The 258595-nt window shown below is 39.0% G+C and overlaps 5 protein-coding genes, 2 long non-coding RNA genes and 1 pseudogene across 8 annotated transcripts; 1 reads left to right on the top strand and 7 right to left on the bottom strand.

The window, feature by feature from the left end:
• Positions 1-15037: 15037 nt before the first annotated feature.
• On the top strand, positions 15038-75720 carry bicdl1 (BICD family like cargo adaptor 1). The gene is made up of 11 exons (XM_066644524.1): positions 15038-15433; positions 20266-20481; positions 51761-51877; positions 55428-55439; positions 58950-59096; positions 61639-61818; positions 66495-66713; positions 67439-67582; positions 67903-68033; positions 71221-71341; positions 74592-75720. The coding sequence occupies exons 1-11, from the start codon at positions 15038-15040 to the stop codon at positions 74775-74777; spliced, it is 1869 nt and encodes a 622-aa protein (XP_066500621.1). The 3' UTR covers positions 74778-75720.
• On the bottom strand, positions 40371-58983 carry LOC136666382 (uncharacterized). Of its 2 annotated transcripts, XR_010795360.1 has the most exons (7): positions 58845-58983; positions 51555-51865; positions 51295-51343; positions 49670-49733; positions 45990-46057; positions 45734-45823; positions 40371-40434 (listed from the first exon to the last, which is right to left on the bottom strand). It is a non-coding gene; the product is annotated as an uncharacterized lncRNA (long non-coding RNA). The 2 variants fall into 2 exon arrangements; XR_010795361.1 differs by lacking the exon at positions 40371-40434 and having other exon boundaries at positions 45503-45823; positions 45958-46057.
• A 9014-nt stretch (positions 75721-84734) lies between the features above and the next one.
• rab35b (RAB35, member RAS oncogene family b) lies at positions 84735-97340 on the bottom strand. The gene is made up of 6 exons (XM_066644256.1): positions 96731-97340; positions 91495-91545; positions 91123-91246; positions 88055-88179; positions 87726-87850; positions 84735-86672 (listed from the first exon to the last, which is right to left on the bottom strand). Exons 1-6 carry the CDS (start codon positions 96780-96782, stop codon positions 86544-86546), a joined length of 606 nt encoding a protein of 201 aa, XP_066500353.1. The 5' UTR covers positions 96783-97340; the 3' UTR covers positions 84735-86543.
• A 3015-nt stretch (positions 97341-100355) lies between these two features.
• gcn1 (GCN1 activator of EIF2AK4) lies at positions 100356-140843 on the bottom strand. The gene is made up of 58 exons (XM_066643506.1): positions 140719-140843; positions 139149-139251; positions 138521-138584; positions 138277-138408; positions 137659-137767; positions 137224-137322; positions 136721-136855; positions 136564-136632; positions 136340-136448; positions 135860-135934; positions 135106-135234; positions 134967-135017; positions 134778-134876; positions 133692-133865; positions 133194-133346; positions 132924-133016; positions 132752-132827; positions 132414-132573; positions 132067-132256; positions 131504-131628; positions 130836-131014; positions 130631-130724; positions 130369-130482; positions 130007-130205; positions 129044-129193; positions 128536-128723; positions 128358-128438; positions 128138-128281; positions 127813-127937; positions 126773-126962; positions 124170-124240; positions 123921-124086; positions 123448-123642; positions 122386-122632; positions 122162-122283; positions 121250-121364; positions 118736-118915; positions 117526-117746; positions 117331-117399; positions 116926-117064; positions 116394-116590; positions 115679-115821; positions 115400-115517; positions 115094-115309; positions 114113-114277; positions 113857-114018; positions 113640-113732; positions 112697-112840; positions 112260-112529; positions 110243-110356; positions 109885-110115; positions 109329-109522; positions 107173-107287; positions 105921-106017; positions 104459-104607; positions 104170-104280; positions 102926-103147; positions 100356-101961 (listed from the first exon to the last, which is right to left on the bottom strand). Exons 1-58 carry the CDS (start codon positions 140788-140790, stop codon positions 101836-101838), a joined length of 8073 nt encoding a protein of 2690 aa, XP_066499603.1. The 5' UTR covers positions 140791-140843; the 3' UTR covers positions 100356-101835.
• A 3501-nt stretch (positions 140844-144344) lies between these two features.
• pxnb (paxillin b) lies at positions 144345-178720 on the bottom strand. The gene is made up of 11 exons (XM_066643853.1): positions 178543-178720; positions 159373-159578; positions 157105-157190; positions 156885-157024; positions 156085-156277; positions 155841-155979; positions 151160-151306; positions 150252-150425; positions 149725-149806; positions 149491-149639; positions 144345-148004 (listed from the first exon to the last, which is right to left on the bottom strand). The coding sequence occupies exons 1-11, from the start codon at positions 178553-178555 to the stop codon at positions 147738-147740; spliced, it is 1596 nt and encodes a 531-aa protein (XP_066499950.1). The 5' UTR covers positions 178556-178720; the 3' UTR covers positions 144345-147737.
• A 6761-nt stretch (positions 178721-185481) lies between these two features.
• Positions 185482-188484, bottom strand: ctu1 (cytosolic thiouridylase subunit 1 homolog (S. pombe)). The gene is made up of 2 exons (XM_066644756.1): positions 187312-188484; positions 185482-186119 (listed from the first exon to the last, which is right to left on the bottom strand). The coding sequence occupies exons 1-2, from the start codon at positions 187805-187807 to the stop codon at positions 185584-185586; spliced, it is 1032 nt and encodes a 343-aa protein (XP_066500853.1). The 5' UTR covers positions 187808-188484; the 3' UTR covers positions 185482-185583.
• A 3533-nt stretch (positions 188485-192017) lies between these two features.
• On the bottom strand, positions 192018-195257 carry LOC136666517 (4-galactosyl-N-acetylglucosaminide 3-alpha-L-fucosyltransferase 9-like; annotated as a pseudogene).
• Positions 195258-199540: 4283 nt separating this feature from the next.
• Positions 199541-206175, bottom strand: LOC136666519 (uncharacterized). The gene is made up of 5 exons (XR_010795377.1): positions 206080-206175; positions 204734-204838; positions 200645-200951; positions 199975-200006; positions 199541-199734 (listed from the first exon to the last, which is right to left on the bottom strand). It is a non-coding gene; the product is annotated as an uncharacterized lncRNA (long non-coding RNA).
• Positions 206176-258595: the final 52420 nt, after the last annotated feature.

Raw genomic sequence — 258595 nt, 5'->3', positions numbered from 1 at the left:
TTCTTCATTCATTCCCATTCATTTCAGGGGGTTCCAGTATGGAAGCAAATCTGTCTCATCAGACTTTGAAATATTACCACCTTTGAATTTGTAGCACTGATTTTTTTTGCACTGAAATGATGCATCTGAATTTTGCTGCTTTTGAATTTAAGTCTTCAGATTTACACCTCTGATTATTTTGCTTCCTAATTATGCATCTGAATATAATAGAATAGAACTCGTGAATTTTCAAGAACACTTTTTCACAGTTATTATTCAAGGTTAATAAATTCAGATAAAAAAATTCAAGCTCAAAAAATATTCAAACAATATATTTCGAAGTTGCTCAAATTCAGTAGACAACATTCAGATGCCAAAATATGAGTGAAAAAATTCACATGCGGGACACCAAGGATGAGCAATTGATTCATTAGGATTTTCTCTTTCCCCATAAATGGTGCAGTAGTTGCATTCTGTCGGCGAAATAGGAACACAACTTCCATACCGTGGAAAAACTACATGTTTAGCATCCTTCCGTGGATATTATCTCTTTATTTTCAAAGTGTCTCAAAAATCTGAAAGGCTCACTAAAGACACAATATAACAGACTATTGACATCCTGAAGATGATGAAATTTTTCTGTGGAAATTTTTTGTAATGGCCCTGTGAACATAGCATGTGTATTCATGAATATTTTCTGCAGATTGGTCACATATTGCAAAACCACTGCATCGAGCCTCCTTAACATAAATGACTGATGTGTGACAGTGTACACGGGAAAACTCATGCATAGACTGTGCTTTCTATTTATAAATAAATAAATAAAGATTTTTTTTAAAAAACAGTTAGGGGATAGAGGACACCCAAATACTTCTTTAAAAATCGTCCAAAAATACAGTCAGGATTTGCCCTCTCAACCTAGGGACGATATTCAATCTCTTTACTGGCCTCCCCACCTGACTGTGAATACATATAGGTTGCTTTTTCGCACCAAAAAGTGGGTGAAAATGTAATGATGCCTTAAAATCACCAAACCACTCCCAAATCCTGGCACTGAATTTCCCCAAAACCATTTTCTCCCTTTTGGAAAATATATAACACATTTGTCAGGATTAGCAGCCAGCCTCTGCCCCATAAACTCAGACTAACAGCAAAGCTCTCAGACAGAGGGGGAGCCAAGTTTGAGCCTTGTCGATCCTGTGGCTGCTGTGATGATTTAAGTGAAGGGGCACATGGTTGATGTACCTGCAATCTGGTTTTCAAAGAATCATTTGCTTCCTTGAACTGTATTAATGCATTTTTAGTTGAACTCTGACACCAGCTGCACTGCAGCAGAGCTAGTAGTTTAAGATGGCAGCATCCCACTTTACACATTAGGGATGTCTGGTTTTAAACCAGTGAATATAATACAATAAATTGTTGTTAAACTCAGTGTAAGTGTATATTAAATAATAATAGCAGACATAGCTGTGTGATATTTTTACCCTCTGTAATTACTTTAAAATTAAAAATGTGTGAACCCACTTCTGGAAAAGGTGTTTATATGTATTTATGTATATAAAAGGAAAAGAAAAACCATTTCTTAAACTGACAAAAGCAGTGGCAAAATAAGAGTGAATCTTTTATAGACTATTCAATTTGCACAGTTTTGAATCATTTGTGTATAAGCAGGATTTTATAAAATGCCTGAAATGAGCATCCACCAAAGCTTTTTCAAGCAAATATGGGTTGTGTCAGCTTTGTGCCGAACCTCTTGAGAAAATGATCAAACCATTTCTCAGTGCAAGGCTGCAAAGAATTTACATCGTTCACATTCCTTATATAAAATCATAGAGATTCAGGGAATACAGAAAAATTTCAGGCCATGTAGAGTATGGCCAGACACGACTGTTGAATGTGTGTCTTTTAAGTTCTTAGACATCATTTCATGAGTATGCATCATGGTTCTGTAATTAAACATAGCCACAGAGCTTGTGAGTACTTCAAAACAGGTGTCAATTAACATTGCCTGCAGCTGCATCAAGAAATGCAACCTCCATTTCTGTTAAACAAGGTCAAGGCCTACATTAGTTCTACACAGAAAATCTGCCAAGTTCTCTGGCACTCAGCTCATTTTAGAGGGTCAGAAAAAAATTGGAAGCACATCCTATTGCTAGAGGAATCCATATTTAAGCTTGATTTCAGGACAAACAGACATCAAGATCTTTCTACCAAAGCAACCATCAACACTTTTATCAGCTGTAAGTGCAAAATGGTATAATGGTATACACTCTTAAAAATTAAGGTGCTACAAAGGATTCTCTGAGCGATGCCCAACCTGTCAGAAGAGATGTCACTGTGGTGGTACCCTCAAGGGTACATTTCAGACTGTGGTGGACAAATTACACACACAAACCATGTACTTGAGTTAAAATACAGATACTCAAGGTAAAATATTACTCTAGTAAAAGTAGAAGTTCTCGATTTACATGTCCATTTGAGTATAAGTACAATAGTATTTATCTTCAACTGTACTTGAAAATAAAAGTACCATCCATGACTTATTATGCCTTTAATATGCTATTATAACTTTTGTAACAAGACTCATGCTTAACACATTGTAGGTGAAAAGACTCTAGTGTCACACTTGGTTCCCCTGTCTTTTAATAGAATGTCTGACACTGATGAACACAGCAGAAATGGCCAAAGGTTAAATACAATGATTGAAGTTATATCAACTATGCCCCTCCCAATTTATGCTTCTGTGTTGAACCTATGCCATAGGCAGTGCGGCCTGATGCAGAACTCTCCAGAAATGTAACTCATCGCATCTACGCAGACCACAACAACTGTGATTGGTCTGCAAGCAGGCGAACATTGTTGCCCAACTTGCTCAAGTCAAGAAGCCCAGAAATATTTAACCTTCTACACTACACTTCCTAAATGGTGTACTTTTTTTCGTAAAACTAATACAATTATACCACTACATTGTGTACTAAATGGAAATCGATAGACCAGTTTTAGGGCGGCTGCATATTAACATTGTATTGAAACTTGGGTGCACTAGGACCTGGGGGACCTGCTGCATGTCCATTTGACTCCATTGGCTATCTGTCAGTATTGCTTTCTTGAGAGAAGGTGTAGTGAGTTTCCTGATGCAGAGTGTCATTTCAAGACAGAAATAAAGAAAAAACTGTAATCGAAAGCCTGTTACACTCTTAAATTAACTGAATTGAAAAGCCACTGACACACTAGTTATAGAAATAGCATTACGCTAGCAGAAGAAACCTGATTAATGATGAATGTAATGTAAGCCTGCTGAAAAAGCCAGTTAAAATGTTCATGCATTAAACACATTTATTTAACACATTATTAACAGCAGTATTTAGGGCAGACTGAATTGATGTTCATTTTCTTTTCTGATGTTAAGGCTGTATATTTTACAGATATCGGTATATAATGAGTTAATAATAGTTGTTCACAACTCAGTTTTGAGAGGTGAGAGAAAATTCAGGTGAGAGAATTTTTTACTGTTTAAAGAAAATGTTCTGGTTTTAATTTGCTCTTGATGATTTGTAATATATGCTTATATAAAAATAAATAAAACTTTTATTGATGAAACTATTTCTGCTGTCAACTGTAATACTCAGACATCCTGGTTGCTAAGCAGAACTACAAATATAAAATAAATGCACATTTATTGTACCAGTCTATATTGTCAGTATTGGAGTGTATTTGGGACATGCTACTGTAAGTAACATTGTGTCTTTGCTTTATCTGTATCTCGTCAAATATATTTGGGGAGGAAAGTTGTGGTTTCCTACCCTCCTCCAAATGTTAATGCTGAGCCTAGAGTAGCAACGACAGAGGCCCTATTCTCCCAATTACAGGTCAGTGAAACATCACAATGATTTTGAAGCTCTTCCTTTAAGCTCTCTGCTTTGTTCACATAGTGGCATAGAGTACAGTTTTTCTAATAATAGCTATTTCTGCAATTCTGAGGCTACAGTTTTGTTTTTCTGACTTTTTGCCTGTTACTCGTTTTTGTCTTTTGGACTTGTTTATCTCTCTGTACTGATTTTTGGGTTTTGGAATATTTCTTCTGATTTTGACCTCACTTCACGTATTTTGTTTAATAAATCTCCAACTGACTCTCACCCGCGGTTAGTGATTTGTGACATCTACAGATCCATAATTCATGTATACAAATGAATTGTTACTGATAACCTCAAATTCAGCTAAATTCTAAATGGTACAAACCATTTTGTTAATTCATTACAGTTCTAAGAACTGAAAGTGATTACTTACAATCTTACATTCAAACATAAGTTGATATTAAAATGTGTGACTGTGTTCTTTTGTCTCCTAGTCTCCTGGTGTTCGTAATGGACAAACTGTGACGAGCACAGAAATCCAATAACTAAACACCACTCGGGTTCAGATCAGCGGGGCCGTTCCTCCCAATCACGCCCCTCCAGGTCTCACTGTCATTACCCACGTGAGCGTTGAAGTCCCCCAGCAGAACAATGGAGTCCCCAGAATGAGTGTTCTACAGCACTCCCTCTAGGGTCCCCAAGAAGGCATGATACTCTGAACTGCTGTTCGGTGCATAAGCACAAACAACAGTCAGAGCCCTTTCCCCAACCCGAAGGCGCAGGGAAATTACCCTCTCGTCCACTGGGGTAAACCCCAACGTAGAGGCGCTAAGCCGGGGGGCTATGAGTAAGCCCACACCTGCCTTACGCCTCTCACCCTGGGCAACTCCAGAGTGAAAGAGCATCCAGCCCCTCTCGAGGAGATTGGTTCCAGAGCCCATACTGTGTGTCGAGGTGAGCCCAACTATATCTAGTCGCTACCTCTCAACCTCGCGCACCAGCTCAGGCTCTTTTCCCACCAGAGAGGTTACGTTCCATGTTCCAAAAGCCAGTTTCAGTAACCGAGGATCGGAACGCCAGGGCCCCCGACCCCGACCACCACCCGATCCACAATGCACCAGACCCGGATTACTACCTCTCCCACAGGTGGTGGGCCCATGGGAGAGTGGACCCATGTATCCCCTTCGGGCTAAGCCCGGCCGGACTCCATAGGTGAAAGTCCGGCCACCAGGCGCTCGCCAAGGAGCCCCTCCCCCAGGCCTGGCTCCAGGGTGAGGCCCCGGTAACCCTGCTCCGGGCAAGGGAGGCTGTGTCCTCGTTATTATCTTTTTCATTCGTGTCTTTATGGATCACTCTTTGTCTGGCCCATCACCTAGGACCAATTTGCCTTGGGAGACCCTACCAGGGGCTATTGCCCCCGACAACATAGCTCCTAGGCTCACGCAGGCACGCAAACCCCTCCACCACGTTAAGGTGGTGATCCAAGGAGGAGTTAAATACAGTAACGAATGACATTTACTTAATTACTGTCCACCACTGTTTTCAGAACCTTTAGTTAGGGAACTTAATTGTAACTTATTCAATTCTAATTGTAGATTTTTAAGTTGATTTCATATGCCCATTTAATCTCCAGGATTTATGTTCTTTTATTTTGCACAGTTCTGTAATAGATTACAAATATTCAACTCTGGTAAGAGAATGTAATATACCTTTAGGGATCACAACTGGACTTTAAAACCACTGTTGTACCTGTAAATGTACATTTGCACTGTTTGTGACAATAACGTACTGAAACGTACCTTTTTATTTATTTATTTATTTATTTATTTATTTATTGAGAGTGTAGGAGAACAACAAAGACCTATGTTTGTTTAAGAGATGTGTGAGTGAGAAGAAGGTTTTAAATTTTTATTTTCACTTTATATAAAGGTTCTTCACCAATTAATAATATATTAGCAAACATGGTTCTTAATGGAATCAAATGTGGTTCTTTAATGGTATCACTCAAGAACATTTTGTAGCACTTTTATTTTTGAGAGTGTGTGTGAAGGTACCACTGATGCATCTATGACATCAGGCAAATCAGCTCTTGTAGGTCTGATCTGCCCCATGTTGTCTACACTGGAAGTGCCTGAAATTTACTTCCACTAGTACATATTGTCACTTTGTAGTTGGCATCACGCCCAAGTAAGGTTTTCTTGGTCTAAATGGATTTTCTAAATGGAAGTTGCCCTTGGCTTGTTCATAGGAGGCTTGGACCTGGATCGCTGTAAAACTGCTTTGGGACAAATTTCTGTTGTGAAAAGCGCTATATAAATAAAATTTGATTGACTGACTGATTGATTGATTGATTGATTGATTGATTTTCTCTATGGGAAGGTCAATTGTGTTTTAGTAAATCACTGCTCTCATGTCCTCTAGTAAATGAAACTGTTCCAAATACATTCCAATTTCACTGGGTCCTCTGAAGTTATTCCAGTTCAAAATACAAATATTGGTGCAACAGACTAACATTGCTGTGCACAAAATTGACATAACATGGCCATATCCCCATAAAACCTACTCAAACAAGAAAACTATTGCAGTATAGTAAAAAAAAAAGACAATTTTCTTTCCTTTTTTCATAAATAATTTGCCTTATTTTTTTATGTAAATTAGTAAAAAGGATCTATAACAGTGATATAATAAAAGAATATTCTGTTGTAGGACTATACTACACAACTAACCATAATAGTAACACTGAACAATTCAGCTCGCCCAACCTTGCAACAAACACATCCCTGTTAACGATGTCTTGATTTAATGTGGAATAAATGCATCTCATTGCATCAGAATAATGGCCCTTGACTATTTATAAAGCTAGCTATCAAAGCAAGTGGTGCATCTAAAAAAAAGTACATTACACGTTACACTACTGAATGTAATATGGCTGTACAGTCTATTTAATAAGGTAGCCAATGCACTAAACTCTCATTAAACATGGTGGCACAGCAGGTTGAGTCGCTGTCACACGCTGGTGTTGGGGGTTCAATAAACAACAGAGAAACAACAAGCTACTGCTCACACATTCAGTGGAAGCTGTCGTCATATATAGCACCAGAAATCACTACACTGATGATATGGTCGTCATATATAGCGCCAGAACTCTACACAGTAGAGGTGGGAGGATCAATCCAAATATCGATAATATCGATACCAACGCTGGTATTGGTATCGATCAACACTCTTGTAAAAAGATCGATACTCAAGCTTTTCTTCTCTCCCACTGCTTTCCCGCTAAAGTCTGTGTGTCTCGGCGCAAAGCAGCTCACCCACCCCCGTCATTTGCTGCTGCACCAGCACGTTGCCAAGACTAGCCGTATCGGTCGATATAGATATCAGCGATACTGGCTCTGTATTTACTTGGTATCGGATCAATACCAAAATTCCCAGTATTGCCCACCTCTACTACACAGACTACTCCTTATGAAGATATCCTTCGACTCGTAGAGAGTGCATCTGGCAGGGGGTACATGTCTGCAGCCAGACTCTATTGAGTATATGTGCAATACAAGTTTTCTATGCGCAATTTTTGAATGCAAATATTCACAGAGTGTTCACGGCAGTCTCAAAGGGACAGACAGACAGAGTTCCTTACATTATAAACCTAATAAAACAACCCTGTGGGGCAGATCTTTCAAGTTGCAGACGAGTGGTGGGTTGGTGGGTGCAGATAGAGGCAGGGACTAACTGCATGTACATAGCTGCATGTAATGAATAACGGGGAAAATTTAGAAATACATTAAACCTATTTTAAATCATTAGATGATCTGTTTTGTTGGAAATAACTTCTGAATATGTAATTCCAACGAGCAGAGATGAGTTTTAGTAACCCCGGTGGGCTTTTAGCCTCACTTTCCACCCCATCTCTTTGATTAATTAATGCATTGCCTGCATCACTGACTTTGTTTCACCAGATGGCGCTGCTGCTCTTTTATTTAAACGGAAGCTCATGGCCGCTCATGACAGATCTTTGGATAAATACTCTAAGATATATATTCACTGCAAATATTCTCACTGTGAATTATTTATTAAACTATTAGTTGTTTAGTTTCCTTTGCTGACATATTTGGTGACCACAAGGGGAAAGTTATCTGATTGATCTTACTCTGAAGTGAGGGAGAACTTGCAAAATTTAAGTAACAAAATGATAATGATCAGAGATATTGAAAGATGGTACATTTCTATAATAAAATATGTTCTAAAATGATACATGAGTTCCGAGGCAGAGAGGCATTACAGCTCTGATCGATATAAATTTCTCATTTAAAAAAAGCAAGTAACGAAGAGGTTTTGGATGGACCCTACAAAATATAGAATAAAAATTGCATAGAATATTACAATAATATATAATATAGAATCAAACATTTATGTGGCTATGTGAAATGTCAAGACATGTTTCCAGAAAACACACTCACATCTTAGGACAGTGTTAAGTTTTGGTGAAATGTAAGGACAAAAAAAGGCATGTCCTAATTTTTCTAAATGTTTTTATTCTAAATATGACCAGTTTATTTAAAAAAATAATCTTACTGAAGTTAAGGATTAAGTGTATGTATAGTGTTAATTAGTTTCATTTATAATTATGTCTATGGAATGTCCTAACATGTATAGTGGAACCAAGGTGTGTGTGTCGGTGAACTTGTGAGTATTTTTCTGTCCCCCCATGTCTATTTATTGTTAATTCGTTCATCTTATGCAGTCGCTTCATTCTGATCTGGAGGGAGGTACTCCATAATCATAATCAGAGGCACACTTTGGACAGTACACCAGCATCACACACTCGCCAAGTAACTCACACGCTCAAAAGAGGGGACAGTTTTACTGTGATTGTTGGAGGAAGTGAAAGCACCCAGAGGAACCCCCAACCCCACCCCCCCCACCCCCAACACACACAGAAAATACCAAACCCCAAAGTGTCCTGAGGCCAGAACACATAGACCCTGGAGTTCTGTAGCAGAAACATTTCTTGTAGCACCACAGTGCTGCCATTGTTTACTTCTTATTTCACTAATAAAATAGAGAAGTTTTAAATATATTAATAATGAAGAGATTATTTGCAAATCACCAAACATGTTTTTATTTATTTATTTGTTTGTTTGTTTATTTTGGAAAAAAAGAATTACCACCACAGACCACACACATCACCATCTTTTAAAAAATGCAAGGAACTTCTCAGACTGAACTTTGGAGGTGTAAAACATCCCAGAAGACTGCTTAGAAAAACTGAAATCAAGTCTCACAGAAATTTAGACAGGGGGTTGTAATAAATGCAAAGACATACTACATACAGAGAAACTGAAATCATAGTTAGTTATTGAGGCCTGATGCTGTATTGGTGGTTTTGAGTTGAAATTTAAAAAAATGAATGGTTTATGATCTGTGCACCACACTGGACATGAAGAAAATATGTGATAGCCTCATAAAATGAATGAATTAATATATATTTACACTAATAATTCCTTTATTTGCTTGCCGATGATAACAGCTAACTGTGATTGCGTTAACATCAGTTTATAAAAAAAAGCGGATCCCACTCAATATTGCATTGATTGCGCTGATGTAAAATTAGTCTTTACCTTGTAAAACAAAGGATTAATATTGACAATAACAATTGTTTTCTATCTGTTGAGAAAAGAGCACTTCAGCAATGAGGATTAATACAAGCTAAATCCACTAAAAGCCAGTTCATACACTGAACATGCCTTGAACTGGTTGCTTTTACCCAAATGTTCCCATCACTGATCGTATGGGTAGAGTGACCTACTTCTTTTGTGTCCTTGCTCTATGTTTCCCAAGCCTTTGTTTCACACCAGTCCTCCATTCCACTGCATTCAATTTCTGATGGAGCCACAATGGCATGGCCTTGTCTGTTCTTATGCATGCCACAAAGAACCAAAAAGCATCAATAGACAATATGGATAGCATTGACTGAGGTACACTTTAGCACACCTCAAATCTCATCATTATGAGCAAAAGGATACATGCACTCAGTAAAATCACATACATGTCCTCTTTGCTGTGCTGGTGTGTGATAAAATTGGTCTGGAAATAGATTTATGAACACAGATTATGCAGTTTTTGTAATCCCAACTGGGGTCTTTAGAGAAGAAAAAAAAAAAAAAATTGTGCAATAATGGGGTCATAGCAAGGCCCCCCAAGAACTGTGGGGGTAGGGGGTATATACATGCCAGTACATATTGTTGTCTGTTTTGCTTGCATGACTATACATATACTACATGGTCAAAAGTCTGTAAACACTGGCTCACGCCATAGCTTCTGAAATATATGGTACTAATGACAGTGAATGTACTCTCAAAATCCATTTAATCACAAACTATAGCTCTACACACATACACACATATATATATATACGTTTCACTTGAATGAAACATTTCCAGTTTTCCAGTTCCCATGTTGTCACCTATGTTCATTTACCATAATACCATGAGTATACATGCCTGATAGCTTGCATTTGGCTGCGCTAACCAGGAATAGAAATTAAGGTTTGTTGAGCTTTATTACCCAAAGTTATCATCTTTATTGAGCAAAAGTAAACCACAAAACACATCGAGGTTGTTTTAACACCCAGCACTACTGACAAGCCACTTATAAACAACAGTAGTTGTTTCACGTTAAAGATGCAGAGCTTCTAAATGTTAACAAACCAGAGAAAACAGAATTTCCTCACAATCATAGACATTGCCTCAGTAGAGAGTGATGCGATAGAGGATTAGTGATTTTTATTTGCTACACATTTTAGCACTTAGCTGTTCTGAGAGTTTGAATGGCCAGCCACTTCATACCTGACCTGTTGTTCCTATTTGGTTGTCCAGCAAAGGGAAACTGCCATATTTAAACCATTTCTGTGGTTTTATGTCTTAGAAAAAGTCATCCATGCTTTTATTGCAATGTGCAAAAGCACTACTCAAAATGGTTCTGGTAGCAGCGCTGCCGTGGTTGCAGAAGAAACATAACAGGTTACCAGCCAACGGGCAGTGATGAATGTTACTGGTTAAATCATATTGGACATTCATTCATTATCTGTAACCACTTATCCAATTCAGGGTCGCGGTGCGTCCAGAGCCTACCTGGAATCATTGGGCGCAAGGCAGGAATATACCCTGGAGGGGGCGCCAGTCCTTCACAGACACACATTCACACCTACAGACACTTTTGAGTCACCAATCCACCTACCAATGTGTGTTTTTGGACTGTGGGAGGAAACCAGAGGAAATCCACATGGACACGTGGAGAACACACCAACTCCTCACAGACAGTCACTAAGAGCGGGAATCGAACCCACAACCTCCAGGGCCCTGGAGCTGTATGACTGCGATACTACCTGCTGCGCCACCGTGCCGCTCATATTGGACAGAGATTTTCAATACAACACCATAAAACATAAAACACATAGACTCTCCTGTTTGCCTGCTCTGACGGTCAGAAATGACTTTGGAAGAAATAAATGTGCACTAAAACTTTAATTTTTGTTACTGTAGACTTAGTTTTGTTTCATAATGTGTTGGATGTGCTGCAAAAATGGTTAAATGGTGGATAAAAACTCCCTGCCTCAGAGGAAGCTGCAGAATGAAAAGTTATAATGCCTAGAGAGCTTCATGGAATGAGTTTCCAAGGCCAACCAAGGGCAATGAAAAGCTTCAGATGCATTGGTGTAAAGCGTACTGCCACTGGACTCTAGAGCAGTGGAGACAGATCACACTTCTCCATCTGGCAATCTGATGAACGAGTCTGCGTTTGGCAGTTGCCAGGTGAACGGTACTACTCTGACTGCTTTGTTCCAAGTGTAAAGTTTGGTGGAGGGGATTAATAGCATGGGGGGGGTGTTTTTCAGGAGATGGGCTCGAACCCTTAGTTCCAGTGAAAGGAACTCTTAATGCTTCAGCATACCTGAACTGTATGCTCCTAATTTTGTGAGAACAGTTTGGGGATGGCCCCTTCCTATTCCAACATGACTGCACACCAGTGCAAAAAGCAAGGTCCAAAAAGATATAGGTGAGTTTGTTTGGAGCTTGTGGTGTGGTGTCCTGACTTCAAACTGATAGGACACCTTGTGGATGAATTAGAGCGGAGACTACGAGCCAGGACTTTTTTTGTCCAAAATCAGTGACTGACTTCACAAATACGCTTCTAGAAGAATGGTCAATAATTCCCATAAAGCACTCCTACACCTTGTGGAAAGCCTTCCCAGAAGAGTTGAAGCTTACAGCTGCAAAGTGTGAGCCAACTTCACATTAAACCCTATGGATTAAGAATGGGATGTCACTCAATTTCATATGCATGTGAAGGCAGATGAGCGAATACTTTTGGTGATATAATGTAGATCCGATGTCTGATTCAATTATCTGATTCAATTTAGCCACAGGTACTTGAATCAATCCGTCCTCTATCTTTCTCTTTCAGGTATAACATCTTATAAACAAGATTGATGACATAATGGAGAAGAGAAAAAAACTGTAAGAATGTCAGTGTGTGCCATAGTTCATTACACCGATGCAAATATATTATACCTCAAGTGTAGTCTGTTATTGTGATTATACCACAGTTCTGTTGTTGCTGATTATTATGAGATTTTAAGGTAAAGAGGCATAAATAAATGTTTTTTGTTTAATCCACAATTAATTAATCCACAAGGTAAAATATTTCCACTGTATAAGGCACCCCCCCTCGTTTACACTCATTGTCCATTTTATCAGCTCCACTGACCATAGAGGAGCACTTTGTAGTTCTACACTTACAGAATCTGTACTTTATTCTGCATGGTTTAATATTCCCAAGCCCTGCTCTTTAATGTCAGGACCATCACAAAGCAGATATTCATGTTGTGCCATGACACTGATGTGGTGGTGGTGTGTTAGTGTGTGTTCCGCTGGTATGAGTGGATCAGACTCTGTAAGACACCCCTACTTCGTTGGTCCATCTTGTAGATGTACAGTCAAAGACAGTAGCTCATCTGTTGCTGCTCAGTTTGTGTTGGACATCCTCTAGTCCTTAATCAGTGGACACAGGACGTCACCAGCAGGATATTTTTAGTTGGTGGAATTTTCTCAGTCCAGCAGTGACTTCTTTAAAGTCCTTGCATCCTTGCTGTGTCTGATTCACTCTTACCACCACAACAGTGTCACTGCAGTGATGAGAATGATTCATCACCCAAATCATACCTGCTCTCATGCTCTGTGGTGGTCCTATGAGTGTCCTGACCATTGAAAAACAGGGGAAAATAGGGATTTACAAAGTATGCAGAGAAACAGGTGGACTACAGTCTGTAACTTTAGAAGTACCAAGTGCTCATATTGTCAGTGGAGCTGATAAATTGGACAATGAGTTTCTAATCTAGTGATCTTTCAGTGTAAAATGGTGTTGACTTTACAGATGTTTTTTTTTTTTTGCACAAGTAAGTGTTGTCTATATTTTCCCTTATATGTTAGTGTTTAGTGTACGAGCCAACAAGTGAACCAATTCACACCTACACTGTAAAAAATATATGTGAATATTATGGTGGAAAACTGTAAAACTTTGACAGTAAATGACTGTAAACTTTAAAAAGGTTGTAAACAGTTTCTTTAACAGTGAAATACCGTAAATACTTTTATCAGCCAAAATACACATTTTCACATCTCTTTATTGTAAAAATACATGATTTCACTGTCAAACGCACAAACCATTAGGGGTTGGTACCAGTGTCCAAAGACTGGGAGGAGCTGAGACTCATTTGGGAGCTCCCAGCATGCCTTGCTTCTCCATATTTTCTGTGATTTTTCTTTGTTTTTCTCTGTCTTTGAGACTTTTTGATTTTGGGTTGCACTGAGGTGTTTACATTGTGTATATGTATGTGTGTGTTTGTTGTGACGAGATGTGTGTTGGTCAAGGTTCTCCATCAGCCTGTGTTCTGAGCGCTGGAGTGTGGCACCCAGATACTGCAGATTTCATTGCTCTTTTCAGCAATATCTCCTTTTAAGGGGTGAATATAGGATGTGGTTTGGCTATATCTACATATGGCTATATCTCAGTCTCCATTCTCTCATTTGTCACACAATTTGCATGTTAATTTTATGGCAAACAATGTTTCTTTGTTATTTTTATTTAAATACCATGTTTTTTTTTTACAGTGCATATGTGTTTAACACAAAAGTACTGTAAACAAACAGTCCTTAAATGTAAAATAAATGATTGCCAAAAATGTATATTTTATGGTGAAATTCTACCCACCACAATTGCCAGTTTTTTACCGTAAATTTTATGGATTTTTTTTACAGTGTAGCTTTTGTCTATAGCTGCGTCCTTGATTTTATACACCTGCCAGAAATGGGTGTAGCAGAAATAGCTGAACTTAAACACTGGGAGGACGGATTGTCCACAAGGTGTGGAATAAAATGTACACATTTGAATGAAGGCTGAACAGAGGTGTAGTTAGGGTACTGTGGTACAGTAAGTTTTAGGTAGACTCATATCCATTCTCGATATGAACATATCAGGACCCTCATTTGGCTAATGATCGGGGGAGTATCCCACCGTCCACGACCTCCATCAATAAGAGCAAATGTGTGTCAGAGGCGTAGTGCCGCACTAACATATGGCGTTATCTTATTGGACCAATGGGCGGCCGCGGCTAACAGGTTGATGCGCTGACGTCACGTCAGCGAAAAGGAGGAGGGGTGGTGCTGTCGGTGACTCGCGCTCGGCTTCTGTATGTGCTCTGTGTGTGCGCGCGTGTGTGTGTGCCTACGTGGTGGGTACGCGTGTGTATGTGTGAGGGAGGCCGGGGATCCGCAGAACAGCTCCGGGTGTGAGGGACCACAATTATGGGGAGGAAGGGGCGCGAGCCTGTGGAGTGGACACATCGAGCGCTGAAGGGGGTCCGCAGGGGCGGAGGACGCTAAGGTGTTGGTATTATATTTCTCTACACAGCCAACGGCTCCTCTCGCTGGGATTAACGAGGAGCTTAATAGTCTGCGGGGCTGCCTTGTCCTCGAGCGAAGGCGGCGAGGGGATGTAAACGATCACCGAATCGACGGGATTTCCTCCGTTCGGGCGCTCTCCATGGCGCTGTCCTCGTCGCGCGGCGTTTCAGGCCACGCAGGGCCGTTCCGGAGGCGCGCGCATCGGCTGTGAAGCGCGTTCGCGTCCGTCTCTCGCTTTTCTCCATGTCCGCCTTCTGCCTCGATCTGCACGCGGCGCCCACGAGCGCCGCCGCTCTTTCAGCACCGCGAGAGCTGGACAGCGGCCGCGCGGAGCCCGCGCTGGACTGCAGCCCGCAGCGGGAGCCTGCACGAGCCGCGGGACTGGGCACGGAGCTCGAGGAAGAGCTGGCCATGCTGACGCGCGAGCGGGAACTGGAGGAGCGCGAGGCGGCGGCGCTGGAGATAGTGGTGGTGGAGGAACAGCCGCTCGAGCAAGACGTGGACCTGCTCGCGCTCTTCCGACAAAAAGAGAGGGACTTGGTCCTCGCTGCTAAACTCGGCAAAGCACTACTTGAACGAAACCAAGACCTCACCAAGCAATACGAACAAATGAACAAGGACCTGAACGACAAGCTCGAGGTGAGGACGAAGGCCGGGGTCCCTTTATAAACACTCATAGCTACACACTTACATAGAACACTTACAAAGCCAGAATGCCTTAATAAACATAGCTTAAAGAGCACTTATAAAGGACAGGATACCTTAATAAACATAACTTAAAGAGCTCTTATAAGGGACAGGATACCTTAATAAACATAGCTTAAAGAGCTCATAGAAAGGACAGGATACCTTAATAAACATAGCTTAAAGAGACTGGATACCTTAATAAACACTGACAGCATAGCGCTCATATTAAGACCAAGGTTTTTTCCCTAAATATATAGCTTATACACTCTTATGAAGTCCTTTTTGTGTGTGTGTGTTAACCCTGGTAGCATATCATGCTCTTATAAAGTCCATGGGTTCTTTATAAACACAGAAAGCTTATAGTAATCTTATGAAGGCCTGGATTTCTTTGCTTTCTAATTGCTGACAGCTTATAACTCTCTTATGTGGACCAGGGTCCCTTAATAAACACTGACAGTTTAAAGTTCTCTTATGAATGCTATAGTTCCTTCAAAAACACAGATAGCTCATGGCACTCTGAAGAAGGCCAGGATTTCTTCATAAAAAAGATAGCTTATAGAACACATAGGGCCTCTTCCTTCAGTACCAATGAGAGCTTATAATAAATAGCCCTACTAAACAATGACAGTTAGCTCTCTTAGGAAGACTATGTTTCCTTCATAAATATCGATCGCTTATAGCTGTGTTATGAAGTCCAGTATTTTATTTTTTTTCTCTTATAAAATCAAAGGGTTCTTCATAAAGACTGACAGCTTATAGCACTCATAGGAAGGCTATGGTTCCTTCATAAACACTGACAGCTTATAGTGAATATCATACTGTAGAGCAATAAGAGAGGTAACCTAAATGAATTATTATTATTGCCTTAATCCCCATTACCTCCATCATCCTTACATCAATACTCTACTCACTACACTGTAGCATAATGACAGACTAAACTCTTATACTGTTGATTTCTATCAGTGGTTTGACCAGAGGAGGATGGGTCCCCCTTGAGTCTTGGTTTCTTCCTTTAGCCTCGAGGGAGTCACCTTCAGCTTGCTGGCATGAGGCTTTATGATACACATGATCTGTTCTGATACCAGTTCTATAAAGCTGCTTGGTGAAAACGTGAAACTCATATAGTATATAGAGTCATTACAAAATAAGTGATATATTTCAAGCGTTTATTTCTTTTCATGTGGATGAGAATGAAAACAGGGCGGCACGGTGGCGCGACAGGGAGTGTTGCAGTCACACAGCTCCAGGGACCCGGGTGACTGTCTGTGAGGAGTTGGTGTGTTCTCCCTATGTCCGTGTGGGTTTCCTCCGGTTGCTCCGGATTCGTCCCATGGTCCAAAAACACACATTGACAGGTGGATTGGCGGATTGGCTCAAAAGTGTCCGTAGGTGTGAATTTGTGAGTGTGTGTGTGTCGACCTATGAAGGACTGACGCCCCCTCCAGGGTGTGTTCCTGCCTTGCGCCCAATGATTCCGGGTAGGCTCCGGACCCACCGTGACCCTGAACTGGATAAGCGATAATAAATACAGATAATTAATGAATGAATGAATGAATGAATGAATGATTATGTAAACCCAAAAGTCATTATCTCAGAAAATTGAAATTTTTGAATTTATTTACTGAAATTAATTAACTTTTTGATGATATTCTAATCTATTTACTGAGATGCACCTGTATGTGTAAGATATGTTAAGTCCATTTAATGTGAAAATTATTTTCCATACAGTACTTAAAAAACAACAACTTTATTTTATTTTAACTCTTTAAAAAACCTTATTGAACATTCACAGTACATTATACTGAAGTCCGTTTACCTTTAAAACATTTTGCATACTTAAGAATAAGTCAAAAATTGCTTGCTCCAAAGACTCTTATTTGGCATATTTACATTTAAAAACCTATTTAAAAACCTAAACATCAAAGAACTCTCTTAGCACACACTTCAAAATCATTGTGACGCTCTACTGACCTGTACTAGTGTTCTTTTAATTCTTTTACTTTAGGAAAAAAATGAATTGTTTAGTTGTAATATTTAATTTATACTGAGGCTCTTAACACTTTAAAAGGCCAAACATTTTTTTTTATAAAATTAGTTTTTAAAAACTTAGCCCTGTAAGACGTTGTAGGGAATGAAATGTGGTTCTTCACTGTAATTGCTTCAAAGAATTTCCTTTGTCACCTTTATTTCTACGAGTATATTCTCTGGTTATTTATTTATTTATTTAGCATAATTAAATGGTCAAATATATACTGCTATTTATAGTGGCTTGAAGTAAAAAGCTTTCTAGAGAAACCTGCAAAGACAGAATTGTTCACAGTGAAGAGCAGACATCCTAATTGAATAAAAGCTACATCACAGACAGCTATTATGCAGTGGTCATAGACATGCTGCCTGATATCTGAGACATGACTATACAATTGAAAAAAAAAAAAAAAAATATATATATATATATATTGTAGTTCAGTGTAGACACTTACTTTTACATTTACAGCTTCAACCATGGCCTTAAAGAATATATAATCCTAACCAAATTATCACATTGCTAATGAAACATGCAAAGCCATGTTCAGCATGTAATTTGCCTTTGGAGAAAATGAATTAAGATTGTTTGAATTAAGAATGTTTACTGCATGCCCAATCTCACTGCTTTAGACAAAACCAAATCATCCATGATACAGTAAGCATGGCAGTTCTTTTGGCAGTAATATGGTCACCCAAACCCTCACTCAGCACGTGGTGTGCAGTAGAACAAAGCCTAATCCTCAGCTTTGTTCCAAGGGCAACTGTGCCCACATCTGCTACCGATCTGGTCCACAGTGTCACACAGTCTTCTCTCTCTATCCACATCTGCTTCTAGCTCTGCTCTGAACTGGGTCAGCTGCAGAAGCTGAGGGTAAACTCGCTGATATCTATACAGAAGCTACAGGCCTCTTTACATATGCCATGAACAAAGCCAGCAGTTTACTCCCTCTTTATTCTAAAAGACAATGTCTATGGTTGTGGGGAAATGCTGTTTTTGAATTTGTTTACATTCAGAAGCTCTGTCTTTTAAGGTGGAACTGTTTGTACGTGGCTGAAGTTGAACTTGTCTGTAAGATTTTATTCACTGTTTGAAATACCACAGAAGCTCATTTGTTACTTGAGTTGTTTAGTTTTGTTGCACTTTCGCTCTGCGTTTACTTTCATGCAGTTAGTGCAGTCCAGAATTTACAGTCAGCTCCATCAACAGCAAAAATAAGTCAATATTAAAGACTTATGGAGCAGGAATAGAGCAATATCCTCATCTCAGGTTCATGCTTTTCAACAATTGGAGGTCTCTCCATTGTCTACAATATCTTAAATGCTGTTTACTGACATGAACAGAGAGAGAACTCATAGCATACCAGACTGAGACATTTTGTGTTTTTTACCCATTTACTCCCACTGAGGCTTTGAAAACATATTATACATGTTTTCAGCATGCAAACACACTGGATAGCAGGGTGATTAAACACAGGGCTTAAACATAGGGCTTTGATTAAAATCATAAACATCCCCATTAATTCCAGACAGACTCTTGGTGGTTTGGACGTACTGCTCATAGAAAAGTATTTAAAGGCAACATAGATGTTTCTAGAAAACTGATGTCCTCACAGCGAAATAACCTGATTGTTTTCATTCAGAAGCGCCATGTCTTTTAAAGTCTGAGTAAGAAACAGACAGTAGCTTGTACTTAGCTGAAATTTAACCTATACATTTTCACAGTGTGAATCACGACAGAAACTCATTTGTAACTCAAGATGTTTAGTTTTGTAGCACTATCATTCTGTGTTTACATTCATGGAAAGTTAGCCGTTTGAGTAATAGTGTAACATCATCAACCGTTTTTAAGCTTTTTAATGTTCAGTGGTCTCTCCATTGTCCAAACTCTGATTCTGTGTCTCGGCCGAGGCTCTTCGCTCACTGAAGTCCCAGCATGACATGGAGCTTTGGAAACAACTTAAACATAACTGCAAGTAAAATCTTTATTTAAGGATGCCTGGGGTGATTCACTAGGCAATTTCAACCAGTGCCCAAGCAGATTTGACTGCTGGGGTCCTTAGATAGAGGAGGCTCAAATCCTTGGAACACGCCACTAGAAGGACACCAATAGTGTTGTGCATTTTTTGTTGGAGTGTAGGGGACCCCAAAGTTCTGGTCATATCCTGCCTTAGATATTTGTTTTTCAGCACCATATGGCAGCAGGGGAAATGAATGAGATACTTGATGCATGTCACTTGTAATAATTCTAGTTTAATGGTGATTTGTGATTTTATTTTTGCTTTGTTCAATAGGAAGTTGCAGTTTTGTATGAATTACAATGTTTAAAACTTAAAAATTCCAGCGCCTGGAAGCAGAAGACCTGTGCATGTGTGTGTCAGAGTAGAGGGGTTGGGGGGAGCACAGAAAAACTGCCAAGAACTAAAAGCAACATGGCATCACCATGAAACAACAACTATTTGTCTTTGTCAATATTAATATTTTTAAACAATCTTTAAAATTGAGTGCAATTAACTGATGGCAGCACCCTGTCATTAATGTCAGTCAGTGACAGATGCTATAAATAATGTATATTGAAATACTAATAATGTGTATAAAAATCATATCATTGTTATTGAAACATTAGATATTGCGATTATATATTGATTTTGAATTTGAGCCCTAGTTGAACACATCTGGGGTAAGCAGGAACCTGCTAAATTTTGGCTAAATTAAAAGTAAAATTCCTCTGGATTTTCCCCTTCTTTCCCTCTTCTCTACAGCACCTTGAGCAGGAGAAGCATGAGTTGAGGAGACGGTTGGAGAGCCGTGAAGGGGAGTGGGAGGGCCGTGTGGCCGAGCTGGAGACAGATGTGCACCAGCTGCAGGTTGAGCTGGAGAGACAGCAGGTGCAGCTGCGTGAGGCAGATCGGGACAAAACCCGCACCATCACCGAGCTGTCCGAACAGAACCAGCGTCTTCTGGAGCAACTCAGCAGAGTAAGTCATATACCAATGTTGTCTGCACTGGGAGCAGGTCTTAAATATAATGGAGTCAAAATGCAGCCTAGGAGCAAGGCTGAGTTCTGCCTCATTAACCACACTTCAGCCAATAAACATCTTAAATATCACCAGCCAATAAGCAAGGTTGAACTGAGGTTAACTGAGCATTAGAAGAGGTAAATGTTAATCTCTGCTAAAAGGCACATCACAGTGGCAAAGGTGGTACAACCTGGTGAAACACGCCAGACAATGAGTATATATGGGTCCTCTGGCTTAAAAATGTCACCTCCCTGGTGACTATAGGCCACTCCTGGTCCACCATGTGTCGCTCAGACTTCTGTCCTGTTTACAAGATCTAACTTGAAAAAAGATTTGAAAAGAGACTTTTATTCTGGAAAATAACCAAATACAAATATTACCAACAGCTGTGACAGATGCTATAATGAGTAGGCCTGATATAAAATGTTAATCACACTGAAAATGTTAACAGTGTTTATAGATTATATACATTATTTAAATTAGATTGTTTAGATTATTACTGTCGCAGTCACACAGCTCCAGGGGCCTGGAGGTTGTGGGTTCGATTCCCGCTCCGGGTGACTGTCTGTGAGGAGTTGGTGTGTTGTCCGCGTTGGTTTCCTCCAGGTGCTCCGGTTTCCTCCCACAGTCCAAAAACACATGTTGCAGGTGGATTGGTGACTCGAAAGTGTCCGTAGGTGTGAGTGAATGTGCGTGTGTCTGTGTTGCCCTGTGAGGGACCTTGCGCCCGATGATTCCAGGTAGGCTCTGGACCCCCCGCGACCCTAAATTGGATAAGTGGTTACAGATAATGGATGATTTGCATTAATGTTAGATCATTGGCAGAAGCCATTAAAGGCATACGACCAATGTCAAATCACAGTTTCTGTGTGAATATATACTACTTAATTCTATATAGTACTAATACATAATTAGAATTAACAAAAGTAGTAGTAGTGGTAACAAAAGACATGAAAACAGTAAAATATTTCTAGATTATTTTGTTCTTAAAAACTCAGTAAAAAAAAAACAGTAAAAAAAGAACAATAATCCTGGGGATTATTTACTAATCTAATTTACAAAGATAACAAAGGAAAGTAAAAAGTGAAGGGAAACTAATCTAATTTACAAAGATAAAGGAAAGTAAAAAGTGAAGGGAAAATCAGTGAATGTTACTGTGAATGGAATAATGCCTAAATGTGTTCTGTTTTAAACAAATTTTAAAAATGACTGGTAGTCCGCCCAGAAAATGCTGTGCAAAACACCAGTGGACCTCCAACTTTGCCCTCAGTGGACCTACCATGGTCCACTGTCTTTTTCTAATCAGGATTTTGTATTTTCACTAAGATATTGAAAACCAGAAATATATTAATGATGTTTTGATACTTATAAATTATGCTTCCCTAAGACTACAAACTACACTGTTCACCTTGCTCTTTTTATTTTTTAAGATCCTCTCAGGACAATAACTTCATCACAGTTTTTGTCATATAAACATATTTCATTGCAGTGTTTTATGAGCATTCACTTATAAGGGCCATTTTACACTGCGCATTAAAAAAACTAATGTTAACCCAAACATCCAAACAATAGTTGCTTGTTTATTATTGTAGAGCATTTTTCTGTTGTTCTTGAGACTATAATAACTATAATAAAGTGATAAACAAGTAAAATTTTTGTTCAAATTATGGCTAAAAAACAAATATAATTTGGCTAATTTCTTGCTAGTTAGCTTACCTTTTGTCTGATGTGAAATAATATAATGCACTGTTCCACACACACAATCTCACTTATTTACAAACCTCTTTTTGTGGAGGCTAGCATAGTGCTAATATTAGCTTCCCATTAACTTACAATGTCAGCATTGGAAAAAAAGCAATCAACACATCAAAATACTTGTCTAAGCCACATTAATGTGAACTTGTTGTCTTGCATAGTGATTTTGTCATGAAAATTGTTGTTGGCTTTAGCTTCAAGTGTTGCTAAAGACTAAATACTAAAACTATTTATAATAACCCAACCCAACATGCCTTTGAAAGCTGATGAACAGATGTGTAATCCATTACATTTTACATAACAACATAAAACAGTGTATTTTATTTTTAATATCTGTCTTGTTCTGTATTAATGATTCTTAAACTGAGCTGAATGGATACGAGTTATCCACCTTGAAATATAGCCTCCATATATGTTTACAAACAGTGATTTGTAGAATTTCAAATTTAAGCTCCTTAAAGAATCATTCAATATGTTGTACTTGGTTGAACCATTTTATATCAAGTGATATGCGAGTTTTATCTTTTTAGAATTTTGAAAACCAAGCATTTAGAAGCTGTTATGTTTAAGAGTGGAGTGGATTGTTCTGGAGCTGAGAGGAAGGATGAGTGGGTGGAAACTAGGGCTAGCCAAGGATAAGAGAAGCTGGGTTGGAGACAGTCTAAAGGGACCTACTGTGATTTTTCAATATTGGTATTCATTTTTCCCTTAGAGAAAACCAATTAGACCTTACGTTCCCTCTTAAGGGCATGTCACCTCTACAAAATGATTAGTTCTGTTGTTCTTGGACATGAAAAGTTTTGCTGAGAAGAAAATTACACCCTTCAAAATAATAGTAAGAATAGGTCCTTCAGACAAATTCCACATCAGAGTATGCTTTTTGATAAACTGCTTTTCTTATTAATATTTGAGAACATTCATTCATCCATTGTCTGTAACCGCTTATCCAGTTCAGGGTCGTGGTCTGGAGCCCGCCTGGAATCACTGGGTGCAGGGTGGGTACACACCATGGAGGGGGCGCAATTTGAGAGCATGAACAACCTTTTTAATCGTGTGAGGGTTGTAAAGTATTTTAAGGTTTTCCCAGAGGCATATGTTCAACTGCATGACCATTCAGAACCCATTAAGTAGTGTTTTTTTTATTGGTTTGCCTCTATATATATATATGCACTTTTAATTTCCCTTAGACTAAATTTTGCTAAATATTGTATGCATTCAGGGTGGTACGGTGGCGCAGCAGGTAGTGTCGCTGTCACACAGCTCCAAGGGCCTGGAGGTTGTGGGTTTGATTCCTGCTCCGGGTGACTGTCTGTGAGGAGTTGGTGTGTTCTCCCCGTGTCCGTGTGGGTTTCCTCCGGGTGCTCTGGTTTCCTCCCACGGTCCAAAAACACACGTTGGTAGGTGGATTGGTGACTCAAAAAGTGTCCGTAGGTGTGAGTGCGTGTGTCTGTGTCGCCCTGTGAAGGACTGGCGCCCCCTCCAGGGTGTATTCCCGCCTTGCACCCAATGATTCCAGGTAGGCTCTGGACCCACGGTGACCCTGAACTGGATAAGTGGTTACAGATAATGAATGAATGTATGCATTCACTTACATGAATAATTGATAGCTTTTAGCAACAAAAAAAAAAAACAATCCATATATGTAGTAATTCAGTTGGAGTCAAAGCCAGTCATTCACCATGCTATGAATAAATTTCATGGCAATGGCAGAGAGAATGGCCTCAACCACTTTCACAGACACTGTCACTTTATGCAAACTCATCAAAAGTGAACTAGAACATTCCATTTGGGGCATGTTCATATAGCTTCGCTGCACAAGCCCAGGTTATGCAGTCTACTGGAACACACGGTGTAATTTGCATATCAGAGTCCTCACCACAGTCAAGCAGGGTATCCTAGGGTATCCTACACATATTCAGTCCTGTGAGAATTTTAAATTCTTTTTAAATGAAAATTGATTGGTTTTGCAACTTGGACTGGTGCTTCTTTTGTAATGATTTCAAAATTGACCTACACACTAAAATGCTCTTTGATAACTAATGCTAGCTTTAGCAAAACTGAATTCAAGCTAATGAAAAACTGAAGAAACTTTGTCATGTCTTGAGTTTCCACTCAAACTAATCCATTTGTTTTGAAAACAAAAACACACGGCCATAATATAAGCCCTATCTGGACAGGATTAAATTTCCATGGGATCCTGGGGTAATTCTCTTTTATGGGGTGACTTCTGTAACTGTATTTCTGTCTGAATTGACCATCTCTGTGTTTTTCCCTGATGTCCACAGAGAAATTACAGGCTGAATTACCTACTATCTTTCACTGAACTCATAGGTCGTCTGATAAATTTAATCCTCTCCAGCTGCAAATGTTTGCATTTAAACAAGCAGATCTCACCAAATGTTGGATAAAATAGAAGTTTTGACACTCCTGCACATGGTATTTAGCCTCTGAGTATGCATTCCATAGTTACTCCATTTTCTGAGCAGCAAAATAATATGAAAATGGAAGATTTACTGAAGCAGTTACTTAGTGTATGTGAAAAAAGACCACAGATCACTGATATAATTAGCATTACTTTTATATTCATATAATTTAATATAATTTGAGAACTAGAATCTCTCATGTAATCATGTCACAAGACAATATAATTTGGGAACTAGACACAATCGGTCATGCTCTAGTTTTTCATTGCCGCCTGGATGTGAGAATTTTATCACAAAGGAGTAATGTAATTTTTTTATTACAATCATCCCCCTAAAAAAAAAACCAACTCAGATGGGGCAATAGGGTAAATTACAAACAGAAAACTACATCTTCATCATCTCCATCATATACATTTATAATGGATATATTTTTACAAGCCCTATGTTTAGTGTAATTTTTTTTCAGCAAGTCAATTGTTTTTTTTTTTTTTACAATTTTACAAGAATATTGATTATCACTACATGCTAGTTAACACCTATGCATTGTTTTTATTTAACTGGCAACTCATTAAAATGCCAAAGGGAAGCAACCGTTTAAGTAAATTGTCTTTTTCTGCAGTAGCAAGCATGTACAGTAGTCTTTGATCTTATTATGGAATAGAGTATAACAGTAGCCCCACTTTATTTCAAGTGACATAATTTCAATGCACTGCAGTGTTCGCTTGATTGTAGCATTGATGTGGTATGGATCTATACTTCATCTAATTAACAAAAATATTTAAAGAACTCAGTGTACAAAAAAACAATACATGCTTTGGAATATTTTGGTCATAAATGTACAGCATCTTGTGGAACTGACTTGTAACTAACTCTCAGATTCACAACAAAATGCTTCAAAAGGGTGCACTGCTTAGTGCTTTGTTTTAATGATGCTGAGGTTCCTTGTTTAAATGTTACAGAGATGAATACTGTGGCTAGTTTGGAAATTGGAGGTTGTTGTGCACTGGCTCCCCATGATGAGGGGTTTGAACTCTGATCTGTTAAACCTCTTACTTGGGCAAAACATGTTTTATGCTGGCCTCTTCATATATGGTCATTGCTTAATATTTACCCCCAGTCGAGTACAGGATTATATTATAATCTCTCTCTCTCTCTCTGTGTATATATATATATATACAAGAATATTATAAAAAAAAATACATTGCAGGGTACTGAGATGGTTAAAGAGAAAATAAAATCACATTGATGCTGAGTGAACAATTAATGAAGAATGGACCAGTAGGGTTTTGAAGTTCAAAGATTGCTGCAGATGTATTGAATGGGACAGGGAGCTGTTCCTCAGTGAGTGCTGAAACCAGCATTTATTTGGTCACATGTTCTGCTGCTGTTCACTCAGTATGCACATACTCCATAAGCCAATTAGTGTCCTTCAGCACATGATGCTTCATGATGTGTCAATCCCACAGAGAGGCTTTATGTGAAGAACACCAACAACAACAACACCCTGAGCTAACAGTTACAGAGCTCGTCAATCAGAGGCACAGACACTACCATTGAGAGCATGTGGTTACAGCAAGATCTGGTATTGAAGAATGTATAAATATCAATAAATATGATTCAGAGTCTTCACAAGACAAACTTAAAACTTTATAATAAAAATGAACCATTAGAACACTTTGCAGACACTGTTGTTGTATTGCTATACATTATATGATGAAATATAATGTATATATAATTAATGTAATTTTAATAATTAAATTCACCATTTGGCAGATCCATTTTTTTAATAAAGCACAAATTAGTGCCTGGAAATGTCATAAAATAATACTTCAGTATATTTCAGTGTTTTTAAAATGAGCTGTAATTTTTGGTGTCCCGATTTAACTGTCACACTCACGTCCCGTTTAGTCTGTTTTCCTTCCTCCGCACATGGCTTTGTTTTGTTTATGTTCATGCCCCGCCTTTGTTCCGCCTCCTCGTCTTTTCCCTTGTTATCCGTTTCAGCTGTTTCTCGTTTGTCGGTGTATTTAAGCCCTCTGGTCTCACTTCCTCTTGTCGTTCATTGTACCTTGTTCCATGTTTCGTTCACGGTGTACATTGTTACTTGTTTCGTGTTCTTAGTTCTATTGATTGCTCTTTGTATGTTCGCCGTGTTCTTCGTTTCTCCTGCTCGTTCCTCTTGTTTCGTCTCACGCCCGTTTCATGCTCGTTTCCTGTTCTAGTTCGTTTGTGTTTGTTATTGTCAATAAAGTCTGTGTTCTTAGCGTTTGCGTCCGCCCTCCGTCTGTCCGCACCCCTCATCCCTCAGCAACCCTAACATTAACGATCAAAAGTTAATACACAAGCTAACAGGCTAATCACAATACAGCGACATGATACAGTAAATTATATATTAAAGTTTCTATTAATTTTGGCAGAACTGCCTTCATTTACTTAGATTCTGTTTTGGATTGATTTTACAGTTTTTGTATTTGCTTCTCACACTTGGAGTAATCCCAGCTATAATTTTTTTGACTGTTACACCTGTTATACCTGTTTTGCTGCGATACTGCAATTACATTTCTTTTTTGTATATTTCCTTTTCTCAGCAATGGCACATCTTTTCAATTAATAGTGTTGGTTTGTCTTCTTACAGTGGCAGGATGGACTGAAACACTCAGATAATTTTTCAAATCTAATACAAGAGTAGGGATTGACAGGATGAAAGTTGATGGCCACTGATCGTGACGGTGACAGTTCTAATAAGTAATAACCTGCATTTAATATTTCTTTTGGTAGGATACTCACAATAACTGCATAGTACTCTAATGGCAATGAAGAAAAATGTAATACATCAAGGTGGATTCATATTGCAACATATTACAAATGTTAGGTCTCCCGTATGTGAATTGCTCATGTTGTTTTTAAGGTTATACTGATTTGTGCTCATTTTTTCTGTTTATTCCTTATAATGATACAATGTTGCAGTATTAACAATTATTAAAGAATATTGCGCAAATGCTGAATTAAGCATATTTCCAATTTATGCCATGGAGTTTATTGGGTCCAATGGCCTATGTCAGCGTCAATATATTTATAAAGCACATTACAAATCAACAAATGCGGTTGAACAAAATAGTTCAAAATAGTTCAAAAACAAAAAAGCAAAACATATCAATCAACCTACATTTAGAGACCACCAAACCAATCTGATCGCAAATCTGAGTGACCTTGATGGAACATAAGATTGTGAAAATTCAGAGAGGCAGATGAGACCTATAAACAAGTAATAAGATCTTAAAACAACCCTAAAGGGAAGGCAATGAAGGGAAGCCAGTAGGGGAAAATATGTTCTATACTAATCTACTACTGCCATTTTTACTATGGAATGTGACACTACCACATTTTTCAAGTCAGACTAGTTGCTGCTTTCCTAGCATACAGTTAGGTTTCACATAATGTAATACAAGTCCAGAGCAAACGAGTCAAAACACATATATAACAGAGATAATGAGCAGGTACGGTAACAGCATTAAACAACTCTATCCATGGTAATCATCTGTAGGATACAGATGCTGGAGTTCAGTTTTAGAAACCAGGTTGAAAATCGATGGAGTATACTTTTCAGTGCCTACAGTTTGGGGTGTTTTTTTACACGTTATGTTTAAAGGTGGGGAGAAATGTTTCTAGCTGGTTCTGAGTTGTGTAGACAGTCTGTGGGTGATGATTCTAAATAGGGATACAGTATGGGAGTTGTGCATATTTAGAGGGGTGAGAGCTCTCTTCTCAGCTCCTGTTGAGAGAGTGTGAGTGAGAGAGCATGTGAGAGAGGAAGGGCTGTTTCAGGCTTTAGACTTCCACAACAGCAGCAGAGAAACAGCAGAACAGAACTCACACCCAGTCATTTACATAGTCCTGAATTTAAAACACCTCTGTCTGCAGTGTATTGTAATTTCACTCTCAAAACAGTACAGATATCCATGGGTTCCTTAAATATTACATTTGCTTCCATTTTGTATGCAGAAAATATATCGTCACAGCCTAAAAACTAGAATAGAAAAGGTCCAATTACTGGGATAAATGTTGTTATATTAATGTATGCTGACGTAAGAAGGATTTTCCTTATATACAGTACTCTGCAAAGGTACTAGTTAACAGTCATTACATGCTATTAATTTTTCAATGACAAAAAAAATAAAAATGTAATTTCCCAATAAATATTTTATTTACACTTTGCTTTTATTATATCTTCCAATCTTTTCAGGAAACATGTTTTGTGTTTATTAAAAAATAAATACAATCCTATATTCCCCACACCTTCAGTGTTTAGAATTAGTAGTAGGTTGCATTTTCTATAGTTTCTATAGAAATATATGAAAATTTACATTTTAAGTTAAAGTAAAAAAACCAAAACATTTTCTTTTTCTTCATTCCCAATGTTATAGGTCTTTCACAGTTTAAAAACATCAGTATATACACATAGTCTGTATATATACTGGTACAAAAAGACTTGGGTATCTTTGGTAAAATGAAGGTAAAATGACAAATATCATACTGTATTCCAACTTTTCTGTACTAAAAAAATTATTTATTTATTATTATGTATTTATTTAATTTGTTAAATGCAGCAAATAATCACTAATTATACAATGGCATTTCTAATTTATGCCTTAATTAAAATGGACATAAAGAAAGTGTAATTATTTTTAATTAACAAAAGAAATGTATTTGACTATGGATGTCCAAACTTTTAAATGTATATTAATGGAGATTTTTATATTTCAGACACAGGGTATATGATACTGGGCTTTGCGAGACTTATTTAAGTGGAAATGTATTGATTTTTGGACATCAAAGTTTGATGGTATTTTAATAGGTATTTTATTACTTAAGGTGTGCCCCTAGAGCATGGTGCTGCAGAAACAGAAGCAAAAAGAATCAATATAACTCATTAGTTTTACTTATTAATTCACGCATGACAATTTTTATGTCATATTTCTAAGTGGAAGCTCTATAATGAAGGGAAAACAAGTCCTCACATATATTTCTCTGAATACTCACTGGTTGAATCATGCATTGTTCCTGTACAATTTGCTGTGCTTATGTTTTCCTAGTATTGTAATGTTGTTCTCACTGCACTCAATGTGCATTAATGTGATGATTCATACTTAAGAGAAGCCATAAACATATGAAAAGTACAGAATCTTTGATACAATCACGTCACTAGGTCTCAGTGTAATAGATTTTCAAAACAAAACCTGCAGTTCTCAAAGCTTCTGTACTTGTTTCACACTGTTGTTTGTCAAAATAAGATAAAATTCCAGCAATACCAAGATATATATTGCATAATAAATCAACACAAAATCTTTTGAATGTGGTGCTGTTCAGTGCATGAATCTTAAAAAGGTAATTTTTTCATTATATTTGATACAGAAATATGTAGAATGTGTAGAAATATGTAGAATTTACGACAGGCCACTAACTGAAACTGATTATTGTGCACTAGCATAACCACACGTATAAACACAAGAATAAAAAGAACAGTAAACATTACAACAAAGCATTGGTTTACAGCAAATTATTTACACAGAGGTAAATTAGCAGCTTGTACAGTACTCAAATCGGACTGCCATAAGGAGGGATTTGGAAAGGGTTAAACCAACATATTTTTTTCTTCACATTAATATGTTTTTTAAACCAGTGTCTACTGCCAAAAAAAAAAACGTTTTAAATCTCATTTTCCCAGGAGCCAAAAACATTTGCACTGTCCAGTAATTTTGTGTAGTTTTCATCCAATGCCTAGTTTGGTAAATCAATACTTCATCATCTAATTTCTGGGGTGCTGGTGATTTTATAAAAAATCCATACGATCAAGGAAAATTTCTAGAATCAAACTTTGCCTTCACACTCACAATACATATACAACTTCTTAGAAAAAATAAACATCTTGGATCCTTTTACAGTATCTATGATTTTGTGTGTGTTTTTTTTACAAGTACCACATGATAACTCATTCATTCATTCATTATCTGTAACCGCTTATCCAGTTCAGGGTCGCAGTGGGTCCAGAGCCTACCTGGAATCATTGGGCGCAAGGCAGGAATACACCCTGGAGGGGGCGCCAGTCCTTCACAGGGCCACATGATAACTCATTTAAATAAGTTAAATAAAATAATTTAAAGTCTAGGTTCTTTTAAGAGTTTTGCATACTGTGTGTTCATATTGTGGTGGTGCAGAGTATGGGAAACTCCCTGCATACTCTGCGGGTGTCCTTTCTGTTGTTTAAGGAGTTATTTTAGGAGCTTAATAGTGGTTGTTTGAGGGATTTCTTGTGTTATGATGCGTCTATATGTGTGTGTTTTTATTTGGTGTGTAATGAGATGTGTGGGTGTTCTCACATTTCACTAGGTTGTCAATAGGGTGTTCTTGACTCGTTGAGAGTGCTGCCCATACATCTCCCAACACACCAAGCCTGAAGCCCAAATTGCTGCTAGTTCCCTTGCTTCCATTTCCTTTGTGCCTTTTTAAGGGTTCAATAAAGGTTGCTTAAAAGACGGTAATGGCTCAGAATCATTACCCCCCCCCCCCCCCGTCACAGTATTATGCCAACCAAAATGGAAATGAAAAGTTAAATGAATTTTGTTTTGGATTTGGTGATTTCATTGTGAATGTTACAATTAAGACATTGTGATCATTTTTAATAATTGTGAATGTGTGCTAATGTGTGCATCTCTCTCTCTCTGTCAGTAATGTCAAGAGAAGATCTTGACCAAACATGAAAACATGGCTAACAATGGGTTGAAGCCAATAATTAACATGGAGTTCTTTCTAATGCTAACTTGTAGCTAACTGCTTTCCATTCACTGTTACCATTTTTAGAGATCTTTAAACATGTTAAATATCAGAAGGTTGGCACAAATGTCTTTGCTGTGAAAGTAATTACATTAACATTACTTGGAACAGTTTATCTCAGCATTACGTGGCTGCAGCTTTGCTGTGTGCAAGGATGATACTCAAGAGGATATGATTAGTCAACACTTAGTTCATCTGTCCATGAACTGAGACTGGTCATTAGTATCCTGTACTCAATACTTAAGTTGTTATTATATAAGTCCTACCAGAATTAATATGCAAGACTCACATCTACACGTACTGCTCAGCTGTGACCAGCTTGTGAGTTAGAATGGGCATTTGGAGACTAATTTAGCATTAATAATGAGTGAAGGGAAAATTTTGAATAAAATCCTCAGAAACTACACCCCAGATAAAATTGTGAATTATGCAAGTTACGCAAGGTGCTTTTTAGGGTAATGCTTGGTTTAAGCAGAATGTTAAGGAATCGTCTTTATTGCATTAGCATCGGTGGTTCGGGAATTTAGGGCACCGCTAAATGCTTCAAATATTTGCTCTGTCAGGAACGAGGGGCGGATTGAGGGAGGCGGACGCATTTGCTAAAACACGGGAGTTTATTATATAACAGAAAATAACCAAAACAGACTTTAAACAAAAGGAAAACAGGCTAAACTAGACTCTAAGAAATAAGCAGGGTAAACGGGGACAGACGGAAAACAAAGCGAAACGCTGACAGAGGAAACTTACGGAGATAGACAGATAACATGATCGACAGGACGGACGACAACGGAGAAAATAGATACGACACGGTGACAAGAGAAGTGAAATGAACGACCAACATGACGTGAAACAAGAGGGCTTAAATACAGACACAAACGAGACACACCTGGACAGATAACAAGGAGGACGGGCTGACACATGACACGGACGAGGAGGCGGAACAAAGGCGGAGACTTGAACATAAACAAAACAGAGCCATGTGCAAATAAAGCACATGGCCGGGACAACAGACTGACAGGACGAAGGCGTGACAGATGCCCCCCCCAAGAACGCGCAACTCCCGGGCGCGTACTCCTAAACCCCCCAGGAGCTGGCACAGGAGAGGGCACGAAAAACATGACAGGACAACAAACCAACAGGTGACAGGACTCAGGACAGGACGGGAACCGACACAGGAGCTGGGGACACGACAGGACCGAATATACGAGACGGGACATGGGACATGACAGGAGACTGACAAAAGGGAGCCACAAGAGACGAGAACGGACTGGACAGGACAGGAGTGGACACATGGGAAATGACGGGAGACTGGACTGGAGACAAGACAGGGGACTGAACGTGGGACGGATACGGAGACTGGACACGTTTGGGGACAGAAGACTGGACATGGACAGGTGACAGGACAGGGGACTGGAATGGAGACGGGACTGATGACAGGACTGAGTGCTGAGACTGAACGGGAGCAGAGACTGGTGACAAGACACTGGACAGGATAGGAACATTAGACATGACAGGTGACATTACACTAGACTGATACGGAGACTGGACATGACCAACTGGGGACTGGACATGAGACAGGACAGAGGGTTGGAACGGGGACTGAACAGGAGACGGGACTTGAGACTGAACAGAGGGTTGAAAGGGAGGCTGGACAGGACTAACAGGGGACTGGACATGTGATGAGACTGAGGGTTGAAACGAGGACTGAACAGGACTAACAGGGGACTTGACAGGAGACGGGACTTGAAACTGGACAGGGGGTTGAAACAAGGACTGGACAGGAGACGGGACATAGGGTTGAAATGGGGCCTGGACAGGACTAACAGGAAACTGGACTGGACTAGGTAGGGGAACAGGGACCAAGACATTCAGGGGGACAGACACAAACACCGTGACAGGGACCGGGACAGACACAAAGGCAGACACGGGTACAGGGACAAGGACAGAGACGGGAACCAGGACAGGGACAGACAAGGGAACCAAAATAACAGGGGGGTGCCCAGGACTGGCTAATGTCTGTGTGGCAGTCTGAGGAACCAGCCTAGGCACAGTTCTGGGGATCGGCCCTGAAGTCCTTTGGGCCGACCTACGGACATGGACAGGGGAGGCCGTAGCCACAGTCACGGGGACAGGAGAGGCCGTAGCCACAGTCACGGGGACTGGAGCGGCGGGTGCCGCCATCACGGGGACTGGAGCGGCGGGTGCCGCCATCACGGGGACTGGAGCGGCGGGTGCCGCCATCACGGGGACTGGAGCGGCGGGTGCCGCCATCAACGGGACAGGAGCGGCGGGTGCCGCCATCAACGGGACAGGAGCGGCGGGTGCCGCCATCAACGGGACAGGAGCGGCGGGTGCCGCCATCACGGAGACTGGAGCGGCGGGTGCCGCCATCACGGAGACTGGAGCGGCGGGTGCCGCCATCACGGAGACTGGAGCGGCGGGTGCCGCCATCAACGGGACAGGAGCGGCGGGTGCCGCCATCAACGGGACAGGAGCGGCGGGTGCCGCCATCACGGAGACTGGAGCGGCGGGTGCCGCCATCACCGGGACAGGAGCGGCGGGTGCCGCCATCACCGGGACAGGAGCGGCGGGTGCCGCCATCACCGGGACAGGAAGCCCTGCGACGTCGTCCACGGAGGCAGGGGAACCTGCGACGTCGTCCACGGAGGCAGGGGAACCTGCGACGTCGTCCACGGAGGCAGGGGAACCTGCGACGTCGTCCACGGAGGCAGGGGAACCTGCGACGTCGTCCACGGAGGCAGGGGAACCTGCGACGTCGTCCACGGAGGCAGGGGAACCTGCGACGTCGTCCAAGGAGGCAGGGGGACCTGCGACGACGTCCAAGGAGGCAGGGGGACCTGCGACGACGTCCAAGGAGGCAGGGGGACCTGCGACGACGTCCAAGGAGGCAGGGGGACCTGCGACGACGTCCAAGGAGGCAGGGGGACCTGCGACGACGTCCAAGGAGGCAGGAGAGGCGCGCGTCGCGCTCACGAAGACAGGAGAGCCGCGCGCCGCGCTCTCGAGGACAGGGGTTTGTGCTGCTCGCCGGGCTCGCGCTGGAGCTGTAAAGGGTTTAGGGGGTTTCACAGGCGCACCCATTAGATCACCTCGAGGTGCGCCCCTGTTAGCCTCAGACCTCAGAGGTACGGAGGTGAGGCTAACAGCCCCTACCCTTAACGCCCCCCCAAAAATTTCCCCGGACCTGAGGGGGTAATCCTCCAGCGAGGGGGGAACTCCAGCACGGTTCTTCCGCCGACTCTTACGACTCCCGCTGGTGCAACTACTCGATTCCCGAGTCGACTCCTCCGCTATAGGATCCGGAACAGCGCCAGGCAGGAGCTGGAGCCGGCGACTCCATTCCGAGGCCGCTTTCAAAGCCTCCCCCACAGGATCTTTGGGGCCTGTGCGGAATGGAGTCCGGCGAACGGCACACCCCTTGAGGTAGTAATCCGCGCTAGCTGCGTCCATGTGGTCGTTCATTCTGTCAGGAACGAGGGGCGGATTGAGGGAGGCGGACGCATTTGCTAAAACACGGGAGTTTATTATATAACAGAAAATAACAAAAACAGACTTTAAACAAAAGGAAAACAGGCTAAACTAGACTCTAAGAAATAAGCAGGGTAAACGGGGACAGACGGAAAACAAAGCGAAACGCTGACAGAGGAAACTTACGGAGATAGACAGATAACATGATCGACAGGACGGACGACAACGGAGAAAATAGATACGACACGGTGACAAGAGAAGTGAAATGAACGACCAACATGACGTGAAACAAGAGGGCTTAAATACAGACACAAACGAGACACACCTGGACAGATAACAAGGAGGACGGGTTAACACATGACACGGACGAGGAGGCGGAACAAAGGCGGAGACTTGAACATAAACAAAACAGAGCCATGTGCAAATAAAGCACATGGCCGGGACAACAGACTGACAGGACGAAGGCGTGACATGCTCCAATGCAACTCACAACACAGGAATAAAAAAAAAATGTAGAACTACTAGGGGACTGAGGAATGATTTGAATGCAACTAGTCTAAAAAGGAATGGTATGTTGGAGCAAAGAAACATAAAAAAAAAACACAAAAAAAAGACTTATTTGAATGTGGCTGAACTTTAATTGTAAGTTTTTATTCACTGTTTGAATATTGACAGAAACTCATTTGTTAGTTGAGTTAGTGTAGTTTTGTAGCACATTTGCTCTGTGTTTATTTTCATGCAGTTAGCCATTTCTTAATCCTGCACTGCATTTGGAGATATTTCCATATTAAGTATTCCAAAACAGCAAAAATAAGTCAAATTATTCCTAACCTATGAAGGGTGAGGTAGATCGAGGTAGACCAGCTCCAAAGGCCACCCTCTAGAAAAACTAGTGTTAGAAGTGGCTGCCGTTGCCCTGGCATCATGGATAATCCAGTGTTATGTGTGGCTGGCCTTTGCCAAGGATTCATGATGAGGCTGAGCAGGTTGAATCTCCCTCTGAACACAAAGCCGTCAGAGCATGCAGCTACCAGCTATGCTGTATAAGCCTTTCAAGCTACTGACGGTCAACAGCACCACACCTCTTCTGCTTGCACTATGAGAAATTAAGAAACAGGACAAGCCAGTGCTGCAAATCAGAGCCAGTGTTACAAAGGCTGTGTCTGAAATGGCTCCCTAGTCAGTATTTCCTATGTTACTTGTTATAGAGTTCACTATTATGGGAAATCTGGAGGATACTGAATGATTTTGGACACTAACTCATGAAAGTTTTTACCATTGAAAGCAGTATCCACTATCCAGTAGTGTACGTGGGTTGTACACTACTTTTTGAGATGCACTGTGGGCTGCACTGAATATTGTCCACTATGTATTTGGGTACTACTGCAAAATAGCAGAACCCCAAAATAGTGCACTATATAGTGAAAAGGGCACAGTTCCGGACACAGCGAGTGAGCAGTAACAGTGGCTCCAGTGGATGATGGAACAGTGCCAATGATGGACTAGTTTTACCACAATAGGTTTGGTGAAGTGTGCCCTGACAGCAATAGAGTGCACAAGCCAGTGAGGCTGGCATCAACCACAGCAATGCAGACAACAAGGACATCAGAGGAAGAGGAGCAAGACAACACTGCCGGCGGTAAAAGCACAGGAGAGTTCTACAGGAGCAGTGGTGTTGGTGTAGGAGAGTGCTGCTGTGACTGATATCAACATTAAACCCTGCAGCACAGAGGTGTGGAAATGGGATGTTTGTGGAACTTTGCCGTACACTGATGTTTGGCTTTCGAACAGGAACTATGTGTAATTCACACCATTGTCATGTGCCTCCCAATTTCATCCACACGTGTTATCCATGTGCTGGTCGAGAGTTGAAAGGGTGGTGGTTGAGTGTGGCCAATAAGGCAGGGCCCCTTTCTCTTGGGGAAAGATCTATGTTCCACACTGGGATTTTACAATGACCAGCCGGTTTGACACTATACCTGGCCAGTCCAGTGCATTAGCTGTTGTGGCTAGAGTATCAGTATACCAGGAGGCCATTTGGAACCTGGCCTGGCCTTGAACCTAAATCCAAGGTTCGGATTTGAGGACGTCCATCCTCGTGTGTTGGGATGCCAGTGGGCAAATTGGGGACAGCAATGGCTAGTAAAGGAACAGTATTGTCTCCTCCTCAATCCATAGCTGAAATCACCTTGAGTAAGGCACCTGTACATGTTCAGTGCACTAGTGTGTGTGTGTATGTGTTCACTGCCCCCGATGGGTTACAAACAGAGAATGTTGTGTCACATACAGCAATGAAGCACATTTACCATGTTTCATTTTTGGAAACACCTTTATCAAGTGTTGCAGTTTAGTTTCAACTTTACTCAATATTCTTAGTAATGTGAGGCACAGTGGCGCAACAATTAGTGCTGCTGCCACACAGTGTCCATAGGTATGAGTGTGTGAGTTAATGTGCGAGTGTGTGTCGCCCTGTGAAGGACTGGTGTTCCCGCCTTGCACCCAGTGACTCCGAATGACACTGCAACCCTGAACTGGATAAGCGCTTACTTATTATGAATGAAAATAATAACAGGTGTCGCAGCAGGTAGTGTCGCAGTCACACAGCTCCAGGGGCCTGGAGGTTGTGGGTTTGATTCCCGCTCCGGGTGTGTTCTCCCCGTGTCCGCGTGGGTTTCCTCCGGGTGCTCCGGTTTCCTGCCACAGTCCAAAAACACACGTTGGTAGGTGGATTGGCGACTCAAAAGTGTCCATAGGTGTGAATGTGTGTGTGTCTGTTTTGCCCTGTGAAGGACTGGCATCCCCTCCAGGGTGTATTCCCGCCTTGTGCCCAATAATTCCAGGTAGGCTCTGGACCCACTGTGACCCTGACTTGGATAAGCGGTTACAGATAATGAATGAATGAACGTAAGTGTTGCCAAAACTAGAAATGAGTGAAGAGCTACAGGGTTTGGACAATGAAACTGAAACACCTGGTTTTAGACCACAATAATTTATTAGTATGGTGTAGGGCATCCTTTTGCGGCCAGTACAGCGTCAATTCGTCTTGGGAATGACATATACAAGTCCTGCACAGTGGTCAGAGGGATTTTAAGCCATCCTTCTTGCAGTATAGTGGCCAGGTCACTACATGATGCTGGTGGAGGAAAACATTTCCTGACTCTCTCCTCCAAAACACCCCAAAGTGGCTCAATAATATTTAGATCTGGTGACTGTGCAGGCCATGGAAGATGTTCAACTTCACTTTCATGTTCATCAAACCAATCTTTCACCAGTCTCGCTGTGTGTATTGGTGCATTGTCATCCAGATGTTTGAACCATTGGATGCACATGGTCTTACTGGTGCAATGTGCAATTAATGAAGATTGGCCACCAGGCTGGTCCAATTTAGCCATGAAACCTCCCACTAAAATGACAGGTGTTTCAGTTTCATTGTCCAACCCCTGTAGTAGTGGATATATATACATTTACTATTATGTATTGTGTAATAAAGAAAATGCCCTGATGTTGATAACACACAAATAGTATATATTGTATACAGCCATGCAGCAGTATAGATTTAATGAGTAATATAACACCAACTAGTACTGAATTGGATGCTGTAATTTGGTACTCTATAATGTGGAACATCAACTCTGTATATGTCAGTTTCAGTTGTCAGCCTTTCCTGGGACCCAGCTGCTGGGCTTCAATGCTACTTAATGCCTCTTACAACTGTTGTGTAATTTAATCAGCCAGCTAATTAATATAAGGATAATAGACCAGTGTTTTTATACCATAGGATACTCAACAAGACTTCCTTTGGACATTTGAATAAAACATGAGATGTACTGCAAAATACTGTTTTCCCTAGAATGTCTGGGTCTTCTAAAAATATGGTAAAACAGACTGCAGAGTTCTGTGCTCTTACTTCAAAAACAATGTGGGCTATTACAGACTGCAAGCACACTCGTTTATACACAAAAACTGAGATGACCTTGGTTCTGAGGGTCAGGCAACAGGAAGTGATGTAAATTAGGCCTGTGTGGGACACAAGTCTGAAAGCAGGTCGGATTAGACCATAATCCGGACTAAGAGCCTTTTCATTTACACACATTGCCTGAGACTACACCGTATGCAAGGAACAGGTGCACGGTTCAGTTCAATCCTATTCTGTCCAATCTTCTTTATTGTTAATAAAGCTATGCACACTGTATAAAGCCTTTCTCACAAGTTTCAAACTATAAAAAGGAACAAAGAACATGGTAGATGTGCAGTGTGCATAATACCTGATAAAACAAACAACTACACATCAAGTATTGTTGAAAATAGTGCCAAAGGCATACACAAAAATGCTGTATAAATAATATTCATTAATACATCTTCTGCTTCGAGGGAATGTATGTGGAACCTATCTGTAATCTGGAATTGGGTACAAGCATACAAAGAATGCCTAGTATTATAAAACTCAATAATGGGCAGCAGTGAGCATGTAATAAAGGTGGAAGATATGGCCCTAAAATGATATCATGATTTTAGGATATTTTTGGGTTAACCATGTTTTTGATTATATGAAAAACAATGAAATGTATATTATACATTTCATGCACATACTACTGCAAAAAAAATAAAGGTTAAGCATATATTTTTGTATAAATTTAACAGTTTTAAACATTCAGTAGGCACTGTAAATATGAAAAAATGTAAATATGTAAAAATGAAAAAATCTGTAAATATTTCATTTGTAAACAAGCAATAACTTACCAAAATTCTGATTTTGTGTAAAATAAATAATGTAAATAATGTAATATTACAATGTAAATAATGTACATTACATTATGCAAATAATGTAATGTAACAAATAAATATACCACAAATGTAAAGTGCAGAAAATTTAGTGCATGCATATTAACAGCAAACACAAGCAATTATACAAACAGTACCCTTAAAGCTTCACGGTAAATAACAAAGCAAATACAGAAGCAGTGCTATGCTGAGTCAGTGCTTGTGTTAGGGCTCATATTGACTGTTGAGCTCTCCTCACTGCATTTTTTCTTTTTTTTAACACGCAACGGGGTGCTTCTAATTTAAGTGGTGAAATATATTGGCTGTGTTTCCCTCTTTTGTTGTCACAGACTTCTTGCATATCTTAAGTTACCATGGTTTGTCCTACATCTATTTTTTAACCAAACAAATACCACATTACTGAAGTCACTCCCATTTTGGAACAACCCTTCTACTGCAGTTGTAGCTGTGCTCACAAGTTCTCTCTGGATCGTTTGCGTTCAGAAGCTCTACACCTTTTAAAGGCGACATTCACAATTTTAATCAAACTATCTTTTTTTTTTATAAAATTCTAAGAATATTTCCTCACCATTTACTGATTTCCAGTCTGTTTGCATGCTCGAAAATGGTCTGTATTTACGAAGCCCAGTTTCTGTAAAAGGGTAAAAACATACAAAGGGTCTGGTATGCAAATAGATATCCAAATGTTAAAAATCATGAGAACAGATGAAAATAGGTGGGTAATATTGACTTACTCTTTTTGTTTTAGATTACTTAAGGTCGAATTCACTCTAAAGTGCTAACTCCATGAAAGTAATCACAGAGCCAAAGTGCTACAAAACTAAACAACTTGAGTTACAGATGAGTTTATGTGATAGTTCAGTGAATAAAAATGTACTTATTAAATTTCAGCCACATACATACAGTTATTTTTTCCCTTAAACATACTGCTTGACTTTAAAAGATGTAGAGAACTGAACGTAAACAAACCAGAGAACAGCATTTCCACACATTTGCAGATGTTCCACCTTTAAGGTTTCCACCTTATGGAATGTTTGGGTATGTTTGAGGAGGAAAACGACTGTTGTTTGTATGTGGCTGAAGTTGAACTTGTCTGTAAGTTTTTATTCACTGTTTGAATTACCACAGAAACAGATTTAACTCAAGTTGTTTAATTTTGTAGTACTTTCTGTCTTTGTTTACTTTCATGCAGTGGTCTCTGAAATATAGAGTGGATTTCTCTAAGTAATCTGTAACAACAATAATAAGTCAATATTACAATAGCACTCTGTTATCCTGGAGATGAACTGTAAACTCTAGCACAGCTTACAAAATCAGTGAAAGAAAGGGTAAAATATATATCATACAGCAAATAAATTAAGGTAATATTTATTTGATATTTAACATTCTTCACAGTTGACGCTGAAAGAGCACACAGAAGTAAAATGTACAATATGCAGTTTCATGCAGTCTGAATAAAGAAGAAATTTGAAGAATAAAATGACCTTGACAGCTGCCAACAACTGATAACACAATGGATCTTATGTAATAAACTATTTATACTTCATTGATGTTCATAAATGCAGTATGCACCAGTATGGGCAGTCTCACACCACCTCACACACATTGACTGAAACCCGGCCATCACACACATGCCAAACGTGTCTTTAGTTTTGTGAACCTGCAGGCAGGAAGCTGTCAATAAAGGCAGTACCCCAGAGCACTAATCTGATCAGTGCAGGAATATTTCACTAATTACATTACACAGCTCCCAGGGAGGGGGTGGGGTGAGGTGGTGAGAGAGCGAGAGAGAGCGAGAGCGAGAGAGAGAGAGAGAGAGAGAGAGAGAAAGAGAGAGAGAGAGAGAAAGAGAGAGAGAGAGAGAGAAATAAAAAAGTCTTTCCCTTTTCGCTTTTGGAGGATATGTCTCAGACTTGCTTTATCTGTGGCTAAACTGCAGTTAATAGTGATTAATTATTCTCTAAAGACCAAGTGTAATCTGTGCCTGGGGAACTGCTTTTTAACTCTGTCCATGTGCTGTGGATTCAGGCGCTCGTCCACAGTGATTTGAGTGGTGAGGAGCAAATACCCAACATTAATTAATCAACCGCATTTGCTGACCCAAAATAAAAACAATCAATTATATCAGCATGTTAAGAGGGTCTAGTAGGCGTAAGTGGAGTGTTTGTGTGTGTGTGTGTGTGTGTGAGAGAGAGAGAGTGTCTGTGTATGTTCTTGAGTGAAAAACCAAGGGAGAAGAGCTGGGCATTACAAATTGAAAATTGTTCTAAATTATTTTAAAAGCATATTTGAGCAAGATTTCTGTTTTAGCATCTGATTATGTATTTATTTATTTTAATAAATAATTTACTTTAGAACGAAGAATCAGTACAAACATGGGACCTTTCTCTGTACCAAAATTATTCTAACTATTTCCTCCAGAGGCCCCCATGCCCCCCTCAACTTGAATAAACGTGTCAATATGCAAACTACCGTAGTATATGTATAACACAATCAGATCAATTCATCCCATTTGTTCACAACATTTCTTGTGAAAGTTAGCCTGTCATGGCTAACAAAATAACATAAGGGAAAAAAATCACAAGACAATAAGAACTTCTCTTTTCTGCACATATGAACATGTACCTGGAATTAAATATTTTTTTCATTTGACTTCCATTTAAAGTTAAGAAAGTTTTTATTTTATTCTCCTATAATGTTAGTATTTTGAAAACACAAATTGGGCTCTTTTTACAAATAGAGCTTTGTACATATGAAAGTGAAGTGAGTAACATCACTTTCCAATTAAAAAAAGTATTTCCCAAAATAGTAACATCACAGCAGAAAGAAAAAAAACCTTCTTAACTTACAGTGGAAGTGAATGTAGTGAACGTGGTTGGTGTGATAAAGTGGTAACACCATTGGCTCTCTTGTGAGATACCTGGGTTTGATTCCAGGTCTGGGCAACCAGTCCAGAGTCCTTGGGCAAAACTTCTAACATTGCATTGGCCTACCTGTAATACCAGTAACCCTGTACGTTGCTCTGGATAAGAGCATCTGCCAAAATGTCATTTTAAAAAAATGTAAAAACGTTCTATTTCAAGTAATTTTCGAGCATTTCTATTGATTCATTCATCATGAAATTTTCATATGAGGTGAAGGACAGCTGCTATCTTCAAACGGTGTGCTAAACTAAAAATTGTCAAATATGGAGATACATGTATTTAATTAGACATCAACTATCCTAACATGTGTAGATACTTCAGATAAATAGTGAATTCAGTTTATTGGAAGTGTTTTCCTTGTGACAGACATTCAGCTGTTTGCACACAATTGGTATAATCTCTATAGAAATGCATAAATGCACAATATGGGATGCACTTGGGCAGCTGCACATGAGCTTAAAGTCACCATGGCCAGTGGCAATAATCGGCTACAAATTATAAAGCACTCCAGCATTAGGTTGTGGGGTGGGTATTCTGTATTCTGTTGATGAATTGGGGTAGCATGTGTGATGAACTAATCGTACAATGTCGGAACTAACTAATATTCTTGTGGTTCATGTAATCACTTTGCTGACAGAAATGTCCCTATCAAACACACATATAAATGTATACGTTGATATTTTGGTTATACAGTATAAAGCATGGACATCTTTGGACCTATTTTAAGGGGGCTGTAGCCCCTGCCATCATTTACTGCTGTAGCCAATGGAGTCACGGTCCCTCCTACAAGGGGGTTGTTTTGCGGCAGCAGTGAGAGCTGCAGGTCAAAGCTTAAACACTGGAAACTACAGATCTGCTTTTAGATAGAAATAATGTTGGGACGGTGTCCTGGAGAAACTACATTTCTTTCTCCCTCAACACATCACAGATAAATTTTTGAATCAAAGTAATTATTTATACATTAAAATCACATTAAATGACAAATATGAGTCATAAATAAGCAATTTTGACTGGACATCTGATAATGTAATGAGGGTGAGACTGTCTTTTAGACCAGTAAGATTCTTTCACTTCAGATCTTATTGTAATTAATGAGCAATCTAAAATAATCCAGTTATTTTAAACTGGCAATACAGTATTTGCAAAATACATGAACAGATTCAAAGTTTTGCCATTGTTCAAAAAGGCTACTGATAGGCAGTCGATGGCTGTCGGCTTAATAAATGACTGACAACAAAAATGTTGTTGAAAAGGATTTACAAGTGTGTGCTGGTCCCCCGGCCTCTGCATTCCTTATTTTTATTTCAGAAAGTTGGCAACCCTACTCAGACGAGAAGGTGTAGTGAGCTTCTTGACAGTGATTTCAAGACAAAAAAAGAAAATACATTTGCCTGTTTGAATCTTTAATTAACCAAACTGAAAAGCCACCGATGCACTAGTTGAAATAGCATGATGCTAGCAGAGGAAACCTGATTTTTAATGAAGGTAAAGTAAGCCTGCCGAGGAAGCCAGTTAAAAATGTTCATGCATTAAACACAGCAGTATTTAGTGGCAGACTGAACTGATGTTTATGTTCTTTCCTGACGTTATGACTGTGTATTTTACAGATACCTGTAGATAATAAGTTATTAATTGTTCACAACTCTGATTTTTTTTCTACCTCTAGATGGATATTCTAAATGTTTTATTTTTTAAAGGCAGCAGCTACTTGTCACTTTTCTTAATCTGTACCTCATCAAAGAAATTTGCTGCTATGAGGCAATTACCCTAGATCCCCCTGGTTAAAGCTTAGCACCCCTAATCATTAATCTCTAGAGACAGGTCTGGTATAAAGGGTTAATTATGTAATTGTCTACAGAAATTGATCATTTCTTTTGCTTTGTTGATTAATATTTTATCTGGTTTTATCTCTATGGCACAAACAACAGATTCCTTCAGCACATGGTATGACTAAGGAATACTTCAGCACAACCAATCCCAGCTCTTTTGGTTGCTATACCAACCCAAAGTGTCATGTGCAAGTCTATGGGTTACTATGGAAACGTGTACCCTGTCCCTCGTTTTGCACTTTAAACACCCCCCTAAACTACATAGCAAGATACAGGCAACTACAGAGTCTCTGATTTACTGTTTACGCAGGTTAATAATACACTTTTATTTTTACACCATTACAGGCCTCAGATAATACATCCTTTAATGCTTTCATATCTGCTACCATCAAAACACTGGTATAGACATCGTCTCTCAGTCTCTATGATGCAAATCAGCAGATAAAAGTAAAAGCGGTTGATCTAAACACAGGTGCCGGGTTCATATGATATAATGTAACATTTGTTCTCACTGTCTTTTCATCCTCTGAGCAGCAACACACACCTTGATGGCCTGAAAAGAAGCAGCAGCTGAGACCTGTTGTGTGCAGAGTGTTATGTAGTGTGTGGGGCTCATTTGCAATTCCACCCACATGCGCCATGATTTATGGATATATAATGTACTCATGGCAGGTACAGGAGACGTTTCATTGCAGAACTCCACACATATTCCCTTACAATGTGACTGTGGACAATATTAATTAGATTTACTCACAGTGGGCAGCTTCTTGAAGGTGACGTTCAAAACTTTTAATCAAAAAACAATTTTTATACAATTTACAAAAGATGTTTCCTCACCATTTGCTAGCTCTCCAGTCTGTTGCATGCTGGAAACTGGTCTAATGTTTTAATGAAGCCCCAGTGTCAGTAAAAATGCATGAAAGTAACAGACCAAAAGTGCACCAAAACTAACAATTTGAGTTACACTTCAACCACACAATAACAACAGTTGTTTTTCTCCTCAAACATACTGTTCCACCTTAAAAAACGTGAACATAATTAAACCAGAGAAGACTGCAGTTCCCCACAATTGTAGATGTTCCCTTTAACATAAATAATCACAATTGATTGCATTTCTGAAAGGCAACATTCATGATTTTTATCCACTTTTTATAAAATTCTGAGAATGTTTCCTCACCATTTGCTAGCTCTCTGGTCTTTTTGCATGCTGGAAAATGTTCTGGTGGTTGTACGCATCCTCAGTAAATGAGAATCAAAATAAATGTCTCTGTAAGAAGGAAGGATATGTATAATTTAAAGAAGAGACAGCAAAATGCATAAAATTAAATGCATACCAAAAGTGCTACAGAAATAAACACAAATGAGATGCTGCTGTAATTCAAAGAGTAAACAAAAACTTACAGACATGTTACACTTTTCTTGCTCAAACATACCATTCCTCCTGGCCCACTGGCATTAAAAGTTTAATTCTTGTCCGTTTTGTGAAGCGAATCTTTTCATTCTGTAAATTTGAACAAGATGAATATTTCATTTCCTACACTGTTTTATCATTTATCTTGCTACTTAAATTCAGTAGGCCACATACTTACACAGAGCACTAATGTTACAGTCCAAGGTAATGTTACATTCAAAATAAATTAAGACATTGAACATGTGGTTAGCCTATGGCTTTCTACATCAACAAAATTAAAAACACATTTATCATTTAACATAAAAACAACAAAAAACTCCATCAATTTCAAATATTATGTTCAAAAACAAATGATTTTTATAGGAAGTTAGAATCCGCACTTCAGTATCTCTGTATGTACGAGTGAGAAACAATTTATTTGAATGAACTGAAATGACACCAGGCTGTGATATAACAGTGACCTCTAGGAGTCAATTTAACTTGAGTTGATAGAAGTTGATAAAGCTTGTGTTAAGTTTAAAAAGAAGTTAAATTGAAAGCATTCACTCAAGTCTTTGCACTTTCAGCTTCAGCTGTAAGTGCAGTTAATTATTATTCTACCCTCAGGCTTTCTTGAACATTAATTTTAAAAGATATATGTGAATATCCTAAGGCAAGAATCTCATAAACTGATGCTTAGTTGAATGCAATTACTTGTTAGCTGGGAGGTCCTTTAAAGAGTGATCCGATTAACCAAGAATTTGAGTGACAGTCTCAATTTTCTTAACCATTCAGACAAGACTTAGTGTCACAGCATGTTTTAATCCATTGTTTAAAGCTGTGGATAATCTTTGTTTTTGATTATAAATATTACTGGTGCAGAACATCCTTGAATGTCTTAAAGATCTTTGTTTTCTTTCCTGGCTGTGGTATTAGGGATTCAAACAAGGCTAATCTTGTAGCTGTTTGTGCTACTGAGGAGGGAGGTGCAGCACTGGTCTGAAATGGTTGAAATATCTCAATAAGATCTAACTCTTTTGTGGTGTGGTCTTTGATACTCAGCAGTGTTTCATGTGTCTGGTAGACCCAAAACATTTTTGGGGTTTTATTGATTAATTTTGTTTATCATTTGCCATTTACCTCTGCTTAACCACATTTATTAATAAAATTACTCTTTTTTGGGTGATAAAATGTCTCTTAAATAATTAAAACAAATTAATTGAATAAGGATCCCACAAAGCCAAACACCAGCCAAAAGTTCATGGTGATGGATATTTGCTAGTTTTGTACTATAGTGAGTGACCACATTTTAATGGAAAGCTGCAGCTTTTTTCAATCTACTATTCTGCAGCATCATTAGCATATGGTGGATGAACAGGGTTTTTAACAGGGTTTGATATGCTGAAGACTTCTAAGAGAACCCATGCTGCTAGCAAATGGTTAACTTGCTAAGTGTATTTGAGTCACTGAGTTACCATCTATCTACTGCTAATTTTAACCTGAAAAGTTACCAGTATGCCAGTTCAAAAAGCCACTACAGTGATTCAAGTGACATCTACTGAACACTTAGATGGGCATATGGAAAAGGCAGCAAAGGTTTTCAGGGGCACCATATGCCTGAACCCCCCCCCAGCCCCCTCCACACACACACACACACACATACACACACACACACACACACACACACACACACACACATAGAACAACACATCTTGCTATACACCAAGCCTAAACACACATACAACACAAAAAACCCAAAATCAACCGCATTAAGTCCCTTAAATAACCTCTTAAACAGAAAAGGCAGCTTCAAAGTATGATGGGAGCCAGCCCCTCCCATATTTGGCACAACCAAAATACTAAAGCTGTATTATCTGTCTGTGGGTTTTGCTTTTTCTTGATAGAAGGGAAACGAATCATCAGTCAAAATTATTGGTCATGGTAATCAACTCTAAAACACAGATGTAGATGAGTCCTAAAGGTTTACTCAAAAAATTGTAAAAGGTAGTCCATTCAAAGACATAAAATGTAATCACTTTCTATGATGTAGCTTTTGGAGCTGATATATGCTTCAGACGTCTGGTTCCTATCACCGTCAGACATTAGTAGATAATTCCCTAGAATTGGGCATTTAATCTCTTAGAATGCCTTTGTTTACATCTTAACCATTTAAAGGGAATGTCTATGATTCTGTGTACGAAAGGCAATTCAAGTTGGTGAAACTGGTTGATAAAACTGGCTTGGTAAGGCCTTAAATTCCATAACATCTCGGTAAAATGTGTCTCAGACTATCTCCCTGAACTTGTTTGAGCAAATCAGTTTTCAATTTTTGGTGTATTTTATGTAAATAACCTTTATTTCGATAAAATTTGGATACTGAAAATTTATTTAAATGCTATCTGGAGCCTACCCGGAACTCCAGGGTGTGGACACATGGCAGGAACACCAGTCGCACATTCACACACCTATGGACATTTTTTAATACACCTACCAACATTTCTGGACTGTGGAGCACCAGGAGGAAACCCACACGGATAACACACCAAACTCCTCACAGACAGTCACCCGGAGTGAAACTTGAACCCATAACTTCCAAGTCCCTAGAGCTGTGTGACTGCGACACTACCTGCTGCACCACCGTGCCACCCTTACGAAGCTGACAAATCATCCCTATTTTCTTAGTAACTATAAAGAAAAATAAACTAATTAACAAACACAAGCAACACAGGTGAGCCTTCCTTCTTCTACTGCCTACTGAAAATTAACAGTAGATGGATGAGATAATGATTGGAAGTTTTATACAGGTGTAGTTTGGCCTCATACTATAGTCTTTATTCTTTTTTCTGCTACAACCCTTAAGTCCCAAACTTAATTCACATATAACTTTGTTTCATCTCAAATGCCATGGGCGAAAGAAAATGAACAGTGGCTTGGATTCCAGGGTTGCCATGGTGATGGCCAGGGATGATGCGACACTTCGCTTACAGAGAGCAGTTTCATTTATGCTAATGGCCCTTTATTGGTCTTGTGTCTGTGGCAGACGCAATGGCTAGGCAATGGCCTGATCCTGAACATCCAATGAGCTCACACTATAACCTCTGCCTGAACGTTCCAGAAATGATCGGAAATGCCAGATGTGATCAATGGGTTTGCTTTGGATTGTGTGGATGTGTGTGTCTCTTTGCCATTCCAGGAAAGCTATGAGTCACGATCATAGATGTTGAAGGGAACTGGCCTTTTCGGTATCATTACTTTGGAATATAATAAAATTAAAGGGCTCTGCTGTGACATTCTCTACAAATGAGCAGGTTTCCCTTCAAATCTATCACCTTTATATCTCTCCAGCTGCCTTGACACTGTGGTAGACCAAACAAATAGTGAAAAAAATGACATCTATCCAGTTAGGTGGAACAGCGCCATGAGGTGCAAGATAAATATACAGAAGTTTACTGTAGCTTCAGCATTAGACACTTGGAGTGAAATAAAAGTTAACTTTGGAAGTGATTAGTCTTCCAGTCTTATGTTCACCAGTGGTGGGTATAGAAACCTAAATCCTTGCTCAAGTAAAACTATTACTTAGGTAATATAATGATTAAAACAAAAACACTTCCCCAAGAAACAAATTAAGTACACAACAATTATCCATCCATCCATCCATCCATCCATCCATCCATTATCTGTAACCCTTATCCAATTCAGGGTCACAGTGGGTCCAGAGCCTACCTGGAATCATTGGGCGCAAGGCGGGAATACACACTGGAGGGGGCGCCGACATCAATTATCATCACTGTCAAAAAAAATAAAAAACAAACAAACAAACAAACAAAAAAAACATGTATCTCCAAGATATTAACTTTACAGGAGAAGGAAAAAACTTACATTCCAATGGAAATGAATGTAAAAATATTTTATTCCAAGTAATTTTTGAGCATTTCTATTGGTCCACTCACATTTTTTATTAAGGACAGCTGCTGTGTTGAAATGATGTAGTAAACTAAAAATAAACAAAAAATGACAGCAACAATATGCTACAAATGTGGTAGCTCAAACAAGTATTTAAGTACTGAATAATTATAGAACAGCTTTACTAAATTACTAGATCTTTTTATTATATCCAGCACCAGCATAGAAACTATAATTTGATTATGATTTTGATCTCATTTTGAATAGTTTTTTTGGTCTAAAATGAAACACAGATGCTTCAAAATCAGAGATGTGAGTGACTGTAAGGTGGCATTGTGGTTGTTAGCAACAAAAATGATTAATAATAACACAAAAATGGGTGAAATGTGTAATGTACATTTCTGTACTCCTCAATAGACTTATGTAGAAGTAAAGGTATTATGATTTGAAAATATATTTGCTATTTTTGCCAAGTTTAAACTGATGTAAAATGGATATTAAACAGAATGAATTTGATGTTGTAATGAGTATGGCCTATTTATACCATTTATCAAATATGAATGCATATGAATTCCCACTTCAATCCAATGTGATGGCTTTATGAATATAAGCAATACTATATTGTCTGGAATGTGAAGGCCTGTGCATGGGAGCCTTAAGGTACCATTTTACATTAGATCATCCTTTCAATTTCAGAGATTCACTGAAAGAGATTGAGTATTAATAAATATAAATATAAATTTAAAAATATAAAGTTAGAAGCTACTGAGAGGACAGAAGCAAGGACCCTGCTTTGTTGCTTAACCACACTAACTGATGTAATTATCATATTCCAAATAAAAATAATCATTTGACTATTGTTGCCAATTTCCATAATGCTAGTTAGTATAATTTTTTCTTTCAAAGTGAAAAGTATTAAGATTAGCCATACTCTACGTCCTAAGTAACTATGAAAATCACACACAAACAGGTTTGTTTTCATACATTGTGGGACCCTTTTTTGGAGACTTACCTTATCTGTAAGTACTACTAGCGTAACCCTAACCTGAACAATTGCCCTAATCTTTAAACTTAAAACACGTCTTCACCTTCAGATTTAATTATTTTAATATATTGGGACCAGTTGTGGTCCCCCCTTACCCTAACACTAATACAGGTCTCCATATTAAAATATTATAATTTATGAAGAGAAAATGAGTCCTCACACTGTGAAGGTTTAAACAGGTTTTGGCCCAACAACTTGATTTATACACACATATTTTAACTACATAACATTTGTGTACCCACTGTATATACCCTAATATTTATTTATTTATTTATTTACCATTTCATAGAGTACACAGGTACAGGTATTGGCTACTCGAAAGTGTCCATAGGTGTGAGTATGTGAGTGAATCTGCGTTGCCCTGTGAAAGACTGGTGCCCCCTTCAGGGTGTGTTCCCACCTTGCGCTCAGTGATTCCAGGTAGGCTCCGGACTGACTGTGACCCTGAACTGGATAAGCAGTTAAAGACAATGAATAAATGAATGAAAGAGTACATAGTCAGTAAATATAGTTCTGTGCATATTCTTTCTAGTAAGTTGATCTTAACATTTCTCATTGTATTAACTATTAAGTTTCTGTCTACAGTGAATCTCCAAATCAAAATCAATCAGGTCAAAGCAGTGTAGCAGAATGATTAAAGATAAATCAGTTTCAGCTCACCAGCCATGGAACATATGCCTGTATCTGAAGAGTGTTCTCCCCATGTCTGTGTGGGTTTCCTCTGGGTGCTCCAGTATCCTCCACAGTTCAAAAACACATGTTGGTAGGTGTATTGGCTACTGAAAATTGTTAATCCATAGGTGTGAGTGACAGACAATGAATGAATGAATTTTGATTTGTCTTTGTGTCTGTGTGTCCATCCACAGGCTGCTGAAGTGGAGAGACAGCTGTCCACTCAGGTCCACTCTTTGCGGGATGATTTCAGAGAGAAGAGTCTCTCAACTAACCAGCACATGATTCGTCTCGAGAACCTGCAGGCAGAGGTGAGGCATCATGGCACATGTAATATATACTTCATGGATGATATAAGACAAATATTTAGAGCTAAATCCAAAATATACATTGTGTGAAATTTTAAAAAATTTTATTCACTAATAGTATCAACAGTTCATCGCTGTCCAAAGAATTGTAATTAAACACAGGATAAGATGTAGAATTCCTTTTACCAATCCATTAGATCTTCACATAGGTCCAACCATACTCTATTCTGCAACCATGACATTCCTGTTTTTATGTATCATTGAACATTTAAATCCTACATCTAACCACTAGGGTTACTGTGGCCATTTCTGATCTGATTAGCAACCAGCTACACCGAATAGCTACGGTTACTCATATCAGTATCATGATTTTCATGATATTCTGACTTGTTTACATAATGATGTCATGCGGTTACATGTAATATGGCAAACATATAAATATATAAAATATCAATATTCTGAATATTTTTTATGCAATGTCAGACTCTTTGTACGTTACGATTGATTGCAAAATAATCAAATGTTTACACATTTATTAGTTGTTTCTTCTGAATATTTGAAATTGTTAGACTAGAGTTAATACTAAAATTAAATGTAACAATTTAAATTAAAAAAATAATATATTATTCATTTAATATAATTAATACTAATATAACATTTATTTATTTATAATAATGTGTTCTTAAAATAATACAATTATTTTCAGTGCTTTTTCTTATCCAAGAATATTGTTATAGGCAAAATACCCTGAAATATAAGTGATATTATTTTAGGGCCATATTGCCCACCTTTAGTGTGCTGCAAACCAGTAAAGCTCTGCCTAGACCCTCGTGGTTTGTCTGTTCTGACAGTCAGAAATGACTTTGGAAGTAATAAATGTGCAATAGTTTGTAAGAAGTGTGGCAAAAATTTCTGAATTTTATTTTGTTTGAATGGAGGATATTGCAGATTCTAAAGCAGATTCTGAGGAAGCACATTCTGTAGCTCCTTCAGAGGCAGTAGTCATAACGTAAGTGTGCAGGAACATACTTCTTCAGAATCTGCGAGTTACATAATCCTTCACTGAAGTAAATCAATATAATGAGGTTTTTGAAGCACTTTATGAAACAACAAATTTTGAAACAGTCTGCAGTAACTGAAAAAAAGTTATATTTCACAATTATTTCTTTCAGAGTCATCTCTGTCAGAGAGAGCAGGCAAACACTAGGGTCTAGATGTAGCTTTACTAGTTTATGGCGTGGCATTTGAAAAATTGTGCCCAATCTGTTTTAATCAATCACATCCATCTCTTCCTGTTGGCTTATAGCCAATTACATTCTTTCTGCATCAAAGATCCTGTGCTGTGTCCAGAAACATTTTGAGTAGTGATTTTGCACACATGCCAATTAGGCCCACAACAATAAAGTGTTGTGTCCCAGACCACCCCCCTCCAAAGTACCTTTACAGCCCTCTACCATACTGTCAAGGCTGGCCAGGGAAGATGATGAGGCGGACATACATGTATGGAAATGTTTATTTACAAAACAAAAGCAAAACCAACAGAGAAAACAAACACGTGCAAGGAGTCAAAAACACAAATTAGGATAAACTGAACAAAACTAAACAGGAACAAACAAGAACAAACACCAACAGAGGACTGCCATGAACCGGTGTAGACACGGGTAAACACAGAGACACGAAAACACACATCCACACACAAGACCAGACAAGGGAGCACTGAAACAAAAGGGATATAAATACAGAGGACAAACAAAGAACACCTGAGGGGCAGGACCACAGAGGAGACACAGGTGGAGGCACTGATGAGAGGGGGGAGACAGGAACAAAACAAAAACAGAGCCATGTGCTAGGAACACACAAGACAAAAAGTACAAAAGCATGACACATACTCTTACCCTAAATCCAAGCCCCAATGGCACCGTTAACGCATGCTCAGTGCTACCAGTCCCATGTGGACTTTATGCCTTATATCAGCTACCTACAGCTGCTGTGTCCAAATGATGTAGTAAATGAAAAATCAACAAAACTGCAGATATATGTTTTTCTTGGGATAGTGACAATTTCTTCGTAAATTTACTAACAAAAAGAAAGCACAAGAGCAAGACACTGACTGTTATCTAAGGTGTTTCACTGAATACTTTTTTTTGGTGGTACTCCAGTACTTATTCTGGCATTGTCAGTGTTGACTGGCTGCCAGAATTAATCTAATTCTGGACCAAAAGCAGAAAACATGCTGCTTCTCCACATATAAGCATAAAACACCCTCTATTTTTACCATTTTACCACTTCTAGCTAAAAACTAAATGCAAGCGACGTTGAAATAAAAGTGCATAATTAAAATTTGATCTCGCAACCCAAGGAAGGCCTTAACTGTAGTACAAAAGTACAAAAGTTCTTCCTGCCACTGAGCCAAATAACTATTTATTTTTTTCTAATAGCCCATTCCTGGAGAAAAAATGTAATATATCAGAGTAAAGCATTGCATTCTCAGATTTGTTTTACAATATACTATATTACTATAAGTGTCGCAGTCACACAGCTCTAGGGACCTGGAGGTTGTGGGTTCGATTCCCACTCCAAGTGACTATCTGTGAGGAGTTGGTGTGTTCTCCCTGTGTCCGTTTGGGTCTCCTCCGGGTGCTCCAGTCTCCTCCCACAGTCCAAAAACACACATTGGTAGGTGGATTGGTGAAAAAGTGTCTGTAGGTGTGTGTGTGTGAGTGAATGTGCAAGTGTGTGTGTTGCCATGTGAAGGACTGGCGCCCCCTCCAGGGTGTATTCCCTCCTTGCGCCCAATGATTCCAGGTAGGCTCTGGACCCACCACGACCCTAAACTTGATAAGCAGTAACAGATACTAAATGATTGAATGAATGATTTAGAATCCTGAAATAATTCAAAGTCAAAATAATAACATTGATGAGTAATTTTATGTGATATCAATTATTATGTCAAGGTAGTACATCAGAATTTGAAAAAGTATGCCATCATTTGAGATACAAAATGAAAATAAATAATTATTTTTTGTGCATATGAGTTATTCATTCATTGTCCGTAACTGCTTAGCAAGTTACCTAGAATCACTGGGCGCAGGGTGGGAGCCTGGATGCTGTGCCAGTGCACCACACACTCATATATATTTACTCACAACTATGGACACTTTTTAAGTAGCCAATTCACTTACCAACATGTGTTTTTGTGGGAAGTAACAGTAGCACATGGAGAAAACCCAGTTGGATATGAGGAGAGTGGTGTGACAGCAACACTACTTGTTCTGCCACCATACTGCCAGAAATTAGTTATTACATGTGCAAACGTTCCTTCTCCCCAGCTGCTGGAAATGGGCTTCAGTCTGTGTTAAAAAAGATTTAAATATTTTTACAGACAAACACTGCATTCTTTGAACATAAAAGTGCTCAAACGTCAAAGTAGAAAAATTCTGTGTATAAAATAATGCACTGGGCTGTGTATATTTATAAAACCCTTTTACAGTAAGTAATTCCCTCTGTCGTTCCTCTTTTAATTATTTGGGTTTTACTCTCCTGCGGGGAGCAGCAAGGGCTAGAAGTAAGTGATTCTATTCTCCAGTTCTCTCATCTGCATGCCTGGATGTTTTCATGCTTATTACAAAAAAAAAAGGGTTTCCTCTAGATCACACTAGAGGATCAAAGCTATGTGACTCCACAAGTAGAGAGTCACCTCACCAAAACATGGCTTTAAAGCACTGCTTGTGATGCAGTCGCAGGATGTTTGTTTTGACAGAGCAGGACCAAAAATGTCAGTGCAAGTTTTCTGCACTGTCACACACAACACCTGCCATAGCTTCTCATCGATTCTGCCGGAGAATCCAAACTGAAACAGTTCCAGGACTTCATGTGCTGCAGGCATCTGCTATTGGAGCAGGTCAACAGCACTACCATGCAAATCACATCTGCTTATTAATTAATTGCACTTGTTGCCATATTGTGCAGTATCGCCCACTTGAAACTTGCTGTCATCATCTCATCATCTACATCTAATAACGAAATATTGTGGTTTGCATGGATCATGGTTTTGTTCAACTTCTATAAACTGTGCTCTGTTCTCATGAAGCATGCCTTAATATCTGCATGATTTCAGCTGTTGCTCTCTGTGGTGAATTATGCCTGATGTCATAGAAGTGCAAAGTTCTTAAATAAGGTGATCATATCCCCATAGTATAATACAGACTTAGAAATATTGAAAAATAATTTCAAATGTCTGAATGTGTTTTTAATGTTTTCTTCGCATACACATTACATTTTTAATTGTCTAAAATCTGGTAGCAATTAACTTTTCATTAATTTGGTTTTAGATATTAGTTCATTGTTCTTATAAATATAAGATTTAAAGGCAGTAACTGACCCGATAAAGTATAATACTGGGGATTCAATTAAATTGGACAGTGAGGATATATAATTGGGAAATTATAAAATATTTACATAAATCTTAGTTAATAGGTAGCAACACAGCTGAATTATTTAAAATCATCAACGTGTGTTATGTTCTAAACTGAGCAATGTGTAAAAATGATACAAAGCCATATCATTTGTACATTTACAAACAATCCCCACCAAACATCTTTTTTTTTTAAATACAAAGTGTCTTGTTTAAAAATAAATGTTTTTTTCATAAAATATGTGTGGGTAAATAAAAAGATTGCAATAGTAATATAGTTCTATAGGGTCACTTTCTTTAAATGTATAGATTTTCAGAAATGTTATTTATTTATTTTTTTAGGTAGTGCCCAGTAGATCATCATAAAACATAACAAGAACTTTTTATATATAAAATAAACAAATTGTTCTTTTAAATAATTAATCTGTGTTGCTAAGTATTTGCTGTGATGTGTATAAATGTTTTAATTTCCCATTAATGGACATGTATCTACGGACGTGACAGTGATTGCATCAGGGTCATTCTAAAGACATGTTTTAAGCACTGTTTGGTTATGAGAAAACTTGTACTTCCACTCGTCTGCCACTTTATCCTGTACACCAAGTGCATAATTTCTAAATGGTGGTTAAGGCCAATTTGGAAGACATTTACACTATTCATCACGGGTCAGCTTTTGATCATTGGACCACATGACCAGATTTCATGGGTATAAAGATGAGTCTCTAACTGGAACACCAGCAATGTGGTTATTCTCAAGAAACTGGCCAGTGAGTGCATGTTTGTTGATATTATGAAGTACTTGACACAGATGTCCCTCCTAAAATACACACATGCTGATTAGCTTTGTATTTCTATTAGTGTGCAATATATAGGGCACAATGTCTATTTCTATTAAGTTAATTACTTTTTACATTTAAATGATTGCACTTTTAAGAGGAAGTGTACTTTACCAGATTGACCACATGATTAGTGGTCAGCGTGGTGACAGGCATGAAGTCAATTGAGCTGCTTTATGTGAATCAATAGGCGACTTCTTCCCTCTCTCCATCTCTCCCTCTCTGATGAGTGTGTTGGAGCAGTAACTGAGTGGGGAAAAGCTTCTGTTCTATTTTAAGGCATGATGTTGCAATGTCTGGGTGTTCCTAAATCTGCCTCAGGAATAGATGAATTGATGCTCTTTCACTGATGATGATCTATTTTGCTTCTTTAGGTGTATGAATCATCATTTATGATTATTCATCCATACCATCCAAAATATCTTTTGTGGTTTCAAGCGAGTTATGGCATTGCAACTTTGTCCCATTTTAAAGTAGACTTATGTTATTACTGGAAATTTAAATTGAGCGCTGTAAATGGTATATTGCTGTAGTAGCAGAAGAATAGCCCCAGTATTCAGCAAATCTTAGTAAAAAAAGTCCTCTTGTTACCCAGGCAAAGTCGAGCCACTGCCTGAAATAGGTTAGCAGATGTAGGTCATAACATGAGGGAACGAGTGTAATTCAAGGCCTGATGTTTGTTTAATGTTCTAAGCCCTTTAGTGGCTCTCTAGCCAACACACACCGATGATATTTTGGGTCATACTGCAATGGCTTGATTGTCTCACTGTTCTGTCCATGTTCTGAATAAATCTTCCAATTGAACTAGTTATTATCAACTATTTGATTTACAATTCTGATTGAATCTATTTTTTAAAAATAACACAGTTTGGATACATTTTATAGGCTTAAGTTGTATCTCTTATCCTAAAGCATAATATAACACACTACACCATATTGTCTATTTGAAATACACTTCCATTTAGAGGTTTGGACTCGAGTCACAAGTCTTGGTTTCAGTTACTCGAATAAAAAATTTGATGGTTTCTGACTGAACTAGACAAGACTAAGTTTCATTGAAACACCGGTAACTTGACTTGGACATTAAAGATGCGCAAAAATAGTTTTAAATAAAAATAGCTCATGCTTAGCCACAAACTTGCTGTGTCTCAAACAAACATTAATAGCATAGCAATTCATATAGGGCAATAAGTATAATGCAAATGATATGTGGCTTGCCAGGATGAGTAGCTGGCTAATGCTAACAAGCTTAGCTTCAAATATGGTCAAAATACAGGGTCAAAGGGGCATTATTATATTATTATACCATATAGTAACATGTCTTCATTGTTGGTTGAAATTACATTACATTTGCTAAAGAACGTGTAATGCATAATTCAGTAGGGTCTCAATTTGAATTTCCTGTGCTGACTTACTCGGTATTTCGAGTGTCAGAAGCAGTTACTACGTAGACGTGGAAAGCATTCGACTAAGTTTTTGAAGTTAATTAAATTTTATAAAGAAGAACGGAGGTTCGTTCACGTGAGTCAAATAATCGTTTGATCTGAGGTGAATCGAACCAAACCTTCACTGCTGCGGTTTGTTTTCTCTGCTGCAGCAAGGAGTTAATTAAAGTTATTTATCAAAGCAGCATTCCTGCGGAGGAGTTGTTAAGCTCCGAGGCCTAAAACTGGCAAAACATTCCAGAAATCAGGGGAGGGAAATAAAGCCTGGCACTGACCAGAACCGCTTTAAGGCCGACAGGAGCCTGCCGCTGTGTTGTTCTCAGCGCTCTATGAGTCTCTCTCTCTCTCTCTCTCTCTCTCTCTCTCTCTCTCTCTCTCAGATAAAGATGCTGTCGGAGCGGAAGCGCGAGCTGGAGCGACGAGTGAGCGCGGTACTGGAGGAGAACGAGCAGCTGCAGCACACAGTGGAGAACCTGCGAGAACGCACGCTCGTGCTAGAGAAACAGTGCCACGAGAAGGACCTGCAGGTACGCGCGGTTATACGGCCAACAGATACGGTGTAGTCTTTCTATATAGACTACATTTTCACAATTTTTAATAGAGTATTTTAATGTTTAACATGTGTATAACATTTGAGAGCAAATTGTTTTGTGCTTACATGTTACCATAAAGACAATTTATGTGTTACAAATGAAATTTTTCCAAGCATCTTTCAATAAAAAAAAGCTAACACAAAGCAATATTTTAGTTGTAAACATAGAAAATGTATGTCACTAATGAGAAAAAAAAATGTGAAGAGGAAAATCTGTATCCATGGTTAAACTGTATCCTCAATTAATCAAAACAGTACCAATGGATTGGTAAATATTCATTCATTCACCATTCATAACCGCTTATGCAGTTCAGGGTTGTGGTGGGTCTGGAGCCTACCAGGAATCATTGGGCGCAAGGCAGGAACACACACTGGAGGGGGCAACAGTCCTCACACACTCCACCTACAGACATTTTCGAGTCGCCAATCCACCTACTAATGTGTGTTTTTGGACTGTGGGAGGAAACTTGAGCATCCGGAGGAAACCAACACAGACACAGGGAGAACACACCAAACTCCTCTCAGACAGTCCCCAGGAGTGGAACTTGATTGGTAAACAGCTATTTATACATTTATTATGGGAAGTTTACACGGTGTCATCCCACTGCCATCTTTCTTTAAGGATTGTCAAGAAATGCCATTATTTCAACTAATTTAAAGTTAGACATATGACCTATAGAGCAGAGTTGCAGTGGGAGCTAATGCGATTTAGCTGACAAATTTGAGGGCACAGTTTCTTAAATTGGAATTGAAGAAGCTAATTAAATTTAATTGGAATGGAATAAAAGATGTCACACATCTGAGAGTACAATTTAGAAATCATTAGATACGGTTTATAAAACGATTATATTACTACAGATTTTCCTCTTCACATTTTTTTCTCATAAGTAACTCCTAACAGGGGGCTGCAAGGTGGTGCAGCAGGTAGTGTCGCAATCACACAGTGTCGCAATCACACAGCTCCAGAGACCTGAAGGTTGTGGGTTCAAGTCCTGCTCTGGGTGACTGTCTGTGAGTAGTTTGGTGTGTTCTCCCTGTGTCTGCGTTGGTTTCCTCCGGGTGTTCCGGTTTCCTTCCACAGTCCAAAAACACATATTGGTAGGTGGATTGGCGACTCAAAAGTGTCCATCGGAGTGAGTGTGTGTCACCCGTGTGGGGCACCAGTCTTTCGAGGGTGTGTTTCTGCCTTGTGTTCAGTGATTCTGGGTAGGCTCCAGAACCACCGCGACCTTGAACTGGATAAGCTGTTTCGGACAATGACTGAATGAATGATGAACTCCTAACAGGCTATAAAAATCTAGTTTAACTTATGTTTACAATTTAATGGTTAAGATTGTCCACATTGTTCAGTGGTGGTGGAACTAAACATCTTAATGGTAAAAAATAATAAATAAATAAAAAATAGGTTTACTCACAGAAACTGTGAGGCTGTGCAATGTCATATATTTAGGTAATAGTGTATACCACATATACACTGTCGCCAAAAGTATTTTCTCACTGTCTAAATCATTGAATTCAGGTGTTCCAATCAATTCCATGGCCACACGTATACAAAACCAAGCACTTAGGCATGCAGGCTGCTTCTACAAACATTTGTGAAAGAATGCGTTGCTCTCAGAGCTCACTGAATTCCAGCATTGTACCGTTATTGGATGCCACCTGTGCAGCAGGTCCAGTTATTAAATTTCTACTAAATATTCCACAGTCAACTGTCAGTGGTATTATAACAAAGTGGAAGCGATTGGAAACGACAGGCCACATAAAATGACTGAGCAGTGTAAGCGGTTGCTGAGACACTTAGTGTGCAGAGGCCATCTTTCTGCTGAGTCAATCGCTATAGACCTCCAAACTGCATTTTTGGAGATGGCCCCTACATGTTCCAGCATGACTATGCACCAGTGCACAAAGCAATGTCCAAAAATATTTAAACGAGCAAGTTTGGTGTGGAAGAAACTGACTGGCCTGCACAGGGTCCTGACCTCAACCCAATAGCACACTTATGGGATGAATTAGAGCAGAGAATACGAGCCAGATCCAACGTCGGTGTCTAAACTCACAAATGCACTTCTAGAAGAGTGGTCCAAAAAACACACTCCTAAACCTTCTGCAAAGCCTTCCCAGAAGAGTTGAAGCTGTTATAGCTGCAAAGAGAGGGCCGACATCTTATTAAACCCTAAAGATTATGAATGGAATATCACTCAAGTTCATATAGTGAAGGCAGATGAGCAAATAGTTTTGGCAATATAATGTATTTTTAAAATCATTCATGGCAAATAATGACAAGTATATATATACAAAACTTTAAATCAGTGCTGTGTGAGTGGGCAAATTTGGGGAACTCTACCTTTCTGCTGGAAATATGTAGTTGGACTTGGTGATGGATGTGGCAGAACACAAATGTTATATTAATTTCAAAGTTTAGACTGACTTTGTTTGGTTCAATGATCTACAAGAGTTTGTGATGTGTGTGTCCTCAGCTGCGGCAGAGTCAGCTGGAGCTGCAGGAGGTGCGTGTGTCTCACCGGCAGCTGAGTGCTAGGCTGGAGGAGCTGAGTGAGGAGAAGAGCCTGCAAAGCTTTGGCCCAAACAGCCAATCACTGCTCTGTGAAATAGAGCAGAGTATGGAGCAGGAGGAACTGGAACAAGAAAGGGAGCAGGTACACACATTCACAAAATCAGTCAGAACACAACCTTGTGTCTCCTTTTTTGTTGTTCTTAATTTTTGTAGTGACATTATGTGAAAATATCAGCTGGCATTTACGCTGTATTACATTTTCATCAAGAACGGATCAATAGAAACATTCTAATTTATTGTTCCTTAAAAAGTATTCTAATAAGCTCTACCCATTGGAACACAAGAAGGATTGTGTTTACATGAATTTAAAACTTTAATTTGATGCAAAAGTCATAAGTGTTACATCATTCTTGATCTTGAGTCTACAACATCATTCATTCATTCATTCATTCAATGTCTGTAACCGATTATCCAGTTCAGCATCACTGTGGGTCCGGAGCCCACCTGGAATCACTGGGCCATTCACATATTCATGTTTGCCAACAAGTGTGTTCTGTTATAGCTAAACTGTGAGCCTGGAAAGCTTTACAGAAAGAGATGCTGGAGCACACAACAATTTTTAAATATAAAAACACCCCCAATTTATATGAAGATAAAACTGATATTTTAGATACATTTGATTGGTTTGTTTTTGTCATATAACTGAGCTTACATGAATGTGGTAAATTCCAAGTTTCAGTTAGCTACATCATAGTGCTTTTCTGTAGCACAGTACAGTAATACCTTGACTTATGAGTTTATATCGTTCTGTGACCGAATTCGTAACTCAATTTGCTCGTATAACAAATATAATTTCCCCATTAAAATGAACTGAAATGTTATTGATCCGTTCCAACACCCCAAAAACCACACCAATTCTTTTTGTTACGTGTTTTTAAATAAGAAAAAATGTACTTTATTAATAACGAGTAACGTATGAAAAACAGAATAACAGATAATTTGCTAGTACGGACCACTCCCATAGTGGCTGAAACAGGGAGGTGAACTCAGAAGTCTTTGGGGAGGAGTTCAGGGTGGCTTATGAATGCGTATGAAGCCAGACCCCCACCCACCCCCCCCTCCCCCCCGTTGGATTAATGAATATGAGAAAAGGGTGGAGACGGGGTGGAGGTGGGAGCAAGTTTAAAACAGTAGGCTCGGTGGGTTTGATATTGGGGAATATGGGAATCAGCAGATATGACCCAGCGCAGAGGAGTGAGCTGATGCAGTGAAGCAGTCGAGTTGAGCTCCATCTCCTGAACTAAATGAAGCAAGTTTGTCCGACGCAGAAATGCCGTGAATTTGCGGGGTATATATAGGGCTGAGAGGAGGAGTTCGGGCGTAGTCCTACTCCAAAAATGATGTTATTACATAACTTCAATAAAAGAGAATGTAAAGAACAAACTGGTTCTATTAAGTGTATTTACCTTGAATATCACACGAAGATGCTGGTGGAGGAGATTGGGGGAGGAGTTTGGTGGAAAAAAACACACGACAGAGATGCTTGCACAACAAGATAACTAAATGAACTGAATGCTTGCTGGGCTACCTAGTGGCTGGTTGTGTACCACTATCGACTGAGCAGCGGCTCATATCTCTGAAAATTTGTAAAATGATTCACTCGTAAGTCAAGGTTTCACTGTATTTTGTACAGGAAAATAATTATTTTGTAGTAAAGCTGATTTAAGTCTGTTGAGTCTGATTTTATCTAGTGTTTGGTAAAGCTCTTCCAACCAGAATACAGCCTGGGTTGTTCATCAGGATTGTGTAATCAGAATGCATGTCTTACAGTTGAGTCAATATGGCAGGGTTCATCAGAATACAATTGACCTAACTTTACAACTAACTTTTATTTAAAAAGGTGACATTCACAACTGTAATCAAAAACACATTTTTAAGAACAAATTTCAGAACGTTTCCTCACCATTTGCTAGCTTGCTAGTCTACATGAAGCCATAGTCTGCACGAAGCCATTTACAAGACAAAGCCTCATACCTGTGAGCACAAAGTTGAGTGAATGGTCTTCTGCCTGTTTTCAACTTTTCAGTCTTTCTTTTAACCCAAACTCAGCGCTAAACTCACAACTGCTGTGGGCTTCTGGGTTTGTGTTATTTCTCCCCACCTGTTTTCAGACTGTGACATCAGTAGTTAGTGAGTACCCACAGTGCCCCCTCCCTGTGGCTTTCTTAAATGCACATGAATTAACTCTGGCATTGTACTTAAATGTATTTTTAAATACAGCTCTCATTTTGAGATACAATGCACATTTTTAAATACCATTATCATTACAATTACCATTGTATCACCCAACCCTAATTGTGATGCTGAACAAATCAGTTACAGAAAATGAATGATTGGATGCATAAAAGTGGCACTCAGGTAGTGTCACTGCCACACAGCTCCAGGGTCTTGGGGTCAAATTATGCATATAATCACTGACATTGAGGAGTTTGTTGTGCTCTTCCTGTGTATCCCCCAGGTACTCAGGGTACCTCCCATAGTTCAAACACACTTGTTGGTAGGGGGATGGGCTGTGCAAAATCCTCCATAGTTGTGAGTGTGTGAGAAACTGGCTGAGTGTGTGATGTCCTTTGGTAGACTGGTCCCTTTTCAGCATGCATGTTCTAAACATCAACACCTCTTGTTAGTCTACTCTGTCTGTAATCTGATTCAGTATGTAAATATACACATTTCTAGCACTGATTAGGATAGGTAAGATGAATATGATTTAAAGTTGCAAAATTATCACTTGTTTACTTAAATACATGTGTTAATAACCACATTACTAACAGATTCTTTCTTGAGAAAAAAGAACCCAACGTGTAAATTTTTCCAAAGTTTGTGTTGCTTCCAGAGATTAAGCCTGTATTATACAGTGCAGATAATGCATTACTGAGTCTATGTGAGAGAGCGTTACAGAGAGAAACAGAAGAGATACAGGTGCTTGAGCTCTGACTCACTGAAGCCAGCTCACCCACTCATACACACACACACAAACACAAATACACACACACACATATATGCAGTGAGAAAAAACACACGGATACTCACAGGGCAGTGAATGTCTCACCCTTGAAATTTTTTGCTCTCAGCACCCCCCCCCCATCTCTCTCTCTCTGTCTCTCTCCCTCTCTTTCTCACAGACACACACACACAAACACACACACACAAACTCTTTCTTTTCATCTTGTTCTCTTTTACACAGACACATATTTACAACATGACAGCCACAGAAGTCAAGTCATCCTAAGCCTTGTTGTTTTAGTCTCCTCTCTACTCTATAAATGTTATTTAAATCAAATTAATAATTTTACAAAATTTGACCACAACTTCCTTCAATAATGCACTCATATTACAGTCTAGTGCCGTGTTTGCAGTTTGAAATACTGTTGAAATCAGAAGGTAGATTACTTTTATGAAATATGGATTAAATAACTAACTCACTCTTACTATTTCTCTCTTGTGCACCACACATACATATACACTGTGAGATATTTGGCCTGATTGTTTTCTGTGATGTTTTTTTTTTTTGTGCCTGGTTTAGTCTATACATTTATCTCTTATAAAGTTGTTGAAGTTGGACTATGGAGATGTTTTATTGCCTGAGGTGTGAGCTGCATGCTGCACTTTTTTCAATTAAAGCTTGTGTCCAAGCTTCATTACATGTGATGTTAATCCCTTCCCTTAAACTTTTACTCAGCAAATTGAGATATTCTAATTAATATATCATGAATACCCAGAATTCTAATAAAAAGGAACCCGTTTGTCATTCATACCACTTTACACATTTATTTGTTTTATCTCCCATACAAAAACCACAAGGAAATACTAGTATTTTTACTTGCAAATAATTGTGATTAATCAATTTTTAATCAATTTACACCACTAGTAATAACATAATTAATTACACAGATACTAGTCTAAGATTTCTTCCTTAAAAAAGTAACCAGTAACAAGTTCCTTTTGTTAATTGTTTCACACTGTAATGGAATTACAGTTAGGCTTTATTTTATTTGTAAACTAGCCACTACAAATGTCACACAAATCTTGAAATAAAATCTTAGAATACAAAACATTTTGAGATATTTTTGAATGTCTGAACTAGATGTCTGAACTAGTCTGTTACATTAATTTTGAGACACACTCCAGTGGATTTATAATCCATCAATTTTATATTAAAGTGATTGGTTGCTATTATTGGTACAGATTCTGTCACAGTAAACTGTGAGTAATCAATATTGTTTTTGAGAAAAATATATCTAATGCTAGGAATATATATATACACCTAGCATTAGATATATTATAGATATAGATAGATCTATATCTGTATAGATATAGATCTATATATATACAGTTATTCCTGTACTTGTGTTGTGCTATTTAGTTACAATCATTTTATTACTAGAAGATGTTCCTTTGTACTGCATTATCCCAACACTGATGGTTGCATAATGGATTACATTCAAATTTGATTTGAATCTTTTCTGAAAGATCATACTACTGACAGATCAGATTTTTCACTTGTTTTAATGAAAAGGTATAACAAAAGTTATATAATCAATAAAATCTCTTTCTTCCAAAACAACAGTCAACAATTAAATGTAATTTGTAATCTATTAAAAAATTATAATCTCATCTTTAAATTACAAACTTAAATAACTGTACTAATAATGGTACTAATGAAAATAATGAGTGAGCGTTTAAAAAAAAAAAAGGAAAAAAAAAGGAAAAAGAAGTGTTTAAAGTGTAGAGACCTAATCACATGCTCTTTCTCTGCAGCTGCGGCTACAGCTTTGGGAAGCCTACTGCCAGGTGCGTTCCATCTGTTCTCACCTGCGAGGAAATGATATCACAGACTCCGCCCTGTCCACAGATTCCTCAATGGACGAGTCATCAGAGACGTCATCTGCTAAAGACGTGCCCACAGGCAGCCTGCAGTCCAGCCTGCTAGAGCTGCGCAGACTCACACAAAACCTGCTGGATGGCAATGAGTCCACGGTAACCCCCACAGACATAAGAAAAAAATTAAATAAATTTCACTATATGTTATGAATGACGGTATTTAGATTGTCTGAGGTTTAAACATGGAACCCGCAAAAAAGCATATTTTAAACATACTATTGCAATTAGATTACATACTATGTGCAACAGACCCTGCACTCTATGAAATTAAATAGGATAAATTATGTTCTCACTTTAATGAAACAGTGGTCAGTTGGTAAGTGTTACAGACAATAATCACAATATGCTTACCAAAAACAATTTTCATGTATTTAATCATGACAGAATAACATCATATTTGCCACCTCTACTATCCCTCCTAGAGCATGAATAAGTCTAGAAAGATGGTTTGTAGTTGTGGAAGTCACTGATACAAATACGGAATATGCATCAATCAACCAACAAACAAACAAAAAAACAAAAAAATAAATAAAATATCCCAAAGTAGGCCAATTTAAATCCACATTTTCGCTGTCATAGTTTCCTCCTTAAATCATTACTAGTGTGGTTCTGCGGTAAAAATGTGGCAGTGAAAGAGGATTGAAGATGATGAGATGATGATGATGAGGATGATGAGAAGATGTTTAATAGATATTCTAAAGCAGCGCTTCTTAATCTTGTTTCTGGGGTGGCCTACTTGGTTTTTGTGCCTCTGATACTCAGAACCACTGTTCACATTTGTGGTCATTGTTGTGTGTGTGTGTGTGTGTGTGTGTCGGTAGGGCTCACGGCGCAGTGACGAGGAGGTGTTGGAAGAGCAGGTGAGGAAGCTGGGTGAGGAGCTGAAAGAAGTAAGAGAACTTTACGAACAGGAACAAGAAAGAGTACGAAGGGCACAGGAAGAGGTGTTGCAGCTCCATAATCAGGTACACTCACACACACACACACACACACACACACACACACTGACTCATAAAAACAGATGAAAATTAGTTGATCCTACCAGATAAATTGAGAGAGATATAGGAAATGTACAGGTCACATTTTACTTGCATGCAACATAAAAGTAATTTAAAATGAATCCTAAACAACCTTCAGTTTCTCATTAATTTGAGGGGGAGCCTTTGTGTCAAGCTTGTCCAGGAGCTCTGAAATAAAGAACTGGTGGGCTGAGTTGAATAAATCAATTAAATTTGTTCTTCAGTTGAGACTGACTCCACTGTTGTGTTTCAACATGCTGTTGTAGATTGCACTGCTCTCATTAGAAGTGTGTTCATCTCGTGAGGAGAATGAGAGATTACGAGCCATGTCAGAGGTTCGAGAACCCAGCGAACAACTGCAGAGTGCCATCCGAGACCGAGACGACGCCATTGCCAAGTACATATATCATATTGTATTAATATATTACGTTTATTTGGATATACTTGTTGCACCTCCTTGTCTTCCCAGTAATGTGGCATACAGAAAAAAGGCACATCTAATCAAAATATATACTGTTCTTGTCTGAGGCAGATATGTGAGTCATGTGTCCAAAATGACTCCCTATTCACTAATTCGTACATTACCCACTATACAGTGCATTATTACAATAAACTAAATTCAGGAGGTTTTTACCAAACTATGCTGTGGATAGTTTTGGAATCAGTGAAGGGTTTTTAAACTTTTGTTCAAGCGACCCACATTTTGTCTATTGATTTATATTGCAAACCAGACAACACAAATTCCGAACATTTAATACAATATAAAATTAAATATAACTGATGTTGGTCCATTTGCTTCTCCACACCACTATTAACAGCAACATCTCCATTTTGCCTAAGTCTTACTAATGTAACATTTAAAGTAGAACTGGAAGGTCTGTGTCATATTGCAGAAGCGTTAGGAGTAGGTGATAATATATGATTATCAAACATTTCTGAAGGTGTATAACAGCCTCAATTTACCTAAAGTCCAGCTGTGCTTCTCTAATATCACTACAGACCAAAGCACAGTGACCTTAACTGCCTGGAAATCAAGCACTAACCTTTTTTATTTTTGTTTTGATGATGTGTCCTACTCATGAAGTGTTGTCCCGTTTCGTAGGGAAAGATTTCAACCACTATATTATTCCATAAGGAAGTGGCTAGGGGTGCAGTGTTTAAGTAACGTTGCATGGTATGGGAGAAGGGTACTGGAGCTACCATTCACAAGTTTAGTTGAGAAATTTAAATGTGCAAATGTGAGTCGTGAGTTGATTTTTTCAGGATCGAAAGATGCTGTGGTAAAAGCAGCAGCATCAATCACAAAAACAGGAAGGAAGTAGAATCCAAAAGTAGCTGTGCTGGTAGCCAGGAGCTCATTAGAATTAAGGGATGTGACTGGCCAATACAATGCAGAAGAGCAGGCCATGGGTCAGGTGATTCGTGGAAAGCTTTTTACTAAAAGGACACATCACCAGACAGAAGGCAAATGATGACAAGTTTTATACGCGAGCAGGAAGAGGAGGCACGGTATGCAACAGGCAAAACAAAGCCAGGCAAAACAGGCAAAACAAAGCCAGTGGCTTCAATGGGAGAATCTAGAGAAGCAGAAGATTTCCTGGAAAGAGTTGTGGAGCAACTTATGACGTCCTACCAACACCGCAAAATCTTAGACAGTGGGTAGGTAAAGACCCTAGTTGAGGATTATGTACAGGGGTTGGCACGTTGAAGCATATTCTATAAACTTGAAAAGTTAGTTTGTCACAGGGTTCTGGAGACATAATCAGGTTCTAAGGGTTTTAGCATGTTTGTTGGATCGCAAATGACTAGAGGTTAATGCATTGGCGAGTAGCTGTAATAATAAAATAGTTAGTTATGTGTGTGAGGGGAAATGCTTTTGAGAAAGTACGCAGGCTACAAATATTGGTAGATGGGGTGAAGCACGAGACTGGAAATTAGTGGAAAAAACCTGCAGGTCCCAGAGAGCATTGTGTTAACTACACTGAGGCCAGATATGGTGCTCTACTCTGAAAGTAAATAGATAGTTTATTTCATTAAGTTTCATTTCATTAGCAGTTTCATTTGAGGATGCAGTAGATGAAGCATTTGAAAGGAAGAAGCTGAAGTATGCAGACTTGGCGGTTGAGGTGAGGGAACGTGGATGGCAGGCACATGTAAGCGGTGGAGATAGGTGTTAGAGGATTTGTAGCCAAATCTGCCACATTCCTGCTTGTGCAGTTGGGCATCAGGGGCCGTAAACTAAGGGCAGCTGTGAATGAGTTATCAGAAACAGCTGAAAGGTCTAGTCAGTGGTTGTGGATAAGGAGAGCACAGTTTACTTGGGGAAATGCACTGTAGAGATTCTATTGGGATTGTTGGTGATGCAGCATGTAAAATTCACATGGAACTGGTGGCACTGAGCATGCATTAACAGTGCCAGTCTGGCTAGGTACAACCTTAGTCACCAGGGAGGCCAGTGTGAATTTATGATTGTTGGTAAATTGTAAGGTAGGACTGTAAAGCTGGCTTGAAGTGGGGTGGACGCCAGACTTCACTGTTGAGCCTTCTGGAGGTGTTGTGGTCCTAATTCAGCGAAACACTGGCAAGGGGAGTTGCCTACCTGATGACCCCTGTGAAGAGCTAGTGATGCAGTGAGTGGTTTGAGTACTCGTATGATGAGCTCAATGAACAACCGTAGATGTTAAGGGTAGCTAGGTGCTGTTGTGGTGGTTGGTGATGTAGCACATAAAGATCACATGGAACTGGTGGCACTGAGCATGCTTTAACGGTGCCAGTGGGGCTAGGTACAGCCTTAGTCATCAGGGAGGCCAGTGTGGATTTACAGTTGTTGATGGTAGAGTTTAAGATAGGACTGTAAAGCTGGCTTGGAGTGGGATGGATCTGGGACACCAGACTTCACTGTTGAGCCTTCTGGAGGTGTTGTGGGCTTAATTCAGTGAAACACCATCAAAATGAGGGGCCTGCCTGATGACCCCTGTGAAGAGCTAGTGATACAGTGGCTGGTTTGGGTACTCATGGGCTGGGCTCAATGAGTAACCATAGTGGTTAAGGACAGCTGGTTGCTGATCGGATCATAAATGGCCACAGCAACCTTAGTGCTGAGGTGTAGCATTCAACAGGAATTTTGGTGGCTGCAGGTAGGAAGAGAGTAGTAGTGTAGTGGGCCCTATGTGAAACTCTAATGGTTTGGCATAGGATAGTTTACATCTTATCTTGTGTATGATTATAATGTAAGTTCGTTCCAAGGGGGTAACAATAAAAAATGGGATTCACCCTTAAAGTTAGAACAGCGTTTATTTTGTGTATGTGTGCTTGTTAAAATTCTTTTATTTAATTATTATTATTATTGTGATCTGCTTCATTATTATTATTATTATTTTTTTTTTTTGCTCACGAGCCAGGGTTTATCTTTTCTGAGACCATTACAAAATGGTGGAACCCCAAAATAGTGCACTATATAGTGAATAGGGCACAGTTTGGACACAGTAGATGTACTCCCAGCAGATTTTTAACCATGACCTGATTTTATCATGTGTTTCATGTACTGCCATGGAATTGACTATCTCTCGCTATCTCTACTTCAGGAAAAAAGCAGTGGAGATGGAGCTGGCTAAGTGTAAGATAGACATCATGTCTCTAAACAGTCAGCTCCTGGATGCAATCCAGCAGAAGCTCAACCTGTCGCAACAGCTAGAAGCCTGGCAGGTGGGTCAGAGGCCCCACAAAAACACACAGGCACAGTTTTAACCATATATGTCTGTACCACAGAGGGACTTTTATATGAAGACCAGGGGGTCACATTCTTGCTTATAGAGAAAGGAGTTAGATCACTGAGCAATGCAGAAAAAAACATGGGGCACTAATTAAAAGTGCTGTTGATACTCCCATGGACCCAAGTCTTTCCTTTAGGAGATATTGTTTTGTTACATAGCTCTACTGAGTAGGTGGTCCGTAAAATTTCTTTCTTTCTCTCCCTTTCTCTGGATGTGTCTCCTCCTCTCTTTGTACCAGTAATTTCTATCCTTTCTGTTTATCATTCATTATTTGTCTTCTCTTTGTCTCAGTCTTCCCTGTGGACTCTTTTGTTTCTTTTCAGTATTTATTGTGTGTCTTGTCATTCTCTTTATCACTGTCTCTTAAAGCAATGATTCATCACAAGATCTAATGTTTGATATCTAAAGATTGATTCTTTCATTTTAATGTGTATAAGTTATAGCTAACACATAATTAATTTAAAGGGGACGTTTTGTGAAAAAACCACCTTTTGAGTGTATTAGCGCATTATTTTGGAGTTCTGGAGTTTTTAGCAACCCACAAAGAATGAAATAAAACAACCCAGTCGGTTTCTTGTGATAGTCTGCCTTAGTCTAAAACAGATTCCTGATTTTGTGCTCTATCTGTGTAGATAGCAGACACTTCTGAGTTTTTCCAGTAACACTGGACCTGTTCTTATGTGAGTGCACAAAGATAAGGTTAAATGGAGTGAATCAAACTGATTAAACTGATTTAGTCATTACTGATTAAATATGGAGAAATTGAGAATGGAAAAGAAAGAGAATAAATCAAAAGTGACTAAAGCCAGCTTTTCTGCTCCTGCTGCCTCACTACTGAGTCCTTCACATTTGAAAGTGAGAAGAGTGAGAAGAGGCTCTTCTCATCTGGGGCTGAAACCAGGTGTTCTGAACAGGGCTGTAAGAAAATTGCATCAAAAGTCATTTGACTTTTTACATAACAGTTTTTGAGACCAAATAACAATGGTTTGAGGCAAGTGTGTGATGATTAAGGCAGACATTTTGAATCCATAAAAGCAAAATAAAATACTAAATGGTCCCATGTGTCAGCCAAAAAGAGTCATGGCTTTAGTCAATCGCATAAAAAGTCCTATACAATTTCTGGTAAAAGAGTTTTAAGTAAAAAGAGAGTAAAAATGATCACAGTTAATCATTTAGTAATGACAGAAACAAACATTATTCTAGTATTTTAGAAAGTCCTAATATAATGCTAGTTAATGCTAGTTCTTGTTTCTTATCATTATTGTGATATTACTGAACCATTTCCTAAGGCTTATCGCTGTCTTAAGTATCATGAATTTTGAATTCTTATTGTAAAGGTTTACCAAATTTTCTAGGGAAAAACAGCAGCTTTTAAATACATATAATAAGTTAAGTGGTGCCTATAGGAAAAAATTTCATATTACAAACAAGAACTTTGTGTGTGGGCACCATGGACAAATCCAACCTCATTCTGAAGTAAATTATGCAATTAAAACTGCATATGATACAACTTATTTGCTGCTGTCAAAACTCTATTTTCAAAGAATGTTTAAAAAAAGGAACAAAACCATTAAAAATAAATAAGTACACAACAGAGTTACAGCTGCCAGTGCCACTAAATTAGTTTCCTGCTGACATTGACCTCTGCCCATAAACACACAATAAGCCACCCCAGTACCATTGTGCAGAGAGTAACTGCTCTACATGTGAAAGATTGAACTTTGTTTCTTATATAAGCCCACAATGGTGTACCTGTAAGAGTTCTTGGGTAAGATTCCTTACTCCACATACTTTTAAATGTAACGCAATTAAACTGTAGGTTTTTCAAGGAAACAGCATCTCCTAAATTCCTTAAACGTATTGAATGAATACCAAATGTTTTGTGAATGTGTCCTTTACAGTAGTTTTTCGATAAATGTAAGGGTTCAATAAAAATTTTGATGAACCATTGCTTTAAGTGTATGTGTGTGCAGGAGTGTGTGAGTTAATGAGGATGTGTGAATGTGTCTGTCTATATATCCTCCCTTCACCCTGTATAACTTGTAGCTCTCCCCAATCTTTCTCTCTTTCTCTTTCTCTCCCTCTCTCTCCCTGCCTGCAGTTTGCCTCCTCAGGGCTGTTTACTGTGTGGCTCTTGTGGTTTCTGATCTAGTGGCCTTTCTCAGCTTCCGTACGAACCCCCTCTCCCCCTGTGGTAGCCCCTTCCTGCCTTAGAGGTGAGCTACTGTATGCCATCTCAACCCATGCCAACACCCCGACAGGGGTTCATACTAAAGATGGCACTGTTCTGATACCAAGACTCTGTATTGAGATGATATCAACAGAAAAAGTTGTAATAGACAATGGAAAGTGAAAAAGGAATGAACCTGATATAATACAGAATATAGTTTATTATATCAGGCGCTTTCTTGCGCTGCAACAAAAACACAGCAGATTACATGATAACAACAAAAGCCACATTTCTTGTACACATAACAAAAGAGTACTACAATTAAATTGTAGGGCACTGCTTTGAAATCTACATGACACCTATATGACACCTCATGAAATCTGACACAAACGTACATAAACATTTATAAATTCTTATTCCAAAAGGCATCAACTGTTATAAAAGCTTCTATTGTCAACTTTGATGTCAATTTACTGCCCTATGGTAAAGTGTTAACAAATATTTTATGGTCCTATTTGGTATGTATTTGCATACATCTAGATTAATAGTTTAATTTAACAGGAAAAGTTGCAGTGTTGTCCTGAAACTTACCATTCCACCTTAAAATACACTGAGCTTCCGAAGGTGAACAAACCAGAGAGAACTGAAGTTCTGCACAATCGTAGACGTTACTTTGAAAGCTTATTTTTAAAGACAAACCAATATCAGATCTGTATTGCTGTCAATCAAGTTCTCAAGTTTCCATTGTCTGTATCAGAAGAGGAACAGTGGCATTGTTCCATCTCTAGTTTATTCCTCTACCCTGACATTACTCTATGCATATGCTGAGGTCCATCCATTTCACTCATGTCATATTTTCATGTCGTATTATGACTCTTCCTGGTACTTTCATATACATCTCATCACTTTGGTCTGAATCTCTTTTTTTCTTCTGTCTACAACTGCAAGCTTCTCTCACTCTTCTTGTCATTCTCCATCTCTCTCTCTCTCTCTCTCTCTCTCTCTCCTTCAGGATGATATGCACAGAGTTATAGATCAACAGTTGATGGATAAGCATCAGGAGGAATGGAGGGATTCTCCGTACTCTTTCACCAGGGCCAATGTGGGTCCCCGCACCCACTCGGGACCCCATTCCAGAAGGCCCCACCGCCTCTCAGAAGGCGACAAGCGCCTGTTCTCGTTTTTCAAGAAGAACTGAGCATGAAGTCTTAGTGAAGAGAAAGAAGTAACACTGAAAAATGTGGAGCACTGAATTTACTTGATTCAAATATTTACATAATGTCCACATGAATAAGTTACAGTACATCAACTCAGCTGTTTCCAAAACAGAGTAAACTGAACGACAAAACTGAGTTGATATTTTTTAATTAATAATACAGAAATAATACAGATTAGATGGTAAATGGTACAGATTAGAATCATTTAAATTCTGTGCATCAGTGAGAAAGTGAGAAAGCAATAGAGATACAGGAAAAGCAATGAAAGCATTGACAGACCTAGCCAAAGAATAAGACTGCAGAGTAAATAACCTCTAAACGACAGAATCTTGTGAAGGCCTGGAGCCATTTTGCACTTTATCTGCCCTAAACACTCCACTCCTTCAGATCATTCTAGATGAGGACCCAGGGAAGTCAGTGGGAATAGAAGAGACTGAGAGAGATGGTCCTTGGCTATTGTCCTCAGCTGAGAAAGCTTTGAGCTTCACTTCAGGGTGATTTGTACAGGGTTACCACATTTGCCCCATATCAGAGGCCAGCTTCCCCTCCTAGTGCCTCACCCCACTGCCAGTCAGTTTCACTGGAAGCCTGAGATTTAGCTCTGACAAACTGAAGGATTTGTTTGGCCTTTAACTCAGTATGTGTTGCACTCTACAGGGTTCAGAAGGGAGTTTTGATGTCAGGTTACAGGTTGAAGTGTGTGAATGAGTTTCGGGCTATGCAGCACTTCAAACAGGCATTTGGCCAGTATGTTCATTCACATGAGGCCTTATACTCAGTCAGCTGTTTACTTGAAGTACACTAAATAAGTATTCATTGCAGGAGAGAGAATGACATAATGAATATACCACATTAGCAGAATTATAAAAAAAATAATAAGCAATTTTGTTTTAAAACATTGTTAAAAAATTCCAGTAATGTCAAAGCCCCTAAAATTTACTAAACTATTGTACTTAACTTCAAAGTCAAAGTTTAATAAATCTCAGTAATAACTTATTCAGTACTCAAAAATATCTTAAAATATCACGATTGTAATTTACTGATATTTAACTGATTTAACCTTATTGTAATTTTAAGTGATTTAACATTATAGGGAATTTATTACATATTAACTTGACATTATGTAATACTTCATTGTGTTATATTATAACATTAGTGGATTTATTACATTGTCAAGTTAATGACAAATTTGTATTCCATTTCTAAATCACATTATTGGAATATTATTATAACATGTATGTATTTAACCTTTAACTTAACCTGGCTAATTGTTAAGAACATGTTCTTATTTACAGTGGCAGTCTAGCAAGCATTACTTGAGGGAAAAGGAAATATAATAAAGAGAGGGGAAAATCATGAATATTTTATTTAATTTTTAATAAAACATTTCTATATTCAATTAGTAAATAATGCAGAATTATGGTTCTTTTTTCAGCATAAGCAAATGATACATAAGCCTTAGCTAAACAACAAATCTATATTATACAAATTTAATACATGTAAATGTATCGGACTAATACAAAACTCAAGTTCATTCTTGTTGCTGCTTTATTTTTCTAACTGTAAAGAAAACCATGAAAATACCATGCAGCCCTGCGCAGCCTCAAGTGGTGTGAATGAACCTACAGGGCTAAACATTTTAGCTGCAGGCTGTTTGCAGCACTGATCCACATCACTACAAACTGTGCTGACAACAATTCTCCAGAGGTTAGTGTAAGTTGAAATGAAAGGTTTAATCCCAAGCAAAATGTCCTTAAAGCTGTGAGAGGTAAATGCTTTTTAAATCAGGTGTCTGTCACTAGATTTTATAAGGCCAGGCTTGAATGAAATGATTGTGCTGCAGATGAACTAAGTCATATAAAGGGCCTACTGCCATAGCCCCTGTCACATACATTCTAGGATGGGGAAAACCATAGTCCAGCCTATGGAAACAAAAGGGCCACGTCTTGGTCGTGAGCTTCCCTTGAATAGTGAAATACCCCTGACATGAGTGGGGATTCAAAATACTAAAAAAAAAAACAGCAACAACAAAAAAACTGTCTGGAAAGAGTAACAGAGTTGTGGCTTTTTTTTTACTTTTTTTTTTTTGTGGCTGTGCAATTCGGCAATGTCAGGCCCATTTCGAGCAAAGCTATGCAGATGTCTTCTCCTTTTATCTGAGGTGAATGATGGTTTGGAGAAACCCAAAGAATGACTTTTTATACTTACAGATAGGTTTGGAATAATAATAAAAAACAAATTGTTATATTTGTTATATGTAAATGTATAAATTTTGAAAAACAAAATCATACTTTTTCTAGAAGAGTCTTCATGTGTGCATCTGTGAGCGAGTCTGATTTGTGAGCATCTGTTTACAGACTGAAGCTCAGAGAACTTCAGAGTATTCATGGCTGAGTGGAGTGGAGACTCTGCTTTACTGGCTGATTGGACAGCTGCTGAAAAACTGATGACAGTGGAAGAGCTAACTGAAAGGCTAATGCTGTGTTTGTGGTCAAGTGGGAACTGGGACTTTTTGATTTACAAATCCATTCCAGTCGTCCACCTTCTAATTCTCACTTAGAAAATCTTAGAATGTTTTCTCCAAGTTGCATTTTTGTGACATCAACATAGCAGCAAATACAGAGCAAGATGTGTATTTTAAGCTTTTCTGTTTGGTGTATGATTCCTATTTGAGTACAATATCACTAAATACAGAGGGACACTTTGATATCTGTGAGCTTAAGTTGTTCTGTTTAAGATTTTATCATCAAAGTGCAATTTTATATTATTACCCTTGAATAAAAGGGCTCACAGCAGCCAAATAAGTGCTTCATTAATGTGCTAAACCAAACACAAACTCCAGCTTGAAAAGTCCTTAGTTCCCAGTTGTGATGAATGCAGTGTAACTGAAATGCCCTTCAGTTAGCAGTTGAAGAGCTAACAGAAAAGCTAATTGCTCAGCAATGAAAAAGCTGACTAAAGCAGCAGAAAATCTTGTTACTGACAAATTCTTGAAGTTGGTCTCACTTTGCATCAACATGCAGTTTTGGTAATCCAGTTATAAATGTATAAACACATGTTTAAAAAAAGTTTTTAAATATATATATATATATATATATATATATATATATATATATATATATATATATATATATATATATATCCACATACAATTATGTAAGCAGAAATGTATCTGCTGAGTGTTGACTAGGATAAACACAAAATGGATGACATGAGGCTTGGGGTATCCCCAGACCAATTACCTTTATGCACTTTGGGTTGATGAAAAGCCAGGTTGGCCGACTCTTATATTTCTGTTCTACTACATGATACCAATTTGGCTTGGCTTGCTGTTTGGTCCCTGGTACGGGCTGGTTTTCAACTATAAATGTAGCTGGTGAAGTTGCACAATCCCGTCTCTAATGTGAACCATGGGCTTTGAAAACCACAGTGAAATTGTTAAGAATAATTTACTCATCATGTGTTTGCACGTTGTTTGGGGGTGATTTTAGTATTTAACACAATTCCACACATAAGTTCAGACAGTTTAGTTTTTTTTTGTTCCCTGTTGCCCCATCTGGACTTTTTCATCAGCCACCAATCCAAAAAGCATCTGAACCTCTTAAAAAAACACGGCACAATTTTACAAGCTGCTGTTGTGAGTTGGATAAAAACAAATGAGATCTCTACTGTAGCTTGAAGATTTTACAAATGCATAGTTTGTGCTGGATGTCTGCATGTCATCATGATGGACAAGTCTCTCTGTCCAATCAACTGGAAAAAAACTGGAAATGTTTACACAGATCTAATACACATCGTCTGTATTATTTCTCAATGTTTGATGAAAAACCACAGGTACCAAAAGAATACACCAGACAGCCTGTGTTTGAAAACGTTTATAACCTAAATTATATAACTTAGGATGAATAAGTATATCCACATATGCTCCACACTGGAAATGCATGTTGATACAAAGTGTAAACAGCTTCCTTGATTCTGAGGTAGATAGAGACAGACATGATTGACAGGATTCAGTGATTGTTCACTATTTTCTATTTTAAGCAAGCAACTGGCTCTATTTGTTAGGTTACTTTGTGTCTTTTGCTGCCTTCAAGTTCTTTTTGGAAGGTCCTACTTATGAGTTTGGATGTTGTAATTATGATATTGATATGGTTGATGTCTGAAATTTTATGTGATTGGCTGGAGTTGAAAATGATTGATAGGTGCCCTTCACATTAAACACCACCCACTGTAGCTTCAACCTAGTCCAGTGGTTCCCAAACTTTTCTGCTGTGCCCCCATTACAGTTAAATTATTACAAGTGACATGCATTATGTATCTCATTCACTGGCCAGGCTGCACCCACCTAGCGGTCGCGTCCACCATTTTAGGAACCACTGCCCTAGTCTCTGTTTTGGTATTGACACATTATCCGAAGTCGGATAATCAGGGCCCATCAAAAAGTTTAGATTCACACTAGTAAACATGACATTGTGGTGGTTTTCATGTGTGTTAAAAGTTGATATTTCCAACAGGTCGTGAAGGCAGCAACTGGTGTCAGTTCTGAATGAATTACTGTCATAGGTTTAGGCTTCCAGAGGACCAAACCAGACAATAGTCAGAGTTGGAACCCCTCCACTATTAGCAGGTTAGCGTTTGTGTTTTGTGTGGAGAAAAAATGCATCTCTGTCTTTTTGGGTTTTGTTCTTATGTTTTTCAGTTTCTTCTCTCATGTCTGTTACACTGTTCTGTGAATGTCATCTGTTAATTTGACTTTATACTGTCTTTTGTTTTCCATTTAAACACTGTTTTTAAAAGTCATTGTAGTCTGCGTCCTGAATCCTTTTTTTTCTTCGTTTTCTAAGTATGAACACACCTAGGCCTAGACAGCTGTAAATGTGAATGTGATGGCTTCAGGGAGACAAGAGCATTTCTTGTAAATGTGTAGTATATCATTGCTGTCCAAAGAAAAACATGTATCTCCATTTATGTGGATTTTTAATTTACTACATCACTTGAACACAGCTGTCCTTCACATTGTGTGTAAATTTCATGATGAATGGACCAATAGAAATGCTCATTGAATCTAATTACTTAAAATGAGATCTTTTTACACTGACTTCCATTGAAATGTAAAAAGTTTTTTTTCCTGGTTACTATTTTGGAGATACATGTTTTTCTTTGGACAGTAACATATTCACCACAAATGTTAAGAATCATTCAAATATGTACTTCCCTTTTTAGATTACCGTGTTCTCTCTCTGTGTGTGTGTGTGTGTGTGTGTATGTGTGTGTGGGTTTGTTTTATCATACATAACAGCTGTATTTAGCTCCTACTGACTGCCAAGGATCAGAGCGAAGCACAGTGGATATTCCTCATGCCCCTGCACACAGTTCAAGACCTTTTATCAGAAACAGTTCTCTCATGTTTAGAAATTTCTATGGAAGCATGTTTCCGCCACTTGAAGAAAAAAAAAGTCAGAATTATGAGATACTAAGTCATAATAATGATATGCTAAGCATAATTATGAGATACTGATAGCAAGAAAACTAAGGAAAAAAGGTCTATTTGGCGTTCTACAGTGTTTGCTGGTGACCACTGGTCATTAAACAAAGAGAGAGCTTGCCAAAATGCCACGTTTTAGAACGTTTCTATTCAGTCCAATTTGCAGATTTTTCCCTTATTACTTAATTATTTAGTAAATAATTTTAATCCAGCACAGTGTTAACATTTTCAACGTAATAATTTATATCAGGGCCAGTCATTGTATCTCTCGTAATTGTTGGTAATATTTGTATTAGTTTATTTTCTAGAATAAAAGTCTCTATATAAAGTCAGTGAGATTTAAAACTAGTTAGTTTTTGTGCACAGGACAGTAATCTGAGCGGTCTAAATGTGGACCAGCAGTGGGGTTCAATCAGTGGTGTGCCGACCTGAATAAACCAGTGGACGGATATATGCTCGCTATGCTGTTGTGAATGACACACTGGGTAATTTCTTTTGCCTTCAATGTTTTATCTCCTGCTGAAAGTTCATACATGATTGGAATTTAATTTTCTCTTTAATGAATGTAGGCCCTGGTGACTTTAGATATTTAGATGTTAAAAAATTTAAGATTAAACCAATCACAGCACATTCCACTTCACTAAAATAGATTAAACAAGTTTTTACAGACCCACGAGTAGTACAGACAAGTCCAGACAACTTTCTTCTTGCTTTGTTTGGTTTTAATACAAGTTTGTAATCGTACAGTACAGTGAAGGCTGAAATATCGATCATGAATCTCCATTTTCTCACACAGCCCATTCCATGTGGCCCTGATAGGCCACCGCCAATGGAATGCATCGCCGTTGACTTTGCATGTCATAATTATGACTTAGCATCTCATTATGATTTAACTTAATGCCTTTTTTTTCTTCAAGTGACGGAAATAGGCTTCCATACATTCTACTAGCTTGAGCTGCTATAAACATTTACCACAGACTGGCATTCTCACTAGTGTTTACTCAAGGCTGGCCTTCCTGGAATTAATCATTTGTTTTTGCCATAGTTGTTTCTTTCACACTAGCATGTTATCTGTCTTGAGTATCAGGATTATATCTGGATAAGGCCTAGCCAGATAAAGATGCAGATGTAAACACACCCAAAACACATTTAAAACATATATACAACTTATTAAAAAATAAGTCATACCACTCAAACACATTTGGGCCAAATCTGCCTCTTGAATCCCAGTTACATCACAAGCAAGTGTTGGTGTGGGGCGGACATGGGCCAAATGTCATGAGCTGGGCTTGATTTGTGATATGTTATGTATTGTCTTGGCCAGACATGGGCCAAATGTACACATCTGGCCTATGTAAGGTGGACCTGTGGCTGAGCTGAAGTAGCCAAACTCACCCTGAGACAAACTTGTCATTCCAGAACAAATGTGGGCCATCAGAAAACTGCAGGACTAATAATGACTCAGATATTCATTATTCATTTAGGATCACAGTCTGCACACAGATATCCACTGTGCCTCATATGGCTTCGGGCAGTCATGCTAAACCTATAGAAGCACAGCTGTGTATTTCATAACAGTCTAGAACAGGAAGAATGGATATACGCTAGCTTACAATATTTCACAACAGACTCTGGGAATACCAGTTCCAAAGCATACATGTGTAAGTTTGTGACTCATAGTTTTCAAGAAATGCAGATTTTGACATTCACACATTTGGGAAATAGATGTCTGAAATGATCACAGTGCTCCTTGTCAGATGCATGTTACCATCAAGGATTATTACTGGCAGTTACATTTTTCTTTGGGAATGTTAACATATGATAACATCTGTCTGCATATGTGTGAGAATATATGGACTTGAAAACAGCAGGTTCTAAAAATTCACGTGTTGTTGCGCTATACCATAACCTTACAGAGGTTAAGCTAAAATGTCTGAAACCCAAGTAATTTGAGATTCTAAAGCCTTACAAAAATCATACTTCCAGGAAACAGGCCTCTGCTTAGAGGATTGTTTGCACCATCTTTCAGTTTTATTGAGAATTGAGAGAAGGATAATGTACTTGAATAATGTGGCAGTCTATGTGTAAATACACAGTCTCAGATGAAGCTAATCACAAGTGGACTTAATGCATAAGAAATAAAGTAACTGAGTTAATGAACTGAAAATTCAAAATCATTCTGATAAAATATTAGCAATCAGTGCAGACAGGTGAATGTGTGTGACAGATTTCATAGAGCTCATGACACATCCTGTTGTAAATAGGCCATATTTTCTACACCCTTTACATTCTTAAACAGTAAATAGTATTTATACATATGGAAACAATAAGTAGTTATGTTTTATACAATCAAAAAATCTTATTTTTCAAATTATCTTGAGAAAATAATGTATAGTTAATATACAATATACCATTTCTACATAGCCATGTTTCCATGTTATGAAAAGCATCTAATGAATGTGTTTCATCATGTGGAATGCACTGTGACATAATAAAATAAAAGTAAAAAAATGAAAAACAAATTCTGGAGTCTCTTATTATTGTTGCAAATCGGTTACAAATGCTTACAGTAGAAAGGACGTGGGATTGTCACCTATTGATGAATACTATAACGATTAGATTATATAAAGGTCTTACAACATAGACTTAAACTCTCAACATCTGCTCTCATAGTTCTCTTTAATATTAGAGCAGCATATAGCACACACGCTGCACCAGAAAGACTCCCAATCTAATCACATTAGAGTTTACTAATGTTCCCCCAGACCTTATTGATGCACCATAATTCTTCATGCTAGGACAGGGAATTGAGTTATTCATTATGCTATTCTATAATGTACACTATATATGTGTACATTTCCTCAATGGTTTTTGCTGACCTCATTTACCCATTGTGTTTGCTTACATGTTTGTTTATATAAAAATGAATGTCACCAATATTTTAGCCAGCTGTGCTGTTCTGTCTTCTGTTTTTCTCTGGTATCTCTATTCCAGGGTTGTGTTAGTTATTTGAAAACAATAGTTATATTTTCTTCATGCTTTATTTATTTAGGATATTTGGACATTTTTATATTAAAGATTAGTCTTCAAAGAAATTTGTACGAGCTCACAAAGCGCAGACTCTCCAAGTTGACAACATTTCACGCATTGGCTTCATTCATTCATTGTCTGTAAGCGCTTATCCAGTTCAGGGTCACTGCAGGTCTGGAGCCCACCTGGAATCACTGGGCGCAAAGCGGGAAGCGGGCATTAATTTTTGTTATTACAGCTATAAATGGTTATAAAATGAGTATTAAAAAACGTGTGTATAAATAAAGCTTGATATGGTGAAGTGTGCAAAACAGCCCCCCCCCAGCAGACTGGTGTTTGCTTTCTATACGGGGCGGGGGAATTGGTCAGAAAAACGATATATGCCACCTCTGAAATGTTAGACTGCAAGTCAAACTTAGGTATGTGATGTTGGATTAATTCCCCCTTGTAGAACACATATTGTCTCTGTCCAATAAAAAACAAGTATCTGTTTTTGTTGATTTTTAGTTTACATCATTTGAATGCTGCAGCTGTCCTTAATTTGAAAATTTCATAAGAATGTCTCCAAAATTACTTTGACTAAAATATTTTTACACTGACTTGCAATGAAATTTGGGACAATGAATTCCATTGAATATTTTGGGACATACATGTTAATTTTATTGGACAGTGACTATATATTGCTAGCATTTAATTGACAATATAAAGCTGGATAAGTAAAGAAATTCAAGTTGATTAATCAGATAAGTGACAAAAGGAGTTGAGAAAACTCAAATTACATTAGTGTGATTTTGTAAGTTTTCTCATGTCTTTAAGTGTTGCAATTGGTACAATGCTAACCCACAGATCTTTCACAGATTAATACAGCTTAGTTCTGATCTACTTAAACAGAAATATGTGATGCTTATAACATATTCAAGTACTATGTAGAATTATTATTGAAAATATGTTTTGTCCGAAGTATCACAGGAGGAGCCTCTTAGCTTGTAGCCCAGCTAATTAGCCAGGATATAATGAAATCATTTCATTTATATTCACACACACTTTCAGAAGATTAAATATTACTTTTCTTCACATACACACAACCATCAAACAACCATTACATGCACACAACATCCTGCTGGTCTTGACCTCCACTGATTCAGCAAAGTCACAAATGCTATAGGAGCTCCATACTCATCCTTGTGGAAAATCTGCAAAATTACACAGCTTTATATAGACCCTGGGGAAACTGTCCACATTTCAAACATAATTTCTAATCGGATATGTAAATATTACTCAAGAATTTGTTCTAAATCAGTTATTTGTGACAGCCTTACAGTGAAGTAAACCTACCTCAACAATGTGAAAGACACAGCATCATGTGACCGGGTAATTTTTTCTTGGTCAAAAAAAAACGACTGTAGACAAATGGTATTGTGTCAAATGTTCATCTGTTTAAAATATTTATTATTGGTTCAATTTGTAAGGGGGCAAAATCCAGGTTACATCTCTTTACTCCAGTGTACAGCATAACCACATTTGAAAATGTGTTTCAACCATAGCACAAACACATGCAAGTTTGCATGGATATGTGCGATTATGTATATAATATATATTAAATACATGATGCAAATATATTTATATATACATGAGAAATAAACATCAGCAAAAACTTGTTGCCATGACTCCTTTACTTGGTTGAAGTCGGATCAATGCGTGGGTAGGGAAGTAAATTGCCCATTAATTATGCCAAGGTGCAGGGCCCGGGACGAACGGTGTTTTAGCACAGTGATGATTCAAAGCAATGTGAGCAGATATTTAGGGGAGGTAAGGGCTATTTCGGAGCATGTGGCGGGGCTGGGTAGTTCACCAAAACAAAAACAAGTGTGATCCCCCTAAGTAAATCTATGGGGCAAGTCCCTTGGCATATAATTCCACATTTACAGACTGGACAGAAACCTGGGAAGTATGGAAAATTATCTATTTTTTCCCCCCTTAAACATTTAAATTGAATCATGTGCACTCCTGTATAAACCCTATCAAATACTGTTCTTACACCCCCTTCTTTATTGTTTAGTTCCAATAATTATTTATTTCCCCCATCCCCACTTTCCCCAACAACATGGGTCTATGGCCAGGACAGATCTTAGTCAGGGCTTGTGAATAACTGTAAGACCTTGCCTTTTTATGCTTCAATAATAGGAAGCGAGAACCTTGCAAGAAAAAGGCTTGTATGAGCCAGAACACTGAGCAGCACCGGATGATATGAATGCTCATGATGCTGAAGATCAAGACCCAGTCTATTGACAAGTCCAAGTCAGCAGTCCTGAGAACATTACCATGGCAACAGCTGACAAAAAGAGAGATGGTGCCGTGTGCCATTACACGATGCTCCCATTTACGATCAATGGCAGTAGCACTGTTTTCTTTCTGCTGTGATTTGTAAATGCAAAAAGAGGCCTGAAGCATGGTAAGACTTTTGTGAAATGTCAGCAGGAGGGCTGTATCTAGAGGCTCCAAGGCCAGCCCTATGCAGAGTGGGGGGGCACGCACAAAAAAGACAAACAAAAAACAAAAAAATTTCATGAGTAAATTTGTGTTCAAGGGATGTCTGTCAATACAGAACAGCAATCACTATCAATTGTTTCATTTCTCCTGAAGGTCTCCAAGAATGAAGGATCATCTCATGAGGTGTTGGCATCTACAACAGCTGTTGGCATGTTCAGAGAATGTTCATTAGTTCATGTGGTGGGAGAGAAGGGGGGGGTAAGAAGAAGAAAGTAGTTGCATTTCTCACTATTCCATTCTAGAATGAAAAAAATCTATCCCATCAGACCAAAAACGTAAAGGTGGAGAAAAAAACTCCCGCAACAGAGACATGAAAAGGGAAGAAGGAGGCAAGAAAACCACTGTCACTGTTGAGAAACTCTTAATGCATATATAAATCTGCACATTGCGGTGGCCATGTCAGCTTGCAGGTCCTTCGAGAAAGGAGGAGGTTCTTTTATTAAATACCACATCTGTTGAATTCCACATAAAACTCCTTAATTCTAATAAAATCTGTACATTTGCTTTAAAAAAAAGTCTTTATGATTTGTATTTGTCCAAAAGGGACATCTTTCCGTTTCATTGTTAATGTTTATTTATTAATCTTTCTCTGGTCTTAATATAGTTGATCGTAGTCCTTTTCTGAATTGATTTTGCAGTGAAGGCTGCCGTCTGGGATTGGGTTTTCCCCCCTAAAGATCCATTAGCAACACTTTTTCTTCCGTTTGCTGTTCTTGGTGAGCTTGACAACGTCGTTCTGTTGCTGCTGCTGCTGTTTGGCCACGGATTCTTTCTTTGCCCGTAACACCAGCTCCGTAATGCAGTTAAACATCTGCAGGAAACGTAGAGAGCACACGCAGGGTTACTGCAGCTGACCACGCAATCCATTAACACGCTCCATTCAGTGTTCACATTACAGCATGTGAACCTTCACATGACAGACACATGAACGCTAAATGTAAAACTAGCCTTTAAGCTTGTGAGACCATGTGGAAATATAGAACTTGGCAATAGATGTGGCAGGTAAGTTAGAGCTGCCTCCAAAACAAACCAAAACATTAACAGACAATGCTTAAATAGCCAATAGCTAGTGTTAATGTATTGTTTAATTACACTACGTTTCCTTGGGCTTTGATTTAGGGAGGAAGGTAGGATTTTCACATTTTTAGCCAGATATCTTAAAGCCCAATTCAAATATGTCTATAGGAAAATAATTTATATTAAAATTTATTCTAATGAAAATACTTGTTTTGGGAAATACTTGCTCCCATGCTTTATCAAATATTTACGCTGAAAATTATTCAGTTATGACACAATTATATATTGGTCCCTAATTATACAATTAGGCATTGTCTTTGTCTTTTAATATCCCAATAATAAATATTTAAAAGATTTGTGGAGGGCTGCAATGTAGGTATCCGTTTACAAAATGCAGCCATGATTCAAAAATCACGCCAAGCTTTGTGCTGCTAAACAATGCTCTAAAGTCAGAGAAAATAGTGGCACAGACATGAGCTACAACCCTATTTGTTTATGGTAGATGGAGATTTATTATTAACAAACTATACTCCTCAGTAGCTGGTCACAGCACTGGAGGGAGAATCACTATGTCAGTAATTTCCAAGCACACAAACTAACCTTTGTCCTCATACATTGTTCCATACTGCCATTTCTTAAATGTTTGTTGTAATTAGATCAGAAAAACACAGATTTTGTCTTTACACTGAAGGAGGACTAAGAGATTTAGAATTACAGTTTCCAAGTCCAGTAACAACTAAGGGGACCCGATTCATCAAATCTGGGGTTTTGTTCTTCTCCGTGCACATTCTCAGACGTTTTATAGGGTTTTAAAATATGTCACATCCCCTGAGGCTGCAGCACTCACCTCCTCCACGTTTATGTTCTCTTTCGCACTCGTCTCAAACAGGCGGATGCCCATCTGCTCTGCAAACTTCTGTGCATCATTCGTCTCCACCACTTTCGAATTTGGATCATCGTTCTTATTACCCACTAAAGAGGGTCAAAAAGAGCCAGGATATCAGTCCAAACTTTGCTGAAGATTCAGATATTTTATTGCACTAACTAATGAGAAAATGCAACTAAATATTTCTAAACTACATAAACAAATAAGCTCAGGTATGTTTGAGAAGTAAAAATGACAAATGTTTTATTTAGTAGACATATTCCTACACCATATGATGTAGGTGACCTCACCTAATATTCGACATACGTCATCACAGTTCTGATTAATTTCATGCAGCCAGCGTTTGACATTGACGAACGATTCTGCACTGGTGACATCGTATACTACTATGACCCCATGTGTCCCTCTGTAATACCTAGACAAAGAGAAGAAGAACAGCAACATGAACCAGAATACCATGATAAATTACACTACCCAGCTATTTTTCACAATGTCCACCAGGAGGAGCATCAAGGGTCAGCAACGTCTCTTGCTCCTTTAGCCCTTCAACAGTGAACAGAGGCACAGCCCCAGGGTTCAAACACTACACATACACAAAGAGCCCTTTGATTTTTCTATTTTGTGGTGCTGCTCAAGCCTGTCACGATTCTGACCAAAAAGACAAGAAAGCATACCAGCACTTTATTTAGTTTGCATACAAGACATAGCAACAATGGTCAAAAGTTTTAAAGCATAATATAAAATAAGTTTCCTTATAGTGTGTTAATAGTTACTTTAAGGTTCACCCATTGCAGAGTTTCAAAGCCCCAGTAAAATGTTGCTGTGCCCCAATAAAGTCATGGTGCTAAGTCAATTTTATCCTGGACTATACAAGACGTGCCATGCAAATTCACTACAGGCACTACATTTCCCACAATGCCCCAACATCTTTCTAAAAGCTTAAGCAGTTAACCCTTTCATTCAAAGCCAGTTTACAATCTCAAAATCTGATCTGATTTTTACTGGTTTTTTTTTTTTTTTTTTAAATCTGCACATAAATAAAAATGAATGCAATAATGAATTTCTTTAGTGTCAGTTTATGATTCATTTCACATTCATTGCAAAGTAACATCAACTTTTTTTTTTTTCAGTTAATCAAATTAAGTGTTTTGCTAGAGGCACAGTTGCGCTCCAATGTCTGACTGAAAAGATGTGTTAGCAAAGCTTGTATAATCTACATAGAAAAGCATGAAATAATATTGTACACTATGGAGCAAGTGAATCTGAGCTTACAGTCAATATGTTCACTGCCAAGTGTGCGCTAGAGGGTAGAGTAAACTTATAGATTCTTTTCTGGAGCCATGGTATTTAACTGAATAATGAATTTATTGGGGTTGTAATCAAGAACTAATCATCAAACATCAGCACCTGATCTGACTGCTTGTCCCAGAAAGCATATAAAACCTTCCAAGAGTATTAGAAGGTGCTACTGCAGCAAAGAAAGACAAACAATAAATACCTTAAATTTCAAAAGAAATTCTGAATAAACAGATGTTCACAAAATACTGGCCTCAGTGTACTTGCATTCAAACCCATTAGACTGTGATACAGCACAAGTACACACCCTTAGGCCATAACGATCATTTGTTTCAGTTTCAAAACTGGACTTTGACCAGATTTACTAAAGCCATGCGACAGACCAATGGCATCATTTATGCGTAATCATCAAGACCATTATTTTTCATAAGCTAAACAAAATCGATTTATTAGGAAAACGTTTGTGCTGACATTGATCTACAATCTGTACACTGAGAACTTTAGCTGGGTTCGGATGGAGTGGTCTCAGTCAAGCAAGGGCAGAAGCGGTGCAGCACTAATGAGAGGCTTCAAAAGAATCCCTACAGCATTCAATTAGCAAGCAGCCGAGCCGTGCAGAAAGCCCAGTACAACTTACTCCCAGGGGATATCCACAACACCACACACACAACTTATGAGTTTGGAAATAAATTAATTATTCTTTGGCTTCTGGATAAATGTCTTAATGTACTTCAAGCACAGTGGTCAGAGAAAGGAATATACCTTCTGTGCAGTTATTAACTGAATAAATGCAGGACAAATCCCATATTATTTACGTCTGCTTGATGTAAATGCATTTTTAGTGCATCAAAATAAAATTTATTTAGGCATCAATTTCAACAAATGACTAAAAACATCAGGTGCCGTTACCTTCCAAATATATATTCAAATAAACAAGCTATTAAAATGCATTTTAGCATGGAGCAATATTTAAATTAAGGCTTGTGCTAAATTTGTGTGCAGACAGCAATGTAAGCTTGTTTAGGAAATGTAAATTGAACAAAAATAATTCAAAATATATATTATTTTAACTATAAATTGCTAATTATTGCATATTGCTATCAGCTCAGATTCCAAAATATAGATACATTTCCATACAGTGGAGATATACTAATATAAGAATGAATGCTTTAATAGGTTAAAATGTTCATTTGGGTTGTATGCAAACTAAAATTTCAAAATATATAGTAAAGCAAAGTTTTTCTTTTAAAAACGCTTGTATAAAAAAAGTATTACAAAGCTTGTAATTTCACTTGCCATTCATCATACAGATGAACAGTTCAAGACAAGAAACCAAGACATTACATACATAAACAAACAAAGCTGTGTTATAATCTAATAACTTCACACATCACTGTGACTTCAAGTCCAGTTAATAACTTCACAACTCAGATAGGAAGCGCATCATCTGCCTACACAGCACCTACTGTCATTCCAATAGAGCAGATGACCAACCTCCAAATTTCACAGGGGCTTCATCAAGTTTGATTACAATTTCTTTGTCAAATTAAAAATAAAGCACCAAGATAACAGCATGCTAATTTGTCTAGTGTGTTTCCCATGGGGGCAGGATGTAGCTAAGAGCTTCAATGTCTAAATTCGTTTTGTTTTTGTCATTACAGTTATTTCCAGACAAACAATCTAATCCTTATAATTATGTCATTCACCCTGTTTATATTTACAGTAATAGCAGAATTATTGTGTTTCCCATATGGGCATCTACGACTCGGCTTGTCTGGTTGGTTTATATATATATATATATATATATATATATATATATATATATATATATATATATATATATATATATATATATATATATACACCTCGTTTTGCTCTTTGATATAACCATTAGTTTCAGACAAGCAACTCCAATGTCAACCTCCAATATGCCTTTAACACAAATGGACTTTGTCCCCTTACACCTGAAAGCCACCTAAAGCAGGGATCAGTTCTAGGGATCAGTGGTGCCTTTAAGCCATAATTATGCACTGATGATGTCACAACGTTAGTGGCCACTCACGTGGAAGTGATGGTTCGGAATCGCTCTTGTCCCGCCGTATCCCAAATCTGTAGCTTCACTTTCTCACCATTGATTTCTACGGTACGAATCTTGAAGTCGACTCCTATAGTGGTTATATAGCTGCCTGTAGCACAACACAACACACATACAGATTTAGAGGCCAAAGCTTTTATTTCATTCATTTTTTATGTCATGTCAGTATCAGGATAGTGATCAGTAAAAATCTGTCTGAATAAGCATGTGTATAATTAATTCACCCCCAAAAATTCCCCTTTTCAACATTTGCCTGTGTGATGTCAGGTGATGTGCTCTACATATCCTATAGCCCTATGAACCAGTTACACACTTATCAGAACATGACACACAGCTTACCTGAAAATGTGTTATCTGCAAAACGCAGAAGAAGACTGCTCTTCCCCACACCTGTGCAAAATAGAGAGAGACCGGATTTAAAAGAAAAAAAAAAAAAACCCCAGACAAGTCAAAAAATGCCTGCCTAGACTATCAATAGGCCACTAATATCTGTCAGATGCTGCTGAATGTCTGATATTGAGATGTCACAAGAACCAGTACAATTAGTACAAAATCAATAATAAAATCCTGAAAGCTAAGTATGGAAATATTAAGCGTTTGAGTCCGATGACCAAACAAACCACTGCATCGAAGTCTCAAGAGCCCAGAAGCGACTCACCCAAAGAATACCAGTACTTACCCTTAGGCTGTTCCCTTCAAAACGAGACCAAATTTGAGTCTCTCCATCAAATCATTCGTTAGTAATCCTCATGTTTGTGTAATGAGTACTGGCAAAAGGTTTACAAAAAGTACAAAAAAAAAAAAAAAAAAAAAGGAGGAGGAGGGATAAACAGAGCCATACTTCAGCAGAGTGCATTCGATTTCAGCACCCAAGCAGCGCAAGAGACGACTCAAACAGTTTTATTTGGTAGCCACAAGCTCAAATAACAATAATCAAGACCATAAATATGTTTTCAGAGCTTAGATTTCTTTCACTAGCTGCCTTTATCCCACTGAGACCACAGCCACTCGGTGAAGCTCCCACCTTCCAACACATCTGGCATTTAAAGGGGTAGACTACTGGGTTAGACACAATATTAAACAAAATATATATTTAAAAAGTATATATGTTTTTATTAACTAAATTGCACCTTTTTTCTGGAAAAAGACTTTTTAAATAAAAGCATTATTGTGGTTGACATGCATTTGTTTCATTGGTTTATCGTTTTCAGTTTCATTGGTATCGAAACTGGTCTAAAAATCGTGGAATTTTTCTGGAATTGGTACCGACATAAATTTCTGGTATCATAACATCACTAGTCTGATATCATCATGCATCCTTAGGTTATACAATTCTTAACCATTTAAAGAAATTATCTGCTGCAATCGCTCAGACCCTTGCTAAAGGAGATGGGAAGTGATTAGGGAGTCATCGGGAGACCTGAACAGCTGTAGCCTAGGACTGGCAGGGAGCCAAAAGAGCCTGGCAAGATGTTAGACAAGTGTAATGTCATACAGACACTCATCTTGGGCTAAGTCTTGAATGAAAGGCACTCAGCTGAAGACAAATCCTCTCCAGGCACCTTCTCCAGACTGTCAGGACCAACAGACATGCAAACCTAGCACTTAACAGTGGAAAAACAGAAGTATAACATCTCCTTTGACAGCTGATGCTCTTCACTGAAGAGATAAGTCACTCTGCTCTTTACTGTGGGACAGGGTGTTGAGACAGCCCTGTTAAACATCAGAGACAACAGAGCATGGCCTGTGAAATACACATGCAGGGGAAATCCTGTCTTCACTTATGTTGTGTCCCCTGAGCCAAATTCAAGTGCTGCTAAGAGAAACATTTTTCATTCACTCAGAGAAAATACTTAAGGTGACTGATGCAGATCAGTCTATATGTTTGGTGAATTAAATGGCATCTTTACAACACACCAATATCCAGAGTTTTTGTGGATAATGATGGGGTTGCAAAAGCAGTAATTACAAAATATTTTTTTGAATAAGTACAATTAATTTTCCTCAATATAGTTGGTCCATATTTTATTCTGTAGTAGCACAGAAAAATGCACAGTCCGTTTGTGCAGCTGTTGTGATTCGGTAGTCAAAAATGGGATGTATAAACAGACAGAGGTTTTCGCTGGTACTAATGTTACTAGTTTGAGATATTGGTTTGTGCTGCTTTGAAATCTGAGGGGGATAGGGGAGAAAAAAAATAAAATAAAATAAAAAACACTACACAGTATAAACTGCCAGGATTAGTAAAGTTTATAGAAGATAGTACAATGTGAGTTTGGTGCTTGTTTTAATTATACAAGAAAATATAAATGAAATCAAATAGAGAAATTAAGTTTTACATCTGTAAAAGAATTAGCAGAGAAACTCCAGGGACCAAACTGTGATACACACTGAATAAAGCAACTGGAGCTTAGTGAACAGTAGACGCCATGTATAGCTCTCTTTTACATCCTTAAAGTAAATGTTATTTTAAGGCTATTTGAGTTTTCATTAGAAAATACTGGTTTCATACGAATGTAAAATTTAAACACTGGTGGTTGATTCTTTGACTCAGGAGATATCTAGATAGGTCCTACTTATTGAATCTCTGGCAACTGAACACCATATGCGATCCTCTTCACTACAGTAAGCAATACAGCTTCCAAAAAAGGTGAGCCAGTCTTAGCCCAGAACATGTGGCATGTTAATATTTTCACTTTGTAATGAAAAGTCCTGCAGGGTAGAAGGGCAGGGTGTAATGGGTGGGAGTGTTCATCTGGGTCACCACAGATCCTTGGTATAGAGAAGTTCTACTTAACTATAAATATAATATATTTTTAACATATAACACATTTACCATGAATATTTAAATATATTTAATATTCAAACAAAAAAGATTAGATTTAGCAACATGAAACTGGGGTCAACACTACTTACTGCCAAGTACCCATGGCCACATTTCACATTTTGTACATTAAAAATGTCAAAGCAGTAAACAGCAACCTGTGCAGGATTTTTCTTCTTTAACAAACCACCATAGCAGTGGAAAGCTTCACACATTAATAAACATCCACTAGAGCAAGAGCATCTTCTTTACATCCTCCCACATTAGATTTAGAAACTGATTGCCAGGCAGGTCTAAATGTATTAAATCAATTTTATGTAACCACCAAGATAGCAAAGACAACAATGTTCTTATAATGTACTTATAACTCAATGCTAATTTAAATAAGTATTTTCTTTCACAAAGTAACACATGCATGTACATGTACTGAAGCACGCTTATGAACTGTAAGTACAATGTGAATAAAATAACATAATTCTATCATTTGAGCACTGAAAAATTCGGGTGTACCCCTAGTGTGACATTACTGGTCGTTTACATGTTCTACATAAGGTCTTAATACAAAAGATACTGTCAAAACTGTTGTTGTACTCAGAAAACAGAACTGTAATGGTATTCATCCCCAAAGTATATCATAGTATAGTAGAAGTCAAGAAGTGAAATGGCTGGCAATAAATGAACAGAGATGCTTATGACACTGAAGGGTTAAAACTATGCCAGTGCCACTGTGCCAGGGCCGAGGAGTGACCAAAAATACATTCCTTATTTATACTAGGACAAGCCAGTTTTCACTTCTATACCATAGAACCATACCATTAGGACACTTTAATTAGGCTGGTTCTTGTCTTTGGTCTAAATAATGGGCCACAGTAGGCATTCGACATCTCTGGAACACTGATGCCTGTGTATTACCACAGGAGGGTGTGCAGAGGGCGGCTCCCTGCTATTGTGGACACAGTCTGGAGATGGGCTAGTGCCAGAAGTGATGTATGAAGGGCCAAAGAGCCAAAGACCCACTGTTTAGAGCTATTATAAACGAAATAGCTGCATATTCACTGAACATGAAAAGTGCAAAATATCTTTTCTAAAATTCACACACAAAAATAATAATCATATCTAACCCAGCCAGGGATCTGCCATTAAAGACTTGAACTTCGAAAGAATGGGCTTTAGTCACAGCTGAAAGAGAGCAACTACTCAAAGATACACGAGTCTCCAAACCATAAAAACCACAAACTCAGCTTCAAGAGTTAACATCTACTCAGAGGAAGCCATTAAAAACAGATATCTGCATTTTTCAATGAATTAGTGCTGTGTTAAAATAAACTCACTATTAAAAGACTTGGTGTTAAAGGGCATCCCCATTGATAGATATACACACACACACATTACTACAAAAAATGGAAAGCTAACTTGTTCTGAGTTGTTTGAATATTGTTCATATTTGCAATTAAAGACACAAGAGGTGTGAAGGATATAATTCAGTTTTAAATATTAGAATTGGCAACGTCACACAGTGGTCAACACAGCCTACTGGCCAGCACCCATGGCCACAATTAGAGATACGGATTAAGAGTATGGATTACTGATCTGGTGCTTCAATATTATACAACAGAGCCCCTAATAAGATGTGATTCTGTCCTTCTTTAAACACATCCTATAGGTACGTACACACACACACACACACACACACACACACACACACACACACACACACACTGCCTGTGCCAGTTCAATCAACACCTCATAAAAATCACAAAGTGCCCAGCAATATAGTCAACTCTTCGTCCTGCGAATGAAGTTTTAAAAGCCTAGCCTAATAAAACTACATTTCTGGTTTTGTTACTTGACAAAAGATTAACAAAGCAAGGAAGAGTTAATTATCTGTAACAAATCGCTACCGTTAACAAGGGTTTATGGATGGTATAAAATGGGTTTATTAATGTATATTAGCGGTCATAAATCCTCCGTAAACATTCATATACATAAAATACTAAAAATAAAGTCTACATGACATCTGTTGCCTTTCAAATAGAGAAATTCAGTTTGTAGTAATGTATATCTTAATTGGACACTAGTCATTATATATATAGTAAATTAAAAAAATTGATAACATTTGATAAACCATTAAAACGACTTTTACGAAACATTATGCAGGATTACTGCAACATTTATAAAAAGTCCAAATTTATTAATTAAAAGATACAGCCCTTTGTTACTGTTTAAATATGCAACAGGGAGACAAAATTTCTTAAGACCTAACAAATGTGTAAGCTCTGTTCAGAGCAGCTACTGGGTGAACGTAACGTTAGCGGCGGTTTGTTTTGACCGCTGCGTCTGCGGACGTTTGAACGTACGGAACCTATCTCTGCTACTATTTAGACGAACACGCGTATTTTCATTGAGAGAAAAATGCTTCAATTACAGGACGTAAGATTAAACGTTGTTAACAGTAAGTCACGCGTAAACTTATTATTCATAGAATATATCAGTGCTAGCTCCGGTGAACATATCCGGCCTGTCTGTTTGACTGACTGACTGACTGAATGCCCAACCCAGTTCCAACTCCCCTGGGTTTTTTCAGCGTAAAGCAAAGAGAGATAAACGTAATATCGACTGAAACACTTATTGCAAACCCCACAGTTAGACGGTTCTTAAAGCCCTGAATACGCTCTCATGTTCTAACTCGAGCCCGAGGGCGAAGTCGTAATCAAGGCCCGTTTCCCGTGGTGAGTCCTCGGCCTTTCTTACCGCTGTCACCGATGATGAGCAGCTTAAAGAGGTAATCGTAGTCTCTGGCCATGCCGCTGGTTTGGCTGAAGCTCCACTGCTGCTTAAGCGCTGTGCCGCTCTACCCGCCTCCTTCTCCGCGGCTCATTCGCCGAAGCGCGCTCTTTCTCCTCCTCGCTCTCTCTCCGCACCACTGACACTCAACTCGACGCCAATAACAGCAACAGGACTCTGCTGTCCGTCGGGCTCCACTGTCTTCCACACGGCAGCGGCTAGCGGTTGCTTCTCTTTATTTTCTCTCCACGGGGTTTTGCGGTGTCAGCACTCCTCCCTCTCTCTCTTTATCTACAGGCGGAAACTCCGCTTCCTTCTCTCGGCCGCTTAGCTTTAGCTTCAACCGCTAACTGCGCCCAGCCCTCCACCGGCCTGGCCGCGCTCTCACTGCGCATGTGCGCCCCACGCTTCACTCAGCAACAGTGAAGCCGAGATTGAGTCAATTGCCTGAACCGATTCAATGATTCATTTAGTTATGGCGTCGGATCCATGTCAAATGGAATGTAAAACCATTTAGTGCGAGAAAAACAAAAATAACTGGGCGCGAGCACGTAAAATCGTTTCACGCCCGTAGAAATTATACTTGCACTCGTGGACTGAGAGGAGCCAAGTTAATTTATTTTGGCGCGCGAGGGGGCGGGGTCAGGGACGTTTCTGTCAGCGAATGCTATTGGCTGATGTTTCGTTAGTGCCGGCCTCCGAAAAGCCTTCTCCGGAGCAGTGAGATCTGTGTAGTTGGCAATTCAGTTTCATTTTGAAATGGGGAAAATTGAAAACAGAGACAGTTTACCTATTATACGCTTTCTGATTTGAAAACAGAAATGAAACTATCAAAGAAAATAAACAGGACAATGCCATGACTTTGTGTTTTCTGGGCTGTGCCCTGGCCGACTAGAAACAATTTCTCGGATGCTCTCACAGTGCTGCTGTGTGTTTTAATCAGGAGAATTCCATAAACTACATACCCGTGGATTTTACCCACTGTTTACATCGGGTTCATGTCATAGTGATACAGCCTATGTTACACTTGTGGAAGTTCTAAGTTAATATCCCAGAGTTAAATCAACTTTCTGCTTAAAGAATCTGTGATTTTGGAGCCGACTCCTCATCAGTAAATAGTCATAATTCCACCCACACTCGTGTACAGAGACGTTAAACACCAGTACGGCTTTGGAATAACCACAGGACTGTGCAGGAAATGGGATTTCTGTTTAAGACAGTAATGGAGTCGATTAGAAAGTTTTTAGAACATTTCTTCACAGTTCTAAAAGAAAACACAATTTCTTCCCCATAGCGTTAGACACTGCTGTAATGTGCAGTGTGTACATTTAGTTTAGGGTACGGTTGGAGAAATGGTTTCTAGTCGGCCAGAGCACAGCCCAGAAAACAGTCATGGCACTGGTGGATTTTTCGCGCTCGCGTACGTTTAGAAGTAATTTCTAAGTTAACACACCTTAAGTGGCTCGTGTAAATGGCTTGAACTGTATTGACTGTATTAGAACACTGAAATTCCAAAGAAGAAATGTTCAACCATTACACTGATTGCAAATTTGGTCATATGTATTTAAGCATATAAAAACACATAGGCATGTTATCAAGGTTAAAAGCTTGGCTTTTCATGGAGGGGCTCTTTAAAGCAACTTTTTCATAAATCATTATTTAGTTTTTCCATTAGGGTGGTAGAGTGCCACTACAGTTGTCACTGACACACAGTTCCAGAGTCCAGGGATCTTGGGTTTGAACCTCACCTCTGGTCCCCACAGTCCAAACATACATCTTGGTAGGTCGAATGGGTATGCAACATTATCCATACATGATTGTATAATGCTCCGCCATGGATGCCCTGTATAGTGTGTGCTCCTGCCTTGTACGCCAAGGTTCTGAATAGGCCTTGTACGCCAAGGTTCTGAATAGGCTTCAGCCATCCCCTCATAACCAGAAAGGAAGGGGAAAAAATATGATTTATTTAATTGTGATGTGTCACTGACCTGTAACAGGGGAATAGAGCATCTGTCATTACTACTATGGGCTCAGCACTGCAGAACTGCACTATGTAACCTTTTTGGCTAGGGAAACACTCTCAACCCCATCCACCTGTGACATGTGATACCATGCATGAGGTTTCACCATTTCTGGTTCCAATCTTACCTTTGGTCCTGTATCATACATTCATAAGACATGTTTATAGCTTGAATAAAGCAGAATGTCTCAATCAACTATGTAATCTCAGTTCTGGAGTTTAGAAAAAAATGACGCACTCATTCTGATCTGTGGGAGCTGCGTTGCAGCTAACTGAGCTTGTTCATCTCTGGTGCGTAGAGAACCATCCCCCCTGATCATGACCAGTTCTGGTGTTCTGACATTAGTACAGTGCTGTAAATATGAATTATACTAGGAGAGCCTTAGGAGGAAAAACTAATCCTACCTAATGTTCCTTTAAGAGACCAGGTTGACTGAAACTGTGAGGAACCCAGGTCAGTTTAACAAGTACGTTTTGTTTCAACAAGCCCAATAAACTGCACTGCTGGAGCTATAGACATATGGTGTGTTCTCCCTGTGTCTGTGTGGGTTTTCTCCCAAGCTCCAAAAACACACGTTGGTAGGTGGATTGATGACTCAAAAGTGTCCGTAGGTGTGAGTGAATGTCACCCTGTGAAGGACTGGTGCCCCTGCCTTGCACCCAGTGATTCCGTGTGGGATCCGGACTCACCGCGACCCTGAACTTGATAAGTGGTTACAGACATTCAATGAATAGTCTAAAGCAGTAATGTACACCTATCAGCCATAACATAAAAATGACCTTAATTCTACATTTATTGTCCATTTCATCAGCTCCATGTAATGTAATGTGCACTTTGTAGCTCTATAATTATAGAATGTAATTTTAAGCAGGTCACTACTCAATATTCAACCAACAAAACTATCCAGCCATCAACATCCTGTGACAAGGATCTCCTATAGTACACAATATATGATATTTAAAGACTCCAGTAGTACATCCTTTGTCTGTTCCACTCATACCAGCACAACACAAACATGCCAAGACATCCTGTGTCAAACATGTGTCCCTGGACAGTTGAGAACGACCCATCACTCAAATAATACTTGCAGTGTGTTTGTCCTGACCCATGAATTACAGGGTGAAATGGGGCTGACAAAGGATGCAAAGCCATAGATAAGGCTACCATCTGTAATTGGAGAACTACAAAGTTCACCTATATAAAAAGTGGAGCTCACAAACTTGGCAAAACTGTAGAAATAACTTCTTTTTTTTTTTTTTGGCTGATTAGTGAAATCAGTGAATAGCAAAACTTAACAACTCTCACCTTTGTACAATCAAACACAAAGCCACATACTTCCTGAGAAGCCTGAAGAAAGTTAAGACGACTTTCTACACCTTAGTCAGCATACTGATGAGCTGGATCAAGATGAAAGTATGCAAGGTACTATGAGCATGACAAAGATGGCTTAGATCATACATTTGTTAATGATTCATCTAGCTTAGCCACCAAACATTTGCACAGTATAACATCAAAAGCCAGAGTATTTCAGACATTTCCTTTACAGCACACAAACTGAGTTTTCATCATTCCCATTATTCCAGGCTAGTTGTCTTGGATTTCCAAACTTGGGTACATTCATTCATTCATATTCGGTCATCATCCAGTTCACGGTTATGGTGGGTCCAGAGCCTACCTGGAATCATTGGGCACAAGATAGGGTCACACCATGGACAGGGTGCCAGTCCATTACAGGGCATGACATTCATGCATTCACTCATGCTTATGTGCAATATCACCAACCAGTTCACTTACTAATATATGTTTTTGGATTGAGGGTGAAATCCCATGTAGATGGGTTCCAGTAAGACGCAGACTGTAGCTTGTTTGTGATTGAAGTTGAACTTGCTTGTAAGCTTTTATTCATGGTTTGAATTACCACAGAATCCATATGAAATTCAAGCTGTTTAGTTTTATAACACTCTCAGCACGTGTGTTTTATGCAGTTAGCCAGCATCTCTCTTTGCAACATCCTGTGCACGAGCATGAATGCCCCAAGTTGTTGCTTGGCTGGAGTAGTTTTTTGGTGTTGGGTCTGAGTCATTTTCGTTTCCCCATTTACTGAGCCTGGGCTGTGTACCAACACCTGAATTTTTTAAAGTGTGCAGACAGACTGGAGAGCTGCTGAATGGCGAGGAAACATTCTCTGAATTTTACCAAAAGTCCACTGGATTAAAATCATACACTGCACCTTTAACACCAGTTTGAGTAATGGTCAAATGCACCATGCACCAGTATTTTCTGATATCTGCTCAATACTGATGCCTGGCATTAGAGTGGTGCCATGACAAACTTATTTGGTATATTGTCTGTTGTTGTATTTCTCTGATTATTCTCATCTTATTTCTTGCTTCCTATATTTAACATGAGGAGTATTTGTTATCCCACCGGCAAAATATCAGCTTCTCTAAAGTAAAGGCAACTTAAGAGCATGTCATGTTATCAACATTTCTTTAGTAACCTTTTGAAGTCAAAGAATCTATTAAATCAGGACTTTTATTTATGTATAATAACCAAAATTAAAAGATATAGCACTGATAATGAAATCAGTGTCTCATCCTTTGGATGGTCAACCTCTCAACAAACAGAAAGAGAAAAACCACATTACAAGGATGTGGAAAAAAGCAGGAGGAAGTAGACACTGGTGCTCTTCATGTCAAACAAAACCAAAAGGGGATTCAGAATTAATTATTTTAAAAAATTGGCACAAAAGATATTTAATTTTTTGCTTTCCAACCGTTTGAGTTTAAATAGTTAAAACATAAAACCCATCAAATTATTATTAAACAAACTCCTTAGTTTAGTTGTCAACTAGTGATTATCTGTGGTGCTTTCTCTTCTCAAAAATCACATGGTCATTTAAAGTTAACATGGGGGAAACGTGCATGTGTGTGTTGTAACTGCATCACTTAGAAAGCAGATGCAAGAATCTCATTTATTCATTGGTCTGTTCTTTGAGAACATTATTGACTACATAACTGTATCCCAGAGACGGAGAGCTCATCAGGCAGATCATGTAAGGATGGTGTCATCTATTTCTTCATTGGAGTCAGGCAGGCCAGAGATTTTCTTCAGGGACCGGCGGTAACATTCAGATAGCAGCTCATTACTGGCTGAATCGAGAATGGCACTGATACTCTGAAATTAGTAAAAACAAAAACAAACAAAAATTACTACAGTGAACTTAAGGTAGTCTCATGACAGTGACACTATACATGTGTGTAAAATATAAAATGCAGCAAAACCTGCTGCTGCAAAATATTTTAAAAATGACACTTTCCACAAAGATTATTGTAGTTAATTTACATTTGATTAACATAAAAAAAAAAATTCTCTTTTGCATGTGCAAAATATTGAGTCTATTCTGGTTAGGGCAATATCACCCACCCCCAATTCTGGTTGTATAAACCTGGAACTTAATGTGTTAGGCTTTAATGTGTTTGTTAGGAATGATTATGTATGTCAGCAATGTCATCTTACAACAGAGTGTAATAAATTCTCTGACTCTTTGTACTGACACTCAACAACAAAGGGCAAATGTAGTTAGGATCTGAAATTATGTTTACAAAACAGGCAAAAGCTATAAAGAGAATTCAGAATGCTTCTTGCTCTCAATTTACTGTATCTGAAATGTCTTTAAATATACCAGAACTAGTATTCTCTCTGGAAATACAAAGCTAAACCCAACTATGACAGCAAAAGGCAGAACATATCAAAACATTCAAATCAAGATGGTAGAGTCTGCATTTAAGTCATGAGTTAATGACATGCTCGATTATAATTCCAAGTCAATATAACCTAGCTGATAATAATAATAAAAAACAAACAAAAAAACCTTTTGGATTTTAATTAGTTATTATTTTTTTTAATTAGTTTAAAAGGGACTACATAAAGAAATTCAAAATGTATATTTATAATTTATTTGATGAAAATAAATACATAAAATCTAATATAAAGACTTATTGCTTACTACAAAAGACTTTTGCAAGATGCAGTATCTGTTAAAGGAGGTGTTACTAAATACTGAATTTGTAAGTAACCAAACCAAACAATTGTGTGATAAGTGACTTACATCACTATCCTGGGAATATGTGGAACCCACCTGCATGCCCTCCTCTCCCTGGCGGAGCCGGAGCAGGCTGACAATAGTATGTTCACTCTGAGCTCGAACGCTGGTGTTCTTGTCTTTGGTGTTGTCCAGCAAGGCTTTAATAAGGGGCTTGACAAGACTGGGCTCCAGGGCTGGAGTGTCTGCCTCTTTACACACCCACCATAGCACTCTCTCCGTCACCAGGCGGATATCACTCGATTGGTTCTGGAGACACTGGAGGACAAGGCAGAGCACAAAGATATCTGTTTTTATCTGTTTAAAAAAGGCTGTGCATCATCTTCCTTTATTAATCCCAACACATGGCTGTGATCAACATTTTAAAAATATATTTTAGTTAGCGTATTGGTAAAAATGAACTAAAACGTGAATCATTTACATAATGATGTAATCAGAACTGAGCAGAAATATTTATATTTAATTTTTATGGGAGTTTGGCCAAGTGTGGACATTTAGAATGAACAAATATATTTTAAATAGCCCACTGTTTATCTAAACCTGTTGGACTGACATTAATTTATAATATTAAATTGCCACACATTATTGGTATTTTACAGTATTTAAAAAATTATTCTATCAGCACCAAAAATTTCATAGGGGTCAGAACATGCTTTTATACTTTTTTTGTATTTAAGTCAGAGATTGTAGGCAGCTGCATTTAACTAATTCTGGTTTGTGAACCTTAAAAATCATAACTGATGTCAAAAATGTGAGACATCCCACAAAATAATTTTCTACGCTTCATCATTGTTAGTCCTCACGCTACACAATCCACCCTGAAGTAAACACCACACACCTTCGCCTTATGCCCAACAGATGTCCCCTGTCCTCAAAAACAAGAATTTTCTCTTGAGAGGTCACTTCTCAAGAATATTCATCTAGGTAACACGTTCATTCTTTTTGTTTTCAGTACAGAGAAACAGCCCATAACCCTAGTTTAGCTTTCATTGGTTTATGATCAATAAAGCATGACTTCAACGCTGCGCTTCACACCAGGATTCTGAGTCTTCAAATATTGAATGTTTCATAATTAGGATTCACAACCGGAGCAGCCCCAAATGCACTGGGAGAACACTGGGGTAAAGTTTCATGTATGGACTCCCCACACTATAGGATAATCCTGGATGATAATCATTTAGGACCAGCATGAAAAGGGCCAGACCCACAACTACAGGTGTGCAGCGTGACAAGCTTAATCCACACAAGAAGGAAGAAATCAAACAGAACTGAATGCTAACTTTGACAAACTGAGTGATGATGCGAGGTGAAACAGCTTCCCCTCCTGATGATCTGAGCTGATGACTCATGAGGTAACCCATCGCCCTGATCCCACTGCAAGCAATAGGAATCTGCAGAGAGAGAAGTGATGAGAAGGCCAGAAATGAGGGGAAGAAAGTTCGCATAAAAGACATGCAGTGTTTGCACTTAATCCTCTACTGACATTAAATACATGTATAATATTTTCCTCATTTCCATGTCAATAAAGTAAACAACTGAGAACAGAATGGTAAAGTAGCTGTAAATTACTCTGTCTGCAGTGGCACTGGATAACACTGCCTCCAGCACAGCTGAGCTGTATTCCAGAGTACAAAGCTGTTCGGGAGCAGATTTCACAGCTAAAGCCAGAGCCAAGCAGCGGCCGTGACGCACCATCCAGTCCACCCCTGACATGTCCGCTAAGGGAGAAAAGTTCAACAAGATGAGTGAAAATGTGTTTCATGTGCACAGCAGGAAAGTGTCTGGACTACACATACAAGATTTTTAATATTACAAAATGTGACTTAATTTTGAATGCTGGACAATGTAATAAAGTTCCAAAAATAGTAAAAAGAACATATATCATTACAAAAACACAGGGGTAACATTGTTTAAATCTATTGTTTCTTAAGCCCTATTTGGATGGAATTAGTTTTAAGTGAGGAGATGATGTAACTTAATTTAATCACAGGACATCAGTAATATTTATGAAGGGCTTGCACTGGATAAAAAAATCTTGGTGTACATGACAGAGAAAGGAGTTGCCATTTGATCCACTCATTGCTCTCACACCACTTTCAGCACTGCAGAGACACTGACATGATAGTAGAATGTTTTCATGCTTACAGTGCTATTGTTTTTAGACTGCCTTCAACAACCTTGTCAACTACTTCAACAACTACTTTATAACAGGTGAGATGATGATGATGTGCGAAATAAATCAATAAATGCACTCAATATTAATGTGTAATAAAGGATTAAAAGTATTATAAGTGCTAGTAGAAACTGTTTAATGGAGTACATTTATGACTAGAATACACATTCATAACACATCTGTATTCATATGTTTCACCCCGTGCATGTTGACTGACAGCAGTCTAAAATCTCCAGTATCACTGTGTGTATGTTTTTAAACTGTGTGGATCAGACACAGCAAAAATTACACTACGTCAGTGTAACTGCAGTGCGGAAAATGACGACAGAAATAGAATAATAATTTAGAATCTTCCATCTGTTATTTACACCAAGATTTCTTATCCAGTGTGAATTCACCATAAACATTACTGATATCCTGTGGTAAAATTAAAATACCCCAGTGCTCCATGTAAAACTAATCCATCCAAATAGGGCTCTAAAACTTGCATCCAACAAAATGTAAACCCTTACAACCCACTGTGTCTTTTTTTTACCTTATATCAGCTTACGTGTCAATGAAGTATACACACCACAAAAAAGAAGTGAAATCACATATTTTACCACATTTTTTCCTCTGTAATTTGTACACAATTCTCATCTTCTCTTTTTAACTTTATTGTACAAAATAAAAAGCATGAAGTTTAACTACACTCAATATGTAACTTTTAAGCAACTTTACTTTTACTTTTAAGTAACTTTTAAGATTGAGCATATCAACCAAATTCTTTTTTTTTTCTTTTTAATTCTTTAAAACAGTTGTTTTCTGCTTCTTTATTCTGTCTTCAGTGAATGCAGGTACACTGCTGTGTGCACTTACCAAGGATATGCTGCTGTAACACTGTCTTTAACTCCTCCTCAGACAGGAAGGCACACAATACACCAACACACCCTGCAGAGGCCATACGTGTAGCATCCTACACACACACACACACACACAAAAGCTAAGATGACACACTTACTGGACCACATCCTGAGCTGTCTCATACCATATTTGAAGATAAGTGTTCAGTTGACATTACAAGTTTTACTCTCACCACAGAGGTTTGAACCTTTTTGTTTTCCATACTTTACCAATGGATGATGGAAAATATTACATCAAATAAATGAAAATGATAACAATAAGTTTAAAAACAAAGTTTTTAAAATAGTACCATTATCAATGCAATTGCTACCTCAACAGGTTAACTAGTAATTATGACTTGAGTAATTCTGGTTCACCTGCTGTCTCTGGATTAAAAGCAAAATCAATTCATGACTTCACATAGGTTTGTAAATATATGATGGGCCATGCGAAGTAGATTCACAAGCTGGATATGGCTTGTGGGCCAGTAGAGACCAACTGATTGAAGTGTACAGCAAATATCAGTGAGAATGTGTTGACAGCAGAATTTACTGATGCCAGTTGGGAAGAGAATTGGCATGAGGGGGTATTCACAGGTGGCATATGACTTCTGGGCCAGTAGTTGAGATGTTCTGATGCACATTACAGCCTACATAAGTGAGAATGGATTGCAAAATTGAATTTAATAAGGCACCTGAAAAGAAAACAGCCATTATATGCGCAGTGCATGCACACACAACATTCAGTTATTTATAGGATTTGTCAGGATATTATCAGTAAACGCAACATATGTTTCTGGTTATTGTTATTCAGCCTACTGGCAATTGGAGGAAAGGCTGACCCGGAATATTTGGAATAAACAGCTGGAAGTTGTAGAAGCAGAGCTGAAATATTTGAGCATAAGATTTATAAATCACCAAGTGAAACACAAATGACAACCCCCTAAACGCAATCTGTTCAACATGACTGATTCATGCAATGGTCTACTAAAATTAATGTGTGTTTGTATGTGTATAGGGAGGTAAACAGTGATAGTGGCTTGTCTGCAGAAAATGTGGGATGTACAACAGTGAAGGCCATGGGGTAAAAGCAGTTGCCAGAAGGATTGTCAGAAATGATGCAGTAAGATGCTGCTGGTGTGAATTGTGATTATTTTAATATTTTCCTATAAATTATATTTAAAATAACTAAACCAGAAAAACAGTGCCCCAAGAGTGGGCTTTCATACCTCATCATGGCCCAGCATTCCTAGCAGAGTGGTGGTGATGTTCTTCCTGATGGTGGGGTCAACCTTTGCCCCAGCGCCTTGAATCACAAACCTCAGGGCTTGCAGCATTGTCTCCCTACAACCCATACCAGAACGTTACAACAGAGTTAGCATAGTGGGGGGCCCACCAAAAAATAAAAATAAAAAAAATAAAAAAACTACAACAGTGAAACCTTGCATTTTCCCAAATACAAGCCGGTCGATTTTTTGCTTTATGATGCAGGCTGAGATCGGAGTTACGAATTAGCGAGCTTATGCCACCTACTAATAGGTAGCCCAGTAAGCGTTCTGTTCACGTGGTTATCTTGCCATGCAAGCATCTGTCATATTGCTGTTTTTTGTAGCGAGTAAGTTAAGCGATAGAGCATGAAAAGAAAACCTCCCCCAACCTTCTCCGCCAATCTCCTCCACATCCACCAGCATCTTCATCTGATCTTCAAGGTAAATACACTTAATAGAACTAGTTTATTTTTTATATTCTCTTTTATCATGTATTATTATTGTTTTATACATTATTTGTTATTTATAAAGTAAAATTTTCTTATTTAAAAATAAAAGAATGTGGTTTTGGGGGCTTTAACGCATTAATAGCATTTCTATACATTTTAATGGGGAAATTTAATTTGATAAACAAGCAAACTGAGTAACAAGCTCAGTCACAGGACGAATTTAACTCGTAAGTCAAGATATTATTGTATATAACTTTGTTTTATTTAATTGCCAATAAACTACAATTCAATTTTAATAGAAATAGGTTATCAGTTGTTGGCTCAACAGGCAATTGGCTCTGCTAAAAATTCCTACAAAAAAATTAAGTTTGAAGATAAAAATAATTTTTGGGCACTTTGTCATTTAGAGAGCAATATCACAACAAAAATAGTGTGCTATATCAAAAGCAAACATCCAAAAGCGATAAGACAATCTAGTATTCAACCATGCCATCAAATAGAACAACCATATATGTCACTGCACATCCCAAACTTAACCCATTAAGAATAGAATGGACATAGGTGAAGAGCACTGATAAACATTAGTATTCACCTTGCTCTGTAGCTGTACCAGAAGCCAAACTCCTGCTGAAGAAAACACTGCCCAAAGCATGATAATTCTCCTTCCACAATTAATGGATTTCAAATGAGATCAGGATTTAAAAAAAATAAAAGGTTGAGTTCAACCTTGTTGTTACCTTGTCACAAATGGTCTTGAGGACAGTTATTTTACAACTTCCACATTTAAGCTTATATATATATATATCTTTTCATATTAGGATAATTTTAAATTTGAATGTGACTTTGAAATTTTATGTTATTTAAGTTTGATCTCTACTATAGAACCATCAGTTGCCTAGATGTTTGCCTATAAAGCCAAGAATATCCCTGCACCTCCATACATTAATGTCAATTGTTAAAACCTGATTCATCCCTTGAGTGCTTCATGCATAATGCTCATGCCCAAAATGCGTAGTCCCACGCTGTGTTCAAATGCAGCCTGAAGATTCATGCCTCCATACAGCATTTAAATCGATAAAAATCCTGTACATATAAAACATCTGGAAATGTATTGTGCTGAATTGTTTCTTTTTCTGATACAATAACACAGACTGCAGCTTTGTATTGCACGTACATGTATTGTGTATTTCTGTATAAGGTCCAAATTAGACAAGTGGTGTTCTAGTTCAATAGCAATTGCAAAAGGGCTGTCCAAAATACCATTTTTAGGTATTTGGAGCTTTGCCCGTAACATTTGGTGGGAAGGTGGGTCGGGGTTCCATATTGCTAACTTGTGCATACACGGTGCCACTAAGAGCACAGAGATTACACGTTAATCAGAGCTTCACGAGAGTGGTCCGGTCTAATTTCAGGTATAAAGTTGACAAAATGAAGTGCAATTTCATGCATTTGTTTGTAGTTTACTGAAGCATGTTAGGCTCTTTTAGGTTTCATTTAGGACTTATGTTGACAAGACTGAATACAGACTTTGTTTTTTAAACTACTGTACAGTCTGAATACTGGTGGAGTGGAGCTTAGCCTTTATTGATAGCTACATTTATCAAAAGAAAAGTTTGGAATAGTAAACTGTCAAAAAGGAAGTGAGGCGCAATGCTGTGTTTATCCCACCTGACTCCGGAGTCTTCTGCATTGCGAATGGCTGAGAGTTGCTCAGTGAAGAGGGGATCTACTTTAGTGTGAATGGAGACCAGTTGGCCCAGAGCCTCAGCTGCCCTCAGCCTCACTGCCCTGCTCGAATCCTGCAATGCTTTCAGAAATGTGGTCTGGAGTTGCGGCAGGAACGGCTTCAGTGCTATACCCACCTACGCAGGGGAACAGAGAGGAAAATGAAAACTGCGCACTGCAAATGTGAGTGTGACATGTTAAGACATACAGCATGAAGAGAAGAAAACCTTTTAAAGAAGTGGTTCTCTATACTGGTGCTAGAGTCCACATATTCTGGAGGTTTTAGTGATTTCTCCTACTTTTACACTGCTTATGAGTTCAGGAAGTCTTGTTCAATTGTTGATTTAATAAATAAATAAATATTACCTTGTGTCAATCGAACTTAGACAGCAGGTCATTGTGTGTATATATATATATATATATATATATATATATATATATATATATATATATATATATATATATATATATACACACACACACATACACACATACATACCTTAGCAAGCAGAAGGGTCAGCGTCTCAAGAAGAGCCGTCTTCACAGTCCAGGCAAAGCGGTCTCCGAGGATACGGATGAGGGGTCCAGTGATGTGGACTACAGAGGGGCGGAGAGCTTCAGCAGAGGTCAGCTTGATGACTCCACCTAAAGCACGTGCTGCTTCCTCCTTCTGCTCTGGACTACCTGTTAACACTCCCTCTCTCAGAACGGGCAGAATACATGTCACTCCCTGTGAGAGGGGAGAGAGAAAACAATGAATATCTGTAAGAAATAATACATTTCAATTAGAGGAAATTTTTATTTTATTGTGTTTAATGAATGCACAGTTGTCTGGATTGTAACAGAGCAGCATTCACCTTCTTGGGCAGACAGAATCCAGGTAAGGTTTCTCCCTTGACCTCAGCTGCAGCTGAGCGGATATCTCTGTGCAAGTCGTCAATCAGAGCAAGTTGACTGCCAGCATCCAGTTTCTGCATACCGATGAAAGAGCTTCAATTAATCTGTTTCATACTCCATAGTCTACATCAGCACTCCTCAAACACTTAAATGGTTTAGTGGAAAATGAGAGTTGAAAAACGGTTAGAAATCGTAATCAACCATTTAAGAACAGGAACAGCATTACTCTGCCAGGGCTAATTTGTTGACAATTATTTTGTCTCACAAAAAGTACATAATTGCAGGTTATTACCAAGTATGCAGCACATGCTGTTGCATGATATTCCACCCCTCAAACTATGACTTAAATGTAGTATTGTTAAGGTAATGGCAGACAAGTAAAGGCAGCTTTCCTAGGTATATGCACTACTAGCACACTGGCTGTGCATGTTTTCATTGCAAATAGAGAAAAGCAGTCACAAATATTAACAGAGATCGCTGTCAACTCTAAGGAAACTCTCAACAAATATTTGCATTAATTTTCTTCAGTAATTCATTTCCATACCACATGAAATGTGGAAAAGCCACAGAGAAACCAGTTTAAACCCAAGAAAACAAATACACTTTCTTTTCTGGTCAACAAACACCATTGATGTTGTGCTTCAGTAGTCCTTGCACTTGCAACTTACTAGGCAACAACACTGGGCTACATCAGAGATACTATGAAATGTGGAATCACTGTTTGGAATAGGAATGGGAGTTCTTGTAACACTCAACATTGCGTTTGTTTACAGAACAAGTCCCACCTTTCATTAAAAAAAAAAAAAAAGTCCCTATCAGCTTGTTGATACACTGCAAGGCCCCTTGATGTGGAAATCCGCACAAGTGCAGTAGCAAGAACATGCCACAGAATCATGGTTTCCGTGCTGAATTGATCCAAATGCTATCAACTATTCATCACAATTTTTTGTCAGATTTTATCAGTGATTAAAAATGTTCAGGAAAAAGTCTGACTTTCTGTTTCAAGGATTTGACCTCCCTCCATTCACAGAGACATGAGCCTTGTCGCTTATGACTGGAAATAACTGCTTGGGGCATCGTGCAACAAATGTCCGCAGAGTGGACAGACATGTCTATAAGGACACCCACACTTAAGCTACGTAACAGCTTTTGTCTGGGGACTAGAGATGCAGCCATTCAGTTGGTCGTTTATTTCTCATGGAGATGTATCTGGATACTTTAATATGAGAATAGAAATGCTGTTTGGAAATTTGGAATTAGAAACCAATCTCAGCCCTAAATATTTTACCCTTTATGCAAACTTTGATCTTTTTAGGTTTTTTCAGAACTAGAATTTGGCTTCTTACTCAAATTTCCTGTTCAATTTTAAAACTCCAATTTCTGAAATTCGAATAAGAATGAGGCTCTTAGATACACATTCCTAACTGTTGGAGCTTGCTGCAACAGTGCTGTCGTTTATCAGCAAAAGATCAGAAAAACGCAGTCTGCAGAGCTGCCACCGTGAAGTCATTGTCCCAAGTGTTCAGAATATAAGGAAAAAAACTACTCTAGGGTGCTAGGGGGCAGGAAGCACTGGTTGAAGAAAACTAATACACACAAACAGACAACTACAAAAATACACTATGAAACTTTGACAAGCCTAACCATTTAGTTCCAGGTATAAACATGCCTTAAAACTATATTGTTGCTGTGCAAAGAAAAACATGCATTTATAAAATTGTTACTTTATAAAAGAAGAAAAAACATTCTAAACTTTCAATAGACATCAGTGTAAAAATATTTTATTCTATGTAATTTTGAAGCATTTCTATTGGTCCATTCATAATGAAATTTTCACACAATGAAAGATAGTTGATGTGTTGTAAAAAAAATGATGTAATGAACTAAAACTCGATAAATGGAGCTACACATTTTACTTTGGACAGCGATAATATAGAAAATAATAAGAATGCATGTGTTATTGAGTCATGCATATACCTTGGTGATAGAGTTGATAGTGTCCCAGCTCTGACTGAGCACTTCAGGATTAGGGTCGTTGAGAAGACGCATGAGGCCAGAGAGAAGAGTGCGGGTGTGAGCGCTGTAGTCAAGGCGTGTTCGGGAGAAGTAAGCATTTAGGATGGTTACGGAAGCCTCTCTCAGACCAGCATCTGGCCCCCGTGTGGCCTCCAGAAGATCTTCAATTATGATCCTCTGACCAACCTCATCCTCCACAGACAATATCACAGTTTGACAACTGCTCAGCTCCTGCAGAACAGTGAGAACACCAATGACTTTTTATCGGGTTAGGTGTTTTATACATGCTTTAGAATCCTTAAGGTCTTAAGGCTGAAATATTTTTGAGAAAATACCTAATTGAAACTGTTTAAACCAATATTTCGACTGTGATATTACGTAAAGGTTATTATGTTTACCTGAGGTCCCTCCTCAGTGCCAAGTTTGTCTTTAAGGGAAGAGAGCAGAGCAGGGAGAATCACACCCAGGTGCCGTGTTAGAGCATCACCTGTCACAGATGACAGGAAGGCCAACACACGCGTGTTCACTGGAGGAGCTGTCAGCTAAATCACACAGAAGAAGGTAAAAATAAAGGGTCAAATAAGTAAGAAAATTAAGCCAGTTACAGTTGCAAAACTTTAAATTCTATATTACATTTAATAACACTTTTTTCTTTTACAGTCCCAATTCTCAAATAAATAAACGTTATTGATTGATCCAGTAGATTTACCTATAAAGACAAGACATATTTAGAGTTTTCGAAAAATTGTTTTAGTGAAACCCAAGACTTAATACATTTAATAATAAATGAAATAAATGACATTATGTATGTATCTCAACATACACACACAGTCATATACAGCCCTAAAGAGATGCATATTAAAGTCAATAAACTGTGGACAATGACTGTGGTAAGATGACTAAAAACAAGAACTAAACTTTAACAAACTAGAACTAAACAGAGAATTAAGTTTGTGAACTAGGGTTGTCTTCAAAATTCACCTAAAACCAAAACAAAAAATTCCTTGAGGTTCACTACACATGTGTGGTATATGTTAAAGTTGCTATATCATTGTTCATTAGCTCAATAATAGTTCAATATTACTAGAGATTACAAACATGGTGAATATATTTACTCTGCAGAAATTAAGGTCCAACCTGTTATACCAGAGGAAAGAAATATGGGGTCTTTAAAGTGCTAAAATTTTCAATATTAAATAAAATTTTGCCCATTTTGTATTCTCCATAATTGGAACAAAAATTCAAATTGAAAACCACCTTGGTGTGCACTTTTACTGTTTCAGTTTAGAGACATCAATATTTTAGAGACATTATCTTGCTCTTCAAGTTTTCAGCACTCACTTTAGGCACAAGATAAGGCAGCACTGATCGAGACTTCACAGCCATGACCTGCTTGAGTCCATCCAGAGCAAATTCAGCAGTCTCCTCATCCTCCTGCCAAATCAACAGCATAAAATAAAAGCTTAGTAACTGTCTTTTAGTCAGAAATATGAGTCAGATTAGAGACAAATAACCGTCAGTATAAGGATAAGAGAAAGTAAAATAGGCATAGACTAACCAGTTGTTTAAGCAGGGCTGGGAGAATGTCATCCAGGGCTTGGTGGCCAATTGTGGTGTGAAGCTGCTCAAAGGTTTTAGCAGCTGCTTCGCGCACCTCTTCCAGGGGGTCACACAGAGCTTTACGTACTGTAGGCACTAGAGACTCTGAAAACACCAAAACCTATGGAACAGAAAGACACACACACACAACATGTTACTATTCGCTAGAGAAAATCCATCCATCAATCAATCAAAAGTTATGTAGACTATCATACAGCGTCTTTGCTGGTGGACTTCATTATCTCACTGAGGCCAATGCACACTCCCTGCCTCTCATCGCTCTTCTCAGAGCGCAGGCCCTCCTCCAGGATAGGGATGATTTCTGGAAGGATCTTTTCTCCCAGCTTCCTCACCAGATCTCCCAGAGTACGTGCAGCAATCTGGAAATAAAATGGCAAAGTTAAAGACCCCCTGCACTCAAAAAGGTTTTTTTTTTTTTTTTTTTTTTTTTTTAATTTCATATTTTAAATATTTTTGGACAGATTAGTATTTGTACGGAATATCTTAGTTGAATTATTCTGTTGAAAACATTCTCATTCAAAACATCAAAAGTGTGTTCATGGCAGCTTCACAAATAAGCTGGAACCTAGGAAAATCCATTATACTACAATATCTACTTGTAAAACCAGCAAGGGTTTAGGTTAAGGACAGGAAGTTTGGTTTAGATTTTAGACTGAAGATATGGTTAGAAAAAAAAAGTGACATTCTTCTTTACACGTCCAAATATCTGTAAGCACTTAAATGAACAGAGACCAATAAATACACTGTCTTCTGGAGTAATGGAACTCCATCCAGCAACTGTGGGTTATGTTGGAGTGGCATCTGTGATCCAGAACTAATCACCCAACATCAGTATCTTATCTCCCTAAAGCAAACCAATCCCACTTAGCAATGTTTCAACATCTAGTGCAAAGCCTTCTCAGAAAAGTGTAAGTTGTAGAGAGGTTTAAAAAAAAAATCATTCTATAATACTTTTTTCCAGAATTCAAAACTTTACAAGTTTTTTTTTTTTTTTAAATAAAAATACTAAATGAGCAACAACATGTCATAGATACCCAACTGGCTACAAATTAAAGTGTACGATACAATTGCCATAATTGAAGACTTTGTAAAGCTTTATGTCCAAACATTAAGCACTTTTGTGAGTCGCTCTGGATAAGAGCATCTGCTAAATGCAGTAAATGTAATGTGTGTACCGTTCTCTTGTCAGGGCATGTAGATGCCAGGAAGCCCAACAGCAGGCTGAAAAGCGTAGGCAGAATCTCTCGGAGTGTACGTGGTGTGTTAGACACCACAATCTTCCACACGTGCAGTGAGGCCTGTCTGACCACCAGCTGCGTGTCTGAGCGGCCCATGTAGAGTCCAGACAGCACGCGGTTCCTTCTCTCTGCTCCCAGGGCACCAATAATGGCCTGAAAAGCACAATGTCTTCATATTCAAAGCCTCACTATCATGTTAACTCATGCCTTCTGAGTCTGTCACAGCAGAGCACAAGCTTGTACCTTGTTGGACTGCGCTGTGCCAAAGTTGTCATCCTCAGATGCTGTTTCTGTTGTCATCTTCCCTGAAACCCCTGAGATGTGGAACAGCAGGTCTCCTAGCAACTGCACTGAACTGAACCTGGGGCCACAGAGTTTTTTTTTTTTTTTTTAAAGCTTTATTATTCAGAGGTACTCTAATGCTATGACGACAATTAACTGCAAGTGTAATGAATGATGAAGTATAAAATTCATGCAGACAAATAAAATGAAATAAAATTCTCAGCCTGTTCATGTGCCCACCTGATTCTCCAGAGGTCATCAAACAGTCCTTGTTCCAGTTCTGGCAGCAGGAGTGCGATAGCCGTCTCTGCGTACATGCTGATGATTCGCTGACCAGCTTTCAGGGCTGTATCTCTCACATACTCATTCTCATCAGCCAGAGCCTGTACACATACATTGACAAAATAATAAAACCAGTTTATTTGCACAAGACAACAAACATTTTCATTAACTACATTACAGAAATCTTCTTGCTATGTAAAGAAGTAATAAAATATAGTAAAAACAAAAGTTATATTCAGTTTATGTCACTGTTCCGAATAAGAAAACACATGAACAGCATAGGTAATATGTTTGTGACTTTTAACCACTACTCTGAATGAACAAAATATTAACCATATCATTGTTAAAACACAAAATGTTGTTGGATTTTTTAAAATTTAATCGCAATAAGGCAAGCTGTTATTTTGACTGATTTTGCTGTTGTTAATTGGACATGCAAGCTTCTAAAACTTCAAAAACTTTGCCTAACAGCTCCGGGTTATGGATAATACATTGTTTATATTAGAGAATAACATACCCCAGACTGAATCCATTAAAATTTGGATCAGATCAGTGTCAGAAGTTTAAAATTCTCAGGTAATGTGAGCACATCAATAATGGTATAACTGTAATTCTTTCAATTTCGAGTTATTCTTAAGTATAGGACTCCAGAGTCCCAGTGTTTGTGCCATACCTTGAGGATACAGGGAATGATGGGACCCACATAAGGCGTAAATTTGTCCCCGAAAGTGAGCGGGAGGTAAATGAACATCATGATATAGCCGTCTCGGACATGAGAGGCGATGTCCACTTTGCTAGCTGTCTGGACCACGTCAGGCATCAACTTATCCAGCTTTTCAACTCCTAAACCAGCCATCACCTCTGCCAGACCTAAGAACAAAGAAAATATATACACATTTTTATAAACAGCTAATCAACAACAGTTCAAAAATCAGATAAGTATAGTGCTAATAAATGAGCTGAAACAAAACAGAGGTATGGTTTAAAAAAAAATAAATATAAATAATATAATAATAAATTATTATAAATTATATATATATATATATATATATATATATATATATATATATATATATATATATATATATATATATATATATATATATATATATATATAATTCTGAAAGAAATCCTGCTGTGTAATAACACATGTAAATGCAGCACATTTGCTGCCCCCTGCTGGTACATATTTCAGTATTTCTCACCCTGTGCTGCTCCAGAACGGTCCACAGAGCTCTGTTCCGAAGCAAGGGTTTCCATCAACCAGGGCAGTAGGTCATCAAAGCAGGACTCGCCCATGCCCTTCACCATGGCACCAAGAGCCTTTGCTGACACTGTGCGGACCTGCCCACACACAGCAAAAGTGGATCGCGTAAATACACCAATGGAATTGGAACATTAGTTGCCATATAAAAAAAACAATCTTTTGGTTCATTCCATGCTTATGTTACAGTACAAGGCTAAAGGGTATTAATTACTGTGTGTCACAATAAACATACACACACATATATATATATAAATATATTACATACATACAATAATCAAATATATATATCAGGGGGAAACAAAATTTATAGGTGGTCAGCTGGGGAGAAAGGGGAGAGACAGACCTCTGGCACAGGGTCCAGTAGAGATGTTTTGAGTCCAGGAATCACACTAGGCAGGTATGGAGACAGGTCCTGCACACAAAAACCAAGTACAATAAAAATAAATAAAGGCACTGAAAAAAAGCAGGTGGCAAGGTCAAAGCAAATCACTACATTTGGAAAACTACACATCAGATAAAATCTGAGGTCAAATCATACCTTTTGGTCAGTGAGAGAGTACATGTTTCCGATAATCTGAGCAGCCATCTTCCGTGTGTCAGTGGAGCGGTCCTGGAAGGCCCGCTGGACGATGGGCATGATGAGAGCCAGTGAAGGTGCGTCAATGAAGTGAACAAATTTTGTCTCCAAAAGAGTCTGCAGACAACACTGCGTCTTATGGGATGGGTCAGTCAGTGCGTCCAGCAGAATGCGGGTAATAGCTGAGTTGAGAAAGGAGTTCAGAAAAAAGTCAAAAACAAATTAGAACTAATAACCAATCTGTACTAAAATATTTTAACTGTCATTGTGAAAGCCTGCTGGCTGAATTAATAATGATGTTCTAAACCACTTCATTATCTTACTGGACTATTACTAAACTATATTCATACTTTTAAACACTTAAATTCAAGGTACATCTAACGCTGATAGAGAAGTTTAATGGGCAGCTCCGAAACAGATCCCACATTCAATTAAGGACTCAGCCAGTACCTTTGGGATGTGTTGGAGAACCTGACCTAAGTAACGTTTCTGTGACTAATTTCCTTCAAATCCTCATTAATCTAAAATTTCCAAGTAGGGTAGAATTTACTGTAGAAAAGGGGTGGGCCAGGTAAACGCCATATTAGTAAATGGTATTTAACGAGTAAATGGTATTTAATTTTACTGTATCGTGTTTCATACACTATATTGGCAAAAGTATTCGCTCATCTGCCTTTGCACACATATGAACTTGAGCGTCATCCCTCAACTGTCCAAAATCTTTTAGTATGCTGAATCATTAAGAGTTCCTTTCACTGGAAATAAGTAGTACCCTCTCTGTCATTTTATATGGTCTACCACTTTGTGGCCAAGTTGCTGTTGTGCATCCTATCACAGTCCTATGCTAGAATTCACTGAGCTCCTGAGAGCAACACATTTTTTCACAAATGTTTGTAGAAGTCTGCATGCCTAGAGTGAATAATTTCGGCAATATAATGTATAGGTTTTTTTTTTGTTTTAAAACCCATGCATTTTATTTTTATCCTTGCTGCAGCTCTAAATTATGATGACGCAACATTTCCTTTCTCAAACATCATAAAACTGAAATAAACTAATCTTCATGCACCTTTTAGTTTTAGTGTTCATTTTCTAGAACTGCTCTAAAAATATGACAGGAACGTATCAAGATCTTATGTAAAATTATGTGAGCCATAAAATCCCAATCTCTTACCCTGGATCTCAGGATTGCGGATGACAGAGCCAATCTGTCTCAGGGCCTGCTGGCCGGCCTTCTGCACTTTGACGTGCGAGTCCGTCAGCACCTCTGTTAGCTTGGGGACGATGCTGGGCAGACATGAGGACAGCTGCTTTGGTGCACAATGTGCCATGGCACCCAACAACTCCACTGAGCCTGTACACAGATTTAGGAGACAGATGTGAGAGTGCAATATGTCATGAAAGTTGCTGCAACAAAGTTTCCAGTCATACAAAATGTCTATAAAACAAAATACAAATTTACTGTACTTCTCCAAGGTTGCCGACATGCCAGGATCAAACATGAGTTACATAAAGCAAGAGATAAAATATTATATAAAATAAAACAGTGCTGATGCATATTTGAAATTAATGACCTAGCAACACCCCTCTATATTAATCCTTGAAGTTGAGAATTGGTATAGGTTTGCCATTTCTCCCACCTCTCTTCAAAAATATATATTTTTTTTATCTCAGAGCAAATGTGAGCTTTTCCATATTATATATTTCATGGACAATTTCTTTCCACTCTTTGACTGCTGGGGGATCTAGTTGGAGCAATTAACATGTTTTAAACCTTCTTACTGGCTGCTAACAACACCTGCAGTTAATATCCATCTCTACCTGCTATACTTCCCCAAGTAGATAACCAAACAGGTTTTGGGAATGTCATATTTTTAAACACAGCTAATATAAGTTCCAACATGGTCCCAGTAGTATGTAATTTTGGTACAGACCCAAAACATGAGTCTGTCCAACATTAAATGACACCACACTGTCTCCAGCAAGACTGGGGTGTAGTACACTACACTGATATTACCTTAAAAAATTACATTTTCCAGCAAAATTCATGCCACATCTTAGAACCTGTAGTTGTGATTTGTTTTCCACTTGTTTCCCCAGGTCTTGGCTGGTATATTAATGTTAAGTTCTTAACGCTAAAACAAATAATTAGAGAGTTCTCTTCCCTCTGAAAACTGGGGCCTTCTATCCCTTTTAAATAATAGTGTCAAAGTTGTAGATAGCAGAAGAAATCTTGGTTGGCCAAGCTAAAGGATTTTTCAAATATTGGAATGAGAATACATTTTTGTTAATGTACAGTAAGCCATCAGCCCTTTATGAGTTCAGGACTTAAATCGCCATTTAACTAAGTTTAAGTTAAACCACAATTTGAATTTGATTTTTGCTTCAGCCAAACTAGATCGGTGAATATAGGCTTCCAATGCAGTTAAGATTTTCTGAAAACCCAAATCTTCCAAGTACTTAAAAAAAAAATATATATATATATATATATATATATATATATATATGTGTGTGTGTGTGTGTTTTTATGGTGTTTGAATTTAAACTAAGACATACAGCTGAATGACCTGACATATCTATACTTTCTGTGGAATATTTGTCTGTCATTCGCAAGCATGAAAAAGTTGTCTAATATAGAATAGGGTGTGTGTGGTGCTGAATAATATGTATAGCCCCTATTCTTTGGGTATAATTCTCTCCAGACATCTATCATGTTTAGTTCTTCTAATATATTGTTCCATATGTCACCTAACATTTGAAGAATTCAGCCTAGGGTTAAGCACCAGATTGTAAAAGTTCACTTCTGACAAAGGCAACCTGAAAGTGACTTTCAAGGCTGGGGTCTGATATCAACCCAAATGGACCTGAGTCAAGTGGGAAGGTCCCACAACTACAAGGGGCCCCTCTTAAGTAAGCTTTAAAGCAATCCTTAGCCAGTATAACAAAGTCTGTCCAGTCTTAGGTCTATATATAACTTATACCTTTTGAATGTTATAACTCTAATAATCACAAGTGAAATTCATAACACTTTCACTTGAAGACATAGAAGAAAATTAACTTTAGATACCACAAGTAGTTAGCACTGTAATTCAACATGTCACAGTAATAATCCAACAGGAAAGAGAGCTTATATTTATATGTTGAAGAATATTGGGGGTGAGCATATTTTCACTGCTTCTTCAAGTCTGGTGCCTTGTTTCTGGAGGTCTGCATTAGTCTGTTGTAATTTCTGAGCAATATCTTCCCTTAGACTTTCGAGCTGGCCTTTTATATCTTTCTTAAATTTGTCTCTAAGCTCCACTAGGCTAGTCTTAAAGTAAGAATTTAGGCTACTTATCTGTTTGCTAATAACTAGTATAGCCCAAGCCATGTCATTCAGCCCTTCACTGATTTCTGACTCAGAGTTGGGATTTTGTTCAAGAGAACTTTCAAAAATGTTTTTCTTGAGTTTGACCGGGAGCTCTTTAGTTACACCTTCATCCTCTAACTGTGCTAACCCGGAAGTCCTGGTTCCAGGTTTTCATTCTAACAAAGCAGGAGCACACCTGATAACCTGAATGGAGATTAACTGATTAAAGATATCAGATGTACTCCTGCTTGTGTGGAATGCAAACCTGAAGTCACATCAACCTTTTGTGAATAAGACTGGAGACCACTTGACTGTGCTAAATGCTGACTGAGCACTGACCTGCTTTGGTTCTCCATGACTCTTCCTCCAATGCTACAAGAAGAGAGGGCAACACCAGTTTCACACCATGAGCACTTAGGTTCCGCATTACGGCCTTAGCACAATCATCTGCTGCCTGAGAGAATAAGGCACAGAAAGACAGAAAGATAAAAATAAGAATAAGAAGTATCCCACATGCTTCATGCATTTATTAGAGCTGGAAACATAAATGCAGTATCATGCCAAGTCCTTAGTTAAGCATTTGCAGAAATTTAGCATCTAATTTCTCAAAGACAAGAATGCATTATGTGAATACCTAAGATACTCTTTATTAATATAGTGGATTTCACTGAAATCAGATTATGATTTTTAATAACAGGGAAGATAAGCTGGCACAACATTTTTAACTTTTGTATTCCACATACAGGTTTTAACCCATACTTATTTCAGGTATACAGTTTTGCTGCAGATATATTAAGTATATATATATTAATAACATAAGTTATGTTTAATTAAGCTGTAGAAACAATTTTAGATTTTTTATATTTTCAATATCTGCACTAAAAATGTGAGCTGCTCCCCCCATGCCATTTATTCTATTGGCTAATACAGGATGTAAACATGCACTTAAACACTTTGTTAGCACGGTTTTTGAAGTGCAGATGCTGTGTCCACATTTATGTACTGAGAGTGATATGGTACGAGCAAATCTTGTGTGCATTCTTATGTAGTTACAGTTCCTAGAATAGACATTTTTGTGTTTGTGGCACCTTTTGTAATGTTTTTTGAACATTGAATATTCATATGTTCTGTTCATGTTATGTTCAGTTTCAAACAGGACTGTGTACGAATTTTCAGATTGCCTCATCCCAGTGCCTACACAGGCGAGATACCATTGTTACATATTTAAGAAAATCTGAAATATACACAGACCTCTCTGACATACTGGTTTCCATCCCCAAAGCACAGTAGGAGGTGTGGCAGGACATGGACCACATATGGCTCAAACAGCTTCCCCAACATGTTACACAGCATCTCAAATGCAAACAGGGCACCTAACAGAAATACAATTAAATGATTTATTTGCACTCCTGAGTATTAATCTGAGCACACATCCATGGGTCACGGTTCAAAGCACGTTACCCAACACCACGCACCCTCTCTGCGTCTGGCATTCTTCTTGTCCTGGATGGCTTCTGTGAGTGTGGTCATGATGTCCTGTTGTTTCAGGGAGAGGATGCCCAGTCCCTTCACCAGCCCAGCTAGACCATATGCAGCTCCCTTCCTTTCTGCGTACTTATCGCTCTCCAACAGCAGCTGCAGAAGCTTTTTCACCATGTCTCCAGCATCCTCCTTTATAGCTGGAACCAGAGGAGGGAGGCAGCTGGCTACTGATTCCTGAACCTGAGGAAAGATGTCAGAGAGGACAGGGATAAAGTTATCGGTAAAACTTGACATCTTGGCCATTATGGTATTTTTAAAATACCGTAGACATTAAACACAGTAGTGGACAAAATATGCATTCTCAAATTTATTAATAGAAGGACCATAGGTGAAGCATATTTAATAAAGTAAAAATATTGCAGTTCATTAGTGCAAGAAGGAAAAAAAGGACACCTGATGTGTGTTTTGCATTTTGATAGGGTGGATACATCAAAGTACAAGTCTTGTTCTGCACTACGCAAATTCTCTTATTTTAACCAACACTTTTTTATTATTAAACTTTAGGTCATTTATATTGTGTTATTGCCATTCCATAACTTAATACTTATGAACAGTAACCTAGAAATTTAGGAAAATGTCAAATTATTTTTATCTTTAATGTAAATATAAACAAACACACCACATTCACAGGGTGATGCTTTAGATATAACTAGTAAAAATTCAAACCTGGATTAAATGTGTGACAGCAATATAGAGTAAACTGTCATATACCATCATATAACTCATCTGAAGAAAAGGGAATTTTCCACCAAAAGAAAACTAATTATTACTATTATTATAATTATCTATTTTATTATTATGAGGTAATGTATCAAAGCCAAAAGCAAAAATGATTCTGGGTAGATCTAGCCCAGTAAGACGATGTATATATTTTTAAGATTTTAAACATAATTGTTGTTTTTACCAAGTCTGTAAAAGTTATTTATAAATGATCTTTTAAAAATTATATAATACAAAAAGAAAAAAGATCCTCAGACTTGAAAGACACCCTATACCTGCTGTGATGGCGTGGAGAGAGCCGTGATGAGCTTTGCCACAATGGGCTTCACTTTGGGGTCACTTTTGTCCAGATGTTTGGCCAGTGAACCCATTAGGATGACCACACTCTGGCGAACAGAGTCATAGCTAGCATCCTGAGGAGCGTTCTTCAGGAACTCCTCAAACACTGGAAGCAGAGAGTTCACATTGTCCTGCAATAAAAGGGACAGGATGATACCATGCTCCATAAAGTTGAAAATCTCTAATGATTTTCTAAGTTTCAAACTACTATGATTAATAAACAAAATTGAGATTATTTTTTATACAACACACAAATACATAGTCGAGTGAATCAGTATTAATCTTATGTCCTTGAAACTGACAATTAAAACATCTTTGTCTTAGCTACACACACTTTCTCTTATGTGACTGTAAAGCAGTGTTAAGGTACTGCAGCAGTAGAGCAAGTTTGTGGTTTGCAGTGCCATACCTTGCCATGGGTGTTGAGAACTGCCAATGCTGCCTCCAGCATGCAGCGTCGCACCTCTGCATGCCTGTCATTCAGTGCTTCTGGCACAAAGAACAGGAAGAGAGGTGTCACCTGACCTTCATCCAGGTACTGAGAGAGCTTGTTTAAAGCCAGAGCTATTCCACACCTGTAGAAATATAGTACACCTTCACTCAGGCTCCACAGACTTCACATTTCACAGAGAGAATTACAAGACAACAAGGGCTTTACCTGGCTTCCCATTGGTCAGGGGGTGCTTCAGAAATGACTCGTCCCAAAGCGTCCAGGACTGGTGGTGGTCTCTGCAATTAACAATGTGTTGTATTAAGCATATGCTACTTTAATTTTGTCTTACTGCTCTAGAAATTCTCAGTATGACTCTGACTCCACTTGACACTCAACCTTTACAAAAACGTTTCATCACACTTAGATGTTCAGCCAGCTTAGACAAATCAAAGATATGATAGAAGACTATTTTTGTGCAATAGTCTAGCATTGCTACTTCATGAAACTAACTTCACAAATTAAAATGAATTAGTGCCATCTGTATTCCAGACCAATTAGAGGGGGGAGAGGGGAAAAAAAGGACTGAATGCAAAAAAAACTGCAATCATAAAAACACCATTAGCACTTCGTGAAACCTTCTTGTTTCAGTTCCTCTGAATACTTTGTGATATGGACTTTACAAACTAAATAACACTCCACATCATTTTTTTTTTTTTTTAAGTTAACCCCATTTCATGTAGCCAATTTCTATAAACATTGCCTCCTGTTTCCATCAACTTGTTCTTTTTAGCTTTTTGACTTGTATGCAATGAAAATATTTCTTTGAGCTTTCTATACTGTCCATTTGATGCCATACTTGGTCTGCCTATATGCTTTCTTTTCATAACATTTTCCATTTTGTTTATACTTGCATCCAATTTTACAAACAGCTGGCAGGGAAAACCCAACATCGTTAACCACTCTGTGTTAAAGACCTTAAAACGTTAAAGTGTTATGATTTTTATTTTATTTTTCCTTCAATTAACCATGCTGAAAATCCTGTCACAGTGTGTAAACCCGCCCTTTAAAGTGCTGACTAATTCGGATTTTTAAACTTAAGTTGGTATTTTAGAAATCCATGCAGAATTGAGAGATTCCATAATTTTTCCATATTTTTGGAAAATATATGCCACTGACTGAACTGAAATGGATCAAATTTAATTATATAACTTAAAATAATATTTAACTTTGAAGTTTCTCAAAGCCAGAATGTACAGATAATCTTTTTTGTATATTATCTGGGATATTTTACCACAAAGTTAAAACCTAGGTGAGCATCCACCAATTTTTGCCAGGGGTTGTATACTACTGCCAATAAAAAGGGGAGACCTGCTCATTAATCTATTGCGCTAAAATGAAGTGAATTAATAACTAGGTTTGAATATAAGTCAGGTTCTGATATGTTGGTGATCTAAAACTAATCATTCACTCTCTCACACTCATCACAAAGTTACTGTTTCACTATCCTAAAGCCCAGTGTCTTGTGGACAAAATTTTGCCCTAGCGGATTCTTGGCACAGGGTTTTGTTCATTTAAGCTCCCCAGTGGGTGTACTAATAATTTAATAATTATAAGAAATATCTAGAAACTTCTCAGAAAGTTAAGGGGCATGTGTTACATTTAAACAGAATACAAGCAGAAGAACATTTGATTGTTTATTTTTAATTTCACTGTGAAAAATAAAATTTAAGCAAAGTGTCTCCTTCAATTTTGCATTATGCTATTTCAATTGTACACACACAACTCTTTAGCCTCAGTGGTGGAGCAAACTAAATACTGCTTTTTGTGAGTCTCATTGTTTAAATTCAGGCACACCCAGATAAATACAAAATAATTTGACTCAATGAATACCCCCCTACCTTCCCCCCATTTTAGAGCCTAGAACAGTGGTGGGCAAACTACGGCCCATTAGGCTGCTTTATCCGGCCCTCTGAGTATTTAGTGAATCGTCCTAAAACTGCACTAATTTCACCTTTTTCTTGCAATATCCAGCATTCAACTAGATGGTGCGCACAAAACACTACTGACCTTTGCTACATTCTAGTCTATTAGGTCTACAGATATTAATTTGTCAACTGTGATCCTGCCACAACTAAACCGTCAAGCTTCGATACACTGGCAAAAAAGGGTGACCCACTAAAACTGAATAAGGTAGGTAGGCAATCTTTACTTCTTAGATTTCGCATGTCATTTATGTATATTAGTTTCCACCCCCATAACCTGCACCAGCCTTTGAGCTGAAAAGCTTTTCCATCCCTGGCCTAGAAACACAAGGCCTGTGGGGAACTAGTGCCAACTACAATGGACTGATTACGGCTTGCAATGCTCATCATTTCCTCTCATGTCTTGTTAATATTTGCATTAGAAAACTGCCAAATAGCAAGGCTAAATGTCCCATTTGTACTCACTCCGAAAAGCTGCTTTGGCGTCTCTGATTTGAATTCTAGTCCCTGTAAAACTGATGCAATACCTCTTAACAAGCTAGGCCACATGGAAACCACCCTCATTAAGACCAAATCAAAATGATCTATACCACAGTGATTAGGACACATTAAGACAAGCTGAGCAGTTAAAGGAGTCTGATTTGGTGCATGTCAGCCACTACAAATGAAAAATGGCAGCAGAAATGAGCAGTCATTATTTCAGTGATGTATCATTTAGAATCTTATTAGGGAGCCGTGTTGTTTCTGCAATGAAATTCAGTCGTCAGACCACAGAGTAATCCAATGAAACGAATCATTAATGCAGCGGAATGATTTTGCAGGCTGGATGATCAGAGAGACACTCACATAGAGTTTCTGCTGGTAGATCTCGATCAGTTGGGCTAAGACTGTAGCAGATTGGTCCTGGTACTGACTCACAGCGATGGACAGAGCTTCTGCTGCTGCTGTCCGCACAGTCTCTTCATAATGAGTTACATCTCCAATCAGCAGAGGACACAGCTCTGGAACCAGCTCAAGACACAGCGTCTGCCACAGCCTGAGAGAGTGGTACATGTTATAGACTGTGAAACATCTTCAATCATCACTCCAAAATGACACACTGTCCGGTAAACAAAGTTCAATGAAGATAATTAGGGTAAATCAATGCTGGGCAATAAATCTCCTTTTGTTTTCTATTTTGGGTTCTTATGAATCTGAAAAAAGAAATAAAACCGAGATAAAATTATTATTCTGAAGTATTCCATTTTGCAATGATTCTCAAATTTTGCCTTGTGTTTTTTTAAACAATAAAATGAACGTAGGCTAGGCTTTAATTCCCCTGGACTAATTTGCTGACTGTGTTAAAACTTTCCAAAATGCTGAATAAATGCATGGGAATTTTCAGTAGGTTGCACTAATGCACTACAAAATAACATTATTGGAAAAACAAATTTTAAGTGTATATTTATATATCATACATAGCTTATTTAATTTAGCTTTTTATATTAAGTTATTTGATTTCGTATATTACAAATTTAATGAAAATTCACTGTTGAAAGCAAACGTTCAGCCAACGAATGAAGTAAAAACTTATTATATGTTAAATAACTGTGATCCCGATATTGACCATTATGTTTTTTGCCATTATTGGGCACACCCTGTCTGATTGATATCTAGAATCTGACTAAGTCTTACAAAGGTGCCCACACGTGTAAACGTAAATGTTACAATTCGAGTCCATTTTAACGTATTTAAAATGGAACATGCAGCAACCTCTTAGAGGTGTGTCATCAGGTGCCCACTTATTTTCAGCCAAACTAGCTGTACCATTTCCAGACATTGTGAACAGCACCTAACAGAACACTAACAGTTGTAGTATGACGCATGGATAAAGCAGTTTTACTTACTTCTCTGCCAATACACGGCCTTCCTCCTCCACATCGAATTTAGACACCCACAGCCTTCTAAGCACATTGAGCCCATCGGGCTCAGCACTATCTGTGGGCAATGCCAGCTGCAGCTCCAGCAGGCCCTACATACACACACAGACACACACGTCAGAATGACTCAAAGCACACTGAGCTCTGTCAGACTGGGAAAAAGTAAGATGACGTATCGCAAAGGTGTTGAAAGCGGGGGGTGGGGGGGGGGGGGGCTACTGCGTTGGAAATTGTAATAAATTAAGTGACAGTATGTACAGATAAATAGATTAAGACGGAACATGAAACTGACCCTCAGGGCAGCGTCTCTGACGGAGAAGCTGGGAGACATCAGAGCGCCCAGGAGTACATCGATTTCATTCTGCTCTGCCAGTGTACAACCCTCCTGCCCACTTGCACTCGTACACAGAGCAGTCAGACAGTTGGCCGCTAGCACCTAGAACAGACAAAGTGATGTTAAATTGCTTGAACAAGCAGCAGTGCAGGTGACCTAATATCATTATTATTATTACCTGCAGGCGTGGTCTAGAAGTTCCAATGACTTTGGTCAGCAGCAGCAGCATGTTCACACGAGGAAGCAGCTCTGGACCATTCTGACAAACCAGCCAAAAAAAAAAAAATTAAAACAAGAAAAAAAAAAAATTTGCATCAGCTCACTACAAATGTCTACCCGTTCCTGCTGGTGTGTACCTCATCTATGAGTGTGCTGGCAGCATCTGTTTCAGAGCGGAGCTGTGCGTGTGTCAAGATGGTCTGCAGAGCACGGGTCAGCATGACCTCTGTCTCCTTGGACGTTCCACTGTTCTGACTGAGGACAGCCTGCAGCAGCGGGAAACAGAAGGAGAATCCTGGTGCCGAAAATGGACGCACACCTACAACTGAAACACAAAGAATTAACACACAAACAAAAATCTAAATTCACATTTTCGAGCAATGGGTTATCTGTACAGCTAATTCATCAGGATGCTGCAAGGATCTTTCAAGTGTACAATATGACAAAGAGCATAGCAAAATAATAGCAAAAGATATTTTCACAACATACAGCGTGTATCAAAATTTTTTGACAGATCCAATCAGTTATCAATATAATCACAGTATTTTTTTTTTTAAACTTTGAGTTGCTGAGAACCAAATGTATCATAGTAATAACAACACTGGCACTGTCCACTCGTGGTGTGTAGGAGTAAATCTTGCTCACCAGTTTTGCCTTCTTTCTGTGTGACAGTGCGTGCATGCAGCAGCTGGACAGTGCGCTTTGTGGCCATGTTCAGGTCTTCCTGATCCCACGCAGGGTCTAGCTCACACTCTGGCTTCAGCAGGCGCAGAGTCACATGACCCACCAACATAGCTAGAGAGACAAAAGAATACAGCAAACACAATCCAAAAGGGTAAACACTTAGGGTTTAGATTTCTATTAAACATGCTTCATATTCATCAAATTTAAAACAGCCTTCTTATATTGTGAAACTGATCATTAGAAGTAATCCAGAACTACAATAAGTAGTAAAAAGAATCAAAACCTTAACAAATAAATCAAAGCAAAATAAAACCATATATAGCTTGCTTTGCACAAATTAGGTCCCAGATGTTACGAATGTTTCATTGTGAATACAGACACTGATTTGAAGATGCAAAATATCCTAATAACTGATAAACAGGCCTAAACAATTACAAGCCTATAAAATGTTACCTTCATATTTTTGAAATAAAGTTGTTTAAAATTATTTGTTCTTACTGATTTAACTTTTGAGTGCTGAATGGGCACACTTTTCAGACTTAAACAACAGAATCGCAGTCATAAATATCTACCATTTAGAAGTCGACAATCACAGGGCCAATCTTTAATATTGATAAAACTGCAGTGAATCAGTGGGTAATATTAGCAAACGAGATGATCAGTCAGTGCTTAGTCATATCCTTAGTCCACTTCCGCCATTTAAGTAAGCCCAAATAATTTGCATCTGAATACTTGGAGATCTTGGTGTAAAAACACTAAACTGTCTAAATGTTCCCAAAGAGTGGAAATGAAAAAACTGGAATACAATTCAAATCTAAAACTCTGAAACAATAAGGTAAAGTCAGCCTAGGTTTAACCTCTATACCTGTGCCAACGGTCTAAATAAGAATGAAGTTCTAAGGAAACAATTATGTAACACCATACCCAGGTTCTGCAGCTCTCTGGGTAGAAGGCAAGTGCCGATGTAAAGGAAAACCTGCTGGACACGCGGAGCTGCCAGTGGAGAGTGTAGCAGGGGCAGAAGAGCCTGAAGAACCCCAGGCAGCTGCCATGAGATCTGAGGAGGCCGACGAGCCATAGTGGCCTCCAATAAACCCACCGCACACCGCAGCTCCATATCCAACTGAAAACGAGAGGGAACGTGATCAAAAGATCCGAGTGACACAAAGTACAACAAAAATAATCCATATCAACATTATAACCTTACTATAACAGCTTGTTAATTCATTAAATAAATGTCATGTTAAGCACCAATGCTCAATACTCAAATGGTTGAAACAACTCACCCCTTGAAGTCTTTTCCTGATGGCAGACTCTTTCTCCAGCTGGTTTTGCATCATCTCTTTCTGTTTGCTGGTCAGATGAACCTCATCTTTAATTCCTTTCTTCTTCTTGATCTCCTGGAATGGAGACAGAGACATAAGAAGGTAACTGCACATGTTGGAACTCTCAGAAACCCCCCCCCCCCCCAAAAAAAAAAGAAAGAGTAGCAAGCTTCAGACACACTGCAATTCCAAACTTAATTCTAATCACACAGATGCCTCTCACCTCCTGTAGCTCAAGCTCAATTATCTGTTCTTTGAAGGAGTAGGCTTTATTCTCTCTCTTCATGTTGCCTTTCTTAGTGCTCTCCTGCTGGGCGCTGCATGGAGGAGCATGGGAAAAGCAGTATAAATCTACAGGTTATTGTAAAGACTTTGTCTCTATCTGCCATCTAGGTTCCATTATGAGCTCTAGACATCTGCTCAGATACCTCATGATGATGCTCTTGTCATACAGCTCCCCCTCTGGTGTGTTCATGATGGCATACTCCTCACACGTCACCTGCGTCAATGCTGGAATTGACAAGCACTGGATCACATGATCCATTACACGAGGGAGCAGCTTCCCAGAAGACAGAACCGAGAGTTCGCTGACAGCATTTCTCACAGCCTACAGAAAGAGAGATATAATTATCATCAACAAAAACTATCAATTAGAAATGATTAGTCACTGTTGATGATTATAGGCCGTGTCAAAACTGGTTTGCTTATAGACAAGATTAGCCTGTAATACCCCGTTATACACAATAATTCTGATTGAACAAAATGAAAAGGGGCAGTATTTGCTGCATCACAGACCTTACTATGACTAATTGGGATATATCGATATGGGAGCTGAAAGATGAGAAAATAAATTTTACTATGTTTACCTATATTACCATTACAACTCCAAAACAAACCCAATGGCTCTTGTTTTTTTTGGGACACATTTGTTCACCAAACTTCTGATGTCAGTTATTAATCAACAGTACAGATTTTGGAAAAAAACCATTTGATTCACTATTAATATTAATATAGTTCATCATTTATTTAAAATACAAGCTTCATCAACAAGCAGTGCACATGTTTTTGGGAGAGAGAAAAATTTCATGAGCCAGACCTGGCTATCTGTGTTCACATCCAGCAGCAGAGGGAGGATTTTCTCCATGTGTGCGTCAATAAACTCAGAAGCGTCCATCTTCATGCTGGACAAAAGGAATGGCCACAGCTCTGATTTGGCAGCCACTGTGACACAAGGAAGCAAAGAAAGATATAGAATTATATTTTAAGCATCACAGTAACGACTTAAAAAGCACAGGCACAGACTAATGACTTATTTGAGGGGAGATGCACAAGGTAGGTTTCAGCCAAGCAGTAAATTATTAACAGGTTACAGTATTTGAACACCTGTACTAACATGTGGCAGCATATTTAAGTATGATTCACTTAGCTGAATATCCAGTTGCATCCAACTTTCAATGTAACTTTTTTGATTCATGTTATTTACTTATAACGTGAATTTGGCTAACAAAAAATACATGTGCGAAACGTGCTAGAATGCAAAATTTGATTGTAATTTTTCACAGGATGTTATATTAAAATAACAACTGTAACTTAATGGAGAGGCAAATCTGTTTGACAGAGTAGAAAGTGAAAACATACAACACCCTATATGCAACACACCTATAGACGGATGGTGAGAGACTACAATGAGATCCAGAGCAAGCTTTTCTGCTTCTGCAGGGTCATTCCACTGGCCTGTCACAGAGCATATCACACTTAGGGCTTCCAGAAAAACCCGAGGAGAGATGTAAGACCGGCCAAGATCGGTCAGCTCTCCTGTCTCTGTCTGCAGAGCCTCAGGGGGTAAAATCTGTTATATAAGAGGGAGGCAAATAAAAAAAATTAATAATAAAAAACAAAATTTTAAAAATAATTAAGTCATAATAATTAGGAGCAGTTTTTACATTTGGCCCCGTTTTTGGAAAAAAAAATAAATAATAATAAGTTAATGAGTTAATAAAATTTACCTTATGTTTGTTGATGACAACACGCAGTTCTCCCAGAAGGCCATGGGCCAAGCTGGACCCACCCAGTGAGGAGAGGAGCTTCTTTACACTCTGCTGGGCACGCTTTCGCACTCTCCATACACGGCACAGAAGTGCAGCAACTATGGCCTGGTGATGCATCCTGAAGAGACAGACAGATACAAAAACACATTAGGATCAGAATCAAACACAAAGCTCAATTAGCAGTTCCACAAGTGGTGTAACTCAGGAGTCCATGTATTATAAAGACCTGCTTAAAATTAGAGTAATTAATAGTGTAGAACCCATCATATGTAAGCTAGTTTATTTACAAAACTCACTGAGACTTGCTGTTGTTGAGTCTGTGAGGGTGATCCAGGAACAGTCTCTCACACAGTTGCAGTACAGTGCACAGTGCTAAGTAAACAGGGCATTGATATTTATATTATACAGAGATATAAAACATGGTAACTCTCCATTCACACAGTGGGTCCAAATATAGGAGAATTGTACCTTCCTCACTGGCCTGTGAGAGAAACTTCTCCGTGGTAAATAATGGTTTCTTCTCGTCCAGGATCAGGTTCCAGAAAGAGGTCAGTTTAGCCTCTACAGACAGAATATTTAGATTCATCACTACTTATCAAACTAGTAACCTCAATCTACCCCTCAAACACTTTGATGACCATGAAAGTTTTCAGGTCTGATATTTTTTTCTGTAAAATAAAATGGGGAAACTGAATAAAGCCTGATGTGACTCAACAGAATAATCCCAGAAACCCTCACCAGGCAGAGAGTCCAGCACAGAGAGACGACACAGCAGCACTGATGCTGCAACACCCTCGGTGAGCAGGGTATGCTGGGAGCTCTGGGCAGCAGCTTTCTCCACTGTCTGAATGAGGAGAGGGGTGAAATCCAGAGCCTGACCCAGAGTGTCACCTGAGGAGAGAGGGGGAAGGTAAATTCAAATCCAAACCTACATGGCCCTGTGTGAAAAAGTGTTTGCCCCTAAGGGCCATGTGGGTTTGGATTTTTTTTCTCCCTTAATAATAAAAACCTTCATTAAAAACTGCATTTTGTGTTTACTTGTGCTGTCTTTGACTAATATTTAAATTTATTTAATGATCTGAAACATTTAAGAGTGACAAACATGCAAAAAATATAAGAAATCATGAAGGAGGCAAACACTTTCACACCACTGTATATATTCTGTCTCTTCGGGACATTTTGGTAGGACATTAATTCTGCCTTTCATACAACAATAGGCATTAATTACACACTGACCTTTGAAGGCTCCCAGCATGGCTTGCAGGTAAGCATGGCGCACAGGTGAGGTTGAGGTCTTCAAAGTGAAAGCCTTTTTAAACCAGTCAATCAGAGCTGATGGCACTTCTGTGTTCAGACGCCCCGTCCACTGAGACAGCACGGACACAGCATGCACCAGAGTGCCCTCGTGGACTAAAACACAGACACAGGAATCCTTACGCTTTCACAATACAGTGTTATGGTTAAGTTAAAAAAAAACAAAAAAACACAAATCCACCCAATGTTAATGTATTTACTCTTGTATGCAAAGTCTTGAACTCCTTTAATCCACGTAAACCTAAAATTTAAATATGATATTTTTCTGCAAATTTTGGAAAGATCCTGAGTGTGTGAAATTGTCAAATTCCTGGGAGAGTACTGAAGGGAACCAGTTAAAAACCAGCGCCTACTTTCCCAAAAACATCTTAGTGTAAAGATCATCTTAAGAGGGAGAAAGAGAGATTGTTCAGTGTGATGCACACTCTACCACTTAAAAATCTTACTTCTATCAAAGTGCTTCAGGCCAAGCTAAATAAAATTTGTTGTATGGTTTAACTTGTAAGTTTTTATTCACTGTTTGAATTACCATAGAAACTTGTTTGTAACTCGAGATAGTTTTGCAGCACTTGACTTTCTTGTAGTTAGCAGTAGGAGAGGGTTAGGAGAGGGTTCCCACCTAATTAATGTGAAACAGCAATTAGCATGATTTTCAACATTAGGAGGGCTTTTTGCTGTTTTCCGCTTTAAGCAGGAGTGGAAGCCAGAACCACCCCCCCCCCCCCAATCTCTTTTAGTTGTTTACTGACACATTAGACTGGTTTCCAGCACATAAACTCATTGAAGAGCTAATGAATGGTGATGAAACACCATCTGAATTTTTTGATTACAACCATGAACTTCGCTTTTAAATGTGCAGGGGATGTTGGCTTATTTTTAGCTTAGCCAATTGTTGGCATACGACCACATTCTTAAATAAGATTTTGTGAATTTCATGTGAACAAACTACTATCATATCAAATCAGTAAAGGATTTTTTAACAAAAAAATAAAAAATAAATTCTCTCACCTTCCTGCTGCAGGAATGGAATAAAAAGCACTGCTGCACTTGAGCTGAGAGACTGGTTGGAGGACCCAGAGACTGCATGGTGGCTACAGCTCCTGATGCCTGGGTCCAAAGGTAAACACAACCATATTAAACACAAGAAAAAAAAAATCATAATCGAGATAGAGATAAGCCAATATGAGGTAGGTGTACCTGAAAGCACATTCATTTTTTGGCCTACTACAGTAAGCTTCCCCTCTGAACCTGCAAGCAGTGAAGAAAAAACAGTTACAGCATTTAACCAGACAAGGAGAATATCAGAGTGTGTGTGGATGCATAAAGCTTTGCTGACCTCCAAGAATACCAAAGAGGTGTGTAAGGAGCTCTTGGACAGCATTAGGATCACTACACTGCTGGGATAAATTCTGCACTGCTTGCACAGCCTGCTCCATCAGATCCGTATTGCTGGCCTTTAGCTGACCTGAAATTCACAAACACACACTGTTTACAACTTTTTGTCAAATTTTCATGTATGATCGTATCACCCAGGAAGCATGTTAATGCCAGGTGTGAATGGGGTCTTAGGATCACATCTGGATAAACCTTTTCCATTTACGTTTCACACCAAGATGCGATATGTCCCCATGTATAAAAAAATAATAATAATAATAAAAAACATCAACACCAACCCTTTTTAAATTTTATTTCCTACTATGAACACAGACAGACTCCCAACTGCATCCCTACAGTCTAAAAATGTTCACCTCAATCTTTTTAGACTATTTATATTTTTAAGCTATTTCAAGATATACACCTATCAGCCCTAATATTATGACCACACTGTTTCCACAATCACTGTCAAGTCTCTCAGCTTACTTTGGTCCATCTGTTGCTCTGTGTCTGATTCCACTCATATCCACATCACATAAACTAAGAGTACCACCACAGTGTCACTGCAGCACTGAGAATGAGCCGTCAGCCAAATACCTACTGTGGTGGTCCAATGAATAACAGGATTAAATGGGGTTAAAGAAAGGATGCACAGCAACAGAAGGAGAACTACAATACTAAAATGTCAACCAGAGAGATAGAGTCTGGGGACTTACTGGCGAGGCCTTTCCCGATGTCCTTAGCGTATTGGCTCAGATCGAGAGTTAGGCATGCAAGCATGGTGGAGATTGCTATGGACAGGAAAGAGAGGTTAGGTAACTACAAATTATTAACATTCTGTGCCTTTTTGTACAGGATAACCATGGCCTATCAAAAGTTTGGAAACACATATTCAAAGATTTTTAACATAAAATATGAACATAAATTCTTTACTTGTACAATATGAGCTTAGATCAAAATGTTACAGGAACTGTGGGTCCTTTCCCTTTTTCAACCCTGAACTGTTATAAATAAATAAATAAAAAAAAAGCTCAGCAAATAAGAAATTGCCATAAAAATGTCATGCCATATTTGTGTGTCGTGTAGCAAAACAAATACATTATTTTCTCTTATAAATTCAAGTAAAAGTGTAAACTTTTGGTCACTTTCCACAAAAAAAAAAAGCCAAAGTACACTGTGGGTATTTGTGTTCTTACTCTGCAAGGAATTCTCTGGGCTGCGCAGCAAAGCTTTCTGCAGGGTTGGCAGGAGCTGTTCCTTAAACTCAGAGTGAGTGACATGACGGAGCAAAGAACCGCTCTTATCCTAAAAATATAAATGACAACTTCTTCAAAAAGAACAATAATAAATATATCTTTAATGAATAATAATAGCTCTCTGTACTCATAAAACCAAGTTTGTTCCAATGTTCCTGACTCACCAGGATGTGCTGCAGGGGCTTGGTTTTGCTCATCAGTACAGTCTTCATGTATAGGTCTAAGAGGGCCGCCTGAGCCAAGAATATACGTGACTATGAAAATAAATTGAAACACAATGTCAATGTGAGATGTCATTGATGAGCGGAGGAAGAAACCAACCTTGTGTTTGTTGATAGTCTCCATGTCTTTCTGGGCAGTGCAGTAGTCCACACATAAGGCCAGCAGAGGCAGTAGGGAGGGGCTCTGATCCAGACTCAGGAGAGTGGACATATACTGGTCTACGAGGCCTGGGTTCTGGAGAGGGAGGGAGACGGAGAGGGAAAAAAAAATATTGTAAACACACACACACTCACACATACATACATCACTGAGGTGATTCACAGAGGTGTAGGGCATAAGAGCCGGTCAATGCACAAGTGCAGGAATGAGAACAAACATCAAGGCTGTCTAACTAGAGCGTCTCAATAATATAAAGTTGGCTATGTGTTGTAATGACTACTAAGGCAGCTGCCTATATAGGCAGGGGCCAGTACTGCTGTTCACTAGGAGTAGTTACACTTGTAGTAGTCTGGATGTACCAAACATTCTCTCACTGACAACTCCAAGAGATGTATAGTGACCATAAAATGCTAATCACAAAAAAAATGTCTTTATTTTCTCACATCTTTCCACAGCTTGTACAGCCTCTTGTTGACAGATTTAAGAGCATTTCTTGAAGCTCCACCCACAACCTCAGCAAGGAGCAGACTCTGCACTTCCACCTGTTCACACATACATAGATATACAATTAAAATTACATGGGTATTACATCTTAGGCCCTTGAAAGCCATGGATATACGTCCAAATCAGTACTTTTGAACTCTGCAATGCAGTTTAGCTTTTTCCCTGCTCCTAGAAGCTCACTAACAAGCCCTTAGTGAAAAAATAGATTTTAAAGATTCTCATTAGGGTCAAGGTTTTCTATGCTGAATTTAGAAGAAATGCTAAATTCTAAAATTAAAATGTTTGAAAATAGTTGAATATTTCAACTAACTCAAGGCATAAATATATACAGACATTACATACAATGTTTCTGTAGAAGAGCACAATAAACTGACCAATTTTTTCCACTGAGGGCCCTCCCTCTTCTCTGGGGTGGGGAACACTACACGTGCAATCAGGCAGGTCCATGGCAGGGCGCAGCAAGCTCCTGATGCTGTGCTCTTCCTGTAGAAATATGGTAAATCAACATCCACTTGATACAGCAATACATACAGACAGCATATGAGGTGGAAACTGAATTAAGAAGTTGCCGTACAATACATTTGAAGCAAGGTCTGCCATGACCATAATAATAATATAAATTATGTTACACTTGCATATCCTTTCACATACCAAAGTATGCTTTAGGATTAAGGCCAGAAGACCATAAAGATCCATGAGAGTAGAAGATCATGAATTGTGGCTCTTTACTAACTGCCATATCACTAAACTGAGAGTAACAAAAATGTATCATTTTTCATTATAGTGGCCAAATATTAAACAACAAGCCTAATTTGAAAGTTAAATGATGTTCAGTTGCTCCAAACTGCATGCAAACTGGGTAAATGTTGTTTAAGGCTAAGCATTGCAGTTAAGATGACAATGCCTTACGTTTTACAGTAAAACAGGCTTGTGACATGCCTGTTTAACACACTGAAAACAAAGTCTAAGTAATATGAATCGTATCATCGTACCCAGGCATTATCCCTTTACTGACGACTCCACAGTTGAGCAGGCCTGGTGGGAGGTTGGCAGCGATGGCATCTGGCTGTGACTGGGCCAGCAGATCAATAACACGAAGAACGGCACGCCGAGAAGCTGCATCCCTGAGACACATACACAATCCAATAGTTATTGTATACAAATGTGTCTTATTACATCTTCCATTCTTGTAGTGCCAAGTTGCACAAGTCAAAAATGGACACCAACTTTTCTCACCTGTATCTATGGAGGGTAAGACAAAAGAGTTTGCATAGACCTTTGATGGCTGGCTCTGGCAGGCCTAAAAGAGTACACAAACACATACAATTCATTCATTACAATTAACAGAACAAACATTCATTCAGTTTGTTCAAGTCCAACAAGTTTAACATAGGCATCCAGCATTGAAGCCAATCCATAGAAAATAGCACTGTACAGTAATAAACACTGGATTGGCTTTGAGAGGTGAGGTGCTACTGGGTGATGGTAGAGATGGGTCATCAGCAGCAGGAGACAGAGGGCAAAATGTAATGTTCCTGTCTAAAGCCTTAGTTTGCACCAGTGAAGTTTATCCACTCTCTTAAAAAACAGATCTAATGATGTCAAAAGTAAAATACAGCCAATCTGGAAGGGTGAAGGCTAGGACATGCCTCCTGCAAGATATAAAGTAAACCACTATTCCTTTTTGCTGCATTGCCTTGTATTCTGCAGCTTTATTGGGAAAAGGGAGGGTCATTCCACCCAATCAGATAGGGCGAGGCCAACTGTGCCTAGCCTCAAACCCGGGTTCGAACCCAGGTTCTCCTGATGATCCCTGGATATTAGTCCTTTAAGGTTACAAGAAAAGCATTAGAAAAAAACTCACTCTTTCCACTTATGCATTCCTGCAGCTCTCCTAAGATCTCTTTGCGCTCTTTAACACTGGATGTGGTGACTTTTACAGCAAACTTCTTCAGCGTGTCTGAAACCTGGATACATGCAAAAAAATAAAAAAATAATAAAAAAATAAATTCAGACTGCATTTACAGACCAATGCCCCTGAAAACTATGTTTTCTTTTGAAAAGGGTTCGATATAATAGATAAACATTCTGAAAGTTTCAAAATGTAGCACACGCTCCCTCCCATATACAAAGTCATTACTAAAACCTAAGAATCACAAACTCTCCACCAAATTTACATTATCTGTGATGTTACAAACACACCTACATACACATTTTTTCTATAGCAGCTTGGCACCACACATTTGATCGTAAGCTATTGATCATATATATATGATATATATATTCAGTATAAAGAGCCTGCCAACCTTTAAGAGAGAAATGGGATTTTTTTTTTTGCACATAAATCCCACTCAAGTTCCTGATACACTTAAGATTTCAAGGAAATGCACCTGGGTCTTTTAAATCCACACACGATTTACAAATTCTGATTTATTCTGTAGAGTCTCAGTCACTGCACTCAGCCATTGGGATCCACACAGAGCATTCCTCTGTAAGTCCCACCAGCATGACCTCCCAGAGGTCTCTCATCCCAGAACTAGCAAATATTATAAACATGTGGTTTACAGATAGCCACCTTTGCAAGTTAACATATATTCACATGATGTTAAGCAAAATAAAGTGCAAGTAGAAAAGTCTTTCACCAAGTTGTCCTGATGATGACATCCCTTCAAAATAGGTTTAGGTGTGGGAACAACTTAATAAGATGTGGAACTGAGCTAACAAGGTGTGTGAGGATGCATTTAATGTATGGGAACGGCTTAAGGCATGGGAAATATGGTAGTTATTTACATATCCTGTTCCCAGGATCTAACTCGTCCCCACACATTAAATATCATGTTTCATCGTGATATAATACCTCAATTGGTTTTGAAGGATTGTCACCCACATGGCTCTTTATTTCACATCAATGAAAATAAGTTAAGTTACTAACTGAACAGCTAGCGTACTGATAAACAGTCAGAATAGGAAACGCGTCGCAGTCTGTGTCATTTACTCTAGTCCATGTAGTTAGTGAAAGCTGATTCCTACAACAAACTCTAAGTGGACTGTGCCAGCAGATTCGAGACGTGGCACATTTAAATAGTACGGATAAAAGCTATTTCCACGCGTTTCAAGACTGCAAAAAGCATATTGCTGGATTTTTAGTGTTATGAAAGCTCAAAACACTGCTCTCCAGTAGTTCATCTGTATTCAGTGTAGAACAGTCTCTGAGCGCTGTGTTTGAACCTGGCTCCGCCGCGGAAACCGTTAGCTCAACTTCGTCATTCTGTTTAAAACGGCTTTCAGCGCTTTATTGAGCGCAAGCATAACAGCCTGGCGATTGCTGTCGAGCTATACAGCGTCCACACTGCGGCTAACTTGATCTAAAACCCCGTGTCCCTGCTCTAAACGCCGGAATAAAAGCTCAATTCAGCCTAGAAGTGCACACGAACCTGTGCGTCCGCTGCCATCTTGCCGGCGACGATCTGGAAAGACTTAATGTCGTCATGTCCGGGGTAATACATGTTCCCTCACGTGGTCCGATAGAAGAGGCACAGTTCCAAACCGCTCCATGCCCCCTAAATGGGCGACGAAACAACGGCCTTATGCGCAAGGCATTCGTGCAGTAAGTTGGCCGAATTTAATGGCTTTCGATTTATAGAAATAACGTAACTATTCACCTTCCCTTCCGATTTGAAGTGCATTCTTCAGTGACAAACAGAGGCGTCAAAATTTTGAAAAAAAATAAAAATAAAATTTTGAAAATGTAAAGAAGTTACGGGGCCAAAAGTAAAATAAAAAAAGGAAAATAAAAAAATAAAAAAAAGGCTAAAATATATTGTAACACTGTTGTTGCTGGTCAGCACGTAAGCCTATTAAATTTGGAGCTTTTTTTATATTTCATATTTACTGTTTTTTCATTCATTATTTCATTCATTATCTGTAACCCCCCAGTTCAGGGTCGCGGTGGGTCCGAAGCCTACCTGGAATCATCAGGCGCAAGGCAGGAATACACCCTGGTTGGGGCGCCAGTCCTTCACAGGGCCACGCTAATCCACTTACCAGGAGGAAACTGGAGCACCCAGAGGAAACCCATGCAGACACAGGGAGAACACACCACAGACACTCACCCGTCGCGGGGCTTGAACCCACAACCTCCAGTATGAATGTATACCGCACTCCAGGTCCCTGGAGCTGTGTGACTGCTCAGTGTTGCTGTGTGCTGCGCATTGGTGGACAAAGTACCGAAACCATGTACTTGAGTAAAAGTACAGATACTCAAGGTAAGATATTACTCCAGTAAAGGCAGAAGTCCACATTGTAGATCTTCACTTGAGTAAAAGTATTTACCTTCAAATGTACTAAAGCACCCCACCCTGGATCACCACCTTAAGGTGGTGGAGGGGTTTGCGTGCCTGCGTGAGCCTAGGAGCTATGTTGTCGGGGTCATTAGCCCCTGGAAGGGTCTCCCGGAAGGGAAATTGGTCCTAGGTGATAGGCCAGACAAAGAGTGATCCATAAAGACCCAGATGAAGAGAACAGCAGAGGGGGGGGGGGGGGGTAAGAGTGTCCATAAGTACATCTGGCATCAGGATACCCTAGGCCGCATTTTGATGATTGACTTTATAGTCATATCATCGGACCTGCAGCCATATGTTCTGGACACTCGGGTGAAGAGAGGTGCTGAGCTGTCAACTGATCACCAAGTAGTGGTGATTATGATCAGATGGCGGGGGAGGATGCCAGACAGACCTGTCAGGCCTAAACATGTGTTGAGGGTTTGCTGGGAACATTTGGCAGAGGAACCTGTCAGGAAGATTTTTAACCCCCACGTCCGGCAGAGCTTCGACTGCATCCCGGGGGAGGCCAGTGACATTGAGTCCAAATGGGCCATGTTCCGGACCTCCATTGCTGAGGCGGCTGAACAGAGCTGTGGCTGCAAAGTTGTCGGTGCCTGTCGGGGTGGCAATCCCCACACTCGGTGGTGGACACCCTGGGTGAGGGAGGCTGTCAAGCTAAAGAAAGAGTCCTATCAAGCCTGGTTGGTTCAGGGGACTCCGGAGGCAGCTCACAGGGTCCAAAGAGCCAAGCGGCTCGCGGCTTCAGCTGTAGCTGGGGAAAAAACTTGGTTGTGGGAGGAGTTCGGTGAGGACATGGAAAACGACTTATATAGTAATATAGAAATATAGTAGCGCTAAAGTAAAAAGTCGCCCATTAGTCCATTAACAAATTACATTTACTTTGTTACTGTCAACCACTGCTGTGTAACCGTGCTACCCCTATTTTTTCATACTTAATTTAATTAAAAATGAATGTTTTGACACAATTCTATTCCCAAGTTATCTTCTGATTACTCTGTTAAAATGCTTACATATAACAAATAAATCTGCTCAAGGGAATGGAACATAGAAAACCCATAATATAAAACATTCTTACACGTGATTCTTGACAAGTAATTTTTACAAATACATAACTGTCAATTACCCAGACTCAGCTTTAACAAAGAATAGATTTCTTTGAAATGTAAAGTGCATTACAAATAAAATGTAATATTATTATTATTAGATTTTAATCTATAGACGAGTGGGGCTCGTCTATCACTGTGGCTGAGGTAGTAGGTAAACTCCTTGGCGGTAGGGCCCTGGGGGTGGATGAGGTTCGCCACCATTTCCTCAAGGCTCTGGATGTTGTGGGGCTGTCCTGGCTGACAAGTCTTTACAACATCGCGTGGACATCCAGGGCAGTGCCTCTGGACTGGCAGACTGGGGTGATGGTTCCCCTTTTTAAGAAAGGGGATCGGAGGGTGTCTTCCAACTATAGGGGGATCACACTCCTCAGCCTCCCTGGTAAGGTCTATGTGGGGGGACTGGGGAAGAGAGTCCGACTGATAGTTGAAACTCAGATTCAGGAGGAACAATGCGGATTCCACCCCGGTATTTGGGGGAAAAAAGAAAGAAAAACCTGAAATTGAAATCTTATTTCTCCATTTATTTTTAGAGCAAATGTGTTTAATTAAAAGGAAATGTCTTAAATTCAAAGGAAGTATGTAATTACTTTGAGAAAATAAGATGACTAATGCTTTAAGAAAGTGTCACTTTTAGATTTGATATTTTTGTCCATTTTTAATGCAACTTCCCTAATTTCTCATGAAATATGTTTGAACAAAATGTAATATTCAAATATTCAAACAACATTTTTCAAATGAGTACAAAAGATATAGAACAAGAAAACAGAAAACTATTTACTGTGTCTTAAAGTCATTATTCAAAATGAATGTGGTAACTATTCATACATTCATTCATTGTATGTATCTGCTTATCAGTTCAGGGTCGTTGGAGGAAACCACCACAGATAGAGGGAGAACACACCAAACACCTCACAGTCACCCACACCCAGGGCTCTAACCCACAACCCTAGGACCCTTGAGCTCTGTGAGAGCGAGACTACATGCTGCGCCACCGTGAAGCCCTTGTGGTAATTATTCACATATTAAAACTGATAAGTTTCAAGAAAATCACTGTAGACAAGACAGCATCTCATTTGGCTCATGCATATACATTGTGCCTTATGGTAGTACATGAGGCACAGGGAAACATCCTTCTTGCTGAAAGGTAGAGATACCAAATTTCCATAAGAGGTGGATTCAAGTGGCCCCTAAAGCACTGTTGAGCGTGGTGGCCAGGATCTTTGTTACATATTTTTTTCCACTAAAACTGTCAGTACTGTAATTTCAAAGATGGAAATGGCCAGAGAACATGCATCGCAGCTGTAGTTAAAGGAGTAGATTAAATGAGGGCTGTAGTTTTAGGACACCTTGGTTGGACTGTGATCCAATTATAGAAAGGAGGAAGGCTCTAAATAAGAGAGCTGCACTTGTTACTACAGCAGCAGAAGTATTAGAAAGTTAGAAATACTTTAAAAGACGTTATTCTCTCTGATGCCTCAGCCATCCATGGCCAGTAGCGCACAATTGGCCTTGCACTCCCTGGGTGGGTAGGATGGCCCTCCTCCTCCCCTTCAAGTGCGTTAACCTGTGCAGTTCTTTGAGAAGCATGAACTAACTTTCTACAGAGGAAGCATGTGCTTGACGTAACCCTCCCAGGTTTGTATCATTTAGTATGTGGGGTGAGATTTACACACTAATTTTGTCTGTAGTGATATGCTACACCTGGAGTGGATGTGGCTTAAATTAATATACAATGACTGCATAATCCGCATCTCCCTGCCTGTGTTCCCGGATTCATGCACATATGCAAAATGGACAGTAGGCTTCTATGAAACAAAGTGCATGAAAACACCAAAGCATTTTATTGATATATAATTGTATGAACTCAATCAGTTACCACAACTCTCAGAACAAAAATGTGACAGTGTTATGGAAAACAACAACAACAACAAAAAAAAAAAAAATACATAGCAATGTTCACATTGGGTAAATTAAAACAGAATAAATGAAGGCCCACTAAAATAGACTGTAACAGTATAAATTAAACTGACAGAAGAAAAAAAAGCCCTCTTATTGACAGAAAACCCAGAAAAAAAGGGGGGTATAAAAACCAGTGTCATAAATGGGATCTGAGGCAAATGTGAAGCCGCTATAGCCAGCATCCCCCATTTGGACTGTTGAGTCCTTTTGGCACGTAGCGTAGCAATCAAAGCAAGATCAGTGAGAGAAAGGAAAGGTCTTTGAATTATCACAGCGTCTCAACTAAAAGTGACATTATACATACTATATTAGAGAAAAGAAGGCTGCATTTGAGTATCATCCTCACACCAATGTTAAGAAAAATGTAAATAATGAATTCCTAATTAAAGATCATGAGCTGTTGGTAACTTCTTACATGCTATCTTTCTGATGCAATACACAGTAGTCCAAGCAGTCAGCTCCTTTAAATACTGATTCTGGGGGATTTAAAAATGGGATTGCATTTCAAAAAGGTTTATCACCTTCTAATCCCACAAAACTAGTTATTTTAAAATGTCTCCAAAAGACATTTAAGACTTTCATGCAAAAAAAAAAAAAAAAAAAAAAAAAAAAAAAAGAAAGAAAGAAAGAAAATACAAGAAACGCTTTAGATTATCATTAAACAATACAGCAGTTAACAGTATTGCCTGGAGCTGTCTCAGAGAAAAAGACTAGATAAAATTATCTTTAAACCAATCATGTGCTGTGGAAGGGCAATAATACATTGCCACAACTGTTGTAAACCATGGTGTATGTATGATTTGCTTGAGGAGAACATCAAATAAAAATCAGTGGTTATTGAAGCGTTAAGAGTAAGAACAAGATCTGGCCATTACCCGAATACAGTAAAACAGCTTGTTGCTGAGATGTCATTCATTTGGCAATTTCACCAGTGACACAGCCTAATGTATTAAGATGAATCTCTCAATAATGTGTATGCTCCCCTGAATATGATTAAAGGAATTATCTGGCAGGGAGGGGGAAAAAATAAAATCTGCATTTTTACCTCAAATTTTCATATCCACCATGACATAAGTGTTTAATTTTGAGTTTTATTTTCTTCTTAATTTAGCACTGAAGCTACATTGCTAATGTAGTTAAATACTAGAAGTCAATAGTCATGATCAAAACATCTCTCCATCTACTCCCACATATAGGCATTCATATAGAGAGCACAGTGTTTTTGACAGTCTGGCTTAATTACTGCAAATTTAATTTAAAGAAAAAATAGAACACAGATTTTTTTTAAAGTAAAATCCATACACCTTCTGTTAGAAATTCATGAAACAGAAACCAGAGAAACAGCTTAAATTTTAACAACCTTGATATATCCTGACAAGCATACACCCAAAAGCAAGTCAGAATCTGGAACACATTCTCTAAATGATGCTTTTCAACTGCATGGACCCTACTTGGCTCAGCTTGGCTCTTTTGATGTACCTGGTCCCTGGAAACCTCTGCTTGCTCATGGTTCCAAGCAAACATAGTAGGGACTAAATGTGACATGGAAACATTGCAGAGCGCTGATTGGCCAGAGACACTTTTTTAGACAGTGAAATGCAGACATCCAGCACAAACTAGTCACTTGTAAAATCTCCAAGCTACAGCAGTGACCACATCTGCTTTTGTACACCTCACAACAGCAGCTCGTAAAATTACACTGTGGTCTTTTGAAAAGGTTCAGACGCTCCTTCAATTGGTGACGGAAAAAAAACTCCAACAAGAATAGGACAGGAGCAAGGTACAGAAAAACGTGGACCTCTGTTCAATCCCAAACAACTACAACAACAATAAGTGAATACACAACAAGTAAACCATATTACTGTTGCGATTTCCAAAGCCTGCTGTTCCCTTTAGAGACATTGTTCTGCAACATCACTGGCTACATTTCGGGGCAGCAGGGGATTTACAGTGGAAACCGACCAGAGATCAATGAGTAAAGCTGAGTTGAGTATAACGAGTACCATGCAGTGGAAAAGCACTGTAAGTGGCTTCTTGCAGTGTTCAGCTACAGCTAAACAGATTTTATGCTTTACATTAGGTTCTTCTGTCCTAAACCATGAAAACCAATTGCAGAGTAATTATTGCCTTGTAGCTTCAGTGCTAAACAAAGGAAGCAAAACTTGGACACCAGACATGTCTTGGTTGAAGAACAACTCTTGGGTTAGGAGGAAAAGCTGTGTAAATCTGATCTTTCATCAAACCACTCCTTTAACATCGGCCTCTCTCTGAAAAACAGTAGGATAACTCCATACCTACAGGAGTTTGAGTCGATTCTGACAACAATTAAAATATGAAAGTCACTCTGGCCTTAAGGCTTTTTAACCACACTTCTGTTCAAAACATGTAGGCCAGCAGGGTGTTTTGAAATGGGCTGGTGACTGTTGGCAAACATAGAACATATGTCTCCATAGAAATGTACATAATCTGTTATGCTAAAGTTTTTTTTTTTGGTATAATTCTTGTATTATCATAATTTCTGATAGAAAACAAGGCACTGAGCACTGTAATATAAAATGGGTACATTTCTGTGATTGAGACTACCCACTTGTAGTCAAATAATTGCATCAGTGATCACGTTTTGCCACTGTGGCACTTGATTTGCAACCTTTCACTCCACAGAGCAATGTTTCATAGTTAAAAGACTTTCGCAGGTCAACTGATCTATACTGATTCAAAGCCACATTCTTAAAATTGTTCCTTTCAAACTCAACCAGTGAGCAGAAAATCTCTCCTGCATACAGTTACCATAAAAGCCAATACCAATCTCTGTATCAGCTCAACTCTTGCTCTCGTCCACCTACAAAAGGCCTCTACCATTCTCTGACCAGCAATGTCCCTCAGGGGATTCACAGTCACACACACAGCCCCCCCCCCCCAACAACATGCACCCTTGACACAATCTCAGTGAAGCATGAGTGCTCACTAACATGCCTCAGCTTTTGCTGCTTATCCAACGCACAGACAGACAGACACACACACACACACACAGACTCTCAAATCAGTCTAGCTGAAGAGTTTGACAAAGCAACCGTGGCAGTAAGGCTTGTCGTTCTGCTCTTTGAAAGTGCCCTTGTTGAGCTGCTTGAGACAGAAGGCACAGACGAAATGCTCGGGATGGAACTTCTTGCCCATGGCCGTGATGCAGCGGCCGGTGATGGGCTTCTGGCAGCCGGAGCAGAGAGAGCCCCGCCGCTCGTGGTAATGCACCTCACAGTAAGGCTGGCCGTCGTGCTCAAAGAAACTGCCATTCACGAAAGGGGTGAAGCACTCCTGCAGCACACACATACAAAAGAAATGACAATGAACCAATCTGAACATAATGATGACAGATTATAACGTTGAAAATTTACAGGTTTAAGCATGATAAAAACACCAAAGCTTGACAGTTTACACCATATGATCATGGCAACAAGACATGAAAACGTTATTGGGTTCACTGTAAACCATGGAAAAATTCCTGATGTTTAGTATTACCCTTTCAAAGCAAATTACAGAGATTATAGCATCAACCAAAGTTAGGAAGAGGCTAACAGCTAAAAAAATAAATAAAGGGAACACTTAAACAACACAATGTAACTCCAAGACAATCACACTTCTGTGAAATCAACCTGTCCAGTTATGAAGGAACATTGACTGTGAATCAGTTTCACCTGCTGTTGTGCAAACGGAACAGACAACAGGTAGAAATGAGAAGCAATTAGCCTAGCAACACCTATAAAGGAGTGGTTTTGCAGGTGGTGACCACAGACCATTTCTCTGTTTTCTGGCTGATGTTTTGGTCACTTTTGCATTTTGTTAGTGCTCTCGCCCCTAGAGGCAGCATGAGGCGGTGTCTACAACCCACAGAAGTTGCTCAGGTAGAGCAGCTCATCCAAGATGTCACATCAGTGCGAGTTGTGGCAAGGTTTACTGTGTCTGTCAGCACAGTGTCCAGAGCACGGAGGAGATACCAGGAGACAGGCCAGTACACCAGGAGACATGAAGGGTGCCATAGGAGGGCAACAACCCAGCAGCAGGACTGTTACCTCCTCCTCTGTGCAAAGAGGAACAGTACCAGAGCCCTGCAAAACAACCTCCAGCAGGCCACTAATATCCATGTTTCTGTGGAAAATGTCAGAAACAGACTCTATGAGGGTGGCATTGGGGCCTGACCTATACAAGTGGTGCTTGTGCTTGCAGCCCAATACCGTGCAGGGCGATTGGCAGTTGTCAGAGAACACCAAGATTGGCAGGTTCACCACTGGTTCCTTGTGCTCTTCACAGATGAGAGCAGGTTCACACTGAGCACGTGACAGAGGTGACAGAGTCTGGAGATGCCATGGAGAACGTTCTGCTGCCTGCAACATCCTCCAGCACGACCGTTTTGGTAGTGGATCCGTAATGGTGTGGGAAGGCATTTCTTTGGAGGTCATACAGGCCACCCACACACACACAAGCTAGCCTCCTTTTAATTTGTCTTGAGGAATTTCCACTGAAGTTGGATCAGAAAATTTGCTACTTTTGAGTATGATTCCAAATCCAGACCTCCATGAGATCATTTTGATTTACATAGATCATATTTGTTATTTTGTTATCAATGCATTCCATTATGCAATGAATAAAGATTTTCAACTGGAATACTCCAGTCATTGGATGTGTTATTAGTGTTCCCTTATATATATATATATATATATACACATACAATTTTTTTTTTTTTTTTTTTTTTTTTTTTTACATTTAGTAGTTTCATGTCTAAAGGCAACACACACAAACATACCCTGCAGACAAAGCACTCAGGATGCCAGAGGCTATTGAGGGCAGAGATGTAATTCTCCAGAATGGCACGAGCACAGCCCCCACACTTGGGAGCAAACAGGTCAAAGTAATCCTTACGGCAATATGCCTTCCCATCTTTCTCATGGAAACCTGACAAAAACAGAAGACACCAGACATTTAAACATAGATAAACATAGTTATACAAGAAGGATGTAAGACAGTACTAACAACTCACCCTCAGGGCCAAAGAATGCCCCACACTGGGCACAGAAGAAATGCTCAGGGTGCCATGTCCTATCCAGGGCCGTCACTACTTTCTGTAGAGATAGGGGGAAGAGGAGGGAAGAGGGTGAAAAAAAAAAGTTTCACACATTGTGTTATATTATGCAAACATTAAATTAAAATTATACAACAAGAATGCTCCTCTATCAATGGTTTTGTGTGTCCACAGTGCAGAGAATTGTGATGATTAACCAAATAATAACAAATTTATCCAGATCCAAAATTTTCTACTAAATCTAGGGACCTTCAATAAACAAACAAACAAATGCTCGTCAAAGCAACTGGCTAAAGATGTATATTAAATATGCATGTTTATCTCTATTCCTATGTGTTACATATCAGTATATAAGGGAGACCAGTAGAAGAATGTTAAAATTCGAATCCTTGTGCTATTTTTATTGATCATCAGAACTCATCAGAACAAACCAATGTTTTTTCCTAATTCAAATAGTCAGCTGTATAAAGTGCTTGTGCTCTCACATCCAGAATGGGTCCATTGCAATAGTAGCAGCGAGGAGAGAAGAGGTGGTGATAGTCCCTCTCACAGTATGGCTGCCCATCCCGCTCAAAGAAGTTTCTAGAACCAATCTCCTCCTGACAATGTGTGCACACAAAATGCTCCGGGTGCCATGTACGACCCATGGCTGTTACCACCTGTGTGAGTATACACATTACATATGCTATAAATTCTGTTCCATATTACAGCATTAGTTTGTAAAAGGGTAGTTTTTAAATCAGTCCCAGAAGCCCTGGAAAAAAGCATTTATATCTGAAGAAAGGGGGGGTGAGGGGGTGGGGGGGTTGAAAGGGGGTCTTCTCATAATGCTTGAGAATACAACAATACAGGAAAATATTGGAGACTCCTCAATACAGAATCTGTGTAGGTGATTATTGGGTTCTCTTCATTTTATTCCACAGACTGTATGGTGTTCAATGCGGTTTATATCCATACGGACATATGAAACATCATCAATGAACCATTTTTGTACTGATGTTGACATTTCTTTTGGATCACTGCCATGCTGGATCCATCCATGATCAACGGAAGTTCATACATAATCTGTACAGTGTGCATATAGTGTAATTATTTACCAAGGATATACCAAGTCAAGTTGTTCTGTTTTAACGCTGTTGTGTTTTCTTTACTGTTCCCCATGTTGATGAAGGGAATCTGTTTTCTGTCTCATGTCATATTTTTACCAGGATAACATGAATTGCTAGTCAGATAAAAAAATATAGCTGAATATAGTGAAATATAGCTACAGGTTGTTCACAGAGGTGCAAACAATTTGAAAATAATTTTGGTGAGTTGCTTTTTCTGATTATAATTTTACTACAATTATTAATAATATTTTCTGTTAAGTAACCAGGGCCTTTCAGTTCCTTACCTGGCCGACAATTGGTTTGCAACAAGCCCCGCACACTCCCTTGGCAACAGTCTGCACTCCTAGTTTGTGTAGGTCAGACTGGAGGCTGCCCAGCATGTTGTCCAGTTTATTAACCTGGGTGTGTGGGGCCTTACCCTGGGCCATGATCTAAAAGCAACACAAATGAAGGACAAAAAGAAACGGGACAATAGTTAGATGCCACTTAAACAAAAGGTGAAAAAGCTGCATACTAAACACAAAGATATGGCAATTCCAGGGAGAATTACATTTTAAAACTTTACCTTATCTGGCAATTTTAGCAATGACACCCTGTCATTATTACAGGCCCTACACTACATGTGTATTATATACACTTAAACTGAGAATTACTTGAAGCACCTCTTTGCACTGAGCCAGTATATGATTTGTGATTGGACTAAGCACTGTAATTGCTCTCTCCTTCTCTCACACACACATACACTCCAAGAGTTCTGTGCCTGTCATTCTGTAAAACATAACCAAGTATTTATCAAGTTACAGCTTATCAAACCAGAGATGAACTGATGTCTGCCTTTATTCGAACACAACAGTAGGCGCTCTATGCCTGCACCTGCATTGGAGGAAAGAGTGGGTCGTACTCCGTCTGGCAGCCCACAGACACCAGCATTTTGGGTGGGGCAACAGGAGCAGGTGCAGGAGGCTGTATGGGAGGGGGCATGGGTGTAGGTTTAGGGACTGGTGGAGGAGGCTGTACGGGCTCTGGAATGGGGGGCTTGACAGGGATTGGAAGACGTGGTGGTTCTACAGGGGGATGAGGGTGTGGTGTGGGCTCCCTGGAAGGCATACAGGGGACTGGAGGAGGGGGAGGTGGAACCGGAGCCAGTTTCACCAGAGGGCCACGCTTTGGCTCTTCAGCTGGAGGAGGAGGTGGTGGCCGAAATATTGAGGGGGACTGAGGAGGAGGAGGGATGACCTTCCTCTGTGGGAGTGGAGACTCAGGGGGAATGATAATCTGAGAGACAGAAGAAGAGAAAGCAGGAGGAAAGGAGAGAAATGAGAGTGCAGAGTCAAAAAAAAAAAAAAAGCAGTGACTGATCAATGGAGATGCAAGAGAATGCAAAAAGAATGAAAATAGAAATGTGTACATCCCAAACTGGCCTTCGTTTCACTCATCTACCTTGTCAACTTCCTTGCTGTGATCTTCTCGCGAGCGCTTTGGGTTGGACATGACAATGACCCCTTCGGTCAGCCAATCGTCTGGCTGTTTTTTGGGACGCTCCTTGCGAGCAATCCCTAGCTTGCCTTGCAGCTCCTCGATGAGGCGGTCTTGGGAGCTGCTCTTGTGGAAGATAAGTGGGCCCATCTTCCTGCGGATAAGGCCGTCCCGGTACATTGGGTGGACATTGGGGGTTTCCTTGGTTCGTCTAATCACAGACTTGATCTGGGGTGGCATGGGCAAAGGACCCTGTCAGATGCCACATGCTCCACATGTGCACAGCAAACCGCATGCAATGGTTAGCAGTCAGTACTGCTGCAAGGTAGGGTTAGAAAGTATAGCCCTTAGATTAGATGCTGTTGTTTGTGAGAAAAAAATAAACACAATGTCAGCAGTTTTGCCAGAGTCAACCATGACAAACATACTAACATGGCTCAAGCCAGTATTTGTAAGACTTGTAACTCTGTGGCAGCATTAACTGAATTCAACATTCAGAAATTCAAATGCAGAATTCTTTAAATTATACATTTTCTATAATAACACTTACTGCAAATTTATGCCTACATTTTAAGTGGCATGTGACTTATGCTTATAATGCCATACCCTGACTCACACCTTTCCACAAATATAACCATGCGTTGCGTCAGCCCAGACTGCTGCGGCTGTGATTGATCCACAGTCGGAAGAACATGAATCAAACTGAATTGAGGAAGTCCAGAAATATGAACTCCTTTTCGTCACACTACAGAGACTGCAGCCAAATAAAAATAAAATCATCTAAAAATAAATAAATAAATAAAGTCTCTTTCCTGGCACCAAACGTAAACTATGTTCTGTTCCAAACAGCACTTTACACTCTAAATTGTTTACTTTAAAGGTTTATAAAACTAATACTACTACATTTTGTACTACACCAGTTTGAGTAATACGTTGGAGATTCAATTGTAGTAGTTAGACGGTGTAATTGCAGAGTGAAGCAGAAACCAACGCACAAGTAAAAACCCTCACAGCAGCATTCTGACATTGAGTCAATGCAGAAGCATAAAAATCAGCCTCAACTGTAGAACTAGCAACCATTACATGCGTACAAAGTAGTAATATAGACTGCATTCACATGCAAAACCTAGACACACTGAGCGCTGAACAGTGAACAATTTATGACACTCCAGTCTACAGTGCTCTAAAGCGCTAAGCTGCAAGCTCCACCCATACATGTCCGGAGGCTGAAATCCTGTCCATAGGACTGGTAGGCTGCAGCATGGGCAGGTCCATCTGGGCATCTGGAGTACCAGGGCAGGAGGAGGGGGTAAGAGAATCATCCATCCAACTGGCCTCAGTCATAGGGGTCATAGAACCATCTGCTCCATCATAGGGCAACTTCAGTTCCATTTCAGCCCAGTCAAGCAGATCACTCCTGCAGTCTGACTGATCTTCAAGAAGCCCATCTCCAACCTCACTTTCTGTGTGTGTGTCTGGATGCGTCACCCTGCGGTCCGCTGCCATGATTGTCTCCTCAAACACTTCTGGTCGTGCTGTTGAGATCAGTTTGGGAACCGCACGAGTTACCTCAGCGCCAGGCTTGCTGAAGCTCATGGCAAGGAGATTGTCCAATGCATCATCAAGAGAAGGTTCCTCAGCTGGGCCTTCAAGCCCAGGCAGAGGAGGGGGTTTTGGTGTGACAGAGATTGTATCAGGTCTCTCTGTCAGTGGTTTAGGGCTAGATGTCTTGGGCTCTGAGAGGGGAGAGAAGCTTTTTGGAGGTGTAGTATGTTGAGGAGTAGCAGGTTTAGAAAGTGATGGAGATTGAGAGATAGGTGACTCAGCGACTGGTGGTGTAAATGAAGACTGAGAAGGTTTGGGCTCAGGATGGGGTAGAGGAGAATGATCATTACAAGCATTTGCAACGAGAGGATTACCTTTGTCTGGGCTCTTCCTACTGGCAAGCAAACTTGTCGGACTAGGAGATTTAGCAATAGGAGAATATGTCTTTGCAGTAAAGGAGGGACTTTCAGAATTAGTATTAATAAATTCTTCATTGCCAGGACTGGTGATGGACATGCTGGTAGAAGTTATGGTGTGGGATAGAACAACGAGTGAGTCCAGCTCAGTACTCAGCATGGAGGAAGAAACATCAATGACAGGGTCAGGGGACAGATTAGCCACAGGGCAGTGGTGAGGGCTGGTCTGGGTAAAAAGGGAAGGGCTGGGCTTTAGGGCACTGGTTGGCACTGTTTCACTGGAATCTTCTATTATGTGTAGCTCAAATGCTGCATGAGGGGAAGGAAGTGATGAGTAGCTAGCTGGTTTAATTGGGAAATTAGGAGTTGGGAACTCCACAACTGGGGCTACTGTGGTAGGAGGAGAATGAACTTCCGCTACTGTAGAGAAGTTGGTGGACTGATCAAACAGAGGCTCAGAATTCAGTGAGCCCAAGGAGCTCGGCTAGAAGACAACACAGGAAGAAGAAAAAAGAAAGAAAGAAAAGATGGACAGGTTAAAACAGAAATGAAAGAAAGAACAAAAGAGCTGAGAATAGATTAATAGATCAGCTGAGAGCTAAACAAAAGTAGAGACATTGAATGAAAAATGAAGGAGATTGGGGGGAAAATCAGAAACTGGCAGAAGTGGGCATCTGTGTCGTATCATAACTTTCACAATAATATCAATATACATTTTTTAACTATTTTTAAAAATCCATACTGTGAAAGTTCATACTGACTTGTTTACCCAATAAAGTCAAGCACTCGCACATAACATGGCGTACATTCTTTATGTGAGTAAATTAGTCACAGCAATGATAAGGCAAAAAGTGGCTCTGCGGTGGAGGAGTTTGTTCCAAAAAGGGGAGTAACTTCATTAATACAAACCACAGTAATATGTAAGATATGAAAGACTACTGCAACAACAAAATGGAGAAACACAACTTATCTGTTTTACCACCTCAATGAGAAACACCATGTTGAGTATGAGGAAAAAAAAAATGCAGTGAGGTGAGCTCAACAATCAATATATGCTCCAAACCAAGCAGACAATAGACTGACTCAGCATAGATCTTTTTGTATTTGTTTTGGTAATTACTGTGAAGCTTTAAGGGTATTATTTGCATAATTGTTTACATTTGCTCTTTATATGCAGTGTTTTATGGTGCATTTATTTGATGCAATACTTATTTCACGCAATATCAAAAAGAAAATAATTTAAACTGCTACATTTAAACTAATATAAAACCTTTGTTTCTTTTCAGTATGTTTGTGTATAATATGTTTTGTGATATCACTAAGAACATTAGTGCAAAAATACAAAGAAAAAAAAATGTGATATAATTTTAGGTCCACATCGCCTAACCCTACAAAGAACATGTCCCACACAGACACCACAAGCATTCATTCATGCAAATGTAGTTTCTCCACCTTACACACTGTAGCCTGCACAAGGTTTTCTGCAACTGTCATTTAGTGGTGTTAAGGCAAAAATACATGCACTCACATTGCTCTGCACCTTGAAATCAGACAGGCAGGCCATAAGCTCATCAAGTTCTCGTGTAGCTGAGGTGGCTGACATTCTACCCTGCTGTTCAGTGGGTGCATCCAAGCGCCCCTCTGTCTGCAGGCCAGAGGGGGTGGGCCTGTATATGAAAGATTGCATAATTACTGAAAAGTTATTAAGAACTGTATATTTTATAAAATACATTTGTAAGCTTGCGACTGTGAATTATTTAGGAGGATTTTACGTGGGGGTGGGTATGGAGCTCTCTAATTCATTCAGTAGGCTCTCCACTGTAGGGCGCCCTTCCTCTGGTCCTTTTGTTCCATTTCTCTGGGGTTTTTCCTTGGCAGCAGGAGTCAGTGTAATACCTTGGTGGGCTCCATTTTCCTTTATGTAATGTGCAGAACTGCAAGGAGGAAGGGGAGGGGCTGCATCCTCTGCAAAACAATGAATAAAAATAACAAAACACAGTTATACAGAGCCTAATAGCTGCAAGATGTGTGTGTAAAATTATATATAAGACCACCTGTTTCCCTGCATACTTTATCCTCATTTCACCCTGCTCTTCAAATGGTTAGGACCCCCACAGGAGAGTGGAAGATCATACTCAGTGCTGCAGTACACTGGTGTGCACTTGATATGTTAGTGTGTGTTATGCTGGTATAAGTGAATCAGGCATTCTCATACCTGCTCTGTGCAAGTAAACAGGTGGAGAAAGGTCTGTAATTGTAGAACTAAGTGCTACTGTATGGTCAGAGAGCGAGTGAGAAAGAAGAAGAAATGAGAGAGAAATGAAAAGGGAAAGAAAAAGACAAAGGAAGAAAGAAAAAGGAGAAGGTGAAAAAAGAAAGACAATACAAGAGAAAAAAAAAAGAAATGAAAACAAAATAAAAAAACAAAAGATAAATAAAGAAAGAAAAATTAAACAAAAACAAATAAAGAAAAAAGAAAACAAAAAGAACATACATACACACACACATTCATACAGGCTTGGGTACCACTTATTTTATGGTGGTGCAGTTTAGGTACGGGTTGTTTACGCACCTGTGGTGGGGAAGGAAGGTGTATTCTGCTGGACAGCATTGAGTTCCAAAAGCAGACGGTCCAGCTCAGATAAGTTGCTACCCAGTGCAGAGCTCATGGCTGCTGCAGAGGAGTCTGATTGTTTCTGCTTGTTGGGGAAACTGAGATAACACATGAAGAAAATCAGGTTTTCACAAAGAATACAAACAGTAAATGTTGTCGGTCAAGTCCTGTTTCTAACCTGTAGACGTGGTCCTCTTCAGTATGAGACAGTGGAGGGCTACTGCTATCCCGAGACAATGTACTTTTTTGCACTGAACCAAGAGACTAATGACAGGAGAGAAACAAACCAGATTAGATTTACTTTTAACTGTATAAATAATGCATATAGTAACTTTCCATATGGTAACAAATATCAATATGTAAATTAAAATGGCATTTACAGAAAACAGCATAAAGGCTCCATGTCACACTGCTTATAGTTCTTTTCTGATGACCAAAATGTTTTATTATAGAACCATACGTGCATGCAACAGTGAGACAGTACAGTGATACAGCACTGTAATTAACCCAGAAATTCTTCCTTGGTGAAAGAGGCACCTCAAAAATGGGTCAAATTTAACTGAGCATTCAAATTTTGATGAGAATTTCCATCCATCCATTATCCACCGCTTATCCGGGTTTTTGATGAGAATGTCAAAAATGTATAAAACATAATGACAAAGAGGAGTGTTACCCAGAGGAGACCAAAAATAAATACAACTTGGGTCAAAATAACATAGCTGAGACTTAATATCAAATGACAAAGAGATCATCTATTATTTTAATATAACTGCAGTGTGTGTTAAAATAATTGTAATGTTGTACATGTTAAACAGATTTTGTTCTCAATATTGTTCCCATTCAGACTCAGTTACAAACAGCTGTATTATAGTAGTAAAACTTATGCCATTCTAGTCACTACTACTTTTTTTTTTTTTTTTTTTTTAAATAGTTCCTCTACAGTGGTTTATTTTAAATGAGAGGACATGATTCACTTAATTATTTTGAAACGTGTCTGTGCTGTATGCTGCATGCCTCTGCATCAGCATGTACGGTCTTGAAAAGTAATGGAATGTTTGCAGGAGTTTGATTCACAACTCAGATGTCAAAGTATGCAGAAAAACAAGACAAAGAAAGGCAACAAATTAAAAGAATAAAAGTGGAAAAACATAACCAACAAAGATTTACATCAAAAGATGTAAATGTGAAAATGAGTTTCCATCCACTGCCCTTTAGTTAATAAACTACAGATGACATCGACTATGATCAGGGCGGCATCGAAATGAGGGAGATTGAGAAAATGACTTTAATTTGAAAACCCTTTTTGCTTTATTAGTACGTTTCTGTGAATTTTGGGCCTTTTTCCTTCCATTTTTAATGCCCATATTTATTATTTGCTAAAATGTCTTGTTAAGACTGCTTAGCCTGCCCTGGTATATCTTGCCAGTAAGTCAAAGCATTATAGACTGTTGGAACCACTGTCCAGGATAATTTGAGACAGGCTTGCTACAATTCAGAGGACCACTCAGTTGGTAGAAGATCATTTGCTTATATAGTACATAAACTCTGGAATAGATTTCCTTAGAGTAAAAGGAATGTAAGCTTGAGAAGTGTTTCTAAATTCAGATTTGTTTAGGCAAGCATAAGCATATGTCTAGTGTACTGGGAATCGTTTCCTCCTATTGTTTGTAAGAGAGGTGTTGTTTCATCTTCTACCTTCCTAAAAGTTCTTCATTTAAACTACTTTTGAAAGATAGTAGTAGATTTTTTGGATTCACTAAGTGGTATCTGGTTATGTTGAGCACTAACTTACCATGTAGTTATACTGAGCACAAACTTAAACAGTGCGTTTATAAACTATGTGCTTTCCTGTAGTCACCGTAGCCTTTTACTAACAATATAGTGTGTACAGTAGCTATTGACATGTTTATAATGTGGCTTCTGAATTTTATGGTGTGGTCATTGTGGAAAATGATTGATTAAATAAAGTCAAAAATCAGTACATAAATGTGATGTAAAATGTTGGGTGAATAGAGAATATGAAACTGTTTATTTTTAGCCCACTGAAAGTACTTGGGGGAGGGGAAAAAAGTAATCTTCTAATAATAATAAAAACTTATTTTAACTTATTTTTAAAGAACAAACCTTTCTATCCTAGTATCCTAGTATTTTCAAAAACAGAGGATGTTCTAAAATTTAAAATAATAATAATAATAGTAAATAAATACAAATCCTGCATTTACAAATATTCCAGCTCCATTTTTCCAGAGTGACAGACATGAAAACAAAATGGAAACATACTCTGTAAATTAAATGAATAGTTACCAACCATATAGTGTCCAAAATTGTCAAAAATCACCTCTAATCTAGCATTAGCAACAACTTGGCTTGCACCCTCCCATAGAGCTACATGCTGTTATGCTATAACTTATTCACCCTCTGGGGGCAAAAAAATAGCATGCTTTACCTGCTGTGAGGAGTGGTGAGAATCAGGCCTGTTTTGGAGTGATCCGTTCAGAGCTTCAGAAGAGGGAGGAGGGGGCACGGGAGGAGGAGCAGAGTCCTGGAGAAGGCTTCCACCGCTGGGGAGGGAGTAGGGCGTCTCCTCTGGCAGGAACACAGGACACTTGGAGATATGAGCAGTGGAGGACTCAAGGTCCGCCAGTAACGCGTCTGTATAAAGAAAACAATGCCATGATTGTTCAGTTCTGAATAGGACATACTCAAACACAAGTCCAAACTATAAAAGACTCACTGCAGATTAGGCTTCTGGATCTTAGCACATAGCATGGACATGTGTCAACAATGCAGAAGCATTTCAGTGGGCATGCCAATTCATGTATTAAAACAAGGATCACTCTGATGCCCAATCTAAGCCTGGGTAATCTGCCAATATCTTTTAAGGTCCCTTCACTCCATTAGAAAAGACACAATGGCAAAATATAATTGCCAATCCTTATCAGAATCTGTTCTGTGCAGAACATGCTTGTATCCTTTCAAGATATGGGTTCTAAGAGGCATATTAATTTCCAAAAATCAACCCTAAAATGAGAGATGTAGCAACGATTTAAAGAGAAAGGTACTTTATCCTGTACTCTGAAGCTAGAGCTAGATTCCTGGTCTCAACATTACAAGAAACTCTAAGGCATGTGTGAAAAGTCTTCTGAGATCCACTCAAATGCAGACCAGAATGTATTCAACCAGTTTTTATTGAGGGTTGTTCTTTACGCAATACGGCCTATTTAGCAAGATATTCCAAAATCTAGATGGAAAAGTAACATTTATTTGCATAAAAAAATCTCCACATTGAAATGTAACTATTTAAGCAGAAATTTGCCATTATCAAGTGAATTCCACTCCAATTTACTACAAATTTCTAACTGTTAGCACCATCAAAAATTTACTATTCAAACAAGACTAGTTCTACAAGAGGGTGCAATTATTATTGGGGTTTCTGAGCGAGTGTAGTCTTGCCAAAATATACTGAAAGAGCCATTTTTGGACGGAGCTTTCCTGCGTCAATCTGAGTAGCCAATACACCTACCAAAATGTGTTTTTGAACTGTGGGTGAAAACAAATAAAGTTAACGAATGTATTAATGAAACTTGGGCAACAGTAATATTAAATTAGCTTTAGGCACATTGTCAGCACTTAAAATAAGCACATGGCCTGATAAACAACAGATCTTAAAATGAAAAAGGAATCTTACACCGTCAAATGAAAATAGCAGCAAGTTATTCATTTACATGAGTCAGTACCTCATTCCAAACAGTCTGTCTTTAATCATGTGACTAAATACAGTGTATGAAAAAAGACTCAACTGTACATGACGCTTCCAGACCTGTATATGTCATTTAAGATGTAGCACCCACCAATACATTTTGGAACTTTTGTTCTATTGTATGCTTAAAAATAAATGGGCAACAAGTGATTTGTGCTAATAAATCATGACAGTCTAAAGCTAGTCATAAGGGAAGCCATCTTGAAATATTGTTGCAGGAACATTGATTTGTTTGCAACTTAATTATGATGCAAGGACAACATCAAATGTGCTAACACTAACACTGTGTTGGGGGATACAAAAAAAAGTGGTGATACTCAAGATATATTTAACAAGAAATGTGTTTGATGTACTCAAGAAGCTCAGTGACAATGCTGAATGCAGATTAAATAAATAAAATATATCCATGTATCATGATGTTTTAAGTTAGGATATGGCACACATTTAGAAAAACGGAAATATATGCTTTTACTGCCTAACTAAACATTAAAGAGGACACGTTTCAGTCTTCTTTACACAAGCTAACAGTTCCCCAGGGTTTTAATTGAACATCTATGACATTGTTCAAAATATTACAAGGACCAAACAACACAGCACCATTCTCCCTCTGTCTAAACATTCCTGTCCAAAGGAAGGATTCCAAGAGGCAGCACAAAATCAGAAAAACTTGTTTCATTGCTTATTTTCAGAATTACATGGTATGTTCGAATTAGCCTATCCATTCAGCTCAGAAGCACTAGGCCTGTTCTTCATCCCAGCAAAATAAATCTGTAATATCAATTTAAAAATTGTCAATCATTTTCTTATTCTTCCTTACATATTCAGCTTTGCATTTCCACCTAATATCTGTTTTAGAAGCCTATTACTGACGCCACCCCTGATTCAGTCTACATGCAAATTAAATCTAGAATACAGATACTTAATACTCACACATTCAGGCTAAATATCTAGAAAGATAACTATCTTCAATCCTCCAAGCTCGATCACCTGTGTGTAATTATACACAAGTGCATCCACAGTAACTTTTTTTTTTAAGTTGTGTTCCACACAGAAAAAGATCAGGATCAACTTTCTGTCCATTTTGTTTGGCAAGCCACAGCAGTGGCTAAGTTTATTGAGACATGGGGAAAAAGAAGCACTACCAAATATCTGTGATGGCGACTTACATTATTACAGTAATCATTTTTAACTGTGGGTGAGTGGAATCATGGGTGGATAGATGGATAAATAAATAGTTAGATGGATGGGTGGATAGATGGATAATCTTTATTTATCCTGAGGGACACTGCAGAAGTACGTGTTTTGTTTTTATCCTTTAAATGTAGTGTCTGCATATTCTAATCAACTTCAAATAGCTAGATTGATCTGATATTTTCCAAAAAGTGCATTAATAAACCTGATTAAAACTCAACTTAAAACAGCATTTTTGCATGTCCCAACTTATGTTAAATACATTTTATTTTGAAATAATCAACCTTAAAATAGAATATATATTACACTGAATACAATACATGAAATATTTTTTGACAGTAATATTCAAACAATGCATAAACACACCCATTCATATCTGGAACTTTCTACCAATATCCTACCAATTAGTTACATTTGAACACCCTAAATATCGTGTGGTAAAATGATCTTTCATTTTTCATGAAGTTATAAACAAATTCTACATTGAAGCTTGCTCACCACATTAGATTAGCCAAACAATAACATTTTAAAGGGAAATAACCATATAACCTAAATATTTTCTTTACACATCAAAAGAGCAGGAGTTATACTGCCTTGAGGCAACAATCATAATCAGTATAAGTAATTTTGGTTCCCTATTAAACAAAGCAAAAATCAGTAGCCTAACATTAGCCAAATTAAGCTAAATCTCCTAATAATGAATGCCTAAATGCCTGGCAACAAACACACTGGTCAGCGACTGGGCACAGACATTATGTCACTGAGCAGATTCCAGTAGTATTTTTATTCCTCTCAGTACTGTCCCGTAGCATTCACCGTAGAGTCACTGTATGTGCAGTGCTGATAACGTGGGTGTGTACTGCAGGTTAGGCCAGACAGTATGAATCAGAGCAAACACTTTATTTCAGGTGTTACACTGACTGGAAAAAGGGGGAGGGGAGGGGGTGAATAAAACAGAAAAAAAGAAAATAAGGGGGACTTATACAAATATATATAACAATTTTTCATAACCATAACACACAGTAAGGAACAAGAATCTTTTACTGTGACAGTGATGGCATGTTTTAACCTGCTGCTATGAAAAATAGACAAAACGTGCCCAGGAGGCCTTATAACCTGGTTGCTCCACTAGCACTGCCAGAGCAAAATAAAGCACTTGTCTCTCACCACCCTCCATCCACCCAGCCCCAGCCTCGGGCTGTCAATAATAGCACGGATCCACACAGCCCTCACATACCGTACTGAGAGGGGAGACAAAAATTCTCACATGCTGAGGGGCTGACAACATGGGTGGCTAAAGACTGCCACTGCACTGGTTTCTATGACAGCTATACCGTAACCTGTGCCTTGGATATCTGAGCCTTTGCCACAATTACTTAGAGTTTTACGAGTGCACATACCGGAGCACCAGAAATACTGGGTGGGATTGTACTGACCAAATTTTATAATCATAATATTTCCAAATATATTAAGATATCATAGTATTTAGTTCATGTGTCTCTTCCTACTCAATTCAGAAATTATATATGTATATATATATATACACACATACATACATACATACATACATACACATATATATATATATATATATATATATATATATATATATATATATATATATATATATGGTTTATTTAAAATGTTATGCTACACTGAAAATAATGCTTATTACCTTCCAATTGCAGTAGAACTACCTTTACCTGGTGCTAGCCCAGACACAGCTATTTAAAAAAAGGTGTGGTGAAGAACAATGATTAGGAAATCTAAAGAGCAATTCATCGCATGAAGTCATAATTTAAGTTTTTCGAGCCTATTTGTTGCTTTATACGTTCTCTTCTCTGAATCTTATTTGGTGGTGTAAGAGTGGGTATAAGAGGCAGACACAGTATGTGTGCCAGCTAAATGCAGTGCAGATTTAAAAAAAATAATAATAATAATTTGAATGGTTTTGGGAAAATCAGTTCTCACATACTGAAACTTTTAATATTTATTGATTTATTCAGTAGTTTAAGCCAAAAAAAAAAACTGTCCATAAGTAGAAGCCTCATCATTCATTAACAGTGAATAAGAGCTGAGAGGTGTTAGTAGTCTAGTCTAGTAGTAGTCCAGCACTTAAGACATGCCTTACACACAAATGAGACTACTCTTGGATTACTTTATACAAAACAACAAAGTTTACCACATTTAAAAATGACGTGTTACTCACTGCGTTTTAGTTTTTATTCCTCAGTAGTATTCCAATAGCTTTAGCCACATCTGACAGTGTACTTGTGCTGCTTGTTGAAGTCAATGAAAAGAGGTAAGATGATGTGTGTGTGTGCCAGTGAGAGCCAGTTAGCGATTGCTGTGGAGAGGGAGGGACACTGAAGCCAGTGATCATTAACCCACACTTTACTAAGCAACTGTACAGAAACTCTTCCTTCTACATTTCTGTTAATCTCCTTCCTTGCAATAATGTATATACTAAAGTCCCTGAACAGTTCAACATATTTAAGAAGCTTTCAGGTGAAAGTCGGCTAACATGGCTTATTTATGAGAAAATATGCTCACCTTTAGTCTAGATCATTTAAATATCCTTTGTGGATTTAAATATAGACCAGGCATATGTCATTAGGGTGCATACGAATAAAAGCATACACAGACGCCATATCTAAGGCTAGCTATGTTTAACCATAGCCACTGAACCACATGGGAGCGTAAAGCACAGCTATTTAAAGTTTAAGGATCAACACGCAAGTCAGTGCAAATGTGCTGAAAATAAACCTAGCCGGCCAGCACACGCTCGCCTCTGCCGTTAAAAGCCAGCGAGAGGGGCCCTGGCTTTAGTACTATCCATGCATACCTTCTCCCTGTGTCATACTCATTCCTATATGATTATTCCCTGTGAGGAAGATTAATGATTATAGGGTTAAACAAAGTCTCCATAGCAACTGAACACAGATACAGATCACAGCCAATCACGGGTGAAGGGGCAGGGCAGAAATGCATTACCTAGAACTGAATCTCATATGTGACTCGTTATTATATCATATTCTGTCATCTCTCTCACTGATCATGCTGAGGATCTAAACCCCACTGAAAGAAATAATTAACTTTGCCAAGAGTTTGGTGTCACATAAACTCAAATCTATCCAGGTGGCTTAAAGTCATTGATTCTGAGAAATTAATGGTGCAGGAGAAGCAAGAGACAAGTGTGTAGATAAACAATTTTTCCTCATACACATATATGAAACACTGAAATGGTTGCAAACGATAATGACTGAGACACTTCAACAACTAAAATATTTGGAAAAAAAAAAAGCGTGGAGTATCGTGACTCTGAGACGATAGGAGTGATTCTTCAGACATGCAGTTCACAGTAGGAGATTTTCTGCATCAGGTGTGTTTTTGCAACAGGAAATGTGCTTCAGGTGAGGCTTAGTGCATGTGCAGCAGTTGCAGGAAATATTTCTGAACTTTAGCAGCCCCGTTCTCACCTGTGCTCTCTCTGACTTTACCCAAAGTCTTTACTAGGATGCTAGTGGAATAAAGTCCGGGGACAAACGTTGTGCGTGTTTGCTTTCACGCGAACTGGGATTACAAGTGGAACAGACATATTGTTGCTGGGATTTTAAACACTTTGTCCTCCCTCACCGATGTAACATCAGTGACAGTGTCTCATGCGTTTCTAAATAAAGTGTTATTTGTACACTGGTCCTTCTTTAAATGGTCACAAAATGCTGCTGGCTTAATGTTTCTGGTTTGTGTGACAATAATTCAATATATCACAAGATAAAATGTGGTCTATTGAATTCAATAACAATAATATAGAAATCAATAACAATATTTTAAACATTTTCAATATTTCAATATACTTCATCTGTCACTGACTGATTTTGATTACAGGGTGTTCATGGCACTCACATTATAAAGTTATTTTAAAAATATTAATATTGACAAAGCCAAGAGGTTTATGTTTGATGGTGATGTCATGTATCTTGTTTGTTTTGGCAGTTTTTCAGTGGATTCATAGCAACATCGGAAATATATAGAATCGGCCGAAATGAAGAAATATTGTGATATAATTTTTGCCCATATCATCCAGCCCTAGTGGAGCAATTCTCAGTCCAGCAGAACTGTACCAATGCAAGACACACAAACACAACGTCAGTGTCACTGCAGCCATGAGAAATGATCCACCACTTAAATCATACCTGACCTGTGGTGGTCTTGTGTGGGTAAAAGGAGGCAAAGTATTCACAGCAACAGGTGGAATATACCCTATTTTTTGAAGTGTAATTTTAGTAATACAAAGTGCTCCTGTATCATCAGTAGAGCTGAGAGAATGTAAACATACTGTACCATTCAGAAAAGGTGAATTTGTTCATGATCCTGACACAGCACTATAAAACACACTTCTAATCCAAAGTCACTGAGGGGGGAAGGAAAAAAAAAAATGTGTGTGATACTCTCTTACATATTTCTCCACAAAGACAAACTCAGAGCCACACTTTATTTTCATTTCTTATTTTAGAGCCTTTAAATGCAGCTCAAAGATGGTGAGTCTGTCCGGTACATCAGTATGGGACAGTAAAAGACATTTACCCTGATGCCCACATCTTAAGAATCAAACAACAAAAAGGTTAAGAATATTTCACAGAATGTAATTCACTTCATACCGAAAAAGATCCAAGTGTCTTCACTGTAGGGCCAATGGTTTTTGAACCAAAAACAAGTCCATCTTTTGCTACAAATTCCCCAAAACTATTTAAAAGCACTGTGTGTAATTTATAACAAAAATCTGCTTTAACAATCATTATTTTGTTACCGTTCTTGGGTAACATATAATGCATACTACCTTAAAAGAAAAAATGTAAGGGGAAAAATTTCATTGGGCCTTAGGTAAGGGTTTGGCATAAAATGTATTAAGTACATTCTATTCACAAATGTACATACAGGTAGATGCAAGTACAGATCCAAAGTGAACTCCTATTTGCTTCCACAAACATGCCTTTAATTATTTTAAGCACAAAAAAATATATATATATAAATTAATACATTCTCACAGCATTTCCAGCCAAATGACTGAAGAAAATAAAACTGAATTTTGTTCTGCATAAATCTCAACCACTGAATCATAGAGAGAAAATGTTTCCTTTCTCAAGTCCAAAAAAAAAACATGGACACAGAGCCCAGCTGTGATTTGTTAGAAAATTTCTTCATTTCCTAAAAAAAATGTATACTATCTAATTCCAGACTGACTACAGTGAATGTCAATCTGATGACTTAATTCATGCTCTGTACCTGATCAGCCCAGGAGGAGGCAGTCTTGAGTTTAATATAAGTAAGAGAGGAGGGCCTGAATCAGAAATACAAAATTACTCTTTATGGAGAATGTAAGAGTGGTTCATTAGAATATTTAAGAATGCAAACAGGAACACGGAGTCAAGCTTTAAAACATACACTGTCACAGTGATATGAAGAGTGATGAGGTGCACAGGGCGGTAGCGTACGTCCAGTCTGTTCACATCTAGCATTGGGTGTAAACTTGGGAGGCAAAGTTCCACTTTGAAATTACACATCATTCATCTTAAAAAGCACTCAGTTCATGTTGCATGACATTAGAACACCACAAGTACAGTGAAACCTTTCACTGGATCTACTGTACTGCTTGGCTAGTTCCTACAGTGCAAATCTGAGAGACTGTACTGTAAACATAGGTCATACAGTATCGAGTTACGTGTATAAAAATGAGATATAACTTCTTAAACATAACCATTATGAGAAAACCTCAAAAGCAGCTTCATGTGGCCTATGGCCATGTCTTTTTAATCCTTCTTTCCTGTGCAAACAGCTATCCATTCCACCACCACCCCTCCTTATCTGAATATCTGAATGTGAACAAAGAATTCCTCACATTCCTTTACAGAAAAAAAGCAAGCCACAGCAGGGAAAGGTAGAAGGATGTGCACTCGACAATATCACAACAATTATGTGCTAGAACCCACATATCTTACAACAGTTAGCATTTATTTGACTAATCTCGCCACTTCTTGTGACTAACTTATGTTCGAGTTCCACCCACCAAATTACAGAAAAACAGTTCAAGCATTGATTCCAAGAGGCACTCAATCTCCTGCAACAAAGAATGTCTGTTTCATAAATGGTTGCTCCACTTTCAATTTATTCTGATATGCACAACATAAGCATTCCATATCTTGCTTATTGTAAAGTTGTAAAACTATATCAAGGATATTAAATGTGTTATACCTATTTGAGGACAAAGGACTGATGAAGAAAAAGAAAAAAAAATTTAATATTTGAACATTGAGTAAATAACTTGCAGTGGGTAGCATCTGGATGATTTGGGAAAAACCAGGCATGAATGTGTCAGAATACCAACCAAGTTCTTATTTAACACAATATTGTACACCAGCAAACAGCAATGACTGCCGAAGGCCAATACGATATATTATTCTGTTTTAATTTATTGTAATTTATCACAACAAAAAGCTCTCTCATATACATATAGCTAGTTCTTAACACTCACCAACTGTAAGTACAGTTTTAAAAAAAAGACAATGAGAATGACCCCTGACTATAATTTTTATTTAAATAGGTGCCATAGAAGCCATACAATAGAAACCAACATTTATATTTTCAGTTAGAAGAGTTTGGTACATGGAACTCACATGGCATGGCCCTCAGAAGCTGGGGTTTCCTCCTTAAAATTCCAATAAACCCTCACTTGAAAAAGGCAGCAAAACAATCAAATACCAAAATCTAAAACTGTTTCATAACAGTCGTGACTAATTCATATTTATGCAATCAACCACTCAGATGTGCTCATTTCAAACATTCATCTACACCCCTACACTGTTTGAGAAAGTAAAAACCTTGCTGCTAAACAGTAAATATTAGATTGTTCAATATTTTTATTTAAATTGTTCCTTTAGTTTCTATGGTTCTCTACTTGGTTTTCTCTACAAGGTTTTCTACTTGTTTCTGGTGATCTGTGTGTCAAAGAGGATGTGGTGCTCCTAATGGTGCTTTCCACTGCATGGGGACAACTCTGCACGACTCGACAAGTTTAAAGCTTGTCGCTTTTCCACTGGCAGCGCTCCCCTGGTAAATGGAGCTGGTGATGTCGAAAAACCCAGTGTATAATAGGAATCGCTGCCTTTGAAAACCACAACTACGTCAGAAGTTAAGCGCTGTTTACTCATCGTGTATTCACGTGTTGTTTTCGTTTTTTGGACTAAACATGGCTCCATGCCCCAGTTCTCACTGAACTGTTTTACTTGCTCCACATTTGGCTTTCAGTGGAAATTTGTCTGCCATTGGCCCAAGGAGCATATAGACCTTTTCAAAAAGTCTTGAGGTAAAGTTACAAGCTGCCGTTGCGAGTCAGATAAAATAAACGTAAAAGCTACTGTAACTTAGATTTTACAAGCGGCGAATGGATTTGAATGAGCTCGTCTCACACAAAAAGGATAAAGCCTCATATCTTCGAGCACAAAGTTGAGTGAAGTGTCTTCAGAGTATTATGTCTGTTTTGCTACTTCTTTCTCTCTTAAACCAAGCTCAGAGCTAACCTCACAACTGTGGTGGGCTACTGGGCTTGTTTATCTCCACCCGTTATCAGACTGTCACATCTCCAGTCAGTGAGCTCCCAGAGCACCCCCTCCCTATGGCTCACTTAAATGCACAAATATGTTTGGCCATGTTCTTAAAGCAACAAAACAGAAAATTGACACAGCACACATGTCATTAATACCACCCTAATTTCAGATACTGTCCATATTTTTAAATACAGCAGTATTTGTTTAATACATTATTATCGTTTGACCATCCAACCCTATTCAAAATCACAATCTGAGTATACATCTGGTTTCAAATACTATATAAATGCATTACATGGCACCTTCCCTTATTTACATATTGCATGATATTACCAGTGTTCTACAAAGTACAGAGCAAGCATTTTGCTTTCAGCTCTTAGTTGTAAAAGAGAGCTCCTCCCATTGTGTGCAGTGAGCATGAAACTACAAGCTGAAGAAGACCAGCCAGGCCTGGCTTGTTTACCAGCAAACTGCCTCCCAACATTAGAAACACTACACCGCCTATATTTATACCAACGATAGAGAGTGAGTGAAAAGAGTGAGAAAGAGAGAGTAAGAAAGAGCAACAGAGAGCACGAGCAAGAGAAACCATTAAAGATGGCTCACAATGGAGTGAAAGTCAGATTGGAATGAAGATATGACAAGGAACTGTGCTGGGAGGGGTCGGCAAGGAATGCAGAAACTTGAGAGCTAAGGGAGGCAGGTAAGAGAAAGGCTCAAAGATGAGTTAGGGATGGAGGGAAGACAGTGAGCAAAATAACAGTGAAGAGACTTAAAGACAGGGTCAGGAAAGGATCAGCTACAGAAGAAAAGAAGGAACCCAGACGAAGATGAAAAATGATTCTGTGTTTATCGACACGTGCTGTGAGATTTTGAGAGAGAAAAGACGGTCTTCTCACTGTTATCACCTTTTATCATTCACTCTGCAAGCAGAAAGTCGACACTTCCCTGCAGAGAACCCAAGGCCCAAAATAAAAGCCCTTCCTTGGGGACCTTCAGGCCAAATGGACAGCAGGGTGAAGGGGGATGACACAAGGCTATTCTGGACACACCACAAACACACTGTATAAGCAAGCACACACACACCCAATTTCACTGGTTGGTGACTAAGTGTTGGCTTACACACTGTTTGGGTTTGATGTGTTAAATCTGGGAAAGACGAATGCAGACGCCTCTACATCTGGTCTTTTCTGTTTAACGTCTAACTTTGCGTGACCACATGCATCCACTGGAACATTTTACATAGACTCATTCGGAGTAGGGGGTCTCCCTGTTTCAGTCATTAGGGAAGAATTCTGTTCAAACGGAGTCTGGCTATGGAACATTCAAGGTCATCATGAAAACAATCAGCACCGTTGTCCCAGCCAGGATAGAAGGCCAAGAAGAGAGGGAGAGAGCCTTTTTGTAAGAATCAGGGAGAGGATATGGAAAGTCTTCCTGAAAGCTGAACATAACACACAGTAACTTTACCACTGTTGGGCCAACAATGTCAACCCATAAAAAGAGGAAACTAGTGCTGTAACGGTATTTGCATTCATACTAAAATGTTTCAGTATTTGGGGGAGGGGGGATACATATACATGGTATTCTCTGTATGACAATTATTGCCTTTCCACATGTATTTGGATATTTTTTAAGAACAGGTTTTGTCTGAATTTGTCTCCCGTTCACATGAAAATGGCTTTTTCAAAAACACTCTCCAAGGTGGAGATTTCTGAAAACTCAGTCACGAGTTTTGATGTGTATACAGCTTTTCAAAAATACTGACATCACATTGTGCATTTCAGTTTACATTAGCAGAGTCTTCTCAGCAACACATGTCATTCTATCTCAGGATCATGGGCATGTGAGAGAGAGAGAGAGACTTAACATGTCTATCTTAAGAGAATGAATTGTTTTTAAGTCATTTTGCATTCTCTAGTGGATATGAAGGGAACAGAATGGAGATGTGTACACTTTCATAAACTCTGAAAAAAATAAAATAAATTATAGAACGGTGTTGAATAAAAGAACATAAGTCCTGGAGATAAAATGGGGGCAGATGAAATTTACACAACATTAAAATCTACAGTTATTATAGAGTTAAATACCCTAATTATAGGTACGATCATGAACCCTTGAGGGTAATACCACAGTGAACTTCCTTTTTGTGTTCTTGTAAGAAACCATGTCTGTCTGTGCAAGCGAGGGTCGTGCGCGTGAGTGTGAGAGAGAGAAAAAGAGAAATAGTTCTTGAGTCATTTTGTGTTCTTGTGTGGATGTAGACATTTCCTTAATCACAGATGGTGTGAATACAAAAAACTGTTTTGAAGATGCAGAAAACCTGTTTTTAAAAATATCTGGACGTGTGTGGACCTCGTCTTAGGCTAGTGGGGTAAACGCAGTAATTTGACTATTTTTATAGCAATATTACAATTTTAACCAAATTATAAAGACACAAACTATGGTGTAAACTCAACCGTTACTGTTACACTCCAGAGGGAATGACACATTCCCAGCTTTGATCTCCAATCATAAACCACACTAACATTTGTAATTGAGAACAGATAGGCCAATATTGTGGAAATGAGGAACATGGCTGAAGTCATGGGATTCCAAAGTGATAAACTCAATAACCTCATTAGCTTAATCTTCAGGCATTCAGCTTGTGTTTTTTTTTCCTTTTTCCATAGCACACATGAAATTGGTTGATGAAAATATGGTCTTTATTTTGTGCTCCAGCATCAAAGATGATGCCGTTTATTTGTAAAATGTCAGGGAACATAATACACTACAGATTTCCAAATAAAAGCAACAGAAACTGAGAAACACTCAAGAAGAAACACACACACAATCTCTTTTTCTAAACCACAGACTAGTGCCTTATTAACAACACTATTCCTGTCTGGGAGGTGGAGGACTTGTGGTATGCAACAGTGAGTAAGGGTCACTTCCTGTTTCTGCAGTTTCCTCAGGAAGTGCTGTCTGAATGCTCGGCCACAAGGTTTGGAGACCACTGACTGACATAATAGGGTGTGGGGGACAAGGGACAGGAAGTTGTTTAGTTCACAGTTGTTCCATTCCTTTTGCCTTCCTCTCACTCCATATTTCACTCACTCTAGCCATCTTGCTGGGTTCAGAGTTTCAGCAAAGCCACAGAAGGGTGTGGGCGTAAGTTAGCAAGCAACACCTCGTCCGTGTGTGAAAAAAACCTCTGTGCTAAGACAGAGGTCTGTATTTCAGCTGCCTGCGGTCGAGTCGGATAAACACAAATGCATGCAATTTGGCAAGAGACAAACTCCCATTGTTCTGGTTATCCTCTTTTTGATGCTACCCTGAGAACACCAAGATGGGTCTGTAGTATTGGGGGACCGGAAGAAAGCGGGGTGTGGGCGGTGCAGGCTTGGTTTAAACATCACCACTATTGTGCACCTGCCTGAAATTATTACAAAGTGTTTTTTTGAAAATGTGCCACACACCCGGAGATTGGCAGTGTGCATGTGTGGCAGCAGGCCTAATTCCTGCATTGCTTTGTAATACTGACAACAGGATTTATATTAATTCCAATGAGTCTCAAGGCACTTGCACAGGGGGACACAAAACAAAACTACTTTACAAAAGTCCTGAAGGCCTGACTGATGGTTAAGAATATGATCAGAGTTTCTGATAAACCTATGATGAAATGCTCTGATAAAAGTAGAGAATGTTTTTTTATAACCCTGGCTTAAGTCTTATGTGCATGTCAGAGCCTGAAAGAGAGACATACAACATATTTAAAAGCATCAGAATCAAGCAAGGACCATGTGAAAAACATTAAATGTTCACTAAACATTGCTATGAGAGTGTTGATGTCACTGTCTGAAAACGGGTGGGGTAAAATACAAGCCCAGTATCCCATCACAGTTGTGAGTTTGTTGGGTTTGGGTTAAAAGAGAGGAATTAAGTTGAAAACACTCCACTTGATTTAATGCTCATATGAGGCATTACTTATAAATGTTTTTGAACAGGAGTTTGCTGGAAAACCATCTACTTAACTAGTGATACATAGGAGCTGAAGGAAAATATTAATCAACCAAGCAGTCATCCATTTACTCCATGATCCCTTTTCAGCTTTAAATTTCATTTCTATATACAGAGCATTTTAGGATTAAGATTTTCCTTCTTCATTGTGGTCAATGTTACACTTACATTAACAAATCCGCATGAAAAAAATCCAAATTCTATTTCCTATAAGCAATAACATAAACCTTCTGCTGCACAGTCTAACTAAACCCATCTAGAGAACTAAATCTAAGATTCAAACCTAAAAAAAAAACAAATTTAAGATTTTTCATACTGAACTTGACTAAAAGATCTGTGCCACTGGGTTATTCAATGAATAACAGGTTTTGATTTCAGAAATCTACTTCAGTACTGTACAGACTAGATTAGAATTTTGGGTACTCTGGTCATGTTAAGTCTTTTGAAAGCAGGTCATAGCAGTCTTACAGTCAGCTGACCTACATGATAATATGCTATCTTAACAAGAATATTTAATGTTCTTGCTGTAAGTTAAATAAATACGTAATTCTTATAAATATATAAGTAAATGCTAAAGGTACCGGTTGTCTAGTGTCTAGCTTCACTAGCACTGCACAGAAACAACTGTTTAATATGAACAATACCTAAGCATGGGCAACCCTTGTGCTTTCATGTAAGGTTTTTTACTGTTACTTATACAGTACCATAAACTGCTGCAGCTAAATATTTTTTCTGATATCTTCTGAAGTATCTATAGAAAATTATGCTTTCTGTACCTTTAAGAATGGCTTGCAAGGTGTAATGTAATCACAGCTAGATTATGAAATGACTGAAACTGTACACGCATGGCAAGGTGATGAATGACTTAACTTAGCAGTGCTGGTATGTTGGCTGTTGACTACGCTAGTAGGATAATGTGGCAGTATTGTGGCTCTTCATGTTCATAATTATGTGCCTTGAGGCTGTAGATTTGATCTGATCTCAGTCCTGTTTTAACCCTTAGACATCAACAAGAGTTACTGCTACTTTCCTTTAGCTGTAGTATTCCAATGTAATTGTGTATCTACAGGGTAACCTGTAAAAAAAAATCTGATTTTGATTATTTATTTTAATAGAGTACGCATGTTTTTTTTTAAGAAAAAAATAAATGTATATTATGCATATTATTTCATTGTATAAATCAAAATTATCACTAATTCAGTACCCCTGTATGAATTCTATACTCCATCAAAGGCAGTTCTAAAACTTGACAAAACTTAATTTTCAAGTTTTGCAATTCAATTATCAAATTTGAAAGAAATGCCCATCTTAACCCTTGCTCCAATCTTGCAATCTTCTAAATCCTTTTATTTGGACCTTACAAACAGTTGTCTTATCCGGTCACACCAACCACCTTATCCAATGAGATGATCATACTTATGTAACTACTACTACATTGATTCTAAAGGCTTATTTTTGTAATTTTAATCTTGCACGTTTGATGTAGAGTCAGTGACATAAATGTAATGTATACTACCATTAGAACATAATAATGTACTTGTACATTTTCATAGGGCTATGTCTATTTTTACATTGGCCCACAACAAGCATTACACATTGTCCCCCATAGACAAAAATCTGGGCACCTTAGCACTGGAATGATTGGTCTCCATATCAATGTGCACTAGGCTCTGTACTGTGTTCAGACACAAGACTTGAGAGCGTCTCCCATTCAGGTTGACCTTTTGAACCTTCTGGCATACCAGACCCTTCCCACACTCCTGGAGTAGCAATGGATCTCTAATCACACCCAACTGTAATGTGTGCTTATCAGACAGGGAATCTAGTCACCACTACATGAGTGCTCTGCTCATGTGCGCTTACAGGCCGTAAGAAGGAAAAGGGGTGGGAGATTTGGCGCCCAGATGCCAGAAAACAGTGACGCTATACATTCCACTAACACCTCAGTTCCTCTGGCTGAACTAAGACAGAGACAGCAGGCAAGCTTTGGGTCTGCATACAACCAGTTCTTTCTCCTGCATAGCTCAGATCACTTGCTTAACACATTGCAGTGCTGCTGCATGCGCCAGACTGGAAACGACATTCACAATTACGCACTTGAGGAGACACCACCTTTCATTTATCTGTACCATTTTCATGATAACAAATAAAGGGAGCAGAAGAAATCTGGCCCATACTCGTGAACTGCAAGGCCAAAATGGCCTGATCCTTGACGAGTAAGTAAGTATGCAGACAGACGACTGGCTGTTGATTGGACAGGCCACAGTGTAGCCTCAATGGATGGTCAAGTTGTTCCATGATGGACAATGAAGTCCTTGACAAGCACTGATTTCTCACTCTTCAATGACCATGTTCATGCTGACATCATTCTTTCATGGAAAGAATAAAACGGGAGTGGAATGAAGACTTGGCTGTCTTCAATAAAAATGGGGGCATGTTCAAACATGTGTAGCACACATTGACCTCAGACAGCAATGACTTACATTTAGTAAGGGAATGAGAATTCAGCCAAGAGGTATTAAGAATGAAAGTGAACTGAAGAAGTAGTACAGATGTTGTATAAGGCCAATGACTTTGTAACAACTTGGTCGGGTTCCTTTTGCATGAATTAACGCATCAATGCGGCATGGAGGCGATCAGCCTGTGACACAGCTCGTCTGCTTTGTTGGGTCTGGTGTCTCATCTTCCTCTATGGGGCTTAGGTCGGGTGAGTTTGCTGGCCAATCAAGCACAGTGATACTGTGGTTATTAAACCAGGTATTGGTACTTTTGGCTGTATGAAAAGGTGCCAATCCTGCTGGAAAATGATATCAACATCTCCAAAAAGCTTGTCTGCAGTGCATTCAATGTTTCCGGGTAGACGGCTGCACTGACTTTGGACTTGATATTACACCATGGGCCAAGACCAGCAGATGACATGGCTCCCAAAACCATCACTGATTGTGGAAGCTTCACACTAGACTCAAGTAGCTTGGACTATGTGCCGTTCCACTCTTCCTCCAGACTCTGGGATCTTGATTTCCAAATGAAATTAAAAATTTACTTTCATCTGAAAACAAGACAGCGGACCCCTGAGCAACAATCTAGTGTTGTCTCTGGGTCATGAGTGGCTTGACACAAGGAATGTGACAGATGTAGACCATGTCCTTGATACGTCTGTGTGTCGTGGCTCTTAAAGCACTGACTCCAGCAGTAGTCCACTCCTTGTGAATCTCCCCCAATGTTTGAATGTCTTTTTCTTGACAATCCTTTCAAGGCTACAGTCAAGCTGTTGCTTGGGCACGTTTTTCCTTCCACTCAACTTTCCATTAATATGCTTGGATACAGCAGGACGGTGTCAATGACTGCCTTCTGGGCATCTGTCAAGTCAGCAGTCTTCCCCATGATTGTGGAGCCTACTGAACCAGACTGAGGGACCATTTTAAAGGCTTTGGAAACTTTTGCAGGTGTTTTGTATTGATTATTGTAATTTTCTGAGATAATGACTTTTGGGTTTTTAATGGTTAAAAGCCATAATTATCAACATTATAAGAAATGAATGCTTGAAATAGAATTACTCTTTTTTTAATAAATCTATATAATATACAACCTTCACATTTTTAATTGAAATACTGAATTAAATGGACTTTGAGGATATTCTAATTTATTGAGAGACACCTGTACACGTAGCCTACTTAAAGCTGCAATGGGTGATTTTGTAAGAAGTTATTGCTAGGTTTTGTTTTGTCTGAGTTATAGCTCTTCTTCTAAAGCAATTTTCTGCACCCTCAGGTTCCTTCCACTATTGAAAACTATACAGATGTTCATTCTTGTTTGCCCTCAGGTTTTATTCAGCCTTTTCTCTCTCCATGTTTAGTCTCTGCATGTACACAAATGAGTATATGGCGCATGGGTGCAGGATGATGCATGGAAACGGGCAATCTTTTCATTTGGTCTGAGTGAATTGTTTTTAATGTCCTATGGCCTATACAGGAAGGGGCTCTTTCATTATGTTGTCAGAGCACTTGATGGCTATAGGAATATAAAGAAGGCCTTCAAGAAAAATATATTGTTGCTGTCCAACTAAATACATGTATGACCTACTCTGCTTTTAAGAACAATTTTGAGACATTTTTACGTAATGTATTTTGGCATTATTTGGAAGATAACATTTTACTTCCGCTCAAGTATACTTAAAGAAAATTCTACCTTTTATACTTTATATAGTCGATATATTAAAATTCACCTTAAACTTTATTTCACTGGTTCATGTGTGTGTAAGGTACACTTAAGTAAATTGGTCACACCTCTAGCTCTTTATTTTATTATTTTTTTAGCATTTCTGCTGGGAAAATTCATTGTTTAATTTAAGTGTTTCAGGGTTTCTGACATGATAAATCTAAGTAATCCACAACTTGCCAAGTGGGCATTTCGAGCTGCAGTTAAGTTGTGGAGGGGTAAAGGGAGAGAGAGGCGGGGAATCAATGAATATTCATAGATTACGTACTGAATAAAAGTGTAGTTACAGCTGAGCTACTTCTAAGGCGTCTAAGACTTTCTTTTGCTTGGGAATAACTTATAAATACACCATTTTGACAAAAGAGATTGGTTTGGAGAAGTTTAACCAATGGGGAAGTTTGCAACTACATTTATATTTCTACTATAGCTGAGGGTTAACACGACTCATTATTTCATTTACCGAAGTAGCACAGCTTTTCCTTCAGTGCGGGATACTCTCCGCTACCCACCTATGCTCGCAAGGGTGTTTTTCCCCCAAAATGAGTCAATGTTAGCTTAGCAAAGTGAGAGTTTGCACAACCTCCCCTCCAAAACAGCTGAAATCACGCAACCTCAACACTCAAGACATACAGCGAAAATAACAAACAATCCCCACAAGCAAATAAGTTTGCACACTATAAGCAAAAACGACGTCGTTTCCACGTTTAGTCAGCTTTTTCCCAGCTAGCCATATCGTAGCCAATTAGCTGTTCCCATTCCCACCCATACTTTTTCCGCTATGTTGTTTTTTTGGCGAACTTGTAGTAAAAATAAAAGGTGTAGAAGAGAAGAAGGAAAGCTTTACCCAAGTCATCCATCTTCCTTTAAATTCTCTGTCGGTCTGCGCCCACGTCGCCGAGGAGAAACGCTGTGAATCCTGTTTCTCTAAAGTGAGCTTCCACCAAACTTTTCTGTGATTCCTCCTCAGTGGCGCAGGTCTCAGTGAACGGAGCCCGTCGCCCACTTCAAACGAGACCAGCTCCCTCCACTCGACTGACCTCTAGTGTCCGGTCCTTCATCACAACAACCTGAAACAAACACAGCCTCAGAGCATTCATACACACATAGTCTACAGTTTGTTTCCATGCACTGTGGGGACATTATATTGCCTTAAACACTTTCTTCGGAGACTTCGGAGAACAAAATTATCAACTGATCTTTACAATGTAAAACGCCACAGATTCCGGGGTATTTTACAAAGCAGAATTTCTCCGGTTAGTCAGACATTTTAAACCTAATATCAAGCCTGTCCAGCAGTGAAAAAAATGGGACATTCTTAATCGATAATCCTCCTCTCTAGGCTTTAAGTTAACCAGCTAACTGAGAAATCCCTGGGTGTTTCCTGTGGGTATTCCACAAAGCAAAGTTTCTCACTTTAGCCAGATAACTTATGCCCAAAACCGAGGATTGTCCAGTAGGTATCTCCCTCAGCTTTGTTCTTATTGGAACCCCCCACCCACCCACCAAGGAAATCAGTCCTCCCCACAGAGTTTGTAAAGACATTCTGGTATGTGTATGTGTATACGTGTCTGGTATTTGGGTGGGGGTGGGGATGTTTGAGTGTGTTAAAAGGTAAAAAGACTTTGTTGCCTATACGGTGATATCAGGACCTCTCTCTCAAACACACACACAATTTAAATGAACACAATATTATTAGGAAATATTCTGGGAAAATCCATTTAACCCCATGAAATGATTTACTAAAGTGTGGGAATGGTTTAATTGCTTCTATAGAATTTTATTTCTTGACATCTTTGGGGAAAAACACCTCACATCAGCTCCCATTAAAGACAGAATATAAAAAAGCAGCTAAATGCATGATTTAGTCAGAAACTGGAAATTAACTGCATAAATCCCTCCTTAAAAGGGAATTCTATACTATTTAAAATTGATCTGCATAATGATAGTTAATATGTATATGAACTTATTCAAATGGTTTCAATGTGAAGTAGTCTTTTAGAAAAACATACCCAGTCAGACATTTTCACACTTTGTAGTAAAAGGAACTAGATATCTGAAGTGTTAAGCAACACTAAAATCTACAACACACGGTTGCACAAAATGGCAACAAATGTACTTCCAGTAAATGAGATGGTGTTTAACAACTGTTTTTAATAAACCTTTCCGGGTGACTGTGAGGAGTTGGTGTGTGCTCCCCATGTCCGTGTGGGTTTCCTCTGGGTGACTGTCTGTGAGGAGTGTGGTGTGTTCTCCCTGTGTCTGCGTGGGTTTCCTCCGGGTGACTGTCTATGAGGAGTGTGGTGTGTTCTCCCTGTGTCTGTGTGGGTTTCCTCCGGGTGCTCTGGTTTCCTCCCACAATCCAAAAACACACATTGGTAGGTGAATTGGTGACTCAAAAGTGAGTGTGTGAGTGAATGTGTGAGTGTGTGTGTTGCCCTGTGAAGGATTGGCACCCCTCCAAGGTGTATTCTCGCCTTGCACCCAAAGATTCCAGGTAGGCTCTGGACCCACCACGGCCCTGAATTGGATAAGGGATACAGATAATGAATGTTTGAATGAATGTTTTAATCTACGTTTTAAAACTTCATGCAGGAACCTCCAAGAAAAAAATATTAAAGGCACTTTTGCTATTTGAGACTGACAGAATGGAGTAAGTTCATTTTTGAAATACGTATTTGCAAGGAGTATCTTGACCCTGTGTGTGTGTGTTTTAATCACACATCAGAGGTCACATTGTGAGTCAAGTTTAAAATTACAACCAAAGGGAAAAAAATTTCATAAGTAGATTTTATTTTGCAATGCATCTACTGAGCTTAAATAAAGTAACATTGTGGACCATCTCTTCTAATACTGTATATCTTCTATATATCTAGTCTAGAATTTTAGTATCTAAGAAAAAGCCTTGAGTCCTTTATTAGGGAGGGTCACATGAAATGTAATGGATGCATGAAACTTTTTCAAAACACATTAGCCTTAATTGCTCTCAAGGACTTCTCATAAGAAGGATGTATATTTTGGACCCACATGAAAGACTACCTTGCCATTACAAAAATACTGGTGACACGTGTGACAAATGTGTTCCATCCAATGATGTTCCAGTCAAACTAGCCCTGCCTGGTCTTCTAAGACTAAGATATTTACTCAGCAACCAAACAGAAACTATATACAAAGTTGGGTACTAAACAACCTGCTGATGTGAGCTCTGATAATTCTGAACACCCAGATTCTCTTCCTGTTTGAAGTTTGTGTGTGTCACATACAGGTGCTGGTAACAAAATTAGAATATCATGAAAAAGATTAATTTATTTTAGTAATTCCATTCAAAAAGTGAAACTTGTATGTTATACTCATTCATTACACATAAACTGATATTTCAATTGTTGATTTCTTTGAATTTGATGATAACTGACAACTAATAAAAACCCCAAATTCAGTATCTCAGAAAATTAGAATATTACTAAAGACCAATACAAAAAAAAAGATTTTTAGAAATGCTGGCCAACTGAAAAGTATGAACAGGAAAAGTATGAGCATGTACAGCACTTAATACTTAATTGGGGCTCCTTTTGCCTGAATTACTGCAGCAATGTGGCGTGGCATGGAGTCGATCAGTCTGCAGCACTGCTGAGGTGTTATATGAGAGCTCAGGTTGCTCTGATAGTGGCCTTCCGCTCTTCTGCATTGATGGGTCTGGCGTATTGCATCTTCTTCTTCACAATACCCCATAGATTTTCTATGGGGTTAAGGTCAGGTGAGTTTGCTGGCCAATTAAGAACAGGGATACCATGGTCCTTAAACCAGGTACTGGTAGCTTTGGCACTGTGTGCAGGTACCAAGTCCTGTTGGAAAATTAAATCTGTATCTCCATAAATTTGGTCAGCAGCAGGAAGCATGAAGTGCACTAAAACTTCCTGGTAGATGGCTGAATTTACCTTGGACCTCAGAAAATACAGTGGACCAACACCAGCAGATGACATGGCACCCCACAAACCATCACTGACTGTGGAAATTTTACACTGGACCTCAAGCAACATGGATTCTGTGCCTCTCCTCTCTTCCTCCAGACTCTGTAACCTTGATTTCCAAAGGAAATGCAAAATTTACTTTCATCAGTGAACATGACTTTGGACCACTCAGCAGCAGTCCAGTCCTTTGTGGAAGCGAGACGCTTCTGACGCTGTCTCTTGTCCAAGAGTGGCTTGACACAAGGAATGCGACAGCTGAAACCCATGTCTTGCATACATCGGTGCGTGGTGGTTCTTGAAGTACTGACTCCAGCTGCAGTCCAGTCTTTGTGAATCTCCCCCACATTTTTGAATGGGTTTTGTTTCACAATCCTCTCCAGGGTGTGGTTATCCCTATTGTTTGTACTTTTTTCTACCACATCTTTTCCTTCCCTTTGCCTCTCTACACAGACACAGAGCTCTGTGAACAGCCAACCTCTTTATCAATGACCTTTTGTGTCTTGCCCTGTTGTGTAAGGTGTCAATGGTCATATTTTGGACAACTGTCAAGTCAGCAGTCTTCCCCATGATTGTGTAGCCTACAGAACTAGACTGAGAGACCATTTAAAGGCCTTTGCAGATGTTAGTTTATATACTGGGGTTAGAGACAGGGACAGATGATCAGAGAGACCCAGATGTAGTGAGGGTCTGGCTTTGTAGGCATGAGGAATGTTGCAGTAGACCTAATCTAAAATGTTCCTCTCTCTTGTGGGAAAGTTATCTGTAGAAATTAGGCAGGACAGAACCTCGTCAAAAAATGGGTGATCTGGGTCTGGGCAGTTCACTATGCTCATGGATATTGGACTTCCTGAGCAACAGACCCCAATTTGTCAGGATGGGATAGTACATCCTCAACTATCATCTTGAACACAGGCACCCCAGAGGGATGTGTCCTCAGCCCCCTCCTCTACTGTCTTCATATATGACTGCTCCCCCATTCACACCTCAAATAACATCAAGTTTGCTGATGACACCACCATTGTAGGACTGATTACGAACAACAATGAGTCAGCCTACAGGGAGGAGGTCCGGCACTTGACAGTATGGTGTAGGACAGGGGTCGGCAACCTTTACCATTCAAAGAGCCATTTGGACCCGCTTCACACAGTAAAGAAAACACTGGGAGCCACAAAACCCCTTTGAAATTTTAAATGCAATAACACTGCATTTAACAGGGTTTTTTTGCTTTGTGCTATGTATAAACAAACTATATTGTGTTACATTTATGAAATAAATGAACAACTGCAGAGAAAATGAAATAATATTTCTGCATGCAACAAAACATTGTTAACTCCGAAAAAAAGACCTTTGGTTGATGGTTAAGTAAAATACTCAATGTTTATTTGAATCCTTGTAGTAATGGAAAAAAACACAGAACTTAAATAATCCACTGGCAGCAAACAAAAATGTTGTTCTCTCTCTGCTTGCCATCATCCTTTTAATGTCGCTATGTAGCCAAGAAAGAATTTCAAGAAGCCGCTCACTGGCGGGTGTCGCACATTGGAAGTTGTGACGTGTATTGAGAGCGACAAAAATATTTTAAATAATAAATATTTAAATACTTTAGATGTTGCAAGATCGCCATAATCTTCATAGAATTACATTTTGAAAATGAACGAACTAAAATAAAATACATTTTAATTAAATACTCATTAATTATTTTCAAAAGCTGAGCCGCATCAGAGGGATCAAAGAGCCACATGCGGCTCTGGAGCTGCGGGTTGCCGACCCCTGGTGTAGGAAGAACAACCTGGAATTGAACCCTAATAAAACCAAGGAGATGGTCGTGGATTTCAGAAGATCCACCCGCACCGAGAGCATAGCCCTCCTCATCATTGGAGTGGAGGTTGAGAGAGTGGAGCACTTCAAGCTCCTTGGAGTACACATCTCTGCTGACCTCACGTGGGCCTTCAACACTCGATACCAAGTGCGGAAGGCACAACTGAGACTCTACTTCCTCAGGAAGCTGAAGCACTCCCACCTCCCTCAACACTTGCTGGTGAACTTTTACAGAGCCACCATCGAAAGCATCTTGACATACTGCTGCACAGTATGGTTCACCGGCACAGGACAGGAGAGACCTGCAGCAAGTGGTGAGAGGGGTGGAAAAAATCATAGGAACTTCACTACCCCCCTCAGTGACATTCACAACAGCCAACTCCAGAAAAAGGCTATCAGCATTTCAATGGACTTTACTCACCCTGGACACACTCTGTTTCCCCCCCTCCCATCTAAGAAGAGATTCAGACAATTAAAAGTAAAGACAAACAGGTTGAAACACAGCTTCTTTCCCCAGGCTGTGAAAGCCATCAACCCCTCCCTCCCCAACTACTGTAACTAATCCATCCTGATTGATAATCAGTAGAATCTATGGACAACCACCCATCCTAACGCACAAGCAATTGCACACGGCACTTTTAAATAAAACCTGTGCATATTTTCTAGTGTTAACACCTCTGAATAATCTTTGTGTTGTTTTGCACATGTATAGATTTGATCTTTTAACTGCTGCCTGAGAGAAGATGCTAAAACTGCATTTCACTGTTTTAACACTGTTCTTGAACATTGTTTTCTCAGCGACAATAAAAGCTATTCTATTATATTCTATTTGAGTTAATTAGCGGATTAGAGTGTGGCACCAGGTATCTTCAATATTGAACCTTTTCACAATTTTCAGATTTTCTGAGATACTGAATTTGGGATATTCATTAGTTGTCAGTTATAATCATCAAATTAAAATAAGTAAACACTTTAAATATATCAGTCTGTGTGTAATGAATAAGTACAATATACAAGTAAATTTTTTAAATAGAATTAATGAAATAAATCAATTTTTTTATATTACAATCTTATGAACAGCGCCTGTATATTGCCAGATGCCATTTAATTATTCAGTTTTATGACAACTACAGGGTTGGCCATTTATATGGATACACCTTAATAAATTGGGAATGGTTGGTTATATTAACTTCCTGTTTTTGGCACATTAGTATGTGGGAGGGGGGAAACGTTTCAAGATAAGTGGTGACCATGGTGTCCATTTTGGATTAAACTTTTGTTTTTTCAATGGGAAGAGGGTCATGTGACACACAACTTATTGGGAATTTCACAAGAAAAACAATGGTGTGCTTTTAATGTAACTTTATTCTTTCATGAGTTATTTACCAGTTTCTGACCACTTATAAAAATGTGTTCAAAGTGCTGCCCATTGTGTTGGATTGTCAATGCAACCCTCTTCTCCCACTCTTCACACACTGATAGCAAAACCGCAGGAGAAATGCTAGCACAGGCTTCCAGTATCCATAGCTTCAGGTGCTGAAATCCAAAATGGCCACCATGGTCACCACCCATCTTGAAAAGTTTCCCCCCTCCCCTATACTAATGTGCCACAAACAGGAAGTTAATATCACCAACAATTCCCATTTTATTAAGGTGTATCCATATAAATGGCCCACCCTGTAGATCAATACAGACAGTACAAAATGATGTAGAGCCAAATTGATATGAATTAATTCTTTAACATTTTACGGAATTATGTGAAATTGTGCAGTGAAATTTGCTCTGACCATATTATATTATGGGTCTTCTAAGGGGAAGACAACCCAGCTGCATATTGCTGACATTCTTCAATGATTTGGCCACAAATGGATATGTCTATTTTTATTTGTAATATTTAAAATGATTTTATAACCCACATAATATTAACAATCTTCTCTACATCTGCAATAAGAATGTTTTTAATAAATACACAACACATAACATAAGAGAGGCTTCTTTATTATATAAGCATATGCTTTAATCACAAAATCTGTATAAATACAAAAGCCAAAAATGAAGTACTCAGCCCATTCCCCTCAAAGTCTTAAAACTTCAGAGTCCTATTAAAAGTCTACTGCCTTTAACTTCTTTTCCTCCTCTTGGGTCAGAGGCTCCTGAGCCAAGATCTTGCCATGGAGCCGGTGATGTTTGCCTATTCCAAGTTTTGGTAGGCCTCTGTTCAGGCCCTCCAACAGCACGCAGGACTTGCAGAGAGCCTGGCTGGAGATGTATCCACATCGTGAACATGTCCCTTGGATGGGCATCTTCACGCCGTCCTTCACTGAGAGGTTCTCGCCAGAGTGGATGACGTCCATAATGGCACTAGGCCTGACAGCTTCTAGATCTTTAAGGAAGGTGCGTGCATGGCCGCGGTAGGCATTGGGTGAGTAAATGCACTCTGTGGAGAAGTAGTCAAGCTTCTTGAAATATGCGTAGAGGACAATCTCTTTCTCGTAGGAATATTTCAGGGGTTTACAGCGTGGTATTGCCCCTTCGCCATCACTGACGGTACTAATGGCAGTGCAGCGGCGCAGACGGGCTATGTCGCCACGCAGTACGTTCATCAACACTGTCTCTGCCACGTCGTCTGCATTGTGACCTACAAATAAAATATAGCTGATATGAGTACTTGACTTTAGCAGAAATATTTTTAAAAAGTGACTGAAAAGACTTTAAAAAAAAAAAAACATAGATCAAGGATCTTCGCTTCAGGTCCTGATCAACCTAAATCCTGATATCTCAAAATAGATGCATTATTTAATTAGGATGTAAAAATAAAAGCCTACATACATGATATGAGTAGTTATAAAAATAGTGTGAAGTATTAAGAGTAAAACTAATTAAGTTTTTTCCCCCTCCTCCCCTGTTATGAAGAAGCAGAAGACAAGATTGTTCAGGGCACTGGTAAAACACCAGTATCACTGCTGTATCTGATCCACAATTTGAAAAACATGTCAGTGTCTATGCAGTGCTGAACAATGTGTGAGAGCAATGAGTGAATCGAGTAGCAACTCCCATCTGTTATTTACACCAAGACTCGTTATCAGGTGCAAATCTATTGTAAACGTTACTGCCATCCTATCCACATAAAACTAATCCTGTCCAAACAGGGCTTTAGAAACTTTTAAGACATTAGGAACATCATTTAGTTGAACAGACATGTTTCTAGGCGCTCAACCAATGACCAGAGAGAAAATTTTACTTCATACAGTAAAACATAAGATATTATGTTGCCTGGTTGTTTTGGATAGTAAAAAAAATAAATTTTAGGGGTTACGGATTTGGAAAGCCTGCTGCTACCACTGTGATGACACAGTGAAGGTACGTTTTTCTACAAAATAACGCACAGTAAATTGTGCATTAAAAGGAACACTAGGTAAGACGAGTTTTTTTGGCCTGGTGTAATTCGTGTTTATAGCACTTTACTGAAATCAATGGGGTGGGGGAGGGAGAGGTGATATTTTCTTAATCATAGGGAAAAACCCATAGTGCAGTTTCTGCAGTGCTGAGCCCAGAGTAGGAATTACAGAAACCCCTTTCTCCCTTTTACAGGTCAGTGAAACATCACTGATTCTGAAGTTGTACATTTAAAGTAAAAAGTATTATAGTATGTTTTTGGCTACATCTCAATGACTGGAATATCAGGGAATTTTAATCATCACTGAAAATGTTAAAACCAAGAAAGCTTGAGCAGGGAAATACAGGACTGGGCCCGAAGAACCCTGCCGTGAAATGAACAACTAACAACGGCAGTAATATAAGACAGTCAGAGAAGGGAACTGGAGGATTACCTGTACATATCTTGTCCACGTTCAGCATCATGGCTCCTCTATCAAGCGCCTGCCGTCGGAACACACCGCAAAAAGTACAGTTGTTTTTGAGCCCCACTTGTTTGACGATGGCGTCCATGGTCCAGCCGTAAAGCTCTTCATAAGACACGATTTTTAGCGGCAGCTCGTACTGCTGCTGGTTTCTCTTCACCGTCTCCAGAGAGTCGTCCCGGTAGCCGGTGATGCCCTCGTCCACGGAGAGCAGGAGCAGTTTCAAGCCGTAATCATAGCGCTCGTTGAGCACCTTCATCACATGGGCGAGGACCGTGGAGTCCTTTCCCCCAGAGGCGCCAATAGCCACGGTCTCTCCGCGGCGGAACAAGCGGCCGGACACCACGGTGTGATGGACCTCCTCCTCAAACGCCCAGAAGAAGCAGCTCTTACACAGAGAGTGCCCGGTTTTTGGCCGTTTGAGCACGGCGCGATTTACGGCACAGCAGCTGCACTGCACGGGCATTTCGACCTTAAAATAACGTTACCTTACAGCTGGAGGCAGACATAAAGACGTTAAGGTGGACTATTTAGCCAAGTCGAAACGAACGAGAGGAGGTTGGGTGAGGGACTGAACACCAGAAAGCCACTTAAAACACTTGACAACAGACATACGAGCTTAACAAACTGTAATGTTGACGTTACGTCGCCGAGCAGGCATTACCACCTTTAAACTGGCTGATACCTTAATGAAGTTTACTAAGGACTATCAGTCAAGTCCAGATGAAGGAATGGAAGTTATATGAGTGACTGAACAAAGTCGACAACAAATTCTCGACCTTCACAATGTTCACAAGCAGAAAAAACGCCAGTCCATTAACGGAATAACGGAGTGAACGCTTACCTAAGGAGCCGAACATGAGATACTTTAGACACAAGGCAGCAGCCGAAAACAGTTTGGTCTTAATTTAAATAATACATACATGCAGACTATAGCTTAAACAAAAGGTAGCTGATGATAATTTAACAACATCGTCTCCGTTATTTATCCGTGTCTATTTTTTACAAAATAAAGAACAAAACCCTTCATGTTTACGAAAATAAAAGCATATCCCGCATGCTCATTAAATCTCTTTGCACTCCGTCTGACCCCTCACGCACGCGTGCTGAATGATAGCAGGTCGCCCCCTCGCGCACAGGAGTGAGCTACGAACTTGGGCGGTGTTGTAATCCGCACACTCGCTTTTACCGCACTGTACACTCACCCTCATTCATCAAAGAGACGTACGATCATGCTCATATCACAACTGTTTTTCGAATGAGTTGCTGCCATCAAATTCAAAATGGACAAATATTTTTCAAAATATCATATATGTATCAATTTCAACATTCAAAATATTTTCTATGTACTATTGGCAATTAAATATAGGATTTAAATGATTTGTACATCATTGCATTTTGTATTTATTTGTTTATGAATTGGGGTTTGTGTAAAACAATAATAATCAGGAATAATAATCATTTGGCTGCATGTTAATCCAAACTATATATTTTTATTTTTTATTTTTTTACAAGTATACTGATATAACAAAACACTACACCTATGCTCTGTTTAACGGTTCACATTTTCCATTGTTGAAAAAAACACACCATTTGAAATGTATTTATTCACTTTTTTTTAAATTCATTCATTCATTTTCTGTAACTGCTTATCCAATTCGTGGTCATAGTGGGTCTATAATCACTGGGTGCAAAGTAAGAACATACCCTGGAGGGGGTGCCAGTCATTCACAGGGTGACACACACTCACAGCTATGGACAATTTTGAGCAGCCAATCCACCTACCGAAAGGTTTTTTTGAAACCTTGGAAGGAAAAGAGAGCACCTGGAGAACACCTCACATATAGTCACCCGGATTGGGGCTTGAACCCACAACCCCAGGACCCTGGAGTTGTGTGACATCGACACTACCTGCTGCAAAGTGCCGTCCCCCTTTTTATTTTTTTAATCAAATATAACTGTAACTGTAGATTAACTGTAGATTTGCTGGATAATCTGCTCTAAATTAATAATGTTGTTGTTAAACAATTGAATATGAACTAACTTAATAACTATGTAAAAGAAATGTGCATTTACATGTGTGTACTGAACATATTTCTGATTTCTAGCAGCATACCGTTAATTAGTTGAAAGTGATAATTGCTGCTTCTTAAATTTTGTATGTAACTAACATTCACCAATAATAATAATATTATAATAATAGGTTGAGGATTAATTTTTTTATCTTTTGAGGGGTACAACCTATAAACTACACTCTGAAGTAGATGTTAAAAAAAACTCTTAGAAAAATATGAAATGAAATGGGATATTCTGCAGGAAGTATCATAGCTTGAAAGAGTTCTTTTATGTTTTTATAAAATAATATTTCTGACAGGATCAGATTTTATTTTTCCTGTCCATTCTTATTCCACTCTAGACACTGATGCTCGACATGTCACAACATGCACACCACAAAAGAACTTCATTCTACAAATTATAACCAGCATACTACTACTATACATAGCCACATTAACTGTCGAGGTGAAACAGCCATCTTCTTTCTTCAGTAGTGTTTTTATTCCAGAACCAATCGTCCAACATCAGCAGATCATATTGTTTCAATAAAGTGTGATTCTGCAATTACCAATTGTTTTGTAGTCCTGGAACGAACCAAATTTTGCTCCATAAAGCAGACTCCACATTGGGTGGCCATATCCGAATTTATAGTAGAACCTCATATACACTAGGTAACAATGCAAATGCTGTTTCAAAATGAAACGAACCATTAGAGAATATGTGTTAAAAAAATATAGTAAATATGTGTTGCAAACCATCTAGTTTCTAAAGGCAGAGCATAACAGGATTTCCTCCTTGATATTTTTGCATGTAATACATTTATTATCATTTATTAAATGTCATAACTGGGGCAAAATTCAGAGGTGAGTGATAACTACATCTACAAATAAACTATTAATGCATTTATACTTTTTTGAGTATTTCACAATTTTAATACTTTTACGTCTTCTCTAAGTGATATAATTGGTTAACAAATACAGTTCATATTTAGTTATTAATCCCCTTTTTGGTGTTACATTTCCTTCTCTTTGTTGGGGTGCTGCTCTTTCTGTGTGTGCTATTTTACATCAAAATAATCCAGAAAGGGAAGAACAGAGCTGTACACATGTTAGTTTCTACATTGCTAATCTTCCCTGGATCTGGAAAATAATTTGAAACAACAAAGTACCACTGCCTTTCTTTAAGTGCTTCAGCTCTTTAGTGAGTTTTCCTCAGTTACTACTTTTGTACTTTTACTCACCTTGTGACTTTGGGAAGTTACATTTAGTATTCCTGTCACAACCAAAGAAACTTTTCTTTGAAGATGTATATTGGCTAGTCCTCAACCCTCTGATCACTCACAGCATATAAACATCAGCCAATCAGTATTAATTGTTTGTAATTTCCAAAATCAACTAGAACACTGCCACCTCTCTTATGGTGCTTTTCCACTGCATAGAACCTACACGACTCTACTCGACTCTCTCAGCTCTTTTGCTTTTCCACTGGCCAAATCTGGTACCTGATCTCTGGAACAAGGTTGGTTTTCAGTCCCAGATCACTCTGGGTTCCAACCATGTGCTGATTGGACAGAGCCATGTTAATCACCACAAACTGCTGAGCTTATTCAAATCCAGCACAAACCACTGCTTGTAAAATCTCTTAAATTACAGCAGCTTTCACTTTTATTTTTATCAGATTCACAAAGGCAGCTTATAACTTTACCTCACGGTGCTTTGAAGAAGTTTATATGCTCCTTGGATTGGTGGCTGATGAAAATTTTCAGTGGAAGCCAAACATGCAACAAGTAAAACTGAACTGAACAGAACACGCAAATACATGATGAGTAAACATTGCCTAACTTTTCTGCTGCCGTTGTTGTGGTTTTTGAAAAGGCAGTGATTCCTGTTAGAGACGTGGTGTTTGCAACGTCACCGGGTCCATTTCGCGGGGGAGTCCTGCCAGTGGAAAAGCGACAAGCTTTAAGTGTGCTGGGCCCAGCCGTGTAGAGTCGAGTCGATTAGAGCCAGACCCAGGCAGTGGAAAATTGACATTACTCATATTTTGCCCTAGCGTTCGTGATGTTTATTAATAAATAATTTATTCAAATCCATTTATTCATTGTTACTGATATTTGTAAAAATAGCATTGGGTGAATGGGTCTTTATAAGTATTTTTAGTATGAATACTGTGACTGTCCAAGATAAAAACAGGCATCTTCATTTTTGTGGATTTTTGGTTTACTACATCTTATGAACACAAAAGCTGCTCTTCACATTGTGTATAAAAAATAATAGAAATTCCAACAGAACCAATAGAAATGCTCCAAAATGATTTGGAATAAAGTCATTTTACATTGACTTCCACTGAAGATTAATTATATGTTTCTTCCTTCTCCTATAAAGTTACTATTTTGGAGGTTTTTATTTTGGACAGCAACGATATGCAACATGTAACACATAATGAAAACTCACACATTTCTTAAATTACATTTACATTACCAGCCAACATTTGGCACTGGGCATGGTGGATTTAAGATCATGTGTAGGTGATTTATGGCATCCCATACCATGTCATCTTTTAAATGGAGATAACAGCTGTGGGCAAAGTAAATATTGCTAATTTACCAATTATTAGGGTTGTCGACAACTTTTGGATGGATAGTTTAAATTTCATACAAGCCAGGTATGTACAAATACTGATGTGAGGAAGACATCTTGCATAGCTGAATTATGGTGAAAAGTACCATTTGTAGATATCATTTGCAACTTTGTACTCATTATGCTTTTCCACATAATCACAGGCAGTACAGATGGGCTTGATAAACTCTTGGTTTTGCTGTATGAAGTGAGGTGCCTCCTCCATTGAAAATACTGGCGGTAAAGCACCTCAGCTCTTTGGGGCTGGAGAAATCGTTCACATGAATAAAGGAGCTGCCAGGAACAAAATTTTCATAATTTTGTCTTGAGGGTCCCAAGACTACTGGGACTGTCCCAACCACAAGTGGTGCATTTAGCTTCTCTGTGATATAATCCCTGTGGATGGAGTTCTCGAAAGACAGGTAGAATTTGCAGCTAGCTATGGTTGGATAGTAGTCCTCAACACTCAAGAAGTGTCCATAGGCCTTTCCAAACACATACACTTCAACATATTTTTTGAGCTCGAAGTAATATTTGTTCCTGGCATCTGTGCCAGTGAAGGGGTTTTTGTTGCTCACAATCCAACAGACCAGCTTGTCCTTTATGGGCATTACAAACTCTTCCTCAGGGCTTTGTCTGATGCTCAATTGGTAGCGCACTGTGATGTCTGCATTCTGCCGGTAACAGAGTGAGATTGAAGAGGTTCTCCAGGCCAAGTATCTTATGTGTGTTTGTTGGTGATTCCACATGGAACCAGATCCACCTCTGAGCAGGAGGGCGAGGGGAAGGTGGAAGGTTGGACAGATCACTTTTTATGGCCTTGTGAAAAATGAGCACAGCATTTGCCATGAAATACATGGACCTGTCGTCTGTTAGGAAACAGCCATCAATGTCCAGGAAGGACTTGCAGTCACTCAGGTTGAAATAGTACTTCTCAGGCCAAAACCACAATAGGAGGATAGGTTTGGTGGGCTGCAGAAGAGAAGAGGTTTTGACATACTGCTCGGAATACTGAAGAGCAGGGGCGTAGTGAGGTGGGCACAAGGTATTGGTGTTCCAAGAATAAGAGAGGTACAGGAAAATGACAGCAATGGTTAATCCACATATCAGACTGCACCGTAAGGTTCCATTCTTAGATATGAATGGCATAGTTTTATCTGCAAAAGATAAACAGTAAAAATATAGGCAATTATGTATAAAAATATTTAGCAACTAGCAGGACCTTTTATTTAGCCTTAAAGGAACACTAGGTCAGATTGGAAATTTTATTGGGCTCGCCCTACAGTTGCAGACTGTAATTCACTGTTACATCGCTGTCCTGAAATAAAGGGGTAAGGGGGATTGAGGAGGTGTTTTCCTACCCTCCTATAAAAGTTACATAATGTGGTTTCTGCAGTGCTGATTTGACAGGTCAATGAAGCATCACTGATTTCAAAGCAGTAAAAATACTATCTAGATTTCGGTTAATACATTCATAGTTAATTCACTAATCATATTTTCTAAATCGCTAGTCACTAATTCACTAATCTAGTGTTCCTTTAACACACTATACAATCAACCATTGTTAGATGCTCATTATAATAACTTAATTCAGCTCCTTATAGAAGACCCTAATGTTGTAGTACTTGAGACTAGTTAAATTGTGTATGCGTCATAAATGGCATAATTCCACATCAGTTATTATGCAAATTTAGTATTCGACATGATGTAGTGTGTCTATGTAGTATTATGCAAACATTCAAGGATACCTGTTGCGCCACCATGGTACGACGGAGTGTTAGGGCCACGGCGTTGAAAAAAAAAAAAAAATAATAAGATTCCGAAAATAAAGTCAGAATTCTGAGAATACTCCCGGAATAATTCTGAGAAAAATTTAGGAATAATTCGAAGAATAATCTCGGAATAATTTGCTGCGTATAATGGAGCAGACACACAGTGTAACTTTACAATTGCTTTAATAAACAATTCTGTTCACAACTCACTCATGACGCACAGACTCTGTCTGTGTACATATTATGGAAAATATGAACCCAGCCAGTGTTTCTCTAAATATTCTGATTATATTCTTTGAATTATGCAGAATTATTCTCAGAATTCTGACTTTATTCTCGGAATCTTGGTTTTTTTTCCCAACGCTGTGGTCCCAACGTACCGTGGTGCCCCTCAACCAAACAAAAAAACGTATTTTTTCCTTTGCTTATTTCTGATTGGCTTTTTGAGTCATAAAACCGACAGACTCCTGCAGCTTAGCAGAGCAGGCAGGTTCTGTCACTGTGAAAAGGAGAGGTAGTGATCTAAAAAGGACGATTAGAGTTTAAGCTCAAACCCTTTTGGTAGAATTGGTTTATTTTTTGGTGACATTTTTGCTTGATATTTTGTTTAATATCTTTTTTTCCCCACATTTTTAATTTATGTACATTATTTATACATTTAATGAACTTAACAAAACAACGAGCTGATCATGCTTGAAGTCCAGTATTACTAAACATAGTGGTGTATTATGAATGTTTTTATTTTTTCTTTTACGGAAAATTAACGGAGGCAAGGAGCCGAGCCGAGAACAAGAAGTCCCAGTGAGCTGTCCGGGTGACGTCAGCCGCGCACTCATCCAATCTGCGCAGCAGAGAGAGAGACAGGACAGACAGGAGTAACATCCATCCATCCATCCGCTTATCCAATTTAGGGTCGCGGGGGGTCCAGAGCCCACCCGGAATCACTGGGCGCAAGGCGGGAACACACCCCGGAGGGGACGCCAGTCCCTCACAGGGCAACACAGACACACACACACTCACTCACACACTCATACCTACGGACACTTTCAAGTCGCCAATCCACCCGCAACGTGTGTTTTTTTTGGACCGTGGGAGGAAACCGGAGCACCCGGAGGAAACCCACGCGGACACGGGGAGAACACACCAACTCCTCACAGACAGTCACCCGGAGCGGGAATCGAACCCCCAACCTCCAGGTCCCTGGAGCTGTGTGACTGCGACACTACCTGCTGCGCCACCGTGCCGCCCACAGGAGTAACATTACTGTCAAAAATAAACGTGTGCATGCTCATTTACATTCGTACACAAGTATTTATGTTGTACACTAAAGTCTGTTGTGTGTATGTTTTGTACAAATACAACTTCAAAAGTATTATTAATACTTACGTATACGACTTGAATTATTACGGGTACGACTTATGGATTATTTGAAAAGTGAGAAAACACTCAAACATGCGTCACTGGACTCACAGGCAAAATGCATCGAGCAGACGACCAATCGATTCGATATAGTGAGCATGGATGGTCTGCTGCGTCTTGTTCTTAACTGGAGGCGGCAGTGTTTATGTACATTTTATTTGTTTGATTCTTGGAATGAATGGAGAAAAAATATTAATTTTCAGTTTGATTACACGAAGACAGAAGCGAGAATTCAGTCAATGCTTTGTATACAGTTCGTTATTTTGATTGGGAAGTGTGGGCGGACTTAAAGCACATTTTACACCTCATTGGTCAGTCTGAGCGATCACCCGTTATTTAGCGGCTCTCTGCAGTTAAAATAAAAGACCCAAACTCTTAATACACGCATGTTCACGGAGAGTCTATCAATTTTTAAGAAATGAAATACTTATACGTATACTGTATTTTAGCATTATAATTTAACATCGGGTGGGACATGGGAATGTTTCTATTATCTGGCATTATAATTCAAAACATAAAAATACATTATATTTTAGATTATTATTATTATTATTATTATTAATGCTCTAGAAACAAAACAATCATATTGCACAAGTAGGAAAATTTACAACAAAATAAAATAACATAGATAAAAACAAACTTCCAAAATATAATTAAATAAAACTCAGATGCTATTACTTTTAATAAATGTGTCCTTTTCATGAATATAGTTATCTGTCTGTGAAATGCACAGTTTCAAACTAAACTGAAAGCATATGATTCTACACACTGGTGGTTCCAGACTTGCATTATTCACGTTCTTCGCTTCATAAATTTCATACTCTATAAGGCAGATACAAGATGAAGGTCTCATATGAAAGCTGGAACAATCCTCTTTCCATCAGAGCAGTAATATTATGTAAAATTTGGACAGCTAATGAGGAATCTGCTTCAACTATAAAACACAAAAATAAAACACAGAATTATGAAAGGGAATGGGAATTAATATTCTGTACAAAAATAAATGTCATTCAAAAGTTATAAATTATTCATCATCTCAACAGGCTGGTTCTTGGGATTATGAACTGACAAAGTATTATTCAGTCAAGTGTTCAGTGTTTCTATATATTATAGAAAATATATGTAATGCTTGATTTTGGGGAAACAAATCACCTGTACTAAAATATATCTGTGGTTATACAACTTGTATGTTAGTTTGTTTGTAATTAATGCCATATCTGCCCATTGGGCCACATGAATGGCAAGAAAGTTAGTAAGATGTAATTGATTTACTTATACAGTTTTAGGTTAGATGTTGAGGCTGCCATCTATTTAATTTCGTCATGTGTGTTGCTTATGTTTTGTTACTGACAGGAATATTAGGGGTGCAGATGCTTTTATATTATTGAATAATTCTGTTATGGACTTGGCAGTTAGGATCTGTTGCCTCTCGTGGCCAAAATCACTACAGTCCAACATTAAATGTTTTATCGTAAGCCTAGTTTGGAATGTTGCACAATATGGGGCTACTTTTCTATTTATTAGATACATATGAGTTAATCTGGTGTGTCCAATATGGCATGTTGTGTACACTGCTTGTTCCCAGTGGTTTTCAAGGTAGTTCTGCGGTTTTCATCCAATAATGGAATTCGCTTCATGTAATTTATTATCCAGGCATGTATCCCATTCACTTTCCCATCTGTCCTTGATAAATGTTTCAACTTGTATGTATAAACCTGGAATTCCTGAAATGATGACTCCTGTGAGTCCAGTGACATATTTTTGATAGTATTTTCTCACTTTCCAATTGTTCATAATCTATAAGTAGTACCCGTAATAATTCAAATCATATGTGTCTTTATAATCAAATATTTTGAAGTTGTATTCGTACAAAACACACACACACACAACTGACTTTTGTGTACAACTTAAAGGAACACTATGTCATTTTTACCATAAAATTACAGCTTCAAAATCATTGTGATGCTCCACTGAGCTATAACATCGAGAACAGAGCATCTGGCATTGTAAGTCCTGGCTTAGCACTATAAAAACTGCACTAGGTTTACGTTTTGGAGGAGGGCAAGAAACCAACCCCACTCTCTCCACATCCCCACTGATTTCAGTGCAGTGCTGTAAATTTGAATTACTCTAGGGGGAGCTCCAGGGGCAAAAAACCCAAATCTCCCATAGTGTTCCTTTAAATATTTATGTACGAATGTAAATGAGCATGCGCATGTTTATTTCTGACAGTAATCTTACTCCATTGTCAGACAGACAGATAAGAGAAACACATATGCACATATATGAAGCTTGACTCCCTGTTTAGAGTAGACTTGAACAAACTGTCTGACACACATGCAAGAAAGAGTTTTTTTTTTTTTTTTCTTTATAAAGTGGCCAAGGTAAAAGATTGCAGTTGTTTGTTGGCCGCATACAAAGGAGTCTTGGAAATGGGAGAGAATCGCACTCCCAGGATGTAATCAACCTATAAATGAATCCTTCAAAGTATGCAGTCCCTGCATTGAACTGGCATACCTGCTGAAATCAAACCCAGAATACAGTTCTAGTTTACTAAATGAGACTAAAGACTTGCCCACCCATTATGTTTAATTTCAAACTAAATTTAACAGGCTGAGATCCTGGACTGAAATCCTAAAGTGAAAGTAAGAGAGTAAAATAATATCCATTGAGCAATAAAGGAGTTTATTTTAAAAACTGAATGCTTTGGGACTGAATTTGTGCTATTGAATATATTTAATCCTCCACAGTGATATTATAGGTATGTGGGTAAATTCAAATAAACAATAAATAAGTATATAATAAATAAATAAGCAATTTCTCAACATGGCTTAGAAATAAAATCTGCACACAGATTGACTAACAGGAAAAAAATGTAACTGCTGTTTTCTGTAACGGGCACCACAATATAAGCAGAAGAAATGGAAGGCCAACGTTTATTGAACCAGAATCGAAATGAAAGCAAGCAGGGTCAACAGCAATCAACCAGAGAACAAAAGCTAGAAACGGATAACGGTGCCGGCACACACAAAAACTAAAGTGACTGTGAAAAGGATAAACGAGAACGACTAAGTGACGTTAGAGACGCTGTAACTGTTGTGATTGGCTGGCTCTGGTGAATTCTGGGAATTGTAGTCCTTAATATCTGCTTGGGGAGTGTCAGGACATGGAAGTGATATACCATGACAGCATAAATGGATAGTTTTTTTGTGTTTGAGGACATATTGAAATGTTAATATTATGTATACACATTTAATAATAAACATGGATTGAATGGAAGCTGTTGGTTTATGTTCAGTTTACTTTGTGTGGATTTCTGATTAAGTTTTAGAAAAAAAAATCATCTGCTTCAGTTGCTCTCATAGGTTTCTTAGCCTTATTTTAACTAAGACTATAAAATAATTAATACTTATATTAACCCAAAATTTCATATTTTTGAAAAAATATAAGTATAATATTATATATACTATTGTATAAAGAATGATAATGATCATACTATTAAGTAGAATTTAATGTTTTTCCATTTTTTTTTTTTTATTTTAATATGAAAAAAATTTTTTTTTTGATGAATCATCAGTACCTCTGAGATGAGCTGGAGTAGCATTTGTAATCCAGAGCTGGTTGTCCATCATCAATATTTGACCTCACTAATGCCAGTCATATGCTCATGTTCTAACATTTAGTGTAAACTCTTCATAGAGGAGTAGAATCTCTTACTGCAGCAAAGTGAAGCACTCTCCCTCTAAATACTATCCATTTCAGAAGAAATATGGGATGATTGGATGCACACAAACTTTTGTCAAGAGAGAACGCTGCAGATGAGATAGAGAAAGAGGCAATTTAAGACTAAGAATCTTAACCATGTGATGTAATCATGCTCAAGAATAAATTGAGCATCAAGGAAGTATCTGTCCTTTGAGGAAAAGGGTAGATTGAGGTTCATCATTGGTATCATTTAACCATATAACTGTTTACAAATATCTACTCAATGAGAGATTGTAACGTGCATAATATCATCATACTTTTCTAGGAATCTGGAAAAAATGTAGATATGCGTGTGAAGGTCTGAAAAATAAGTACATATTAAACCACAAACCTCAAGGCTTGACTCAAGACAAGACATAAGTGTTTAAGCTAGATTCTAGTTCACTCTAGTTTCATAAAAACTATTCTGGCATCAAGTATATGATATACATTGTATTAATAGTTTGTCCATATTTCATGCATTAGCCTTTAGACTAGAGTTTGAAATTCTGATTTTAGATTCTGATTACACAGCTGGGAATGTCACAGTCACACAGGTCCAGGGTCCTGAGTTTGTTCTGTTTTCCCTGTGTCTGTGTGAGTTCCCTCTAGGTGCTCTGCTTTCCTCCCGCACATGTTGGTAGTACATATTGGGAGTTGGGTTGCATATGCAAAATGTGACTGTGTGTGCAGGTGTGAGTGTTGTATGACTGCAGGGTTCTGTGTCAAGGTGTGTCCCTTCTTGTGCTCAATTTTTCCAGGTTGGCTCCATGCTCACAGCAACCCTGAACAAGATAAAACATGTATGGAAAATGAATTAACGATCTTATATCAGGAAGAAACACAGTATACTACAGTTACCACCAAAAACGTCGTGGATCTTATTATTCTCAAACAGAGTGACAGGTTTTCAAGCTTACCCCCATCATTAATCAGCTTATGTCTATACACGGATGTTTAAGAACTCTAAATCCCAGCGTCATTAGAGTGAATGCAGTTCATTTAATTGTGGGAGTATCACTCACATGCTCATGCTCTTAGTGTCCATTGGAGGTCACTGTTGATTCAAGCATTTTGCCAGAAGTCACGTGTCATGACATTAAGAACTGCACAAATGTGTACTTTACAAAGTCTGCTAAGGTAAAATGCATACAATCCTGAAGTTCCAAAATAACGTGTTAGTACAGGGTTAAAAAGAATGGGATGGTTATTTTACCTCCATCAGTTTCTCAAACAGTAAGTCATAGAAGAGCTTTATTTTTAAATCTGAAAGCAAAGCTATGCTCAATTTATGAGGAATAATTCAATTAAAATAAAGTAATAGTTTTAATAATTATAATTTTAAAAGTGGCCATCCTATTATTAGCTATATCTAACAGATCGCTGATACATACAGAACTGAAGGCAATTTACCTCTGCATGTATTTAATAGCAGTTTTATCAATAAAGATGACACTAGTGTAATTAAAAAAGCCTTAATTCATCCTGAAGCTTGTGAATAGAAACATTTTTTTTTGCAGTGAGAGAAACAAATTACAAACATACATTTCAATATCAGTGAACTACATATAATTTCAATCATATTTATTGTTCATTATTATCATAAGCATTACTCTTGGTCCACTACTCAAAGACTTTTATGTCCACTCATTTTTATGACTGTAATTATAACCTGGGGAACAAGATGACTCTTACTGTTTGTGTTGCTACCTCACAGCTCCAGGTTGTTGGGGTCCCATGTTTCATCCCCACCTCAGGTCTCTCTCTATGAGGAGTTTGGTGTGTTCATCCAGTGTCAGCAAGGGTTTCTTCCAGGTGCTTTGGTTTCCTCCCAAAGTCCAAAAACACATGTTGGCAGATGGACTGGCTATGCAAATTTTCCAACAGCTCTGAAAATGTGACTGGGTGAATGTTTTATGTCCTGCTATGGACCAGTGCCCTGTCGAAGTTGTTTCCCTGCCTTGGGTCCAGTGATTCTAGGTAGGCTCCAGACCCACTGCAACTATGAACAAAATGAAGTGGTTACAGAGGTTGAAAGAATGAATGAATAATATCACATGTATTTGTGTTTATTTCTAAAACAGTACATTTTATTTTTAATAAGTAAAGCAGTGTGCAGGGGTGACAAAACAAAAACAACAACAAAAACAAACTCAGCTCCCAATCTGAGGAAGCTATTAACTGAGTTAGCTGAACAGCCATTTGATTGGCTTGTTGTTTTTCGTCACGTTAATGAACAATCACAACAGCTGTTTATAAAAACACCCGTCTTATTGTGAATGCTTGTTAACTGGCTGATTTTTCTCAAAACTTTCAGAACAAGATCTTTATACTGTCAAGTGAATATTAACTTCAGCTAACTACTTCAGTAATTTTTAGAAAACAACTCGTTACTCTTGAGTAGCTGATCTACCTCATACTTAAGTATATTATCAGAAGAATTATTTCAGTCATGCTCCTGGGAGCAAATAGCATGTGAACAGAATATTGTGTAGCTCTCTTACTAGATTGCCATGAATAGGTGTTTATTCTTCCACTTGGAGTATATGACGCACTCAGAATACACCTATTACAAATGATGTGTGATTATCGTTATCACAGTTATTGTTATTGTAAAGGAGCTACCTTGCTGAAAATGTACCCCATATGTACTCTGCTAGGAAAAAAAGAAAAGAAAAAAAAGAAAAAAAATGGGCCTGGTGCTGGTTAAGCAGGTCACCCAGTATGGTCATGTTCTCTGACCAGGAAATTAATGTCTAAATAAAAGCATCGATAGCAATTTTGAACTGGCAACACTTAAGAAGAAGAAGAATTGGCAACAGAAGAATTGGCAACACTTAAAAGGGGTTTATCTTTAATGTGCACCCTTTTTGTGCACAGGTCCTCAAGTGCTAAGTGTCTAAAGTCAAATAAAATTTATTTGTATAACGCTTTTTACAACTAATGTTGCCACAAACAGCTTCACAGAATTCTGGTGAAACAAAGTTTTGACATGAAATGTAAAAATGTAAAGTATGTAAAAATCCCCAGGTGAGCAAGACAAGGGCGACAGTGACAACGAAAAACTTCCTCAGCTGAGGAAGAAACCTTGGGAGGAACCAAGGCTCACAGAGGGTGACCCATCCTCCTCTGGTCAATCTATTGGTAATAATACAGCCATCCCAGTGTTTTGCTTTAAAATGTGAAATTGTGTCCACGATTTTAATCAAAAACATTTTTATAAATATACTTCACCTTTTGCTAACTCTCCAGTCTGTTTGCACACTGAAAACCAGTTTAATGTGTTTACAAAGCCCCAGTGTTTGTAAATGTGTAAAAAATGTGTCTCAGTCCGGTATACTATGCTATACTAGACTGACACAGCATCTTGAGATAGATGGCGTAGAGACCTCTAAATGTTAAAAAGCGTGTACCAAGATGAAGATATTCCTCTATTCCTACCCCATAAGTGGATAATACTGGTGTAAGGTTGCATAACGTGGAACACACTATAAATTAGGAAGACCGTTAAGTGAATGAAAGAAAACAGACTGAAAGTGCTACAAAACTAAACAGACTGAGTTAATATTAGTTTCTGTGGTATCAAACAGCAAATAAAAGCTTAGAGACAAGTTAAACTTCAACCATGTACAAACCAGATTCCAAAAAAGTTGGGACACTAAACAAATTGTGAATAAAAACTGAATGCAAAGATGTGGAGGTGCCAACATCTAATATTTTATTCAGAATAGAACACAAATCACAGATCAAAAGTTTAAACTGAGAGATTGTATCATTTTAAGGGAAAAATATGTTGTTTCAAAATTTCATGGCATCAGCAAATCCCCAAAAAGTTGGGACAAGGCTATTTTTTTACCACTGTCCCCCCTTCTTACAACACTCAGACGTCTGGGGACAGAGGAGACCAGTTTCTCAAGTTTAGAAATAGGAATGCTCTCCCATTCATGTCTAATACAGGCCTCTAACTGTTCAATCGTCTTGGGCCTTCTATGTCGCACCTTCCTCTTTATGATGCGCCAAATGTTCTCTATAGGTGAAAGATCTGGACTGCAGGCTGGCCATTTCAGTACCCGGATCCTTCTCCTACGTAGCCATGATGTTGTGATTGCTGCAGAATGTGGTCTGGCATTATCTTGTTGAAAAATGCAGGGTCTTCCCTGAAAGAGATGACGTCTAGATGGGAGCATATGTTGTTCTAGAACCTGAACATAGTTCTCTGCATTAATGGTGCCTTTCCAGACATGCAAGCTGCCCATGCCACAAGCACTCATGCAACCCCATACCATCAGTGATGCAGGCTTCTGAACAGAGCATTGATAACAACTCAGGTTATCCTTGTCATCCGGACCAGAGAGGACATGGCGTCCCACTGTTCCATAAAGAACTTCAAATCGTGACTCATCTGACCACAGAACAGTCTTCCATTTCACCACACTCCATTTTAAAAGACCCCTGGCCCATTGCAAACGTCTGAGCTCGTGTTTAGCTTGCTTAGAAATGGTTTCCTCTTTGCACTGTAGAGTTTCAGCTGGCAACGGCGGATGGCACAGTGGATTGTGTTCACTGACAATGCTTTCTGGAAGTATTCCTGAGCCCATTCTGTTATTTCCTTGACAGTGGCATTCCTGTTTGAGGTGCAGTGACATTTAAAGACTCGGAGATCACGAGCATCCAGTAGAGTTTTACGGCGTTGACCCTTACGCACAGCAATTGTTCCAGATTCTCTGAATCTTTTGATGATGTCATGCAAGGTTGATGATGATAACTTAAAAGTCTTTGCTATTTTACGCTGGGTAACACCATTCTGGTATTGCTGTACTATATTTCTGCACAACAATGGTGGAATTGGTGATCCTCTCACCATCTTGGCTTCAGAGAGACACTGAGAAGCTCTTTATACCCAATCATGATGTAATTGACCTAATTAGTGTTAATTGGTCTTCCAGCTGTTCATTCTATGCTCAATTTCCTTTTTCCAGCCACTTATTGCTACTTGTCCCAACTTTTTGGGGATTTGTTGACACTGAAATTTTGAATCAACATATTTTTTCTTTAAAATGTTATATCTACTCAGATTAAACTTTTGATCTGTCATCTATGTTCTATTACGAATAAAATATTGACATTTGCCATCTCCACATCATTGCATTCAGTTTTTATTCACAATTTGTTTAGTGTCCCAAATTTTTGGAATCCGGTTTGTACAAACAGTCATTTTCTTTCTCTAACATACCATTTCACCTTAAAAAAATCATGGAGCTTCTGAATGCAAACAAACCAGAGAGAACAGCATTTCCACAGAATCGTTGACGTTGCCTTGAGTTTGAGTGGAGGTTGTGATCCAGAAGTAACCATCCATTATCTACACCAGACATCATGAAAGTTCTTGTGGCTAAGTGACATCAAATCTATTCAATATCGATGGTTCAATATATACTCTAATGCCTTCCCAGAAAAGACTGTATATTCTTGACATCTAATACTCTTAATTTCAACAGAAATATATAACCCATATCTTGATAACCTGATTTATAAATTAAGATTGGCCATTTCTACACTGTGTGGGGCCAACTGAGGTGACAGAATTGAAGAAACATTGCTGTTGGCACTGTGAAATAGTGAAGTCTATAGGCTTAGTAGACTTAACATTGTTGACATTACTGCCACTACCCTGTGAGTTACTCACTTTTCTTTGAACACCTGGTTTAAAAGTACATGAGATATGAGCAGGACTTCGAAACCTTGACGTAGTATGCATTTCTTTTTTGTATTCAGTGCGTTTACCAAAGAGGTTCCTCTGGAGACTCTGCCACTGCTTCCTCAAACGTATGTTCTTGAGAGATGCTGTTAATTAAGTGATTTTCAAATGCCAATCACAGGGACAACCACCTGTTGCGATTTGAGACAAAACCAAAAACAAACCCAGAAGGTTCATGAGCCTCTAATCTGCAACACAATGCTAATAGCAGACACAAAGCAGGTGTGTGCTTAATTAAAAAAAAATAAAAAATACAATACAGTACATGGCTTCTGCTAAAATATCCTATTGGAAGGCAGGTAGTGTGGAGGATACACATGTATATGAATTTTAAAAACATTTGAGTTTACTCCTGTATACTTACCAGATGTAAAAAAATAATTAAATAAAATAGGTTTAAAATCGGTGCATTCAGCCCCATTTATAATCTGGGTTTACTTTCGTTAAAATGTCTTAGACTGCTCTTGCATTCCCCCCCACCCCTGTTCATTCAGTTCCATGTACAAATACTCAAGAGCCACTATTAGACTGAAGAAATTCTATGTACCATATTCCCTTAAAATTACAGCTTCAAAATGATTGTGATGCTTTACTGTCCTGTAATAGGGAGAACAGAGCCTCTGTCAGTGCTACTCAGGGCCCAGCACTACAGAAATGGCACTATGTAACATTTGGAAGAGGGTAGAGTACCTCCCCTCCACATTGATTTTAGTACAGAGCTGCATAAATTAATTACACTAGGGGGAGCCCCAGGAGCATGCATAACGAGAAAGAGTTTTACCTAGTGTTCCTTTAAACCTGCCCCTAAACTCCTCTCTAACCCTAAACCACATCCTATGTTCCAAAAGTATAGAAGTGACAGGATCCTTTCATCTAACATTCTCCCAAAAGTATACTTTGTTCTACATAATAGAGAAGCTGTGGTTTTAGCACCATCAGTGGACAGGAGCTCACTTAAATGTACATATTTTTCAGATCTTGTTACAGCATGAAATGACAAACTGTCCCATGAATCCAGCATTGCAGGATTTATGGGACAGTTTGCCATTTTATTCAGTGGAATGTTAAAACATTACAGTAAACATCACTGTCACATAGGGGTTGGGTAGAGGGACAAGGAACAGAGATGGAGGTATGTGCAGGAAAATATTTAATAAAAGACAAGACAAAAGGATGCACATAAAAAATACAACTAAAACAAAAACTAGTGAAAACAATAGAACTAGAGAAATAAGACAAGCAAAACAATAGGCTACACAGGACTAAAACTAAACACATTGGACAAAGGAGCAAAACACTGGACAAGGGAGCTAAACACAGATTAAGGGCATAAACAATAAACACATGCTAAACATTAAACACACATGCTTACCAAGGACCTGAGGAAAATAAATGGAAAATAAACAGAACAATCACAGAAACCTTGCGACACCACTATAACCCATGACCAAAAGGGTGACAGTAGACAATGACCCACAGCTAGGGAACACAGACACAGGCTATAAATGAACACCTCAAACAAGAATCACCTGGGAACTAATCAAGACATGTGACACTAGAAACACAAGGAAAGGGTATCACATGACCAGGGAACAAGCAGGAACCAGGCACAAGACTGGGGGAACAGTCACATGACAAGGGGAGCACAATCAAAAAACAATACAAATCAGAACACAAAACCAGGCACATGTTACAATCACATCAGTGTAAACTTGTGTATCATACAGAATACCCACTTTTCCCATGTGTAAATACCATTTCATCAACAAGAGGAACAAATGTTTCAACAAGAGGAACAAATGTTATTTCCCGGTTTATGATGTCTATGACATTTAGATTTGTAGCCTCCCCTTATAAATTTGTATACACTCCTTGTAATGAGTGAATAATAGCAATGGTAACTGTTGAGCAGCTGAAGATTTGAATCAAGCAATAAGGGTCAAATATTCCTCTGGAAAAAACTGCAACAAGTATCCTCAGTTCCTATATGATTAAATAGTGTAATGAAAAGGAAAGGTAGTGTAAAAAAATAGTTAACTTGACTTTCCCTACTTTTTAGCGTGTTGTTGACTTCATGTACTAACTTTTTCTATTTATATAATGCAGTAAAAAGGGTCAGTGAAACCACTGGAATTTTGTAGTTCGGTCAGTTAAATAAAGGTTTGCAAGAATTAAAAAATGACAGATTCTTGGTTTTATTGCATTTTACCTAAAACATGTTTGAATTTGATCATGACCAACACTTGTGCTACAGTTATAACTCTTGTAATCCCAGGTTTTGAATATTCTACATTGTTTAAAAAAGTAATGAGAATTATTTTTCTGCATTATGTATTGACCGTCTTGTTCACTGACTTCCCACTTCATTTAATTTGTCATTACTGTGGTGGTCGGATAAATGCTGTCAATGTAGCCAGTGTCTTTGACTTTACCCCATTCTGCCCTTGATCATCTCTCTGCATTAACTGGCTTTACTTACCCATCTAAACATCCTCTGCGTATGTCAACTCCATGTGTGGGCTTAGAAAGACCCGCTGATGAAGGAGAGCCAATTACCTGTGTGATTGCGGACAGTTTTGTCCCGACATCAGCTCAGCAGAGCAGAGCAGAGGTCCTCTCTTCCCGTCAGACCAGAAAGCGGACCCTATTAGATGCTCATCACACACCTGGAGCGGGCCTCCACCAGCCAAGCTCATTACACAGCTCCACGTGTCAACTTCAGCTAAAATGCTAGTGCTGTGCTCCTCATTATACACATGGGACACTAGCGCCGTAGCTACGGCTAATAGGAGCCTAATTGTTCCAGCTTCTCAGCTAATGTTCTTACTGACAGAACGGTAACAAACATCTGCTGTGTGTTCACTGTTAGTATAAAAAAAAACAGTTTAGCATGCGTTGCTACAGTAAAAATGCCTGTGAGTTCCCATGGCACTTTCTTATTTTACTTTTCCTATCTGCCGAGTTTTCGCCTGTCACTTAGAGTATCTCCCTTCTCTCCAAGTGTGCTTTTACAGCAGTCTGAATACTATCTAAATCTAGAGTGCTGGACCCGGAGCCAAAACCAGGGTATGAGCTCTAGATGACAGAATAAGGAAGGAAAGGATGCACTGAAAATGGAACCAAACTTATAGGAGCCTCTATCTTGCTGCAAGGGAAAGCCAGGGAAGCCATCCAATTCTCCACAACAGAAGTAGTAGTTGTGTCAAACCCATCCACGAGGAAACTTTTTTATTGCTTGTAGGTTGCTCTGTAATGGTTCAGGAGACATAATGATGATTTTCCTAAAATTCCTTAGGTCAAATAGAATGAGACGAAAAGAAGACACGAGACATGAGAACGATAAAAGAAAATTGAGTTCATCAGGGAAATCTGAGCACAGTTTGAGACTTTACTGAGATCTCCACTAAAACCCAAGGGGAGACACATGTGATATTACTGGAGTCTTAAGGTCAGGAGACACATTTGAGCAGCAGGAGACGTAAGCCTGGCCCACACAACAGGAGAATTGGGCTGATTTTGAGGCTGATTTGCTCCTACCCAAAAGATTCTTCCCAGATTATTCTGTAGTGTGGGGAGTCCAGAATCCAATCTTTACTCATACCCAGTGTAGTCTGGGATCATTGTGAATCATAAATATAAAACATGTTCAGTGCTGCTTGTTTTTCGCTCCAAAATCTTCAAAGTTATTATTATTGTGAGGGAGCATTAGTGTAAAGGTGCCCTGACAATGTGCTGAAATATTGCTATTTTTAAAATAGCATCTAATATGACTTATAAAGACTCTCATTTTAAAAAAGCTGCCTTGTGAGACAGCAAGAACTCACATTTTCTCCCTTGCATTTAATCTTCCAGTACCAGCTTGTAATTGTAAGCATCTTTGGGTTCTTGAAAAGCGCTTTATAAATGTAACGTTTTATTATTAGGCTGTTTTCTGTTTCAGACACAGCTCTGGTGGGCGGCACAGTGGCGCAGCAGGTAGTGTCGCAGTCACACAGCTCCAAGGACCTGGAGGTTGTGGGTTCCATTCCTGCTTCGGGTGACTGCCTGTTAGGAGTTGGTGTGTTCTCCCTGTGTCTGTGTGGGTTTCCTCTGGGTGCTCTGGTTTCTTCCCACAGTCCAAAAACACACGTTGGTAGGTGGATTGGTGACTCAGAAGTGTCTGTAGGTGTGAATTTGTGAGTGTGTGTTGTCCTGTGAAGGACTGGCACCCCCTCCAGGTTGTATTCCCGGCTTGTGCCCAATGATTCCAGGTAGGCTCTGGACCCACCGCGACACTGAACTAGATAAGTGGTTACAGATAATGAATGAATGAAACACAGCTAGTGTGTGAAAAACTCCAATCTGTTAAGTTTTGAGGAGTAGAGCCGTTTGTGTGTGACTGGAGTGTGTGGTGTTTCATTCAGTGCGGATTGTGTAGTGTAGGACAGTAAAATCTGTGAAAAATATCGTTATTTGAGGGGTGTCCACCGTTTTCAACATCAAACCATATAGGAGCACTTTGTAGTTCTACAATTACAGACTTAAGTCCACTTGGACTATTTTAGAGCAGGTATAATTTGGGTCGTGGATCATTCTCAGAGCTGCAGTGACACTGCTGTTGTGGGGGTGTGTTTAAGTTACGAATGGTACGAATGGATTGGACACAGTAGTGCTGCTGGGGTTTTTAAACATCATATCCACTCGCTGTCCACAGTTAGACACACCTATCTCGTTCCACCTTATAGATGTAAATTTCTGATTGGTGGACTATTCTCAGTCCAGCAGTGACACTGCAGTGTTTAACAGCTCCAGCAGCACTGCTGTTTTTGATCCACTCGTACCCTCACAACACACAATAACATACCACCATGGTGTCATTGTCATTGCAGCACTGAGAATGATCCAGCAATCAAATCATACCAGCTCCGTGGTGGACTTGTGGGGGTCCTGACCATTGAAGAAAAGGGAGAATCTGGGCAAACTACATATGTAGAGCTACAAATATACTAAAGTCTGTAATTATAGAATTACAAAGTGCTCCTGTATGGTCAGTGGAGCTGAGAGAATGGACAGTGAGTGTAAAAACAAGAAGGTGGTAATAATGTTATGGTGTAGATCCCTGGATGTGAGAGAAATATAATTGTGGTCAGCCATGGCCTAATGGTCAAAGAAGCAGGCTTGGGACCAGAATGTCAGCAGCTTGATCCCAACAACACACAGGAATGTCTGTATCTGAAGTGCTCTTGAGCAAAGCACCTATCCCACAAAATGCCCTAGCGCCACAAGTGGCTGCCCCCTGCTATAGATCACTAGTGTGCGTGAGTGTGTACATTGCAACGTGTTGAATGCTGAGGTCAAAGTTTGTTGTACTCTTGTACGATGACAAAACTTCAAAATTCACATTTAAATTCAATACTTTTAAATTTATGCCTTACTTCAATGAGGATATGTACAAATCGTTTTCCACATACTGTGATTTTTATTTTTATTTTGAGTGGCGCAGCAGGTAGTGTCGCTGTCACACAGCTCAAGGATCCTGGTGTTGTGGGTTCCAGTCCCACTCTGGGTGACTGCCTGTGAGGAGCTTGGTGTGTGTTTTCCTCGTGTCTGCATGGGTTTTCTCCCACGGTCCAAAATCACGTTGGTAGATGGATTGGCGATTCAAAAGTGTCCGTAGGTGTGAGTGTGTGTGTTACCCTGTGAAGGACTGGCGCCCCTCCAGGGTGTGTTCCTGCTTTGTGACCAATGATTCTGGGTAGATTTCGGACCCACCGCATCCTTGAACTGGACGAGCGGTTACAGACAATGAATGAATAATGTCACAGAGGTCTCCATCGGGGATATTTTGAGAATTTGTCTCAGTGTTGTCATGTTTACCGGCAAAACAGAACTTTAAAATTCTAAACTGCAAATTTTTTTTTACATTAGCTAAATGTGTTCTGAATTTCATGCTCTATTCATTCATTTGAGAGAGAGAGAGAGAGAGAGAGAGAGAGAGAGAGAGAGAGAGAGAGAGAGAGAGAGAGAAAAGCTGGTTTCCATTCACTAAGTCTTTGCAAATTACAAATATTCTCATAAAATTCACAAAAACTCCCAAATATCACAAAAAGCCTATTATGCTCAGAGGGAAGTTAGACTACTGTGCATGTGGCACAGTGCACACTGGAGCCACAGACTGTGCAACCACAGGTCTTTTAACAATCTCCCACAACTCTCCTTGCTTTTCTCTCCTCTCCATTCTTTAGGACCACTCTGTTTTTGCCACTCGAGCTTCCTATTTTAATTCATGTGTGCAATGTTTTACACATATACAACACTGTGCAAAACAAGTTCTATGCCACAGATGACCCTAAAAATAAATATTAAATCAAGCTTTTTTATATAAAGGACATTCGACATGATTCTGATAAAAGCATAAGCCCACTCAGATTTTCCTTGTTCGATGCTCCCCCAGATCAAGGGAGCCTACGTCATCTGAAGTTTATTTGCAAAAGTGTAGTGGATGAAAACATGACTCATTGTACATTTTTTCCTACTAATATTTCTTTATTATGTATAGCATTTGTGAATGTTTTGGATGGAAACCCAGGTAAAGAGGGAGAGAGAGAAAGAGACAGAGATAGAGAGAGAGCTTGTTACATCTAATGTTCTACATACTGCCATCTGCTTTCCTGGAGGGGAATGTGGTGAACACATTCAGGTGGTAATGGCTGGTTATGCCTGCCGTCAACATTACTGCTAGTTTTTGAGAAAGGTTAAAATTAGATTACATTAGATTTACAGGAAATCATTTTCCTGTAATATATTTAAATTTATTTTAACATATTATAACAAGAAAACAGTGGGAGAGAAGTGTGAAAAAAAAAACAAACCAAAACAGGAGAATCCTGGTAAAAACGAGAGGGCTAACAGGTAAGAACTGGAGGATTTGCGCAAACTTCATTTATGAGCTTCCTTATTTTTGCCTCAAACACAATTAGACGGTAAACACCATAATAAAAAGAATAGTGTATTTTGCCTTTTACTCAACAGGAATGGACACTGGATTCTCTGAACTACAAGGTTGCATAACACTCGATGCCAATAATGCTACAAACAAGACATCACTCCTGGGCACTGAAATGTTCCTTAAATTTAACAGCTAATACACAGATCAGCCAAAACATTAAAACGACTTCCTTATTTCTACACTTTCGGAGATGTTATTACCTCCAGTTACTACATTCACTCTCAGAAAACTGTCACTGTAATGGTATCCTTAAGGTATGTCTTAGTTAGTACCTTTAAAGCAACACCATGTAAGATTTTATATTTTGATCCTGAGCTCTTCCTACAGTTGCAGAGTGGAATGAGAGGGAGTGTGGGTGGCTTCCAAATGTTACATTTTCTGAAGTGAAGTTCAGAGCAATGACAGAGGTTCTATTCTCCTATGTCAGTGAAGCATCACAATCATTTTCATTCATTCATTCAATTCATTCATTCATTCATTCATTCATTATCTGTAACTGCTTAGTTCAGGGTCACAGTGGGTCCAGAGCCTACCTGGAATCATTGGGTGCAAGGCAGGAATACAGCCTGTTCCTGGGCGCCAGTTCTTCACAGGGCACACCTACAAATTTGAGTCACCAATCCACCTACCAACATGTGTTTGTGGATCATGGGAGGAAACCAGAACACCCAGAGGAAACCCACACAGACACAGGGAGAACACACCAAACTCCTCACAGACAGTCACCTGGAGCAGGACTTGAACCCACAACCTCCAGGTCCCTGAGTGCGAAACCACCTACTGCGCCACAGTGCCACCATCACAATAATTATGAAGCTGTAAAAATACTACAGTGTGTTGCCTTAATTCAGGTACGTAATTGTAACGTTTTTTTTTTCAGTGTATATTTTAAAGTTCTATTGATTTCAAAAATCCCATTTCAACTGCAGACATTTAGTTTTATTAAGGACATGTACGTATTCATATGTTTTCTGGAAAATAAAATGTACTGTACCTTCAAGGTACACCAATGGACCTTAACAACCCTGCTGTATCTTTCAACGGACATTAACACTGTCTGCTTGATGTAGTGACCAACAGTGTATCTGTAGGAAATATTTTTATTCATAGTTCAACAATTATACACTTGTCCACCTGTTGCTCTGCATACTTTGCTAACCCTGTCACCATTTTACTTTAATAGTCAGGACTCCCACAGGTCCAGCACAGAGTGTTAAAATGATGCTGATGTGTTGGTGGTATGTTTGAGCGTACAAGTGGATCAGGCACGGCAATGCTACTGGAGGTTTTTTAAGCACTCTTAGATAGCTGTGATGTAAACAAGTCATTGAGAGTGGTGTGATGATAGCGCTGCACTATTCCAAAGAACCTTTCTGGGTGTGGAACCCGGTGCTTAATGCCTCTAAAAGCTATATCACAGACATTTATTATATGAAACAGTATCACACTGACATGTAACTCATTATTGCATATACAATGGAAGCCATTTATAAATTGACTGGTCATTTGAGCATAAACTAACTAAATTTGTGTTTTCGACAATGCAACCCCTGGTTCTTATTAACACTTTAAAAACAAACAAACAAACAAACAAAACCCAAATGATTATTTTCACTGGTGTAATGTCCTAGGCTTCAGTGGAAGTCTCCTAACTGTGAGTTCACAATGATGCCAGTGGAGACTTGTGGCAGTAAAGCCATCTGCTTCTTAGTGGGTTGCTTTTGTGTCTGAGTTTTATAAACACCTTTGCTTCCCTCTCTCTCTCTCTCTCTCTCTCTCTCTCTCTCACTCTCTCTCTCACTCTCTCTCTCTCTCTCTCTCTCTCTCCCCATGCTGTATTTGAATAATTGATGAAATGTGGAGGGGTTCTGGCGTAGCTGGGGTGTTGATGAGCAAGAGGGAGAGGGGAAGGGACCTCCATGTGCTTCCTGTGTCTCAGGGGGCTGCACTGGAGATTTGCTGCTTACTCAGGAGTGAAAGCTTCATATCCAAGTGTTTTGTGCTGACAAAGGACAAACGGGAGAGATTTTTTTTTTAAAGCAAACGATGCAAGATTGCACTATCCGGCTCAAAAAACGTCAGGAGGAAATAAAAATAAAGTCGTCTGGTCTTTCCTGTATGTCTGCCCTCTACGAGATAGTAACTGTTAGGCTTTGCTTGGTTTTGGATTACCTTTTATTTAAGGAAATATGATTCGGAATTAATCAAATATGATAACGAGATCTTTATGCCGAGCATGTTCATTTATCTTTGTCACTCTCTTTCTCTCTCTCTCTCTCTCTCTCTCTCTCTCTCTCTCTCTCTCTCTCTCTCTCTCATTCTGGTAGACTCTTGCTTGGTCCTGTCCCCTGAGTGTGTTCTGTTTCATATTCATAATGCAGTGTTTCACTGGCCTGTGCCAGCCTCAGCCAGGGAGAAGCAGAGGCCCTAGGCCTGGGCAGCAGGATGTGAAAAATGAAGCTGATCAATGGGGACTGGTATACTTCTCTGTTCCAGACAGTAGATCTCTCTCTCTCTCTCTCTCTCTCTCTCTCTCTCTCTCTCTCTCGCTCTCTCTCTCTCTCTCACACACACGCACACACACACACACACACACAATCTTACTTATTCACTCACTTCTTTTGGCCTCTCTCTCTCTCTCTGGACCTCTCTGTCAGTATGAGATATCAGTGATAGATGAGGATAATGGTGCTTTTAAAGATAGAGGGATACTGAAGTACCTGTTTATTTAAATGCTAGCTTAGTACATGTGCCAAAAGCATTGTATTGGAACTTGAACAAATGGTTTAGTGTAATACATATATACTGTCATTCTTTCAGCTACTGCTATCAGATTTCATGTAAATCCTGCTTAAATTCACAGTATGTAAACACTCAAAACTCTGTCTAAACATCTGCAAGTAAACACTGGAAAAATTATTAAATGCCTGTACACACAGCCGTATTTAATGAGGTATGATACCTACACATGATATACATTGATACTGTACAAATCGTGTGACGAATCAACAAAGTGGTGTACAGTTTCACATACAGTTTGTCTTAATATATGTAGTGTAATTTGCTATTCAGTTGCCTACCTCTGTAAAATGCATTTACTAAATACTGTAAATATATGTCTCCAACCGAGCAATATTTATTATGATCAATGCATTTAAATAATATTTCCTCTATACAGATTTTTGTAACTGTCTTTGTGCATAGTTTGTGCGTCCGCATGCTACCTGCAATCTCTGTTAAAAGCTAAAGAGCCTTGTTATAAATGCTCCCATCATTGATCAATGCTGCAAAAAAGACAAGGTCAGTCAGAATTCTTGATAGTCAAACTCCAGATGTTCGTATGATTTTCCTCTACATTCTCAATGTACCTCTCAGCTGTCTTCTGTCTGGCTCGTCAGGGTGTCATCTTCCTAAGCAGTTTGCAATCACTCTTCAGTTGTGAAAAAAGAGTTGATAAGAAATTGAAGTTTGCATGTCTCACTTCTCTACCACTATGGTTTTATTGTAAGCATTTAAGAGTCACAGTTCATCAGCCATTGATACATGAGCATCCTAATAATTATCTTAGCAAAAAATGACTTTGAAAAAAGCAGAAGGTGTTCTAAAAGTGTATATGTGTTTCTAGCTTAATTATAGCTTAGCGGGTTCTAAAAGACCTGCTGAACTTTTATTTTCAAATAACAAAAGTATCATTAAATGAATATGTAGGTATTATTAAATCTAATTATTAGCCTGATTATTTGGCTATATACATTGCATAATTAAGACTGAAGGGTCACTGCCGAGCATGGCCTGATGTATTACTGAAAGCAGTCGGAGGTTGTTAATATAAATCAATACTTAACAGTATTGTAGATGCCTCTTTTTTTAATTCTTCTTAATTAGGTCCCAGGGGCTTTGAAACCTCCTCCCCACGCAACACAACATCCTTAAAGCGGGTTGTATAATCATGAGTGATCCGCCTCGGCTAGCATATTCTGATAGATTATCACAATACAGAAAGGCCCACGAGCCCAGGTGCGAAACATGGCCTGTGTGTTATAAGATGTAAAAACGTGCTGACAGGAAATCAATGTACTCCCCTGCCAATACACGCCGCACGATGACTCCAGCTGCCATGCACGCAGCCAGCAGAGCCTCCATCGCTCCTGACACCAGCTCACACTAGCTCCCTGACAGATGGCAACCAGGAGCAGAGGGGAATACTGGGGCGGAACGCATGCAGCCAAGGGCCAGCCAAGCCAGTACCTCCATCCCTTCCAACAACCACCCCTCCCCAAAAAAAACCTCCTCCAAACTCCCCCACCTCAGTCTCCCCTGGGTGGGACATGGAAAGGGCCTTGAACTGGTGGCTGATCCAGACCCAGTCCACTACAGATGGGCTTTTATATGCATCCTACAATGTCCATTTCAGCAAGAGGCAGCGCTAATGCTAACTCTGTTTTTAATGGTGTTGACCAACTATCGCTGTTTTTGGCAGCTGGGAAAGCAGCGGAAGGTTATAAATTCCTGTCTTTGCGCACACAACTCAACAGAATCAATATCCCACCGTTCAGGAGCCCCCTCAAAGCAGCAATCTTCTGTATGAACTCTGACAGGTAACCAAAACTCTGGCAAGTGGTTATCAATCTGTGTATTAGCAGGAGAATAAGCAAAGGGGAGTTTATTTAAAAGTTGAGGGGTCAGAGGCAGGTCAAAGTGGGGTAGAAAGCTGACCTAAGCATTTTAGAAGAAGGGAGGGTCTTGGAAATAGAGACGCTAGCTTGCGATAAATGCTAAGCGCTAACATAGAGCAGTGTTAGTCTATGGTACAGATGGCAAATCTGGCTGTTTTCATTGTAGCTCTTTTTTGTTTTTTTGCGGGAGTGCACTTGGGGTAGGGGGCATAATGATCCCCCAGCCGAGGCCTTTCTGTCAGACAGATTACCATCGGCTCACACATTGATTTGTGTTGCCTTTTAAAATGACCCTCTTCCTTTCTCTCTTGCACATATCTGATCTATAATTGGGCCTGGCTTAAATGATTCAGATGGGTATGGAGTGTGTTGTTCTGTCTGCATCCCCCCTCCCCAACACCCCCACCCCCACTGCACACACACAAACACACACACACAAAAATCACCCTCCCACCCTGATTTTCAATTTCATTCTTCTCACTCTCCTCATCAGTTCCACCCCTCCTTCTACTTTCATTAGAGATTCAGCAGACTTGCTAAAACCGTGGGGTGCCCCATTCTCCTCGCCCCTGACTCTCTGAGTCAGTGCCCCGTCCCACACAAAGACACGGACAATCTGTGCAACAAATCACCCGGAATGGTGTGGCCATGCTCTCAGAAGGGCAGTTATGGAACGTGGAAGTGGCACGCTGAACGCTTTAAAAATGTAACAAATGCACAAACTGTGCCCTAATTGGGTAGAAAAATGAAGGCTCATATTCATATTTGCTTATTTGTGGACCCCAAATGAGTCCACTGAAAGTCCCTAATAGCTCGCTGAATTGGAGCTGACTGCCAAAGGGGGGGCCATTCTTGGCGGCCATTGTTGAAGATAAACACATTGGCACTGGGCTAATTGCTTTACCTGTTATCGCCCCTGCATCTTCACTGACAGCAAAGTGTTCACAAATGCCTTCAGATCTCACAACTTGCCAGATGCTTGGACCTGCAAATCTGAAAAAAATGTATATATATATATATATATATATATATATATTTTTTTTTTGTACAATGGAAGTTTGAAACCACACATGCTAACTCTTAAAACTGAGCCTAGCCTTGCAATACTATCAAGCAAAAGAAGTATTTTGTAATGAGTTATTAACTCTACATGACATGTTCACCAGCATTTCAAGGTATAGTCCAATGTAGTCCATTAAAATGTTAATGTGTCACAAATTCTTGCTAAGAATTTCTACACAACTTGTGCAGCTTGAAAATTATTTTAACACTCCTGAACACTTTTTTTCTTAATATTTCCAAAACATTGTAGACACTTAGGATTAGTGAACTGAGCTACTTAAAGGCAATAAACATTTTATAATATTCTGAGGATGTACCCTCAAAATTTGGTAGCTTTCCAGTATGTTTGTGTGCTCAATGTATGGTATGCTATGCTATGTTTCTCTCTCTGCTTAGAGCACAGAAACAGCACCTGAAGGTTTTTATAGACCAAACATTGAAACATATATTGAGAAGAGTGAACTCCTCTCTCTCTTTCTGTCTTAATCCAAACAGTAAATAAAAACTTACAGACAAGTTAAACTTTAGCCTTTTACAAACAACAGTCATTTTTCCCCCTCAGACATACCATTCCACTTAAAAAAAGCAGAGAACTTAAATTGAACAAACCGGAGAGAACAGCATTTCCTCACAATTGTAGACGTTGTTTTTACGTTACACACTTAAATGCTCAGTTGTAAACACAATTGGTATAACCTCCACAGGAAATCAAGGAACGAAATTTCATGCTCCATAACAACTGCACATTAACTTACACAAACCATGTCCAACGACAAGCGTCAGCTAAAGGGATTATAAGCTATGGAAGAGTAAGGCTGCATTCCTTGGAGTAACTGAATGCCACCCAGAAACTTTAGAATGAGTTGGAGCTTCATTTCATTCAAAAACTTTGGCCATTTAGCTGATACGCTTGTTATCATTGTGGACATTCCCACCCAATTAGAACACTAGCATTCTCTCATATGGCCATGGACTAGAACCAGCAAAGAAGAGTTAGCAAACACAGCTTAAATGAAGCACTCTGAGACATTTGGGCATGTTGAAATGAATGGAACAAGTGCTTGGTCTTGGAATATCTTCCTTTGTCTTGAGCAGAGAAAGATTCAGTTCCACTCAGCAGTGAGGGAATATTTTCTGCCCCTGCCTCCACAGCACTGGCATATTTATGGCCCAAGTCTGCCATCTCTGTTTGTGTTTACAGTGTACCTCCATGTGCGAGCGGATCTCTTCTCCTCTCACAGAAGTGCGGTATTGTGGTGGAAAGCACACTGGCTTTGCCCTCCAGTGGTTATAAAACATGCAGAGCCCCTCGGCTGGACCCGGCTTCCCCCGAGACCGATGAATAATAGCACAAAGTGAGGCTGCTAAATCATTCAAATGACTGCGGCATGTCTGTCCAGTTAACGCCTGTTCCCAGAGAGTCCAGGCGCTTGATCAACGCTGTGGATGCGAAACTACTGACTGCTCTCGCTCACATCCAGGCTCCTCAGCTTTCCTCGGTGGAGAGGCTTCAACTCCAACGGCCGATCGAAACAAAAGCCCTGTTTTTTCGAGTTGGAAGCTAGTATCGGCTAACCTCTTTTGCAAGGGACACAATGATCACATGCAGCCTCAGATTGTTGGATATGAAAATGGATACGCAATGGTTTTATGGTTGTTTTATATATTTTTCCTTTTATAAAATGTCCATGATTCAAGGTGATATGGATCCATTTCGATGACCTTTCAGGGCAGGCCTCCTGTAACATCTCACTTTCTAATGGCAGGAACGGCCATTTTTATGTGCCAAGGTCATTCTATAAGACTCTACGAGGTTGCAGCAGGGATGGGAAAAAGGAGACTCGGGGGTGCTTGGGGTTGGGGGGAGGGGGAGGAGCGGGTTCAACTCAAGCCTCCAGAACATTATGATTTATTTAAGTGTGGAGACAATATGAATAATGTATCTGTGAAAAAGGAACATGAATTTCTTTAGTATTAATTGTCAAGAAAGCTGGGTGCGCTCCATGGAAGGGGGGTGGTGGGTGTGCATGGGAGGACCCCCAAGATCAGAGGGGCAAAAGGGGGGCTCAAAAGCTGCCTGTCCTGCAGCCACCGTCATCGACTTGCAAATCAGCAGAAGGAGGCTAATTAGCAGCTGGCTAATGAAACCGCCATTCGGGGGCATGGCTAAAGATGGGTGTGGGGGGGAGTGTGTGGGGGGGAGACCAAGAAGGAGAAGAAAAAGAAGAAGAATCAGGGAACCCTTTCTCAGCAATATCTTTGGCGCCATTTGAAGTTGATTTCAGAGCACATCAATATGTGAACAAAGTTGGGGGGAGAGAGAGAGAGAGAGAGAGAGAGAGAGAGAGAGAGAGAGAGAGATTAAATTAGCATTCATTTGAAGAATGGAGACTGTTATTTATCGGCTTGCTTTTGGCACATTTGAGGCTCTGGGGAAAGACTTTGCCATACAAAATTCACAAGTGTGTGACGGGGGATGGAATGGCAACCTCTTGAAATCTCTCTTTCTCTCTCACTCTCTCACCCCAACTTTTACACAGCTTTGCATTCAGTATCTTCTATCATCCCTCTGGTTTTCTTCTCTCTCCTCCCTCTCTCTCTCTCTCTCTCTCTCTCTCTCTCTCTCTCTCTCTCTCTCTCTCTCACTTTCTCTCAGACTCTGTCCTTCTGTCTCTTTTTTCACTCCCCCCAATTACTCTTTTATCTCTCTGGAATTGTGCATGCCCCCCCTCTCTTTTTCTGCCTCACCATCTTTTTAACCATTTCTCTTACTGTCACTCTCTCACTTTCAACCACTGCCCCATCCCCCCCGTGTAGTTGAAAGCTGTGGAATGCAGTGTGATTTCCTCAGGGAGAGGACTCTGCCCCTAATGTTGTGACACACTTGGATTTGGGTGAACGAGTGTCAGCATGGTGTGTTAGCGCACCGTGTGCACAACATGTGTCAGCAAAGGTGTGCAGTTTATCTGATGTACAAACTCATCTGTAATGAATAGTGTATGTGTTTGTGTGTAAGACAGAGAGAGACAGAGAGGTGGGGGAGGGGGATGTGTGCCAGGGTTTGTATGAGTGTGTGAGACAGAGAAACGGAGACAGAGGAAGATCAGATATGTCGAGCCCAGCTGTGTTTGCCTGTGGTACTGTGTGTGGTGTCTTTGAAGACGTGGCTATGCAATCTAACTGAGACCCTACGGCACACACTCTTTCTGCAGACCCCCAGTCTCACTGCTTACAGCCCCCTCACACTGCTGTTTGAACATCAGTTGCCTTGCGTACTGTCACAGCCTCAGGGGCACACGCGCGTGCATGCGCGCGCACACACACACACACACACACACACACACACACACACACACACACACACAATCTGTATCATTCACATACTGTATATAATCCCTGCTCTAAATCACACACACACACCCACACACACACACACACACATTGTTTGAAACGTTTATTAATACAACATAGGATGTATAACATGTTCTTGGATTACTGCATTAACACATAAGCTAAGTAGTTTTATGCCATTAAATATCAAAAAGAAACACTAGGTGAGATTAGATATTTTTGCTCCTGGGCTCGCCCTATACTTGCAGAGTGTAATTAACATGTACAGTAATGGAACTGAGTAAGGGAACCAAAGTTTCATGTTGCAGTTTCTGCAGTGCTGAGCCCAGAGTAGCAACAACAGAGGATCTGTTGTCTTTATCACAGGTCAGTGGTGCATTACAGGTTTTTTGAAGTTGTAAATTTAAGGTAGACATACTACCTGCCCTGCTGAAAAATCCAGCATAAGACCAGCTTTACATGGTAGCTAGCCTTTGATGGTCAAGGTGGTTGGAAAGCTGGTCATTCAGGCAAAACATACCCTATGCTGATAAGCTAGCTGGTTAACCAGCTCTTGACCAGCATATTGTATGTTGCATTCAATTTTGGATATGCTTGGTGGTGCTGTTTATGCTGGTCAGCCAGCTTAATCGTGCTGGTCAACCACAATGGTTATGCTGGTCAACCCGCATGGTCCAGCTTGGTCATACTGGTTGTCTAGCTTGGTCAGGTTGATCATGTTGTAGTCCAGCTAAACCAAATTTAAATGAAAATATAAAAACATACCCTAAGCTGGTCAGCCATTTTTTCCAATTGCCTGGCTTTTCTAATAATCTCAAAACATCGTCATGTTTATTAGCAAAGAATTTTGTTTTCTGGACATGAATTTGCCAGCTTTAGTCATATTTTGATTAATTGTGTACCTTCCTTGCTGGAAAAAAACAGCATGACCAGCTCAAGCTAATCATGCTGGTTAACTGGTTGACCAGTTTAAATCTTTACCAGATTAGGGTATATTTTCAATTCAATATGATGATTTAGCTGGACTAAAAGCATGATCAACCTGACCAAGCTAGACAACAAGTATGACCAAGCTGGACCATGCTGGTTGAACCCCATGACCTGGCTGACTGACCAGCATGACCAGCATGACCATTCTGGTTGGCCAGCATGACCAACAACATGACAAGCACCACCAGCATGACCAAAATCAAAAGCAACATATGCTATGCTGGTCAAGAGCTGGTTAACCAGCTAGCTTACCAGTATAGGGTATGTTTTGCTTAAATGGCCAGCTTTCCAAACACCCTGACCATCAAAGACTAGCTCATGACATCTAAAAACAGCTACCAGCTAAAGCTGGCCTTATGCTGGATGATTGTCATTTTATTTTTCAGCTTGTTCCTGTTTATATTATTTTCATGATTTTGTTCCTTAGAGCTTCATCGCTACAACATCCAGCATGCATTATGAAAACATGTAGTACAAACATTGATTGGCTGACAGCCTAGCCACTGATTTATAAGCTAATAAGATAAGAAAACAGCTAAAGCACTAAAAGGATGCCAAAGACAATTTTTTTACATTTTTAAAGACAAAAAAATAAAACTAGAAAAGCTGTTAGCTTAGTAACTACTACTTGTTTTTGCTAACTTCAATATCTGACTTGTTGATAATTACTTCACTTGAGTAATGATTTCTCTCCACTTTTATGATCTAAATTAATAAAAAACCAATATATACAAAACACACCAAAAATCTACTCCAAAAAAATTTTAATCTTTCACAGTTATCAGAAAGCTTTCCTATATAATTTATTATTATTATTATTATTATCCATCCATTATCTGTAACCGCTTATCCAATTTAGGGTCGCGGGGGGTCCAGAGCCTACCTGGAATCATCGGGCGCAAGGCGGGAATACACCCTGAAGGGGATGCCAGTCCTTCACAGGGCAACACAGACACACACATTCACACCTACGGACACTTTCGAGTCGCCAATCCACCTGCAACGTGTGTTTTTGGACTGTGGGAGGAAACCGGAGCACCCGGAGGAAACCCAAGCGGACACGGGGAGAACACACCAACTCCTCACAGACAGTCACCCGGAGCGGGAATCGAACCCACAACCTCCAGGCCCCTGGAGCTGTGTGACTGCGACACTACCTGCTGCGCCACCGTGCCGCATTATTATTATTATTATTATTATTATTATTATTATTATTATTATTATTATTATTATTATTATTATTATTATTATTATTATTTATTTTTCCCAGTTATTTTTCCACCGCAATTTAGTCATTGCCTGTTCCACCCATAAGCTAATACTAAATCACACTATTCTACTGAGCTGGGAGTGAGAGACAAGCACATGCCTCTGAGATATTGTGTATATAGTGGTTTTCCAGCAGGTTTTAAAGAGAAAATAGGAGGTTTACGCTATAAGACTTTAAGTATGATAATGCCCTTCCTGAGAACATTTGCAGCTTGTAAAGACTTGGTGTTAAGCTTAGCAAACTCACCCAGCATTCTACAATAAGTAAATCAAATGCAATGTTAATAATTATAAACAAAAAAAACAATTTTCATAAACTTCAGATAACTTCCTTACGTGTTAGCTCTCAGGTCTGTGTGCCTTCTCAAAATTGGTCCACTGTTTATACAAAGCCCTGGTATCTGTAAATTGCTAAAGGCTTTCTCTTTCTCTGCTCACAGCAGTGAAATGGCGTCTTGAGATTTTTAGACAAAAAATAGAACTCCAAACATTGAAAAGCATGAACTGAGATGAGAATATTGAGATATTCCTGCTCGTAGGTTGGCACTTTTGACTTCTTTTTCCTGTTTTGGCTTACTTAAGGCAAAATGTCTCCAAATTCACGAGTCGGTTAACTGTATAAAAGTAAACACAGACCGAATGTGGTAATTCAAACAGTATGTACACATTTAGACTAGTTAAACTTTAGCCGCAAACAAACAAATGGTACTTTTTCCACCTCAAACACACAGTTTCACCATGAAACATACAGAGCTTCAGAACATGAACAAACCAGAGAGAACTGCAGTTCCCCACAATTGTAGACATTCCCTTTAAGTGTTGTTACAGTGTGACAGAGTCGATCAGAAAAGTTCATTCTTAAGTGCAGATGGGTTACACCACAAGACAACAGTCCAAAGAGCAATTTCACCTCTGAATGATTTAAAAAATATAACATTAAGGTTTTGGAGAGGCCTCTTTGATGCCCTAACCTCAAACCCACTAAAATGTTACAGTATGATTTTAAAAAGGTACTCAATTAGGTATGAAGTCACTTTTAGAGTCATCAGTTATCTGGGGTCCAATGAAAAATGGTGCATCTCTATTTTTGTGGAATTTTTAGCTGCCTATGATTTGAACACAGTATATATATTTCAAATTATATATTATATATTTCAAAAATGATAATGACGGGACCAATAGAAATGTTCCAGATTTACTTGGAATAAAATCTTCTTTTACATTAACTTACATTTAAAGTTAAAAATGTTTTATTCCTCTTGTAAATTACTGTTATTTGGAGATACATGCTTTTAATTTGACAGCGACAAAATGCTCCGACACAACCAATCGTATAATTATCAATGATTTAATTAACATCTCTGTGATACTACAGTACAGAAATTCAGTTAATACCATTTATTTTACTGAAATCTGTATTGTCCGCCCCATGGTCTTTGTCTTATCACAAGATCATGCATGAGTTATGAGGCTACCTTTCAGCTTTAGGCCAAATGGTCACTTTTCACATTGCTGCAAGTTAAAAGGAGGCCTCATTACAGAGATAGCTGAGATGGTTCTGAACATTTTGATATGAAGCATATGGGGATCAAGTGCATTTAAATGCGAATTTAAGAAGATATGCAGAAATCAAGAAAATTGATGCTCTAGAATGGAACATTTCTTGTCCAGTCAGTTGGAATTGTTCTGTTTAATTTACTGGTTTAATTATGCATGAATTCTGAAAGATTGGAGAACCTCCACTGCTTATAAGCACCATAGAACCACAAACAGATTCAGGCAAGCATTCCTCATTCCTATAGCTTAATAACTAACCTCATTTGCATTGAATGTGCATGTAATTACAAAATAATAGTTTATGTAAAAAAAGCACCCCTGTTTAAGATGTAATTGAGTAAATGAACTATTCATATGTCTACAAAATAGTCCTATTGTCAGGAACGTGCGGACTGATGGAGGCGGACGCACTTGCTAAAACACAGTGATGTTTATTTAAACAAATGTACCAAAACAGAGACAGATAGACTAGACCTAGACTAAAGAGACAGATACCGACTAAACCTAAACAGAGGGAACTAGACATATAGATAGCTAAAGAGACAAACCTTGATAATGAGAGCTTATACAGAGACCTGAACAGAGAGAGCTAAACAGAGAACTAAACAGACAAACCTAGACAGAAAGCTAAAACAGACAAATCTAATAGAAACACAAAGTACATCAGAGAAACAGATAGACCAGACAGATACACATGGAGGTGAACCAATCAAAGAACCAAGACAGACATGCAACAAAGGCGGGACTAGGGCAACAACAAACAGAGCCATGTGCTGATAGAGCACATGGCCAGGAAAACAGACATGACAGGACGAGGGCGTGACACCTATTATGTGTACACATTAATTTGTGTTATTTTAAAAATTGTGTTATTTTGTGCAGTTTTAAAAACCACAATATATTTTATAAAAAATGAATAAATTTATAAGATTAATTTAATAATAAAACAATTCTAAGAACAAAACAAAATGATGCACAGATTTGCAGCACTTTTTTTCTGTGGATGGAACGAACACAGTGATGACAACTACACTTTTTCAAAAATAATTCAGTTTTTTTTAATAAAGTGTTTTTAATATTTAATTTGTAATACTACACAACAGTTACCATAAACTGACAAAAGAGCAGCAGAATGTTTGAATTTCAAATTTCAATTATATGTAACAAAAAAGCCTTAAAGCTTATTTGTAAACATAATATATCTATGAAGTTAATACCTTATCCGAGTCTGCTATTTAAAAGCATGTTACTGTTTGCATTGTTATTATGGCTTTTGTGAGCATGATTATTGTGAGCATAAATTTAGTTGTGACCATTTTAAAAAAATATATACAGACACCCCTGCTTCTCAACTGTTGATACAGTAAGAGACTTTTTTTGAAAGCTTAAAGGAACACTAGGTAAGACTTTTCTTCAAATATTTATTTTAATTATTTATTGATTTATTCTTGGGCGGCATGGTGGCGCAGCAGGTAGCTCCAGGGACCTGGAGGCTGTGGGTTCATTTCCGCTCTTTGGTGTCCATGTGGGTTTCTTCCGGGTTTCCTCTCATGGTCCAAAAACACATGTTGGTAGGTAGATTGGCGACTCAAAAGTGTCCATAGGTGTGAGTGTGTGTTGCCCTGTGAAGGACTGGCGCCTCCTCCAGGGTGTGTTCCAGCATTGCGCCCAGTGATTCCGGGTAGGCGATCCACTCCGACCCTGAATAGGATAAGCGGTTACAGATAATGAATGAATTTATTTATTTTTGCTCCTTTGGCTCCCAATAGTGTTATTCATTTATGCGGCACTTTACTGAAATCAGTGGGGAGGGGGAGGTTTCCTACCCTCTTCTAAAAGTTACATAGTGCAGTTTCTGCAGTACTGAGCCCAGAGTAGCAACACCAGAGGTTCTATTCTCCCTATTACAGGGCAGTGAAACATCACAATCATTTTGAACCTGTAATTTTATGTTTTTTTTTTAATATTATGTAAATTTACTACATGTTGGTTACTGTTTTCATAGTATTAGGCCACGAGAGCATTAGTGATGTCTGCTACTGGTCTGTCTGAGAGGGATGATTAGTTCTGGAACACAAACGCCACTCCAACTTGTCCCAAAGGTGCTCCATCACGTCAGAGAAGACAGTTTCACTGCTTCACAGCCCATTGCAGGTGGCTTTATTCCAATATATTCCCTGCTTGCCACTGAGCATGGTGACCTTAAGCTCATGTGCAGCTTTTCCTGAGCATTTCATTTCATTTCATTTCATGTTTATCTATGGACATATGTGAGAACAGTGATTTGTTTTATCACGTAGTTGAAATCACAAATCTTAAACTTTTGGGCACATAGTATAAGTACAATACTCCATTGTATGGAGAAATAACACTTGCAAATATCTTTCCATTCATTGAATTATATCTCTTTTGCACTTTTTACACACACACACACACACACACACACACATGGCTGGTATAATTTGGGTTGCTCACATGCCTGCTGCTCAACCAAGTTAAACCTCTCTCTCCCTCTCTCTTTCTAGCTCTGGTTCTCTCTTTCTCACTCCTCTGGGACATTAAGGCTGAGATGGATGGTGAGCGGAGCTCCGCTGGTCCAGCCCCTCAAACAGACTGATTTATGGGGGTCCGTTTCGCCCGCGGGCCCCTTGAGGAAGCCCCTCTCTGTCTCTCTCTCTGCTGGCTACAGTAACCCCCATCTCCTCCACAGCCGCAACCCCCCCCACTCCCCCACCCAACCCCCCAATCCCGGCCTGAAGACCCAGAGGCTCCGGCGTGACTGTGCTGATGCCAAGCTCAGAGCAGCCGCTCCTCAACCTCCTCCATTTGTCACCGGCAGCGGCTGGGGAGCCCCGTAAAAGACGGTGGATAGCAGCGAGACAGAGGAGAAGAAATAGACCTGTCTTCCCTCTTCTTGTCTCCTCTCCTCCCCTCCTTCCTACCATTGATCTCCACCGAAAGCCCCTTCTATTCTCCTGGTTTTGTTTGTGCCAGTGTCAGTGAGAGAGAGAGAGAGAGAGAGAGAGAGAGAGAGAGAGAGAGAGAGAGAGAGAGAGAGAGAGAGAAGAGGGGAAAACAGTCTCTGTGTGCAAGTTTACAACCTGCAGCCACCAACTGCGACCATTATATTCCATTAAAAGTGAGTTATGAACACACCGAGAGGGAAATGAGAGGGGGGAAAAAGCAGCCATTCCGTTTAAAAATGAACCTATTAGCCAGAAGAGGCCCTTAAACAGAGCTTAGCCAGAGGTAAAGGGATGGGAAGTCTGGTCGATTTATTCATCGTTCATTTGTTCCCCTGTTGGATTCACGTTTCCTAATGACTCGCATGTTTTTCTCAGTGGTCCGGAATGCAACACAAACAAAATCTCCATCAGAATCAAACACTGAACAGACTACACTACAATACAGCGAGGAACATGTCTAAAATAATCCTACACCTGTGTGTGAGCTGTGACAGTTCCACTTTCTCCCTCATGTACACTGTTAAAACTATACTCTGAGAGAAGTCAGTTATTTGCACTAATTGTGGACACTGCAGACGCAGCATGTATAATCTCCAAAGAGAAGCATGAAATTATATGGTATGCTCTTTCATTATTCATTGTTCATTATTTTAATCAAAAAACACTTTTAGGACATTCGGATGATGTTTCATCGCCATTTGTTAGCTCTCAGTTTGTGTGAAACTGCTCTAATGTGTTTATGAAGCCCAGTGTCTGTAAATGGGTGAAAAGCATGAGCTAATATGAGGACATTGCTCCATTCCTTCTCCATATTGACTTATTCATGCTGTTTCAGATTACTCAAAGTAGAACTGACTCTATATTTGGAAGAACTTTACCTCCGTGAAAGTGGACACAAACTGAAATTGCTATAAAAATAAACAACTCAAGTAACAAATGAGTTTCTGTGGTAAGTCAAACATTGAATAAAAATGTGCTTACAAGCCACATACAAACACCATTTTTATGTAATAGTGATAGTGACACTATTGTAGGGTGACCAGATTTGAGATGGTGAAAAAGAGGACACATATTCCCTGGGTGTGATGAGGTCACGCCCCTCGCTGCTTTTACAGAGAAGGTTTCCAACCAATAACGGTAGCTCTACAGTCAGACCGTGCAATCCAAAGATTTTAGGCTACTTCACCACTCCCCCTTCTCACTCAAGCGGACCAAACGGAGTAGTGGAGGGCGGGACTAGTTTGTGAACGAAACGCTTCTCGAAGATCTATGTAAGCTCTAGAAAAACAAATTTTTTTCCTTGATGTTTGTGAAATTCCGCCCGGACATTTTTTTAAGTCTAAAAAAGAGGACATGTCCGGGTAAAAGAGGACATGTCCGGGTAAAAGAGGACGTCTGGTCACCCTACACTATTACATTAAGATAACTTGGTCTTATATGGCCCTACATGCCTGATTTGTGGGCTCAGGCTTTGTACGTTGATGCCGCAGCATCACAAAATCACAGAAGCTCTTGGAATCCTAATTATTTTTAGTTCAACCAAAAAGTCTTACATGGTACACTTCAGCCAATAAAATGTGTGATGCATAAACAGGCTCCAGTAGCTTATTTCCAACTCAATCAAATTATTGAATAATATTTTAATAAATCTTTTGAAATTAAATTATTTAATAAAACATTGCATAATATATCAAAAATATATGTTGTCATTGTTTGGTAACAACAGTATGTTCTTACCTGTAATAAAACAGCGGTAGAGCATGGCCTCCTGTGCCTTTTTGCTTTACTTTGGTTTAGTATAACCACATTAAGACCTAATTTTAGATTTAAAAACAAGTTCAAGCTGTCCCTGTGTCCTGTTTTCCACGGTGGAAATACATGCTGTTTACATGTGTGTGTGAAGCGCTCTTCAAACAGCGTGCTTGTATTGTAGTAATGCGTAATTAGACGAATGACTTCAGCGCATCATCATTCAGTGGAAATGGAGATGAAGCTGTGATTAATTCAATATCCTGGCCCGGTCGCGATCAAAACAGGCCTCTCGAGGACGAGAGACACTCAACACACAACAGATGCTGAACACAGAAATCAAGCATTTTTAATGGGAGCATGAAATATTAAAGTGGTCTATGGTGTCTTGGCATGAGCTTTGCAGGGCTGAGGAAAACCCAGCTTAGTATCAGAGAGAGAGAGAGAGAGAGAGAGAGAGAGAGGGAGAAGAAGGAGAAGAAGGATGGGAAGACATTAGATGCTGTGACACATTGCTGTGAGGATTTGATTGTATTCATGTGGGATGATTGGTTCTGGATCATAAAAAAGCATTCTTTGTCACTCCAGGAATATTGAATGGTGCTCCATTTCTTAAGAGAATGCAATTCCACTACTCCACACTTAATGCTGAGGAAGTTTAAACCCCTCTTCTCAACATTTGATCTGGGCATTCCGACTTTAAGTTCATGTTTTCCAGATCCAGAGCAACACATTTTGTTTCATGGAATTTACTGAAGATCATGTCTGCAAAAAAACAATGTCTCCTCCCAAATTGAGTTAGGGTTGCCAACTTTCTGAAATCAAAATAAGGAACACGGGGCCCTTACATGTCATTTTCCAAGAAAAGAAAAATCAGTAGCCTTTCTGAACAGAGGCAAAGCAGAATTTGCCTATGTATTTTGAAAGTACTGTATTACCAATTTAAAAACAGATATATATTTTAGCCCTGTGAAGGACTGGCGCCCCCTCCAGGTTGTACTCCTGCCTTGCGCCTAGTGATTTCTGGGTAGGGTCTGGACACATCGCCACCCTAAACTGGATAAGCGGTTACAGACAATGAATGAATGAATGAAAGTATACTTTAAATTTTCCATTAATTTTGAGATCCAATGTGAAAGCATCTTATCTTTTCAAGAGATCAAATAGACTGTCTCACCCTCATTACAATACCATATTTAACATATGTGCAGTAAAAATGTCATTAATTAAAAACATTGGCTGCCATTGTTCTACAGTAACAGAGCATCTGTCTCAAAAAATCATCTTAATAGTCTCACCTCAAAAATGCACAACAAAACAAGTCCCTTTTGGTTTCAATATGGAACATGGCATTTATTGCACAGATACGGGAGGATTCTGTATTTTTCAGGATGTTTGGCAACACTACTTATAGTAGTTGGATGAATAAAAAATTTTGGACACAGTGTTCATTCATTTATTCATTATCTGTAACCGCTTGTCCAGTTTAGGGTCACAGTGGGTCCGGAGCCCACCCAGAATCATTGGGCGCAAGGCAGGATCACACCCTGGAGGGGGCGCTAGTCCTTCACAGGGCAACACACACATAAGGACACTTTTGGGTCATCAATCCACCTACCAACGTGTGTTTTTGGACCGTGGGAGGAAACCGGAGCACCCGGAGGAAACCCACGCAGACACGGGGAGAACTCAAGTCACCTGGAATGGAATTCAAACCCACAACCTCCAGGCCCTGAAGCTGTGTGAATGTGACACTACCTGCTATTTCATCATATTCAAAGTTGTTATAGGCTTCTTCATTGATAAAAAATTACAAAAAAACAAAAAACAAAACAATAAATAAATAGAAAAGATATAAAATGAGATTCCTGATTTGCTCTGGATTTATAGTCCATAGCAAATTGTTTGAAAGAAGCTAGATGTATTAATAATGTAAAAAAAAATAATTAAAAAATGTAAATAATGTTTGTCTTCAAACCAGCAGAAAACTGAAGGTAGTTCTACCTGAAATTTTTAGATCAGAAGAAAATATGAAAAGCTAAAATCCCTTGCAAATTCATTTACCTCCTTTGTTTAACTAAAGGAAAGTTTCATTGATTTATTCACTGATTGATTCTTACCCTGGGGTCGTGAACCTCTTGGAGGACCTGACGTGGTCCCAGGGGAGTGGCGAGGGTGGTTCTATATTATAGAGATATCAATGCACATCCCTCGTGGCACATTGGTGGATTACGTTGTTTGATGCCGTGATACACGATTAGATATCCTGTTCAGACACTTTGACCAATAATAATTTCTCACTAATCTAGCTGCACACTTCTGAAACAGCAAGAAACAGAAATAGAAGTGAGACTAAATAATGTGCATATTGTCTTCCATGAGTTTTTCAACTGTTCAATAGGGGTTGAAAAAGTTTTTTATTACAAAAAGTGAGTGCACTGTGAAAAAGCAAAACAAAAAACAAAACAAAAAAACAAAACAAATGTTAGACACTTGATTTATAGAATACATAAACTGAAAGAATTAAATGATTGGTTACCACATACAGTATCTACTACAGTAATTTTACCTTACTGATTTAGCAGAGGCGGGATGGTGACGCTGCAGGTAGTGTCGCTGTCACACAGCTCCAGGGTCCTGGGGTTGTGGTTTCAAGCCTGCTCTGGGTGACTGTCTGTGAGGAGTTTCCTCCAGGTGCTCCAATTTTCCTGCCATGGTCCAAAAACCTGCCATGTTGGTAGGTGGATTGGCGACTCAAAAAAAAAAGTGTTCATAGATGCGTGAATGTGTATGCGTCGCCCTGTGAAGAACTGGCACCCCCTCCAGGGTGTATTCACCTGCATGGGTTTCCTAAGCCTTTAAAATGGCCCCTTAGTCTGGTTAAGTAGGCTACACAATCATGGGGAAGACTGCTGACTTGACAGATGTCCAGAAGGCAGTCATAGACACCCTCCTGCTGTATCCAAGCATTAGGGCTGTGCGATATCGTATCATTCACAATAATATCGTCATCATTTTTAAAACTATAAAAAACGTCAATATCATGATAATAGTGATATTCTGACTTTTTTACGTAATGACATCATACAGTTACCCTTAATATACCTTTCTTACATGAGTCATTTTGCTACAGTGAAGTATGTTGGAAAGTGGCTCTGAGATGGAGGAACTTGATCCAAAAAAGGGGAGTGACCTCAGTCGTGTAGGGGTGGTTTGGTTACAGAATATCAGATGTATAAAAACCATTGTATTATGCTAGAAATGCAAGAAGGCTTTAATATCATTAATATATATTAATAATATTTAAATTAATTTAATTAATATTGATATACCATTAGGCGGAACGGTGGCCCAGCAGGTAGTGTCGCAGTCACACAGCTCCAGGGTTCGATTCCCGCTCCGGGTCACTGTCTGTGAGGAGTTGGTGCATTCTCCCCTTGTCTGTGTGGGTTTCCTCCGGGTGCTCCGGTTTCCTCCCACGGTCCAAAAACACATGTTGGTAGGTGGATTGGCGACTCAAAAGTGTCCGTAGGTGTTGAGTGTGTGAGTGAATGTGTGAGTGTGTGTTGCCCTGTGAAGGACTGGCGTCCCCTCCAGGGTGTATTCCCGCCTTGTGCCCAATGATTCCGGGTGGGCTCTGGACCTACCGCGACCCTGAACTGGATAAGCGGTTACAGATAATGAATGAATGAATGAATGATATACCATTTATTTTGTTGCAGTACCATTTATTTTGTTGCTGAAGTATTTTTCAGTGTTTGTTCATATCGCCAAGTATATAGTTATTGACAAATGCCCTGAAGAATCGTGATATTATTTTAGGGCCAAGGAAGGAAATGTGTTGAAGAAAAAGATGCACAAGCAACAGGGATAACAGCAGCCTTGAAATGATTGTTAAGAAAAGACTGTTAAAATATCTGGGAGAGATTCACAAGGAGTGGACTGCTGCTGGAGTCAGTGCTTCAAGAGCCACGACACACAGACGTATCAAGGACATGGGCTACAACTGTCACATTCCTTGTGTCAAGCCACTCATGACCCAGAGACAACACTAGATGCCTCTTACCTGGGCCAAGGAGAAATAGGACTGGACTGTTGCTCAGTGGTCCGCTGTCTTGTTTTCAGATGAAAGTAAATTTTGCATTTAATTTGGAAATCAAAGTCCCAGAGTCTTGAGGAAGAGTGGAGAGGCACACAGTCCAAGCTACTTGAGTCTAGTATGAAGTAGTGTTAGTCCACTGTGTTATATCAAGTCCAAAGTCAGTGCAGCCATCTACCAGGAAATTTTAGAATACTTCATGCTTTCCTCTACTGACAAGCTTTATGGAGATGCAGATTTCATTTTCCAGCAGGACTTGGCACCTGTCCACACTGTCAAATGTACCAATACCTGATTTAATAACCACAGTATCACTGTGCTTCACTGGCCAGCAACTCGCCCGAACTAAACCCATAGAGAACGTATGGTGCATTGTCAAGAGGAAGATGAGAGACACCAGACTCAACAATGCCGAGAAGCTGAAGGCCACTGTCAAAGCAACATGGGCTTCCATAACACCTCAGCAGTGCCACAGGCTGATCCATCCATACTGTATATACTTTTCATAGCTATGTTCACAACCAGTCCTAAAACACCAACTTTTACAGCTTGTGGGTGAGACAGAACTGGGATTCTTCAACTTTGTGTATTGTGTTTGCACGTCTGTGCATGTAATTTTAATTGTATCCCTTTTTATCTATAGTGTAGTGTCAATGAACGGTGTAAATCAAATTAAATGTGATTATTAATATCATTATTATAGTGTGCCCACTATATATATTATAAAGGTTTTTATTTAGGCTTTTAATTTCATTAATTCTACATATACAATTTTTCTTCCCAAAATGAAATCTGAGCTACAAACATTTAGATTTGCCCAGAGACTTGCCCAGAGATTGTAGACTTAAAAAGAATTAAAAAAAGAATTAGCCCTTTGGCTCTGTCACAAACACACCACTATATCTGATGCCTATTGAAATATCCTATGTTGTAAGCTAGCTTTCTCTTGCTATGAGAGAAATATAACGTTTCAGTAAAGTAAAATAATTCTAGAGAGTTCTGCACCTGACGATCAGTACACTATACTCTAACCCTTAACAATTCAGTGAATATTTAAATAATCACCACCTACAATGACAGATGAAACGGACACAAAACTGTTCTGTGGCAGTGTGACTGTGGATAAACCACTAGTTTATTTTTAGTTCTAAGAGTGTTCTGACAGCTATAAAATGAACAATATGTTCACTTTATGGTCTGCAATCTCTAAGAAGCCCTAGATGTTAGTATCTCAGATTTCATTATGAAAGAAAATATGAACATGTCCAGAGTTATTTTTGTTCATAATCTTCTTCTTCTTTTTTTTTTTTTTAAAGGGGAGGAGTATGATTTGTCAGTGAGATAAAACTTTTCTGGACATGATGATCAATCACAGTCTGCAGCTCTTAACCCCTGGCACACATGTTGACAGGAATAATTCTTTAGGTTATTGGCAAAAGAATTCCTGGCTGATTGAATTTGTATATGGAACACTCAGCAATCAGGGTTACTGCTTATTTCGCTGATGATACATCCCCTAAACTCAACTATGAACCTTAGAGCACCATTGTACAGAAAAGTTGTACAAAGCAATTTTGAAGATGCCATTTTCAGGATATCTTAGCCTACCTCTGTCAATTTGCTAAGCAGTTTTTGAGGAAGACAAGTTTACAGACTCACTTCTTGCCGAGTGATACCATTGAATATCACTGATATCACTGAAAATAATTTTACAAGCTCTGTAATTGGACTGAAAGAAATGAAGGAGATCGGCAAAATTTAGTCCACGTCCACACAGATCCAGATATTTTAAAACTCATATTTTGTTTTTTAAAACTCATAGATTTTGAGGCGAAAGCTATGTTTTAACCTTTGTTATTTGCTTTGTTTTCAATGACAGCAAGGGTGGGGCCATCTTTGTTTAATTTTTATTAAAACGTCCAGTGAGACAGTGGATCCCTTAATATAGATTACCACCACAGGCAATAATAAACACACAAACATAGGCACTCTTTCTGGGCTCTAAACTTAGGCAGTGTTAAAGGTGATAGAGTGCTGAAGTAATGTGTATGGAGGTGTAACTGGCCCCGCTTGAGATGGAGATCGAGGGAGGACATGGCGAGGCAAAATGCAAATGAGCCTCTGCTGTTTATACCACTGGATTTAGTGCAAATTTAGCTCATCAACTTTTCATTTCCACCTTAAAATTAGAAGCAACACAGCACTCAGAGTCAATTCAGTCAGTCACAGTGTTCAAATAAACACCTGGCTCTCTGCACTTCTAGTTTTAGTCACTGGTGTCACTAGTCGAGGCTGGTTGATGTTACTCGCCGATTTTATTTGAATTCTCTGTTCCACCTTAAAAAGGCAACTAAGAAAGGCTGAAGCTAGCTTTTGAAAACCAGATGTCAGTTATCAGTTACTTTGTCTAAAGCACACTAACCACAGACTTTACACCTTTACTACCACTGACGTTCTTTGTTATCTTCTCATAAAACACATGAAACACCTTTAATCCACACTCGTCCATACTTTATCGAGGTACTGGAAATTCTAACACAGAATCAGAAAAAAAAAAAACAGTTGAAAGTGCGTGGCAGTATATGGATATATAGCATTTAGACACAGGCCCAGCCTGTAATTCACCTTCGAGTGAAACTAATTTCTTATTTGCACATAAATGAGCAAAAACCTATGACAATTTCTTTGTTTTCCATTAGCTTGACCTTGCACTTCAATAAAATTATTCTAGTACACTCTGTATATAATGCATAACCAATCTATGCTACTATATATACGATACTATATATATATATATATCCATGAATAAATAAGTGAATATTTAAGTAAACCCCGTGTTGAGTGCAGTGGTAGACCGAGCCAGAGCTGAAAGTATTTGGCCGCAGTGATCATGTGTTTGTAGGGAATAAACAAAAAGCGCTGGAAGTGTCTTCCAAACTGTAATCGGGCCCTTCCCATGTTGCCGTGGGGCGACTGCGGCAGTTTATAACCACCACTTTGTGTCTCCCCAGACCCCAGAAGGCGCGGGGCCCAATTGCAGTGAAATTTAATGTGGCCATAAGACATAAATCATCTTTTACGCGTCCAGACGAGCAGGTAGGGATATTAAGAGTATCTGCGCTGCTCCGGCAGCGATATAAATAATTTATGGCGCCCTCACTCGGAGCCGGGTGTTTATTTTGTCCCACGCAGAGTGTGTATTCCTCAGACGGCGTTTTAGAGGAGGCCCTGTCACTCGCTGTAATGAACCCCCCTGTGAGAGCGCAGGCGGCAGCGGTCATCGCTCTCTGACCGCCGCGCTCTCTCTCTCTCTCTCTCTCTCTCTCTCTCTCTCTTTTACACACACACAGAAAGATGCACAGAGACCTTGTATACACACACACACCAAGTATATGTGTACTCATTTTTACTGTATTTACCTATTTATTTCTATCTGCTCTTAAGTTATATATTAATTTATTGGTAAAATTAATTATTAATGTTTCAATCATTAATGTTTGAAAGACATTTGCTACTGCATTGTACTGTTCAGAGCAAAAGTTAGAGACCACAGTAATTACACAGTATCCTCAATAGCTAAATTTCATTTTGATATGTAGCATGTCCACCATTTGCCTTTGTTTAGTTAGAGCTTTTTACATACTTTAACTCATCCAACCCCATCCAAACCCAACTCATTTAGTCAGAGAGGTTGGTTACAATATGTCAAGTAATTCCAAACCTATGTAGAGGACTGGAGTCTGGGGAAGTGTGCTGAGAACACCAGCAGATTTTTGTGATTTTTTTACATACATTTCTGTTGTTGCTTTTTTTCCCCACAGCTGCACATACTTTCAAAGCCACAGTAGTTTCTTCTCACTATTGGAAGATGGAAAAAAAAACAGAGTGACTTTTAAGGTCTGAAGCAAAAGTTGAAGTTAAATTTCTCCTGCCTCTCAAAGATGTAAAACTGGAAGTTTCTAGCCTGGCTGTTATGAGTCCCTCTAAATTATTGTTTAATGTTTTTGTATATACAGTAGTTTGGAAAATCATGTTGTATTTTATTTTACTTTTCTCTGTCTACTTTTATAATGGTGGTCGACAAGGTAAGTGTTCCACACAATGTACATCTTTAAATCTGTATATTATAAAATATTGCAGTTGTAAGTTAATGTAACAGAATTTCAGACAGACAGAATGGCGTTCTAAAATCAAGCTAAATGCACCACTACAAACACCTGCTACCTCTGCTAAGCCCATGGGGGCTGTGGTCATAGCTCTTTGACCAGCTGGTGACCAGCTTGCCCCCTCTGCCTCTAACTTTCTATCTCCACATCCATCACAGTGTGTCCAGGCCTGAGGGCAGTGGGAAAGGAGGCAGTGACAGAGAGCAGTGAAGCAGTGGAGGACTGTTAGTGATGGTTGGCGATTGATAGTGTTTCAAAAGGCTGTAAATGATTTTTCATCAGTCCTGTAGGTGAAGGTGATAATTAGTACTAGAAATAAAATTTTTCAGATTTTAAAACTTGCAGGAATGGGTAAATCCATCCGTTTCTGGTTTAATTATTATTATTTTGCCCATTTTGCTGGAGAAAAACAGTATCTGATTTGTTAATTATCTGGAAAATCTTTTAACAGACAATATAAATATCTTTAAACAATAAAATATTTACAGCACTCCACAAGAAACCATCATGCAAGTGTGATAAATATAGCCACACTGTATCAATTTTTAACACTACTTTGAGTTATATCAATCCATGTTGTGATCCATCATGGTTTGGGGGTGCATCAAATGTATGACTTATATATATGTGATGGCAACTTATTGAGATTTTAGATGGATATAAGCTGCCATCAAGGTGTCGTCTTTTCCTGGTAGTGATGGGAATTTCGACTCTTTTTGGGGAGCCGGCTCTTTTGGCTCGGCTCTTCATGAAGAGCCGGCTCTTTCGGCTCCTAAATGGTTCTTTGTTTTACCACTTATTTCCACTGGTACAGAACAATATTACCTACATTTTACAAAATATTATTGTTCAATATTAAAAATAATAAATAGTGTTGCAATGGCCAATTGTTTTAATGGCTGTCTTGTAATAACCCACTGACTGCACTCACACCTTCAATTGTATAAATAACTGGATTTGTATTTAAACACCTTAAAAAAAAATCACCTGTAAACTCTGAAATATAGCCAATGGAACCCAAAAGGTAGGTATTACAAAATAGCTCATTAAATTAAATAATCATCCATTTCTGATTAATAAAATAAACAAATACAGTGGAACTTCTACTTACGAACGCCTATACTAACGAACTTTCCAAGATACGAACCAGGCATTTGAATATTTTTTGCCTCCACCAATGAACCATGACTCTAGAAACGAACCCGAGCCTCCGCCGAGCCGGCGACTGGAAATGGCCACTGACCCCAATAGACAATCTCCCAGTGCGCCCAGACTTGAGTCATTGATCCATTTTCTTGACCCTTGAGCTTTGAAGATTAGCAAATTGTAGTTTTAGCAATTTAGCATTAGTGTAAATAGCAAACTGCTAAGTTAAGCCGTATCTATGCTTCGTCTCCCTACATTCACCCGCCTACTCTCCGTTATTCCATCCACCCCCACCCCCCGTCATACAGCCAGTGCCTGTGTTACTCCTCCAGTCAGTCGTTTATTACTGTTACCACTGTATTTCTCTTTTATTTTTAGTAATGCTACATGTCTTTTTTTTTTTTTTTACTAATTTGAGAGTTTTGTAAACATATATCAGTGCAAAAAGGTGACTTTCGGGGTGGGTTGGAACGCATTAATTGCTTTTCAATTATTTTACATGGGGAAAATTGACTCGAGAAACGAACTTTTCCACTTACGAACCGGGTCACGGAATGGATCAAGTTCATAAGTAGAGGTTCCACTGTACTCTGCAAAGTGCAAAACTGATTTAACATTTTCTTCAACTATTTTTTGGAAGGCAGATTGGCATTCAGGAAAACCAAGTGTCTCATTGGTGTTCTCTGATTGGTTGAATGACAAGCCTTAGAAAAAAATGGCTCGGTCTTAGACGGGAACCGGCTCTCATCGTTCACTTACAAGTGCCGGCTCTTTGAACCGGTTCGTTCACGACCGACACATCACTATTTCCTGGGAAGTCTATGATTATTTAAACTAGTCAACAGATCTAGCCAATGACAGATCTCAACTTTCATGTGCTACAAGGTGGCTTCACAGATGTGCTTGACTAACTTGCCTGCAGTCCAGATCTGTGTCATTTTGGAATTGTGACCACAGACTGTTGGCACACTCAGATGCCTGTGTCAGCAATGACTGCACCTTAAACCAGTGGAAATCACTTTAGTCAACATATGGAAATATGCATTTTCTTGGTCAACCAATGTGTGGAATAAAGAACTTCAACATTAACTTTCTTTAATATGTTTCTTCCTTTTAAACTAAACTAAAATGCTTTTAATTCTACTGTAATTCTACTATTTAGGAGGTACACATTTTTTACCCCCACAGCGACTATACATACATGCACACACAAACACACACACACACACACAACCTTTGCTGGTAAACCTGAGTCTGGTTGTTATTGTGCTGGGTACAGACAGGTATAAATCTTTAGACAGATTCAGGTGTGACAGGTTTTGAACCCCAAGGGAGTTCAGGGATCCCATACTAACACACGCATTACCAGCAAAGGCTCGCCTCACCTGCGTATGTTAACACTCTTCTTAAATACTTTATGATGTCTAAGCTGTTGAGAAAGTGTAGCCAGAGGCATCCCAGAGTTCAATGCGCTATCAGTTGCCTTCTGGGAACACTTAAAAGAGCCGCGGGTGCCACTGGCAGGCAATGTGGAAAAGAAGTCTTGAGAGAGAGACACACAGAGAGAGAAAGAGAAAGAGAGAGAGTGTAAGAGAAAAAGAATGGGAGAGAGAGAGAAAGAAAAGGAGAGTTGGAGAGAAAGAGAGTTAAAGAAATACAGAGAGAAGGAGAGCAAGAAAAGAGCAAGTGAACATCTAAAAAGGGCGGGAGAAACTATTTTCTCTCTCTCTTTCTGTTTCCATCGATGTCTTTCATCCCTTCTCCCTGCCTCCATCCATCGCCCTGTAGAAGGAACCCACAGGAGCCTTAAACGTTTCATTCATTGAGCTGGGTACATCCGCCGTGTGAGTGAATGGATATTCCTGGATTTGTATTGTACTTTTATGATCCATTGTGCTGTGCTGCCCCAGTAAAATGGCTCTTGAGAGAGAGAGAGAGAGAGAGAGAGAGAGAGACAGAGAGGGCTGTATTGCTGACTGCAGGCTAAAGCACACAAAGCTCTCTCCTCATCACCTGAGCTGTGCCACAATCTGCCATATCTATATTTTACAGAGAATAGCCAAACGGCAGAACCAAACAGAGCAGTCTGACACTGAAATATACACACAGCCCATTTACCTGCATGAGCCGTTCTGACTGTGTTTCTCTGCAGTGTAGAAACATCTTCTGAATTCAGATGAAACTCTTTCAAGTCAGTGAAATTCATGCATTTAAGTAACCTAAAGGGGGCATTTAGGCCTAATGAGGGGTATTAATAGGTAGATTGTCTTCCTTTGCTGCAATAACAGCTTCTACACTGTACACTAGACATTGGGACATATCTGTGAGGATTTCACTGTATCCAGCCTTCTTTAGTGAGGTCAGGTAATGAGGCTGAAAGAAATGTGATTCACTGGAGCAGCTCTACGTGAGGCGATTATGTCCAGTGCCAAGCATCAGTCAGAGAGCTTTAAATCGCTCCAGCATCGGGTGGGGGTGACCGACGGAGCTCCATCCAGTATGTCTGGCGTGTTTGGTGATTGGGAATTGTGTCCTGTCCCAAACTAAAACTCCAACATCTGTAACAGACCTTACTAATGCACTCATGGAGGAATGCCATCAAATCCGTACAAAATATGCCAAATGTAGCCTAAATGAACAAAATTCTGTGATTATATGGGGTGTTAAATCAGATAATTGATATATACAAAAAAAAATATTTAACAATCGGACTAGAATCTGGGAATCTAGATGATACATACATGATAATTATCTAAGCCAAAACTCCCATATAGTTTTGGTCCAAATATTATCCTCAAGAACAGAACAAATCGATGCACATGATTTTGCTGTGCTTTTCCCTTGATGGATCTCATAACAAATGCTGTGGTAAAAAATTTCTTCTCGCTCACCATGTACAAACTACTTTATATTCATTATTATTGTTATTTAAATAAAATGACAAATGCCATTTTTAATAATATGCAACAGTTGGAACAGCAGGAGAATGTTTCAATTTTGCATTACAATTATACAAGGTCTACATACTGGCAGTCACTCAACAACAAAATTTTCTGCTGTTTCTGGATGATTTGTGTCAGAATGCAGCAGTTAATTGATCAGTGCTTCTTGGTTCTTGGAGAGCACTGCTACAAGAGCCTGGCCATACGCTATATTTCAAGCATGATTGCCCTCCAAAACCTCCTCAAAGCCTTTTGACACCCCGACACCAACCGCACAGTCTCACATGGCAGTTCCTCTTCAGTCCAGCTGACCAATCAGACACCCCTCTCTCCCCCACGGCCTCCTGGGAGCGGGCGGCAGAGCTCTGTGACAGAGGAACAGGGTTGTCAGGACTTGGTCTCACTTGCAGGCATTTTGTTGTTCTTCATGCCGATACCTGAGGGACCATTAAGCTGAAAATAATTGGCTCCAGATCTCCTCTGGCCATCGATCCTTTGTGTCAGTGAACTCCCTGACACACAGTATACACACACGCACGCATGCACACACAAACACACACACATAAACACACACACGCAGAGGTTTTACAATCACACACACACACACACACACACAGACCCTCATATAAACAGTTCTGTGCAAAAGTTTGATCAGCAAAATCATTCGACTTTTGCATTTACCTGCAGAGGGTACACTTCATAAATATTTATGGCTGATTTTACAGCCGATTTCTCAACAAGGAAAATGACTATTTTTGTCTTATTCATTTTGTTTCTTTTTTCCTGAACTCTCTTAAACTGTAATAAAAGAATTCTAATATTTATTTCAGCATGTTCAGCGAGTTCATATTCACTCATTGCATGTTACCAAATTTAGCAGCTTCAATTGATCTACAGATCCAAACATGACTACTTCATTCACAGTGATGGGTGCTGTACACTGGTTAATTCTGGCCCATTCCAGCTTCTGGAAAACCTACAGTAATTTATTTATTTCGGGGGAAAATACTGATATTACAGATGGATTTCTTAACTTAATTGTTCATAGCTGGATTCATGCTAGATCTTCACAATGAATATAGTTATCTTAATAAGCAACAAAACAATGAAATTCCAACAATATGTTTAGGAAAATCCCTTCCCTGTAGTATGAATACCTTCATTAATTAATTAATTAATTAATTCATTCATTCATTCATTCTTTCATTCATTCATCATCTATAACCTCTTCATCATAATCACCCTGGACATGGAGCCTGTCCATTGCAGGGCACAAAGCCTCACTAAAACTTCGTGTTTTTCAAACAAACAGGTAGAGATACAGACAGACAGGTAGATAGATTGACTGTATTCCCAATGTTCACATGGTGTGGACTAAATGAACATTTGAAATACACTAAGAAAAAGAAGAAGGACAAAATAATTATTTCTTCTTTTTTGTACTAACCAAATTAATAGATTAAACTGTCATTTTGCAGTATATCAATGACGCAGATGTTAACGAACTACTCAAACAGAACACTCTTAAAAATAAAAGTGTAACAAAAGGTTCTTTGAATGATGCAATAGAAGAACCACTTTTGGCTTATTAAAGAACCATATTTGTTTGAGTCTGAGTGTTTGAAATATTTATAGTTTTGAAATTCATTATTTATTTAATAATATAAGCAAAAATGGTTCTTTATGAAATCAAAAGTTGATCTTCAATGATATCTTTCAAAAAAACTTTTGTAACACCTTTATTTTTAAGAGTGTAGGGTACTGTTGCCAAAGCAATTTAAAGCCAATGTTTATGGTTGTGGAGAAACGCTGTGCTCTGGTTTGTTTAAGTTCAGAAGCTCCACATGTTTTAAGGTGGAATGTTGTGTTGGAGTGGGAAAAACTACTATTATTTGTACATGGCTGAAGTGTAACTTGTCTGTAGGTTTTTATTCACTGTTGGGTTTAATGAAGAAACTCATTTGATAGTTGAGTTGTTTAGTTTTGTAGTAATTTTGGTCTGTGATTACTTTCATGCAGTTAGTGCACTCACAAATTTAGAGTGAGTTCCATCTACAGAACAGTTAAGTTAATACTACCCACCTATGGAGCAGAAACAGAGTAATATCCTCATTTCTGTTCATGCGATTCAAGGTTTGGCGGTCCCTTCATTGTCTTAAAAAATTGAGCAGAGAGAGAGAAAGCCTAGCATACTGGACCGAGCCATTTTTTTAAAAATCCATTTACAAATGGATTCGCTTCATTTTACACTTTCGCAAACACTTTAGATCTGTTTTGAACTGGAGAAATGGTGAGGAAATATCCTCAGAACTTTATCAAAAAGTGTTGTATGTTTTTATTAAAATTGTGAACGTTGCTTTTAAATACCCCAACCACATTTAACACATCTGCTTTTCATGGTATATTTTGGTAAGTACGTGGATATTTTAATCAGATCCACTGACATTACTTAAGGACTTCTTCCATACGGCAGAACATATCTAGCCTGAAACAGCACAAACTCCCATTGTGTAATATAATGTTGTTAGCTGTGTGTTTCTATGTGTGGGTTAGTATACTCTTTGAGTGATTTGATCGCAATACCCTACTTTAAGAGTCTTATGACTAACACTAATCGAGCATTACATTATGACCCCATCCATGTTTCTACCCTCTCTGTAAATTCTCTCAGCTCCACTGACCATACAGGAGGACTTTGTAGTTCTACAATTACAAATGGGAGTCCACCTGATTCTCTGCGTTGATCCTGTGGGTGTCCTGATTATGGAAGAGCAGGGTGAAATGGGGATAAGAAAGTATTCAGAGAATCAGGTGGACTATTATCTGTAATTGCAGAACGACAAAGTGCTCCTGTATGGTCAGTGGAGCTGAGAGAACGGACACTGAATGTAGAAACAAGGATGTGGTCATAATGTTATGCTTGATTGGTGTATGTCTGTGTTTTAGACCATGTGATTCTTTATAAAATCTTTATCTGCCTGCAGTGAGTGAACTTTGCAAGATCCTGTAACACTTTCATCTTTCATTTTTAAACAGAAAAAACAAGGGTTCAGATTATGAAATGCACAACAGAAAAATCAATTAGTGAAGATTTTTTCTCTGCGGTATCCACATAGGTACAATCAAGCGAGCTCTCATATTAAGGAGCTGGACTGTAGGCCTAAAATGTTAGTTTAACTAACAAAACAATTAGGAAGTGACAGTGGATTCAACTAATCATAGTTAGATTTGCACCCCAGAGTGGGATGGATTTGTGAGGAAAAACATCACAGTTAGCTTTCTGGAAGTCCTAAATTCTTACTGAATCTGTACCGTAAAGTCATTTTCTGTGGGCAGCTTGGTGTGTTCTCCCTGTGTCTGTGTGGGTTTCATCCTGGTTCTCGGGTTGTGGGTGTGTGACTGAATGGGTGAGTTTGTAGTGGCCCGGTGTGTGTTCTTGCCTTGCGCATACAGGGATTCAGGGTGGGTTCCGGACCCACCCCTGAGCAGGATAAAAACAAGTAGATCTCCATCCTTAAAGAGGTAACATCAAATGCTGGAGGGTTTTATACCACACTTGTCATTGGAACATGATAACCTATGGCTCATGTGCAGCTTCTCCAGGCCCTCCAGTTTTGTTTCATACATTTCTATGGAGATAACACACCGTCAGCCTTAGTAATAAGACCACCTCGTTTCGATCCTCACTGTCTATTGTCTCAGTTCTGCTGACCACACAGGAGCACTTTGTAGTTCTACAATTACAGACAGTACCCCATGCTTTTGCTCTGCATACTTTGTTTGCCTTTTATTCGGTTCTTCAATTCGCAGAGCTGCAGTAACACTGACATTATGCTGGTATGAGTGAATCAGACACAGCAGTGCTGCTGGAGTTTTAAAATCCTTTTGTATCACTGCTGAATTGACAATAATCCACCAAACAAACATTGGTGGACCACCAGGCCTAGAATAGTGGTCATCAACACCCCACTACAGCATGCAACAAAGAATGCAGCGCTACACATAAACTACAGCGTGTAATTGTTGAACTACAAATTCCTTCTGTATGGTCAGTGCAGCTGAGAGAATGGACAATGAGTGTAGAAACACACCGGTGGTCATAATCTTATGGCTGCATGATCTGTACGTTCCCAACTGAATATCCACAACTGAATTCTCCCATATCATTCCTCTTCCTTCATCCCTCATTAAATTTATTCCTCATTCATCCAGTCTCCCTCCGTGTCTGTGTTCTTTGAAAGGGCTCAGCACACAATACACAAACATGCCAGAGAAGTGCTTTGTTCTATCAGTGCTGTAAATCTTTTATAAGTAATAGCCAATAGAGGTCGCTCTTTCCCTGTCCCTCTGTGGGCCATATGCAGATGCCATGCTACTACCCCCGACCTGAGAGAAGGCATTATTAACAACAAAGCTGGCCTTGCCTAAAGTGCATTTATCTTTCCCTGTCTTTGCCCATCCTCATAAAGCCAGTGCTGCCTCTGATTAAGCTTCTCTCCGTTTGTCATCATCGCTGCCCCCTCAACACACACACACACACACACACACACCAAAACAAAAGAGGACCTCCATCATCTATACTGTATTCACATTAATTCAGGCATCTCCAGTGTTAGTCTAAAGACAAAATTTCTCAAAATCATCCTGCGCCCTTTCTGAGAAAATCCCATCCTCACACAGCATTCATCAACATGAAATAAGCAGAAAGAAGGCTTGTTATCAGGGCCTGTGTGTGTGTGTGTGTGTGTGTAGACGTGTCATGGTAATTAGGGGTCTCTCCTTCTCTGATTTAAAAATGATATTAATAACCTCTTTCCTCCTCTCCGCATGTCCACAGTGCCGGCGCCATTAGAAAACAGGTCAGCGATAATTGAATGTGTTTGCTATATTTTCTTGCATTATGTACAATTAGACGGATTCTCTGATATTGGCCGTGACAGAGCCTTCCACGAGCGATGAGTTGTCAGATTAATTGGAGTTAATCGCGTGTCACTGTACACATAGGCAGTGAAGAGAGGCCAACATAGTCAAGCACTAGCAGCATGAAAGCCCAAAGTAGACCAGAAAGAGCAGCGTCTGGAGGAGAACTGTTCTGAAAACAGGGCTGTCATATAAATGATACCCAGGCGTTAAAAACACAATACCAGTTTTATGATAATATACTGAAATGCTTTCACTGAGCATCACTAAAAGTAACATATCATGCTCAAGCTACACTCTCAGAAAAACTGTCACTGTGGTGGTACCCTCTACCTAAAGGATACGTCTTTAGTACTTTTGTAAGGGAGCATAATTGTTCCATATTCTATATTAATTGTAGATTGTTAAGTTGTGTTGATTTCATTTCTATAAAGAAAGCCTACAAATATTCTCTTCTCTTTCTCAAAAAGAGAATGTAATGTAACTTTAGGTAACACAACTGGAATATAAAACCACTGTTATACATTTAAAGGTACATTAACACTGTTTGTACTTTTAGTGAACAATAATGTACTTGTACATTACACTTCTTTCAGACAATGTACTTAAAAGTCTTCTATAAATCCCACAAAAAGAAATACACAGCTAAACTCTATGTGAGTAAGTGCATTTTATATTAGATTTGTTAATGTACTGAATTACAAGATTTCATTCTCCTGATGTCCACCACATACACTCTTAGAAAAAAAGGTACGGTAGTGATACATTATTGGTCACTAAAGGTATATTTTACAGTTTAAATGTACCCTTAAAGGTACAACAGTGGTTTTAAAGTTCAGTTGTGTTCCTTAAAGGTGCATTACATTACTGTTCTCCAGATGGAGATGTGAATATTTGTAATCCTTCATGTCAGACTTGTGTAAAATAAAACATCATAAGTCATCATAAATAAATCATAAGGAGATTGAAACAGGGCATATGAAATCAACACAATATTAAAACCTACAATGAGAATAGAGTAAGGTACAATTAGATTCCCTAACTAAAGGTACTAAATATGTACCCTTGAGATTACCACCACAGTGAGAGTTGGACAACATATCCATAAGATCTGACTAATATCAACAATAATAATTCCAGGAGACATGGTGAGTATATGACAGAATACGATGTAGCTGAATCCCATTTGACCATTACGGTGAAGTTTGACTTTGTATCAGTGTTTTTCAGCATAGTTTGGTGATTCATCTCCATTAATTGCCAAGTTGAGTGGGTGTAATTGTGCATGGAGATCACTAACCTGTGCTGAACACTGCTTTATATAAATATTATATTACATTAATTGGTAGATTCTCTTACGCAGAGCCATTTTACATTGGTTGGTTAATCTCTAACACAAAGATTGTGGTTTGGACGGAAGGGCAGTATCAATGAACCCACCTTCAAATTCACTACCATTGAGGAAGCTAACACATATCTAGGTATGTGGTTAGTGTGTTCATTATCATTTTCGTAACATTTTTAAAAGTTAAAATCGAATGTCAATGCTAAAACTGGATTTCTGTATAGAAGTCATTCCATGTTTACTCATACTGCAAAACTCACTCTGGTGAAGATGACTATCCTCTGTTTGATTACACAGATACTGTTTATATACTGGCATGCAAAAGTTATCTTCAGAAGGTTGATCCTCTGTACCATTCTGCTTTCCATTTTGCCCCCTTTAGAACTAATCACTGTTCACTTTACTCTGTGGTTAACTGGTTTTCCTTATACACTCATTCCAGTATACACTGGTTCACACCATTTCAAAATACCCTCAATGGTCAGTCACCACCTCACTGGCAAATTTGATACAACTGGTATCTGATACATATGTCCAACTTTCCCTAAGATTAAAAATGTTTGGCTTTTGAATATATATATATATATATATATATATAAAATGCAGAATATTTTAACTCCCTTGTTCACTTATGAAACAGCAAAATCTGATCATCACTTTCTCAGTCTGCTGCTGAAAAGCTCATTCATGCATTCCTCTCAAACCGTCTTGATTACTGTAACTCTCTACTCTCTGGTATTAATTCCTCTTCCCTCCATAAGCTCCAGATGGTTCAAATCCCAGCCGCCCGCCTTCTTACCCACTCCCGCTCGCATCAACACATTACACCTGTCCTTTATAATCTTCACTGGCTCCCAGTTAAATACCGTATTCAGTTGCTCGCATACAAAGCCTTAAATAACCTTGCCCCTTCCTACCTCTCGGACTTTCTTTAGCCCAATATACCCTCCTGCACCCTTAGATCTTTCACCACTGGCCGACCATACATTCCCTCTTCTAATCTTCACAGCCTAGGAGACCGGGCACTCTCCAGAGTCTCTCCCTGTCTCTGGAACACTCTTTACCCACACAGTCGTCTTTTTAGGTCCCAGCTTAAATCTGTTTTCTTTGATATGTTGTCTGTTGCTATGTTACCTATATTAACTGTAACTTGGGTCTTTATCATGAGTGGGAAGCAATTTATAAATGAATTAATTATTATTATTATTATTATTATTATTATTTATTCTTTCATTGTCTGTACCCACTTCAGGGTCGCAGTGGGTCCAGAGCCTATCCTTAATCACTGTGGGCAAGGCAGGAACACACCAGTGCTTCACAGGGTGGAACACACTCACACATTCACACCTATGGACACTTTTGAGTTTCCAATCCACCTACCAACGTGTGTTTTTTACAACATTTCTATTGGTCCGTTCATTATGACACAGTGTGAAATGTTCATATGATGTAGTAGACTAAAAATTGACAAAAAAATGGTGATTATATAAAATCTTGCCCCCAATACTTATTGTTTTATCAGTATTGCTCCTATCTGAATGGGGAACTGAACCTCCTTGTCTGGGGCACGTGTCATTCACTCTGCTGTCCATGTGAGTGTGCTAAAAAAAAAAAAGGAAGATGCCCAACAGCAATGACTACATATGCAGCAGTGCATAAGCAAATTAAAAATAGGCTGGCATAATCATAGCTGATACCAAAAATAATAGCAATAATTTGGTCTTCACATCAGTGATTGAGACATTTCAGCAGCTGGTATATCCCTATGCATCCTTAGCTAAAATATTGGATCAACAAATATTGGAAATAAGAATCTGGTAAGAATGGATTAAAGTAAACAGAGACTAAATCCAATATTTTCACCAATATATATTATTTTCCAAAAAATTGTGTCTATATATAGCTTATGTACACATCTTGTCTTGACTGTGTCCAAGATGTTTGGATGTGCTTTTTTATGTTAATTACAGTGTTTCAGGGGCAGAGATATGTGCTCGTAATTGTGGTCGGAGACTGGGTTGAAAACGGCTGCCCTGGCTACACTGCACTCTTTTTAATGGGGAGATGCCGTATAATAGCTTTGACCTCTGACCTTCTGTGGTGACTACAGCTCATTACGATGATCTGTGAGTGTCACAGTAGTGTCTGTGGTTGTGTGTGTGTGTATGTGTGTGTACTGGGGATGCGGAAGCCATGGGGGTGGGCCTGAAATAGTTGCTGACACCTTACCCCACATCCACACATTCAATACTACCCACACACACACACCCACACACACACACACACACACATGTTCAGAGCATTGGTAACCCCCTGTGAAGGCTATGGCCAGCAGAGAAAGAGTGAGCAATTCAAACATTAAGTTTTCTACCCATCTCTTTTCCTCTTCAGTGCCTCCGCCTGCTCAAATTTATCCTCTGCTGCACCCGCTCTCTTTTGCTCTCCCTCACTCTCTACGTTCTATCTCTTCCTTTCTTTCAGTTCTGTTTCTCTCACTTACTTTCTCATTGCCCCTCTTTTCTTTTGCACTCTCTCTCTCTCTCCCTCTCTCTCTCTTTGACATTTCTTGATCTGCTTCCCAGTACACTTTTCTCTCTCCATCCCTGCTTTTTGAATGCCCCTACTCAACACAGGGCCGAGCCCCTCACTTCATCTCTTTTCTTCTCCCCTCTCACTGCCCCCTCTTCTCTGGCTGCACCCTTCCCCTCCTTTTTCTCTAAGCCTCTTTCTGGGCCCTTGTCGATGACCCTTTGCCCCTCGCTCACCCTTCTCTCTTAAATGCTCCTCTTCCTCCTCTCTACGTCTCTCCATCTCACTCTTATTGTGCCTGACAATGAACTTGGTATTAAACATTTTCCAACCACATTTTCTCCCATTTTAAAGATATAGGCAGGTTTCTGAACATGCTGGGGCCCTAAGTGTTATCCTATTTTGGAGTTTCCCACTGAACAAACACATCTTTATCATATTCCTATATGTAAGAGAATCTCAGGTCTCTATTTTCTTTTTTGGCCAATACATAGTAAACAGTTTGTGTGGGTTTATGTATGAAAAATTCTGGACCTTTATGTATCCCTTAAACATTCATTCATTCATTATCTGTAACCACTTATACAGTTCAGGGTCGCGGTTAGACATAAACAAGCTACATTTATTATATACTGTTCCTTAGACTTTCATAGACTATTGGCTTTTTCACTGTATTGTATCTACTCTGCTCAATTTTTTTGCTTTTCCATTAGGCAAATTTGGTCCCTGGCTCCTGGAGCATGGTACTTTTTTAGTACTTGCTCACTCATGGTTCCAAGCAAGCAGATCAGGGAATAAAACATGACATGTAATAAATAGCAAAGCACTGATTGGCCAGAGAGACTTACCAAGCCCAACAAAATGCAGACATCCATTAGAGTTGAGTAGAGTAGGTGTCATGCAGTGGAAAATCTCCATATATGGAATAAATGCCACCCAACAGGTAGTGTTGAAGTCAACAGCTTCAAGGTCCTAGTAAAGTGTGTTCAACCCCCTCTCCAGGTGACTGTCTGAGAGGACTTTGGTGTGTTCTCCCCATGTCCGCATGGGGTTCCTCCAGATGGTTTGATTTCCTCCCATGGTCCAGAAAAAAAAACACATGGGTAAGAGGATTGGCTACTCAAAAAGTGGCCATAGGTGAGTGTGTGAGCGAATGTGTGTGTCGCCCTGGTGTCACCTTCAGGGTGTGTTCCCACCTTGCGCACAGTGATTCTGGCAAGGCTCCAGAGCCACCACCACCCTGAACTGGCTAAGTGGTGAAATTAAATAAATGCAGCCAAGTTTCTGTAATAAAAAACCCATTATATCTATGATACGATCCATCATTAATGTCTTTAACACAGTTACTTAGTAAATACCGACTAATATACACAGGAGAATATATAAGAATATTTCAGCCACCTCCTTGTTTCTACACTCACTGTTAATTCTCTCAGCACCATTGACCATACAGGAGCAATTACAGCCTGTAGTACATCTGTTGCTCTGAATACTTTGTTTGCCATGTCAGCCCTCTTCTTCAATGGTCAGGATCTCCACAGTACCCCCACAGAGATGGTATGATTTGGGTGATGGATCATTCTCAGTGCTGCAATGACACGTGGTGTGTGTTGTTCTGGCATGAGAGGATAAGAGGATCAGACACAGCAGGGCTGCTGGAGATTTTAAACATTGTGTTCATTCACTTTCCACACTGTTTGACACACCTACCTCATTGGTCCACCTTGTAGATGTAAAGTCATAAAGAGTACCTCATCTGTTGCAGCACGATTTGTTTTGATCATCTTCTAGTCCTTCATCTGTAGGCACGGGGCACAGTTGGCTGGATATGTTTGGTTAAACATTTCCAGCAGCACAGCTGTGTCTGATCCAATCATACCACAACAACACACATGCTAACACACTGCTACCATGTCAGTGTCAATGCAGCGCTGAGATTGATACACCACTCAAATCAAACCTGCACTCTGGGTGTTCTGATAATTGAAGAACAGGGGCAAAGTATGCACAGCAATATATGGATCTCGGTATCCTGTCTGGTCAGTGGAGCTCAAAGAACGGACAGTGAGTGTAAAACAAGGAGGTGGTTATAATATTCTAATATGACTGTCTATATACAATTGATCTTTCTTCATGTATATTAAAAAAACCCACAAGAATTTGCTCTATGTGATCTGTTTTCTACTTTTGCTTAAATTACATCTCTTTCTCAATTTCTGTGTTCATGAATAAGAATGGGTTTCCAGGTAAGGTAAATAGGGTTTACCTTACCTTACCAGGGTTTCCATGGGTTAGGTAAATAAAAAAAGACACCGTTCAAAAATGATGCTTGCACCTGAGCAACAACAGGGCCACACGCATCCATTAAGTACTTCTTTTTTATAGGGCTTGACTGGGACAGGATGCACACTATATTTCCTTTGCACCCAGGCTCTCCATATTTTAAATATTCAGTGTACAAAGCATGCTTGTAATCAGGACAGCATGCAACAGAACAAGATGCTCTGGAGCAACTGCATATCAGCCTTAGGTCACTTTCCTCAATGCCAAGAATTGGCTAGAAAAGGAAAACATTTCTTTGAAATTCTTTCAATTAAATTCTTTATTCTAAAAACTATAAAACTACAATAGAATAATAATATCAAATAATATAATATTAACTAATGTTTGGGTGGCACGGTGGCGCAGCAGGTAGCGTTGCAGTCACACAGCTCCAGGGGCCTGGAGGTTGTGGGTTCGATTCCCGCTCCGGGTGACTGCCTTGGTGTGTTCTCCCCGTGTCTGTGTGGGTTTCCTCTGGGTGCTCCGGTTTCCTCCCACAGTCCAAAAGCACACATTGGTAGGTGGATTGGCGACTCAAAAAGTGCCCGTAGGTGTGAATGAATGTGTGTCTGTGTTGCCCTGTGAAGGACTGGCGCCCCCTCCAAGGTGTATTCCTGCCTTGTGCCCCATGATTCCAGGTAGGCTCTGGACCCACTGTGACCCTGAACTGGATAAGCGGTTACAGATAATGAATGAATAATTAATGTTTTGAGCACTTTAAAAACTCCAGCAGCCCTACTTTGTCTGATCCACTCATACCAGCACAGCACACGTCAACACACCACAAACGTCAGTGTCACTGCGGTGCTGAGAATGATCCACCAGCCTTACTCATACTCCGTGGTGGTCCTGACCACTTAAGTGCAGGGTGAAATTAGGATTAGAAATTATGCAGAGAAACAGGTGGACTATTTAATTGTTCTACAAAATTTGGTCACAATATCCTCCCATAATTCACTCTTTTTACAAAGTCTAGTGATGTATTTGAGGTTTGATCTAGTGATGTAAGCAGTCACTACTCAGGAGTTCAGAATGTAGATTACATTTGATTTATGCAGAAATATGTATTAAATATCATTGACATACTCTCTCTCGCACTCACACACACACACCTCTCCTACATCACTTAATGTTTGAGCCACTGTGCCATAGTGTAATTTTTTCTCCAGAAAAAACAATGAACTACCACCTTTTTATCATTGTTATTAAAAAAACCGATAGACATTAAGAATAAATATAAAAACTTTGCATTGATTTTTACATTGATTAGTTTATTTTACATGTGGTTGGTGTCATGAAGTGGTAACACCATTGGCCAATTGAACCTGGGTTCAGTTCCAGGTCTGGGAAACCAGTCTGTGCTACAGCAATAAGAGCCCTTGGGCAAGACTCCTAACACTGCATTGGCCTACCTGTAATACTAGTAACCCTGTAAGTCACTCTGGATAAGAGCGTCTGCCAAATGCAATAAATGTAAATGTACACTTAAATATCAAAAAGGAAAAGCTTCAGTCTTAAAAACGGACAATGCAAATACTTAATGCAAGTTATTTCAGAAAATTGTGAGATTGATTCGATATTTTTTTAAACAATGAACAGCACTAATATATATGGGGCCACCTGGTGGCCTGGAGGCTCTAAACGACTGGTGAAATTGCTTAGGAAATGCTTAGAAATGCGCCCCCAACAATTCTGGGGTAGAGTCTCACACATGTACCTCTGTGGATGCACGTGAAGGCTGCCATGGCATTGATTAAAAGTTGTGAGGCAAAACTGTGGGTTGAATCAGCAGCTCCCTCAGTTCATAAAGATTTATCGAAAGCGAGCAAGGTATCATGGGGCTGCAAGCTATCGACAAGGGTTTGTTAGTGTGAAGACTGACATTTCAGCACTTCAACATTTATTCAGGCCCAGATTGATTTGGCTCGGATGCTCCCCCCAGGACAAAATCATCGGTGTACATTATGAATATGCATAGGTTCCAGTTTATGCAGATAATTCTTATTTCCTCTCCCTTGCAGTCTGAAGTCCAGGCCCTGCTTCTCAACACACTTGTTGAAATGTTCTGTATCACACAGCTCTCTGTGCTTTTTTCCTAGATTTATGTACTGACACTGAGTTTTAAATTACTATGATTATTATTATTTTAGTTTTGAGCATAGTTTTTTTTTTCTCTTTTCTAGGAAAATCAGAAATCCAACAACTCTCCTTACAGCAGGGACGCTACTTATCTCATTGTGCGCTTATATACATATATATACACACACACACATATATATATATAATGGCAAGTATGGCAAGCCAAACAGGAAATATTAATTGAAATTTGATATATATCGAATGAACACTGATATATATAGAATGAACCCTGATATATATATAATGAAAGTTCATTAGGTCTACTTAATGGTTTACAGCCATACAAAACATTTCACTAATTTAACCAAACAAACAAACAAAAAAAGGTGCCAAACTTCTGCACAGGCCATATTTTGGTTATGGTTTTCCACATTTTTTTGTCCTTTTTATTATTACATAATTTTGTAATATTCATTGATTTGATTAATGACTTGCACATAATGAATTTTTTGTGTCCCACCAATCTTTCTTTCAGATTCGCCACTGAAAACAACACACTCTACGTAAGATATAAGGTTATCTCTACAGGCTTTAGGAAGAAAGCTCAGTATGACTCTCGCGAACATATTTAGATTTGCACTTTGGTAACACATTTTTTTTTTCCTGAGCTCTCAATTATTTAGCAGTGTTTGGGGGTCGTTAGCAAAATAAAGACTGAGAGCTTGAAGTGATATCACGCCTGCTTGATGCACGGAAGACTTTTTTGCAAACAAAATGCTAACAGGCTAAAATTAGCCAGGCTGTGGTAAACGAGACTGCGGTTGCAGGCGGAAGGAAAACAGCGTGGCAAAGTGCGAGTTAGCAAGGCTAGCAGCGCTGAGGAACAGACACAAAAAAGGGAGAAAAGTTAAACGCTGAATGCTCACTACAGCCCCGTGAAAAAAAAACCCTCCACCAGCAAACGAGCTGGATCCGGTCTGCTCTAAAATTCACAAACGAGGCTTAAATATATCAAAAAGAGGCACCCTTTAAACTGGGGGCCTTTTACTCGTTGTCTCTGTGCGAGTAAAATAGCTCAGGTGGTGCGGCTCTCTCGCTCTTTCCCCTGAGCTGCAAGACCCTGTCTCCAGAGGAACATCCTGTGCCCAGAAAAAGGTAGAATTTGAGCGAAGAAACAAGTTATTGAGAGCTATAAACTAAAGCTTTGATCATCACAGGAGCAGCCCCCAAAACTTCTTAACTGCTCAGATAGAGAGAGAGAGACCCCTCGGTAAAGGGAGAGTCAGGGTGAGAGCAAGAAAGGAGAATACAGTGCAGTTCAGAGTGAAGAGAATTAATAGAATAAAATATAAATGAACAGAATAGAGCACAGCATAACAATAGAATATTATAGCATAGAATAGAATTGAATAGACTAGTAAAGCAAGGCGAGCTTTACATAATCAGTCAGGCATCAAGTATTTTAGAAATATCAACCAACTTCTAATAGCTTAATATTTCAGTTTTACAATCATTCTGATTTTTTTGCTTATCCATAATAGGAGGAACAAAACCTCTGATGTTGCTACACCAGGCTTAGAACTGTAGAAATTACACTATGTATTTTTTGGAGGAGGGTAGGAATCCAATCTCAAGACAGGAACAAAAAGTACGACAAGAACAAATAAATAAATAAATAAGCTGACAATAAACAAACCATAAAATTCATTGTACATTCCACCTTAACTTCTGCAACAGCTACATTCCTAAATTCCTTCAAATAGGGCTGTATATATTCACTTTCATTTACTTTACACAAAGACATGGTCACTTATGAACCACATTTTCTAAAAATAGGCATCTAAGAGTTAGGGCTCAAAAAAAAAAAAATAACACATTGTGAATATGTTATTTAAATTTAATTAGAGCATATTTTGGAAGAGGCTCAGGTTCTCTCAACTCCTACGGACAACAAAGCGAACGATTCATCTTCTTAGTAATAGACTTGAAAAGCAATAAAAGTGTTACACTTTGAAAATACCCAGGAAAGTATAAAAACTCAAAATTGTACATAAGCACAGGTTCTTTAGTAAATGTAACTAACCACCCACCTTTTAGCTTCAAAGCTGAAACAACTGGAAGCAACCACCAGCAGTCTTCGAGCTTTAATAACGGTGAGCAACAATTTAATTGAGCTACCATCATACCTTATTTACACTGCTAATGAGTAGGCATACATTTGGAAACGGAGAAAAAAAACTGAGAAAGTGACTCTGAGTTCAAGGATTAGTTAGTAAAAGATGCACATGCATTAACCCTTCTGTCGGAATAATTACACCCCCGTTTGTGTGTGTGTGTGTGTGTGTGTGTAGGTGTGTGTAGTTGTGCATATGACTGAATTGTGATTTCCGCTCTCCCACACATCCCTTGGTGTGGGTCATCTGAATAAGGGTCCGTACTGGGGGTCTGTGCTAGGTTCTGCCCCCAACACTGACAGATGGGAGCCAAGTAACCTTTCAGAGTGTCCCCAGGAGGCCTGTGGTGGCTTTAAAAAAGGCCCGCTCATCTCATCCCTGAGGCATAGGGGTGTGTGTGTGTGTGGGGGGGGGCACCATATATTTTCTACACTGCAAAAATAATACCTTGATATTGGAAATATCTTATATCTGGTCAATCACTGTGTCTTGGTCCCTAGTGTGCTGTGAATATAGGCAACATTCTGCATCATCTAATGGCCAGTTCAGAAGGTCAGTGATGTTTATAGATTTGAATGACCTGTACCAAAAATGAGATTACTAACCTATATGCTCAGATCAGATTATGCTTTTAGAGGGAATGTAAACTACTGTTCTCACAGCAAAGCCAGTTCAGAGCGAGATTTTGTTTCCCCATTTACTGAGCCAGGGCTGCATACAAACACCAGACCTTTTTCCAGCACGCAAACAGACACTAGCAAGTGGAGAGGAAACATTCTCTGAATTTTTCTCTGGTTGTCTGTAATTTGATGTATGAAACTCTAGTGGACTCTCCACATGATCCTTTCCATAATCATGTAATGACCATGTTAGTTGTATGCATGGAAATGCACTCATTGACCAGGTTTAAGACTTTTTTTTCCCAAGAGGATTTTACTCACCCCCGCCACCGTTCCTTTTATTTCTGGGCACCGGGGCCCTGACGAGCAGCGCACAGAGGAGTATTGTACTGTATGTAAATGGCGAAATGATGAAATAAGGCCCGTCGCGAGTAGAAAGGCAGTTTTTTTCTGCCTTTGCTCACAGAACTTGAGCCATGGCAGGATTCAAAGGATGTATGCACAGCTCGGTTGATAGTTAACCTCTCTCTCCGTCTGCTGCTCCCTCGCTCCCCTCTTCTTCTCCTCCCACTATAGGACTGTGCTCCTCAGTGCATTATTGATCTGAGGGGAGGGTTAAATAAAACATGGCCGCACGTTCATTGTCAGCGAACGTACAGAGAATAGCATAAGCACATCGAGAGTGGAACTGAAGGAATGGAAAATGCACTCCACGAGCCACATAGTGCAAGGCATGATGCACTATTTCACAAACAGCTTACCAAAAGCCACAGATTAGAGGCAGGAGAACAGAGGCATCTGAAATCATGAAGCTTCTTAGACGCACATGTTGCCCTCACAGCCCACACCTTGGATAAGCACGTGGACCAGCTCTCACAGGTTTGTTTTTTTATAGTTTAAGGATGAGAAACCAGGCATACAGTCTGTCCCTTATGTTA

The sequence above is a fragment of the Hoplias malabaricus genome, chromosome 14 (assembly GCF_029633855.1).
Source record: "Hoplias malabaricus isolate fHopMal1 chromosome 14, fHopMal1.hap1, whole genome shotgun sequence".
Classification (NCBI taxonomy): Eukaryota; Metazoa; Chordata; class Actinopteri; order Characiformes; family Erythrinidae; genus Hoplias; species Hoplias malabaricus.
The sequence above is the reverse complement of the archived record's forward strand: the minus strand, read 5'-3'. Positions and strand labels throughout refer to the sequence as shown.

Excerpts from the sequence above, each read along its gene's own strand:
- bicdl1 (XM_066644524.1), top strand. The coding sequence starts at position 15,038 with ATGTCCGCCTTCTGCCTCGATCTGCACGCGGCGCCCACGAGCGCCGCC. Across the intron at positions 15,434-20,265 it reads ACCTGAACGACAAGCTCGAG|CACCTTGAGCAGGAGAAGCA; the intron begins GTGAGGACGAAG and ends TCTTCTCTACAG. Across the intron at positions 61,819-66,494 it reads TGGAACAAGAAAGGGAGCAG|CTGCGGCTACAGCTTTGGGA; the intron begins GTACACACATTC and ends CTTTCTCTGCAG.
- rab35b (XM_066644256.1), bottom strand. The coding sequence starts at position 96,782 with ATGGCCAGAGACTACGATTACCTCTTTAAGCTGCTCATCATCGGTGAC. Across the intron at positions 91,247-91,494 it reads TGCAGATAACACATTTTCAG|GCAGCTATATAACCACTATA; the intron begins GTAAGCTGTGTG and ends GTTGTGCTACAG. Across the intron at positions 86,673-87,725 it reads AGAACATAAACGTGGAGGAG|ATGTTTAACTGCATTACGGA; the intron begins GTGAGTGCTGCA and ends CGTTTCCTGCAG.
- gcn1 (XM_066643506.1), bottom strand. The coding sequence starts at position 140,790 with ATGTATTACCCCGGACATGACGACATTAAGTCTTTCCAGATCGTCGCC. Across the intron at positions 118,916-121,249 it reads GTCATGGAGAACCAAAGCAG|GCTCAGTGGAGTTGTTGGGT; the intron begins GTCAGTGCTCAG and ends ATCTGTGTACAG. Across the intron at positions 116,591-116,925 it reads CCGTTCTGGAGCAGCACAGG|GTCTGGCAGAGGTGATGGCT; the intron begins GTGAGAAATACT and ends CTTTGTTCTTAG.
- pxnb (XM_066643853.1), bottom strand. Across the intron at positions 155,980-156,084 it reads AGCTCCATACCCACCCCCAC|GCCCACCCCCTCTGGCCTGC; the intron begins GTAAAATCCTCC and ends TTTCATATACAG. Across the intron at positions 149,640-149,724 it reads GGCATTCTTTGGCCCTGAGG|GTTTCCATGAGAAAGATGGG; the intron begins GTGAGTTGTTAG and ends TGTTTTTGTCAG.
- ctu1 (XM_066644756.1), bottom strand. The coding sequence starts at position 187,807 with ATGCCCGTGCAGTGCAGCTGCTGTGCCGTAAATCGCGCCGTGCTCAAA. Across the intron at positions 186,120-187,311 it reads CGTGGACAAGATATGTACAG|GTCACAATGCAGACGACGTG; the intron begins GTAATCCTCCAG and ends TTTTATTTGTAG.